Here is a 288,358-nt window from a genome sequence, read left to right as displayed (position 1 = left end):
CAGAGACACACATCCTGGAAGTCTGCAAGTAATAAAAGGAGGAAAGCACGTGAGTGCTAGCAAGCTGCAAGCTTACTACAGATCATCAAAAACAGTCAACAGACAGGTGATATTCTTTCTGATCATGAAGAAGAGGAAAAAAAGCATAAAAATTCTTATTACAAGGAGATACTGAGAACCTAGGCCCCTACTGAGCATGATTCAAGGAACTTGCATTTTTAAAACACAGAAAGCAACTGGAGACACTTCCTTTAGCTGTAGCCAGTAAGAAAAAAGTGGTTGACAGTAAACAATAAGAGACAGTTTCACTGGAAGTAAACCATCAAGTCAAGAGTTACTGCAGAGGGAAAGGAAGGAAGAACAGCAAGAGACAGATTTAACGTTACTAAATAAGAGCTCACAGAAGGCAAGTCTACAGCAAGGAAGAGCTAATTCTCAAATGACACAATAGATACAAACAAAATCAAGAAAACCAAGCACAGCAAGAGAATAGAAAACATAGCAAGAGCAAAATGACTCAGAAAAAGCATGCAAATGGCATCTCAAGCATAACAATGGCAAGAGAATACAAGGGAAAAATATAAAAGGCTAAAGGCACAAAACGAAATAATTCTCACAAAACAGCCTGAAGCTACTAAGAAATCATTCTATCAGTATACTACTATTACTACTACGAGAATTTCTCCATTACTGAATGAAGAGAGGAAACAGACTCATGAGGAACAAGTCTTCACCAAAGAGATCAACTACAATCAGGTGACTAGCACAATTAACACAAGTCAATGGGTGAAAGTATCCACACAGAATCAGCTGATTATTGGAACAAGCCATACTCAGATGTTTTCCAAGTTGGCTACATCTGATAACACTCAACAAAGTTGCTCAGGAAATCCTCTGAGTTATCTCAAAATCAATAATCCCATCTTTGAAAACTCAGGGAGGATATCTTGGATAATCAGAAGCTTAGAAAAAGATGAACTATATAAACCGTTTCGTTAACGCAAATAAATAACATCACCCTTCAAAAAATGACCCCAAAGCCGAGGGCAAAAAAAAAAACAGATGGTGACGGGCAGAAACACCTGAGGAGTGGCTTGTCTTCAGTTCCCAGAGAAGTTAAAGATAATCAAACAAACAAGTCTTTTAAGCACTTAGATGATATGGAGAGAAGGAACAACCACCTTGGAACACCCACAAGCCATGTCAAACCAGTAAAATTTTCTTCAATGAAAGAGTTACACACGGAAGGAATAATAAATGTCATGGTTTACTTGATTAATGTTTGTGACTATTAATTACTGAAACTTTCTCATGACCAAACTAAACAGCAAGATCTTAACATGATTACATGAATTTTCAAACAGACATCGGTGACCACATGCAAAAGAGGAGTCAGCCAGGCCAGACTGTTGGAAAAAAGCTAATGCCACCTTGGGATGTGTAGCTTATGTGACACAGGACATAATCCTTTCACCTAACACTGCTCCGGGAAGTCTCAGAGGCACAACTGCAACTCATTTTGAACGTGGATTTTTGGGCCAGACAGGAACAGCTGGAGAAAAGCCACAGCACAACTACCACCAGACGCAGACAATGCTACCTGCCAGGAAAGGCTGAAAGGACTGGGGACGCCAAGCTTACACATCAGAATACTGAGGAGAGCAAGAGTCAGTTCTCTCTATCCACAGCAAACAGAATAATCAATAAAATGTTTAAATTGCAGCAAGGGAGGTTTCTATGCAATAGAAAATTAACAGCAAAGTATTTCAGGGCAAAAACAGGTCGCTTGGTAAGGTTAAGGAGTCTCCATCAAATAGGTTGTTTTAAGAGCAGGTTAAACAAACAAGTAACAAGAGTAAAATCAGCAGAGTCTCCACTGGCCAGAAGACAGATATATGGATGAGATAAAAGTAAGGATGGAACAAAACTTGAAGTCTTTATAGCACTGATAAGAGATTCTGGAATATTACACTCGGTTTGGGTGTCAAACTTAAGGAGCTGGTTTAAGAAGATGGATGCTTGGATTTAAGTCTACTTCCTAGAGTGCAATTAAAAAAACCCCAAACAACTACAACAACAAAAGAAACCACAACACAAAACAACTTTAAAGAAAATCCATTGCATTTTTCAGACAAGTCATCTATCTTTTAATATGTATCAAGGTAGATAATTACCAGTACTGTCATGCTTGATTATTTTAAAAAACAAAAAGCTCAATAATCAGTAGGGTCTACCTGAGACAATTCACAAAGGGAAAAAACAGGGCCACAAGGCTCAACTTCCCTGGAAGCCCCCCAGCTCCCGATACGCCGCAGTGTTCAGACTGCCTGCCCGCTCAGCAGCTACCCAAACGTGCTCACAAAAAGTGTCATTGGGAAGACAGAAAAAAAAGACAGCCTAATTAGAAGGATAAATCCACACAGTAGCAGTAGGACACACAGACATCCCTTCTGCCTTTCTCACCATTTATGGCAATACAATGGAGTTGAAAGCCTAACCAAGGTAACTTCCTCTCAAGTTGGCCAACCAGCTCAGGATGTCTGACCACAACGAGGACTGGCTTTCCATGAAGAGGAGCTTCCATCATCCTCCCTGTTCAATACTGTCAGTCACATTTTGCTTAAGAGTAAAGGAAGGATCACAACAACATATTGGAGGGGCAGACACAACAGGTGCCAGAAAGACACCTTCCAGTGATCCTCTCATGCCTTAATGACAGGGATTCCTGCTCCACTAAACCCCAGTAAAGCTCACTAAGCAGAGGCACCTACAGAAGAAATAATCATCAGACATAACACCGTCCTGACCATGTAGTAACACTGATTAATAGATTACTCCTATTGTTATTCACACTCTCTCATGTCAAACATACCCCTATACAATATCCACTTTGGTGAAAAAGATAAAGACAAGGACACTAAAAATTTACTAATAATAAATAAGAAACCTTAAAAACATCAATAAAGGCAGAGCCATTGCATCAACTATTTTTTGCTGATCATGACTTAACACAAACACTAAAAAACTTCACATGCAACTTCAAAATTTAAATTACTCAAGCAAGCTATACAAAAGAATGTATTTGTGGAAGAAGCGTCAGAGAAAAGACAATGCAAGCAAAATAAAACAGTGAAGAGTAACTTCCTGTTATTAAAAAAAAAAGGAAATTCATGAGTAACAAGGAAACCTTAGAAAAAATTTTTCCCACCTGAAGAATTCATCCCTAACTTGGGAAAACATTTAAAATGTAAAATACAATTTCCTGGGAATTATTTTTTATTAGGGCAATACCTCACATACTGAGGGCTGGAATGAGAGTGTTGCTCTGCTGGAGGGCAAGAAGGCTCTGCAGCAGGACCTGGACAGGGCTGGAGAGATGGGCTGAGGCCGACGGTCTGAGGTTCAACAAGGCCAAGTGCCGGGTCCTGCCCTTGGGTCACAACAACCCCCTCAGTGCTACAGGCTGGGGGCAGAGTGGCTGTTCAGGAAATGACTGGATGTGGCACTGAGTGCCATGGTCAAATTGACGGGGTGGTGATCAGTCAAAGGGGTGGACTCGATCTCAGAGGTCTTTTCCAACCTAAATGGTTCTGTGATTCTGTATCCTCCTGTTACAACATTGCACACGATTTATCAGCTATTTCACCAAGCCAAGACCTCATGGAAAAAGCAAATGATAAGTGATGTTGACTTTCTCAGCACTATCACAAACATAAACAGGGCTGGAAGTAACTTCCCTTGATTTTTTTTTCCAGTGTCTTCAGCTCAGGGGAATCGGATCCTCTAGGCTTTAGCAGAGGAGGGACACAGACTGCAATGGACTTCTGCAGCTTAGCTGTCAAGTCCTCAGGAACACCTGACTGGCTGAGAGGATGAGCCAGTCTCACCAACAAGTAACATCATTAGGTGCAACACGCTGACTTCAGAGTTTGTTTCAAAACTGGCTTCACGTTTAGACAAATGCTCATTTCTGTCCTTAGTCAAAAGCCACAAAGGCAAACACACATTCAGATTTATGTGAATGTTCTACATGTGCTTTAGGAATAAATTCCCACAGGCCATTACTAGCAATGTTTTAATAAACTCCTGGGGACCAGAACAATGCCCTAAATCTTACACAATCACTAGATTTTTCACCTGATTAAAAATAAAAACATAGGTTTAGAATGACTTTAAATATTGACAGAAGAACGTTCCTCTTCATTCTTATATTAGGATACAGCCATAAAGTTTAAAAAACCCATGCAACAAGCAGTCTAAATAATATCCAAATAAAGTGTGATTAAGTGCCACAATTTCTACATAATTCTGAAAAGTGGTCACCAATGGCAAGCACTTCCAAAACCATTATATAATAATTAATATTTAACTTAGTTACTATGCAATGTTTCTCAGTACAAAGTTCCTCCTGCTCCTATATAAGGTTTCAAATCTATAGCTAGTGGAAAATACTGTACAAGTATGGTAGCCTGTTTTCCAGAAAGAAAAATAAAGTAATTGTAATTTTTTTTTTCCTCTGAAGCAATAAGAATCTTTTTTAAAGCTTTTTCATATCTGAAAACTATGGAACTTTAACTTTGCCCACTTTTATTCCTGTGGTTTAGACTCCTGTGATGCTAAAAAAAAAAGCCCCAACCCAGTCAGCTTCAGGCTGCTGCTGCAAGCTGTCTCAAATCACAGCAGACACCAGTACAATTCCCTGCAGACTCCCTCAAAAGAAGCAGAGAATGACAGTATAGTGGAGATGAATCTTGAGAGTAGCCAGGGAAAAGAAGTGAAGATAAAATAAAGATGATCACACAGACAAAACTGCAAAGTTCCTTTGACAGTAAAGATGAGTTCTCTCTCTTGCTGGGTGACAAAATAAAACCTTAATTCATCTGAAGCCTATTCCAGTGAAGGTTTGGATTTCAACTACACATTATCTACAGCCACATAGATAAGTTAAAGCCATTAAAATAAAATTATGAAAAACTTCTACTGAACCTCAGCTAAACCACTAACTTGCCATCTGTTGTGGCAGCAGCTTATTGAAGATAAGCAGCCTGGAAGCATTATGGCAATTAAGAAATCTTTTGGTCATTAACTCCACACCAATTAAACACTAAAGGCTGGCAGAACTGTACCATTGCTCAGAAGTGTTTTTTAAGGCAAACTCTTCTGCTCCCCATGGCTGGTCTCCCTCTGAGACCAAGTGCAGCAAAGAAGCTTTAAGCATCTACTCAGGCCTTTCTTTGGCCATCGGCAGCCCCAACACACGTGTGTGTTCTACTCAAAAAAAAAAAAAAAATGTACACACACACACACAAACTATTTAGCTCATTCCTACACTTACATAGCAACTTCTTTAACCCATGTTGAAAAATATCACATTTCAAGAAGCTTGGGTTCATGCACACCCATCTATCATCATGCACACACACATTCTCACTCACACACCTGTTCATCAAAGTGTCTCTGGGGTTGTGTCACCATTAGCGTTACCCAAATTCAGACCCTCCTAGCCAATCTCTGTGAAATACTCCTTATAACATGTTTGAAATAGTCAACTATTGGCTTTAATATGGTTGTAGAATTTGAAAGAGGTTCCTTAACTTCTTGTAATATTTACAAACTAACCAAATAGTCTCCAAAACCAGGTTTACTCAAGGTATTTTTAAACCACACTGCCTAGATCAATGGAAAAAACCCTCTAATATTAGAAAATATCTGAACTACCTTAAGAAGAAGAGAAGACTGAAAGGGCACAACTTATCAACACCTGTAAGTATCTGAAAGGAGAGTGCCAAGAGGATGGGGCCAGGCTCTCCTGAGCAACAGGACAAGAGGCAATGGGCAGAATCTTGATGCACAGAAGTTCCACCTAAACATGAGGAAGAACTTCTTCGTTGTGCTGGTGACTGAATCCTGGAACAGGTTGCCCAGAGAGGTTGTGGAGTCTTTCTCACTGGAGACATTCAAGAACTGGGTGGAAACAATCCTGTGCAATGTGCTCTAGGAAGATCCTGCTTAAGCAGGCAGGTTGGACCAGATGACCCCACTGGTGGTCCCATTCAAGTTCAGCAATTCTGTGTACAATTCAATAGTGTCATCACCTTCCTAATTTTTCTAGAAAGACTTCTGCTCTGAGAGCTAAAGCTTCTATTGCTGCACACAGGGGGAAAGGAAACAAACAAACACCCTGCCACCAAAAACTAGAAAACAGGCTTTGGCTTAAAAAAAAAAAAATCTTAAAAGCAAAACTACTTCAGTCCCAAAATACAGAATAAATTGCAAAGTTTGCAGTGCTCACAGTCAGCGCACTGACTTCAACCATGTCAACATACAGCTGTTTGTATCAGTTCTCTCTCTTTGAAAAAAGCCTCAAAGAGGGAAGCTGGTGGCACAGCCTGTTCAAGTCTGGCACCCCTGCCTAAAGCCACTTCTTTTGCTTGTAAGGAGCTGTCACTGATGCAGCCTGACAGCACAAAGCTTAAAGCAGAACAGGAGTCAAGGTAGAGCCTTACAGCACTTTGCAGAACACTACATGAACATTACATTTAATACAGTTCCCAGCTTATTCCAGCACTGCACACAGTGAGATGTGCCCTAATACACAGACTGTAAAGAGTCTGGCTTACATTAATTAATAGGCTTCTTCCAGGAGCAGGATTCAACTGACAGCCTTCTTTTCTTTGCCTCACCTTACATGCTGATATAATTAAGTTTATTTTAGGTGTCGCTAATGACAGACACTCAAAACCTATGAGGGACATGACCAAAACCTCTTAGTCGAGTTCAAAAAAACCAAGTCTACATAACGCCATGCTCAGCAAGTACCTTCAAAAGTCTTTCTTTCATGAGCTCACCTGCCCATTTCAAAAGGCTAAGCATATTTCATGTTACACCAATAATACTTGCTCTTTGTCCCCTCATCCACATTAACTCATCTCCTACATCACCCAAAAGAAAAACAAAGCCATTTTAGTCGTGTTCTATCCTCCCACAGACCCTGTCCCCATTCACTACCCACAGACTTGTTAACTTACCAGACCTGAAATTGCCACCTGTTTCTTCTGACATACAGGGAGAATAAAAGCAGATCCCAAAAGACCAGTCCCTGAGAAAGCAGTGTTTTGCTATACACAAAGTACATTCAAAGTGCTCTTTCAGGGTCTTGTTCAGATGTCAGTCTACTTGTCAAATATCCATGTTTACAGCTCCTAAATGGTTAGTGGTGGCACAGAAAGAACACTGCATGGCCAGGGCTGGACAGGAACTCTGACTTATGCTGCACCAGCTCTGGCAACAGCCAGCCAGCCCTGCCAGCACACAGCTGTGCTAAATCCATCTGAGAGGCAGATTACTGCCATAAATCCAGATCATGTATTAGCTTAGATGACCAATTTTTGATCAAATCTGGCTCAGGAGGTCGATGGTTGTAACACAACATGCCATAAGCATTTCCCCCGTCTCCACAGCTTTATGAGTGTGGTAAGTAGATGAGATTCACAGTACTGTAAACCTCCTTCAGCTTCTGTAGAGAAATATGCCCTACTACTCTACCCTTTACACTCCAGTACCCTTTCTGGGGAACAATTTTAGAGGTTATTTGTGGTATGCTTGCAGATTTCCTAAAGGAGGTGAGACCTTAAGGAGGAAGGAAGAAGAAAACTACACAAAAAAATGTATCTCACAATTAATTCACGGTTGACCACAGAAGTCTAAAAGCCTCAGTGTAGACTTCAGTTGCCAGTGTTCCTACTCCTAATTCAGAAAACTACAGATAGTTATGGGTCCATGGAGTCCTTCACATTTTTACAGGACAACTACTGGATAAAATTACTACAGCTAGCTTATCAACCATATATTATTTAATAAGCAGATATCAGTCACTAGATTTAATAAGCAGATATCAATTACATGCTAGTGATGCATGCATGTTTTCATGCACAACCTTTAGAAAGTTCACCTCTACAGCACATGTACAGATTTGTGATATAAACCAAGCACTGCCCGGTTCTTTACACTGTTTGGTTTTGCTGTGAGTAGAGAGGCTCTTATTTCCAAAAAGAGCCAGAACTGACTTATGGATCAAAGTGAACAAAGTTGACATTGCAATGCAAGCCTGACTAAACTAGCACTTTTGATATTGTTGGCATAATTAATATCTAGAAGAATAAAGATGGGCATCTGAAAATTTGTATCTAGAACAGTGAAGTTCCCTGTGCTGCCAGCCGGACACTTCTATCCAGCCTGTTACCTTTCCCTGAAGAAGAAAGGAACAGCTATTTAGAGCAGCAAACACTGCCCCAACAGCTGATCACATCCTCCATCTGTTTGCAGCTCAACACAGACCACTGAACTGCTGCCAAAGCAGTTAAAGAAAAAAAAAAAATCCAGCAGCTTTTTCCTAAGAGCAACTGCCATGCAGGCACACTCCCAGAAATCAGCCCTCTCTGCCTATTGCTGCACAGGGCTCCAGCCCCTCCTGCACCAGCAGCAACTCACCTCCCACAGCCACGTCCTGGGATGAGCGGGAGATGAGACCGTAAGAGAAGTCCAGATGCCATGACTGACAAGTCTGCTCTACATCCTGGCAGGCCAAAGCTCTGGACTTCAAAATAATGACTTCTGTGACACTGTAAGTACTTAGTTATTTACCTTGATGACTGGGGTCTCATATTTTTGAAGATCCCTCAAAAGTAAACACTTGAAAAAGCTCCTACAAGCCAGTTCAACAGAGGAGTGTGTGAAAGGAGGACTATTGTAAAAATATACTGTGCATGAGGATTTAACTTTGTGACATTTCACAATAACTAACACCACAGAGCCACCTCCAACCTATTGTGTTTTATTCCTCTACGCCTGAGGAGAGACAACGCATAGGAATATTTCATGGAAGTACCAAGAGATTTTCTTCTGAGAAATGCACTGTGGAGTCAATAATTTTAGGAAGAAACCATAACTGAATAGGAAGGTGGAGGTTAAGCATGGCCTCCTACATAGGTTTTTCATACTATCTGACTTTGGGCATCCAGCCTGTACCACAGGTACTCAAGGTTTTCTTCAATAAAGAGTAGAGAGACGGCCACTCTACAGAGTGATGCAGAACACGAGCGCCTTCTGCTCAGATGCCTGAGTGAGTTCTATCATTATCAGGAATTTTGAGATGGAGAAAACTACATTTGTGCCTCTTGCAAAAGAAGGGGAGTTGGTTATTTAAGGACAGGGTTCAAGTACCCACTCCAAGTAAGTTTTTCACCAACACTACACCAGTTCAACACGAACAACAGCCTCAAACAGGCTCACAAGCACACACTTAGTTTCCCCCTAAAACCCACTTTGTAAAACAGTGCTCAGACTAATTTCTACACCACTAAAGAGGCTGCACACTCCATATTAAAAAAAAAAGTAAATACCTTGAAAATATTTAAGAAAAAAATCCACACTTCATGAAGATTGCTATGTTACTCAGAGCTACCTTTAACACTGTTTCTGGCGTGTTCCCTCACACAGCTAGGAGGTGAAGGTCAATAATGTCACAGGCTGCCTTGAATTTTTACACCATAAACTTAAGTAACTCTTGTGTCAAAAAATAATGGCATATTTATTCTATTGCATTCTCAGACAACCCTCAATTTGGGCAGTTCCCCTAATAACATTAAAAGCAGCGTCATAAATGTCGTTTCACAGTTGAACTCTTCATTTGCATCACAAGAAATCTGGAAATTGTAGATTAAGATATTAGCAGACAAAAGAACTGCAGTATTCTTCTAGGCGTTTAACTCAAATTTTTCTTTATGTTCAGTCATCCTATGAAAAATTCTCATATGGAATACTCTTTCTCAAAACAGAGCAGTCCAAAGCTGCCTGGGTCACTATTAAAATTCAAAAAAACAAACCCACAAACCACAAGAAAGGAAAACGTAGTAGGACTGTTTTCATTACCTTAATAAAAGGGGATATATGACCTCCTTTTCCACCAGTGAAAGAGCCCCAATAAATATTAAATCTTCTTTGATTACCCAGATGCATATAAACCCATAACACTGCCTGGCGCATCCATGCAGCCCTGTGCATCCTAAGCAAAGCAAGTTTATTTCCCAGCTATTTCTCCCAATCACTTCTGCACAGCAGGTCTTCAGCAGACCTGTATTTGTTCAGGACCAGCCTGGCTACACACACGCGTCAGGGACTAAACAACAAAGCACCAAGGGACTGAGCACCAAGCCACCACCAAACTGAATTTTCACATCCACTCAGCTCTGTTTGCCAGGCCAGGAGAGAGGCAGACTGGATCCCTTCCTCGCACAGACTCTAAAGGAGAAAGGGTCTGAAGGCTCCCCCCAGCATGGGATACCACCACAAAAGGATAAATGCCATAACCAAGAAAATACTGTGATATTAAGTACCTAAATAATCAGTACATTCAGGTACTGTTTGAGGCCAAAAACTTGAAGAAGAAGAACTGGACAAGAATCCTGAACATTCTCATCAATATGCACCTATTTCAGAACTAACTTTTCATACTAATCTAGTTCCAAATAAAATCAACGAGATTTTGTTTCCACAGTCAGGAAACAGAAGTCTAGAAGGGAAGGGAGTCACTATGTTTTTCAGAGTAAAAGATTTCTCTCTCTCAATCTCACAAACTTTCTGCAACCAATACAGCAAGGAATAAAACCCTTTGCCTTCACACCCAGAATCAAATGTCTCATAAGAAAGCCAAAGGAGGATACTTAGCTTGTACAGATTAGACACCGCGGAGCCAGATGCCAATTTTTTGGACACCCTTTCCACACGTTCCATTTAACAATTCACAACCGATTATTCTTGTTATCAACTGACCACGATTTAGCAGGTGCAGGAGGTGGGGGGAGAAATGGAGTGCTCAGGGATTGGATGCACGTCAAGGTCATGAGTACACACAGGCACACACTTCCCAGGAGCACTGACCCAGCCACTAATACGTGTGCCTGTGGCCCCAGATCTATTAGCTGAAAAACGCCTTTTCTGATCATGGGAAGAAGCTAAGAAAGAGCTATTAATGTGAATGTTATGCAACCATTAAGCTTGTTTTAAAGTTTGAAATGTTCTCGTCCTCCTTCTAAATTAGCAAGTTAACTCAACCATACCACCTAAACCAAACCCTTATAGTTTCATCCCATTCCCTTACATCTCCTTTTATTAAAAAGAGAAGAGCATAAAGCTCTTCAGGGCAGGGACTGCATGTCTATTAAAAAAATAAAAAAAGAATTGAGTCAGAGGAACAGATTGGCTACCTGACTGTCAAAAAGGCTTATTTTTCTTCAAGCAAGTGTAGAGTGTTTAGAAGTACCTGCTTCCTCAGCCTGAGGAGCAGAGGTTACAATAGTATTTTATTGACCAGCATTTATCCAGTTTACCTGAGCCTTGACACAAAATCGGCCAAAATAAGTTTGCTTTTGGAGGGGAGGAGGCCCTACACAAAAGCACAAAAGCTGGCTATTTGCTGAACTTCTGAGCTCCTGACAAAGCTCCTCTTCTGAATGTTCCCTTTCTTTTGAATGTTTGAATCATGGAGGGGGAAGAGAGAACAGGGAAAATCTCAAATCACAAATCAAACACAGATATCAGTAAAATGCAATGAGCTACAAAGCTGCTGAAAAAATTGGCAGTGTAGGGTCTGCTATGTATAGAATCTCTTATTTAAAAAGCAGTTCTTCTAATAATAAAGGAATAGTCCACTGAAAAATTTTATTACATTCTAAAACAGACAACTCTCAAATGTAAGAAGATGTAATACATTACTACACTTGACAAACAATACTTTGAAAAATGCAAATAAGAGAACTGTAAAATGGCTACTAAATTATTCCCCTTAATAACACAAGATCAGTCAGGCCTGTAACAAAAAGTACTTCTGTAGCTGATCAGCCAGACATAACCACTCTTCACTCCAAAATACCTGAACATAGTAAGGAACAGCCAAGTTTACTACAGTGTACCTGTGAGTCATGTAGTGGTTGCTAAAGATAATCAAATGCCTCTCACAACACCAATAATCCAAGTCCATCAAAAATTTATAGGATCAAATTATGAAGGCCTGATGCAATGCATCACTGAATTAAAAAAAAAAACCCAAACCAACCAACTCAACAGAAAGCAAGACCTATTTCTGTAAATATGTATATTAAAAAAAATTTGAAAATTCCTAGAGAAGTCCTGCAGCAGCACCAGACAATTAGGTGACTTGGTTTCCAATTTCGGTTAAAGTTGACACAGTTACAGGTTTCTGAAACTCAGACTCCACTGCACTGATACAGTGCCAAAGCACCCTTAATTTCACTATCACTCTAAACTATCTGACAGTGCTTAGAGGATGAATTTGGATGCTATATAGCATATGCATGGGATAACATACCTTCCAGGAAGATTCCATTAGGAGCTGCCCACTTGCATCCCAGAACAAGACTTAGCACGCACTCTAACCCAGAATTTAGCCTACAGTCTTAAAAAACCTCCAGATAAGATGTACAAAAACCTCAATTAAAATATATTTGTTAGCTCTAACAGGCTTAGCTAGAATTTCAGTACTGGCACATGTGCCTCATTCTGAAGAACTACCGACACCCAAGAACGTGGACCACGCACAGAATCATTCCTTAAACCTCCTGTTTCACTCTGTATTTTAGACAAGTTTTGGAAGAAACACCAAATAGAACATCAGGAGAAGAATGTGCCCATCCCATCCACAATGGATGCCTTAATAAAAGGGAAGTGGCAAAAGCTGGAAACAGAGGGCATGAGAATAAGTAGAAGGCATTATGCAGTGCAGCAAATACTAAATTTGAGGAGGGGGTCACATTTTACATCTTTTCAGAGATTAAACATTCAAGATTGTCCCACAGAGCGCTGGTTGATGATTTCTCTTACCTACTGAAAGGAACGTTACAACATTCTGTGTTAAGAAGAAAGTAAAGCAACTCTGGTTACTACTTTAAAGTTACTAGTGTGTTGCTTACTCTCCATTCAGCCAAAGCAAACATTGCACCCAATTTAGAAGTGATCACTCACGTAAAATACAGCTTTCTGTCGCAACTTCATCCAGAAACAACACGCGCTGGGCTCTCCCTCAAAGAACAAAGTCTTGTTTTGACCATGTACCTTCAACTATCAAATTTTCATATACCACTAAAGAGATCATATTTTCATGTCAGCAACATTCATGTGATGATGCTTTAAGATTTCACCTTGGCAACAAGATTATCAGTGAACTTTTAAGTACTGGCAATTTCCAAATGTCACCACCATTGGAAAGTTAACGAAAGTGTCAAGAAAGAGGTCGCTGAAACCACTATGGAGGAAGCAACACCAACTTTAAAGAACCATTATGGGGTATAAGCATTTACTTTTCAAAAACTGAGCACAGGGATTTATCTATCCTCAAAATCTAATATAATATGCTGTTTGACTGAACAAGGTCTCTGCTGCAGGTTTGTTCTAGATTAACTAACTGATGTGTTTAACTGACTTCTGAACCCCCCACTTGTCCATCAGACTTCAGAACCACTTGCACAACCCGAGAAAGTGAAATAGGAACGGCTGACAAATCGCATACACATCTAGGAGCACAGGTGAAAAAAGATCAATTAAGACAAAAGTCACAAATGCATTCAGAGTAACATCTTGTGCACACTTATAAAAGCATAAATAACATATCTGTAAGTGCAATAGAAAGAAGTATTCTCCCACAAATTTAGTGCTGAAATACTGTATTTAATTTTCAAGGCATGACATAATAATAATAATGGCCAGTCTTCGCGAGCGAAGATCCGGGGAAGGTCTTTACACCTTCCAGCCTGCGCATTGGATTTTTTTTTAGGTGAGACACAGTGTGCGCGGAACTGAGCCCACCCTTTAATCCTAAGGTTCATCTGCCGGGGCCAAGCGAGCTTGGACGGTGGCAGCGAGGTCCTTAGGACGTAGGTGGGTTGCCTTTAAGGGCTAACGAGCCCCACCTGCCCGGGAGTGGCCCTGACCGGGAATCGAACCCGGGTCTCCGTGGTGATAGCGCGGCGCCTTTACCACTAGACCACCAGGGGCTCCTGATAGGCATGACATACTTTCCAAGCTAAGACTCAGAAGACTGAGAAATTTTATTAGGAACTACCTAGTCTGAGAAAAAGAAGAAACATGAAGTAGGAAGACTAGCAGCAATGTTGGCCTTTAAGATAAATTTCAGAAAAAGGTCCAATACTACACATAACCACAAGACACAAACATCAAAATATTGGGGATAGTGGAGCCACATCAAGGTCCTGTTCTGCAGATCACTCCATTGCTTGTTTTATTTCCCTTGGCATAATGATGATGCTTAACAATACCTAGGAACCTGTGCCTAGAAAAGCTTTCAAACTTAGATGTAAAACAAAACAAGATGCCTCTTCCTGCTAGAGGTTTAGTTAAGAAGAGTGTTTAGGGATGACTTGCAAAGTTGCAAATAAAAACTTGCACACCTCTTCGACTTCATGCACCTCATTCTTCCGGGTATCTAAATCACACAAAGACCACCGTCCCAAAAGGAAATTATGCCCGAAATAAGTGTCAGATTAGAACAGACATACAGAAACTGTTAATCTAACGTGGATTTTGGGTAACCAGGTATGAAAGTGTACAAAAACAAGTTTTAGAGGGGAGGTGGGGGCGAGGGAAAGTCAACCTGCAACCACCACGATGCTTGTCGACCCAGCAAAACAGATGGGCACAAAACTACCTGGATAAGAAATTAATTGTGGTATTTTGGCCACGCTACTTCACAAAAGCCATTTCTTCTGTTTCCCCGTCATTCACTCAACAAGTTTATGAGAACAAGAGGAAACGGAGCACGCAGTGTGACAGACACATGGAAGTCTGAAGATGCTGTCAGCAGGAAATGCTGCTGTAGATACAACACCCCAACACAAGCTTTGTGTAGGCAACAAAAAATTTGAGGTAACCTTTATGAGAGAAAGGAACGTGAACTTATTCGCTCTTTTGTCACTTAAGCCCTAGGACACCTTCCTAAAGAGCCTAATCCTCCAGCAATTTTTCATGGGGGAAAACCAAAACACTGATTAAACTACACAATCTGCTCCCAGTAAATAATTTTATGAACTATTATGAACTAACGTAACAGATCTGAATTATTCCGAGGCACCAGAATGCAATCCACAGCCCAAGCTACAATGAACGCCCGTAACACTAATATATTACCAACGCCTAATAACCAAGTTGTCTATTGCAAAAAGGGGGCTCAATGAGAAAGAAAAACACACACACACACACAAAGGTGCATTTTTGTTTTCTCAAGGCCTGCCCACCCACTTCTTACGGCTCCTCCATTAGGGCGAGAGACACCCCGCGGATGGGGGACCCAGGGCTCTCGGAAGAATCCCCCGGGCGACACGGCCCCGCGGAGGCCCTTCTCCCACAAAGGGTGTGGAGCCGCTGCCCGGCCCGCCCGGCCCCGCCGCCCCCTCCCCTGCCCGCCCCTGCCGTGCCCGGCCCCGCCACCCCGCGGGGGCCCGGGCGGGCCGGGGGCGCGGGCGGAGGCGCGGCGCGGCCCCCGGCCGCGGGTGTGCGGTGTCACCGCGCCCGCCCGGCCCCGCTCACCTCGCCGTGTCCCGGCCCCAGCGCCGCCCGGGCTGCTCCGCCGCCGCCGCCCGGCGCTGTCAGCAGCGCGCCCGCCGCGCTCGCCGGGGCGGGGGCCGCTCCGCCGCCCCCGGCCTTGCCCAGCCCGCCGGCGCCGCCGCTGGGGCCCGGCCCGCCGGCGCTGCCGAGGCCGCCGCCCCGCTTGTTCTTCCGGCGCTTCGCTCCGCGCTTGGCGTCGGCCGGACTCATGGTGCTGACACCCGGGCACGGGAGCGGGGAGCGCCGGCGAGGAGCAGCAGCAGGAGGAGGAGGAGGAGGGGAAGGGGCGCGGGGTCGCGCCGAGGCCCGGGGGCGGCGGGTCCGGGCGCGGGCGGGGCTGCTCGGGCGGCGCGGGCGGAGCGGGGCTGTCACGGCCCGGGACTCGCTCGGCCCCGGCGCCGCTGGGCAGAGTTACCGTCCAATATGGCGGACACAAGGGGAAAGTGATCCCCCTCTACGTCGGGGGGCTCCCCCTCGGCGCTGACGGGAACCCGCCGCGCGCGGCGCGCTGGGGGGCGTAGTTCGCGCGCCGCGCCGCAACCCGCAGCCGGTGCTGACTGCAGACTACGGCTCCCAGTGCGCACCGCGGCACCCGCCTGGGCGCGGCGGGTGAGCTCATCCGTCCCCGCGGTGGCCGCTGGGAGTTGCAGTCCCCCGCGCCGCCGCTGGCCGCGCCCGCCCGCGTCGCCACCCCGGCCAAGGGACTACAGCGCCGCCCCAGAGCCACGTGACGCCTTAAAGGGGCCGCCGCGCTCCGCCGCGGCCGCGGGGGTGAGGCGTGAGGGGCCGCCTCTCCTCAGAGAGGTGGGGAGTGCAGAGCCGCTCTGACAATACACAGCCCTTCAGCGTGCGGCTGCTTTGTCATCCTGCCTCCGTGCGGCCGGCCCGCAGTACCCCACGAGCACCACCGTCCCCCAACCCCGCGTAGGGCAGGTTGAAAATGGAGGTTACGCCACACGCGTGGGGGCTGAGGGCACTGCTCTGCCCTGAAGAGCCCCGAGGCCGGTGGTGGAGTCACCGTGCTTGGAAGTGTAGATGTGGTGCTTTGTGATGGTTTAGTGGACTGCCAAGTCCAGCTGGTTTAGTGGATGCCATGGTTTAGTGGTAGGCTTGGCAGTGCTGCATTAATGGTTGGACTCAATAATTGTCTTAGAAGCCTTTTGCAGCTTAAAAGATTCCATAAGTCTGTGTTGTTCTCCACAGTGTGCAATCACACGCCAGCCCAGAAAAGGTGAAACGCTGTAGCTCTGGGCTTTGATGCGACTGGGTGTCATGATGTAAAAATCATAGATGTTAGCATGTTAAGCCTGGTGATAACGTCACAGAATCACAGAATCAATTAGGTTGGAAAAGACCTCTGAGATCATCGAGTCCAACCTGTGACCAAACACCACCTTCTCAATGAGACCAGGGCACTGAGTGCCTTGTCCAGGCTTTCCTTAAACAGCTCCAGGGACCGTGACTCCACCACCTCCCTGGGCAGTCCATTCCAATGTCTAATCACCCCTTCTCTGAAGAAATTCTTCCTAATGTCCAGCCTAAACCTCCCCTCGTGCAGCTTAAGACTATGTCCTTTCTTCCAGTTGCCTGGGAGGCTGACCTCCACCTGGCTACAACCTCCTTTCAGTAATTGTAGAGAGTGATAAGGTCATTCCTGAGCCTTCTCTTCTCCAGGCTAAACACCCCCAGCTCCCTCAGCTGCTCCTTGTGAGGCTTGTGTTCCAGATGCTTCACCAGCCTTATTGCCCTTCTCTGGACTCGACGTGACTTTGACGTGACTGGGTGGCGTGACATTAAAATCATGAGCACATTAAACCTGGTGATTACTTGGGGCAGTATAAATTCCCTTCTGCAGTGTTAAAATTGGGAAGGCATTGTGGAGTAGTGATGGTGGGTTAGAGTACAGTTCAGGAGCAGCTGGCATACTTGCCCTTCATTCACCAATGACCACACATGTTTAAAAGGTCACAGGAAAGACAGCTCAGGAGTTTTGGGAGAGCAGTGGAAGAAGACACTAATTTCAGTGTGTCCTGCTCAGTGTTTGGCAGCACTAGTGGAAGCTGCCATCTATGCTGAAGCAGGTCCAGGCTTAGTTTGCCTCAGTACACTTGGAGGAGCTTTGCTTGTACAAGCAGGCGGCTGTGAAACCAGGAGAACATGCTTGTTCATTCTGTGGTCTAGTAAATGGGGAGTTTTTTTGGGGCAGGACCACAGACTTCATAAATGTGTTCAATGCTCAGCACTCACAGTGCTGCATAAACAGCAAATAGCAGTGGCAAGAGCAGGGTATACAAAAAGGTGCACAAAACTCACTCAACTGTATGCAGCCTTCTGCTACAAACAAATAAATTCTAGGCCTTGTAGTACAAATTTGAAGTTTACTTCTCTTTGTGATGTATGGCACTATTTTCAGAGCTAAAATTTTTCACTCGAAATGGTGACACACCTTATTTCAGTCTTATATAAGCCCATCTTTATCTGCCTTTCAGAATTATATTTTCACTTGAACCCTGTTCATTTAACACCATGAGTCTGAAAGAAAGATTACAGCTCTGTCAGTCTCTGTATCCCCTATGTATTGCAGATAAAAAGCATTATTATGAGAGACTATTATAGTAAAATCATTCAGCCATACAGGAGCTAAAGTAATGCTACTTAGTCTGACATCACAGCATTTAATTCTGATACTTTCATTGTAGAAACATAAATGTTTTCCTTTTACACTCCAGAAAATAAATGCCATCCAGATGATTTTTTTTTTCAAATCCAGTTTTCAATATTAAAGAAAATTCATAGTGTGGGACAGTAAGTTTTTATAATCTGTGCGTGTCAGGGTCTTTTTTTAAACCTGCAGGTAAATATTAGTGCTCAGGGAAATGAAGTACTTTTATGGTTCTGCACTGAACTCAGCTACCACACCTCATTTTTAACTTACAATTAGCTGCTGAGCCAGAAGGTTGTTTTAGAAATGAACTTGCCACTTTGATGGTGGATTTGAATGTTTGTATGAACCGGAACAAAAGGCAAAGGAAATTAATTTGACTACTGTGCAGACCTACAACTAAGTTTCTTGCCCTTACTTGAATCAAATTACTTACAGCGTTCCACCCCATCCCTAAGAAAATAAACTCAGTCATTTGAACAAACTACCTTTAATTTACCTCATTGTTAATCTAAAGCATGGTGTTGCACTTCAAAATCCTTTGGGGTGAAAAATCATTTATACTCTGAAAATTTTTCACATTCTCCAGGAATTACATTTACAAAAACTCACTGCATAAACAGCGCAGATCACTGCAGGGCTTTCCCGCGCTCCTCCTTTGAACCAGCCCGGTTCCATCAGCATTGTAATTTTCTCTGCGAGCCATAAAGTCAATAAAAAGCTGCAGAGAGAGCTGCGCAGATCACACTTGCCTTTGAGTTCTGCCTTCGAGATGCCAGGGTGGCTGGAAAATCTCAGTATGGTTTTACCACCTTGCTGGAATATTTGTGCTGATCTCCCGTTGCATGCAGAGTGACGTCAGGAGTCCACACGCTGAACTGTTACTATGACTTCAAGAAAAAAATTAAGAGATCTGCTAATTGTTACCATTCTTTAAATAATAGTCTCTGCGCCAGGGAGCTTAAAATTTATGGTTTCTCTAGTTTCAAGGGGTTCTTAATTATGCATTTAGTTCCCAATTTTGTAAGTGCTACTTGATGACATTAATAATAGACTGAAGTCAAAGGAGCAACTCGCACGCAAGGCAGCCCTAAGAAGAGATTAAAGGTGGCCTTCTGTTCCCCACCATTCTGTAATTACCCTGATTCACAGAACTATTTAATTTACATTGCCGAAACCTTTCTTTGGGGTCCCGATTTCCTCTCCATTTTCCCTCCACTTTTTCCATATTGCTACAGTTTTACCGACATTAAGCATTATAGAACTCAAGCATTTTGTCAATATAATTATTCGGCAACTAACGCTAATTTGCCATCCAACAAGATGTCATTTTGATAATAAGGTCATTTTTCTGAAAGGCTTCTCTGCAGGAGAGTGAACATGCAGGATCTGTGAGCATAGGGAAGGATGTATTTACACATAAATGAAAACACTTAGAAAACATCAAGCCCAGACACTTCATCTGCTGTGACTGTGAGCAGGGGCTGTGGCATTAGTCGATGTTGTTCATCTCCAGAGGCTGTTCTGTCTTTTCTCCAGGTCGGATTTAGAGGACCATGCCACAGCACAGCGTCAGAACTACATAGGGCTCTTCCAGCCTTGCATTTCTCTCCCTTACATATAAAGAACATCATAATGGTAAAAGATCCCCTCCATGATCCACATACCAAACTCACATCCCACCACTCGTTGGGAAAGCACCTGGAGGTGACTGAGGTCTCAGAGATGAACTCTGTCAGTGCTCACACACATCATGTTTCCAAACTGGCACACGGATCACTAAAGCAGCATCCCAGTGTGTATGTACACTGACTACCTTTTCATCATCTTACCTCCATTCTCAAACCCAATGCCAGAGTATCTGAGCTCCTTCTACATGCAATGGATATTGACAGCAAGTTCCTGGATGGCCTTTATGGAATCCTAGGCACTGCCTCCTTTTCAAAGAAAGCAGATGTTCTCAGGATAAGATTATCAATTTATTGGCTTTGGTTGAGAGAGTTTCTGGTGGGACTAAATGGAAGAATAATGCAAGCAGCATCATTCTTCTAGCAAGGCTTTCTGTAAAGCAAAAGACTGCAGGTTTTCCTCTAGATGGCCAAAATTAGTTTCACCTAACCTCCTCTGGAATTTGTTTCACAGCCAGATGCCTCAGCTGAGAAGACTGTATCTAATGCTGAAGAGGTTTAGAGCAAAAAAACTGAAGCTCAAATGTTGGAAAATAAAATTTAATTTCAGGACTTTTATGACCCCTTTGGTTTTATGGTTATTGGTTTTTACTAGAAAATCTTCACTTGTCCTTAAAGAACATATTCTTTAAAGCCGTAAGCGCAGACGTCTTGCAGAAAAGTCAGACTTGCTCCAGAGCATCCACCATGGAGAACAGTACCCCAGGGAACCCTTGCCTTGGTGCTTGCTGTAGCTCAGAAGATGTGATTCCTGGGTTCTTGTTCATGGTGTCTGCAATGACAGACTCCTGTGTTATGTTGAACTTATAAACAATAAATGCAGAAGCAGGAGAGCAAGAAAAATATTTTTTTCCTCCTAAATATGTCAGTAAATATATTGAACAAAGGTCTGATCCTTACAATGGGAATGCTAGAATGTATATGTCTACTGAACTGGTCCTAATTCAGCACCTTTTTTCCCCAATATTCCTTTGATTTTGTTGCCTAAATGGCTGTGGGGAAAAAAAGACTCCAAGCCAAATTAGGTAGGAGATAAGATAAGGATACAAAGGCTTTAATGAGCCCCCAGGCTTCCTGGAATACCCCAATGCTCGCTCCCGAAATAGAGATGTCCACAGTTTTTATAATGATTTTCACCCAATCCCCATCCGGCCACCACCCAGGTTCTGCCCCCGCCACACCTCTTGGGAATTGGGTATGGGGGTGTTTTGGGACCCCCTCTTCTTCATCTTCATCTTCCTCAGAGCACGTAATGTCCTTGGAGGCCTTGCAGAATTCTAGGCCTGAAGGTTGTTGTGTCTATGGCTGTATCTTCTTCCATAGGGTTAGGGTGTTCTTCTGCAATTCTACCTTGAAAAAGAGACTAAACAGGATGTGGAATTTAGGGAATTGATAGGGGAATGGGTAACAGGGGTTTGAGCTGGTGTGTTAAGGGTAAAGGGATAATATGCTGCTACTCTAAAATCTACATTTACTACATAACTACTTCTAAGATCTACAAAAATTAAAAAAATCAAAACATCAAAACTCCAAGGTATCAGTCCCCCCTTTAGAGACTGGACAAAACTCAAAAATTTTGTCCAATCTCTACTACTTACATCTAATCATTTTCCAAAAAGATGACCAACGTCTACAACATTGGTTCATGCAATAAGCTATTATACAAACACTAATTATGTACATTACTAATAGAAACAGTTGTTTAATCCACGTCCAGTTCGGTAGCTATGAAGTAAGTTTGTGGAGAGTGTCTCCCAAACCCAGTGAGACATTGTCCAGAGATACCTGATGTAGAATTTTGGTTTGGTTCCGAATTGCAGCCAAATCCATAGTGCAAATTTAGCACTCACTTTCATGGAGAATATCAGGTGCATTTTACTAAAGCCAAATGTAAATTAGGCTCCAAACTTAATTCATAGTTACCGACTGTACAGATAACATGCACAGCAGAAACAGTCCATGTCTCATCCTCTTCCTCTGAGTAGGGGTGTCCAATCCTATGGGCCTGGAAAGCTCGATGAATTTTTGGAGCTTCTGTAAAGTAGAGCCGGTTTTGTTCCTGGCTTGAGCGTGATGCTTACGGGTTCTGCTTGCTTGGAACTCCCAGGATATTCATTAGTCCACACTAAAGGGGTCACAGCATTCTCAACCTCTGCAGGAATCTCTCTGTGGTTCTCCTGTATGAAGAAGGTGGCTGCCTCCACCACGCCTCTTGGGAATTGGGTCTGGGGGTGTTTTAGTTAATTCTCAACTGGTCCCACTTTGGAGTAGACTTTTTCAGCCTATTCTGAAGAATGCCTTTTGAAACATAACCTGCATTTTACAAAGCCTTGCTGAATTCTGGCCACTAAAATATCAGTTATGTCATCTAATGTTGCTTCTCTGCCAGATGACGTTTTGCATAATGAAATGTGGTGCATTTTCTGCATTAAAAAGCAACACTGCTGTCCCTTGTTGCCTGCTGAAGCAGCTACAAAGAAACATTTTGCACATCAGTACTCAGACAGCAGATAAGCCTCTCTACTGGTTCCAGTTTTGCCTAACTAGAGCCTGAGATATCCCTGTGTGTGGGAAATGGCGTGCCTGCAGGTTGCTGGCATACTGCTGGAGGATGCCCTACCAGCAATACCAGCAGCAGTTCCAAGTGAAGCAGAGCAGCTCGGACAAGTCTGCCCTCAGATGCTTTCAAACCCTTGAAATTAAGTGTGCAGGGAATGAAGTTTAGTCTCTCAGCTAGAGCTTTGGAAGAAAATCCAATTTCCACCTCTCAGCATAGGTGTTAACCAGCACATCCAGAGCTTTGATGGTGTGCTGGGGGAGTGAAGAGGATATTTCCGTAGTGTGATCTTCTCTATTCACAGAGTCCCTGCACAGGAAGAAAATACATCAGCAGTTTCTTTGCTCACATTTTCCAGTCCTGCCTGCCCAGCCAGCTCCATGCCTTGAGGAGCCTGGGCTCTCCTCTTCCTCTGAAGGCCACGATCACTGGAGATGTTCACCTTCTCTGTCTTTTCCTTCTGTCATTATTGTCATTAACCCTTAAAATTAAGCACTGGCAGCCATTCACTGAGGTCTCCCAGCATTTTTGGTTGGTTCTGCCTGTCTGGTCCAAATTATTCTAGTGGTGTGTCTCCTGTTTCCAGCTACTGCTGTATAACAAGGTTTGGGACTCTTTTGACCCTTTCATTTCACCTTTTAAAAGATTCCAAATCCATCTATCAATTTTAATCCAGAGTATGACAACTGAAAGATCAGAACCTGCCTCCTGGCAGCCATTAGCACCTACAAGTACACATCCAATTTCATTGCAAGTTGTACTGACAGAAGCATAATCTGCTTTTGCACTCTTTTATCTGAAGCTTTTTAACATTATCAAAACGAGCAATGCAGCTTGTGAATCTTTCTTACTGTTTATCTTTCTGTTTTGGCTTTTAAATTTATCATCACAGGGGAAAAAAAAAGAGTATCTCATTGCTCTTCTGTCAGCTCTTTCTTCAAAATACCCCAAATAATTTGTTTTTCCCTATCACCGAGTTGTGGTTGGAGTAGTAGATCTTGTCATAACTTAAGGATGCTCAGCAGAGCTCACAGATCACGCAGGTTTCCACCCTTTGTCTGAGAAACCAAGCAGAAAAAAAGGGATCAAAATTTCCAATTTCCCTCTGCTTGTCTCTGAGCAATCAGGTTAATGAATTTTAACTGACAGTTGTTAAGTAGTTGAGCCTGGAGTAACATTAGGGAGGGGATTTATGGGCTCATGTCACCTTTCTTGGATGTCAGGAGGGAGGGAGTCCTAGATGGGAACATCTCTCCACCAGCATGACACAGGGGAATTAGCAGCAGTCACAGAGAGCATCTTTTCCCATCCTGGTTGACCAGAATGAAGTGGAGAACTGGGGCCTTAGGATGCTGCAGACCTAGCCATTAAGCCTGTCCAAGCCAAATTTACCTGACTACCTTCAACATAATTCTTAAAATTTTATTTATTATTGGGATGCCCCCAAATCAGTTTCTGGATGACAATGTTTTCCAAAAGATGTCTGTCTCAGCCTTAAAAATACCAACTAACAAGGGACATATGGTCACAGAAAAAGTCCCAACTGAGGAAGCAGATTGTCCTCTTTGTTAAAATGTTAGCAATTCCCTTGCAGCCCAGACTTTTCTGGATGCAGGCTTGCCTGGCAGAGGGGAACAGCAGTGTTAGTGGTGCAAAGGCAAGGCAGGTTGGATAGCCCTGTCCTTGCCCACTGCTGCCTTCAGGAAGCCCAGTGTCATTTTGTGCATCTGGAACACGTTCCTTCACTGCACATTTTGACACCGTCCCTGCTTACTGAATGAAGAACCCATGAGCAGTCCCCTGGGAATGACCCCCTGGGAGGAGAGAAGGGATGACAGCAAAGTGAGGGCACTGCCCATCCTCTCTTATGGAGTGTGTGGAGAGCGAGCTGGAAAAGCAGCACAGGGATCAAATCCGAGCAATAAAGACTCAGTACTGGCAGTACTTGTGGTTTGGCTTGGGAAGGATCAGGGCATGTAGATCTCATGATGGGGCAGAAGGTGGGATTCATGTTCTGCATGTGGGCAGGCTGAGGGGAGCAAACACATGACACTCACTTTGGGGAAGTCTGGGAGCCATGGCAGGGCACTGTTTATTATGGCACTGGTTTTTATGGTGCCCTGCTCAAACAGAGTAGCAGGAACTTGGATGAAGCCGATAATCCTGTGTGTCGTGTTCTTGATCTCTGCCTCTCTTCCCCAGCTCTCCTGCAGTGTGGGAGTCCCAATTTCTGTCCCACCCTGAGCGGAGTCTGAAACAGAAGAGATCCACCAAAAGCCTCTATTTGCTTTACAGGAGTGGAGTCAATTCCCCAGGAGCCTGTCCTCTTTGCACCCTAGGCTGTGGTGCAGACACCTACCACCAAACCAGGATGCTTTAGTGGAGGACAGGGCACCAAAACTAAGCTTTGTTGCTTTTGACTCTGATACAAGGTTAATCCGGATCCCACACTGCCAAGGAGTGGACACATCCCATGTTTGGAGTGAGGTTTTTGGCTGCAGAAGAACATACAACTTTAAGCACTAAAAAATAAATAAGCAATGTAGGAAAGTAATTTCTACAAGCTGTTTGTAGAAGTTAGTGTGCAAAGGAAACCAAACCAGTGCTACTACATTATCTCAGTGACCTGATTAAGAATTTTTTTAACCCACCAATCACTTTCAGTCCCATTTGACAGGGGCAGTGATCCCCCAGGTATGCCATCCTATGAGTTTTAGGCAGATATTAGCTTTCACATCCCAGGCTAGTCCCACAAAAGGAAAAACACTTTCAGTGTCTTAGCTCTAAGGAGAGGCAAGAACTCACTGGCCAGTCAGCCCACACCAGCACATCATAAAAGATGTTGCCTTTTGTCTGGGTAGGCAGGGAGGAAATGAGAGAGAAGGAAAGGGAAATGGAAATGGAAAGGGAAAGGAAGAGGGAAAAGGAAAGGGAAAGATGCAGAGTTCATGGAAAACTTCATTTCCTCTCTCCATAGAGCAGCATATTTCAGTGAAGACTGAAATTCAGAGGTGGCCTTGCTGAGATGACTCCAAGCCTGGGTGTTGGGGGCTAACGTTTGGTCCAAGATCAAAGATCAAAACCAGCTGTGAAATTCCAGTCCAGACTGAATTCCTTACCACAATAAGCATCTGTACTTCAACTTAAATATTTAGTTTGCTTGATGAGATTATTGCAACTGACTGGGCTTGCCCCTGGATTGTTGAATCATTTCCATCTTGCCTCCTAAAGTCCAAACCAGGTCTTTTAGTCCCCAGAAGACTTAAGCAGTTAATATAATTATGTGTTCCAGAAAGATGCTGAGCACCAGAAATCTCATAGCAGTGAGTATAAATATGTCTGGGTTTCATCTGCAGGTCCTTTAAGAGCTACCTGTTATTCTAACCAATTCACATCATTTGCACAGTGGGGCTTTTTGCTGGATTGATATGCAGTTCACTGTAAACAACAAATTCATGGTATTTATATGAATACAGGGTGTCATAATTCTGAGCTTCTCTCATCCCTACGAGAGAAATTATTCAAGGAAATTCCCCAAAGGGCAACTCGCATTTAGATAGGGCTGGCATCCCTCCAAGCATATGAGATTGCCAGAGAAAGGGAATTTACTTGAGGAAGAATGAGAATATAGCATTATTTACCAGCTAAGAGCTGATCCTGCGGGGAGTGGAACATCGTCCGCCTTGGTATCAGAGGAGACCGAGGCCGCTCCACATCTCAGCCCCAGATTTAATAAACTCTGACATGTTTGCACAGTATGTGCTTGCAAGAGGCATTTCTGTAAGTGCAAGGAAGCAGTTTGTGCATTAGCAAGGCTGGCAGAGGCATTTTCTGCGCCACTTCAGTATCAGAGTTGTCAAGTGCAACAGCAATATCAAAAGCTTCAGCAGAAATGGACCTGTACACTGTTTCTGGGCACAAACCATTAGCAGAAGCCTACAGTTGCTGGGTTTCAGGGCTTTTGCTAGTTAATCTATTGATCTATTTATTTATTTATTTATTTTGAAGTAGTACCAATGACATGTGCACTGACTTCTACATGAAAAAAAAAGACCACATAGCACACATATTTGAGCGTACCATTATTTTTAACCTCAGACAGAAACCAGGACTTTTAAAGCATCCACCTTGAGAGAGTGCATTGTCCCATCAACCACGTGCTGTTTGTTTGGGAAAGAGGTGGGACAAGGAAGGACTGGGCATTGCAAACATTGTACCACACACAATCCTACCAGTTATAGTGGATGTCAAGAGGATGTAAATGATTCATAGGATGTAAATGCTTCAAAGGCCCTGTGGATTGCTCAACTGATCCCTTCCCTTCCCTTCCCTTCCCTTCCCTTCCCTTCCCTTCCTTCCTTCCCTTCCTTCCTTCCTTCCCTTCCCTTCCTTCCTTCCCTTCCCTTCCTTCCCTTCCCCTTCCTTCCCTCTCCTCCCTCTCCCTTCCTTCCCTTCCTCCTCCTCCTCCTCCTTCCTTCTCTCTTTCCTTCCTTCTTCTTCTTCATTCTTCTTCTTCTTTTCCTTTCTTCTCCCTTTTCTTTCCTTCCTTTTCCTTTTCCTTTCCTTCCTTCCTTCTTCTTTTCCTTCTCTTCTTTCCTTCCTTCCTTCCTTTCCTTTCTCTCTCTCTCTCTCTCTCCCCCTCCCTTCACAAGTCTTTCTCCCACATCTCCCAGATCCCTCCAGGTGCCCAGATGATTTTAAAGAATAGCAAGAAGCACTGCAAATTTAAGTAGTGAGAAATCGTTTTTTCAAGGATAATTTTTCCCCATCTTGTCTAACTGAGCCAAGGCTGGACGAGAAATGACAAATTTTCTCTTCCCCCTTTTAACAGTATTTACAATATTTTAGGCAATTCATGCCAACTGAAGTAAAAGGAAACAGGCTGTAGTTGGGTTAGGTTATGGTAACTTTATTTATACTTATTTCTATCATTTATTTATACTTATTTCTATAACTATTTCCGTTTCTACAGGCCATATAACAGCTCTCTGTCTTTGGCTAATGAAGCACTTCTAGTCATCTCATTCAAAATTAATAATATGATATTGCTGTTGTTCCAGATAAGACATGGGTGTATTCTCCTAATTCTTTTATTTCTGGGTGACTAAATTGGAAACAGACTGGAACAAAGAAGAGGTATTTCATTACATGACTGCAAATAAATAGTATATAAAATGAATACATCATATGGTTCAGTAAAATAACTTGCTTCTGTGAGAAGTACTGTATGCTACAGATTTACTTGAAAATCCTGAACTTCTCAAAGAAAGGTCACCTCTCTACATTTCAAGAAATTTTATTTACTTCAAAGTGCAAAAGAAAGAAAGGGGAAAATTGTCTTTATTTAAGAGTATGTGGTAGCCAAATGCATAGTAGATAAAAGTAATGGTTAATAACTCAAATCCAGAAGGGGCAGCAGATTCAGCTTGAATGAATCCAAAAGCTTTGTCAAAGAGAGCAATTCATTTTTGGCAGCTTAAAAGCTTAGAAAGCTGGTAGGGGAAGGGCTGCCAGAAAAGTGTTTCTTGAAAGGAGACTTTATATGAGGACACCCCTTAGAAATCGATCTAACCTGGGTTCCCCGTGGATGTTTCTTGCTGCTTGTGTTCTAGTTTAGGATGTAGAGGGTCTGGGTGGAGTTTTCTTTCCTGCCCAATGCCCTCTGTGGTATCTGACCATTTATTTAAGCTCCTTGGGTTCAGTTTCCCTGGTATAAAATGGAAATAAAACTCTCTGTGCAAATCTTTTTTTCTGAGCCTATCTGGCATGGTGTCTTACTGTTTCCAGAATAAATCACTGAAGATTGCAAGGACCAGATAAATCTGATCTATGAAGTAGACTGATCTGTGAAAAAAGTTGCTGTAGTTGAACTAAGCCATCATTTTCTCCTACAAAACACAACAGTAACATCATGTAAAAAGCCAGTGGAGCTGTAATGGCATAGAACAAACCACTGACCATTTATTAAGTTCTGCAAAAAGCTGGCAAACACTTCCACTGCTGCTGTTAAACTGAAGAAGTCTCATCTATTTTGCCTACTTAACTTCGGTGGGTTTTTACAGAGTTTTCCTCCTGCTATCCCTGGATGTCTGGTACAGTGAAGACTTTGTCTAACCCCAACTGTAAATGTTGGTAAGAACAGAAAGAAGAGGAGAAGTGGAAGAGAGAAGAGAAGGCCATCCCAAACTCTCAGCCAGCACCAGAGACAAATGTTTGTGTTCTTTCGTTTGCTTCACTCTCTGTGGATCATTTGATTTTCTCAGCCTGTTGCAGCCTTCAAGAGTCCAGGTAGTAAATGAATCTGCCTGCTTTATGGTTTGTAGCCATCCTGCCTGGCTGCTGAATTGCTCTGTGTGGCCACATCTTTGCTCTGAGGCTGATGGAGATACAGAGCGACCACCAACATGCACACAGCCCTGGTACATCAGCTGATGACAGATTCTCCTGGCTTTATCTCCATGAAACTGTGCCCAGAAGTTGTTTGCCTCCATCCGTGGTGCATCAGGTTTTGACAGTCCCTACTGGTGTGGCCACTGGCACCAGGAGGCACTGCCTCCCTCTGAGCAGCTGCCAGTGCTGAGGGCTGCATGATGTGAGCTCCCAGGGTGGACAGTGAGTCATTCACCTGCAGTGAAAGCAGTAAGCATGGGAAAGCTCAACTTCCACCCAAGGGGCAGCCTCTCCACCTTTGTTCAGATGGCTTTTCTGTCTCATCAACACCGAGCATGAAGGTAAATGTCTTTTCAGTGTCAGGAGTGTTCTCAATACTTTTCGCCTTTAGCAAAGGCATCCTTCTACCTGCAAGCTGAAGATATCCTTATTCTTGCAGCGCCCCTGTATCACCTCGGGAAATATAGTTATGTGCAAATGTGATAGATAGCTGACAAACTGAAGACAATTAGTGCTTGCTGCTTCTGGCCCTCAGTCACACGATCTCTGCTGACCTTCTGCCTTGTTTCCATCTTCACTCTCACCAGAATCCCCAACACTGGGTTTTGCAGTGAAAATATTACAAAGTGCAGCTCAGTTAATGAGAAACAGTGCAGTCAGAGGCACATGTAGCTTTCATGTCACCGCAGGTTGCAACACTCCCTCCGCACGTGGCATCTCCCCCAGCCCTGCCATCCCTTTGGCACAGGATAGCTCTTGCCAAATTCCCTAGTAATCAGATAAAACAAGCAGGATTCCCTTGGTTTGCAGCACGACAAATGCTGTGGGACTGACCGATGCCAGAGGTGCCTTCCCAGGTCTTTACCTCATTTTATCTCTGGCAGTGTGTTGGAAGGGATCTCTGGGGTGGCCAAAACATCACAGAGACATCGCAGCCAACCGTGTGGCAGCCAGCAGAGCTATTCCATGTGCACAGTGAGGGTGTGTGACAACACTGGGGGTTTTTTTCCTATTGGGATTGCTATTGCTTTTCTGCTCTGCCTTTAATGAATGCACCCTTTCCATGAGAAGCTGTATATGCAAGCATTACCATCTCGTCTATTAACAGCCTTAGATTTGCAGGCAGTGAGGCCATTCCTTTCCCCACGATGACATCAGCCAGTGGAGGATGTGATTTATTTTAGCACGATGCAACTCCTTGCAATCAGAGTTATGTTGCTGCAGTGGCCACAGGCTCCCTCCACAATGCAGAACATTTTGACGCAGTGCAAAGACTCCTCCTTGCGATAACAAAGGAGGCATCGAGAGGCGTGCTCGGCAGACCTCCATCGCCGACACTAACACAGTTCTTGGAAGCAGCACCCCAGGCCTGGGCCCCAAACTGTGCCCACCCCACTGCCCCATCGTGCCCACGGCTGTGGAGTCACGGCTGACAGTTGCCAGCATCAGCCCATGTCAGCGTGACTCCACCTGGGTACTGTCACCTACCACAAACAACTGACGGGAGCTCTTTGGAGACGGGCAATGCCTTTTTCATTTCTCTGCACAGCACCCCACTCTCCTCTGGACACTGCACAAAGCCACTCTGCCGTTTCCAAGGCGATGCCTGGAGGTGAAGCCTGTTATGTATTCTGTTGCAGGTAGCAGCAGCTGTAGCTGAGAGATGCCCTTGGATGGGCCATTGTTTGAAAGGGGGTAGGAAAAAGACAGAAAGAAAAGATTTGTTTGTAACCGTTTTTTAAAGATCAGCGTGGACAAAAAAAAAAAAAAAAAGAAAAATTAGGGCATTTATTGTATGAGATGGTGTTTTCTAATGCAGTTCAAGTTCTTGCACTTAGGAATGAGCACTGTATCTACATTGTAAGCACCAAAAGTAATAATTTGATCCTTGCTTAGCTCTGCCCTCTAAGGTGGTGGTTACAAATGTCATTTATGCCTAACATTAAGACTTGAGTTTCCCGAGGAAGACTCTGATTTTAAGGTTTCTAACTTTATAAATCAAAAGGTGTATGCTCCTTCCTGAGGTTTCCTTAGAGTAAGAGTTTGCTGTGGGTGCAGCACTTCACCCCTCACTGCCTCTGGTGCCTCCTGAAATCTTGAGGAACCTTTTTCAAAATTTTGAAATATCTTTCTGAAATTTCTTCCCAGAGTTTTGCTACAATCCAAAAGTTACATTATTTTAAGCCTGATTTACCTTCCCTGGAGTCTTTCTACTGATCTCCTTCAGCTCAAAATTTCATAATACACTGAGGTTTTGCAAGCAGTAGTTTACTAGACACATTTCAGGTGGTGTGCTGAGGAAACAGAAAGCTGACTCCAGAAGATGCTTGTCTCCTTTCTGATTTTCCTTCTGGTAGTTCCATGGGGAAACCCTAAGCATATACTGTACACACTTGGATATAATGGGCATTTCTTCAAAACATTAAAATCTCTTCTTGCAGGATAGCCTTTGATGTCCAGCTAGGCTGCTGTCTGTCCCTGAGCAATCAATGCCAGACATTTCAAAGGATGATTGATAAAGCCAGTGCTGGGCCTCAAACACGGGCAATTTCTAGGACATCTTTTCTCAAGGCAGTTTTATCCAGTCCCTTAGGATTCAACGTGCATTTGGACAATGCTCTCAGGCACACAGACGTGTGATTCTTGTGGCTGTCCTGTTCAGGACCAGGAGCTGGACTTGATGATCCTTGTGGGTCTCTCCCAACTCAGATATTCTATGATTCTATGCAATGAAGGCAGGGAGATGGAAAGCAGTAAAACAGCACTGACTTTTGAATTGCTGTTGTCAACTCATTGAAATTGTTTTGGTGGTCAGAACAAGGCAAGGTGAGCCCCAGCCTGACCAAGAAGCTCCCCAAGTCTAGAAAACTGGGAGGAGAAGGATGGATGGAGATGAAGAGAGCTCTGGTCACCTCCCTTGCTCCCTGTAGTCCTCACCAGGAGCCATGGTGCAGTCATGGACCCGATACAGTCATGGTCATGCAACCAAACACCCACTGAGCTGGAGATCTTCTCCACCACAGCCTCTGATGCAACGGAGACTTTACTGCTCGTCTCGAGGTGGGGTCTGTTCCCATCCTGGCTGTCCCCACAACAGGATGGCAACCAAGCAAGAGCTGCTGGCAGCTGTGGTGTGGTGCCTGAGCATCAGCATGGAGTGCTGTGAATCCTCTGCCCCCGCATCTGGTGGCACAGCACGGCATTGGGTCATGTATTTGTTATTTGTACCCAGAGGAATTGAGCCAGGGTGTGGTAGGGAAATAGGGGAAGTTTATTTTCCACGGAAAATTATGAAAGCCACCAGCAAAATCAAAACCACACTGACACCTATGCTGTGCAAATCCTAGACATACAGAAGCTCTGCCTTCTGTCTATGCATATTTATTTCCTGTGCTGAGTTCCAGGCAGCACCGTGGTACATCCAGAGGGCGCAACAGGCATCTGAATTAGGGTACAAGCATCAGTTCAGAGCATTTCGTGCATATAGTCACTGGCAGATTATAGACTTCCTAGACATTTCTTCTAACTGGCACAGGGAGCACCAAAGAGCAAGAAAGCTGTTTCAAAACAAATCTCTCTAGACACTTACGTCTGTTCATTAAAGTTATGGCCTTTAAATCTGTCTCCGATGTACTGAACTTCTGTAACGTGCTTGTTGTCACTGATTTACAATCCTTCGAAGTGTGTTCAGGGCTTGCGAAAAGGTGCAGCAAGGCAGAGGAGGACAAAGGGGAAGAGGCTGCTGCAAACAAGGGCTGTGGCCCTCTGCCTGGAAACAGTCACTCTGCCCAGCTTGGGCTGCATCCCACAGCGCTGTGGGCTGTGCTCACGCAGCAGCCACAAGCAGGAAACGATGCCCTGCCCTGTTCCTGGGGGGCTGTTGCTGTTGCCCTTCTCCTGCCTGGGCTGGCTGCCCCCCCAGGGGTGGGCTGTGCATCTGGATCACCGGCAAGCACCAGTGAGACCTCAAATTCTGTGCTCAGTTTTGGGTCCATCACTATAAGAATGACACTGAGGTGCTGGAGCATGTCCAGAGAAGGGCAATGAAGTTGGTGAAGGGTCTGGAGTACTCGTCCTGTTAGGAACAGCTGTTGGAACTGGGGTTGTTTAGCCTGGAGAAAAGAAGGATCAGGGGACATCCCCTGAAAGGAGGTGGTAGACAGGTGGGGGTTGGTCTTGTCTCCCAGGTGACAAGTGGTAGCACAAGGGGAAATGGCTTCAAATTACACCGAGGGAAGTTTACACTGGATATTAGGAAAACTTCCTTCACAGAAAGGGTTGTCATACATCGGAACAGGCTGCCCAGGGAAGATAGGGAGTCAGCATCCCTGGGGATATTTAAAAGATGAGTAGATGTAACACTTAGGATCATGGTTTAATGGTGTACTTGACAGTGTGAGTTTAACAGCTGGATATTAAGGGTCTTTCCCGGGACAAATGATTTTATGATTTTGGCACTTTGCTTGGAGAGTCAGGAGGTTTGTCTGCCTTTAGTATAAGTCTGGACTCCCATCAGTGTCAAACCCCCAGGATTCATAGAAATGCCCCCCTCAGGAACAGGCCCATCACTTGCTTGGCTGAGACAAGGCCAGTGAAGGAACCTGGTGCCTCCTCTGCAGCCATCACAGCTTCCAGCCGTGCACAGGGACAGACGGTGGCCCTGCTGGCCAGGAGCTGGGGTAGGAGCACTGGCACATTTCATGCAAGAGTAGAGACACTGCACCCTTAATCTTTAGGGGTCTTGAAACATCAGGATAACTTCAGGGGGGCTGGTTTGCAAACCCTGAGGAAGGCATGAGAGAGGTGGAAGTGCTTCCCTCTGCAGTGGAGGGGCTCGGAGCAGATGCTCAGACGTGACTCAGGCTGCCAGAGCACAATTACCTGAACTGGCATTTCTCCAGCACCCCAGGATTAACAATCAGGTTCACATGAAACCTATTACCTCCCCATAGATAACAGCATTTTAGAGTGTTAATTTATTTTCCTCTCCTCCTCTCTTCTTCTACAATTTGCATTATCAGTTGCTAAATATGTTATGGCATTCTTTACCCCAATTCACCACTTCAAAGACCTCCCCATTGCAATTTTGTAAGTAATTTGCTACTTGATCTTATAACTCAAGCACATGGTGTCAACCACAGGAATTTTATTTCAGTCCAAATCACCATGCTTTTGAAAGCTAATATCCATTATTTTCCTCTAGTAGCATTTCATCTGCTCTACTGCAGCAGAAAGAAAATATTTCCATCTAGCTGGAACCATTAGGTGGAAATCTGTGTAATGGAGGCATCCCAATGCTGCCTGTTAATCTCTCCTTTGGAGCTGAGGTTATTTGGAAAACATGAATGTTTACTTTGTTTACCTCCCTAATCTGAGGCATAATTTTTTTTCCTCATGGACCCTAGAGGACACAGGGATGATTGGTGTTTAAGCACATCTGGCACCTTACCTCCAGGAAAAAAATACGATGTGAATTTATAACTCAGGAGTCCTCAAGTCCTCGCTGGCCCACAGGTGACCGATGTGGTGGTGTGCCCCACAGCACCACTGACCACCCTTGTGGGAGGCAAATCAGTAGGATCCTGGCTTCTATGCACAACAGCTCGGAGAAATTCCCGTGCTCTTGCCTACTGAGAGAAGCCATGAAGCTGCCTTCTCACATTCTGACCAGCAGATCCAGTTTGGATATGTATGAGCCAAACGTGCCAGCAGTTGCCACGGTTCTTGGGGAAAGTACCTTTTGAGGTGGCCTGCTGTTCTGAACAGAGTCTGGTCTTAGCCTCTCCAAGTTGCAGTGACAGCACTTTGTGCTTGCTGTTGGCAGACTCTTGTCCTTCCTCCAGAAGGAAAGTGGTTTGTCTGGCCTTTTCTCCTGGAGTGGTTCACTCCAAAGTGCCACATCTGGTAGTTGAGATGCTGGCATGCCACATTCTCACTTTGAAGGGTGCTCAGATACTTGACAGAGCAATTACTATGACAACAAAATTTATATGAATTAAAATCAGCATGAATTGAAATAAATCTGAGCTGGGAGGGGAGGAATTCCTCTCTGGGCCCAGCACAGGAGCTCAAAAAGTCCCATGTGTTTTGGTGTAGGGAAGTCAGCAAGAGCTGAGTGTTGGGTATCAGTGTCCTGCACTGGGATATCCCAATCATGAATAAAAATGCTTTTCAAGAAAATACTTAGCTCTTGAAGAAAAATATTTTTGTTTTGAATTACGATACCCCTATGTAGCTCTTCATTAAAAGCTTCCCAGAAAACTCTGATAGGTGCCTTATTTACTTTCTTTAGAAATATTTTCTTCTTTTTTATTTTTTTTCAACAAAGGCAGGAAGTTCTCCTCCTGGGCCAGCAGTATTTGCAATCAAGAAGGGCAGCATTAAGACATGAGTGATCACTGCTAGGATATGAGGTTGCCAACCCGGAGTGTCTCTTCAGGGCTTGCACCAGACTGCACTTCTCCCTTTCCAGCACTGGATACTTCCAAGGGCTGGGCAGCCCCTAACAGGGTCCCAGCAGACTCCATTGCTAAATTCAAACTGCCCTTCTGTGGGTTGTATCATTTCTCTGTTCATCTGTCCATTTGTGTGTTGTCCAGAGGTTTCTTCTCGTCTCACATGTAAAAGGTAAGGTGAGATACTGGTGAGATGCCTGGCTCACAGCTTAGTGCTGAAGGAAAGAACCACAACTACACATTTTAGTGTTTGCCATTAACCTCAAATAATCGCTTCCCTCTTACTAGGCCTGTTCTTGCAATAAATTTCAATATACTAAATACTTGTACTAAATCCTCTCTAACAGTTCACTCGTTAGGCTGGATAAAAGTCAGATTTCTTCCATATAACCCACCAAGATCCCTAATCATGTCCATTGTTTTTCTCTTGGCTTCCTTAATATTACCAGTACACAGCTTAAGCAGGAACTGCCAGCTTCCTCATCTGCTTTAATAACAATTGTTTAATAATTGCAGGTATAATTATTTACAGCACTGACAAAATTTGCTATTCACCACTAATTTCTTCTAATTACTGAAAGCAGAAAGCAAAAGTAGACTAGTTAGAAAGATATGAAATTTTAATCGATTTCATTACTGTTGTTTAATGAACAAAATCTGCAACTCAGTGTTCCAGCACCATTTCAATACAACATAAAAAGAAAGCCAGCAGGATGGTGGGTTGCATCAACAAAGGCATCACCAGCAGAGATAAAGATGTCATCATCCCACTCTACTCTGCACTTGTCAGGCCACACCTGGAATACAGTGTTCCATTTTGGTCCCCACAGGCTGGAGAGGGTCCAGAGAAGCATCAGAAAGATGCTCAGAGGACTGGGAAGCCTGGCATAACAGGAAAGGCTGAGAGAGCTGGATTTGTACGGCCTTGGGAAAAGAAGGCTTAGGGGAGACCTCATTGCCATGTTCCAGTTCTTGAAGGGTGGCTACAAAGAAGATGGAGACTCCCTTTTTACAAGGAATAACATGGAAAAGAGGAGGGGTTATGGGTACAAGTTACTGCTGATGAGACTGGACAAAGAAAGAAAATTTTTTACAATGGGAGCAGTCAATCCTTGGGATAAACTCCCCAGGAAGTGGACTCCCCAGCGCTGAATATTTTTAGAACCCACCTGGACAGGGTGCTGGGCCGTCTTGTCTAGACTGTGCTTTTACCAAAAAAGGTTGGACCAGGGTCCCTTCCAACATGATACTATATGATAAGAAAAATAAAGCCAGTGGTGGCTTACATGTGCTTATGCTTTGGATTTTCATTAGAAACACCCAGACTTCTGTCAGGGTGTGTGCCCACACCAAAAGAGAGTGGCACCAGGCAACAATGTATTTCCTTAACTTGGTTTTATCCTATTTCTATGTTTTGATTAATCCCACAACCAGAAAACAGAGACCCACGGCACAAAACCCTTAATTAAGTATTAGCACAAAAAAAAGTCTCCCTTGCGCTGTCAGCTCCTCCTGTCCGTGAGGTCAGGATGTTTCCCAGGTGTTCCCACCTGGGAAAAAACCCTTTTCCAGGAGAAATCTGGCAGCATGGTCCAGGTTCCCAAGTCACACAGGACATGTCAGCGCTGGATGGTCTCTCTCGAGGGATCTGGGATGATGCAGCTGCAGCACATGAGGTGGGAGCAACATGACTCAGTTTGGGGAGGTGAGCTCCAGCTGTGGGAACCCTGCCTGTCCAGGAACCAGTCAAAGCTAGGCTGTCAAACACCAGGCTTGCCCTAGTGACAGCCTCAAACTCTTCCTAAGTGTGGGATCTAGCCTAAATCAGACACATGGAGTTTTCTATCCTAGCTGAACTGCCTTGTGTCCTGGTCTGGCTACCGTGCCATGGCTCCGTCTGGGCATCAGTCTGGCATGGAACAGGGGATGCAGAACACAAACCTGGGAGCACAGGTTTTTCCCAACCTATAAACACAACACCCTACCCAAGAGATCTCTCAGATATTAAGAATGCAAGCTTGTGAATGTCTGCTGATTCAGATGTAGAAGCCCAGACGGATGACTGAGGGGTCAGAGCTGACAATCTCATTCCTGTCCAGAATATCCACTCACTGCAAGTTCAGCTGTAAAATCAGTGTATTGGGTAGTATAGATAAATTAATACATTAACATTTGTTTTCAAAACAATGTAAAACCCCCACTTTTTCTAGGCATCCTAAAAGATATGAAACAATAATAAAATCAATAAAATCCTGTAAAATGTCTAGGTAGCAATGCTGAGGAGTAACAAGAGTATACACAGCTTTCCTTTCCATTTCTTAAATATCAAATCCATCCTACTTCCCTTCCATTTCCAAGGAACTGCTGTGCACGTGACACAATTATTTCATTCATCTCTTCAGATGAATAGGCACTGCCCTGCACTGGCTCTGGGGAACACCATTGCTGCCAGAGGGAGTGGTAGGTTCGCAGCAGATTCAGTAACCAGACTTTTCCCTTGGTGTCCCTGAACACATAGCAACACATAGCTTTCTCAGGGGAGGAGGCTCCAAAATGAAGGCCCTGCCTGACTTCATGCCTGGGAACCAGGTGGCATTTACTGAATGAATCCCCAGCCTCCAGCACCACTTGAATTGCTCCTCGCTGTTCCCCTCCAAAAAGAGCTTTGGGGGACAGTTTGCAGTTCCTGCAGATGGCCGTAGAGGTTCATGGAACTGGCTGATTTTTGCTGGTCAAGTAAAATGAATAATAAAAATGGATTTTAGGGTCCAAGCACCTCCAGCTACAAGTCTTTCTGAGTGATGGTGACAGTCACGTGGCGGAGCAGCCCTTTGTTCTATGCAGTGCTCTCTGCCTTCAAATACAAGAGGTAGGAGAAGGCAAAAATAAAAGGAACACTGGATGGCAAATCTAATAAACTGTCTCTACTGACAGAGAACCCTTGGTATGCCCAAGGCACTTCAAATATGTTTAGGCAGAAGTGTCAGAAAATCAGCATTTCTTCTAATTAGGTCTTTGCAATTCATGAGGCCTCACGTTGAGCAGACAGCTCTCTTCCCAGCGGAGTCCTGGCTGCTCCTGCAGCCCTATGTTCAATTTGCTCAGCTAAGGGGTACTAATGCTTCAATATTCAGCAGGCATTTTCTTAAATGTTGAAAGACTTAAACAAATTATAACCATCCTATAATTTGGCAGGTTAGAAAAGAAGCTTTCAAAGAGCCTTGTAAAATGAATGACTTAAACATTCACCCCGGGCTATTTTTAAAATTCATTTGTCTGCACTCCAGTGAGGAGGAAGGCACAAATATATGCATGTTCCAGGTCCAAAATTTTGATTTTTGAATTAGTTAGAAATAAGTTACAATCTTTGTGGTGACTAATAAATGATTTGGGGAAATGGTGTTGTAACACTGGTCACTGAAATAGCCACAGCTTCATGCTGTTCTGCTACTGTGCAAGACTCGAAATTAAAATTATGAAGGAATTTATGGCAAAGGAAATAAGCTATAGCACACCACTTCCTTGCATCAGAGTTTTAATGACTAACTTCCATGCTCCCTTGCACAGCAATATGTGCACTTTTAGTCATGCTACTTATGAAGTGCCCACTTGTCACAATGCTGCAAACCAAGATATGCAAAAAGAGCTACACAGAAGTTTGCATAAAAAAATAGTGCTGATCCATCTATCCCATCCCACAGAGCCACAAGATACCTGTGCTAGGTGTCTCTGCCAGGAGCAGTGTGAACTCATGGAGCAGAGCAAAGACCTTGCCTCAGTTTAACCCTGCACCTTCAGATGCTCTGCAGGAGTGGAGGGTGCTGAGCCAGAGATTGCTTCCTCTCTGCCACCACATATGCTATGGGGGATTGGGAAAGGAAGAGGAAATCATAGCAAATATTGAAGATAAGAGCACTTGCTAAAGGAAAAAAGAGATAAACTCCTTCTAGAGAAAGAAGAGGTCCTTCTACTTCCCCAGAAAGCAAGGAGAATCTCTCACTAAGTGTGAATACATTTGGTGCACAACCTGTAAAACAAGTTTCAGTATAAAGAATTGAAATGTGTTTAAAATCTGTTGAAATGTGTTTAAAAATCTACAACTGCTCGTATAGACAAATCTCTGAGGCCATGACTCCCTTAACCTCTGTGACCTCTGTATTAAATCAGTATCATAACCTGTAAATTTTTTTAAAAATCTTTATGGCCATTCCTCACACAGGGTACCAAAAATGTCGTGGTTTTGCTCTGGGTCAATTTTTCTCACACCCCCCACAATTACTATAAGTTGAGAGAAGGTTTATGCTGATTTGGGAAAATAATAATAAGATTTGTTTCTAGCAAGATAAAAAACTAAAGAGCTATATCTACAACAATTCTACTTAAGTAAAAGTACTATGTATTTACAGAAATACCTCTCCCCCCTTTTTATCAGTCCAAGGAGGAGAAGCAGTCTCTTTCTCCATTTTGGAGCTCCAGATCTTTTCAATAACTCTGCAGCACTTTAAAGCTCTTCTTCTGTTATCTCAGGACGAGAACTCCTTTTCGTTGTGGCTGGAACTATTTATCTTTCTCTCTTTCTTCTTTGTCAGCCTCAGGCAGGGCTGGGCCTACCCCCCTCCTGGGCTAAGACCGGAGGCTGGGGGGTTACCCAGGCCCTGAAGGTCTTCTCTTCCATGGACTGCAAGGGGACATTTGCCTACCATGGATCTTCACCACAGGGTCATAGGGGATAATGGCTTTTGAGTCCACCCCTCTTTCCTGTGGGTCCCTCCCCACGGGACAACAATCCTTGATAGACCTCTCCGACAGAGGTCTAGCATGGATCCCTCACTCGGATCCCAACACCCTACCCAAGCTCATGTAATCAATGGCTTTACTCAGTGAAAGATGAGCCAGCTAATCCAAATAGATTTGAAATTATCTTAGAGAGGTCCACCTCATTTCTAACAAAGCCAAGAGAACATATCACATCATCTCTGTATTTATCTGCCACTGGCAAGACTGGCATGAACTTATTTTAGGATAAAAACAAAAAGTGTCATGAGACAGTAAATTACTCGTCAGTGTTCTGAAAGGGAACTACTGCATATGTGTGTGATTTAAAAAAGAGCAAAAGGTAAGAAAGAAGAGAAGGCAAGAAAAGCCAAAAGGAGGGACAAGAACTTCAGGGAAAGGGCATCTCTTTAGTTTCTTGGGAGAAGAACTCAAATGAGCTTTCTCATGCCTTTGAAAGCAGCAGGTGCCCAACCCTCTCCTCAGCTTTCCTCCTCGCCCTCTCTCCAGCGCTGCCTCACACGTGACAACGATCGTCTGCACACAACAGGCAATGGGAGCTTCCATAGCAGCTGAAGAGCAGGGAGATGGCCCAACACCCTGCTGCCCCTTCCAGAGAGCCCTCTCGGCACCACCTGCCGGGATCCCCCCTCACACAAGCCCAGCCCTACAACACCACACTGCCCCAGTCCGCAGCAGGACTTCACCCTCTAATGCCTGCATCCCTCCAGTCTCGCCCCAGGTAGCGCCTTTCTCCTTCCCCCCACGCAACACACGCTGGCCCAAGCAACTAAAAGGCTTGGCTCTTCAGGATGGTTTCTTCTCCCCAAATCAAGGACTATGGTGTGACAAAAAGAACGAGCACTGCTTATTGCTCAAACCAGTAGTTTTATTTCAAGAAAGGCATCTCGATATTCTGTTGTCATTTAGCAGAGGCCCAGCCCCACAACACACGTCTTCCAAAAACTCCTCCTCGTAAAACGGACGGCAGGAACACACCAACATCAGGAGATACTGAAAGACAAACTTCGACTTCCAAGAAGGAAAGACCGACTCGGTGGCTGTTACCCAGCTGTGCTTACAGACGTCCCTCTGCTGCCTTCAGCCTCCAGGACAGCTCTATTGTACACATACTTGCCAAGGGACACGGCTCAGCTGCCTGAGGAACAAGGCCTAGCCCAGCCGCTCCATATGATTGTCTTTCAAAACAAGAGCTACCTGATACTTTTCTTTCAAAACCAGTCTTTATTTTAAACTTTCAGAAGTCTACCCTAAACATGTGGCTCTCCAATGTCACGGACCATGCTAATGCACCGTTTGTAATTTTTGTCATTAAACAGGAAGAGGAAGCATGAGATGGCCCTGAGCTCGTGCTTTTAAATTCAAGTGGAGAGCACTCCTAACACCTACCCCTACTTTATCCTACGGAACTGAACTCAACTAATTCTTCCCACCCCCTCCTTTAACCTACAGAACTTAACAATCTAATTCTCCTACTTCAGGGAATGGAAACAAGGACAGGTGGCCTGACAGGATGGGCACATGGGTAGGGAAGCTGGGGACAAGGGTAAGGAAGCCAAGGCCCAGCTCGAATTGAGTCCGGCCAGGGCTCTTAAGGAGAACAGGAAGGGCTTCTACAGCTATCTTGCTAAAGAATAACTAGGGATAATGGGGACTCTCTCCAGATAGGAACTGGCAGACGTGGCTATCCTGCACCAAGAGAGGGCTGAGGCTCTCAATGACTTCTGTGCTTCAGTCTTCAACAGCAAGAGCTCCAGCCACGCCGCCCAAGTGGAGAAAGGCAAGTGCAGGGACCGGCAGAAGAAGACCACAAGTCCCCTGCAGCAGAGGAGCAGGTTCGAGACGGTGGAAGGAACCTGAATGTGCACAAGGGACCCGCTGAGATTCATCCACAGGTCCTGAGGGAGCTGGCAGACGCAGTTGCTAGGCCCCTGACCATCGTTCTGGAAAAGTCGTGGCAGTCAGGCGAAGTCCTCGATGACTGGGACAAGGGCATGGTAAGCCAACAGACCAAGAGGACTGGTCCCAAGACTGAGCCCTGGGGGACACCACTGGTGACCGGCCATCGGGTGGATGTCAGCCGAGGCACCGCCACACTCTAGGACTCGCCCTCCTGTCCCGCCAGGCAGGGCCAGCAGAATGCCCTGCGCAGAGCCCGCAGTGCCTCCCTGAAGAGAGAGGGCCGCTGTGCTGAGACAGCCGTAGGTGAGGAGGGCTTGGCTTGCCAGCGCTCAAAAGACTGTCTGTCCCACGCCAGCAAGTCCTCCCAGGAAGCGGCCCCCATGACGGCCTGCAGCTCTCCGGCTTTCTTCCTGGCACTTGGTCTGCTTTGGAAAAGATCTTCTTCCGTCAAGACCATGCCCGGGCCCATGTCAAAGGTCTGGTTCAGGTTGGAAGGACCCACGTGGTGGCCTGCCTCCAGCTCATCGTCCCTGGATGTGCCTGCTTGAGAGTCGCAGGGCAGACACGGGAGGGACACGGAGCTACTTGCTCCCCCAGTACTCCAGGTTTGGGCTGTCTTTTCTTCCTCTTGGCTCGGCTCTAAGAGGCTGGAGATGTCCCAGAGACTCTCATCCTCGGAGCAGGCCCCCTCCTTTGACTGGGCCACTGGCAGGAATGCCCCCACTGCTGCCACTGCCCACTGGTCACTGAGAACTGCCAGCTGGCTTGGCGAGGGGCTGGCGGGGCAGCAGAGACTGTGCCGGGCAGCTGCCTGGCCCTCTGCCCCTGCTGCTGTGCTGGGCTGGTCGCTGTCTGTCTGTTCTGCCGCCTCTCTGCAAATGGTGCAGGGGCATTTGGGCCCCTCCTGGTCCCCAGTCAGAGGTTCCAGCAAGACTGGCACGAGGCAGGGCTTGACCCAAATGGTGTAGATTTGGATGTCTTCCCAATTGTCCTGTGCCAGCTCAGGGTCGTGGCTGTCTTCCTCAGGGGACAGCCGTTGGTCTGCGTCTTCTTGCCCTCGGGACTCCCGGGAGATGTCCCAGAGCTCTGAGGACCACACCCCCCCCGACTGCCCACTGAGACTTTCCAGCTCACACGGCGAGGGGCTGAGGGCACAGCGCTCCGGGCTCGAGGCCTGTGGCCTGATGGAAGGGCTGCTGCTGCGGCCACCTGGGGCACGGGCTCTCGGTGTGGGCGCTCGAAGGCCCCGGGGCTCTGCCGAGGCCTCACGTGGGACGGGCACAGGGAGCCTCTTTTCTCTACTACGGGGGCTTTGGTCTCCACTGTGTTCCCCACGGGACAGCTCTTGGGGGCTGTAGGCATTCAAGTCTGGCTCCAGCTGGGCACAGGCCCCCTCCTCAGTCTCCGCCGCTGGAAGCACTGCCCCCGCTGCTGCCCCGGCCCACTGCCCACTGAGAGCTTCCAGATGGCTTGGGAAGGGGCTGGGAGGGCAGCAGGGGCTTTGCAGGGCAGAGTCCTGGCTCTCTGACCCTGCTGCCGGGGATGTTCCTGCTACCGCTGCCTCCCTACCTTGTTCCACCTCCCTCTGTGGCTCCGGCTTCCGGCCACGGTGCCGGATCACACCTGCAACCCTGCTGCGGGTGGCGCGTGCCAGGCGCTGCAGCGTGTCCAGCACAGCGCGGCCGCAGCCTCTGGGGCTGCGTGGGGCAGCTGCCTGGCTCTCTGCCCCTGCTGCTCTCACCTGCTCACCCACGGCAGCACAAGAGGCGCCGTTCTCCTGTGCCTGCGCTGCTGCCTGCGTCTGCCACTGGTCCACCTGCAGCACGGAGGAGGAGGAGGAGGAGAAGGTGGCGTGGGATGAATGCAGTTGCCTTGGCACATCAGGCATCCCCGTGACCGCAAGCCCAGCCCTGGTGCCAAGGCAGCTCTCTACTATCCTGTCCTTTACCTTGTGCTTCCTCTGCCAGCTCGACAGCCACTTGCGCGGCTGCAAGTCGGTCAACTTGCTCATCTTCGAACGTCGGCTACTTCCTCTGTCGCTGAGGCCCACGAGAGATTCTGCCTGCTGAGACAGAGGCTCTCCTGGGAAAAGGGCCCTCCAGGGCTCTGCCCTCCCTAAGTAGCCTCCTGGTCAGGGCGGTGCCGCAGTGTCACAACAGCCTCTGGGCCCAAGGAGGCCCTGCATCACAAAGGGTCCCAGCAATGGGCTGCTGCTGTCACAATGGGCCATTGCTTGCTCCCCTAGGGCAGCAGGCCTGGGGGCACACAGCCGGTAGCAGCCAGCTGGAACTGGTTGGAACTGGCTGTGCCTGGCACAAGGCTCCCCAGCTTTCCCATCCCAGATGCTCCAGCTCCTGAGAGAAATGACCTCTCCCCTAGCTAAAACCAGGGTCAAAGGGGAAATCACACCTGACAAATTTGGGGGCTTTCTGGGACAGGGCTACAGCATTGGTGGCAACTCATCCAAATAGTTTTGTAATGGTCTTAGAGACATCCATCTCATTGCTAACAAAGCCAAGAGAAGTATCACATCACCTCTGTATTTCTCCTCCACCACTGGCACTCCTGGCACCCCACTCTGAAATGACACATCAGACGCTTGGAGTGCATTTGCACAGCAGTAGCAACTCTCCTTGATGGAGATGGTAATCTTGTCCTCTGGGAAGCCCCCCAGAATATACTGCTGTTCCTCTTACCTTCCCAGAAGCCTCCAAGAGAAATTGGAAGAGGCCTTTGGATTTCAGAAAGAATAGGAAGTAGCTTGAAAGCATCTCAGGGTTTGCAGGCCCTTAAGTCAACTGTAGAAGCTGCACCATGAGTCTGCTCTTCAGATGAAATGCAAACCAAGTTGGCTTTCACATCAGCAGGCAACAGTCAGAGGAAGGAGACCTAAAGCAGGGACAGGTTTAAGCCATCCTCACAAGCTGAAGGGCTCAATCGCCCACTCTTGACATAGAGAAGAAAACAGATTTTAGTAGAACTTAGGAAATTAGCACTCACGGTCACCAAGTGTAGTTCAGACCCAGTGCAAGGGCTCTCTATAGTGAGAAGAATCGGAAGCCATGTGAGAAAGAGCTTGCTGCAGTTGCTTCACCCAAGCAAAGCACCAAATCTGACTGCAGAGCAGAGAGGGGATCTGATGGATCTGGGATGCCACCAGAAGCAGATCAAGGCTATCCCTGAAGAAGCAAGTCAGGAATTGTCAGCCATAACAACAGCCTACATGTCCACGCAGCCTTTTGAGTGCTCTTGCACAGCAGTTTATGTTATTGTGTGATGCTGGTGGTCACTTTACTATTGCTTTGTAGAGAAGAAAGGTCCATCCTTATGGAATGTGCTGTACTAGGGCAAAGAGGGTTTGGCAGAAAGCCAAAAAGTCATGAACTTATTTTATTATAAAACCAAAAAGTGTTATGAGACAGCAAATTGCTCGTCAGTGTTTTGAAAGGGAACTACTGCCTATGTGTGTGATTTAAAAAAGAGTAAGAGCAAAAGGAGAGAAAGAAGACAAGAAAAGCCAAAAGGAGGGACAAGAACTTCAGGGAAAGGGCATCTCTTTAGTTTCTTGGGAGAAGAACTCAAATGAGCTTTCTCATGCCTTTGAAAGCAGCAGGTGCCCAGCCCTGTCCTCAGCTTTCCTCCTCGCCCTCTCTCCAGCGCTGCCTCACACGTGACAACGACCTCTGCACACAACAGGCAATGGGAGCTTCCATAGCAGCTGAAGAGCAGGGAGATGGCCCAACACCCTGTTGCCCCTTCCAGAGAGCCCTCTCGGCACCACCTGCCGGGATCCCCCCTCTCACAAGCCAAGCCCTGCACTGCCACACTGCCCCAGCTCGCAGCAGGACTTCACCCTCTGTCATAGTTCTGATTTTAGCAAGGAATTTTTCTTTCCCTTTCCCTTGCCATGTGTGCTCTGTGTATAGGCCATCAGGCAGCTATCAGGTGATCAAAAGAATCCGCCAGGTCCACTAATGGCCGAGAGATCAGTCTCGTAGGAAACAGGCAGATGAAGGATCTAAAGTCTACTTTTTTTTTTCTCTCATCTCCGGGGCAACAGGGCAGGAGGAATTTTAGTGGGCTGGGTGGATGACTGGGAGGAGAGGCTGGTGTGCCGGTGCGCTTGGGTGGGACCTGCTGCGAGCTGCAGACGCTGCCCGGTTTGTTTTTTCTTTTTCCTGTCGGAGGGGAGTTTGCTGCTGCTCTCTGCTCAGCTGTTGCTGGCTGCAGGCCCTGCTTCAAGCAAACCCTAACCAGCTGAAGTTCATGAGTTTTCTTCCATTGGGAGAACTTTCTGTTTTACTGCTGGTTTTTTCTTCCCCCTTCCCCCCCATTCCCTCTCTCCTTTCCCAGTGTGGAAGGGAAGGGGAACTGAGGTTTTTTTTTGGTTTGGTTTTTTTTTTCCCTCCACCATACCTGGAGGGTATTGTTTTTCCCCCATCCCACGTGGCGGTGACCAGGGATCCCACAGCGCCGCCTGGTGACGGGCACTGGACATTACAAGTTCTGCACCTCCAGTGACCCAACAGCGCCACCTGGTGAATGGTGCAGGACATTACAAGTTCTGAATCTCCGGTGACCCAATGGCGCCGCCTGCTGACTGTGATTGGAATTGCATCAAAGGGTGCAAAAAATTGAACTGCTTTACTCTTCCTTTTTGCCAGTTTGAAGAAGTTATTTGTGGGTACAGGAGTGTTGGTTTGTTTTACTTGTGTTTTTTCGTGTTTCTGTTAATACACATATACCTTTTAATAAAGGGCTGTTATTTTCCCTTTTCCATAATTTGTTTTCCTTCAATCGGAACCTCTTAATTTTGGATTTATAATTGCTTAGAAAGAGAAGTTTGTGCCTTTTCTCCTAACCCATCCTCAGCAAAAGACCCTTGTCTCATTTAAACTGAGACACCCTCTCATGCCTGCATCCCTCCAGTCCCACCCCAGGCAGCGCCTTTCTCCTTCGCCCACACTACACACGCTGGCCCCAGCACCTAAAAGGCTTGGCTCTTCAGGATGGTTTCCCCCAATTCAATAACTACAGCATGATGAGAAGAACAAGTCCTTATGATTGATCAAACCAAGAGTTTTATTTCCACCTGTTATGAGAACCCTTTGCTTACCAGCAGAGTCCAACACAGATGGGCAGACAGACTTGAATACAATTAAATACAGGAAAAAATGAACTATATACAACAAGACAGACATCTACATAATATAAAGACTTTTTTTCCATTATCTATGAGTTCTTGCCAATGCAAAACATTACTGGAACTCAAGTATGTTCAGATTTTTTTTCTTTTTTTTCCCCTAAAAAGAAAGCATGTAATGAATTTCCTATTTTTTCTGCTTACTGAGGCATAATATCCATTTTGAGATGCGCAAGATTTGTGGCACTTCACAGGGTACACAAAAGCTAAAAATGTTTTCTCTTGTTATTTTATAGTTTATGATATCTAAATTTCAGTCAGATCTATTTATGGAGACACTAACTGTAAAGTGTTATTTACATGGAGGGAGTTGTGCAAAGTCATTTAGGCTATGGCTAGTACACTGTGAAAGATGCACGGTTAAGGAACTCACACTCATCCCCAGAAGGAATCCCTTAAATCCTCTTCTGATTGTTCCTCTCATAGAACAGTCACCCAAGGAAAACTGGCCATAATTTAGTATTATTTGTTTCTTAAGCTAGTTGGAGAAAGCTGTTTCTGTGACCCTTAAGGGTCTTGACTGTTTTAATGTTGGGTTTCTTCTCTTCACACAGTTAATGCTTTAAGCATTGCCTGTCTGCTTTTTGGGACACAAATGCAGCCATCACTGTCACCACACTACCCTAAGACAGCTGTAGTCCTTGCCTGTAGTTTATATTACCAGTGGGAGCACAAAGGAACTGAATGTGTGTAACTCTGCAGGAGTCACCCTACTGCCACAATGCAGGAACTGCACACTCCTGCTGACAGTGCTGAAACAAAGCTACTTCAAACCAGAGGGGAGAAGAAACTGCATTTCTTCAGACAGCCTTTGCAGAACAAAACTCTGTATTACTATATCCAGAAACATCTCTAAACATCCTCATTTAAAAAGAATAAACAAATCAACTTTACTTTGGGTTGCAAACTTCAAGAGAGACCTTGAAACAGCTAATTGGAAGAGCTGCTTTAATTAAAGGTTTCCTACAGATCTCTAGGACAGGTTAGCAAAGACACAAGAAATACCAGTGTTAACACAGTTGTGCTGCACCAGGGCGCAGAATGGTTCTTATAATGGTTTCCATAATCAACCAACTGCCAAAAGGTGTCCAAGGTTAACTCTCGACTTTTTCACAGATACACCTACTGCAAATGCGGATCATAAAACACTGATTTTAATCATCTTGTCTACATAAACCTGTTTGTATCAGCTCAGCTAGGACTCTACATCAGCTTGCACATTTAGTAACAGGCTTGAAGCAGACATTTAGAACTCAGTTCTGGGGTGAAAAAAAAAAAAGTGACTCGATAACAGCGAGTAAACTGGTATATTCCTGCCTTCTGAAATAGAGGAATTCTCTCTCCTAGGACATATACCCACCTTCTCTTCTTTTTAAAAATAACATTTCAAGAAAGCTGGACAATCCTCAGGGCAAAGAGTGATTAAACTTCTCTCTCAAAAAGCTGTCAAGTTAACATTGCTACCAAACACCTTTTAAAGCCTCCACTTCCTAAATCCACGGCAGTACCGTTATTTAATTTTCAATCCTAGGCACTAGGCTACAACCAGGCAGACATCAGTGTAACAACCAGACAGAACAGCAAAGCAAACACACTCAAAGCATTAAACAGGGAACAGCTGATACAGTAAGAAGATCTGTAGGTAGTTTGGTATTCAGCTGACAAGAGGATCATCACTAGGAAGCTAGAGAAGTCTATATTCTCATTAGTTATTAGGAGAGAGTGTTACAGCACAGCAGTAAACCCAAAAGACCACCTCATCCTGTTAAAAATAAATTCAATGTTTGGATTCAAATACAGGAATTCTTGGCAGTTAAAACAGTCAAAGAAGTATTTTCGCATTGTACCTGTTGCAACATTTCTATGTACTTTAGATCTCATGGAGTTCATAAAAACATCTACATGTTCAAGCCTTCTGCTCAAAACACCTGACTGTTGTTCAACAGCAGGTTATTTTATTGCATAACCTTCATTGTCAGTTTAAGACTTGTTTATGAAAACACAACCCACCAGTACAGAACTTACTCTACTTGGGCAAAGACGACATGCAGGAAAGTAAAGAGTCGTGAGCTTCTTACAGGACGAAAACAAAAGTGTAATTAAATGGTAAATTGCTAATCTGTCTTCTGAAAAGGAAACTATTCCATATCTATATGTGATGGTGGAAATAATTTATAGAGTAAGAAAAAACCAAAATATTCAGGCCCCCTCATTTTAGCATTAGAAAAAGTAGAAGAAAATTGATTAACTGCTTCCTTCCTGGTCTAGGCTGCTGGTCTAGTTTATAGACAGTCATTGATAAAAGATTATAACAAGGAACATAAGAAGCAGTTTGGACCATAATAAAAAGTTGTCTAGATACATATAAGTTGTTCTCCAAAAGAAAAAAAAAACACCAGTTTTATTTGGATTTGTGCACAACCTGTTGCTCTTTAAATCTTCGGAGCATTGAAAACATGACATTTTCCCCCAAAATCCAGTTGAGACTGTCCTGAGAAGTAAAAGTACTCATATATAAATGGGATGATATTGTCTGTGAGTGAGTTTCTTCCTGCAGGTTGGGCAAGAGTTGGCATTCCTAAGGGAATCACGGAGGCACTGACTGCAGAAGACATGGCCACATTTTGTTGACACAATCAGTCGTCCACTTTGCACAATCTGGAAGAAAGAAAACCACAACAGACACTGGAAGTAAAGAATTCAACTTTGCTGGTCTCCTGCCACCAGGCAAACAGGACTTGGATATCTGGAATAGTCTTTTACTCTTATAATATGGAACCGAAAGATCTTTCAGTGCCATCCTGGCAAAGGTTTCTCCCTCTATCCACACCACCAAGAAGTGACTTGGAGTGACAAGTTAGTATGAGCTTCAAAGCAAGCTCTGTGCTTCAAGTCAGATCTCTGCAACATCCCAAACAGGCCAACTGAGTTGTGCAGCTCCCCCTCTGCCCCGTTCTCCCTCCCACAAGACAGAAAGGATGACAGCATGTGGACTCTTACCTCTGAGTAGACATCCATGCAAATGGGACAGCTAACAGTACCAGACGGCCTTGTGGCAGAGAGAACACAACAAGAAAGAACATGCAGCCATTAATCTCACTGCGTGTCGAGGGTTCCCGACACACACAATGTCCCGTCACCATCCGAGCGCAGACCAGCCGTGACACATTGCTTTTGAGGATCCATGCGTATCTTTAGCTCCCTCAGTTTGTGGCATGTAAGGAGGAGTTCGGGTCTCCCTGTCCTAAGGGAAAGGTTTTCACTAGGGGGAAGATGCAGTCAGTGACAGCAGTCTCTAGCACTGTGCACCATAGGTACGGCCACCAACAACATCAGTAAGAGCTCTGAAACTAAAGCATCTACCTGTGCCTTGGAAACAAGTCATTCTAGAAAGGGAAGAGGCTGTCAGAAATTCAAACATCCCCTGTTCGAATTTAGCAACACATACATTCCAGGAACTCCTCCTCGTAAAATGGAGGGCAGGAACATGAAATCAGGAGATACTGAAAAACAAATTTCTACTTCCAAAAGGAAAGACCGACTCGGTGGCTGTTACCCAGCTGTGCTTACAGACGTCCCTCTGCTGCCTTCGGGACAGCTCTATTGTACACATACTTGCCAAGGGACACAGCTCAGCTGCCTAAGGAACATGTCCTAGCCCAAGTGCTAAATAATATTCTCTATCAGAAAGAGCTTCCTGCTGCTTTTCTTTACAAACTAATATCTATTTTAAACTTTCAGACCTCTACCTTAAACACTTGGCTTTCTTATGTCACCACTTATGCTAAAGCACAGTTTGTAATTTATTATTTATAGAGGAATAGAAAGCATGAGATAGCCTAAATTCAAGCAGGGAATCCTACTAACACCTACCCCCTTGTTTCACCTACAAAATCTAACTCCACTAATTCTCCCATTTTTACTCCTCAAATTCTTTAGGCAGCAGCTGTAATAGCATCTCAGTAACAAATCATAATGAATGATAATCTTCTTAGAAGGAAGAGGAGTCCAACACTACAGTTTAACACTGCAGATGGCTCTGGTAATCTCCAGCACCAGGGAGGACCCTTTAGTCAGTGTTAAATGCTGCAGCAGTGAATTCTTTCAGCCTCACCTACACAAAGCAGGAAGGCACAGTTCTTTAGCAGAGAAGCTTGAGGCTGAAGAAACAAACTAATATTTTTTTGTATTATCCAATTAGTGGGATTTGCTCTCTGAAATACTTAACAACCAAAACTTAAACATCTATGAATCCACCATCAAAATGCACTATGATTTAGAACAGTATAGGCCCTTTCAATGGCATAGTTATGATCTCACACCCAGAAGTTCCAAACTCAAGTTCTCTCCCACATTGCCTTTCAGTAATCCAAAAGGCTCAAAGCAAACCAGTTTCATTAAATCCTGTACTTTTCTCCCTCCAAAGAACCACTTCAAAAAAAGTTTATACAACAATTCTTTGTTGTATAAAATTTATTGTTGTATAATAATTCTTTGTCTTCCCTAGTCACAGAAAACCCAAGTTCTCTTAATTAGTCTAACACATTACAGCAGGACTTTACTATTTCTCTGCAGAATGGGAGTCTTTACTGACTGAAACAGCAAGATCCTTATCTCACATACAGACATACCAGGGCTTCATAACATCCCTGAGATAGAACAAGAACTGGCCATAAGAGCACAACCTCCACAGTTGCCTTGCAAGGATACCTTGGGCAGGATGGCTCCTGCTTGGAGAAAGGCAGCAACTGGCACAGAGTGCAAAACAAGCATGAGAATGCAGAAGCGTTTTTACTGGAATCTGCCAGGCTACTGCCTGCCTGTCTTGTGATATCAAACCTCATTAACACTAGCAAAAGTATTTCCATATCTAACATAACTACTAGAGCTTTGTATAAAAAGCAAATGCAATACATTGTGAGCTATGGTCTGTGACTAATCCCCCTTCCTTGCCATACTCCTACACTCATCTTTAGGGCTGTATACAAACTTGTACACCTGTCTTGGGCTGGCTTTTCATCCTGAAGTGTAAATGGTATCATTTGATCATCATGCAACACGGGATGTTGTACTTATTGAAAGAGGGAACTGAGTAAGTGAAGGTCTCAAAGACAATGGCAATACAAGTCAGTCTTGTCTGCATCAAAAGAGGCACAACTCAATGTTTGGTAGGTCATGAGGCATACGTACTTAGAGCTTTCAGTTTCCCCTTCCAGTGGTCCCAGTTCTCGAGACACTTTTTCAGTCACATAGACATCATTATCTCTTGTTTCATCTTCATCATCGCTACTCAGTACGCAGCTGTCCGACTGTCGCTGGCTTCTAAGATTTCTCCTTTGTCGTTGATTCTCTGCAATTTAATTTTTTAAGTTAGCTCTACTATTATATCTCTCTCCCTGGAACTATCCTTGAAATGAGAGATTAGAAATAGACTGTAAGGGTTCCTATTTTAAATGGACCACACTCAGCTGGTTTAAAAGCAACCTTAAACAAACTAGTTTCATAGAATCATACAATCATAGAATTAACTGGGTTGGAAGAGACCTCCGAGATCATCAAGTCCAACCCTTGATCCAACCCCACTGTGATTACTCAGATCATGGCACTCAGTGCCACATCCAGCATCGTCTTAAAAACCTCCAGGGACAGGGAATCCACCACCTCTCTGGGCAGGCCATTCCAATGCCTGATCACTCTCTGTAAAGAACTTTCTAATATCCAGCCTAAACCTCCCCTTAAGAGCTTAAGCCCGTGCCCTCTTGTCCTGCTGCTGATTGCCTGGGAGAAGAGACCGACCCCCACCTGGCTACAACCTCCTGTCAGGGAGTTGTAGAGAGTGATGAGGTCACCCCTGAGCCTCCTCTTCTCCAGACTAAACAACCCCAGCTCCCTCAGCCTCTCCTCATAGGACTTGTGCTCAAGTCCCTTCACCAGCCTGGTTGCTCTTCTCTGGGCCTGCTCCAGCACCTCGATGTCCTTCCTGAACTGAGGGGCCCAGAACTGGACACAATACTCAAGGTGTGGCCTCACCAGTGCTGAGTACAGGGGAAGGATCACTGCCCTGCTCCTGCTGCCACACTGTTCCTGATGCAGGCCAGGATGCCATTGGCCTTCTTGGCCCCCTGGGCACACTCTGGCTCATGTTCAGCTTCCTGTCGATCAGCACCCCCAGATCCCTTTCCACCTGGCTGCTCTCCAGCCACTCTGTGCCCAGCCTGTAGCGCTGCAGGGGTTGTTGTGGCCAAAGTGCAGGACCCGGCACTTGGCCTTGTTGAACTTCATCCCGCTGGAATCAGCCCAGCTCTCCAGCCTATCCAGGTCCCTCTGCAGAGCCCTCCTGCCTTCCACCTGATTGACACTCCCTGCCAGCTTGGTGTCATCTGCAAATTTGCTGATGATGGACTCAATCCCCTCATCTAAATCATTGATAAAGATGTTTAACAGGACTGGGCCCAGCACTGATCCCTGGGGGACACCACTTGTGACTGGCTGCCAGCTGGATGCAGCCCCGTTCACCAGCACTCTCTGGGCCTTCCAGCCAGTTCTTAACCCAGCACAGAGTGCCCCTGTCCAAGCCATGGGCTGCCAGCTTTTCCAGGAGTATATTATGGGAGACAGTGTCAAAGGCTTTGCTGAAGTCCAGATGGACACATCCACAGCCTTCCCCTCATCCGCCAGGTGAGTCACCTGATCGTAAAAGGAGATCAGGTTGGTCAGACAGGACCTGCTCCTCCTAAACCCGTGCTGGCTGGCTCTGATCCCTCGTCCATCCTGTAGGTGCTGTGTGATTGCACTCAGGATGATCTGCTCCATAACCTTGCCAGGCACTGAGGTCAGGCTGACAGGCCTGGAGTTTCCCGGGTCCTCCTTGCAGCCCTTTTTGTAGATTGGCGTGACATTTGCCAACTTCCAATCGTCTGGGACCTCCCCGGAGAGCCAGGACTGTTGGTAAATGATGGAGAGCGGCTTGGCGAGCTCTTATGCCAGCTCTTTCATCACCCTAGGATGGATCCCATCTGGTCCCATGGACTTGTGTGGATCCAGGTGGCTCAGTAAGTCACTGACTATTTCCTCCTGGAATAGAGGGGGGCTATTTGGCTTCCTGTCCCTGTCTACCAGCTCCAGAGGACAGTTGTCCTGAGGGCCACCTGTCCTACTGGTGAATACTGAGGCAAAGTAGGTGTTAAGTACCTCAGCCTTCTCCTCATCCCTGTCAACTACGTTCCCCCCCAAGTCCAACAAGGAATGGAGGTTTTCCTTGCCCCTCCTTTTGTTAATAATGTATTTATAGAAGCATTTTTGTTATCCTTAACAGAAGTAGCCAAATTGACTTCAAATTGCGCTTTTGTCTCTCTAATTTTCTTTCTGCATGACCTAGTTATACTCCTAAACTCATCCTGAGTAGCCAGTCCTATTTTCCATAGTCTGTAAGCTCTCTTTTTATCCCTAATTTCCTTCAGGATCTCCCTGTTCAACCAAGCTGGTGGTCTACCCTGCCGGTTTGCCTTTTGGCACAGTGGTACAGCCTGTTCCTGTGCACTCAAGACTTCCTTCTTGAAGCATGCCCATCCCTCCTGCACCCCCTTGTTTTCAAGGGTTTTTTCCCAGGGTATGCTCTGGACCAGTCTTCTGAACAGGTCAAAATCTGCCCTCTGGAAGTCCAGTGTGGAGGTTTTATTGGTGGCCTTCCTTGTATCCCTGAGTATTGCAAACTCCATTATTTCATGGTCACTCTGCCCCAGACAGCCTCCGACCAGTACATCTCCCACCAGCCCCTCTCTGTTTGTAAACAACAGGTCTAGTGGGGCCCCACCCCTGGTAGGTTCATTTACCAGCTGGAGCAGGAAATTATCCTCTATACACTCGAGGAATCTCTTAGACTGCCTCTTCTCTGCCATGTTGAGCTCCCAGCAGGTATCCGGCAGGTTGAAGTCGCCCACAAGAACAAGGGCTGGCGATTTTGAGACATCTGCTGGCTGCTTGTAGAATAATTCATCCCCTTCATCATCCTGGTTGGGTGGTCTATAACAGACTCCCATTAGGATGTCAGCCTTGTTGGCCTTCCCTCTGATTCTGATCCACAAACACTCAACCTTATCGTTGGTGACCTCAAGTTGTACAGAGTCAAGGGACTCTCTAACATGTAGAGCCACCCCTCCGCCTCTCCTACCCTGCCTGTGCCTTCTGAAGAGCTTGTAGCCATCCATGGCAGAGCTCCAGTCATGCAAATCATCCCACCAGGTTTCTGTGATGGCAGCTATGTCACAGCTTTCCTGTTGATGATGGCTTCCAGCTTCTCCTGTTTGTTGCCCATGCTGTGTGCATTGGTGTACATGCACTTGAGCTGGGCTGCTGATTTTACTCTTAACTTGGGTTTTTCATTCCTAAATATTAAGGCTGAACACGTCCAGACATTGTGAGTATTTTGTTACATACTGACAGAAAACACTTGCACTCTTCACCCTACAAACGGCTAAAACGTGACCTTAAAGATTCTCAGTGTCATATGTTTCATGTATTTACATGACCTGTGAATCAATTTCCCCTGTAAAAGGAAGATACCTTTCCCAATCCCTACTGACAGAAACTGCTACAATCCTATGGTGAGGAACTGCAACAGTTGCTGTGTGAGAACAAAGAGAGAAGACTGAAGTCAAGTATCTCTGCAACTCCAGTGTCCATGTAACAATAATCAAGTACTAATCAATTAAAATGACATAAAGAGTCACAAAATAATGTCCCTTCCTGCCTACAAGTGTTCAGCTACAACTTTTAATGTCGGTATTTTTCACTTGCTCTTGCTTCATTCAGAGCACAGAAAGGATTACATTCCAGGTAAGCAGCTGACAACATACTAATGCATGTCCAATAATATAATCAGAACAAGGTTGACAGATATAAAGGATTAACTTCTTTAGACCTGTAACTATTTTAACACCTAAAGTAGAAAAAAACCCAACTTCACACTTGTTAATACTTCTTTCTACAAAATTTGAAGCATGTTAGACTAGATAATGAAACTGAATACTATGACCACAAATCACTTTCTCCTTAAGTTCCTTCACTGTGATACAGGTTAAACAAATCTTTTGACATTTTCATTTTTATTCAAAGCTGATATTCCAGTGCTAATTAAAATTATGGTCAACTTGGGGCTTAAAGAAATTCTGTTTTTGGAAAGTAAGAAGCAATTGGAACAGCTTTGATGTATTTTATTTCAGGTAGTTTCTACAAGCTCTGATAGTGACTATCAAACACAGACTGGATTCATTCCCTTAAGACACCAGCTGGATGCTTTAGCAATGTCCTCTGCCTTTTCCTAAATGCATTTTTAATTCATGCTGCTCGAGCTCATTCGAAAAGGTAAACAAAAATAATAATTACGTTTAGGGCAATTCCATTACCAATTTTAAAACGTCCACTCACCTTCAACAATCTTGCATCGATACATATGGGAAAGAAGAGAAAACAAAATACAATTAGACTTTGTTCTGCACCCCTGGTATTACACAAAAAACACCAGTTAAGCAAAGCAGTTACAACAAAACAAGCTAAGAATGGTTGGCTATTGCTCTTGTTTTGATTAAGAATGTTAAAAGTGGTATATCAACTGCTGCTCTCCAAACAACCAAGTGGATGCTGACGGTTCTGCTCCTGCTGCTCCAATGGGGTAGAAATAGTGGCAGCTTATGAACCACCTGACCCCCTCCTCCTGCTCCCCCATTTCAGTTCCCTGATTTACGGTCTCAGGCTGGAGGTGATTCTTTCCCTCTTTCTCCCCAAACAGGCTGATTCAGCAGTGATGTCCATAAATGCTTCATATGAGAGCAGCTGCTGAAGGAAAAAAAAATAACCCCCAACCCACTGTTGTCTTTGGTGGAACCGGAGCAGGGGCAATGCAATTGCAAAATCTGAGGCATTTCCTTTGCAAAGGCTCAGAACAACCCCACCAAGAAGCAACCGCATGCTATTCCTGCTGCTTGTTTCTGATTTGCATCAGAGCAGCAGTGGCATCCCAAAGCTGAGAGGATAAACCACACTGCTGGCTGGATTGAAGCTTTCAAAACAGCAGTAAAGGAAAAAAAAAGTAGGTTTTTTTTAAGACTTGTTAGAGTAATGAGATCAACAGGTTTAGCCCCCAGTCAGCTGAAGTTGTGCTTGGCATCTCTGACAGGAGTACCTCAAGCCAATGCTGCTAAACACTTCATGTAAGTCAAAGGCTTACTCTTCTCTCCCTTGGTTTTTCTTTAAATCACTAGGGATATTTGAAAAATTTCTTCACCAAAAGGGTTGTCAAGCACTGGAAGAGGCTGCCTAGGGCAGTGCTTGAGTCCCCATCCCTGGAAGTATTTCAGAGACATGTAGATGCTTAGGGACATGGTTTAGTTGTGGACTTGTTGGTGCTGGGTGAATAGTTGGGACTCCATCATCTTAGAGGTTCTTTTCAACCTGAACCATTCTACGATTCTATCTTTGATATATCTGGAAAAGCTTCAACTATCTCTTAATGTTACACTGCTCATGACTGATACATATTCACGCGGGGTTCTAGGGCAAAAAGGTATTTTATATTATCCTATCACTATCTGCCAAGTGCACCTCCAGAGCAGCTTCTGTGTTATCTGTATCACAGGGCTTCTGTGCACCAACAAGTCAACTTTGAACTTAAAGTCAGATTCTATGAGGGAGCACAAGAGGAAACTAATTTGACTACAAGATTTAGATAAGTGTGCTATTCACTGCTTACCACGACGGAATCATTGTGAGTTAGATCAACGACTACGGGATCTGAAGATTCACATGTGAGATCTACTACTTCTTCACCAGCTGAAAAACAGAATGTTAGAAATCAAGATCAGAGATTGCAGAGCAGTAAAATTGTCTGCCACTGTACAACAGGCTGAGATTCAACCGTGTCCTGTCTGTTTTCTCTACAGGAATGTGTCCAACATTTCACTCAAGTTTTGCCCTCAGCAGTCCACAGAGAGCATTACCTGCCCTGTCTTCTGCAAGCTGCAATGCAAGGGGAACGGCAGCTGAGCTCCTCACACAGTTCTGTTGGATAATAACAGCTTGTGGGAGGCACACAGCAACAGACAATTCATCTGACACAGCAGAATGTTCATCACACGGAAAAAAAATAATAACTTTAAAGTACCATGTTGCACATGTTCCCTTTAAATGGGGCACAACTAATGGCAGAGTTTTTCTTATCTTCTTCAAACCCAGGATTTCCCAAACTTAGTTTGCCACTCTCTGTAGTGGCAGCTGCAGTGAGTGACTCCCAGCTCATCTGAGTAGACTTCCAGATGTCTGAGCAGCTTTTGAGGGCCCTTCCTATGCAACTTCTCTATCACTGGTGGTAAATGTACTGTAGCTCAGTACTAAACCAAACCAAGTTGTCAGTACGCTTGTTATTTCAAGATGCCATACTAGGTGCTTCCATACTAGGTTTCCCTTCCTCTACAGTAAAGGGCCTAAAAACTAACATTTTCTAGGCCAAAACACACATTCAGTTGAACACCAACCCTCCAGAAGCAGTTTCAGTTCCTCCCAAGTTCAAAAGAAAGCTTACCACTTTCTTCAAGTTCTATTGGCTCTGCTTCTGATGCCATTTCTGCAGTAGAAGCCATAAGCCTGCTTCTTTTTCGAGCTTGCCTAGAATTAACTGCTCCTCCACGGCGCTTTCGTTGAGTCTAAGAGAGAACAAAGACTTAGCATTTTCTGTAGGAGCAATATTAAAGTGGCCCTCAATTTTGCACCACCAACCAAAGCCCACAAGGACACTGGAATAGCTGTAGTATTCACTGAATGGTGGTATGGGTTATTCCTACCTGAATGCACGGCATCAAGGAAATGACATCACCCCAGATCTCTTACCGGTTGCCTCACCAAGAAAAAGCCTATCCATGATGGTTTGGAAATGAGAAGACTAGTTCACAATTTATCAGGTTTTTGCTCACATTGTAAGCATTTCTGAACTACTGCTAGCACCTAGAGAGATCCAAAGTCTTCATTACCACTGAACATAAAGTTACATGAAGATTTATTATACTTATGTTCCTCTGTATTAGCTACAAACTCTTAAAATAATTCTCAGAAGTACCAAGGAAAACATATTTCAAGAATCAGGATTGCATTGAGTAGCAAAATACTTACTGTGCTCATAGTGTTTCTTGATCTAAAACCACCGAACAAGAGGCACACACAACAAAAACGTAATGGCAAGGAAGCTAAAACTGTAAATTCCTTGGATTCCTTTAAGTAGGTCACTGACAAAAAGTCCAGATTTCTCAGGGTCAGAGAACGATGTTCTTCCAAACCTATCAAAGAGAAGAGAGATTACCTATCTGCAATGCTTGTTCTCTTCAGTAGTCCCACTCCAAGATTCCCATTCTCGAGTCACCAGTTTCTGCCCAAAGCCAGAGGGGAGGGAAGTCCCCGAGTTCAGTATTTGAGCCTCAGACACCTGCAGCTGAGCCTGAAGCCTCAGTCATTCTTACCCATTAACTAAACACCAGAATAAGTGAATTTGACATCAAACTACAAGAATACGAAGGAATCCCAATGACATTGAACTGAAAAGCAGCTGACTGACTCTTGAGGCAATGTCTGTGGGCAGGAATCACTGGGATTTGTGTCATAAACAGCCATCTTCAGAGAACCAAAAACTCCAGATGAGCACTTCTCTTCTCCAACCCCCCTTCAGATTCCAACAGCTGGGAGCCAAAGAGCTTGAGATGAATCTAAAGCAAGTGGAGCAGAGAAATTTCGGTTTCAAAAGACTTGCTGATGTGCAGGAGAAGAGGAGTTCACCGTAGCTGCTCTGGTGCCTGCAGGTGTGTGTGCCCAGCTACCTGCCAAGGGGGACAGGTGAGAAGCACAAAAGCAGCTCTGAGTAACTGACAGGGCTGAAGTAACTGATGAGACTGAAGATCCCATCTCAGAGCTCAGCTGTGGCACAATTACCACGGTCCAACAAACAATGAGGAGCTGGGGGAAGGCGTGAGGGGAGACCATGGAGGGACCAGGAAAAAAACCAATTATGTTAAATAAGAATTGCTGAATTGTCTTCCTGAGCTTATTACTAAGCCCAGAGACACATTTATGTATAGTTTTAAGCAACACACCACTTAGCAATTTTCTCACATTTTTTCATTTTAAAACTGGCACAAAAGCCACAATTAAAGACACCATGTCTTCCCCCTCTCCCTCCCCAGTTGAATCATTTACTACATGCCAGATTAATGCTCAGTGAGTCCACAGGCAGAGTCTGGTCACAGTGTATCTCATTTTCAGAACTGTTATGTGTAACACCCCCTCCTACCACGAACCTATCCAGTAACCAGTTCCTTTTAGGAATCTAAACTGGCATGCACAGTTTTTCTGTCTCACCTGGGATGTTAAAGACTGAGGCTCAGAGAAAGTTGGGAAGGAACTGACTTTGTGCAGGACTCACCTGCGTATTCCTTTCCACAACATTCTGTGTCCAGGTAGTGTGAGCTCTCTTTGAACACTTCACCCTGTTCTTAAGGTCTAGATTCCATTTCACTTGTTAAGAAAGAAAGCTTTTCTGCCAACCTTACCAACATTCTTGGGAAGAACCTATTTGACTCACTTTACTGAGTTTCTGGGATAGAAGACAAGAACTTTTAAAACAAGACCATGCCTAACAATGCACTCCTACAAAAAAACCCAAACCCAAAAGAGCATCAGGACTTTCTGTGAGCACATTTTCTTTGTGCTATAGGAGTTCCTAGATCCATACAATTATTATTCACAGGTTTGGAGGTTTAAGGAGACAAGGGGAAGAGAGAGGTAGAGGAGGAGGACACAGCACAGGGGATGAGGGATAGGGGCAGGGGAGAGAGTCATCCCTAAGCCTGGCACATGTTTTAAACTAATTGCTGAAAGACAAGCTACCATCTTTATCAACCAGGTACAAATTAAATGAAAAATAATTTGGGCAAAGTAGTTTTCCGCACACAGCAAAAGGAACAAGAGAGAGCAACACATAATGTACATTAAGGAGTTAGGACTTCAGATTCTTTAGAGGTTTTATTTTATCAAGAAAGTCAGGAGACATTTTCCTTGATTTTCCTCAGATACAGAATTGGAAAAAATACTTGAGACCTCAAAAAGCTGGGAAATGTTAGTTGGTCCACACACCTGAGGTTTATAAAGAAATTAACCTTATATAAGCTTATTTTTAATTACAGGTTCTTAGAACTGTTTTAAAACAGAACCTTTCAGAGCAACCTGATACACTGACATATCTGCACCGATAAAGACAGCAAGAAAGAAGTCCACTGTATTCACCAGGCAGCACGAGTTTGGATATAAAACACCCAGAAGGTTTCCCAAGACCTGGTGCTGTCAGGATTTAATTCTGAATACAACACAGCGCAATGGTTTGTGGACAGAGTATCTTTAGAAAAGGTTAAAACCATGAGGAGAACACCTGGGATGACTCCAAACAAAAAACACTGCACAGATTCTCTTTGGCCACAAATGGCTTAAATGCCAAAGAAGGGCTAAAACAGAAGAAAAAATGAAGCCAACCAACAAACAAACTTACATTTTCAAGTTATGGTGAAAAGAAAACCAAAGTAATACACAATAGAAGACCCACTGTGCTAGGACCACCCCACTCACTTTAAATATCCACATACTTCTTTAACAAGATATCAAGGAACAGATTATTTACAGGATTACTATGAAATATCTCAGAGGATCTAGTATCAGACCTCAGTGGCAACAGCAGACAGAACCACTTTTTGACTGAACTGACAGAGAGCACCATTGCTATTTACATGGTTTAATTTTCAGCATCTTCCAACACCAACAGTAGGCTTTCTTTGTAATTAATGCAGAGACTACATATGAAGCACAAATGTTCTCCCTGCAATGGCTCAAATCTTAACCTCTTCAAAAGCTGCTTCTGAAGAAGAGAGTTGAAAATTATACCCATAGAGGAAGCTCATCATTGTAAAACCACCTCAAAATAAATCATCATAGGCAGGTTCATCAGTATCAACATGACACATCTCAGGAGAGTCACGTTTATAATGAAAACCAGGCTATTGGAACTTATTAAGACTACGGAAGTAGTCTCATGATGCAGCAAAACTTCTGTTTTGCAAGAACAAACCTCTTCTGTGGAACTACAGATTTCCACATGTTCTTGGCTTACTTGGGAAACTTCATTAAACATTAACTACCTGAACTGTAAGAATGCCTACTGAAAATAAAGCAAAGCTTACCTCTTGAAATACACCCCAGATCGAGCCTAGCAACGCACAGGAAATACACCACAGGGCAAGTCTAGTAATGCACAGGAGCAGAGGTGAGCATATTGCTCATTTACAGATACACTCATGAGTAAGAATGCCTTACAATTTTCAAAACATCAGGACCACTCAATTTAATAACACAATTTGTTACACAGAACTGGAGAGGACAAGTTAAATGATAAGGCCTGCACACTCCTCTTCCAGCAGCCACTGTGGAACCACACAGCACCAAGACTCCCCAGAGTGGGTGATACAGAGAGTTACCCTGTTCCTCTCAACCCCTACACATCCAATGACCTCACTAACTCACAGCTCCAGCTGGACCTTTTTTTTTTTTTTTTTCTAAGTGAAAACTTAGCAGATCAACTTAGCAAGCCAATAAATACTTTAAACTTTTATGTACTTTTCATTGCACTGCTGCAGGATGATAACAGTACCAGAAAAAGCCACTCCCCTTCCCCTCACAGGCAGAGCTCTGCGCATGCAGTTATTGTTCCTGTCATTTAGCTCTCCCAGGGACTTAAGCAGTGTTGACCTCACAACAAACAGCATTTTAAAGGCTATATTCACTAACCTTTCTCTGTACAGGTAGATACTTGAGAAAAATAAAGGTCAAGCCATTTAAAATAAGAATATTTATAACAGCAGTGGTAACTAGCCCTACTCCTCATTTAAGTCTCCTATTACATTTTTTCCTCCACAAGAAAACAACATTTTCACTGAGTTCAGGTTGACCTAATTAAACATGTTTGAATTACCATTCAAAAATAATCGATTCTCTAGACAACATAAACTGTAAACTTTTTTGCACCACTCTGAAAACAAAGGCTTGGTCTCCCATGTCCTTAGCGTGAATTGAGGCAAATTGTCTTGAGCAAGAAATAGATATTTTCCCCATGTCTGACTAACACAAACAAGACTTTAGTTCATAATCATCCTAAACACAACAAATACACTGAAGTACCTACTTGAAGGAAGCAATAATGTCAATCCAAACCTTGGGAATGTGTAAGGCACAGCTGACAAAACCAGCATACACTAAGTATGTCAAAAGGTGATACCCTATGCCTTTAAGACTTTGCTTCTCATTTCTACCCAAAATGTCTCTTTGTACTCCTAACAACAGAAAACACTGTATGAAAGATACAGCTGCATAACAAAGTTTCCGTGGCCAGAAGACACACATGCCAAGACACACAAAGTGCTAATTTTTATGGTTTTTTATCACAGAGAACACTAATCTGACATTTCACTTTTACAGAGCTTCCTATTCCTGCACTTCCAGCACCTTTAAAGGTGCTCCCCTTTTTTCAGATGCAGTACAGCAACTTCAGTGGAAACAGGAGCCTATTACGTGTTACCCAAATTAGGTCAAACGCTCCCACACTACAAAAGCTGGGTGAGAGGCACTGTAAACACAGCAACATGAGAGATAACCAGCCAACCAGAGATACACCAGCCTGCCTGCTTGGAGCAGGCAGCTGCATCTACAGACGGGTATGGCATGTTCAGGAGCAGCCTAAGAAAAACAAAACAGCAAAACACCCACAGAACAGACCACGCCAAGCCTTTCCATCGGTCAGATGTTCTGTTTCAGAAACAGCAAAGAAAGACGGGCAATGCCCAGAAGAAAAGCTCCTCACTACTCTTACTTGCACAAGTTTCTCTGAGAGGCCACAGCTTACTTTCATCAGATAGAGAAGAAAGGAAAGCAAAAACAGTTGAGTCTTTCCACATCCTGTAGTCGAAGTGTAGAAGGGGGGCGCTGAGGCAGCAGAGAAACACCCCACCCTCCTCCTCCTGCTGTCACACCAAATGGGGGGAGAGCGACAACTTCACGCAGCTACATCCACTGAGCCCCTTCGGCTCCTCCGTGGGAGAGGAGACCCACCTTGCCGGGAAGAAGGTGGGTCGGCCCCCCTTCACGGGGGCAGAAGCGCCGTGCCCGCACCTCGGTCCGGCCGGGCAGGGCAGGAGCGGCGGGGCCGCCCCGCGCCTCCCGGGCAGCGCCGCTCACGGCCCCAGAGCCCCCCGAAGCCCTGCTGGGGGGAGCGGGCCCAACACGCGGCTCCCGGGCAGGGCCGCGCCCGGGCCAGGGCTGCGGGCACCGTCCCCGGCTGGAGCGGCGCCGGCCCAGCCCCGCGCCGCCGGGAACGCCCGCATCGCCCCCGCGCCCCCGCCGCGGCCGGGAACGGCTGCTTCCTCTTCCGCTTCCTCTTCCCCTTCCTCTTTCCCTTTCCCGCTCCCTTTCCCGCTCCCTCTCCCTTTTCCCTCCCTTTTCCCTCCCCTTCCCCCCCTCACCTGCCCCCGGGCTCTCCGGCGGGCGGAACGGGCCCAGCGCCGCCGCTCTGCCCCGGCCGAGCCCCCGGCCCGCCGCGCTCGCCTCAGCGCCGGCCCGCAGCGCGCACGGCAGCGCCCGCCCCCTCCCGCCCGCCATTGGCGGGTCCGTGGCCCCGCGCCCCGCCGAGTGGTCCGCGAGCACGTCAATCAGAGAGGGCTGACCGACGGCCCCGCCTCCCCTCCGGCCGCGGGGTGTGCTGGGAGTTGTAGTTCGGCGCGGGCGTGCGGCCTGTGCGGGGCTGTTTGGGCCCGCTGTCCCTTGTCGCTGTCCCTCGAAAGCTCTCCTTGGTCCCCGTGTTAGTTCGGCCCTGACCGCGCTTTTGCTGTGTTCTGCGGTGCTGTTGTACCTGGAGGTAGGGTGTGTGTGAGCTCTGGGGTGCCCCTCATCCCCCTCCCCGCCCCCCCGACCCGCCAGTGCTCTGGAACCGTTTCACAGAGTGACAGAATCAGTGAGGTTGGGAAAGACCTCTGAGGTCATCGAGGCCAACCTGTGACCGAGCACCGCCTCGTCAATGAGACCGTGGCACTGAGTGCCTTGTCCAGTCTGTCCTTAAACACCTCCAGCCACGGTGCCTCCACCACCTCCCTGGGCAGCCCCTTCCAGTGTCTGATCACCCCTTCTGGGAAGAAAGTATTTTTCTCAGGGTGTTTCCAACACGCGGAGCAAAATTCATCAGAGCCATCAACGTGGGAGATAGTTACCTGTTGCCCGTGGCATAATTACTTCAGATCCAGCTCATTATAAACAATAGTGAGGTGTTTCTGCGCCCTCCCCTCACCATCAATAAGGGTTTTTCACAGCTGATTTACCTTAATGCAAGGACCATCTGTCCTTCCCTGCTTTCTTACTGCCCAGCCATTGGGCTCTTTGTGGCTTTCCCTGGTGACTTCTCTTCTTCCCTGGGTGAAAAGTGCTGGAGATCTGTACTGGGTATTTTTTTTTGCTTGCAGTTCCAACATAACTGTCTCTGTGTCTTTGGTTTCATTTAAATAAGAAAACATCTGTTTCTCTGAGAGAAAACATCACGTTCTCTAGGGCAGGTTGCATTACCTGACCTGGCAGTCGTGTTACTGGGGCTGATGTGGGAGAGGGAGCCAAAAGCTGCCCAGCAGCAAGCATGTTACGTGAGTGGTGAGCACCCTGTGTCTGGTGCTTATCACAGGGCAAAACCCCGATGTTCCTCAGGTCACCCGGGCTTCGTTACACCTCGTTACACCAGAATGGCATATGAAGCCTTTTACACTGGAATGAGAGGTTTCTGGACTGTGCTGCTTTTGGCACAAGAAATGTTTCTCAGTGTGTCTGTCGCTGTGATCAGACAGGTGAAACTTCAGTTATTTGGTGGTCTTGTTTTTATAGATGATTTCAGAGTCAGCCTTGTTCACTTCAGCTCATCCTCTTGGCTGCAAACAGTGCGACAAATGTGTAAATGAATGAATCATGAATTATTCATCCACCTGTGTTGAGGCACTGCGCTCAATTATCTGTGAGTGGAAGAGCCAGGTGGTGGCTAGTCCCTGCCACAGACACCAGGCAGCAGTCTGGGGGTAGCTGTGTGGCTTTCAAAGCTCACCTGGCTCCAAGGGCATTACAGCTGCTTTTGTAATACAGCACTAACAAGTCCCACCTTGCAGGCCTTTGATGGCTCTGCACCGGGTCACCTCAGGTTTTGGTGTACCCCAAACTGCTGGAACAGGAATATTAGAGAAGGTGCTCTAGAGGGCAGGGCCCAAGTGGTTCTGAATAGGATCTGCTGTGTCCAACATCAAGTTATATGCTTTTGTCAGGAGGAAGGTGGTATTTTTTATGTTGTTCTGCGTATTCTGTTGCAAAACCTGCCTTCACTGAAAAATCAGTAGCCTATATGGATATGAAAATGTGGAATATATTGATACAAAAATAGGAATGTATTGTTATTTTCTTCAACATACATTCTTTTATATTCCTCAAAACATTGAATCTGCAGATAACTTTATGCATCAGATCCTAAAGCAGCAATAGGGCTATTTGTGACTTCTGAAGGTAAAAATTCCACAGCTGGATTATTGAGATTCCTTTATTCCTCAGTCCTTTCATTTGAGAGCAGGGAAAATATGGAGAAGGAAATAGTTATGAATCAGCTTGATTGCAATTCAGTAAAAATTTTGAAAACTTGCTCCAAAATCACAGGGGAAGAAGCCTGCAGTATGATGGGGTTTTGAAATTTCTACATGACTTCCCTATCTCCTTAGTGATGCTTTTTTCCTGCACTTTTAAATTCTCTTGAAAAAGTTGAAGAAGAACTATTCAGCTATGCAACACCCTGGACTGTGACTGTCAGCTGTTAATTGCTGGCTTCTGGAAAATCAAGGTGTTTGAGTCACCACTTAGTTTTGTTGCTCTGGCACACAGCGCAAAACAGTGCTGAACAACCACGAGGGAAGACAAACTCCCTGCCACCAAGGGTTTGTCATTTAAAGGTATTACAATCCCTCACTTGACATGGTGTCATAGTTCCCTTTTCTCTGTAGTTCTGTATCTATGATTCCTTCTTTTCACTCACCTGTGTTCCTTAACTCTTGCTGTGGAGCATGAGCCCTACTTGCTTTGCTTCTGTGGACTACTACAGCATTTACTTCGAGTGAAAAATACAACACATTTCATCAACTTGAGGGTTGTGGAAATGTTCTTCACAGCTAGATGGCAACAAAAGAATTCCATTAGACTTCCTGCACTGAAAAGTGAGAAATGCAGTGTTGTGAGAGCATTAGAAGCAGCTGCCTGACTCTAATGTCAGTGACAGTCTCCGTCAATTTAAATATTTGCAATAGCCATAATTAAACACTTAGTAACTGGCATTGAGTTAAAATGGAAATACATTACATAGTCTTACTGCTGTGCAGATTTTAATTCCAATTTATATCCTCCTTGGCTTTGTGCCTGGATAAGTCTTGTGATCTAAAGGCTGTTTTACACAGTATAGAAATTGTCATAGAGGGCAAATTATCTTCTAAGTGAGTAACAGAACTTCGAGTTTTTCCAGAAGCAGCTCCCTAAAGGGATCAAACAATGTTATGTTCTCCTTCCACTGTTTAAATAATGAAGAGATTTACATCTGCAAACAGAGGGATGGTCTGCCTGGGTCACTGAATACAGACACTGACTCTTGGAGGCTATCACATCACCTAAACCTTCTAAACAGACTTTCCCTCATCCTCTAAAACCAGTGTTGAAACTGGTGATCCTCTTACACACAGCTACTGTCATGTAAGAAGACGTGTTAGAACCTTGGGCTGACCATGCCTTCTGAAAAAATGCATATGTAAACAAATGTTCCTTGGGCTTTGCCCTCATTCTTATCCTTTTGGAAGGTGAGTGTAGCAAACCATGGCATACTACACAATAACAGAAACACAGGTCTCAATATTCTTACCCAGGTATTTGCCATTCTGCTTGTAGGATCTCTGATGATAAGGTTTCAGTTTCTTAAAGCTTTTGATTATAGCAGAAAAAAATCATTATATTGTAATTATTCATTACATAATTATAAAATAATATACAAAATAAAATTATAAAGAAACACACCCATTTTTATTCTATTGTGCCTGTAAGACCTACATTTTTCTAATCACACTGAAAAGGTGAAATAAAGAATCACTCAACCTTGTACCTCTCCCAGGTACACTGGGAGATTTCCAGCAGGCCTGAATTGATCCCAAGTGTATTTTATTGTACATCAGAGCGCAGTATATAGGTTGTGGTTCCAATTCTTGCAGCCACACAGGCAGCCCTTTTCTGAGCTGCCTCTCTGGCCATGAAGCCATGTTGAAGGAGCTTGAACTGTCTTTCCCGAATCTCTTCCAGTTCTCTCCAATGGTTCCCTTGCGAAGAATCCTGCAGGAAAGACACACAGATGATCAGACTGCAGATGATACAGTGGCCTCCTCTTCAGAGGACACACTGAAATTCTACCTGATCCTGCTGCCTGACAACACGGTGTGTTTTCTAACATGATTGGGAAACTTGTCAACATCGAAGTAGGTGTGTGATGAACAGAAAGGTAACCTGAGCGGCTTGCCCAGTTTAAGATGACTTAAACACAGCTGCAACACTCCACAAAACCATGGGAATGATGAACTGTAACATACCCCAGGTGAGAGGGGGCAATCCCAGTTTGGGATGGGGTGTGTGTGATGGGAAGCTGGGAAAGACAAGAGTTAGAGACAGGGGGTAAGGTGCTGTCCTGATGGGATAATAAGAGTGGGATGGCAGGTGTAGAATGGGTGAGCCCTGCTCCGTGGTGGCAGAACGTGTGACAAGAAGGTGAGGTCAAGGCCACGGCTGGAGAAACTGTGCCTGTGCAGGAAGCGGGGTTTTGCTATTGCCAGTCATGCGTGGCACCATCTGCCTCTGCCCCCCTTGCCAGTGCTGGCAGTTGAGCAAAGGTCTGTGAACAGCAGGTCTATTGCAGAGCTTTTCTCCTTATGTAATAACCAGACCTTGCTTGGCACGATGCTGGTTTTCTGGGGGATAATCTTTAGGAGTCCTGCTTGCTTTTTACGCTCCATTTTTTTCTCTACAATCTTCCTCTGCAGGTTTAAAATGCGTTCGTCTTTCACGGGCCTTTCACCAGACTGGGACTTCAATTTCTTTTCTTCTTGCCTGAAAAATCAAAAAGAAGCAATGAGAAGGCAAAATAATATCATTCCACAGAATAAATCCATCTGAGCATATATTATCTTGATAATAATGAATTTGCTCTTGCTTCTGGGAACCAGCTAGACTCAAAACAGATGTAAATCATATAACTTGCCTGTGGTATTTGCAACTTGCCTCTTGTTGTTTTCACCACAGCATTACTAAACCATATAGAATAATTTTTTCCCACAGGATGCCATGATGACAATATCTGAAGTACTTCAAGCTTGACATGATATTCTTTAGAAAAAAACGCGTGCAAAACCTGGGATAATACTGCAGCACTTTGCTTGTAAGAACTTTGGAGTTTTCCTTATATGATCATTAGTATTCATCCTGATCGCTGTATTCCTTGGCAAATGAAAGATACTCTTTTCCGTGTAATCCCAATGCCCAGATACAGAATCTCTGGGATGGTGATGTATTAATTAAGGTTAGTTGCTCTAGGTGAGCATAAATTGATAGCAGCATGTGCAGCATAAAAGTAAAGCATAAGAGAGAGGTTACTGGACAGTCTTTTTCTCCCCTTCTGTTGTAGCCACTTTTCTGTCCTCTGGAATTTACATTTGATCTGGTTTTGCTTACTTTCACACAACTGGCACAAATTACTCACAAATTCTTCATGCAGGTTGCACCATGTTACATAGAGACTCACTTTTTTCATTTTTCTTTTATTCAACATTGCACTTGAATTTGGCTTAGTATGACCAAATGGTAGAGTTATTATTATGTCATGATCAGCTGTGATTCTCTGGCCAAATTCAGAGCTAAAGGAAGTGTCAGATCTTCCAAAGAATGCACATAATTATATAGGGTATAACCAGGTTAGATCTGATGCAGCTGGCAGGGATAGTTTATAAAAGGTCCTTTTATATAGTGCAGTGGCGCAACATTACAATTGCTTTTATTGGAAACCAGATAAAGACTCCAAATGACCCAGAGCAGAGTGCACCAGGGCATTGTCCAGCTGATTCTGTAACTGTCATTTTGCCAGTGGCAGGACCAGTTTCACAGACAAGGTGCCTCTTGGAAATCAGTGTTTTACAACTGAACTCTACCCTTGTATCTTGGGTCTTACATCAAGTGTTTTCAGTATAAGACACACTCTCCTCAAGAAGCTGGCAGATGGGGAAGAAGGAAGAAGTTCCTTCTGATGCTAAATCCACCAATTTGCCTTAAAAAAGTGTCTATATCAAGACTCCAGGGATCCAAACACTTCTTTCATCTTGGGAGAGATGGCTTTTACCTGCCTTGTTACTTCATCTTTGCTAACAGGAAACTCTCCATGACAGCAGATTTTCTTCAGAGCAGCCATTCTGGACTAGAGGGCCCAAAATCCTCAGGGAGTGGATGAGGGGGAGCAATGACCTCTCTTACATTCTAAAATGTGACTGAACTCCAAATCAGCTGCACAGTTTAGCTTGGCTTCTCATTTCCAGCTGCTTTCCTGAGACACTTCCTGAACCTCCCTGCTTCTTGTGTCATGCTGTGTGGTTAGGATAACGTTTCCTTATCCTCCTTAATACTGTGATATACTCTGCTACACTGAGATCAATTTTTAACACTATTCTGTACATCTGAAAATTATGTACTATCACTTAATCTAATTGAGAACGTGATTTATTTCTACTTGCACTGTATCAAGCCATTGCATTCCAAAGGATATAGGAGAACATAACAGTAAGGTTTTATGTAAATACTTGATCATTAAATCTTGTCAGTGGGAATAAACAACAAAACCTTGCCTTACATGCAAATCCAGATTCTTGTAAATACAACTAAAGGAAATACAGCAAGAGGTTTAACATCATGAAGCAGCAGCAGCTGCTTCTGTATTAACATTGTAAATAGTTCCTTATCCCCAGAGTAATATTCAGTCCTCTTCTAGAGGAAGTCACGTGCCAGTCATCTACACTATTCCAAAAAGCTGCCAATCCCACAGATTTTCAGTTGCCACACCATATCATAACAGCAACTCCAAGAGAGGAAGGAATGAAAAACGAAATTTTAAAATTCTGTTTTTCTGTGATGGTCAGTTGACAACTTTCAGGACTCAAGATAGAAAAATCTCTTATGATCTCTGTCACCTCATATCACATATTTTCAAAGGAAATAAGGCAGCAGCCAGTCAGAAAGGGCTAGTCCAGAGTTAGAAAAATCCTATCCAGATTCAATAGAAAATTATGTGATAATTTATGAAAAATCTGCTGTATTTAAGAAATGGCAGATTTGAAGATTTGCACAGAGGATTTCTCCTAGAAAGTACGTTTTGCACTTCAAACTCCAGCTTTGCATCAAAAGTATAAAGAGATAGACAGATGCATGACAGCTCTTAACTGACTCAATACTTGTAGGAGATGGAGTAAAAATGATGACTTAACTGTTCTAGGGACCAGAATATCAACCTAAGCAGCTGGGACTGTATTTATAACCTCACCTTGCAAAATGGAGTCTTGTGCAATAAACACATTTTGTTAAAAAACCAAACCAAAACAAAACCAGGATTCCCTTATAGTGCAATAAACATTTTTTTTTATTTCCTCATACTCTCAGTCTCAGTGACTAGGGCTCCCTGTACTTCCCTCCTTGCCCTTTTCTGTCCTGCACCATATAATTCTTAGGTACTCCAGTAAGTAAAGTGAATGTATCTGTTAACAGTTCACTGTTAAGGCAGTCATTATTGTGACATTTAAGAACTCTACACTATTAGACTGATTACTATTTTTCTATTAACGTGAGGGATTTAAGCACTCAAAATCTGACTCCTTTCCAAAACAATCAAATATTAAGCACCTAATTTTAGGTGGGGAAGTGATTTTTATTCATAAGTGTTTTCCTCATTTGAAATAAAGATCATGAGGGTGTATAATCAAAGTTCATTCCCTGAATCATAGAATGGCTGAGGTTGGAAGGCACCTCTGGGGCTCATCTTGTCCACCCCCAACCTGCTCAAGCAGAGCCACCTCAAGCTGGTGGCACAGGAATGTGTCCAGATGGCTTTTGAACATCTCCGAGGATGGAGACTCCACAACCTCTCTGGACTACCTGTGCCAGTGCTTTGTCACCCTCACAGTAAAAAGTGTTTCCTGATGTTCCTCTTGTCCTTTCAATGGTCACCACCGAGAAGAGCCTGGCTTTGCTTTTTTTACAGCCTCTCTTCACATCTTTATGTTTCTGATCCATCATTGCTGATAAATCTCCTCCTTCTGTTTCAGTGCTAGTGAAGAACCCATTACCAGCAGTAGGAAATGAGAAACTAAATCTTAACTTCCTTATTGCAAACATACACGGGACTATTTTATGAAGTATTTCTTAAATTTGTGAAATCAATGAAATCACTAGTATTGTGAAGTACCAAACCAAAGTCCCTTATATTGTTAATTATTCAGCTTTTTTTTTTGTTATTCTAGGCTATGTTTTTGAAGTCCTGAAGCAACAACCACACACAGCCATAGCACAGCACGTTTCCATTACTTCTTTCCCCCTCCATGTGCTGTTTGCCCCTTCCCTCAGTTCTGTGCTGTTACCACAGGGTTGTGCTGCCAGAGTGTCTTAGGAGTTTTGAAGGATGGGCCTCCATTCTCCAGTCCTCACCCAGAAGGCCTTTGAACCCCTAAGTCATACCTGGACACTCCAGGGAACTCCTGCTTTAGGAAGTTTGTTCTACTTGGATAGGACTATCACAACCATTCATCCATAACCCTCCCTTCTGCTTGTCCTCTTTCTCTGTAAATTAGCGTGTATTCAAACACACATAAATCTGCTGGTGCTTAAGTTTGAAATCTGAGAACTCAAATGTCCATCCACTTCATATGCCAGTGCTGATTTGCAAACTGTGTGAAATTGCAGCAATTAAAGGGACGTCCTGCATATACACTGTTCATTGTTGAGTGTTCTGCAAGCACTCACAAAGCCACTGCTGTGATGGATGTCACGGCTTGCAGTCTGTTAAAGGCCGATGTCTCAGTAATTTTTCATGTTCCATTTCCTATTCTGTTTAATATAACTCACTGTAGGCCTGCTCAATGTGGTCCTTTTGTGTTGATGGATGTCTGTTTGTAAATGACATTGAAAGGAACCTGCTTGATAGGGCCCTGATTAAACTCCAGCTGACATTAAAGCACTTTTCTTAGCAAAGTTTAGCTGCCAGACTTTAGCTGATTAGCAGTAGCCTTCAACATAATGCAATTTAAGATATAAACATGTAGTTTTATGTTGATGCCTAAGGCTAACTTATGAGGACCATTGGTAAGATTTGCTATTCTATCCCTATAATGATTTAACTTTATAAACATAAAAATTTGCTTTTTACATCTCCTGTGCAGCGTATCAAGAATACAACCCAAGCAATTAATCTCTCACACTGAATTGATAGATATTTCAGAATTCAAGAAAGAAATAAAAACTGCAACAAAGTGTCTAACATTTGTAAATGCTATGGCCAGCATGCCATATTTCTGTATTAACAGAAGTCACACCAGAGATTTGGATTCTAGATGAAAATGCATGAAATACACTCCCAAAGAACAGTATTTTTTATATACTCTTTATAGGATAGTCTTCCAAGTTTCATACATAGATTGCCTGGGAGCCATGAAAGGCAAATATCTTACAACATCCATAACGAAACACTATATTTTCTTTGTCTGGAGAGTAAACAGGGCACCGTTAAAATCACTGTATTATTTATCATAAGTCTGACCAGAAGCTTGCAAATTTAGTGTTTAACTTCATTTGGATTCTACTATCTTTGGCATGCTGCTCTGTTCTAAAAAACATTTCAAATGACAGGACAAAGAAGTGAATCAAAGTTAGCTTCTCATTCAAGCATAGCTTATTTCAGGATCAGAACAGCTTTAGGTCCGAATTAAGCCAAAGAGTTTAAAGTTTAAAGGAACCCAGTCCTATACAAAATTCACAGACTGCACATCTAGCAGAACAGATGATTCTTTAAGCAGTTACTGGTGAAACAGGTTTCAGGTAGTACACACGTTCTCAATGTCTAGTTTGTGTCTCTGCTGGAAAGCAGTGCCTGGAGTTGCTCCCACAGGGTTTCACAATATTGAGTGCTTAGCAATGAGGGTGTATTTCCAGCTCCAACTCCATTTCAAGTTCTTAAGTCTTAAAATCTTGTCTTGATAAATGCCATAGAAAAGAGGGTCACTGATCTGTGCAGTCAATTTACTGCAGCTGCAGTTATTGATTCGTTCACTAAATTCATTAAACTATCTTAAGTACTAACATGCTAAAACCCCAGTCTTTGGAGATCAACTGGAGATCACCAAAAAACCAAATTAGAGCTGAGACTAGTGTAAACTAGTTAAAGCAATACATCAGTACTGCCTTCTGTAATTGAGATTTAGAACTGGATGATTAATCAATAACATGAACTGAACTCTAAGAAGCCACCTTTGGCCATAAACATGAATCTAAGACATGTCTAAAGACATATGTTTGTAGCCTGATAAAATATGTCTTCAGAATGTCACCCTGAAATCAGTTTGCAAAATAAATATAGCAAGACAAAGACTAACAAAAGCAACAAAAGGGAAAAGGTGAAAGACAACTTGCAAGAAAACAGAGGCAAATATTCCAGATACAGTAAAAATGATGTAAGATGTGTGCCATATTTTAGTCTTTTACACAGGCTCAGCTTTATTTGTAAATAGCTTTAACTTAGATTCTAAACCCTTTGTGGAAGGGACCTGTGTTCTGCATATGTGAGGCATCTATGTTAGTTATGGATCCTTGATGACAATGAATAATAAATATAATAATTAATAATAAATATGAATAATGAATGCAGAATTTGATCAGAGACCCTGTAAGCAAAGAATTTCTTCTTTGATCTACTGCCATATTTAATTTATAACTTATTATTGCTTTTAGAAAATATTCTTCCTAAAGTATTTGTAACTTTTAGAACAAGGCCTGCCTTTTGACATTCCAGATGATATTCAAGGAAGAAAGCTACAGCCCTAATATCGGTTTAGATGAAAACAAGAAACCACTTTAAGTGGCAAGCTAGAATGATTCTAATAACATCAAATTAGTTCTGATTAGCTGAAAGGGAACAGAAGAAAGGCAAAACTTCTTTCTAAATTTATATTATTGGCTCTTAATCCTGGGGCAATACTGTCAATGCTAGCCTATGGAGTGTCTTCAACCATAAATGATGAAAAAGATTTGTTAAATCTGATGCAAATTATCCTCAAGAATAAAAAGGAAATCCTGTCCCCAGTGTAATCCTCGACAAAAGTCATACTGATTTACAAAAGGGCACTATTTTGCTCTCTGCTTGTTCTTCTCCTCAAGGGGCTGGCAAAATATTAACAAAGTTGCAATGTCTTAAATGTCACATGCTGTTTTATACTGACTTTAAAGCAGCTGCTCGTCCAAGTTCTGCTCTGAATTGGGAAATCTGGTCCAGTTTTTCTAGAATAAGTTGTTCCTTAGCTTGTTTTTCATGAATTATCTGGTCTCTCTTCTCTTCCTCTGCTGCCTTCTGTGCTTCTTTGAGTAGAGCGAGGCGTTCACGTAGTTCCACTATTGACATTTCACAAAATAAACCATGGCCACCAGTCTAGGGAACATGAAATATAGGTTTAAATAACACTGTAAATACCAAGGGGAGAGTAAATGAGTAAAATCAGAACATTTTGATTGTGTTCCAATGCATGCTGAATATATGCTGACTTCCAAAAATATAGGGATGGCCCTAAAGTTACTGGTATTTAAAAGCTGTTTTTAAACTGTTGAGCTTATCTCTCATATGTGTGATCATAAAATATTTAAAGAAAAAACACAGAAATATACAGAAGATTAATCATAAATACAATATATTTGCTCTCAAAAAAATTCTACTTGACTTTTAGTTTTAATTATGCTTTCGAATTTTTAAAAAGGCGCAAAACTACTTTTCTTTTTTAATGTGTAAAACCAGAACAGACTTTAAACTAAAAAATAGGTACCATCACAGGTAAATGGAAGAGTAAATGGTCATTTATTGTTTATCATTGGTGGTGAATGGAAATAAATGCAGTTGATGGCTGGTCACAAGTGGTGTTCCTCAGGGCTCAGTACTGCGGCTGGTCCTGTTTAACATCTTTATTGATGACTTGGACAAGGGGATCAAGTGCATCCTCTCTCAGTTTGCAGATGACAAATCTGCTGGAGGGCAGGAAGGCTCTGCGGAGGAATCTGGACTGTCTGGATCAATGGGCCGAGGACAGTGGTCTGAGGTTCAACGAGGCAAAGCCCTGGGTCCTGTGCTTGGGTCACAACAACCCCCTGCAGTGCATCAGGCTGGGGGCAGAGTGGCTGGGAAGCTGCCTGGGGGAAAGGGACCTGGGGGTGCTGGTCAGCAGGAGGTGAACATGAGCCAGTGTGTGTGTCCAGGTGGCCAAGAAGGCCAATGGCATCCTGACCTCTATCAGGAATAGTGTGGCCAGCAGGACCAGGGCAGTGACTGTCCCTCTGTGCTGGGCACTGGTGAGACCATGGACTAGCCATGGATGTTTTTTGTGTTCTTCATTTGAGTACTTGTGAAGGAAAGGAAAGGAAAAAACCACTAAAACAGAAGGATTCTGTGATTTAAAACTGCTAGTGTCATTTAATATTATTCCATGTTATTCTTCTTTCAGTGTAGATAAGAAAAATGGAGGAGTATTTTGAGCTAATCTGGTTCTGATTTAGTGGTAACAGATTCCTGGATGCTGCCTAAGTCTGGGTGTTACAAAGCCCAATCTCAGGTGTATCAGTTGTTGTGCATCCACAGAAGTTTGGGATGCAGTTCCTGTAGACTTAAACACACTCACCCAAGTCATTTGCACTGTACATACGTAACAGCTCAGCAGGTTTTGGGTTCTCTTGACCATCTCTTTCATATACCTGAATGTTGACAGTTTTAAAAGCAAAGGAAATTTATTTTGCTAATTACCATGGCCTATCACCCCTGCAATATGAACAGCTATACCTCAGTCCAACCTTTGTGTTCATTCAGTTCTTACCCAGGACTGACAAATCTTTGAATTTGTTAATATGGATAGAACATCTTGTAATCACTTGCCAGTTTATTTTTGTAAGATATCAGGAAACCCAGATTCTGTTGGCAAAATTCAAAGACAGTTCAAGGGAACTAAGTTTTCACTTACCATCAGAATATTGCTCTTGATAAAATTTTTTTGTTTATAAGTTTGTGAAAGTTCCATTTCAAATCTAACTTTTGTGTTATGGGCTCACATTGTACTTAATGCACCCAGGCTGGGATATAATTGCATGCAGTACACAACTCCTCTTAATGTATGAAACATTTACAGGGCACATTTCTGTAAAAACAGTAGTTCTGCTTTTTGAGCTTACCTCTGTTAAGTCAACAAACTTGTGTCTGATGCCAGGTATAGACTCAAGAGCTCGTATTTGTTGAATGAGTTCATATCTTTTCTTAGCCTTCTCCTCCTCTTCTTTTAAAGCTTGCCGAAGAAGTTCTCCACTTTCTTCAGAAACTTGCTGAGCTGAAAGATAAGAATTAATCTCTGTTAGCTGGTTTCCTATTTTAACAAGTAGTCCATCTGGAGGAAAATTCATATGCATTTGTGAATAATGATAATAATACTGATCTGAAGGTACTTGAGGGAACAGTCTGGCATTGGTGGGAGGAATCATTAGAGAAACAAATGAGTACTTCCCACCTCCACTATCTATCCTTCTATTCAGCTCATAAATGCACTGTATACATACACAGACACGTTGAATTACTGCTTTGTAATTTCTGTTCTCATCTGTGCATACTGTTTCATTATTTAATGAAAGGATATTATACAATAGAAAATACTCATAGTTTTTCAGGCTATGTATACCCTAGAAATCACTGAATGGCAAAGGCTGGTGGGTTCTGCTAGTCCATTTTGGAGTGGCTAACACTCCTCTGTGTGCCTCAACCCTCATGGATACAAGTAAGGAGGTACACAAGCAGAGAAAAGTCTGCTCACCAGAATATGCTCAACTAGAGCCAGTCTGTTCATGCAGTAGATGTTAAACATGGCATTGCATTGAAATGTGGACACCATATCAGTGACACAGCCTGGGCTTTATTAGCTAATACATTAACCAAAGAATTTTCTTTAAGGATAATGGAGGATGAGTAATATTATTTCCCTTCATCATAACAATTGGTCTGTCTTGGAAGTGTTACATCCTTCTCCCCTGTGATACTGTCCTTCTAGAAGGTGGCTTTTCTTTAAATAGGTACAATCTTTTTCTCTGGATTCCACACTAGTTGCCAGGTAAAAATGATACAAATCCCAAGAATCTGAGCTTCATGACTTGACAAGAAGTAGAGTCATTCACATGGGCTACTTTTAGATGGAAGGAAAACTGGTTGCAGAATATTAGTGCTTTATTTCTCTCACTTAAACAAAGACTAATTCCCATGACCTATGACTTAGGATTTCTGATCTATCCAGCTTATTCCTGCAATTCATATTCATACATTCATGGCAATGTATAGCCTGGATCTTTCCCTCAATTTCACTTTCCCGTCTGCAAAAATTGTAATTGGCCCACTAAAAGAAAGGTGAAGTAATTTGGGGACATTTAGCATCATCTCTCCTTTTTCTGGCAATATATAAATACCTATCTGCTGTTTGTATTCCTGGAGCTTTGTTTTTACTTGCTTTACATTCTTGTGTCCTTCCATGACCTGCTCCGCCAGCTCTTTCATTTCTTTCTGTTCCTGTAGACGTTTCTCTGCATGCTGGTGCATCAGCTCTGCTTTCTAAATTGCAAACAAAGAGGTGAACACAACTCCTGATGACTGGTGACCCCAGCACCTCAAATCACTGAAACAGGGCAAGGACAATTGGATTCAAACTATTACATCATCCACAAAAGTAGCAAAGGACATTGGCTGGGGACAAGAAAGAGACACAGATTTAAATTCCCTTCTCTGTTTTATTTGCTCACAACTGCCCTCCACGTCATTTGTGCCGCTATTTTCCACGATTCCCTTCTACGTGTTTCTAAAAGCAGACAAAAAGAGCCATTTCTGGATCTGGTTGTGAGATAGCAAGAAGTGTGGTAATCTAATATATAGCTGTTGGTGTGCCTACAGGATCTTCTTGGGCCTAAGCCACAGCTCTGTAACACAGCCCACTTGTGCCTACCACGTTCCTTTCTTTATCAGAGCAAAGGAACAAGAAGCAGGAAAATGGATTTTCCCAGACTAGATTCCTTGCTGTTCTTTCTGTTTTAGATGTAAGACCAGAGTTTTAAAGGGAGGAGGAAGGTCAGCACGACAGCTGTTGGTGCTGAGTGTGTCTGGACAGATCTGCATGTGGGTGAAATGCCCTGATGGCATCTGTTGACAGGCAAAGGGAGAGCAAATCTTATTTGCACATCCCCAAACCTATTCATATTGGGACATTTCTGTTAACAAATAAAACACATATACCCTGAAATTGAGTTGAACATAACAACTGCAGTAATTTTGGAATGAGTGTGAGTGATCACACTATGCACTTGAATATAGTAGGGTTCACTTGCTACAGTCTGTCTAAACAAACACGAAGACTCAATGCCAAAAGAAAGATCAGAAGATTTTACAGGGCAGAAAAGGAGCTCATTAAGCAAGTTTCCCTTTTGCAACATGGTCTTCATGAAAATTTTGTACATTTGCTGTCCCATCTTATGTTGCTGAGACACTGAAGAGAGACATCTGTGAGAGATGGTCAAGAGACAAGTACTGCCCTACAGGGCATAGCAACAAACTGGACTAATAGAAAAGAAATGGCTGTGATAGTGGCTATGAAAAGGTTAAAATCTATAGTATATGTTGATTATTGATCACCTGTATAGTTTACAGGAAAAGCACTGGCAAAATGTAATGCAAGTTTGGGAAAATAATGAAAAGATATAGCAATGCTTTTGGGAAACTGATTTGGCAGATCAAAAACTGTGTGAAACTATTTCTTGGCAAAAATACTTGGTTTTCCATATAGATGGATCCAAAGAGTGTTCTCTGCCTGAATTTTGCCCTAAGAGAGACCTAGGCATGTCAGATAACATGAAGTCAATTGAATTATAACAGTTTAAGAAAAAAATACTTTCATATTTGTGGCTCTCATTTTAACAAGATAAAGAAATTGGTCCTATATTTTATCGATTTCATTGCAAATGGTGCTTTATATCTCAGTATCTGTTCAAAAGGGATTTCCATAATGATGTGAATATAGGGGAGCATGCTTTAACCTTCTGCTTTTATTCAATTTACTTCTTAAGTGTTATCAATCAAATCAATCACTTATAAAAATACTTAAATGTACAAGCACTGCTGTATCTGGAACTTATAGCACTATTTTTCCTTTCTTTGCAGACTTCAGTGAGTAAAGAGGCTGCACTGAATTTTTACACCTTCTTATAGGAGGTATTATCTGTGGTATGTTTTACACTGATGAAAAGTAAGCAAAATTTGAGCATCTCTGTATGCATTACCTCTTCCCTCAGTAGATCAGCTTTCTTCTTATTTTCTTGAATTACATTCTGACGGGCTAGAACTGCTTCTTCATGACTCAGTTTCCCTTGAAGCCTCCTACACTCTATTTCAGCCAGCTGTTCTTCCAAATCTTTTCCACGCATCTGTTTTTGCCATTCCAAGAATTCAGATGGGTCTCCAAACCCTTGTTCCAAATTTTCCACTCTACAAGAGAGAAAAGAAGAGCATACTATTCTAGGGATCTGGCTCTGCAGCCCTTCCTTGGTTCTTAAAACATTTCCGGTAGTTTTTTTGTGATAGGAAGGGTTTGATCTCTGCTGAGAGAAAAGTCGGTCATCACAAAGTCACTTGGCAGATACATTTTAACTCCAGTCTAAGGGGTGTTCCCGCTATGAGGAAAGCCTGAGAAAGCCAGAAGGGAAGAAAGTGCATGAGAGCATGGACCTGAAAGTTTTCAGTTAAACAAAGCCCCAAGAGAGGGCAAACTTTAGCTACGTATGGATTCTCATAAGGAACAGAGAGAATCAGGCTGAAGGTATGAATATTTTCTCATAGGATTGCTTTCCTTACAGGTAGAAATAACAAATAACTTTTCTCTTTGGCAATCTTCTTGGCAACTTTAATGCAGAGAACTAAAAACTGCTGCTTAATTCTGTTTCTGTTTTGCATTCTGTCAATTAAATAATGTTGCTGTAATGAGGCAAAGAAGTATTTAGCTATTAAGCAAAGTCACGTTCTTATTTTTTGTGCTCAGCTGAGACAGAAAAGCATAGCAAAGCCCTGGGGCAGGCCCATCAAAGTCCTGCAGCAGAGGAGGGAATGAGCCAATAACTAGGGCAAAGACAAATATACAGTGAATTGCATCTTACTGCTGCTCCCCAATGCATATATATGTGTGCATATATATACATATCTCTATATATCTCTATATATCTATATCTGTTGTGTGTTAAATGCAGCTGAAGATTAAACTCATTAATGTAAAATAGTTGCAGGGAAAATCAATTCCTTTGCTGAGTAGAACAAATTCTGTCAGCTAGAGTGAACAGTATCATATGTAATACAGAAAAGCCTCAGTGTACATACATAGATAGTCACAGAACCTGAGTGATGTATAATATCTTACTGATAAAATCCTGATGCATATACCAAAACCTGAAAGGTCAAAGGACCAAGTCCAACCTTACACAGTCATTCTAGGACTTAATATGCTAGCAGTATTTAGTATGTAGCCTGGTAAGTCAGGTGGTTTAGAAGTAATACTAAATCAAGATGACATGACAGAGGTTTAATCTTCGTTAAAATTTTTTGTGAAAATGTTCTGCAATTCTAGTTACAGAATACAATCTGTAGTGGCCATCCAGGAGGCACCCTCTCCCTAGTTAACATCCTCTGAAAACCAGCCCTGCTGAATAATGATTCCTTGGCAGAGGAATCCTTATGTCAGGATTTCTTGGAGCCCTAAGTGAACCAAAAGGACCTGCAACCTCTTATTCCCACCCCACCAGCACTGCCCACAATTCAGTGCTTGTGTTCAAAGACAGCTGTGTTGCAGTGTGACCCTGTAACACGGGACTGGGCTGAGGGAAAAGAACTGTGTGAGGGAGAGCTATGAAAAGGCCTGCTGTGTGTGGAGAGGTTCATCTCAGGAGACACATTTAAGCCAGTGTTAAAAGCCTTGTCTAAGCTATGCTGCAGGTCTGCCTGCACCCAGCCTAGGGCCTTGCTGACCCTGCCTTGTTGACCCGGTTTCCTGGCTGGACCTCGGCCTTGACTCGTCACTTTGGACTCATCCTGCAATCCCTGGGCCCTTGGCTGACCCTGCTGTCTGTCACTGGATCTGCTTCCCTGCCTTGCCAGGGTAATGTGGAACTGAGCTGCTGGCAGTGAGGACACTGTCCCTGCAATGCCTTGCTGTCACCCTCAGCTCCTGGCTTACCTTGCCTCAAGGAGCAGCACATATCTTACTGTGATAGAAATGAACAGGTATTCTTATATACACATAAACAAGTCAAAGTATCAAACTTGGCATGTAGTTGACCACAACCATTGAAGAAGATGGAGATATATGAAATCATTTGGCTTATTACAGATGCACCTTTGTGAAGGACACAGAATTAGATGTGTAGTTGGGTCATTATTTATTCTAGAGAATCGGAATCAATATAGAAGTGATCCCTGTTGGACTTTGCAAGTGGACTCTAACCAGAGTGCTGAATCAGAACAGTCACACTGTACAGCATCTACAGAAAAAAAATTACTTTAATGTAGACTTTTTTTTCAACCCACTTTGTCTTTATTTGTCAACTGTCTTTATAGAGTAGGTTCCTAATGCTTACAACAGATCCATTAGTTTAGTTTACCTGTAATTTACTTATATTTTGAATGTGGTTAATTATCCCACATCCAGGGATGTGAAAAGTAATCCTAGAAGGAGAGTGGTCATACCTCTTGAGCTCTTCTTCCATTTTCCTCTGATAGAGGGCACCCTCCCTCAAAATAGCTGCAGTGTTTAATTTAATGGGTATATTGTCAATCTGTCAGGAAAGGGAATGTATATACTGTTGTTAGTAATGTAAACCGTAAAACAGAGTATAAAAACATTTCAGTGGGTTAAATAAATTGACCCAAGGCAGCATAAATTTTGCTTAAAGCATTCATCTAGCATTAATCTGACATTCACAATGAAATTGCATGCTGTTCATAAACCACTCAAGCTGCTTAAGAAATCAGCAAAGTCCCCCAAGTGGATTATAAATTTGTAATCACTCCTGGACCATGTCAAATCCCATAGAATGTCTTCACTTCCCTTCATATCTTCCCGTGCTCATATACACACTGCGAAGGGATTCCATCTGTTTCGGACAAAGACAATAAACCTCTTCTCTGAAAGACAGTCAGTTACCCAAAACCATTCGAGTAAAACATAAGCAGCATCTTTCATAGGAAGGCCTCAGAGGCATTTCATAAATAATCACTATTATAACTTGTATTTCCAAGACAACTGGCATCACCCATTGCCAAATCCATTTTCTAGATGGAAGAAGCGAGGTACAGGTCTCAGCGACTTTCAGGCCTCATGGTGTACCTTGGACTAGACCCTGTGGCTGCTTTGTAATTCTTCAAAGTATTGCCTTAGGACTGACTACCAGACAACCTCTAAATACTGAGGGAGGAAGGGAACAACTTCTCTGCCAGCTAAAATTGTTCCCTGCACAAGGAGGCTATTTGGAAAAATGGATCACCTTTGCAGACACATGTAAGAGACCTGATCTGAACCAGGGCAAAGCACTGCTGCTGGCATAAAAACTGGGATCACTCCTGCAGAAAACAAAGCTTAATCATAACACATTTGACTTAAATCCAGACAAGTTCTGTGTTCAGAATTAAAACATGTATTTAAATTCCAAATTAAGAACTTAATGAGTGGCTGAGAAACAGATGCACAGAATCACTCGAGCTACATACTGCAAATATTGTATGCACAAGTATGCGCTGCAGTCTCCTGAAATACATGAGCTAACTGGAAAAAAGCATGTTTCATAATTTCTATTAATTAGGTAGGTTGAGGATAGAAAACACATTCCATCAGAAATTCACTAAGTAGAATTAGGATGTTTTTACATAGATGGCATATTTTAATGCACAGAAGTTAAATACCTGTCTGTTTCTTGACAAAATTTTGATAGTTTGAAGAACACAGGAAAATAATCAAAAATAATGTATTTTATTTTTTGTTTGACCCACTATACTTACTCTTCTTAATGCCTAATGATGTTCTACCTTTTGGTCTGCTTCTCAACACATCTCAGAGTGTTCTGCATTATATGAACAGTCACTTGCCAGACTGTATTTTATGTACTCTACTGTGTAAAAAATGTCAACTTAGGACATTTTCTCTGACACATGTAGAAATTTTCATATTTTTGGCGATTATCTGCATACAGGTTTCATGTTTGGTATTTACCAGCTATAATTTGGATAGAGAACTGAACTAAGAATGATTATGGAAATACCTTTAGCTTCAGTTTTGCAATTTATTGACCAGAAATATGCCTGTATAACAAAGAAACAGAAATATGGCAATATGGTAAAAATAACTAGGACTCCCAAGGTATATGCAGGCAGGCATGAGTAAAATAACTGAATAGATTCTTCTATGTCATATAGTATCAAGGAAGTTCTGAATTTTACTCATTCTCTTCCTGTCATGAGATATGTTCCTTTCTTTTAAGTTGAGAAAATGGAAATAATTGGGAAAATTGAAGAAAACTCTAGTTCTTGTGGAAAAAAATTGTTTTCACTGTTGCCACTTAATGAACATGCAATAGCTCACCAAAACCAATAAATATGTAATGAGCAAGGCCTGATATGAGCAAGAGGCAGACTGAGACAGAGTGATGATGCATTTGTACTGCCTCATTCTCCCACTGAAAAGGATGAATGGATACTTTGGAAGAGCAAGAGAATAGTTGCTGCTGCACATAATAAATGTGTCTCGAATGAAAAAAAATATATTTAATATAGTGTGGGTGTTCTAAAAAGAGGAAAGGAAAATACTTGCTGGTTAAAACATTACATAATTTCATTAATTTGAAGATAGATTATAATCTTATTTATACATCTTGGATAAACTTTCCTCTTGGGATTTGCCTACTCACAGAGTTGTACAGGCAGGAGGCAACAGGAATAGAAAGTATTTTAGAAGTCAGTAGCAATATGTCTATCTCTTCTTGAAAGTTACAGCAGCATCTTGAATATCACCCAACCAACCTTTAAGGCAAATGTGTTTAGACAAGATAAAACTGATTATGCTTCTAGAGGAGACACTAGCAGGTTTTAGAAGTGGCCCTGATCAGTGCCAGAATATGCCAGATCCATATCTTTTTGTTATGCAATCTGGGCAGATGGTTTGACTCTCATTAGTCTATACTAAGGCTTTATATTATCAGAAAAAGCAGTGGAATATATAGAGTTTTGAAATGAGCCCACATAATTACAGATTATGTGTGGTTGAGTTAACCATGTAAATGTTTCCTGTTTTGGGGGTTTTTTTCCTCTTTTTTGTGCAGAAGGAACTGAGATCTTTCTACTTTCCTGTAATTTAAATGTTGCTGGACTACAAGCAAGCAGACTGAGTAGCTGATACTGTTATTAAAGATAACTCTGGTATGTGATAAATGCCAGATCGGCTTCAGAAATACTTGCCAGATGCCCAGTTCCCCAAACAGTCTTTTCAGGGTATATATGAGCTGTCCCTAAATACACAGGCAGACCTGCTCACAAGATATTTGAGATCATGATACAAGCACAGCTTCCACCTTAAATTATTCTGCATATGAGCTTGAAACAAATGAAAGGTGACAGATTGAACAAACACAAGCCTGAAGATCATCTGTGGTACAGTTATTGCAGAAACAGCAACGTGAGTTTTCATGTGTTACACCACTAAGGCTGAACAGCCCATTTTCCATGTTTACAATTCCCTGACCCTTGGAAATCCTAGAAAAGAAGCAATCAGTATAGTGGATTTCATAACCTCAGTGTGTGTCTGAAGGAAACAAGACAAACACCCAGCCTGATTGTACATTGTGTATCAGACAGTCATTAGCTGGAATGATTGCTCAGCATTCTTTAGGATCTCATTTTGAAACAGTGATTTACTGATGCAAGATTCTTCTGTCCTTATGCTGAGTTCTTAACCCAAGGGTTTACAATGCTTTTTTTTTCCTGGGGATGATTCTCAGTTCTCACCATATTATGTAAAATCTTCTCCCTTTGTTACTGAAAACACTGTTAAGGCAATATGGTTACATGGTGCAACTGCACACAATTTACCTGCCAGAGCCCTCAGGGAACCAACAGGTTTTAATCACCCTGACCAGCCTGCCCTGGAAGCTCCACTCACACCCTCTGCTCACTGGTCTGGGAGCCCCACTCAAGCTCACATATGGGCTTCAGTCCTTTCCCGTTGTGCTGGGATTTTTTCCACTCCTGGCTGGCTCTCCCGTTCTGTCTCCTGCTGTCATGGGCACAGGTTGCTGTTGTAGCCTCATCTCCTGAATGCACTTCCAGGGCAGACTCCAGACCTGCCCTGTTACCTTGCTTTGTCTCAGCGTGACTTGCTGTCAGCAGAACCTGTCACTGCCACCCCCCAGCCACGTTCAGATACCGTGTCCTGGTTGGTGAGGGCACTGCCTGTGCTTTCATTACCTGTGGCTCCTTATTTCTCTTGGAGCAGCCACACTCATGTTGCTCCCTGACCATTTCTTTGTGGATTGTCCATGGTGCATAGGACAAAATCTATGAGCCACAGACCAATCCATCCCATGCTCCTGGTAACAGAGCTTAGCGTAAAAACATGGATTCCAAGAGATTTTGCGTCAGCACAGGATTTGCCTGTTTTTCACTCCAAAATTTTCAAGTACATCTAACATCAGTTCCTTAAAGGTTTCTTACCTTACTTTGGATCTTCTGAGCCCGGAATGCTGGTTTACTCTTCATACTGTCATGTGTGCTCTGCAGTTCAAACCAAAATACGTGGTTTCATTTCAGAAACAGATTTTCAATTATTCAGCAAAAAATATATTTATCAAAAATAACACTTGAATATTCATCTAGAGTAACAAATACATAGGGGGCATATTTCAGAATTGTTATATGCACAAAAACTTGCTATGTACCCCCAATCTAAGAGGGAAAATTTAAAATCAAATGACCAATACAAATGTAGGTCCAAATATTAACTAAAATTTATTGACTAAGATAAGGCTAAGAAGTAACAGTGATGCTGTGTTTGACTATGAAATATTACTTATATATATGAATAAATTCAGCTTTCATCTGAAATAAATACTGGTAGGACAAAATAGGGTGTCAATGCACACTTCATGAAATAATTAATTAGTGGTAGAATTCTACTGATGGTTATTAATTTAATTTTATCATGTTAGCTATAGATACTGATGTGAAACTGTCTGGTATCATGGGGATGAACACAGTGAATAGAATATGCAGCAGTGATGCTGAAATGCATATATTACATACATAGCTTGGTGACATAACTGCGAGCTGGGAATCAACCAAAGCAAGAATTCTGCATGAATGGGACTGTTATTCCCTCAGCTTGGCTGCTCTGTGGCATGAGTTAATGGAAAAATAATATGTGGATTTAGGGAATTATTGCCAGCTTGGAGACTGGTTGGAGGAGTTTCACAGAAAGGCTGATTGTCTCATAATTAGGAGAATAATAAAGCAGCACCAGAAGAAAAGGGGGTTGTGCATTATGCATCCAATGAGGCAAATGTTGGTATATGGATGTGAAATGACAGTACAGCTATAAATCATACCACACAATTCCTAAGCATAAATAAATATAATTTTTCAGATACTCTGAGATATCTTTAAATACTCCAGTCATACTGGGGGATTTTTAGGTAGGAAAGTATTTTGTAGCATACCTCTCTCTTTTCAGGCTTCATGGTTGCACACCTGAATCGGTCAGTATTTGCTTTCAGGAGCAGATCCTGCAATTACAACAATTAACTTAAAGAGTGTGGTACATTTAAATTCTCTAAGAATAATTTTGTCTCAAAAAGCCTTGCAGCCCTGACCACTCTTTTCACAGAATATTCTGAGTTTGAAAGGACCCACAAGGATCATCGAGTCCAACTCATGAGTGGCCCCTGCTGGGATCAAACCCGCAACCTTGGCACTAGCACTGTGCTCTAACCAACTAAGCTAATCTCAGGGTCTATTCACTGAATCCTAGAATGGCTTGGGTCATCTAGTTCCAACCGCCCTGCCATGGACAGGGACACCTTTCCCTAGACCAGGTTGCTCAGAGCCACATCCAGCCTGGCCTTGAACACTTCCACAGATGGGGCATCCACAGTTTCTCAGAGCAACACATGCCAGTGCCTCACCACCTTCACGGGAAAGAATTTCTTCCTAACACCTAATCAAAACCTAACCCTCTTTCAGTTTGAAGCCATTCTCCCTTGCCCTGTCACCACACATCCTTGTCAAAGGTCTCTCTCTGTCTTTCTTGTGGGCTCCCTTCAGGCACTGGAAGGCCACAATTACATCTCACCGAAGCCTTCTCTGCTCCAGGGTGAACAATCCCAGTTCTCTCAGCCTTTCCTCATAGGAGAGGTGCTCCATCCCTCTCATCATCTTGGTGATCCTGCTCTGGACTTGCTCCAGCAGGTCGATGTCCTTCCTGTGCTGAGTTGGATGCAGCACTGCAGGAGGGTCTCACCAGAGCAGAGTAGAGGGGCAGAATTCACTCCTTCTCTCTGCTGTCCACAGTCCTGCTGCTTTGATACAGTCCAGGACACAGTTGGCTTTCTGAGCTGCAAGTGCACATGGCTGGCTCATGTCCAGCCTCTCATCCACCAGCACCCCCAAATCCTTCTCAGCAAGGCTGCTCTCAATCTGTTCATCCCCCAGCCTGTGTTGATACAGGGGATTTGCCCCAACTCAGGTGCAACACCTTGCACTTCATCTTGTTAAACCTCATGAGATTCCCATGGGCCACTTCTTGAGCTCTTCAGGTCCCTCTGGATGGCATTCCATCCTTAAGGAGTGTCAACTGTACCACTCATCAGCAAATATGCTGAGGGTGCACTTGATCCCTTCATCTGTGTCATCAGTGAAGACACTAAATAACACTGGCCCCAAGATGGACCCTGAAAGCTTGACTTAGTATTTATATGAATTTTCATTCCTGATTAAAGACTTGAAGTAAGGAACTCTTGATTTCCTACACAGTTCTGCATGGTTGTATCCTCTGCACAGGGCATCAGGCCTTTGATAGGTCCATCCATATGAAAGATGTCGCTCATCCAGATTTCAGCTGAAAAGCATCACAGTTGTCCATGGCACATGAGTACCATTGGTAGTAACTATTTCCACACAGCTTGACAAACAGTGGCTTTGGTTTTGAGTTACATTAGAAGATTATGATCAGGGGATCACAGCACCAGGGGTTGCTCCAGTGGGCACACCTCTGGAAGTAATTCCCCCCGTCATTTTAAAAGGGGAAGCACAGGCAACCATGTTTCTAGTTTTTGTATATTTCCTTTGGTTGTAAACCAGATTTCTAATCAGAACTGCGAAACACAGATTAGATTTTCCTAATGGCTTTCTGGGCAGGAGCTGATAACATCAGCACTTCCATAACTGTCTGGAGTGCAGCTTCCAGAGTTCTCACTCCTCACAGATGCTCAGACATGGGTCTTATGATGACAGCTACAGCTTTTCCAAAGTGCTACGAAACAAATGGCTTTTTTCATGCGTATTTCTGTTAGGACATATCATTTCAGCTTGCTTTGCAATCAGTCTAGGGAACTGACCTTTGTGAATGCTTTGGATGCCTTTTATAACATTTCTAGAGGCGGAAAAAGCTGCTGTTACTGCAGCTATAATTTCTGCGGTGGTTCTCCTTTGTTTCTTGTATTCATGCAGAATGAATAATACTACTGAAGAATATGGCTGTTGTAAACTGATTTATAGTTGCCACAGATTTTTGACAATTTAGGCACTGTGATATTTAGCTCTTCCTTCCTTCTTTCTCTAAGAAGTTTGTAATGTACAAATAAGCACACAGACAAATAGAGATGTGCTTCCTCCACAATATGGAAATAACAAAAGAATAAAAAATAATGTTTTATTGTTTTATAATGAAATATCAAGCATAGGTAATGTGATAGACCAGCAAAAGGAATGCAAAGTTTATCCCTCTAGAATCTATCCCATATTAAAGCACTTAGTATAGTTTTGGAACAGAATCCAATGCCCCTTTCCCAAGGACATGAGGAGAGCCCAGGACAGCAATGAATGGACTTGTACTGGCCAGTGAAAAGTAGTCAGGCATTTTCAGAATGGAGGCGTGAGAGTGCAGTTAAAATGAGTCACGTGGCAATACCTTTTATCAAGCTTATACTGTTATTTAATTGGATATGGTGACTGCAGTGTGGGGAGGGAGAAAGAAAGTGGAAACGGACATTTAATTAATTCCTTTCCAAGGAGAAGATGATAACAATCTGCTTTAACTATTGCAGGAGCTAAATCATTGAACAAGATTTGTGTCAAAGTTTGGATAAAATAACTAGATCTGTTATTTTTCCAGGCCTCCCTTCTTCCTGCTCTCTTAACACACAGACCATGTACAAACCAGGGTGACTTCCCACTCTCTCAGCTGCTGAAGGAAAGAGTATGAAGTCTGCACAAAAAAAGAAGTCAGAATCTGCTGATATTTTAAAACAGTGGATGATGACATGGTTATTTATCAGTTACTACAAAAAACAAAAATATTGAACATATTTTGTAATTTGAAGCCTTAATTAATAATGAAATACTTTAAATATCCATATTTCTTGTGGGAGTAAAAGAACCATCAAACTACTTCAAGATTGAGAAGACAAGAAAGTAATCATGTTTTTGCTGCCTTACATGGCCACTTGCAAAATTTCTCATGTGCTACTTGTACAGTGACTAAAAGGTGGACCTTGTCTCAGATAATTAATAATAAAATAAAGAAGATGGGAAGAGGGTGATAGAACAGAATAGAGGATACAAACTTCATGACTCTATAGAGAAAGAGCCACAAGGTGCAAAATTTAGGTGCAAAAGCAGATATGTTTCAGATAAAGTTCTAAGACCTGTGAAGATGGAACAATAAAGAAGAACGAGTTTAGAGGAAAGGAAAGAGTAGAACAAGAACATAATACACTTACACTTGCTTTTTGGAAATTTTTTTCCTTGATTTCTTCTAGTTGCTTTATTTCCTTTGGAGGTTTGTAGGTGCTTGGAGGAACCTATATTAAAAGAGAAAAATCTCTAGAACATAGGATATAAAGCACTCCAAGTGAAACATTCTTGCGGGGAAGAAAAAAAACACATTCACTTTTACCATAGAACAGCAGCAGTTATTTTTTAAATATTGATTCTTTTCTATTAGTGCCAGTGTAGAAGACAGGGACAGATTCCAATTAGCTGGAACTACCCAGGCTTTTCAGTCCTGTCTAATGTAATATAATCTCTGGTCAAATGAAAGAAAAATTTGAAACTAGTACAAGAAAGTCTAAAGCAATAGCAAGTCCTCTAGGCCCTGTCAAAGGGGAAAAAAATGTTGCCAGAATGGGAACAGTTCTGTTTGACATCTCATAAACTCCAGTTTCATTGCACTGGCAGCCACATAGGGCAGCTGAATAAAGTTAAGCTGTGGAGCTCTTCAGCACCAGAAGCAACAAGTTACAGAGACTCCAATGGAGTTTAGGGAAGAGAAATCCTCTGGAGCTTAATAAATACCCAGGAACTTCATTGTAACTGAGGAAGTCCTTGAGCTGAAATGGTGGGAGACTGAGAAGGTAGGTGGAGAAAGCAGCAGCAATGCTTGACCCACCCCTCTGGTCTTCCCAGACATCTGTGTTTAGCCACTGCTGGAAAACATCCACTGGGCAAAATGGGCCTTTCCTCTAGGCCTTTCCATTTAATCCACACCTCCTCCACTGGAGATGTGGATTAAATGTTTGAAGGCAGAGGACTGGAAGGGCCCTCCTAGCATTAGTCAAATATTTAGGAAGGCATTCACACATCAGAAAATGCTACAGCTAAAATGACCAGGAAATTGACTGTATGGTTGTCATAGGGATCAACAGGAGACGAGGGACTTTGGGGAGATTTCGAGATTTGCTTGAGTAATAAATTTTGCCCAGAGCAAACTCTGAAAAAAGACTCAATGTCTTCTTCCTATGTGGGTGAGATAGTCTGACAGTTTAGTGGGCATTTACTTAAATGTTTATCTTGCTAAAAATGTTCTAGATCAATTAGAAGTTACAACACTAATTAAAGAATTAAGGGAGAAAATGTATAATCTGTATTGTACTGGAGATCAGTTTAGGGAACATGTGAATCCCATCTAGCTTTATTGGACTATATAAAGAGCTGTGCTTTCAAAAAGTCATGAGTCTGATGGACTGTGATTCTGTGACTTTTCACTGCCTTTGCTATGTGACATCTGTATCTGCAGCTACAACAAATACACAAACAGAAGCAGCTAGCAATTAAATGCACTGCTGAGACTGCTCAAGTATTTTTGTGAGCTTTTTAAGTGAAGTAGAAATGAATGTATTTCCCAGCAGTATCTAAGAATTTTTATTCTGCTTTCATAGACGGAGAAATTAAAGCCCGGAGGATTTGCAAAGGGTTGCACACGCAGTGAGTATCAGTTTATTTCACTCTTCTTCCTAGTCATGTGCTTTACCTGCAAAACTGCACTCATCTGCCAGTGTAAGCTGAAAATCTCTCCTCAGAAACAGCTATGCTTATGCCAGGTAATTTAAGGAGGAGACTTTTCAATCAGCTCTCTTTCAAAAATGTTCTTAGCCTGGTAATTTAGCCCTCAGACACCATGGTATGAGTACCAGGCAGGCAGACAGACAATCTAGCAATTACCCAGTTGCTGGAAGAGGATAAGAAGTCACTGTAAGTAAATTGTAAATTCCAGCAACAGAGAGATCAAAAAGGCCAAACTGTACCTACTTAATCCAAATGTGAAAAGAGGGGGCTGGCAGTAAGATGGCAACCTTGCTTTCCCTCTCCAGCCAGTGGTCAGGCTCACACAGGCTGTGTGGATATCCCTTAACCAGAGGTTTATTTTGGGAGTAGGTACCACAAGAAATTTAAGGAAGAATTGCTTTGAACTTTCATCACTCCTTTATTTTTTAAAAGTTATTGTTGAAAGGTAGACAAGGACAAGCTAGTGCAATGCTATTGTATTAAGGGTTTCTATTTTTATACATAAGAAGATCATAAATCTATTGTTTGGTCTGTATATTTGCAAACAAAATCCTCTGTATTACTTAAATTATTTCACCCATTTAATTATTTTAAACAATCAGCAATTTCATTCATGAAGTACAGCTGAAATAATAAGGAAAATATCTAAAAAATACGTTAAATTTGCCTGAAAGGTGAGACAATAACATCCTGGTGCAGCATTTTTGTTTTTTAAAATATATTATTGGTCTCATGAAAATCTAAAGATAAAATCATCGCATAATCTTATTGTTCTAGTATAGTGCTGATATTAAAAGAATGGATTTATTTTGGCACTCTGAGCCAAGATATCCAAGGAAGTTAAATGTGTCCAAATAATTTTGCATGTTATCACGTTCAAGCACCTGTCTCTATTTGTCTCCTTTGCAAACTTCGAGGTAAAGCACTCCTTTGCAGAACTGTGTTTATGAATGTGTGAGTGCATATGTGCTTACCTGTGTCTGCATCCACGTGCTTGTGTGCAAAGGCCAGTGGAGGCAAGAATTTATGATATTTACACCAAACATTTAGAGTGAGTTGTTTCATTGTTAAATTTCAAAAATAAACACTCACTTTACTGACCCTTGCCATCTGAGCTTGTCTTTTCAGTCTCTTCCTTTCAGGATGTAAAATGGTGATACTGGTACCAATATGGTAAATTAAAGTGAAGCTTAATTTGCTGAGATAGGCACAGAAATGAGTACAACATGTGTCACTACTACACTGTTGGTTTTAGATTCACACAAGCTTTAAATTTGCAGACCTGGCCAGAATGTAAACCAAATTTAGTATAATCCTAACAACATAAACGAACTCCACTAAATGCATCTGCATTAAAGCAAATTTATTCTGAGAGGGGCTGCACAGCATAAAGGTTCTAAAATGACAGCAACATGACTCATTCCTATACTGATTAAGTAGTTATTAAATGCAGTTTTTCAGAGCCTGGTATTAAGCTATTTCAATGTAAAATCCCATTAACCATATAACACAGTACCATTAAATTGCTCTGCCATCCTAAGATGTAAATGGTTTCTAAGAGCATTCAACGCATGTATTATTTAAAACCTGAAGTGCTAATACAAGGTGGCAGATAATGCCCAAATCTATGATTTCCAAGCTCACTTCCCACTGCATTTAAATACAGATGGTTTTGGAGTCCTTATTAAGTTAGTCACAGCAGCTTGGTCCCAGATCCTGTTTGCTTTACCCTAGTGAGATAACTTAAAACCAGTCGTGGGTCTCTGATTTGTACCAGTGTAACTGAACCACAACCTGAGACTATGAGTAAAATAACAACTTAGTATTTCAATGATACATCTAGTCTCGTTTGCAGATAAGCAATGAATTTAAACTGAGAAAACTATTAAAGTTTAGAGATTTAGCACTAATAAGATTAGAAAGGAAAAAATTTCCACCCTCAAGGAGGAGCTGCAAACCTAGAGTCCACCTCATTTCCAGTTAAATTTTTTTCCTGTTCATTTTAATGAGAGTTCATCTACAAAAAAATCTAAGTTAATAAAACATTTTTATTTCAATGTTCTTTTCTTACCTGCTTCAGTGCATTATCCAAAGCAAACACCTTACAAAGCCAAGGACTATCAGAAACACTTGTATCAATGCTGCCATCAATTTATACTCATTTTTGTAATTCGACCTCTGAAAGTCACAAAATGACTACAGGAATCAACCTTTTCCCTTTTCTCTGTTTGGCTTACAACCTGCTTACACAACATTCACTGAAATGAAGAGAATTAGTTTATTGGTGAATTTTTTAGAAATCTGACCTTCAGTAACATAGATTATTGCCAAAGTACTTTTTGATCTGTCAAAGGTTGCAATTTTCTGTTCTTACTTAAAAGAGGTTATTAACTCCCCTACCAAGATTTTGTGCACAAGCATACATAAAATTTAGGGTTTTTCAAATCATAAATCAACTTACAGGTCGTCTTTTTTCCAGTACTGGCAGATGTACTGGCAGAGGTGGAGAAATGGCACGTGGTTTGGGTACAGTCAAATTAAATTCCTTTGGCTGAGTGACTTTCGAAGCCTTGACAGTGGTAGCACAATTATTTAATTTATTTGTGAGTTGTTCAATGAGTTGCTGGACTTTTGGCTGCCACCTTCAAATAAAAATAGAATTTTCAATTTTATTTTAATTTTTTTATTTCATACAAACTTACACACTATATGAGTGTTGGCATTGGTGCAAATTATGTAAGGCTTTCAGCCATTCAATTTTGATAAAACTGGTCTCTGAATCTGTACTCAGGATTTAGTTACACTGTGTTACTTCACCTCTTGATAGATCCATTCAGATTAGTACTGGTGAAATAGCCACAGTTTTTACAGACTAAGCAACTCTTCCTTGCTGCCAGTTCGTTTTGCAGCAGGACCAGACTATGAATCAGAAAAGCAGCTGTCATAAGCTAATTACACACTTAACATACTTAGATGAAGAGACTGTGAACAAACAGTGGTCTGAATAATGTCACTTGTACCAACCAACAGAGCACACACACAGATAAATCTCAAAGCACAGGCAGTTCTAGTAAAAAAATTAGAAAGATGTGAGGAGTTTGGTGAATTAGCAAATGAACCCTCAGTGAACCCTGGGGGCAGCCAAGATTATTTTTTTTCTGTGTTTGGATTTGGACTTGTATGAACGTTCAAAATTCTTCCAAGGAATGACAGGAAAGGGCAGATTAAAGGTAAGACACAGTGTACCGTCATTACATGCAAAGAGGCTTGCAAGTAACTTGTGCAAGTGATGAAGCTCCACTAAAATAAATAGGACTCTTTATATTAACATAATTGACATTAGAAAGAGGAACACAAAAGACATATTTAAAAGACTTTCCACTACTGACCTGACTAAACTCATCAATGCATCCTCAGCCCCTGAAGGAACATTCAAACCCAAGAACCAAATCTGGTCTTTAAAATTCTTGTATAACTTACATTTACCACTTTAGGCCAAACACAAGTCATTCAGTGTAAGTGACTGTGAAGGACAGCTCCAATAAACTGAGTGTTAATGAAACAAGCAATGCCTAAGCATCTGCCTGCATGGATGTGTACATATAAAAACTGTGTGCATTTGGATGTGTATCTCTACCCCTCTATCTGTATCTTTACAGTATTTTAAGCATATGTTATAATTAGAGTCACTACAGTGGAGTATTTTGAGTCAAATTCTGACTTCAGATACATCCATCCCTGCGGTTCCTGTAGAACACTGTGACATTCAGAGCACTGCAAGCCAAATCTGTGCTGTACATTTGCTGGAGTGCTCATAAACTACACAGTATGAAAGGATCAGTTCTGGTGTCTCTGATATGACAGAACCAGATGCAAACTCCTTTTCAGCTGGCATTGTTTGTAGCATGTTTTTGTCTAACAGTGTCTGCCATCATCTGGGTTAATCTATACTGCTGTGGATATGAACAGCGAAAAAGTGACCCAGTAGGCTGCAGAGCTACTGTTTGTCCATGGAACATGGAAATGTTCCAGTCTGCCAAGGGCACTGTTGCTACTCTATCACCACCTAACCAGTGTGTGGATGCACCTGGCACCTCAGAGCATTTAAGCTGTTAGATGATGCTGCAACTGTGTAAATAAATAATAATTTTAAAAGACTTGTTTACATGCTTATCTGATTTGCTCAGAAGGGACTTTACGACCATCAGCATAAACAAGTCTGTGCACAAAGCCAAACTCAGAGAAGTCAAACATCATTTTTTCAAATGCCTAATGTCACAGATGTTGAAGTGACTTATGAGGCACGACTCTAACTCTGTAAGATAATTTGAACTATTATTTTTTTTTTCAGATTATGATGTTTGATATATTCAGGGGCACCAGGGAGCAAATGTACAACAGCTGTGAAAGAGCTCTTCTATGAGAGAAAAGTTGCCTCTGGGTAAGTAAAAGGGATTATTAAAGTCTCATGAAGACAAGAAGGGTTCTGAGTGATTTCAATAGGAGAAAGACTTTAACAGAAAACTGAGCTTTCAGGGCAAGCCTTCCCCAGCTTTTAAACTTTGAGCTAGCCAGAGACTACTAAGTTCTACTTACCTTAGCAGTGGATCAATCAAATTCTCTTTTACATACAGTGAATCATAGAAGTGACTCCATTCATCTTTTATCCATGTGTTCAGATGCAAGTTATTGAAGAAGAATCTAAGAAACTAATAATAAGTGGTTTCTTTTAATAAATATGAATACTGAAGATATGGTGTACTTAAGACCACAAAATATAGTTGTTTTTATTACAAACACTGCTGAAGAACTAGCTTGTATTTTACTTTGAAATTGTAATTGTAGGTGCTCGGTATTTTTAGGTTCTTCTTAGTTGGTGGACACTCTCGTGTCTTTCAGCCCTATTTTGTGAAACACTAATAGATACTAAAATATTTTAGTGGCAAAAAAAAAATCATCTAGAGGCTACAACATAGAGATGTGTTAATTCATCTTTAATTTGCTTCAAACATTGTGAAAAACCAGTTTTTATTCAAAATTAATTACTACTGGAATACTCTGATTTTAGTATAATTTTACAATAGAGTTTCAGAGTTTAATATACCCGGAGTCAACTTCTGATTACCTATAACTAGATGATCCATGGAGCCCAGAAATATGTGAGGCCTGGCACTGCACCTGGATTACTTAAATTCCTTTCATCTCCCTGGGAACTGGGCAGGGAGAATTGCTGAAAACTATAGTAAATGTTATACAATGTATGTTCTTCTTTTATTGAAATATAATTATTTGTCATAGTCTCATTAAACTAGAAGACTTAAATTTGGCACACTTACACATTGTATGGTTCTACACGCTGGAGGAACAGCAACAAACATTTGAACCTTTGTTTGCCACTGCAGTTCACCAGAAGGTCAAAAGCTTTCCTTTAAATCTTGAACTATTCAATTGGCCTTTTGAAACACTCTTGAAAAATGGCACTCAGATTCAGCCTCTATCACTTAAAGCAATATAAATTCCAAACTTGAGCCTTAGCTCTTTCATTGGAAAGGAAAGTACAAGCATCATGCTGAAATAATCACAGTAAGAGAAAAAAAGCACACTAAGTAATACTGATATCATGAGACATACTGGGAAGCAGTGTGCAGTCACTCTGAGAAGCTTCGAAGGGAGACTTGCAGAGCTTATTAGTTCAGACTTGGCATCAGCCTCATCTTGAGTCAGTTTCTACAGAACCATAAAGCTCTTTGTATGGAGTTTTTAGCTCTGCAGGACTACCAAGGAGCTTCTTAATTCAAATTTGATGCCAGGCACAAGTTGCCTCAGAGCTTTGGGAATAATTCAGCTCCAAACCATTCGGATTTGACTCAAGGTGTTTGCTGCAGATGTGCAACAGGTGTAGAAAGCCTCCTACTTGAAATCCATATTCTTGATATGACCACTTCCAAGGAATTAACCTGTAAATTTAGCCTTATTTTCATCTATTGTGCTGTTGGTGGTCAAAAGACTGATCAGTGCTGCAGGACTAGATGAGTATTACTCCCTTGGATTCCCATTCTTGCCTAGAAACTACTGCTCTTCCCCAAAACTGCAGATGCTGGCTTATCAGCACACCACCCAAAAAAAAGATCTTTCATCCCTAAAAGCATGACTATAAACTAAGTGTTGAAGTTGTGTGAACTAAGTGTGAAGTGTGAAGAAGTTGGGTTTTTGGTGCTGCCAGATTCCATGGAGTTTGGGAAGTATATGGTAAGGGATGCATTTCATCCCATTGGTCTTTATCCAAGTCATTCACTGTCCTTATGGAGGATCTTCCTCTGTAGCACTTGCACGTTGGATTAAATTTGTCCCCTAACACAGTAATTTGTATTTATGCAATGTATAAATACAATGTCAGAAGTCTAGACAGAGTTCATACCCTCCCCCAGAACAGAGGCACTTTGTAGGCACTATTTCTACCAGTCACTGTAACAAAATTTTACACCAGTTATCCCAGCAGTTATGTGTGATTACAGACCCAGTGAACAGGTCCCCCATCCCAGAACTCTTCTCACCTTATGGAAGGCCCTGACTACACACAAAGTTTATAAGAACCATGGTTTTAAACCCATCTAAACAAGTGTGTAACAGGGATGAATTGATTGTGAGCTGATACACTTAAAATGAAGCAGATCCTGAGATCTGCAGCTGGTTTCAAATTTCTAGGTATTCAAAGAGCTCACAGAAGAAGCTGATGTAGAAATACTGCAGGTGGTGATTTGTAAATCCTCCAGTTTTCTTTCACTAGCTTACACTAAGTTAAACTCCTCCCTCTCTGTTTCACCCTCAGTATTCTTCTTTATGACTAGTCCATCCTAAGAGGCTTTAGTCAATTTTCTACTTCAGTGGCATGTGAGACTACACCTGTGAATTGTTGTTTCGGCTCTCCCTGACTCTCCATCTCCTAAATATTTGCTGCAAATATCTTTTACAAAGTACAACTCAACTGCCACTTCAAGATGAAGTGATGAAACAATAAAGAAGGCTCTCAGTGATTTCTATCTGCTGTATTTAACAGCTGGCTTTAACAACCTCTCTTTGAGGCCTCCTACTGCAACGCCAGTCCTGTACTGGTTATTAACATTTCTCCCTGTATTAAGACAAATGGGTAATCATGTGATTGATGCATCTGTGATGTACTCCTGAGGTGCAGAGAATGGTTAGCTGATCAGGTATCAGTGCTGGGACGTGTATTTTGTACTGTTTTAGTCACAGTCCCTAAAGCAATGCTACAATAAGTACAGGCCACAATATGCATCATACTAGAGAATACTTGGAATGCAGCCCTGGAGCGGTCATCCAGGCACTGCAGGGATTGCAAATGGCAGTGCAGGATGACTAGACATCCTTTCTGACCAGAGTGTGCCTGAACCAAAAGTCCACAGTCTTAGTTTTGATAATCTCTATCCCAGATGGCAAATGTTGGCAGAATAAGAGCCATGAAGCCATAGCACATTTCTTTTTTTTTTTTTTTTTTCTTTTTAACAACAGAAACTTTTGTGTTTTGTGAACTGAATTGCTAGGACAAATCCCTTATATTTCTGTTTGGTCTTTGGCCACATGTGACACAGGTGGCAAACCAAGTGTCAGTGGCCATTGCTTTTACAGCAGCAAAATGGGGTGTCTCAGATTTCTGTCTGGATTCTCTCAGCATCTGTGCCTTGAGAGAAGCCACTGGACAGTCATTTTGGTAACAGCATCATTCTGCTTGCTCCTCTATCTTGAACGTTCCAAAAGTTTCACTACTCACAGAGCATGGTAACCAAGATTCATTTCCCTTTTAGAAGTGGTGAAATTACACCACAGGGGATTATGAAATGAACTGTACCCATTTTTACTATTTTAATGTACTCTGGCTGTAGTAAGACATGTGTGTATAATTAAAGACTGCTTTTAATGCATTTTTACAGGTGGGCTGAATTAATACCTTGCTTTTCAGATTTTGAACATCCCCTGCTAATATTCTTAATGCATTTTTACACAGTGGGATTGTACAGATTTCTGAAAGAAAACCCAAAAAAAAAAAACCAAATAAAAAGTGGGAAGTTTCCTCATTTGGTAATGTCTTTACATCTGTGTAGGCATTTGCAGAGCTGAAATGCTTCTATTCACAATATAAGCTTTTGACTCCTGAGCTAAGGAAGTAAGTGCAAGAAACAACAGGTTCTGTTTCTCCATACAGACCATCCACTACCAGAGAACACTGTTACTGACCCAGCTAGGACTGGTTTTACCTCCCATTCAACATAAGACTGATTTTGTCCTACTATTCCTACCTCATCATAATAGCTATTACAATTCCCAATTCTTATAGTGATATTCCTTTGAAGATCTCAGAAGTTCATTAGAACAGCTGTTAGAAGCAATCAGAACATGAAACAGAACAAAACAGGTTCTTAAATGCTAGAAAGAAAACACTATGTATTTTGCATATTTTACAAGGCAATTAAGAAATTATAAAGCTGTCTTCAGCTTCATATTGAATTTTTATTTCAACAGTATATTTTCTCTAATACACAAATCCTTAAATTTTAAAATAAATATAGAACAACAACATGTATGAGTAATAGAACAGAAAAATAGGCTTGAGCTAGCAATGCATGGCTAATTTCTTAGAAGGATAATCACGCTAAAGTTACAAAATTGGATTTTATCCCATGGTTCTGTAATTACACAACCATAAAGAATTTTTGCATGCATTCTTAATATTACAAACTAAGAGCTTGTGGTTTTCTGTTCAAGCAGATGAACATGTGTAAGTGAGGTAGCATTACTACTCTGTCTGGATATTCTGCCTAAATGAAAATATTTGAACTTGCATCAGACATAGGGAAACATGGTGGCTTTGAGTTGAATGGATTCGGTCACAAAGTCTTGTAAGAGAAAGGTCTTAAATGTCACACAGTTGGTCACATGCACCTGAAGACTTCTCCTTGGAGTAAGGTTCATCTGCATGATTAAGGAAATTCCATTCAGCCTCTGATCTGCTGAATTTATTTTTTAATTGCAGTAAATCTATCCTAGATAAGTATATATTAATTTTTTTTTAATATCTTAACTGAATTCAGACACAATTGTCATCAGGCAAAATCTACAGGTCAGCATCCTGAAGGAGCACCCCAAATTTCTGATAACTTTTGTTGCTAAGGCTGCAGATCTGCCTTCTGCTGTTTTTGTCTCTGTTGCTGGGGGGACAAAATGCTGCTTCTAAATCCTCTGCTGCAGGTGCATTAATATAATCTACCATCACTTTGGAGACAAAGAACCTCTTCTAATGCAAGAGGAGAAAAACTAGGTACCATGGTGATGAAGATCTGATAAGATACTTAAGCAAAGTTGCATCTAAAGGAAGAAAAAGCAGGTGCATACCATTGGAAAACGCAGCACTTTCCTATCAGAGCAGTTATTCCAGACAAGGAAAGAGAAATTATCTAAGCTGGAACATCAGGGCACTGATGCTTAAGCCATATAAAGCTAGGTGAATGGAATCAACAAGGGATAACTGGCAGGAAGTGGGAAAATGGTGTTGCTAGCTGAATGAGCTCAAGATGCATCCAATCCAGTGGCTCGTGTCTAAGATGTTTACCAAAGAAGGGGCTGGGAGGGCATTTTAGACAGAGTGATTTGTCTGTCTACCAGATTATGATAATTCTTCCAGCCACTTCTCTGTTCTTTCTGATAGTTAATGAAATATATAATTTTTGTCTCTGAATGGAATTAATAAAAACCATTCCACAGTAAGTCCATCTAAAACCAGACAACCTGATCTGCTATCTCCCTACGTATTGCAAAGCAACTGTGCTCATTAAAGAGACACTGGCATCCACATGAACATTCAGCGTAATCACTGCAAGGATAAACCTTAGCCTTTTGAGTATTAATTACTAAAATTTGCCTGTCTCTTTAATTCCATATTTGTTATTCAAACAGCATGTCCAGACTATGCTTTGAAACATCTGGATGATCAAAGGTTATGGATGCTGTGTCACCAGTAATTTAATTTTTAGCCCATTTTTCCAGGAAAACAGGGCTTATGAGAAAGCACTGCCACTCAGTTTATCCCTCTGCCCCTCTTTAGAACATAGCTTTTAAGATAATTAGCACTTTCAACCATTTTGAAAGAGAAGCAGAGGATATTTATATTGCTACAGATTTCATGAAAATTAGCAAACAAATAGTGGAGTGAACCCCAAATTCGTGACTCCAGAGAAGGAAAGGCAGGCAGAACTTTGCTGTCCCGCTTTCTATTTGGCAGCAGTTGTTTTGGCAATTGCCATGTTGTACTGGGGCAATTGGTACATTAATAGCTCCAAGTGAGCCATTGTTTTTTGGAAAGGAGGGAAAGTGATGGAAGCACAATGGGCTTGATAATGAAAGTGGTAGTGGGTTGTTCAGTGGAAAAAATAACACTAATCAGCAGGAACTGCAGGTTTCAATTCAGATTTATTGTGTATGGAAAAAACTTCTCCTGCCTACAAGTCAAGGAAGGAATGTGAGCAGAGGCAAGAGTAAGTGTGCAAGTTAGAGGAACAACTGCAAATCACATGAAGAGTAAATCGTGTGATTATTCTACCTTCTCAGGTTACATAAAGTATATTTTAAATTGACCTTTGACTGAATATGAGAATCACCCCATAAGTATAGAAATTTAAGGGGTTTGTGATAACAAAATACTAATTTAATTTTTAATTTTAAGCAGAGAATCACACTCATTTCTCATTTTAAGTTATTCTCAAAATTGAGAAAAGTCATCTGATTAATCAAAAACAATGAAGAAACAATTATTTTTTAAAATGTTTTGTTCTTTCATTACCTTTTGCATTTTTGCAGTGTCCAAGGACTTCACAATTCTGCTGAAGTGCTGAAAACCAAGGTCTTCTAGTTGAAAAGTAGCCAGATAACAGATAACTATCAAAAGATACATACATTTAAAATGCAGCAGGCAATTCTAATAAAGCTATACTCAGCATACTCTGGGATTTAGACTGCCACCTTAATTTTAACAGTTTTGATAGTGATTTTTTCAACATACTCCATTTTTAATGTTTTCAGAGAGGATGGCTCTTATTCTTCTATTCCAAATTCACAGTTTATTTATACATTACAAAAATTTTAGACATAAAATTTCATATTTCTAGTATTTATTGTACTGTTTTTCCCAAGGGACCACTTTGCCTAAAGTGTTGTCATCTTTGTTTTTGTTCTGAATTGGAATAAAATCAAGTTTTTAAATTGGGAAATTCCAAACGTCATTCTTGCACCCCTCTCTGACAAGTACACAGTTTGATGATCTTTGAGTTCTTTTCCAACCTAAATGATTTATGATTCTGTTCTACAGAAAGAGGCACAGTCGGTACTGTGAAATTTTTGCAGACCTGTGAAGTTCACGGGCTCCTGTCTCAGCCTGCCTTTGTTCACTCAGGCTTCACTTGCACTGCAGTGTTTGAGCTGCCACCAAACAGTGACGGTAAAATCAGTAAATTCTGACCAATGTGCTGCAGCCAACTGAGTGTATTGTCAGGCTTCAGTCTCATGTGCTTTGGTATAGCAACATATTTAAGCAGTCTTAGCAGAATATACATTTATCTCCTACAAGCTTTATTAAATTCAAATCTGCTCACACATAGCAACAGCCTTCATAAGCAGCTTTGATCATTTAAGTGTCAATGCAGCTTGGCAAAGGGAATCACAAGCAGCTTAAAAAAATGTAAGCCAATGACCTTAGACTCTCAACTTGTTGATAAAGGAAAATTTTCTGGGGCCTCCCCTCTGCCTATGATTAATGGAGGCTTTTGAGTGGACCAGTCCTGACAATCCAATTATAGCAACACTCAGCTTAAAGATATAATTTATGTGCCTCAGACAATGAAAAACATGGCCCTGGAGAAATGGCGACAATGAAGCATTACCATTTAGAATAAACTCAATACACTAATAATTTTATCCTTGACAGTTTAGGTTTCCTTTTGTGTGTTATTTGATTTAGATTTCTGTACTTTTCCAGATTGTGACAGAAGCAAACAGAATTGCCATAAAAATTCTGTAGCTTTTAAAACATCAAATGTAGATATATTTGTATGTTTACTGTAGTTTTCAACCCCTTTGAATTAAATTGACCTTTCAATATACCCTCAAAGCACCTGAACATATCTGACTTAGAGAACCAATGCCAGTGTGATTTGTGATTCCAGCTTATTTAAGGACTTAATAAATCAACTTCAGAATGTGTGTATTAAGTTCATAACATAAAAGTATTTTTTTAAATTAAATTTGAATGCACTTCCCAATGTCTGAAATAACTTTGGGAGTAGTAACTACCCTAATTAACTAGTTCATAGTATCAGATGTAGTTGTATTGGAAGTGATTTTAACCAAGTAACTAAGACAAGGAAACCACTTGATTTCACTTGTGGAGACAGACAGAAGTCTATTTATGTCATTGTGACGGTCAGTAATGAAGATACCCATGTATGGGCAGAAACAATCCTATTTGCCTGCAGTGAGATGTGCTGTTCCTCAGCACAGAGCTTTGTTACACAGTTTTGTGTCTGGATGGCAGAGGTAATTGGTTGCATAGAAGAGAATAAAGGGAAATCACTGAAAAACATTTTTAAAGGGATGGTTAAACGTCTAAGACGCTTCTTCCAGCCAGTGATGCTTTTTCCACCTGCATCTTACCTGACTTTCTTAGGTAAAATTCCAGTTAACACCTGTAAGAGTCCACACTAAATGAAAAATGTCAATTTCAGGTTTTAGACTTTACATTAGAAGGACATTGGAAAATGTCCTGTATTTCCTACAGCACTAGGCACAATGATAACGCTCCCAATGTAATATAATACTAAGATCTGCACTAGTAAAATGATATTTTTTAAAGTTTTGTGGTAAACACATTTGGTGTTGTAAAAACAACTTACCTAGGTAGAGATTACGCTCAGGAATCAGGCAGTATCTCCCATCCTCAGCATAAAAGGCATTGACTACTACATCCAATAAGGATTTATATTCTGTGCATCCTGCTAGTGTATCCAATACAAATTTTTCTTCTGTCACCTTAAGAGTCTATGGAGATACAAAATTAATAACGATTAATGTATTCTGGAAAGAAAATGTTTGTTGTGTACAAAAAGTGCAATCATTTTGAGGTAAGTGGAAAACACGAATAACGAACAGCCTGGTAGGTAGGGCTGATGCAACTTCTAAGGCTGTCAGATATGGGCAGTCCCAGCAAAGTAATGGCCCTTGTTAAGGGAAATGTAACCTTCCCCAATGTTAAACGTTCCGTTTATCTGCTGACATACACACTGAGTTAAAGGCCTTGACGTGTGAATGTCAGCAGTTAATGCAAAGAAAATCTGAAGTCTCAGAGCAATGAGCAATGATTAACTTGGGCAACTGCATGAGAAGGTTTCAGTAGGAGTTTGGTTTTCCCACACGAAACCTCTCCTTTGTCGGTGAAATCCGTGCTACTTTGGGAGACTAAACTGAGGGGAGAAGCTGAACTGGGATTATGGGCAAGACTCTTAACTGTTCCTGAAACCTAAGTTTGGAGAATATGACTAATTTAAACAACCTGTGAGTGCCAGGATTCTTTTTAATACAGGCTGTTTCTTATCCAGCTATGCTCTAAGTCTTATAAATATTCATGCAAGAATAGGAGAGTCAGATGCTCACTGAATGCCTTTTGCATCCTACCATGTAATCCCTTTAAAAATTTGAATGCTCCTGAACTTTACAGAGAGTTTCAATCATAATAAATAACCTATGGAATATCTGTTACTATATGAGATAAACTTCTAGTATGAACCACCTTTAAACAGTGCAATAAAATCTGAGGCTCAGAACAGTTTGTTATTACATGAATTGAAACAGGACAGCCATGCTATGACAAAATGACAAACAATAATGATCCTTTGATTTAAGGAGGTTAGACAAGAAGCCAAGAAAAAACCTAAGTGCCTCTTCTGAAAACACATAGTCCACATCTGATATATGATCTCTCCCGCAGCTCTGAAATGTGGGAACAATTGAACTGCAATGATATATCAGATGAGAGGTTCACCTTGCCTAGGAGGCTCTCTGCTACCCTCTTGATCACTTTATTTCCCTAATGTGATTCATTTCTAGTTTAAGGGTATTATTAGAGGCTGCTGGATGGAACTATGTGAGTTTTCTGATGTATGACACTACACAGGGCTTTGAGACTGAGCACATACCAGGCAAAACTTTAAAGTTACAGTTCTAGTATTTAAATGTAAAAAATTATGGAGAAGTATTCAAAGTGTATTTTCTCAGGTTGTCCCTCAGAGCAAGCATAATTTTTTTCACTACTCCTGCTCAAAAGCCAGGTTTCATTCCTTCCAATTTGTGCATATCACCAGAAAAAAAAACAGAGGAAAGAGACTGAATGCATCTGAAAATTAAAAAAAAAAAAAAAAAAAAAAAAAAGATGGGAAGCATGGACTCCATCTTGCTAAGTACTGAGAATTCTTGTGAGGCACAAGTCCATTCCAAATAAACCTTTTAGGGATGAAGATTTATGGAAGTTCTTTCATAAAACTAACAAAGAAAATTCAGAAATCTAAGCCACTCCTAAATGATCAAATACATATATCCCGTATTTGATATGAGATATTGAAGAATTCACCACAAAAGGCAAAAGAAAACCTAAATAACTGAATGGAAGAGTGAGAGAGGATGTACTTCCAGTAAACGCAGGATTGTGGCATTTCTAATCTAAAATAATTGGTCTCCTTGAGCAAATGCTCTTGTTCATGAACAGATCAATCTGCAGAAAATAGCAGATCTGGTAATAAAGTCCATACTAAAACTGGTCAAGCCCATTGGAAATAAGCCCAATAAAAACTCTCACAATTATCTCTGCTAGAAAGCTAGAATTTAAATTGTTTTCAAGACCTTTATTAGATTAGAATCTTTGCATTTGCCTTCTGTGTATTTTGATATATCACACATGTATAAAGAGCTAGAGCAAACCTGCACTTTTCAAAGGGACTTTGGAGAACTGGCCAAAAGTGGACAAACAGATAACAACACGACACCACCAGTGCCCAAATCACATCTCCCATGCAGTAGAGAGCACAGCATAAAAGTACAATGGCGTATTCACATTTACTCTACTTTTACTGCTCTGAGCTGACAAGTCAGTCACAAGTTAAGTGTTAGGATAAACACACAAGTAAGTGCTTAGTCTTGCTTACTCCTCGAGCAAGGAAGTACAAAACCACTGCATGGCCTCCAGCCAAGCAACAGGGTGACAGGAAGGGCAGCCTGGAGACAGCTCTGCCCCAGAACATCAGTACTGACTGGTAATGCTTTGGACCACAGGCCAAAAAGTCTCACCATGAAATATAATCACTCAACTATGCTTTCAACCACAGAAGGTACTACATGTTTTGTTCCTACATGTAAAAACTGAGAATAGTTAAGCAGCCTGCAACTGTGTCATCCAAGGAAGTGATCTCATCAGAACTCATGATCAACTGAGCAAGACTGGGGAGGAGGAGTACTTGGATAGGAAACCTCAGAGGTGAGCCAGTTGTTGGTTAAGCCCTGTGGATAATCTAGTGAGTCAAAGCACTGAGCCAGTGCTTTAAACCAGTTAGGATACTCTCTGCATAGAAAGTGCATTGTGTCCTCTACAAATTTCTTCAGGGATATTTACAGTTTATCTGTGTATCTGAAATAATAATTGCTTTGGGAAAGGAATATGTTGGATAGGTGTAATTTCTGGCACTAATTCCTAAATGTATTCTTTCTGTGTGGCTTTATGCTGCACTTTATGTCAGTGGGGTGTATTTCAGAGCGGGACAAATGATCCTGAAACAGTACAATATGACACATTGTATGTTTATAGCACCTTTTGTATGAGGTTTTCAAAACACTTTACTAACATTAATTGCATTTAATGAGATTCCTTTTGGCTACTATTACTGTTTAAATGCAGGATCTATGGCATGGAGAAGGTAAGAGATTTGCCCCAGGCAACACATTAAGTCATTGGTGCCAGCAAGAATAAATAAATGGTAATTTGTGAGCCTTTGATCTGTCCATCAGAGCAACTTCTTCCTTTTCAGGTATACTTTAACTCACTTATTTCTCTGAAAGAACCAGCAGTTAGCTGTGTTTGCAAGTATGTGTGAGTCCTTCAGCATGAGGAAGGCCAGATAATTTACAGGTCAAAGTAACACATGCAGCAATCATCTTCTGGTGCATTGAATATTGAAAATATCCAAAGACAAAATAGATCTTGAATAGATACAAATATCTGACAGTGTTCTCTCTATGGCATCGAATTTAATATTTTTCTGATTATTAAGTGTTTAAGTTGTAAAAAAAAAAATTCTGTCTGAAATTATTGTTCAGGATAATGAGGAAAAGATGTGATTGTCTAATCATGTGCTGATTGATGTTATCTCCCCTTTTTGAGAAATCCCTAATGCTCTTAGCCTGCTTCCATGGATATATTTTCCCTGCTCTCTGACACACACCTGTAGCTGTGAACAACTCAAGTTTCCTCAAGGAGAGAAGAGACTCTGTACGAAGGCTTCTCTACCCAACCAACTTCCAACATGGGTTAGGACAAGAAATAGCATAAATTAAATGGAAAAGTATCTGCAAAATGGAAGTTTTGCCACTGTGGTTGTATCATAATAAGGCTGGTTAGAAAAGGATGGGTAAGGAGAGAAAGAAAAGGTCTTGTTTCTGGAGAGAAAGAAACATCAGCCATGCTCTGTTTGAGACCTCTAGGGCTAAGGATATAGTTTGAAACAAACATTTTAGAAAGAAGACAATATTTGGTGAAAAGATAAAATAGCTTTCACCTCCTGGGAGAACTGAGTAATAGTATGTAGTGAACTTCTCTACTTCTAGGCAGAATATGCACATTTTGTAGAAACAGTCTGATCAGTTTATACTGCTTCAGATATCAGAGCCAATACTCTCCAAGTGTCTAATCAAAATGCTGTTGAAAAGAAAAAAAAATATTCCTATTGACTTCTCTGGGTTTTGAATCAGTCACCAGTCTTCTTTCCATCTGAGGTCAGTGAAAATGCTTCCAGTAATTTCAATGGGGGAAAAAAACTCCTTGGATCTTAGGATATAAGTAGGATTCTGCTTCTACTATTTACAGTCTATACTGCAGTCACAAGCTAGAATTTTCATCTTCAGGAGACAATGGTGACCAATGTTGTATCAAAAGGTACATTATTTTAACATTATTTTCCTTTGTAGGTAATAATAATTCACATGAGCAGAGCACTGCAGAAAACTCAGATTCCATCTTTGCCTTAGAAAGATCCTAATCTGCATTTGTGTCAGTAACTAATAATACAAATTAGATTTGTATAATTTAGTAGGTTAGGTGTTTTTGTTTTTCCACCACATCTATCATTCTTGCCTTACATTATCTTCATATTTAAAAGTAAATCTATGACTTTTGACATTTGGGGATTTTACTCACAGTTGAGTAAAATCAGTTGAGTGGGCATGTGTGAGACACAGCTGAACCAGCACAAATGAGAACTATGGAGAGTTGTGCCAAATTACACCATGTTCTTGTGAAATGAAAAGCTTATAAACAGGCTCATCTTGCTATCAACATGGGAGGGATAAGGGAGCAAAACAGTGAATTTGGGGTGGCAGTTTTGATTTCACAGAACTAAGCTTTTCAGTAGCTGGGATGTAGAAAGGTCAATATGATGGCTCTGATCCTGCAACTCTAATTGAAGCAAATAATTCCACTGCAAATGCAGTGAGTTATTTGCATAGAGAAAGGCACAAACATTGCATGGTAACTCCCGTGTTAAAATCTGTCTCGTGTTATCACAACAAAAGCTTGATTCTAGCAGCCACGTGGAAGAACAACACCTGGGATGCTTCAGTTAGGTACAAAACTTAATCTTCTTTCAAAATCAACAGATGCAGTCCATGTCTGTAAACGGTCTGATGAAACGATACCTTTATGTACAACATCACACTGAATGAAACATCACTCTGGATGTGGATCATTTTGGATAGATCTAACTGAAGAATGCTTAATAAAAAGATGGGGGTCTAGTACACAAGAATGAAGGTATTATCTAGGGGGCATCAGTCTGATAAAAGGAGTATTAAAAAGCATTTAGGAAGATAAACAAGAAGTAATCTGGCTATTCAAATGAAGAACAACAGAAAGAGAGATGTAAATTTGAATGCGAACACCAATCATTGAAGGATCTGAGATAGACTCAGGAATTATTTTAAGTTAAATGTGTTATTCAGGATAATTCAAATTGAATTCTGTTTTAATAGCAAAAACATTTAACTGGACTTATTAGTTTTAGGAGGTTTGAGGGGATAATATGATTCTTCATGATTGAAGGTGAGGGCTTGTTTGTTGCAGCTAGGAATCATCCATCATGTTGCTAATGAACCTATGTTCTTACTGAAAATATTTGCAGTGAAAAACAAGTCCAATATTACGTTATAAACATCATAAATTACAATACAATAAACACAAAGATGGTAAATAACTGGATTACAACTCAAAGTGTAATTTTCTTTCTGGAAGAAAGTCAAGTCTGATCATTCACTGAAAACAACAAACAGGAATTTTTTTTATGATGTAAAGTTCAGATATAGCAGAAATAAAATGTATGGAGTTTAACACAGAATCGCCACTAGACTGATTCTGATCATAACACTCTAATTAGAGGAAACTGTGTTACTCATCTCACTCTATTCAATAATTAAAAATCCTTCCATATTTCATTTGTTTTTCTCTAAAAACAGGATGCTAATAATCAGTGAGTTTTCCTAACTCCATTTTTATACAGAAGCCTGAACTAGGAATTGGAAGATATGAACTGAGATTGGAACACGTCTTTCTTGCTTGCTTTCTGAGTGGCCTTGCAGAGATTATGTTCTCCCTTGACACCTTGGTTTTAAACACTATTAACTACCTGCCATTCAGCAATTCTTTTATACATTTCCATCATACTAAAAGAACACTTCATCTTTAGACATGCAGTGGTTCAGACTGACCTGAACTACTGCCAGAGTGATGGTTTACCTCTCTTTAAAATTCACTTTCTGTTCCTTCGGCTACTAATTTTCTGATTTCCTACTTGTTTATTGAATCACTGGTTGCAAAGGGCAATGAGTGAAAAAGAAAAATGTATCCCAACAGTTATTTGATACGGTGTCTGCTTGATCTACCTCACTCACATAAATGCAGGGCAGGATGGGTGATTTTTCAAAGCAGTACACGGGGATTAGACGTGCAGCCGTCGTTGCTGTAAATGGACTGTGTAAAGCTAAATCCCACATGCAGCTAGGAAAAAAACGTATATACCTCCTGATAGCAGTATCTAATGCCATCATTTCTCTGTAAATAAAGACAGCAAGCTACTTATCTCATGTACACCAACATATGTACCGGGTAACGCTTCTGGCTTCGGGCAGTCTCCCTGGAACATACTCGGAAGCAAAGTGTACACCCAAATGTTTGCAGAAGAGGTTTCTGTCTCAAAGCTTGAGACAAGATTTCCTACAGTGAGAATATGTGCAGGTGGGACACTGAACAGAATTACAAGGATGCTTTAAGGAATAAAAATAATAATAAAGAGGTCGCTTCTGCTTCTCTTGAAGTTAATGGATACCTGCCCATGTTATTCAAGAGCAGTAAGACGAGAGTAACTCACATGGCCTGATACAGGTAACTGATTTTTGATAGAAAGTTGTCAAATTTTCAAGGTTTTAACTGACTATTTGGAAATATTAAGCAGTTTCAAATCAAATGCAGGGAAACAGCTAGGAATGTATTTTCAAAGTGGCACACAGGGGTCAGCAGTGCCTTACAAATTTGGCTATTTGGTTTTCTTATGAAAACCCATGCATATTTTGCCAAGTAAAAAACCCCCATTTGCATGTGTTTAGTGTGAATTTATACTGTAGCAGTGAACTCCCCTGAAGATTCTGTGTGCCCTGACTGTGCCCAGCCCAGGGCAAGCAGAGCTTTCACTACAATACAGGATGAGCCTGGGACAAGCTGTGCTGGGTCAGTCTGGGACCTCACACTGATAGAAAAGAGCCTGTCTCACCTACCTGCTCTGTGGCATCTGCCTATTGTGGGCTTCAGTTTGAAGAGACAGATTTCTTACTCGATTTAGGAACCGTAGAGACTGGAACTGCATGTGCAAGAACTTTGAGATGAGCGGAACAAAACCAAAGAGCAAGCAGGACTTGCTGCACAGTGACAATAGCAGTGGAATCAACCACTTGAAGAGATGGAACTGGGACAGGTTAAATAAAGAGACCTGGGCAAGTAAGCCTGAGGGTAAGAGAAAGGACAGGAGTAGAAAGATGACAGAGCTTGGAACAGAACTCAGTTTACCTTTCACTTCCATTCACCCAATATTTGGCTAGCAGAGTATTCCAAACCTCTACAGTACAGCCATTGTGCACTGCCAAAACATAAAAATTTCTACACAGTCTTAATGAAAGAGCAAAATATATTATTTCACACATGTATTTTGGCTTTTGTTTTACTTATATCCCTAACCTTACATACATCTAGAAGTAAAAAAGGAAAATCTTGTTGAAGAGTGACTATGCAAAGCTCTAGATTGTGTCACCTTTCAACAAAGACCAGTTGCATTAGTTAGTAAAAGATCTAATATGGAAATCTACAAGTTCCTTCTTACTGCCATTTGCAAAGCAAGTATATTTTCACCCTACAGCTTCAACCCGTGGTATTTCATGCCTCTTTCTTTTTTTATATATTCATTGTACAGTTGTACAGTCCTTCATTTCAAAATATATTTGCTTTCTTACTTTCACTTCTCTTCCTGTGCCTCCCTTGAACAGCCATTTTTACTGCCTTAATTTGCAAGGATTCCCATAAGAATGGTCTTATGCCGCTGGTAGATGGATGACAGGGATATTTGGTTCAAGACAGATTGTGCCTTCCAGACTCACTCCCTTAGGACTACATCCAACTTCCTTTCATAACATATTCACATTTATCATGTACACAAATAAGAAGCCTACACTTCAGTCAGGGATGCTGGCCTCTCCCTGTGACAGTTCCTTGTTGTTGTTGTCAGCTCAATTTCAACAACGTGAAGACAAAACTTCAGCACTCTCGTGCTACTTCCTTCCTCATTTATTGGTACTATTGCCACCCTGCTTGTCAGTCAAGCCCATAACTTCAGAGGTCATTTTTCACACAGATTACTCCCCGGGATATCATGACCAGTTTACGTGCACATCTTCATCACTCTTTCAGCAGTAGGTTTCAAGTAGAATTTTCCTATTGCTTCATAGCTAAAAATCTAAGGAAGTGTCTCAAAATATTCTATTTTATTGCAATAAACATCTCTTTCCTGAGTTTAACTAACCCAGTCTTTAGCAAATCAACCATCTGGAATGCTATTGTTAAGTTTGTTCTGCTAGTCCATTGATTTGACCCACTTACTCCACCAACCATCTCACAGTTGATTCTAGCACATAAAACTAGAGCTGCCTGTTAAGATGCTTCACAACTCAGTTCCATTCTGCCTGTAATTTCTTACTTTTTACTGATGTCATCCCCCCTTTCTGATCAGCCAAGGATGGCCATCTCCTCGTTTCGCTTATTAGATTTTCAAAGAACTAATTTTGTTTACTTTCAATCACATATACATTTGTATTGCTCTGACGAAGGTTTTGCTCTGCAAAATGTCCTTTGCTCCCTGCAGTTCAGGTGAGAATGTGTGGCTGTCAGAGGCACTTACTTTCAGGATCTGGCACTTAACAAGTGGCTCCTGCAGCCCCTGCTAGTGGGGTACTGAACTCCCTTGAACATATTTTGGAATGACTGTGTGTACTGTGTTTTTACTTTGAGGTAAATAATCTAGCCCAAAATTTTTGGTTTCACCAAGAAAAACCCCAGAAAGGTAGACAATAGGCTGAGGAGCATATTTTATGTGGATCATCAACAGGTTATCAAAGAACTAAACAAGACACCTCAGATATCACATTAGAGGGACACAAAGACTATCAAACATCCAAATACAATAAAGATCTGCAGTATGAATGAAACACACAGTGTTGACAGTGACTGCACTTCTAGGGGATGGAAAACTGCTAACCAATTAGAAAAGTCTAACAGAACAAAAGATAGCAACTTGTGGAAAAGTCTGATATATTGCATATCTAACAAGTAAATAAATAAACACAGAGCTGTGTCTTGCACTCATTTAGATTTGTGCTCTTGGAATCTGGCCCTCCTGAGTTTTGTCTGGTCAGGACACAACACGAGGTTTGCTATTTGTCGTGCTGCTGGCAGGGGACCTACAGGCATGGATCTGGTCTGGGATTTAGAGTGATGGCATCATTCAGGATACCAACTGAAGGAAGTTTCTGCATGGATCAGTTAATACTGGCTAATTGGTAAGCGGTCAAGCCTGGAAATCACATGTACAAAAATGCTGCAGTATTTTCAGGATCATATGCCTATTATGGAACAGAAAAGAAAGAAGTGAATTTTTCATGGTCAATTATAATCACCCATCTGGTACTGAAATAAAGATGAATTTTATGTAAACACATTTATTACTTTTTACTTTCTTGGATTATTATTATGTAGTAAGTGACTTGAAACTATCCCAGAGAAAGATGTTTGCCTTAACTTTGGCATCAGCTATCCTCCTTGTTCTTCCCCTTTTAAAAGGATTTATTATAAAATTCATGTTTCTGTAATGGAGTTTCGGCTTCTTTTGTATCACCTTTCCTGGGCTGAGAAGAACAATGATCTGAAGATTCATTTTTACAAGTGTTTACTTTGGCAGCAGTGGTAGCTGAATTTACCTGCTCTTTGCCCAGTGAAAAGTGATTATTTTGAAACTGGATCAGTTCCCTGATTCAGCATATGAATGCACAAAGGGTTATGGCAGTACTACAAGGCAGGAAGGCAGAGGCAGAAAATAGGGGTCTGAGTGGAAACTGTTTAAGAAAGCAAGAACCCAAGGAATGTGTACAGAGCCACTGCCTCAGCCTCTGGTTTTCACATCACACCTCTATAATTTTATATTCTTGTACTCATTTGTGTTTATGCAAAATCAGTGCAAAAGACCATCTAACAGGAATAGAAATGGTTTAGACCTTATTGTCAGAAGTAGAAATGAGCACTGGAGCTTCACGGCAGTGAGGAATCAGAGCTCCAACAGTGTCGTTTGATAACACAAAGCACTCTAAACAATATCACTGTCTTCCCTTAGTGATTTTCTAAAGCTGATTCAATCAGTAGCTGCCTCAGCACAAGTCAGGGCAACACGGGGGACAAAGAGACGGGAAGAGGTGACAGACTATGGTCAGGAAAGGATGGGAACTGCTTCAGCCACTACAGCTACATATTGGCAAATCGTGGTCTGGTTACTTGCAGTATTAGATTAGAATCGGGTAGTTGATTTACTGCCACTTTCCTTCTATGCCACTGTTCTGACAGTCACTTATGTCCTCAAAGCAAGAGTAGCTGATCCTGTCAGTCAGCTTCTGAACTGCATTTGTACATACAAATGGGTGGGGTTGCCAGAAACCGCTGTGTGGAAGGAAGAAAGGAATAAGAAACTACCGAACAGCTTAGTCAGAAGTGGAACAGAAGTTTTCCTTATCACTGTCAGATCCATTTTAGAAGGTTGTTGCTTTCCTGGTTTGTTTTTTTGTTTTGTTTTTATCCAAGCAGTTTTTTAACCACTCTGATCTTTACTGCCTTATGAATGAAAAATGTCACTGTAAGAAAAATCAATGAAAGTTACAACAAAATGTTAGAAAAGAGATATCTTAACATTTAAAATCACATAGTAAAACAAAGTAAGCTATATAAGATGAACTGAAACTTAATATACCTGCAACATCACAGCTGATTCATTCAAGAAATCCTCCATGTTCTGATTTTCAGGCTTAAACTTATCAAGCTGTTGCACTATTATTGCAATAAGTTCTCTGTATCTGACCATCTTCACCATGGAGAATCCTATAAATACAGAAAATATTTAATTTTTCATGCCTCCCTTCAGTTGTGGCATAATGTATGTTGATAGGCTCATACAGAAAATACTGCAGGAACACAGAAGAGAACATTTAGGTCAAGCTTCAAAATCACAATTACTCAGAACAGCTAACAGGAGAAATGAAAATACAGTACAAACATCAATAAAATAAAATACATATTTCTTACATATTTCAACAATATTACATATTTCTTACTCTGTAAACATCTGAAAATATCTTTAGGATGATACCTAAATGGGTAGGTATTTGACAAAAATAACCTGTGCCAGGCTATTTGACAAAATATAACTAAAGATAATTTTAGAGAAAAGCATGAATTTTTGCCTGTGTGCCATACAGGTCCTATTTAACACACGGCTCTTCCCAGTGAGACGCAACAGAAAGCAAAATTTTAGTCTTAAATCTCATCACATGTTGCTGTTAACAACCTATTTCTCCAAAACAAGAGAACAGGATGAGAGAGGAATTATAAGGAAGCAATGAGACAGTGTTGATCAGTAACTGGGCCACAGTCACATCAGTTGTCTGGGTCACTGTCAAGGTTTCCGAAGGCTCAGCAGGTGGGTGCTCGTTATGTTTGGTGGTTTGTTTATGAAATGACTGGACTCTGTCCATCTCCAGTGATGTCTCACTCGTATGTCTGACTTTGTGTAGGACTGGTTACCTCGATTTTAATGTTCACATGACAAGAACCACAATGCATTTGTTCCTACTCATGCACATGTGGTGGTGTATGAAAGACCAACGACAGCAATGATCAGGCCTGAAAGTCATTAATCTGGTTTAGCAATGGGAAAAAAAAAACCAGAGAGAGCACAAAAGTGATTTCAGTGGTGAAAATAAAGTATGTTTTTGAAAATAGCTCTTGTATCTTATATATCATCATATTTTCATGCCAGAAAAGAATGCTTGATCTAGATGATTCATTCCCACTGTGGTAAAGATAATTAATTTCTTGCTTTAAAATGATATCATAACATTTCCAGATACAGTGGTTTTGTACTCTGCCTTTCAGCATTACCATACTCAACATAAACTGCCTAAACAGCACTTGTAATTATTAAAGTGCTGAAAAAAGAGTTTGTCTGTGATTATGTCCAATACAGGCATTCAATTACTTGGTGTGATCAAGACAAAATGCCCAATTAAAAAAAAAAGTCCCTCAAAACAGGGCTGGATTATGTCAAGGGATGGCAAACACAAAAAGAGGCACCACTGTTTCTCTGTCACAGGGGAGTTGCTGTTTCTTCACTCCTCTGAGAATCATTTGTTTCTCAGGTAAGAACCTGCCAAGGTTCTTACACTCACAAGGGATTTTGGATAAGCGAGAGAGAAATACCTCTGTACTTCAGGCTGAATCGTAATTCAGGCTCCAACAGCTCTACCAGCGACAAATATTTTTTCTTCTGGCACAGCAGAAAGAAATCTGAGCTCTCATGCTCTGTACACACTGATAGTCACCCCTCCCCACCAAAGAACAATAATTAAAACCAAAAACTGGAATACGAAAACTAAGACATATAATCATGCCTTGAGATCTCTGGACATACAGCAGTTCTTAACAGAACTTCACTTGTACTTAAACATGCTGCTATTCTTATTGTCAATGCTTTAAAACATACACATTGGGAATAAAATGCTTTTGGTACGACATGCACCCCTATTTCCACACAGCCGTTTAGGAGAATACTCTAATTGCTATGTATAAAAATGATATAAATTTATACTGGGTATAAAATGGTAGAGATTTTCTTTCATCATCAGCTGTGGATTTCAGTCAAAGGGAGGTGAGAACCTGACTTAACCTTATCTTACAAAGGAGCTTGGAGGTATTTTGAAAGCAATTACATAGGATAAGATTATCCACCATTGTAGGGACTGGTTTCAAAGACCTGAAAGATTCCTTCAGGTTTTACATTCGCTCCTACATTCCTGGCCTAGAAAGGCTGCGATTGCATTTCCTCTGATGAAAGCTGTCCTTAAAAAGAGCTGAACTAAGCCTCCCTGCAAAATTCAGTCAGATCAAGCAGCTACTGCTCAAAATGGAACGAAGTGTTTCTCAGCTGTGTGCTAGAAACAGGGCCAGTAACACAGGGTACGACTGTCCCAATGGTTTTAATACAGGGTACAGCTGCCCAGTGGTTACATCCTGACACTCTCATTTACTCTGGACTTTCCTGCATTGCTGAGTGTCACTCAGAGCAGTTCTGGACACAGGTCCTCTTTTTAGCACGTTCCTCCCTTAAGGAAGCAAGATGGAAAATGTTCACCCCGAGCATCTGTGGTCTGGATCTTAATTTCAATTTGCATGAACGTCAGTGTTTTGCATAACTGTTGCAAGTGGTTTACTTGACGTGACATGGTATTTTTAAACTGTTTTCTTGTAGTACTTTACAATTAAATATTGATTGTATAAAACCCTTTACAAATAAGTTGTATATTTATAAGGTGGGTCAGCAAATGGAAACCAAGGTGTGCTAATTGCCCAAAATCTCAGAGAGCAAAGCAACCCCCTCCACAGAGTAACGCAGTCCCCATTGATCTTTTCTATTGCATTTACAAAAACATAATAAAAATCCACACAGAAAGAGGGCAGGTTTAGATTAGATATTAGGGAGAAATTCTTCAGTGTGAGAGTGGTGAGGACCTGGCACAGGTTGCTCAGAGAACCTGTGGCTGCCCCATCCCTGGCAGTGTCCAAGACCAGGTTGGATGGGGGTTGGAGAAACTTGGTCTAGTGGAAGATATCCCCGCCCATGGGCTGGGCTGGATGGGCTTTAAAGTCCCTCCCAACCCAAACCGCTCTGTGAATTTGTGATTACATGATAATAAACAAGTGAAGGAGCCGTGAGCCTGCCCAAGGCTCCCGTCACTCTCACACATCAGGGACGGTACCCGCTTTTCTTTCCGGAGGGGTCACGTACGGCCACAGCTGCCCTACACCAGCACTCCGAGCTGCCCCCGCTGCTCCCAATCCTGTCCCTGGCTGTTCCCGCTGTTCCCGGCGCTCCCGTTCCCGGCTGCCCGCGGTGCTCCCTGGCCCGTCCCTGGCTGTTCCCGGCGCTCCCAGTTCCCCGTTCCCAGTCGGTCCCAGCACCTCGCGCCGTTGCCAGGGGCGCGCGAGGGATGCTGGGAGTTGTAGTCCTTCCGCGCTCCGCCCCCAGCACTGCCGGACGGCGCGGCCGGGGGCGCGGAACTACCCGCGCGGGGGAGACAAAGATGGCGGCGTTTGTTTGCCACCGTTGCCAAGCGGCTCGTTCCGCGCCCCCCCGGTGTTTGCGCTCGCGAGCAGCCAGCGGCCGGCCACCCGCCGGTTGCCGGTGCGCGGGCAGCGCCGGCGGGCACGGGCGGAGCCTGCGATCCCCCGGGCGGACGCGCGCGGCGCAGCGCGCAGAGAAGGCTACGAAGGAACAGACTTCAAGTCCCGGCATCCCCCGCGCAGGGGCGCGGCCCGCGGGAGCGCGCGACCCCCCCCGCCCCCCCCCCGCCGCGCGTTACGCAAATGAGTGGCCGGGTGGGCGGGGCCGCCACCCGATCGGGTGGGGCGGGGCGGGCGCGGGGGCGGTGCCGCGCATGCGCGGCGGGGGTGGCGCCGCCGCCGGCCGCGCAATGTTTTGGGGGCGGTCGGGGCGGCGCGGGGCGCGCGGAGCCGCCGCTCGCTGCCTGCGCTGAGGGAGCGGCGATCAGGAGACCGCCCGGCCGAGCCTCCCGGGCACGGCAGGGCTCGCCCCCGGTCCCCCGAGCGGCGCGGGCGGGCAGCCGGCACCCCCCGTGGCAGCGGCGGCGCGGGGTGTCAGCGGCCGCGGTGATGATGAACAGGTTCAGAAAGTGGCTCTACAAACCCAAGGCAAGTTGTCTGTGCGGAGCAGCCGCCGCCGCCGCCCGGCGCCTCTGCCCGGGGTCCCCTCAGCCCGCGGGCGCGGGTCGGGACGCGGGTCCCGGCGGATCCCGCCGCGGGTCGCTCCGCGCCGGGGGAGCCGCGCGGGGCGAGCGGAGCCCGCGGGCGCTCGGGCGGTCCCGGCGGGCGCGCTCGGCGCGGGGGCTGCGGGAGCGGCGGCGGGAGCGGCTCGCCCGCTGCGGCGGGGGATGACAAAGCAGAGCGGCAGCCGCGGTGCGGGTCCGGCCCGGCGGGAGCGCGGCCGGGCGGGCTCGGGGCTGTGCCCGCTCCGCGGGGCTGCCCGCGGTGCCCGGCCCTGCCCGGGTGCGCTGCGCGGAGCCGGCGAGACTGCGAGCGCTTCCGCGGTGCTGCGAACGCTGCCCGGGTGCGCACCCGAGAACTTTTTAAGTTAAAGAGGTTTATTGAACGGTGCTTTCTGTAGGTGTGTTATTTTCTGCCCTTCTCGCTTTGAAATTCTTGGAAGGAGTCCAAGAATCGCAGTTTGCTTTGTAATGAAATTACCATCCTCTGGCACGAGTTAAGTAACAACTGTCTGGAGAGTGATCTTGTCTCGCATGTGATGTTCGGGTTGTAAATGAAGGGCATTGCTGGTTTTGAACGCCTATAGCATCCTTTTTATTGTCCAGACATCACAGCAGTCAGTATAGTCATTCACTTTATGAAGTAACTCATTTAATTTTTGTCCCTGTTTCTCACTATCGCCCATTTTTTCCTTATGCTTTAATATCAGTAATGATGTTAAGTCTCAGTTTCCTGACTAAAGCCTCAGATTTTTCTCAGTAAATCTCCTATGTACTCAGTCCTTTTGGCCAGTGTGTTGCAGTTAAAAAAACAAAACAAAACAAAAAAAACTCGAGGCAATTCTGCAAAATAAAAGTTCGTATTATGCTGGCTTTATGGATTTTGTATGTAGTCATAATTCTGGGTACTGCTGAAGAATACAGACTTGTCTGATGTTGCTGCTAATAGCTTAAAGGAAAATAATGTAGAGATTAAGTAACTGAAAATATAGTAACAAATTATAGGTAGCTTTCATTAAACTTTGTTATTTGTTTTTGATTTATACCAGGGAAAAAAATAAGAGAGGAACAGTTAATGAACAGAAAGAAATACTGGTATTCTTAAATGCAGGAAAAATCATTGCATTCATCGCTTCTGTCACTGTTTTTTTTAACCAAAACTCATTAGATTTCACGTTATTTTTCTTTCTAATGGAGATTTCATCTTTTTGTGATGAAATTTACTTATTAATATACTGTCTGTTTGTTGTATGGTGTGTGTTCAGCATTCAGGGTCTGCATCAAGCAATGTATGATTATAGCTCTATGGGACCTCTCTGATGAAGGAACTTTTCAAGCCTGTTGCATGACAGTGGACCTCATAAATTAGTAACATCTATTACTGTTAATTTAAAACCAGCACCAAGTCCTTTTTGTTGTATATTTAAGGTTTCTTTGCCAACAGTTTTTGTTAGTTTCATTGGCTTCGTAGACAGTTTTTGTTCTGGTATTCAGAATGGGCTGCTGGCAAACTGTGGTAGCTTCAGAAACAGGTGTTTTTCCTGGTGTCCCTTCTGAATCAGTGTGGGTAGTGTCATTACATACACAGAAGTTAGAACGGCACTTCTTTGATAGACTGTAAGATGGAGGAGCTCACATTTGGAGGCTGTACCTTTCCTGGTTGTACTACTTTTGTATTGCATCAAGGAATCCTTAAGATTCCTTCCCGTAAGGTTAATGGGTTCCATAGGCTGTTTTGAATATACTGCATCTTAAAGATGACTTTCCTGAATAATTATTCTGGTGGGGGCTATCACCCCTCATGACTTTTGTTACTTACTTGTAATCCTCTATTAGGTACTAAGCATGACAGGTACATTGTATCAGTCAGATTTTGCTGCTCCCAGCGGTGGGGAATGCTGCTTCTGAAGTATTCCAGATCCTACTGTCATATAACAGGACTTGTGCATGGCAGCAGATTTTGATGGCACTGGGCATTGGGCCTACAGCTTTGATGGCCATTCAGAGATACTTTTGAAGGCAGTGGGGGATGACATCAGAGTGCAGCAAATTCGCAGTACAGCCTGCTCAGAAACCTGAATATGTGGTTTAGCTTAATCCCAAGGGAACTATTTCATAATTCATCCACCCGAAAACCCAACCCCAAAATATGTAAATTAATTCAGTTTAATCTTTGTAAATGGTGGAGACGGTGAAATGGGAGAGAACAGATAGCGCGTAACAAGATGGAATCACAAAACTCTCAGGATAATCATCAATTACTGTAAGATGCAGGGACCTGCATTGAGGCAGGGATATTTACTTGGTAACTGCTGCGTCTGTTTGAACGTATCAAGAATGGGAGAGAAAATGTGGGTGTAGGAAGTGGAAAGCCTTGACTAATGTTGCGAGCATGTCACTGGAACAGCACGGTGCAGTCTTCCTGTCCGGCTCTATTCAGGTATGCTGATATGCCAGATTGTAATAAACCGGATCAAATGCCAGGGGTGGAGGTAACCAGAGAATGAAATAAATAGCAGTGACGTGATCTGTAGAGCTGGTAGGGCGCAGACTGCTAACTGATGTACTGGAGACAGAGCAGAGACGGGATTTTGTTTCCAGCCTCCTGTGCCACATCGATTGTTGTTTAATTTTTAAAATGTTGTCTGTAAGATGTGTTTTGCTTCCGGGGCCTGCGGATTCAAGGCGCGAAGTTTTTGGAGGGAGGCAGGTGTTTGCTCTTGAACCAGGAGAAAATGGGTGATTTGAAGCAACAGTGTTCTTGAATTGCAGCACACTGCTGGAACAACAGTTGCTCTGTTTGACCTCGGGACACACTGCAGGCTTCCCAGGCACTGCCACCTTCCTGAGACAAAGAATGATCCCTTCTAAATCAAAATACTCGTCTGTATGCACAGATATAATAGAAATATTTCCTGTCAGTTCAGGGAATTTCTTATCTTGTATTGTCTGCTGCTGGAGCATTCCACAGGTGTCCGGTCAGAACACGCTCCCAGGCAGATCTGAGCATCCAGTAAAAATACAAATGGACTGGTTCAGCAGAGTTTTGAAATACATTTGATATCCAAAGAATTCAGAATAATTTCTGTGAATGTTGCAGCTTAAATCTGTAGACTGGCTTGAAAAAATGCGTGGGTAACTAGCTCACAGGGATACCTGCTTTGAATTGAGCTCATGTTTATTTGTGTTTTGAAAGAGCTGTTAAGTGTTTGATGGAGGAAAAAAAAGTCTGTCTCTAACCACAACTTGAATATGTTTTTAATCTGCTTAGGAAAACAGACTGAAACATCTTCAGTGTATGTTTATTTTTCATACTTATATCTTTTTTTCCAAAATATTGCTTGCTTTGTGTTTACATCTCTGAATAAATTTTTACCTGGGGGACAAAAGCTAGGGGTTTTTAAAATTTTTTTTATGAGATCTTCCCTTCTATTTTGCTATTTCAATTTGCATTCATTAGCCTATTTATTTGCTCCTAGTTTCTTTCGCGTTGTAAATGTAAACGTCTATCAGTAAATGTTGAAGAATTTCCTATGTTCCTGTAATTCACTCAAAATTCATAGTTATTGGTAGTCAAGATAGTGCTTTGTGAATGCACTGCCCCAGTTAAAGGTGCTCCCAAGGCTTGCATAAAGCCTGGAGGTTTTGTAGGTGTGTTTTTTAACACCTCTCTCCTCTAAGACTGACCGAAGTGCAGCTGTGCCCTCAGTGCCTGCTTTAAATAAAAGCCAGCCTAACTACCACGGAGATGTGAAGATAGATGGAAGGAAATGGCCCCAGCTTGTAGCTAGGAGTGAACACTTACTGACAAGTGGGTACTCAGCAGAGCTCTTTCACACCCTTCAGAGGCTGTGCATCTTCTCCCCCTGGAGTGCTTGAGATGCTCAGAATTGTAGTCGTTTTCTTCCTGGGCGTTTGTTTCGAAATACTGTTCATCGGTTTCTTTTCTTGAATCTGATCATTGCTTTCTGCAGCTGGATTAGCTGATACATCTTCAACACAAGAGCTTCTTGCAGCCTGTTAATGTGTCTGCAGTGGTGCTCTGTGATCAGAAATAGCATTTAAGGATAAGTGGAATGGCAGGTTCTTGGAGAAGGCTCATTTCTGGGTTTGTGCACAGTGCCTTTTTCTTACTATTTTAGGGATCTTCTTAGCTGCATTTATACGAAAGTAAGCCATAGCTAGTAATAGTTGTTGCTAATAATAGTTGTTAAAGGACTTTGAACAATAGATAGGTATGCTAATTTAAAAAAGAGGCTTAAAACAATAGATAGTAAGTGGGTATCTTGGAAGATTTCATGCAAGTAAGATGAAGAGACCTTGCCTAGGGGATCAAGAGCAATCACCTAAAGTAGAAAAGTGAGAGCCAGTGGCAAACCCCTAAAGTAATCAGATTACCTTATGTACAGCTTTTAATGTTCAACACTCGCCTAGGACTTTTTTTACCTTTTTTTTAACACTTCTTGTGCAAAGTAATGCAGGAGATCCTCAGAGATCATCTTTCTCAGCAGTGTTGTCAGGGTTACTTAATGGCAGAGCTGACTCCAAGAAGTAAAAGATGAGAAATACAATTGAAAATAGTTAAAACTGGTTGTTTGTGTTTTTTTGGTTGGTTTTTTTTTTTTTTTTACAGTAAGAGTAGAAACACGTTTGTAGGATTTTTTTGTAGGAAAAGTTTGTAAGTAGAAAAAGAGTAAGAGATCTTTAAAGATTAATAGAAGTTTGAACTTTGGAAGAGTGGAAGATAGCAAAAAATTACACAGTCAACTGTGCTTAACATACTGCAAAAAGCATTTTTAAAATTGGGTCAGTAGAATGAGCTGCAGGAAGAGAGAGAATTATTTTAAGCAGGGTTTTGATGGATGGAAACGGTCAGAAATGAAAAGGACGAAGCTTCTGGAATAGCCAGGCAACTATTGGTACTGGTTTTGGGAGAGTGGATGAAAAAGGAAGGATGATTTACCAGTGATAGATGGAAAACAGGTAACATCTTAATTCAGGTATGATTTCTAAATCTTAAACAGGAAGGGTTGCTCTTCTCAAAAGAGAAGTAGAGCGAGTTTACTCTCAGGAAAAATATCTTAGCATGGAGAGTGGAAGAAGAGGTAAATGCTATTTATAACTTAAAGTTTCTCTTGACAGGTGCTATACAGTATTCAAACCCTTTGGGCATAGCAGTTTGGGAGCAAAATTTATTATTTAATGCAATATTTATATTAACAACTAATGACTTTACGAGACAGAAGATTGAGGAGTTTCTCTGACTTGGGGAAAGAGCTGTTACTGGGTATTTGAAAAGCCACTGTTTTAACGATCAGATCTTTGGTCTCAGTTATCTGCGTAATTATTCTTATTGCCCCTCTCTGATCAGAGGCTGCAGCTATTTAACTACATTAATCAGTGTTATTGATAACAGTCCTGAGGAAGGCAACTTATAAATCATCATGCATTATTCAGAGTTTTGCATTGTGAATTGCTTCATTTTAGAAGCACCATCTAGTGGTTTGAACACAAGTGTGGGAACCAATAATTCTTCGCTGATGTATCGTAGCACTGCAGCTAAATGAAGACAATTACCTGCAGTCATATGGTTTCTTAGCCTTGGTTTTACCTGTGCCTGAAGAAGGGAAGTAGGTAACTATTGCAGTTGTCTATTAAGGGAATTGCTTGGCTGTTTTTAATTGCTCTGTTGTGGAATACATACACACCTTGCGAAATTGTTTTTGATGTGGATTGCTGTGAGCAGAGTCACTGCGTATCAGATGATGGGTTCATCTAGCCTGGTGTGATGTCTGGTGGTTATCTCTGTCCTATGACAGGTGCCTAGGGAAAAATGATGAGGTGAATAGAAATTGATATTTCTTCTGGGCTTTTTTTAAAAAAACTTACGGTTGTCTGCAGCATAGAAGTTTGCCAAGCTACAGATTGTACCCTTATAATTCAAAATCTCATGAAGACTTTTCCCTAAAGTGACTAATAGTTTTTCAGTTCATTCATACTTCTGGTCTCCGTAATGACTATTGGCTTCTCAGTGCTTAAAGTTGAGTTTGAGCCCAGTGAAGCAGGCATTTTCATTAGAAACTTTTTCAAACAACCAGTGGGGTAACCTGATGTGTCCCTTGTCCTGCGGACTATCTTCTGTTTTTTCTCTTGGAAACTTGATTTGGATGTTTTAGATTCTGCTCCTCTGCTTCTTCAGTGTGATGGTACTTCACAGAATCTAGAAAAAATTGTTTCTTAAAGATTGCAATGCACTCCTCCTAGGTTATTTTAGAGCAATGACAAAACAAAAAAATTCACCAAAAATATCCTCAGCATTGGGTGACAGAAGAATATTTTCTTACTGAACTAACTGAAAAATAGTGGAAATGCTGTTGACGTGCTTCATTTAACTGCTTTAACAGTTATGATGATCTACTTTTCTGGCAGTTGTGCTAGCAACGTTGATTTAAATTAATTCAGTAAAACTATTTTTAAATAATGGTGTTAAAAATAAATAATTGAAGGGTGTGTATGTTTGTTTGGCTCATGTTTAAAGATGGACCCACCTTCATGGTGCATGTGAAAGAGCAAGTTCCTCCAGCTTGGTCATTTAACTGGAGGATGCTGCTAAATTGGAGTCTGTCTTACCTGTTCTCAGCTGAGTCTTTGTTTTCATCTTGAAAGTACACAATATTCCAAATATTTATTGTATCTAAAATGCCAAGCTGGAGATGGTTGGTGTCATGGCCATGTGCCCCCTGCTTGCATTCAGGAAGTGAGCTGCTGCGTTCCATGCTGGCTGAGGCTGTTAAATCCTATAAACTGGAGCTCTCCCGAAGTCAGCTGAAAGCAGAGCACTCAGCCTGTGTCTGGTGGACAGCTCAGTGTAATAGAATATGGTTTTCCTTTGAGGCAGTGTCAGTGCCTGCTATTTGAAAACAGGTGAGTGACAGAGACTGTAATGCACTTTCTAGAGGTCTAGATTTAGGATATAGGAAAGAGTGAGGTTTTCTGGGAGGCAGAATGTTTGCACAACTCAAAGATGCAGCATTCCCACCTCAGTATAGTTTGCTGATGTAACTGGAAGGTCTTACTCTTATTTATTTATTTTGATTATGTGGGTCAGACTTATTACATCCTGTCTGAGTATTTCTACTCTACCCTGCAGGCTGTAGGAGTTTTCTTCTTGTCTCCCCAGTAGTCAGTGGCTTTTTCCATTACTTCTCAGGCCTCTGGCCTGTGAATTCCTCTTTCTGATCCCATCGATGGTCGTTCTTACTCTGATTCCTCTACAATCACCACTCTGTCCTCCCTGTACTGTTATCACTTTTGATCGCTCTGAAAAGCTGATTGACAGGGACTGAATTAAGAAAGGAAACAGGATTCTGCAGTGAGGTTGGGGAATTGTGTAACAATCTACAGCAAGGAGAGTTGACCTCTGAGCACATCACATAGGGGCTGCCTCTGCTCTGCTCTGTCCTGGTAGGCCATAATCTTGTTTTAATTCTCTCTCAGGGTCTTTACTCACACTTTAAAAGCCATTCAGAATAAATAATGTAAGAGTGGGCATCAAGCTGGTTCCAGGTACACCACGCTGGGTGAATGAATGAAAGGAAAGCAAGTGGGGAAAAGGACACTGGAGAAGGCAGGTGAAGAAGATGGGGTTGACAAAAACACTTGGCATAGAAACGTTTGAGGGAGGAAAAAGGGAGGAGGACTCTTGTAGTCTTTCAAAATGTGTGCTCTTTATTTTAAAGTGGAACATGGGTTAATTTAAATTGGGGTGATGTTTATGCTGGAATGTGTTAATTCCTGCCTTCAAATGGCACTTTGATCTCTGAGAATTATAGGTGGTTGAAGCTAAACTAACCGGATGCTCAGGGTGTTCTGCATTTCTGCTTTGCATTCTTCTAATTCTCACCTTCCTTTGTAAACCCTTTAAAGTAGGAAACGTTTCCTGATGTTCTGAGGTTCATCAGATGTTCAAAACCCCGGTTTATTCAGGTTATTGCTTCCTGCCATGAAAGGAGCTGAGCATGAAAGGGGTCTTGTGTATTTGTCTGTAAGTGGCTTTGGGATGTTTGTCATCCAGTAAACTTCTTGAGGAATGGTATGGGCTCTCATATTAATGTCTTTCTCTAATTCTGCTTCTGTAAGCACCAATCTCCAGGCAGAAATTTCTCATTGCTGTCTTGGTCCAGTTGCTCAAGTGTATGTGCTCTTACCATGCAAATGAGAACATATCAGCATTCTTCTTATGAAGCCCTCCAAACTTCTCAAAGCAAGTGCCTGCATTGTTAAACGTTTAATGGTTTTTTTGCAAGGTATTTTTTTATAAAGCTGGATGAGTGTACCTGCTCTGGTCAACAGCCCTACAGAAATATCTTGATGCAATAGAAGTCATGTCTTTTTATGGTGCAATGTGGATAGAAGCCCTTGTAGAGTAAGGAAGAGTTAATATGGTGTAAGAAGCAGGCAGAAATGTAAAGGGCCTTCATATCTCATCTGGTACCCATGACTTGTTTTGCTTTGTGTTTTAAGGAATCTTGCAGGTCCTCACTGAGGCGTAAGAGATGAAGTGGGAATGGTAACGAGGCGTTTCTGTGTCCCTTGGTGATGAGTGGTGCATGTTCATCCTGGAACACGGTGGTCACATGAGTGTAGGTCCTCTAAGGACATGTGGTGCCATGGGTGAAGCACCCTGTGTTCTTGCAAGTGTACCCATAGGCCTTGTTGTGTGGCTGTAAAAACATGGGTTTTGCACTGATTTTTCTGTAAGTCTGCTTCTACTTCATACAGATATTCCTGGTGGCGAGTTTGGACGGATCTGGAGGTTTGTAGGTTGTAGGTAGCAGTGGGTTCTTTCAAGGAATGGTCTTCCTGTGCACTGCATAGTTATCTGAGGGTTTTTTTGTGTGAAGTTGAGCATAAGAACGTTATGTCACAATCAGCAGCAAATGACTGGAAGTGGGGAGGCTGGTTAATGTACCTCATGTTAAAAGGTGCATGTTGTGTACTGGCAGGTTCTCACTGGTGTAATTGTTAATTTGGCTGATTTCTTGATGTTGAACTGATTAGTGAACATTTTCTTGAGAACTGATGTGTTCATGTTGGAGAGTCTGGTTTCAGGTATTGTGGTGGTATTTTGAAGTTACTGTATGGAGGAGTGGTTTTGGGTTCTTTTTAGTTTTACTGTATTTTGATAATTTCTTTGCTAACAGTTTTGTTGAAGTAATTGACTGAGTGTATTTGAGGAAGCTGTTATATCCACAGCAAATATTTTCAGTAAGACTGGTATTTGATTTTGTGGTTGTTTTTTTAATTGTGGTTCTTTTGTTTGTTTGTTTGTTTTGTTTGTTTGTTTGTTTTTGTGGGTCTTTTTTCCTTAGGTTATATCATACTTTTGTGTCCAAAACTTGAGTTCACTGCTTGCAGTGCCTTCTGTTTCCCTATCATTACTTCCACCTAGATTTTTTTGGTGGTGTTTTGTACATAATTGCGGACTTGATACAAATTTTTTTCCCTTTTGATTTCATTCAAGATTCTTGACAAATTGTGGACCTGATGGTCGTGATGACAGTGGGAAGACAGGGACTGAAGTAGAAAGGCTCTTTTTCTCTTCATTTCTCTCTCTAGAAGAGACAAGTAAGCACATATCTTTGTTTTAGAGCCTATATCCCATTGACACTTTAATGTTTTTATCTATTTATTTTTAAAGTTATATTTTCTCAATTGACCACACTATTTCCTTTGACAATTAGTTTCTTTAAGGAAGCCTTAGCCTTAGGTTGTAGCTGTTTTTTCAATTCATTTCTTCTTTTCCTGTTGCAGTTTAAGAGTAACTATTTAGCACTTTCTTAGTAGGCAGTTGTTGTGTATAGCTGATAACAAGAAACAAATAAGTTAATGTTAAAATAACTTACCTCTGAGTTTTAAAGTAGTTTTAGATATAGAACTGGGATGCAACTTTTTCAAAAATGAATGCATCTTTTAAAAGCCATGACATTCTTTTCAGTGGGAAAAAATTAGAACAATTTTTTTTCTGTATTATAAATGTTCTGTTAATTTCTTGGTGTAATATATGTGTGTGTGTATATATATATGTGATCTCCTGTTCTGATGTTAACAAATCAGTGTTGGTGAATTAAAGGTGCCCAGTTGTTTCCTGCCTGAATCAAAGAGGTTGTCCATTGCTTAATTTCATCTGACTTGATCAGTGCATAATAAGCTTTTTGATTAGTTTTGAAAAAATTGTGTCTGTTAGATATAAATTCATACTTTTTGAGAAATTATAAACTGTGTAAGATTGTCATAAGGAATACTTCATGAGCGGTCCTGAAGAGTTGATAGGTGACAACCTTTCTCCTGGAAACATTAGTTTTACTCTAAGAAAGCTAAGCACAATTTTTGCTTAAACCCAGTCATTTGTTATCAGTCAGGTCAAGCACTGAAATGTTGTGAGGTTGGTTCCAGCTCTTTTTATAGTTATTTCTTTTTCTCTCTCTCTCTATATATCTATCTATGTGTGCCTGCATGTTGTGTGTGATCCAAAACCTGTGTATCATCTGTGCGTCTTTCAAATACAAATAGTCATTCTTCCTGTCTTTGGAGTGGGGGACTGAGGCATGAGGGTGAGATGAGGTTATTTGGTGCACTTGAATGTAAGCCAATAGCCAAACTAGCCAGAAGAGCTTTATTTGGGCGTTTCTCAACCATTTTGTTCCTCATTTGCCACTTCTTTCTATCCACTACTTTATATGAGATTATTTTTCCTTTTAGATTACCCTGCAATAACATTTTACAGCTGATGCAATGGACCAGATTGTATGTACTTTGCTATTCAAAGATTGGAGTGCAACTTACTGTTGCCATATGTTTAGATTCAGTGTCCAACTCTTGCTTACAAATGAGAACATATGGGAGATAGGTAATGGTGATTTTCAACTGTTAATTAGTCATCTTTAAACCTCACTAACCATCCCTCCAGTCACTTCTTTCTCATCTCCCCCTCGTGGTAAAATCATTGGCTTACGTTTACTTGCGAAGCTTTTGAGGGGAGGGAAAAAGGGTTTCCTTCTACTGAAATGCTTCTGTAATTTGGAGGGAGAGGGTGTTTTCCAAGTCCATAGACGTTGGTGAGTCCTCAAATGCACAAAGTACAGAAAACCCATTTCACTGAGGTGGGGTATTTTCCTTACAGATATTGTATTTTGTTTGGTTTGTGTGGAATCAAGTTGCTGATGTGCCAAATGTTGCATAGTAAAACTGGAGTTAGAAGTGCCTCTTAAATGCTGCCACTTGTGAGGGGTATAGGTTTTATAGAGTTGGATAAAAATATTATCACTAATGACTAGTCTTACGCTTTGAACCTGTTAATTACAAACTCGTGATAGGATGTGGGTTTTAGTTACCCTGTATCACACTCTAGTTACTTAACTCTGTTACTACATACTGTTTGACTCCCTTCTTTTACTGCTTATTAGGCAACTTTACTATTGCAATAATGACCTAAAACTTCTGTAAAGTGAGATATGGTCCAATGGATTAGTGCAGTAGCGATCCCTTTGGAGCAAAGGGAGATGTATTTGCTCGTCTCCAATTTTCAGGATATCTGACTCCTGTCAGGAGTCTTTGTGTGCTCCCCTTGTGAATTTTAAATCAACCAGGACAGTAGAGGAAGTGCAGGAATGCTGCTGGTGCTCAGCTGGTGCTTCAGCTTGTGACTGTGTGCTTCTGTCTTAACTCCCTCCTGTTGGAAATTGTGTGGCAGAGTCTTGCACTGGATCTACTTTCTAACACAGGTGGAAACTTACTCGCTCTGTTTATATAATTTTTCAGTCATTTATCAGCTAACTGGAGGAGAGGGGCAGCACAAACTCCTTTGGTGGCAGTGTGATATTTATATTACCTTGTACCAACTATAGAGTTGCATCTTCAGTGTCTTTAGTGCTTGTGCCTTTCTATTCATAATGTTCTAGTCATAATATAAAGACTGGTGAAATGAAGCCCTAACCCAGACTGCACCTATTCTATTGCTCTTTTTTTGTATGAGAGGTGTTAATTTCTTAAATGACGAGGCCAGTCTGAAACCCAGGTGAAGTTACGTGGGACTAAGTGTTGAACTTCTGATTCAATTCTTTAGCATAAAACAAGCTCACCCAAAGTTATTTTTAGGTGATTTTAAGGCTCAGACCGTGTATAAAATGTTAATGCAAGTAATCTTGCAGTGACAGAGGCACAGATAGTAATGCTGGGAGCAAAGCTCTGCAGAAGTAGCGAGGCAAGACAATGAGCTGTGTAAAGGGCAGGGGGTTTGTTCTTGAACTACACGCTGCTTTGAGCCAACTGTTCTTACCAAAAAGAACTGTGAAAGTATTTGGTTAATGCTCTGTTGTATGTTTAGTGTATCTGTTCTCTGTTTCAAGTTCTGTATATGAATTGTCAAGCCTAGAACTTGCTAATTGGGTCTTAGAGCCAGTAGAGGGAAGGATCAGCTAAGTACGCTATTTAAACATTTAAAAAAAGTAATTTAAAATGTTTTAAAAGCATACCCTGTATTTAATTTTCATCAGCTGGCTTGGAATTAATATATTGAAATGACAGTATTGTCAGATACTGTAATATTTTTCACTGTGTGCTTACTGGAATGAGATTTAAAAACCTGTAAGAAAGAGGAGAATACAAATCCTTATTAAATTTACTTTTAGCCAAAATAACTTTTTTTTTTAATTACTCTGCACTTTGCCTGCTTTGAAAGCTAGCAAATAAAACTTCTCCACAGCTAAATAGAGGAGTAAGATCTGGGATACACAAGTAGAGGTATTCCTGCTTTCGGCCTGCACAAGTCACTGCATTACACTGAGTGGCTCTGCACCACTTCACAGAGGTGTTGAGTGGTGACAAAAAGAGCTGCAAGCTTTGCTGGTGTGGAGGAGCTACTCTTAAAGCAGCAGAAGCTGCTTCTGGGGAGGTTACTTGTTTAAGCAACTTGAAAGCAGTATGGGTGATGATATTATATGATGTATTTCCATACCTGTGTGTCTGCTTTCCTCATTCCCCAGTCCATTAGATCCATGTGGAGCAATTCAGTACTTCGTGTCTTGTGTGCAGGAAAAAGGCAGCATTATGGAGAAATGCTACCTTCCTGATGTTATTTCCACTGATAACACCTTCTGTTGGAGGGGAAAAAAAAGTGGTTTTTTGTGATTCATATCACTTTTCTCTCAGAATAAAATAAAGTGTTAGGAGAAGTCTATTCTTAACTTGCCTCCAAAATTATTTCCAAATTCTAATTACTTCTGAAAAATCAATGAGGGATTTGCTGGGGAATATGGGGATTGAATAGAAACTGTCTATAAGCAGTGTTGGAGCACCCTCTGCAGCCTCATAATAATATTTAAATGAGCTTTGTACATTTCTGGTGATACATTGAATGGAATGAATAATCACAAAGAAAAATTAAGTATCCAGGTGCTTTATGCTGCTCTACAGGCTCATCAAAGTACAGTAGTAGATCCTTAGGGAAAATAATTAATTAGCATGTTGTAGACCTTTTGTGTCTATTATCCTACTGTACCTCTCCTGAAAAGAAAACTCTCAGCAGTTGCTGTAGGTTCACTGAAGTTCAGACTGAAAAGTAAAGAATAGCATGTCCAGTGGGAGAGGTGTGAGAATTAGTTCTGTGTGATAGGCAAGTTATAAAGCTATTTAACAAACTGGGGAGAAAAGCTTAAAAAGTATTCTCTCTTGATCTCCCAGTTTACTGCCTTATAATCTCAAGTTTCCAAGATGGGGTAACCTACAAGTCGTTTCAGGGCTCCATGCTCAGCAACAGCCTAATCACTGGTGTCATGCTGGGATGTTGGTTCAGGTCAGGTTGGGAAAACATGTGGCCAAGTGTATTTCCAATGCTGTGGACGTTTTGCAAACATCTGGGTTTCTTCTGATTTGCTGTTGAACAGCTTGCCCTCCTTAAACGATGAGCCACGCTAGGCTGCAGACTAACAGAATTGTAGAGAGGGTGAGGTTGAAAGGGACCTGTTAAAATTGCTTAATTCCATCCCCGTTGGTTTCTCAGGACCATGTCTAGTCAGGTTTTGAATGCCACCAAGGATGGAGACTCCACGACCTCTCTGGGCAGCCTGTGCCAATGCTCAGTCACCCTCAGAGTAAAAACACACTTTCTGATGTCCAGGTGGAATTTCCTTAATTTCAGTTTGTATCTACTACCTCTCTTGTTCTCTCTGGGTATCACTGTGACAAGTCTGTCTGAGTCTTCTTTCCACCCTCCCATCAGGTACTTATACACACTGATTGGATCCACTCCAAGCCTCCTCTTTCCCAGGCTGAGCAGTTCCAGCTCTGTCTGTCCCAGTGTGACAGATATTCCAATGCCTGAATCATTAGTGGCCCTTTGGACTCTCTCCAGCATTTTCATGCAGTTCTTTTAGCAGGAGGTCCAGCACTGGACTCAGCACTCCAGATGTCTCTCTAGTGCTGACTGGAAAGGCAGGCTTACCTCCAATGTGTTGGCACCTAGTGCAGCCCAAGATGCTGACCTATTCTTCAAATTTGGTAAAAATGTTTTCACCATCTCTTTGGACAACCTACCTGCCTTTGTAAGTACTTCCCTTCCAACTCCCAAAGCCAACCTTAACCAATCTGACAGCACTGTGATCCATTTCTCACCCACTCTGCCTCATTCCCACTGCTTCCCCAGCTTTGGAAGTGGCATTTGTTGGAGCCCTCGCTGAGCTGACTCAGCCTACAAGAACAGTTTGAAGGTTTGTAAGGAGAACTGAATTGACCTCTTTTCCACTCTTCTTCCTGCCCCTTGGAAAGCTTCCCCCCCCAGATTCGCTGATTAAATCAGTTTGACAGTGAGAGGCCAGATGAGCTGTAGTCATCCAAGAGCTGAGTGGTAGCCAGCCAGGTATGCAGGAATGGGGGTGGAGGGTTGAAAGAAATGGGATTACTCTTGGCAACAGCCACTCATTTGAGTTCATCAGTGAAATTGAGTCTGCTGTAATATTGGGGAAATGAACATTTCCAAGCCAATGGGTTACAAACTTCTTACAAAGCACAATTAAAACCCTCACACTCTTCCATATTGAATGAGATTGCCTTAGGCCAAAGGCAAAAGTTTGAACAAAGATTTGAGAGAGAACCTAAATACACATGAACTGACTAAAGCTGTTGAACAAGGCAGTGAAATTATTATATTTTCTTTTTATGTTTAAAAAATGTCAGAATATGAAAAGGCCAATTGTTTTCTGCAGATCCTTTATTGAGGAAGGATAGGTTTTGAAAGTTAACTTTTCATGTTCAATGACTGATACTTGGTTACTGGACCATACACCTTGTGAAAGTGTTGATTCTGTTTCATTCTAAGTCTTCTTGCCAGGTTTATGTGTGGGTGCATGGTGTGGGTGTTTTTTTATGATGAGCATAAGGAATCATAGGTTTTGGTGGGGAAAATTCATCTGGGAAAATAGCTTTTTTTAAACAGAAGCTTTGACTCGGGGTATTTTGAATATAGCTGCATTTGCTGATTTAGGTTTTGGTCTGCTTTGGCAGGCTGTTTTTAGAAAAGTCTCTAAAGAAAGTTTTCTCTGAAGAGAAAGTTATGGCTTCTTTTCTGTAATGAAAGTAGCTGAAGTCCAGAGTGGAGCTATTTATTCTTATGTATTGTTGTAACAGAGGTTTCAAGAAGGTACGAAGTCGATGAAGGAACGCAAGAATTGAGCCTTTTTGCAGGTAATTCCTTTAGAGATGTTGGTGTGTGAGGAGAGCCTGGGGCAGGGCTGCTGCTGCCTCTGCCAGTCTCCTGTTTCATGTCTGTGTGCTGCTGTCCTCCAGCACACCTTGAACAGCCTTATTTTCTTAAACCATAAAGCTTTAAAACAAAGCTCTGTCGCCTTTTTCTGCCTTCTCCATTAGCGAGCAGTCTGAGAGTATTTGTAGTTATGTAGGCTTTACAAGAGTTGCAGAGAGGGAGGAATGTTGCCTCCTTTTTCTAAGGGAAGAGGCATTGCCAAGCTATTCAAAGGCTAACTTTAGCCTAGTGAAGCTTGTCTGCTTCCCACATCAAGGAAGTGAAAGACACTTGTGCGGGAGACAGTCTGGAGCATCTGTAGCTAGTTTGTAGTGTGACTTGCCACCTAGAAGAGCTCTTCTCTCTTATTCTTTCTGCTGTCTCCTAAGCAAGGCAAGGCACATTCCTGGAAGTCTAGGTTCTGTGAATACTCCTCTTGGAATTCCTAAAGGGAGCTGGCGAGGCTGCTTTCAGCATTTGAAATAGTATTGTTTTCTCCCTAAGAGACACTTCTGGGTTTTGCACGTAAAATAATTATTTAAAGTTTTTGAGACATCAAAGAATGGAAACGAATCATAGCAATCAGTTGTATATTCTGCTTCAGTTTCTGACCTTTTCTAAAGTCATGTTCTCTTGTAAGAAAAAACCCACAAATAAGCCTGGAAGACACTAGAGGACGTTCACAATACTGGTCACGTTATTTTAGTCTGTTTTTCTCTTCTGACTTAGTCCTTTTCTCTTCTCATGACAGCATCAGGTACCCTGAATCTTTGTTTTAAAGGTATAATGGCTTCCAAGAATAAAAAGAAGACTCATTAGAAGAACTTTCAAGTGAGATTTGCCACAACTTGGTTTGAGTGCTTTCATACAACTTTTGTAAATGGAATCTTTGTTGATGCCAGAATGCTGCTGATGGTAGCAACTGTCTTAACGTGAAATCCAGTTATTATTTCAGAAAATTCCCACTCTTTATGGCTGATTATTTTTTTATTGTTGTTTTTTTGTTTGTTTAGGGACTAGAAAATATCACATCTTTTAAGGTAACTTCTTGGTTTAGTTGGATGGTTGAAAGAAAATAACTTTCCAGGATTAGAATGTTGTATTTTAACATTGTATTTTAAAATATTAAAATACTATTTTTAAATTTTTTAATAATATTAAAAACAAATGCCAAATTATATTCTATCAGTAAGTATAATTTGGTTGTTAATTTTGCAGTGTCTGCAGTGAAAGTTTGGGAAAGGATCTTTATCTTTGTTTTCTGTCTTGATGCATTTTTTCTCACCTGAACTACAGAATCACAGAATGGCTGAGGTGGGAAGGGATCTCTGGTAGTCATCTGGTCCAACCCCAGTGCTCAAACAGGGCCATCTAGAACCAGTTGACTGGGACTGTGTCCGGATGGGTTTTGAATATCTCTAAGGATGGAGACTCCACCACCTCTCTGGGTAACCTCTGCCAGAGCTCAGTCACCCTCACAGTAAAATAGTGTCTTCTGACGTTCAGAGGGAGCCTCCTGTGTTCCAGTTTGTGCCCATTGCCTCTGATCCTGACACTGGGAGCCTCTGGAAACAGCCTGGCTCCATCCTCTATGCCCCCTCTCTTCACATATTTATAGTCATTGATGAAACCCCCTTGTTCTCCAGGCTTGACAGTCCCAGCTCTCTCAGCCTTTTCTCATGGGAGAGATGCTCCAGTCCCTTCATCACCTTAAATGAAATGAAATCAAAAGTGTTTGTGACAGATTGTTCTTAATACCAGCACCAGCTAAAATAGCTTTTTTGAGAAAGATAGTTAGGGTTGTCAGGCCCCATTTATCATGTTCTCGATTGTCATCTCTCAGCAGAGGAGAGGGGTTGCTCTAGTATGGCTTTCATTATAGCATGAATATTGAGTTGCTGTGGGTTAAAGTAGTTAGCAGGATTTTCTTGGGCATCTCCTGGGGTTTCTAGCCCTCAATATCTTAATTTCCATTGCCTGTGTTGGTTTGGCTAAAAGGTACCAATGGTCTGCCAATCTACTGCACTGACTTTTTTGATCATTGTCTGAGTAGATGAATGTCACATAAAATGCACTTTTAGACATGACCAGGTCAGGATTCCTGCACAATTTAGACATTTTCCTAAAAGCAAAGAGACCCAAAATTGTATTTACTTCCGTATTTTACAGTACTCTGCATTCATGTATTTAATGTGTAAATCTAGAGGGTAAGATAACCACTCTAGGAATAATTCAGATTATGCAAAGTGCCTGGATCAGCCCCTGTTGTATCCCCACTGTCTCACTCTTCTGGACATCACCAGTGTTTGAGTTTTAACTGATACTTCTAGCAGCTTTTTCTAAAGAGTTGGTGAACTGGAGCAGAAAGTCTTGTAAGAATGGAACATTGAACTTGAGTTAGAGCTTGAAATAACAATATGGTGTGGCCAAGTCCTTGGCTTGTCATATGAAAGATGCAGATGTTTGCCTCTTAGATATGAATAAATCTGATTATTGGTACTACTCCTAAACTTGAATACCTGTGGGTGCTGCTTCACTTCTGCTTTTCCCTTCATTAAATTTAGGGTGAATGTAGTTCTGTTTAGCAATATCTTTTATCTACTTTGTTCATAAGTTTAATTTTCTCCTGAACTGTTTTAAAACAGGATCAGATCAGCCCTTCTTAATGAATTCAGTCTCTTCAGAATCATGGCATTTCTTCTAGCAAGACTAGATTTGCCCTAATTTAGCACTAGATTAACATTCAATTGTGCTAAACAATTGAAAAAGAAAATATATTTAATCAGAGCAATGTCCTGTTCTTCTTCCAAGTCAAAGGGAATTCTTGTCATTCACTTCTCTTGAAGGAAAATTTCATACCCAGCTTTGGGAAGGTATTACCTGACTAAGACTTTGCTACATAAATATTTATTTTTTCCTCCACTGACTAAACTTTCTTCAATGTGACTGGGAGAAGATCAGTAGCAGAAAAAATTAACTGAAAATATGGTTACAGTAGCAACTTATCTTTTCTTATATCTGGTTACAGACATGCTTAATTAATGTTTTATTTCTTAACAAAGCAAACAAACAAAAAAGGTAAATTGTGTGATCTGCCTGCGCTGTGACTGAGATTTTGGTGGCTTTTCTGTGCCTTATGTGGCACCCCTTACACAGCAGTATTTGGTGCTGTCAGTTGAAGGACTTTGCAATTTCATGGCATCAGGTACAGCTGCTGTGATGTGCAGAAACAGCTTCAGTTATTCTCAAAGGCGTTTTCTAATAATTGCCCGTCTAAATCACCTTAGCTAATTAGTAATTATTAATTAGATAATTAATTTATAAAATCACTTAGTGCAAAAACTGAAAGCACATCTCAAGTGGCGATGACTGTTGACAACTGAACATGAAATACATCTGAACTAGTTCAGCAAGTAGCAATACTTTAAATAAAATATTGTCATTGTTTTCTTACTATCTGTAGTATCCAGTTTGAGCTGAAAAGCACTTTTGCCCATCACCAATTGTCTGAATAAATTTCTCAACAAAGAAACTTTCCTAACTTGTAAAACTGAACAATTTGAATGTCTAACAACAGTTTGCTTACATAATTTGCATGTTCTGCTTGTTAATATATAAATTGCAAAAATGCTTTCTAGTGGCAACATGTCAGTTTTAACATGGATTTTCACTTATTAGAATTATTGAAAACAATTATACAACTTCAAAGATGGACATGAATGCAAGGGAACTGGATAAGTTTTGGAAACATAGGTGAAAATGTGACCTTAAACCACTTCTTCCAGTCTTACAATTTTGCATTTTAAGTGCAGGTTTTAGTGGGCTTTAGAGATGCGTTTTAATACAAATATAATGCAGCAGGTGGAGCCCCTGGTGGTCTAGTGGTAAAGGCGCGGCGCTATCACCACCGAGACCGGGGTTCGATTCCCGGTCAGGGCCACTCCCGGGCAGGTGGAGCTCGTTAGCCTTTAAAGGCAACCCACCTACGTCCTGAGGACCTCGCTGCCACCGTCCAAGCTCGCTTGGCCCCGGCAGATGAACCTTAGGATTAAAGGGTGGGCTCAGTTCCGCGCACACTGTGTCTCACCTAAAAAATCCAATGCGCAGGCTGGAAGGTGGAAAGACCTTCCCCGGATCTTCACTCGTGAAGACTGGCCATTATTTTTATTTATATATATATATATATTTTTTTTTTTTTTTTAATGCAGCAGGTAGGAACTTGAATGTCTCATTAGTATTTTAACAGCACAAGTCTCTTATTAGGCGTTGGAAATCAACACAGAGTTTTAAAACAATAACCTCACTGAAAATCAGTCAGATGTGTTTGGGGGTTGGTTTCTTAGTGTTTTTCTTTTATTTGAAATGTTTCCACTAATTCTATTTGAATGCTTCCAGATTCACAAGCAAGTGAATCTTTGCTTGAAGTTGGTTTTGCTTGGAATTGGTACAGGTAGCAAAGACTGCAGAGAATTTGATACAGGTTTCTTCTGTTGCTTTGAGACTTTACCAGGTTTGTTGTATTTCTTGAAAGTTTTAATATTATTGATTTCCAGGTATAGAGATTGTCGTGGGTGAGAATTGCATAAACAGCATAACCCAGCAACCTGTGTAATGCCTTGCTTAAACACTCTACAGTAGAGTTGGGTAATTTAAGGTTTCTAAGTGCCTAAACTTCCCAGGAAACTGATTACTACTAATATCTCCTGAAATTCTTCTTTTTCTTAAATGCTTAGCTGAGCAGCAGATGGAGATAAAGAGTACTCATAAATTGTGTCCTTTTTTATCTAGTTTTTCTTTTCTGTCTGTTTCCGTAAGCAGCCCGTATTTTTATAGCTTGTTAGGATCAAAGTCCTGATATGTGGGCAGTGCTAAAGGCCACCTGTTGATAAGGTCAGTCTATGGGGAATGTATTTGTGTTACTTTCTCATTCTGTATGACTTCTGTTATCAAATAAAAGAAACTAAAACATCAGCACTCCGTTGCCCTAAATCCTTCAGTTGCAATCTGTTTTCTCCCTTGTTGTTTTCTTTTGGAAAAACAAATTTGAAGTTTGTTGATATCCCCTGAGTCTTCAAACCAAGATCTACAAAGCTTCATTATAGGTCTGACTGGGACTCCAAACCCAAAAACTTGCTACCACTACAGATAGCTGTGCAAGATCTCAGAGGACTAAAATTGTACCTTATTTTCTAATGTTTCAGGGATGAGAGTATGCCTGAAATTTTCAAGCACACAGACACTGTAAAACTTGTAGCAAATGTAATGATTGATGATCAATGCACCAATCTCGTGGAAGTGATTTGGTCACAGCGAGGTGCATCATGTGAAGTACATGTAGTATGCAAAGCTGCTAATACTTGGTTCTGTCCACTGAATAACAATGCTTTTTGCTGGAAAAAACACTCTCTCGTGCTGTTCAGAACATCTGCTGTTGAAATGTGCAGTGTTTTGGGCTGCTCACTGAAGGGTCTGCATTTGCTCTTATTACCTACAGCTGGGCAATCCACCTGAAAACTAGCTGGAAGTGCTACAGCTTTTCTTTATCCAATGAGACTCTTAGAGTTGTCACATAATCCCTAAATGCATTATTCTGATCTTGAAAGGATTTGTAGCTTCTTTTTAAAGGTAAAGTGTGTTTTTCAACATCAAGTCCTTTACGCTCGTTGGTTTTCTTTAGCAAGAGCTCCAGAGCTAGTGTTGGCACAGGGTTTAAAACCACTGAATTTGTACATGGGTCTTGAAACCAGAAGTTTTTTAGCACTGGAGTTGGGTTTCAAAACAGATTTTACTGGTTGTAGGCAAGTCACACAAAATCACTAACTAGTGTATAGGGGTGATGATAAAGCACTTGCAGGAAGATAGTTTGCTAAAACTTCAATCTAAATGAGTTGTTTGGATATACCTTCTAAAAATCTCTGAGCAGTGTTATCTCTGAAGTATGATCTTTCCAAAATATGTACTAGTGAATAGGGGGGAATCCTAACCCTGAGTAAAACTGGTATGAGAATTTTTCATAGAATAGGTTTCAGTAGAGAAAAAGTAAAAATCAGTTTTGTTGAGATAAGTGGGCACATTTTTAATTTTTCTTGACACTTTTTGACTTAGTTCTCTTTGGAATTCTCTGCCCCTTATGGGCAGAACTGCAGCCAGCAGTGACACACTGCAACCAGCACATGATGCGACTGAATGACGGGACCCGAGCCTTGCAGGAGGACACCGTCATTCATTTGCAGTAGCATCCACCTGCCACTTCCGTGTTGTGAAGAAAATCTTTTGCTTTGTTCAGCAGTAGCTTGAAGGCTTGGTTTGGCTTTGAATGGAATTCTGAATCCATAATATGCTAGCTACATCTAGTTTATCTAAATCAGAACGAACTGAAAAAGCTGGATGTAGAAGTACCAAATTCTGATGGACTGTAGAGTGAGGTCTGCCCCTTCCAGAGCTTTCTCTGGTTCTTTGGTGGGTGTTATTACAGATCTGTTAGGTAGGAATCTCTCAGATCTTTTCTTGTGTACCAAGGACCTTGAGTTGTGTGCTTTAGACGATGAGAAGTGACCTTGCTGGGTCGCTGCAGTGAAATAAGTAGTGCCCATCTTGCCGAGTGGAGTCTGGAGCTGGGTCGCATCATCCCAGCCAGTTCCCGGGTGGTTTAACACTGCTGCCTAGTGGGAGGAAGCTGAACTGTGTCAACCATTTGCAGTTTGGGATGTTGTGTTGGCTGATGCTCATGGGGGGTTGTTCAGGATAGGGGTGAGTAGGTGTTTCTGCTATGTGGATAAGTGTTGGAGAATTACAAATTCTTGGGTTTTTATCTTCAGACGTATTTAGAATTCCTGTTCCTAAGGCAGTATCAGGGTCTTAAGTTCATCCCATCTATTTAACCCTGTTGTATTTTTATCCTCCCTGCACCTCCCATCTCTCTAGTGATGTTGCAGTTGAACTGTGCTGGAACTGAAGCTGCAGAGCAAAAAAGAGGTGAGGGTTGAGGAAGAAACCAAGAAAGAAAAAAGTGAGCATGAATGTTCCTTAAACTGTTACTAATTTTGAAACTATAAATTCACATTGGAATGCATGATATGATAATGCATATCGCATTAGATGCATGATAGGCATCTTGGCTAGCTTTCTACCTGTGTTCTGGTTATAATACAAGATTATAATGTCTGCATAAGTTAAAACAAACAAAAAACTTCAAAAAAAACCCAGCCCCCACAAAATTTTACTGCTGGAAACGTAAGAATCTCCCTGTAGAATTTGCTGCACTCAACATAGTGAAGATAAGTATTTGAGTACTTGTATTTACTACCATTCACAGCAGTTTTATATATATTGATAACTTGGTATTTTTGGTGGGGTTACTTTTGCATAACTGATGGCATGCTTTATTCACAAGGTGTCAGAGCTCAGCTTTGATACGTGCTAGCTCTTGATGGGTCTTCACTGGTTTTGACTAAATTGCAAAAGAGGTTTGAATGTGAAATACAATAATATATGACCAAAAAGCCACCTGTCGATTTTACATTGGTAAATTACAAATGAAATAATCAACACTAGTTAACAACACTGTATTTCATCACAAAATGGTAGGTTCTTGAAAAAAACCAATCTTTTCATAGCCTAGAATGTCACGTGGCATTTGTGATGGCCTTACAGAAATCATGTGAAAACAGCTGAGAAATATAATAGCTTAATTTTCAAAATAGACTAAGCAGAAACAAGAATAAAGCTGCTTCTGCAGTATACAACACCAACAGTATTTATCAGAGATGATCCCAGATACATAGATGACATTTTTAGCTTTTGTTTCAGTGATAAAAAGCAAAACTGTACTAGATTGTTATCATGGAAATCATAAGAAGAATGGTGACCTTTTGCCAATTGAATGTATTCCTTTTAAAGAAGGGAAAAGATGATGTGGTAGAAGATCTCTTTGGGTGTTTGTACTGCTACTCTATATTTCCAAACTGATTCCTGGTGGAGAATAAATTCAGACAGTTGTAAGCACCTCACTAGTGCTGCTTCTCTGTTCTGAGTCATTCCATGCAGAGATGCACTTTGTATACAAACTGATCCCTCTCATGGCAAAAGACAACAGAAACAGTTCCCTAGGAAAGAAAATGCCATTGTTTTCTGTTGGAATTCACTACTTCTAGTGGAACACTATCACTCCTACTGCATCAGCCAGTTCTGAGGGTTCGGGATGATCCATGGCATTGTCTGCTTTTCACTGGCAGGGCTGTTTCAGGTGGTCTGGGCGTCCTTTCACTTTCTCATTGTTTGGAAATAACCATCCAAATCGTTGCTTTTCTCTTGTGACTTTCTGGGGTGTATTTGTTTGTAGATTTGTATGTGCATCAGCACAGGTGTACACATCTGTACCCATATATTGACTATATCGTTAGAGTTTTGTAATAAAACAGTGCTTAGAAGTTGTGACATATGCTTGAGGTGGAATATCTGCTTGGGAGATTGTTCCAAACCTAACTGGACTATTGCAGCAGTGACTTCTTAGTGTGTGTGTACATCTCCTGTGGGCAGGGTGTGTAAGTGCTTGTAACTGGATGAAGCTGCCATGAGCCAAGAAGGAACGATCGTTTCCTCAGCTAGAATAACTTTCAAACTTTTTTTTTTTCCTGTTCAAATGAAAGGGTTTCCTCTCTTCTGGGTTTTTTTTTTTTCAGGACCGAGTAATACCAACCAAATATCCAGCAGTTCTAGTGACAGTGAAGTTACCTAGCTTAACTGTCTTCTGTTGAGTGAATCCTCACCTCTGATGGCCTGACTTTTGCCACTGGCAAAGAGCGTACACTAAACTTTCAAACCCTCTCTTCCCTCTTCCTCCCGCCTTATTGTTACAGGTCATGGAATCAGACCACAGATTCAATGTAAAAAGCCTGGAAAAGAAATTAACAAAGGTACAACATCAACATTTCACTGGTGACTGTTTTCTAGTCTTTTTTTATTTTTTTAAAGCTTAAAAAATAACAGGTCTGGCAAGTATTTGCATTTTGAGCTACAGGAGATGCACATATTGTTTAGAAGGTTTCATTTCTGCTTTTGGAGCTTATGCTGTTGTGACTGTCAAAGCTTCAACTTGCTGTTGGGAGCCAAGGGTGCTTCATTAGAAGCAAGACAGGAGAAACCACTTTAGGGTTTATTCGTGACTTTAAAGAATGTGGCTTGTGGTGGTGTGTTGGAGGCTTTGAAGTGGTGACTCATATTGTGCATCATCAGTATCAGGAAAGAGTGCTTTATATAACATTGATTTTTGTATCTTGGTTAAAAATTTCAGACAAGTAGACTGCATTTAGAAACAGTGAATGTGATGTTTGAAGAAACACTAAGTTGGAAGTTTGAATGATGCACATTGCAAGTAACTTGAATAAGCAGCTTTGCAGCAGGACAGATTGGGATTTCATGCATTTATTCCAGCTTTGACTATTATAAGCAATTTGTACTTTCATGATTATTATAATTTTGGAATGGTTTAAGTGCAAAATGATGGTCTATGAGATTACTTGTTATGCTGAATTCTGTACTGGATTTATTGTGACTGTTACAGTGACCACCTCTTCCTTAGCTTTCTGTATAGCATGGATAGCTTAAAACTTGATCAACTCTTTTAAGAATAATATGCTCTGTAAGACAAAATAAATGTTTTAATTGTGTAGTTGCCTCCACTGAAACTCTGACATAGCCCCTAGTAGTATGCAGGAGATTTGGATATCATTGGTACACTGCATCAACAGAAGGGCTGTTTTGTTTTATTCTCCCTTTAGCTTTGTGTATACTTTGTTTTTAATAATAATAAACAACATAGCTGTGATCAAATAAACCCAAAGCATCTAACCTCAAGTGAAAAAAACCCCAACCCAGGAAAAATTTATAAAGCTGTAAAAAATAGTGCAACACAAGAGAGTGAATAAAAACTTTTAGAATCCTGAATTGTGTGTTGGATGTGTTCAAGAAGTTCATAAAGAAACTGAAACTGTTGTCCAGTTTGAAGGAGATGTAGGAGAGTAGGGCAGGAATTTAATGGTCTGAAAGGGAATCTATGCTCTGTGGTATAATGTCTATACCTGTGCTTTTCCTGTCTTTCATTTATCTGCAGTTAATAAGGTGGTTAATAAGGACTCACAGGAACAAGTTCTAAAATAAAAATGGATTGCATTAGAGCTGTAAAAGTATTTAAATCTGTTTGATCTGATTGATGAGAAAGCACATACTTTTTTTCCTGTGGTTTGAGTATTTTTTTTTTTTTTTTTTACTTCCTACTTTTATTTCTATGAGCATTAAAACTCTGGTGCTTGAGAGAAGATCATGCAAGGTATTATCTCGTGCTTTTCTTTGCACTTTCGGTCTCGGGAAAGTCAGGTGTGGTTCAGTGCCAATTAAACCTTCCTCTGCATCTTGTTCTGGTTTTGACTCCCATGTCACCACTTGAAGCCTTGTGCTACATAAGGATTCAGAGGATTAAAAAATTATTAATGATAAAAACTGCTTGTAATCTTAATTTTTTTTTAGAGGACAATTTCTCTTTTTCAAGAGAAATGAATATACAAACACCCTCATTTTAGAAGATGAGTCTGCAGTAGAAATAAGGAGGTATACAAAATACCTGAAGTCAAATGGTCTTTTTCAGGATTGATATTTGCCTGTTGTCTTTATTTTTTGTGTGCAACTTCAGGGAAGAATGAAGTAGTTCTTTATTCTTCCCTTCCCTTAGTTGGTCTGATTTAGTAGGCTCTGCTCATTAGGTAAGAGAGAAGTTTGCAATCTCTTTATAAAATTCTATTTTGTGTATTGAGACTTGGGAGTACAAATGCATGCAATTAGATTTGAAGAACTGAATCCCCTTTCTTGTGCTTTCCTCATGTACTTCAGAGGAATTAAGTTTTAAATTGCATCCTATTGATAAAACCCATGCAGTATGTCTCCTCTGAAAGGCTTTCATATCTACAGGTGAAGATGAACCTAATCTCCAGTGGAAAACTGAAATGGAGGGTGCAGGACTTGATAAAAGCTGAGCTGAGATTGTAACCTGCATCTCTTTAACCAGCCTTACTCAGTTGTTGCTGTTCTATGTTGACTGGCAGTCTCACCTCCTCAGTGGGTTGATTGATGAACGAACTTTCTCCAGCTAAAATCTTGTGGGGTGCTCGATAAGAAAAAGCTCTTTGATAAGAAACTCTTTGCCTTGGAATTTCATGTTCAAATCTCATGGTGAATTCTGTGAAGAACATTAGGCTTTTTGTGGAGCATGCAAGTTGAAATTAATTATAGCAATCTCTCTACAATAATGTTGCACCATGTGATCTTTTTCATTACATCTGAGCCTGTTTTTTTATGGTTACCTTTTTTAATGGATGCAGTGGTTTGAATATTGAAAAAGCAGTAAGTACAAGAAATTGACTCTCACTTTAGGAAGCAGGCTGGTAAAAGTTCTCAGACTCAGTACTTTTTGAAGTCTAGACAAACAGAATTATGGTTCCATTGCAAGTATTCAAAACAATAGTGTTTTCAGTCATTCTGAGGCAGTATAAAGAATGGCTTGCAAGTGTTTCCTCCCCCCCCCCCCCCCCTTGTTTTTCTGAAAACTGGCAATGGTCATTTTATCAGGAAATGAGAAGCTTTCTGAATGCTTGCTTTTGTATTTGCTTTTGTTTGTAAACAGCTGTGACAGGGTCTGGAAAGGAAACTTTTGGTCCAGTGAATAGGCAAGGGGATGACAAAGGATTGTGAAAATCCAGGTATATTAATGTATTACATGTCTGCCTTTCTCTTAAAGATCATATTCTCTAGATGTTAGGGTTCATCATGCTATGAAATAAAGCCCTTTTGAAGATACTGAAAGCTAGTTATCCAAATATAGAGGTTTCCTGAGTCACCTCTGCTGAAAACCTTTGCTTGATGTGTTTTCTTCATTCCTTTATCAATTAAAGGTAGCTCTAAAGTATCATTTGGGAACTCATTCTCATGCTAAAATACGTTGCATTTTGCATTGTGGCAAAATAACTTGTGCTAGTTATTGTTTAAAGGGTTTAAATTTCACAGAAACATCTGTAAGGAAAATAACACTCTGACAGTGAACCTTGAAATGTGGTTTTGGTAAAGTCCAAGTGCCAGACAGGCTTTCCCTCGCAGGTGCAGTGTGACTGAAAGTTGCAAAATACCCCAAATATTGCTGTGCAATACAGCTTCACAGTAACTTCTGTTCTGTGCTTTTTTAAAAAGCACCCAGTTCCAGTAAGTTGTCATAAAATCATCATAGCCAGCAATAAGTTGGAAATGTTTGTGGAGCAATTTGCTTGTCTCTTGGCTTTCCCAGAGGTGGATATTAACATGCCAGACTTCATCTCTTGCAGTTCAGAATTACGACTGACTAGAACTGCTTGCATTATTTTACATTTCAAGATTGTTCTTTGTGAGAAAAGGTTATTTTTTTTCTCACTTTCTTTAACATAACTGAACTCCTTCTATTTGAATCTTTTTGGGGAGCGAGGAATATTGCTTATCGTGTCTGAAAAATATTGATTTGCCAGCTTGCTCTGGAGAGCTGTGATAAATTGAGAACATCAGTATTATAATGGAAATATTCCTGAAGTTCGCTAATGCTAGAAGATAGTGTGGTAGGTACTTTGTAGTGTAAGGTAGCGTTGGTCTTTTTGAACAGTCCAATTTTTCTAATGATAAAATGATTTTATGTCTTCTGTGTTTTTCTGTATGTGGCTCCTGATAGTACACAGCTTCCTGTATTCACCTTTAAAGGAACTAGTGGTATTCTTATCTGCAAAGCTCTATTTTCTGAAGTTTAGCCTTGAAGGCATTTTAAAAATAAACTTGGCATGCTACACCAAGCTATAAGGAGGAAATTTCACTGTATTAAAAAAAACCCTCTTGTCTTACAGCTTTTTTTCTCTTTACTCTTCTGTGTATTTAACAGTCACTGAAAAATGCAGTTAAGTTGCTTGGTAGTTGATTGTAGGTGAAATGCTGGAGAGGGTGGGTTCTACAGGAGAAGGTGGTGCTGACACACCTGTGTCCTGGGAAGAGGGTGACTGAACAAACTCACTACACTAAAAAAATTTGTTAAACATTTCAGTTCAAGCTCAACATGTGTCCAGTGCCTCCCAGGTTTTTCTGCATTAGCTCTTGCTTACCATGTCTCTTTGTTGTTCTTTGGATAATCCCACCATCCATCCTGATTTTTATCCTCAGTTCTCTCTGCTGTGCCATTTCAGACTCTTGGTAGACTTTGCCTCTAATCTATGTCTCTTTTTCTTGCAAATGCTTTTGGCTTTGGATCAGTGTGGTACAGCCTCTTATAAAACACTTTGAGCAGACTGCTGTCATATTTTTCTCTTAATTCAGTACTTTCATTGAATGCTCCAAATGTTATTTTCCATTTAGATTCATGTGGTCACTCAAAGTAATACCTGGATTGATTACTGTGAGCACTGTTTTCCACTACCTCCCTCTTCTCTGTCATAACAGACACATAAGTTATTTCCTTCATTTTCCTTGTTTTCCTGCCTGAGCCACTTAACCCACCTAACTCCAGCATATGTAGGAGGTTTTGGTTAATATTGAAAGGTCAGCTCTCTGCAGTCAGACAGTAATACCCAGCTTGTGTTCTTTGCTTTCCTCCCTGCTGCTCCCTGACAAAAACTCTTTTTTTTTATTTTCTCCTGCAGTGTAATCATAAAAACCTTGGCTGTAGCTAACCTGCTTCTGGGATTAATTAGCATGCTAGGCATAGCTTGCTCCCCAGTTTATATGTAAAAATCCTAAAGCTCTTTCACTCTCCAAATATTCAGAAAGTTCAGATCAATGTACAACAGCCCTGAGGTGCATGGTAGGTTGGGAGAGAAAAGGACATCCTGGAGAGGTGAGAGATGAGCACAAGTACTGTTGGCCTGGAAAGGGATTTTATTGTGTTTTTATAACCAGTTATAAAACATCACCCGAGTGATGTTCAGGGCAGAGGGAATGCTGCAGTTGCTGGCAGATCTTTTGAGTAAAAGAGGAGACCTTGCTTGTTCTGCATATTTCCTTTTCCTTAAATAAACACAAAACCCTTGTGAAACCCAGGTGTGTGAGTAGGAACTTCATTTTAGCCCTTCTCATCTGCCCCAGCCTATCTACAAATATTTATGAAGATCTGCGTTTGTGGTGGGGGTTGGCTTGTTTGTTTTTAATTTTTCTTTGAAACAGTAAGATTCTGCAGCATCTTATACTGGTAATACTGGTATTCAGATCCCACCATTGTGGTAGTTCAGCCACACGCTCCGTCCCAGTAATTTTGTTTAATACAACTTCAGAGGGACCAGAGCGCTTTGCAGTATTGCCAATATGTTGGTTTGTACCACAGATGATGGTAGATGGTGGTAGTTAATCTTCACGTTTCGTGTGCAGACAAGAGTTTAGGTCTTGTGATGGGTAAATACACAAGTCTTAAGTTCCCATCAGGATTTGACTCACGAAGTCTAAACCTCAAGGCAGCAAAGCAGGACAGCTGAGGGTGAGCTCTGTGTGTACATTGCAGACCATTGATTCGCAGTATCCTTATCCCTAGTTATTCTGTGCAGCACACCTGTATTTTTTTAACTGAGAAATATCTTCCAAAGATTTTTTTGGTGGTTTCTGTTTCCTCACTCAACCACTCCTGCCACCAGTCCCTGTAAACCTAATACAGAATTTCTAAAACCAGCAGCAAGATGGGTTGGAGGAAGTGATGGGTTGAAATGAGTTATTATTTGTGATAGTTACTGGGTTTTTTGAGTTTAATATTTCAATTATATTGCTTTGGGATGAAGTTTGAATAATCTAATTGTAATCCTCTAAAGCAACTTACAAAAACATATTTATTTTCATTTTAGATATAAATGAAAGAAAATCAAAACTTGTGCATTGTAGGTACAGTTGAAGTATCACATTGCTTGTAGCTACCATTAGGGAAAAATGTGACATTTAAATGTTACTTTGTCAAAGAAGCTTGTAATGTGAATTCTGGTTTCTTTTCATTTGGTATTTAAGACAATTATAATTTGTGTTTTGTCTGAGCAGGATTGAACACTGCCCGTTGTGACTTCAGTTGTTTCTCAGCATCAGTACAAGCCTGGTTCTTAGGTCAGCTGAAGATAAAAAATAGATTCAGTGCAAACCTGTGAAGAATAATGGAAAAAATTAGTTTGTCAATATCTGCTATATTAGAGGAAAAGCTATGGATGCTATTTTTATTTTTACTGTGGCACTTGAAGGCTGTATTGTTTCCCATGGCACTCTAACAGAAAAAAAATTGAGTTGAAGGTGAATGATATTCAGAAAAATATTCTCCAGGACTTCAGTGCATGGCAGCCACAAGTTAAATAAGATGCTTCTTATATTTAGTGTGAAATCACTCCTGTGTCCCTCTGATAATCTATCAATTCTGCTTTTCTTCAAGCTGTCAGTATGATTGGGTAAGCCTTTCCTTGTGTATTTTAAATGGTATGAGTAAAATTTAGCTAGTTTTCCTTTACTCAAATACCAAGACAAGAGTATGTATGAAGTTTTCAAATACAAACTGTCCCTTTGATGCCAGAGTAAAACCAAAGAAAGATATTTGGGACAACAATGGAGCAGCCTCTTAAATGTCATGTAATCTTAAAAAAAGAAAAGGTAACCAGAAAAAAAAGAACAACAAAAGTTGATGGACTTGTGCGGTTTTTGAAGGATGATGCTTGACTTGTTTTAGAGTGACAGGGAAGGTAATTACTGCACGCAGGTTCCTTCTGAGCATGTTGCCTGTCACTAGGCATTTGTATTTTGGAAGCTCTGGTTTGAACACCTCACATCACCCTATCTCTGCAGCATGGTGCAAGAGCAGTAGCAGCCTCCTGCAGTCATGGGACATGGCCCTGTCAGTGCTCAGAAAGCACCAGGAAGTAAATAGGAAGTCAGGATGTGTATCTGGAAAGTACTTTATTGCATGGTTCTTGTAATTAATGTTGCCAGACCTGTTCTGCTGCACTTGTCAACAGCTCAGCCTTGCAGGGGTCTCCTTCACTTCCTTCACCAGCTCTTCCCAGATCTCATGGCACTGAGCTGCTTCCACAGAGTCAGGTTTGTAGGTTTTCCAGGCCCCCTCTGTTATGCATTTTGAATATCAGGTTCACCCTGCCCTGCACTCCTGTTTGGCTGGGCTGTGGTATCTGTTCCTGTCTCACACCCTGTGTGATGCCAACCAGTGCATCTGACACAGAAGGGCTGCAGGGCAGGGTCAGCCCTCCTGTGGCAGCTCCCAGGGGGCCCAGTCACTCTGAGTCTTTCCCAGGTATCATCCCTCGACTGCTATGCAGCCTGGCATGGGATATCACACGAAGAAGCAGAAGGCAGTTGAAGACTCGTGTGATTTATAATTTTTTCTTGACTTCGATCTTGCAGGATTTGGCAGTCTTTTGGAAGAAGGCAGAAAAAAAGGGAAAATGTAGTTAAATCTATTACAGAGAAGAAAAAGTGTGATAGATGAACACTGTTTTGAAGTTCTCAAAACATGCGACTGCACATGTTTAGGCAAAATTTTGCTCAAGACTCATTTTGTAGCTCAGGAACTCATGTTTTGAGATTTTATTTTTTAATGCAGCGTGTTCAAACCCATGTTACTTGTACTTATTGCCAGAAAAATCTTTCTGAATTTTCTTCTTGATCTTGAAAGAGTTGATACTTTTATTCTCTTCTTGAAAGACTGTGGCATTCTTTTAAGTAATAAAAACAGACTGGTTTTCTTGTTTATTTATTTTTGTCTTTCTACTTTCTCCAGGAGTTAAAACATCTTTTAGAATTTCCTTGTAGAATTCTACTTTTATCTCCTTGGACCTCTACTTATCTCCATTTGAGCTTATAATCCTTTTTCACTGTCTTGCTCATGTGGTTTTGATAGTTATAATATGATTTTTGTTCTTGTTTCCTTAAGAGCAAAACAAACCTTGAAAAGACAGGTGAAACCTCTGGGAAGGCTCAGGATATGAACCTAATGAACAAGAGCACCTAAAGTCTAATTTGTGTTGTCCTTTTTCCTTGTACCTTTTTGCTCTCTCTGTTTTTTCCTGTGAATTTGTGTTGTGGAGTCCTCAGGGGAGAATCAATTTAGTTTTGCAGAGCGATGAAGCTCTCCCCATATTTTCGATCTGATGTAATGTTAAAAGACACAGTTACAACTTCTTCAGTAAAAAACCAATAAGCTCTAATACTTTAGTGTGGGACAGTTAAGTTGTGCCTCTCATTTCTTTGGTAAACTTCAAGGAGCGACTGCTTTACGCTCATCGCAAGCTTTGATTTCTTTGATTTAATGTTAAAAGCAGTTCTTGCTTTACAGCTGTTCCAGGCTGCCTTCTTTTGCTGGGCTGGAACTTTGGGGAGTGCTTGGCTTGCTGCCTGGTTTTCAGCGACTTGTCAGGGACAGATGTTGTGCTGTCTCCTTCTGAGTATTTTAAAGCTGCTCGAGTGAATTCTTCAGACAGCACTTATAAATCCACATGGAGGCTTTTGAAGGCCAATAATTTAAACTGTAAGGCTAAAAATTTAAAAACTTAAATTTGACATGCTATTCGATGACAACGTGCACAAAAAAATCAGAGTCAGCATTTGCCAGTTTAAAAACACATTTAGAAAAAATAAATACAAATACAGATTCTAATAAACTCTGGTAAATATTCTCCTGTTTCATATTATTACATAATTAACTCTTCAGTGAGGAGCATGTTGCTCTACTTTGTGATGAGTCTATGAGATATAACTTTGAATATTCATGTTTTAAGCCTGCAAGTGATTGTCATAGATTCACTATGCCTGGTTCACATAGTTCCAGATTCATGTACGTACTTGAAAAGGTAAAATGATTTGCACATCCATAACTACTGAGAGAAATTTGGAATATGAATCACGTCTGACAGCAATGCCAGTCATAAAAATTGTCAGTGTTTCATGTAATTACAACTTTAAAAATGCAAACCTGGAGTACATTTGTTTAAAAATTGCTCAAGTCTACAGTTCCATACCATACTGGCATAAGGATAATTTCAAACCAGTAGTAAGAATTCTGGTTATTACTGGACTAAAGGAAATTCCAAATAGAACAAAATGTTTTAATTTTTTTAAAATTTTATATCAAAAACTTTCTTAGGACACTAAGTTGAGCACAAGTGTGCTTGATAATAAATTTTTTCTCAATCTTTTGTATTTTGCTAATCTAGAGAAACTGCTGTGTGAGAGAAGGGGATAAGATATATAAGGAGGAATTCACAACAGCTGGTGTGGCTTGAAGAATGGAAAATTTCACTTGAACAATTTAGTACCAAAATTGGCTAGAAATATGTTCCTACTCCATCTCTCATCCTTCTTTTTACTTTAATGACATGTACCATCCCAATACATCTATTTTATTCTGGGGGTGTTTTGTGGTGTGTCAGCCACTAAAACAAGGCTCTTGTCAAGATTGAAAGGACCAGACCGTTTAAGCTAATGTAAATGCAGAGGCTCCAAGAACAGAAAATACTTTCATTGGAAGTTACAGCTTGGTTTTGCTTTTCTTGCCTCAGTCTGCTGCTTGAATACATCTTATTTTCTGTAGTTATCCCTTTCTCTTATATTTTTTTCCATGATAAGAGGTATAGGGATGTTGTGTAAATGTGCTATGTGTTCTTTATGTCCAGAGAGGCCATAGGAAAAGAAGACAGAAGAGATCTCAACTATCCTTTATTAAGCATTTTGCTTGTGAATAAGCATGAAGGATGATCCTCAAGTTGAACTAAACTGAGTAATAGGAATTTGTATTGTCTGTGGTCCCTTTAAAGGGGATTTAAAGGTATTTGGACTTTTTGAAATGCATTTATTCTCACAGCAGTTCTGTTAGTGGGCTTTTATTGCCACTATTGTCCATGAATAACTGATTTATGAAGCAGTACGATATTTTCAGTTGCCTTGTACTGAGTTCTGGCACAGTGCATTGGAAGTGCAAGGTTAAACTTACTAAGGGGTGATCTGGAAGTTCAGCAGCAACTCATGCAGATGCCAGGGAATATAGAAACCTGCAAACAACATAAGCTGTTAATCACATATTTGCACTGAATTAGCCTCTTTCTGTATGACCATGGTTTATTTCATTTTTTATTGTTTCATTATACCCAATATTCAGTGTTCTCAAATATTGAATACTTGATAGCTTAGAAATGAGATGCAGATGTCTTTGTAGTTGAAATATGGTAATAATGGTATTGATGCATGAGATGAAAGAAATCTTGCTTCCTGTATCATAACTATTATTTTCTAATTTCTGTGATGATATGATTAAATTTATCCAGTTAACATGTTCCTTGTGGATATGCTTAGGGATCTATACATGGAGCTGAGGAGGGAGATGTGGAGTGTTTAATCTTTTTGTGTTCACTTGGTTTGTTGGTTTTTTTGTGGACCTTTTTTTCGTTTCAGTGGTGTTTTGGGGGTTTTGGTGTATTTTTTTTCTTAATGTTTGTGATGTGCTTGTGGGAGTCTCAGGATACAGAGTGAGAGATACGAAGAGGACTTTGGCAGTGCTCCTACCCCAGTGCTGGAGGAAGCAGGATGGGGTACCCAGCCTCCTGTGGTGGCAGTATGGCAGAAGGTGCGATAGATCTACCTTGTTTCACTTCTTGGTATGTTTTTTGTTTGCTCTGTAGAACTATATGGCATTTACGCAGCTCTTATCTTTCTCTGTACAAACTCAACTCTGGGGCTATGCTGTCAGATCTGTGAAGATTTGTCTCTTGTGTTTAACCTGTAACCTTTGTAGTACCTCTGGAGTTTGTAGGCAGGCAGTGCCACGATGACAACCTGTTGTTAGGGACTACAGGGTGTATCTTCATCTGCTCCAGATTTTTCTTTATCTCCGCCAGATTTTTAAGCGCACGAATGAAACTTGAATTGTCAGTTCTAATTTATACATAACGAAGTTACTAATCCGTTTTATACATAAGAAGAAAGTTACAAATCTGAGTTCATCAGTTTGAGTCATCCTTCACTCATTTCCTGATTTCCCTGAAGAAATCCCTTTCCCTTATGTACTTCTTTCTGCCTTCGAACTTGAACAATTGCAAATGATGTTGACGCACAATGGGATGTATTAATGCAGCGGTACATCTTCCTTTTCCAAATGTAATCCATGTTGAATAATGAAAAGCACAGGCTGATCTCATTTGTGATAGATGTGGTGTTAGCAAAAGATCATTTCTTCTCCTGTCCTTGATGGAAATTAGGCTGTCAGAGATACTCGCTGTCCATGTGTTAGCAGATGGGTTTCCTTGGCATTAAGTGTCACCAAGTTTTATTGTGGTAATGGCTCAAGGAAGAAATTGTGGAGAATGGGTTGTCATTAGCTAAGCGGAATTTAACAAAGAAAAAGCATCCTGACAAAGTTCATTTAGAATGATCTTCCATCATCTTATAGTTTGTCATCTTTAGGGCTTCACAGTTCTGTGGAAGAAAAACAAGAGATACAAAGGTACATTATAAAAAAGTAGGAACCTCCCCCATTCATCATCTTTGATGTCCATCATAATGAAACCTGCCTAAAGTTAGTTTATGTAGCAAATAGTTGATAGCTTTTATTAAAGAATTCTCTTCCAAACCCACTTTAATTAAAAATCGTGGGAATCAGCTATATGCTGACTGATTGCAAAATTCTGAATGTAAATGTCGTGGTTTAACTTGAATATTAGCAATAGACAGGCTGATTCATATGAAATTTGAATCTCTCCCAGATTTGTAGTAAAATGTTCATTAATTCTGATCTCAGATGGTGCGTAAAGTCTCCCAAGTTTTATGTTTAATTTTTTTTATTAACTTACGAGAACAATCACAATAAGGGGACTCTCTAAAATACATGCAAAACTCTGAATTTGAATGTTACAGATGGTTGAGTCTATGCATTCCTCCTATCATGAAGCAAGCCTGAACATGGGCTTCAGTACTGAACACAAGTTCAGAATATCTTCTGCTCAACAGGTCCTTTGGGACAGTAACTGCATTCAGGGTAATTGAATCTGAATAACAAAATGGTTTAGAGTAACCTGTGCTTAACCAAGTAAGACTGAATGTGTACATCAGATTGTCAAATCTGTTCATCCTCCATCCAAGAAATGCCTGTACAAACTTTTTTTTTAGCGTTTTAAGTGCAGCACCAATGAGTACCTAAACTGGCAATGAGATTAATACATATTTGGAGTACCCTTGCTGCCCAGAGGAGAAGCACTAAGATTCAAAAAAAAAAAAAAGAAGACGAAAGGGGGGGAAGTGTCTCAATCTTTACAAGTTGTGAAAGCAAGGGGATAATAGTATAAGGCCCAAAATATAACCTTGTCTGAACTGACTTGTACAAAAGTGGTAGGATTGGAAGGAATGAATAATGAAAAGTTTACTATGGAGTATCTTGTGTTCCTCTCTTTTGCTTTCTGTTGTTGTTGTTTTGTTTTTAAGCTAACCAGGCAACAGCTTCTCCAACAAAACAAACTGCACACGTTGCAAATCATAGGTCACTCCTGTGAGCCTGCTTTTTCTCTCAGTGCCTGCCTCTGCCGTTCATGGTCCTCTGGTCTGTGGTAGGCAGGACATGAAGTGACTTCAAGAATCTGTCACTGACTTTTAGCTAAGGGAGTTGTGCACAGTTAACATGTTAAAAAGTTTCTGAAAATACCTGTAAAGATGGGGAGACCCTTTTAAAGGTATTCATCCCCTTCTGTTTTTCAGGATAGTGCTGGGAAGTAATTTTGTAGTCAGGATCTGAAGAAACAAGTCTTGCATTGGTACTTGGAACCTCAAAGAAATCTTGAAATAACTCTGTGCTGGGCCTGGCTGGAGTTGGGAGGTTGTCTGTCTGCACAGCAGCCTGTGTGGGGCTCTGTGTCTCACTGGTGGCTAAAACAGTGCTGGAGAGGCGGCTGGGGCTGGGTGAGAGGTCATGAGGGGACACAGCCAGGACAGTGACCTCAGCTGACCAAAGGGATGTTATATTCCATGCCTGTGATGCTGTGCTCAGCAGTGAAAGCTCAGGGAAAGGAGGAGCAAGAGGGAGGATGTTTCTGATTATGATGCTTGTCTTCACAAGCCTTACCTGGTGCTGAGGCCTCACTTCCCAGGAAGCTGCTGGGCATCTACCTGCTGATGGGGAGCAGTGAATGGATTCCTTTTTGCTGTTCTTATTAAACTGTCACTGTCTCAGTTCATGAGTCTTTTTGCCTTCCTTCTATTTTCCTACATCTCATGAGAGAAGGGTAGTGGATAAAAAGGTGGGGGTTGTTTGGTAGCTGTCTGGAATCAGCCCACTTTAAACTCTTTCACTGAGGACTGGTACTGACAGACTCTAAAAGCCATTGCAGATGGAAGATGAACTATTGGAGATGCTGCGTGCGAGGATTTGGAATTTTGTGTCTTTGGAATATTACATCTTTTGTAACCTGTATTTAGAGAGTGAGGGTTACAGAATGGAATATTTCTGTATTGACTGGTCAGTGGAGGGTATTATTAATTACAGACTGGCTCTTGTGAGCAAATTGATGTAATCTGACTGTGGAGCTCTTTTTCTGCAAGGGTAAACAGCTGCATTAAGCTATAAACAGAGATGTGTCAGGCCTTCTACTTGAACATAGAAATAATTAAAAGTTAAAGTTGGTGAGCAAGTTCAACAGTAAATAAAATGACTAGGCCATCACATAAATGCTTACTGCAGAATGCAGTTCATCTTCATCATTCAGTATCTTAACACCTAAGATAAATAGGATACTTGATGCATTTTAGTCTTCTGTTCAAATTTTCTTTAAAATGAACCAGATGTGGCTTCATCAGTTTTAGCTTGAAGGAGTTATGGTATCAGATTGCTATATATCAGAATAATTAAAGGTGTACGCTCAGTGAAGTTAAAATTGTATATTTACAAGATGTAAATGCAGTTCTATAGTCATGAAGTCCAGTAACTAAATAGCTGAAGTAATCTGGGAGAAGCAAAGTCGGGAGAAATTACTGATAGCAAGAAAAGAAAGTCTGAAGCTCACTTGTTTGTTTTAGCTTTATACAGTCTGTTACTGGTTGGCCAGCAGGGCAGTTATGAGGCTCTAATGAGCCATGGGAAGGGCTGAGAGTTGAACAGAACTAATCTGCTCATCAGATAATTCCAGAACAACACCATCAACATTTTTCTTCTATTCTGCTGTTTACTGTCAATACCTTTTACGTATTGATGAAAAGATACACTTTTCAATCTGCGATCTGGCAGGTTTATTAATGTTGTAATTATTATTTTTTAAAGGGACATGTAATGAGAGCACCATAGGATGCTGAGTAGAATGTTAATAGCCAGCCCTGAAAAATAGCTTATGATTGTTGAATGAATTGTCCCACCTGCCCTTTGTCTTTCTCTTTCAAAATGTTCTTTATGCCATCAGTCAACATTAGTTCTCCTTCCCTCGAAGAGTTCTGCCTGAGACTCCATGGTGACCTGCTTTGAGAGACTGTATCTTCAGATTTGTATTTCAGTTCAGAATGGGTTCTACAGAATGTCGTGTCAGTGGATTTGAATGTTATACTCGAAATTGAAACCCTTTGAAATGCACAATAAATACCCTAAACTCTACTTGACACCTTAGGATGGTACTAGCAGCAAGTACCTCCTGATAATAAAGAAGCTTTATTTTGCTCGTTTAAATATAGTGGGAGAAAAATCTTAGGTGTAAGAATTAAGACACTGTGGGAATCAATTGCAAAGTACATGAAAAATTTTGTACTTAAGAACATGGTCTATCCTAATGAATGTTAAGGGAACCTTTGCATTTAATGATGCATCAATACACGTGGTCACTCTTCTCAAAATGCAGCAGTCTGTTTTCACTCCTACTGTTTCTTCTCCTCACAGAGCTATTATTTCAGCTTATTAGGAAAACAGTGTTTTTCCAAACTTCATTACTTCATTTTAAGAACTTTTTTTCTAGTTTGTGGTTTATTGTAAACAGGTCAAAATAAGAAGATGCTTTTTGTGGCATATTTTTGACTTGAAAGGTTTTAAAAGATCACGTGCGTTTATGCCATACGGCTGAATTTCTAATTACGTAAGGGTTTCTGGATTCTAATTATAGAATGGCTTTATGGATGCTGTACAAACATGCAAGAAGACACTCATTGACTGTCCAGTTTGAGACTTGGAGCTGCATTTTATCTTGATCCACCCGCATTTAACATAACTCCTGGAAGCTTTAGATAAGGTGTGAGCTCTCAGGCTCTCAGCATTCCCTGCTGTAGCTGGTAATTGTGCTGTTTGGCCATGAGCAGGATGCTTAATGATTGTGTGCTGTTATTGTCTGAATTTGATAGATCCACTTTTTCTTTAAACTGAGACCTGTAGATATCAAAAGTGAAAAATACTATTTTTCGAGCTTTCATTATGCAGATACTTTTAATTTTCTGAGTTGGTTTTTTTTTTTGCTTGTTTTTAGAACTTTAAAATCATTAACTGATTGCAACAGAACTCATTAGAGCTTTGCTCATTTAGTGTGTTCCCACGGAAAAAAAAGCAAATTGCTGCTGCTGTGTTCAGCTGTAGTTCAGTGTGTATTAAACTCTGCCTCACCCCCTGTGCTATTCTGAGCTTCTGCATGCAGACAAGTGCTGAGTTCAGCCAGGAACACCAGCAAAGCCTTGATGTCCCGGGGATGTTGTCTGCAATGTGATGAAATCAAACACCTTGCTGTTTTAACAAATGCCAGAAAAAAGCCTTACAAGGAGTTTGGGGAGGGTTTAAAGGGAAGAGCTGAGCTGGTACAGTGTATGGTCTGCAATCTGGCTAACAAAAACAAGACAGAGGACATTTTTTGCTGGTATGACTTATACTTTTGTTGCAGGAATTGGCAAAGGCCTGAGTAAAAATTCTGTGTTAGGATTGCTGTTTGTATCCCCTCTGACTCCACTTCCAGCCTAGAGCCCCACTGGGTGTTTGTTACTTAGAGCCACAGCTGAGGAACTTTCATGTAGTAGGGCTGTGGTGGCTCTGATTAAATTGTGCCCTTGGATTGCTTTAGGTCCCCCAGCAAATTAATAAGGTGTGTTCATAGACACAGCAGAGCTCACTCCTAAGGTGGTTAAAGGAGTTGATTTGGATGTGGGGATAGGAGTTTCTTCATTACAGAATCCTTTCCCAGGTGTTCTAGGGTACTCCTGTGGTTGCTGTAGGTTTCTGTGACTTTTAATATGAGGTTTTGCATTTATTAGTATTTTGCTAAACTTTTTTAGGTGGGAATTGGTTTTGTTTGCAGAGTGTTTCTTCTGTGAGCTTTCAGAAAGAGAACTTAAGTGCTGCAAAAATACCCCATGTGAGTATTGAATCAGGAGATTTGATTTTTATGGTCAAATGCCAAATATCCTGAGGTCAGGTAATTAGATTAAATGTTTTTCAGTACTCCATGTACCTGGCAGTGACTATGTCATATTCCTAGGTAAAGCAAACAAATGATGAGTCATATGATAGGAGCTAAATATGTGTATTTCAACAGTCTGTTCTATTATAAATGTTTTGTTATTTAGCATCTAAAATACTTAATTTTGTAGTCCATTTTTATAAAAGTTGTCATACCTAGAAGTTAGTATTGTGTATGCTTTTAGCTGTTCCGCTTGAACGTGGAAATACTCTGTTTTAAAGCAGTTTGAGAGGCAGAATTACTTAAATCAAGCTAAACAATGAGTTGGTCTTTAAGATGAAATAATGAAATATTTTCAGCAAGTCTAGTGTTTTTCTGAAAAGTACGATGAGAGACTATGTGATAATATTTGAAAAATGTACCTGTCTGACTGAAGGGCTAACACTGGCATAAATACCTTTCAAATTCTCTTTGAGTAGTCACAATATCCAGATAGATGCCTTTTGGGGTAGATAATCATGTACTGAGCATCCTTTTGCTGTAGTATTATGAGATTTGGCTTTTCTGTTTGTACCCGAGGGAAAGATTTCAATAGTAAATTAAACCAACAGTATATTCTGCAGTTCTGAGCCCGGCTTCCCAAAGCAGGTGTGGTTTGGGGGAGGTGGATATTGATGCTCTGCAATTGAGTGGGATCCAGTGAACGTGCAGCTGGAAGTGATACACAGTGAGAAACAGCCTCTGGATTTACCGCAACAGGGAATGTAAACTCCCGGCCAGGCTGAGAGCGTAGCACTGGAAAGCTGGTATTTCTTTGCTGTCACTGTGGGTGTGTTTTAGGGCAGTGCAGCCCGGTGAGTGGCTGCCAGCAGCTCCAGTGCAATGGGATTGTGTCATGTTTCCGACAAAAGCTTTGCTGTGCGACCACATGACTGCGGCATCCAGAAATAATCACATAATCTTGCTGCTAGAGGGCCCGCGTTACACTCACAGCAGAACTCTCTGTTTGGAGCCTAACTGATCTTTTCTTTATTTGGTGTTTTTTTTAGCTGAAGATGGAAGGAACTTTTTTAATTCACCAGGCCCCTTATATTACTTGTCTGTTCTTTATCTGCCAGATGTTGTAGGAAGTGAGTTGTGTGTTTAAAAATAATTGTACAAATGCATAACCATTTTATAAAAATGGAGTTTTGCTTTAGAGGGAGGATGGTAAAATTAAAAATAATTCCAGGTTATTGCTTGTGAAACGTAATGGATCTGGGAATAGTTGCAGATAACTGAATTTCCATTTTGTTTCTAGGGTTATGTTTGTTACTCCTAGTGGCATTTCTGAAAATCTCAGTAATTCTCTTATGCAACCACTTGCAGCAATAATACGCTCTGAAAAAAACACGAGAGACCCAGTCAAGGCTAGGAGAGAATTTAATGCTTTAAATAGGGAAATCTCTTGAGCAACCGGATGCAGTGAAAGATGCCCCTGCCCACAGCAGGGGGGTTGGACCAGATGTCCTTTTAAGATCCCTTCCAACCCAGCCTGTTCTATGATTCTGTGAAGTGTTAATATGTTCAAACTTGACCTGTTTTGAGAGAATTGCTCTACCTTTGCTGCTTGTCTTTCCTATATAGATGGCAAAGGGAGGAAGGTACTATTTGTAAAATCTACCAGGTTTTTATGTGAAACAGTTTGGGTTTTTGTTGGTGTGGTTTTGGGTTTTTTTTTTTTTTTTTTTTTTTTTAGAGACTGAATGTAATGTTATATAATAGCAAAAGACATATATTGGTTGGGTTGGGTTTTTTTTTTTAGTTCTGTATTTAGCTTGCCAGCTTACTTTTCCTGTTGTATGCAACATTTAGGAGGCTGTTGGGAAGAGATGCTTTAGCTTTTATCGGGGTAGGTTTCTCTTGTCAATAGAGATTATAAAGACAGGCAGTTCTCCTGCTTCACATAATCAAAAAAGCAGAGGGGGAGGCTGGCTGCCCAAAACTTGGCTGTGTAAAAGCTGGAAGTTGTTCTGCAAGTCTTGCATGTTCAGCTGAAGGGGGGAAATGGTTATAATGTAAAGCTGGTTAGAGCTGCCAGTTTTATGTGGTGAAGTCTTACCAGTTGATTGATGTAAATCAGTATCTTCTGTCTTGGGGTGGATTTTCTGATTTTTGGTATCTGAACTGCCCTTGTCAAACATGTCCTTAGGAACACTTGCTACTTGAACCACCCAGCCACTGTTGAACGATGCTCTCTAGCCATGTATCCAGTGTAGTTATTTAAGTGTTACATGTGTAGCTGTGACTTCCTAGGCATCATATTGTAATGTTGTTACTTGTTGCTCTGGCTTTAAGCTTCTACTCTTGTGAGATGCCACCTGGAGCACTGCATCCAGCTCTGGCACCCCTGGCATGGGAAGGAGATGGACCTGTTGGAGCAGGTCCAGAGGAGGCCTCATATGGTGATCCCAGGGCTGGATCACCTCTGCTGTGGAGACAGGCTGAGAGCTGGAGTTGTTCAGCTTGGAGAAGATAATACTCCAGGGACACCTGACTGCAGCCCTAAAGTACGTGAAGGGGGCCATAAGAAATATGAGGACAGACTTTTTAGCAGGGCCTGTTGTGATAGAACCAGGGGTAATGCTCTTAGGCATTTGGATCGGGTATAGGGAATAAACTGTTTTCTGTGAGGGTGAGGAAACACTGGAACAGGTTTCCCCATGGAGGTTGTGGATACCCCATCCCTGGAAACATTCAAGGCCAGACTGGACAGGGCTCTTAGCAACCTGATCTAATTGAAGATGCCCCTTCTCACTGCAGAGGAATTGGGCTAAATGATCTTTAAAGTCCTCTTCCAAACTATTCTGTGATTCTGGTAAAAGTGTGGAAGATCAACTTCCCCATTCATTTTCAGTTCTCTGTAATGTCTTCACTGAACTGATCTCTGAAGCTGCTTTTTTGTCCAGACCTCTCTTTTGATGATAAAGGCAGGTTAGGAATATTCAGTAGCTGGTGTGTGTAACTGTTATTTTTATGGTTTTTGCTGTCCTCCCCATATTCAGCAATACCAAGAGTCTCATTTTAGAGTTGTAGTCTTCTTAGGAAAAAAGATACATACTTACAGATAGTTGTGCAGTAAATTGTAGATGTCAGTGCCTTCTTAGAACCTCTTTTCTTTAGTGTAGAGACCATTACATTTTGTGTGTAGAGTTTCAGATGTAGTGGGCTTTAAAATATGAAATATAGCTCTGCTCTTGTATGACATGATTGCTGTATACATGAAAAATTATTTCAGCAAAGCTTGCTGGGCTTTTTTAACTTGGCTCACAAGTAATAAAAGTGCCAGATGACAAGAAAAATCTTGTGAACAGGTGTTCACATTTTTCTTTTATCTGAATGTTTCAGTAACCTTTCGTACTGCTTATTCATGATATTTTTTTACAAGTATTTACTGTTTGAAATTATAAAAAGTTATGGTAGCAGTACATTTTAAGCTCACTGAAGGGTTGCTGTTTTTTCATTTGAAACTTAACTGAGGCTGAAAGTTTCAGATTTAGTGTGTTTCAACCTTAGTTACATAAAAAAAGCTGAATTTCCTCAGCTGCAATGGTTTCAAGCTTTGCAACTTCAAGCAGAGTTGAACTTTGGAATTAACTTAGATTAAACCCTACAAGCTCTGGGAAAGGAGGGAGCATTGTAGTGATGGTGCTTTGTGGGGGAAGGGTGCAAAAAGCCTCCCACTAGTTTAGAGTAACTCAATTTTAAATTATCATAGAATCTTTTATCCAGGAATCTCCAAGTGCTCCATAAACACTTATGGCTTCATTCTCACAATGTTCTTTTGTATTTGCAATAAGGGAGTGCTGTGGGAGTGAAATGTTACCTTAATTTTCCGCGTGTGAGATGGGCACGTTATGGGTCTAGCGCAACAAATGTTCATGATGACATGAGAGTGTGAGTCACAGTGTAGACCACAGCTTTATTAAACTTAATCACACAGTTGCTGGTGAAAATTAAAGGCCGTAATTGTATTGTTAAAGGCCTAGAACTGGTGCACAGTCACAGAGGGATTCAGTGCTAGTGGTGGTAGCAGATACTCATACAGCAGTCAGCAGCATTGCCAGGCCCAAAGCTCATAGTTGTTCTCATCATTCACCAGACATGGAAGTTAAAATAGGATTAAGATCAGGGAGGTCCACTCCCTTTTTTTTAAATCCATTTGTTGGCTCATTCTGCTTTTTCATCTCATTTTGATTTTTTTTTTTAATACTATTTTGTACAGCTTCTGAGTCATGGAAAGGTTTGTAAAATGGCTTTTAAAGAGCTTTGGTGTTTAATCACTTGAATACAAGTTAGAAAACGGAAAGAAACACAGAGAAAACAAACTAATTGAATGATGCTACAAATCTCAGCTGCAAAGAGTTAAGAGGATGCAAGTTCTGCTGTTTCCTTGGGCAGCCTCCTCGCTTGTCCATTGCCTTTTTTTCCCCTTGTCTTATTTAATCAATACAGTTTTCAGCTTACTGCTTCTTTATATCGTGGTTCCTTACCAAAATGTCACCAGCCCAGCAGTGCTTCAGGTTACAATCTGTATCACATCAGCTGCCTAAAACCACAGCTGGAGTTACTGGTTTTTGCTCGTACCTGCCCAAAGTTGCCATTTAACAATGGACGTGTAAAAAGCATAGAACTTGATGTGGAAACATTTACTATGTATTTCATGGTTTTACTTTTTTTTCCCCAAAAAACGGGGAAGCTTGGTGGAATAATGATTTTTATTTCAATAAGAAATCATTAAAGTAAGTCTCTTGGAGACAGGGTTTCAGCAAAGGGGAGGTCGTGTGTAATAAACTACTGCATTTCAGAGTTCTCAGCTTTATAACCAACTTTTATGAAAGGAGTAAAGAATAAGAAAACTTCCCATCAAGTAGCCTTGATTGAAAGGATCTACTTTTCCTTAGAGGCACATGAACACTTCTGTACAAACATGGAAAGCCAATACAACTACAAAGACTTCTTGTTTGGATATCTTATTTGCTGTGTTGGTGGTGTTTTCTTTAGTCTTTGAGCTGCATCAACAGTTGTGTATCTGGGAAGATCTGTAAAGCTGACTCAAGTGAAGAATTCAAGAAAGACATACCAATGTTGCAGAACATAAAAAAAACCCATAAATCTTTCTCTGGGATTCCAATGGAGGTTTTCTTAGGTGTAACCAGGATTGTTTTCACTTTACAAAGAGAAATAAGTTACTTGTGAAGCTTGAATTTATCCAATAACTCATGTAGTTGGCATATAATTTTTTTATTGTTGCTACTTATTATTGGTAAATTTTGTTACTTAATATTGGTAAATTGGTACCTTGGTAATTTTGTTACTTATTGGTAAATCACTGAGGAAATTTGTTTGTAACATTGTAAAGATAAGTTGTAAATTTGATTGGTTCCCTGCTTTCCACTTTTACAGACTTCTCTTACAGTTTTGCCCAAAATATTTTCTTCTTAATTCTTACTGTATAGTCACATTCCTCAGAACCAGTCCAAGTTTCTTCTGTTTTCACCTTCAGTGAGGAGAATGGGATTTTCCAGTTCTGCAGTGTCAGTTCTCAGTTCTGTTGGTGTCTGTGCTAAAAATGCAAATTTCTTAAGAATGTTTGTTGTCTTGAAGGTTCATTTCAATTCAAATATGTGATCATGAACCAAGATTATTGTGCATTAAATTACCACACATTAAGTGTGGAAGACTGCCTCTTACCTCACTTTCCCGAGTCATGGTTTTTATTTTGTGCTTTGAAGCATAAAATAAACACTTGGTGTGATTGCTGATGAGTTGTGCAAGTGCTGCTGAGCTCCAGGGGTAGAATAAGTCAAGGTGTCGGGTTCACAGTGGTGTTTTCTGCTGCTTTCTGAAGGCCTTGCCCAGGTCTTCCTGTGGGGTCCCAGTCCAGCTGTGACTGCTTGGAGGGCTCTGGTGGAATTAGGCTAAAAAAGGCACTTGTAGACTTGTCACTGCTTGAACAGGATTTGTGCATTGTATGTCTTTGGCTTATCTCAGAGTTGGTGTGTGGTGGCCTTTTGAGTCATGAAGTTTCTCTTATATAGAGAGATAAAAAAGACTTAATGGGTTCTATACTTTGCATGCTACAGCCATTTGTTTTGATTTCTTGGGGGTTTTATTCAATTTTTAGTCTGCAAGTGAAAACCTGTCTTAACTGTCAGTGTGCATTTAAAGATATTTCTATTTACATTGCCTGTGATATAAACAATATGCAGCAGCATTCTTTCAGTTTCCTCTTAGCAGAGGATGTCAGTAAAGATTGAGTTGCTAAAACAGAGACTTATTTTTCGTAATTTTCTTTGTTATTTACTGGAGAGAGCCAACCACTGCTGTCCCCCCTTGCACCCCTTCCCTGTATTTCAGTATGAACATATTTACAGAGTGTTTGTGGCACACTTCTGGAGGAAACCTTGAGGCTCAAGGGTGCTCACTGATATCCTGAGCATCCCAGAGAGGCTTCTTGGCTATCACACTTGGAGTGGGAACACACTTGGGTGCTCATTTACAGTGCTTTAAAACAATCTGTCAGCTTACAGGTTTGAGTGAATTTGTGAAGAAGATGCTGAAGTTGTTCGTGGGGTTTTTTTTCTGGAGTAATTCTCAGGTGCTGGTTGCAGTTGATGCTACAGATCATGGGTGGATAGCAATACTGAAGAGAGAGCCTGTTAGCAGTGTATGTTTTCTCCCCTTGCTGTGTAATCTGAATTATGAGGTCGATGGGTGCTCTTGAATGCCGTGTCTAAAATGCCTCTGAAAAACTGTGACTGGTTTGTTGGCAGTTTTATCTCCATACCAAAAGTAATTATTTTGGATTTAAAGAATAACCTTCAGGTTTGCTATTAGAACACTTCTGTGGGTTACAGTAGTAATGTATAGCACTACTATAGATAGCATTAGTTCTTAAATTTGCAAAATGCTAGAGGCTTTCTGATTAAAAGAGCAACTTGTACTGTCTTTTTGTGTTCTGTAACTTGCTCATCATCAGTGAACCTATGAGCTTGACATCAAGAATGAGCTCAGTGCTAGAGGAATACGATGAGTTTTTTGTTTGAGTTCTGGAGCAGTTTGGGTAAAAGCAGAGTTGTCAACTCTAAGTTGTCTTTTTAGGCATGTTCTCCTCTGTTGAATGTTGAAGGAGTAACACGCCTGTAGCCACTTGACATAGAAGTCAAATTCAAATAATTCCTTGTTGCTCTGCAACAAGTTGTTGTGAAGACTACACCTACAAGCAGAAGCCAAATTCTGAAAATAAAATGTCTTTTTATGTCTGAAAATGTTCTTAGACTTTGTGTTTACATGTCATACAGAAAAAATGGTGTTTCTGAAAAGGGGGTGAGTAACAGCAAAACTGAATGCCTGAGCAAGCAGACAAGGATTCCAAACAGTATTACAGAAAGGCAAGGGAGGAAAAGCAGCGTGGAGCTGATGCCTTGTACAGGTCTGCTGAGCCAGTCTCTCTTTCCTTCTCTTTGATGGGGTTCTCCCTTCTGTTTTGTTTGTTTGTTTTGTTTTGTTTTTTTTTTTAAATGCTTGCTGAAGTCTTGAAGCTAGAGATGGTTTCTCAGAATGATTTGGGAGCACTGCAGCGTAACCAGATCATGATGAAAGCCTTCTTGGAACTCCAGTAATATAAATATTATATTAAGGTTGGTTATTACACTGTAGAAAGGGACAGAGCAGTTTTTTGAAAACTGTAATTACTTAGGTTATTGCCAAGCTGGAATGGAGTTAGTTGTTTTGCAATAACGAAAAGATGGAAGATAAGTAGTATGAGCAGCGGCATAAAACCTGTGAATGCCCACTGTTTGGCTATTAAAAATTTCTTGTCAAATGTGTTGAGAATTATTTTTATTGCCAGTGACTCACAGTCACTCTCTCAAGGTGCCACTGAAAAACGAGATGTTGCAAAAAAATTGCTTTATGTATGGGAGATAAATAGGATAAGCAAAGAGTTAAGGAAGAGTTTTATTTCAACTTTGTAAGAGACATTCTGTTTTATCAGTTCATTATCAGAAATCAGTTCAATCTGTCAGTTTGGTGCTTTATGTGAACTTTTCCAATGGCAACCAGCAAAAATTTTTTCCCCTTGTATATAAATCACTAAATCTGTCAAAGTCTGCCTTCAGCCTGGCTGTTCATCCATATGCTGCAGAATGCTGAAAGAACGGGAATGCAGCTCTTTCTTAGGCAGAACTATTTTACTGTGCTCTGGAATGCTGGATGTGCAAGCTAATTAGCATTTTTTTGAAATTTCTTTGTAGTTTATTATTACTCAGTGCAAAATTTCACCTGGGTATATGCAAACAAGTTCATATTTATCTTGGTAGGGTGGTGTGATGCCTGAATGGCAATGGCTCACAATAAAAAAACCAGGATGGGTTCATTTTCTAGCATCTTACAGAACGGTTTCTCTAAGCAATTTAACCTTTTCTGTGTGAAGCAGTCACTGGGGAACCTTATGTATATTTCTACATTATAATAGGTTCTTACACATAAAGCAACTTTAAACATTTTTTTTTCCCCCAGTATGCTGCAGAGGTTCAGTAGTTTGTTTTTAAATGGAGACAGAATAATCATAACAGCTCTTTGTGGGTTTAGAAACCACATGTCAAGGCTCTCTGAAATGTCTAGCTGCCGTAATGCTCATATTTGAACTTCTGCTGGTGCAGATGTGAACTGTGATGGATTAGTGGGTCATCTGGTTCTCTAAAATTATTTTGTAGCTATCATATGAGAAATCTATGTGTTAAAATAACTCAGCTTTTTATGGCCATGTGCACTGTAATGAGAATCTGCTAAGATGTTGACTTCAAGGAAAAAAATTTGGGACCACTGAAAGAATAAACCTGAATGTGTGTGGAAGGTTTGTTTCCTGTCAAGAGAACTCACACATTTTTCTTCTCAGTGATCTGAATTTGCTGCACAGTAACTTTTGCCATCATATCCAGGAGGCTCAGTGATTTCAAGGCATTAGGAAGAATAAATCCATCACTGTATACCCTCAAATGAATGCATCCTGCAATGTTACCACTAAAACTACTTACACTTAGTACAAATAATTAAATTCCAATGATTAGATTATTTTTTTTCTCCTCAGAATGGGAAGTGTCCTTTTCACTTTTCTGTCTTTCTCATAATCAAAACAACATATGTTGTAATTGCTGGTTTCTTGATGAATTCACGGTAATAATCGTGAACTGCTGGTTGTTGTTGTTTTGCTTGATGCACGAACATTGCTTTTGTCTTGAATGAGGTACTGCCAATATACAAGTAAGGATTAGGTTTTATGGAATGTGATTAGTGTATTCAGTGAAGTTGTATTACAGGCAGAATGGAGTTTTAATCCAAGGTTTTTCCAGCAGCCATCAGAAAAAATTTGACAGTTCTTACTTTGTCCCAATAGTAGATGTAATTCCCAGGAGACTCTTCTTTCTCTTCTCTGCCATTTTCTCTCTGTAGCACATCTGTCTACCCTAGCAAGTGACTACTAATTTTTTCTTGAAATAAGTCTTGATTCTTTACATTTTACCCGTTTCTCTGGGTGTTGGTTTTTTGTTTGTTTGTGTTTTGTTTGTTTGGATAAGCCAAGCCTCTTAATCTGCATGTAATTTTGGAACCATCAGGTATTGATGTTGATGTCAACTTTCCCATTTCAGTCTAAAATATTCTTCTGAGGAGAAACAACGTGTCAGCAGAGGGCTGCCTCAGCAGCCTGATCCGAGAGGACAAATGGGAAAATCAAGCAACAAGAGCTTCCATGAATGAACACATCTTGTACTTCAGAAGTATTTTGTAATAGCTAAACCATCTGCTGCACAGAACTGAAAAATTTTGAAGGCAATGTCTGCATCTGTTGGTTCCAGGCAACACTTAGCCCTTGCAGAATCGGTTGTTTTACTTTGTGCTCATAGTCTGGCGTGGGGCTGGGCAGCCTTTGTCTTGCAGAGGTGTAGTGTCTAACAATACAGCACCTCAAAACTAGACCAGATTCTTAATGCCCAGTTTCCAGGGGAATATGCCATGATTTTCATGTACCAAACTTTGTTTTTCCTCTGGACTACTTGGCATTATGCTTTCTCCCTCTCTCTTCCTGGGGTGCTGTGGCTGCTTATGCCTAAGTGAAATTTTTCTTGGCACGAGCTGACAGACAAACCAAAGAAATAGTCTGAAAAAATGCTACTTTTGACTCTCTTCCCAGCTTGCAACTGCGCTGATTTTATGAATGGAGAAAAAAATTTTCAGAGCATTCCAGTCTAGGTGGAGTTTCTGCCTAGGCTGAGTAAGGATCTAGAAACCTCTGAATGGACTCAATAAGTCATATGGGAATGTGATTCAAAAAACTACCAGCTTAGGAGACCCAGAGAGATTTAATTTCTCACTACCAAGAATGTATATTCATGTCTTCAAGGTATATAAAATAATATTAGTAACTGAGATGGTTAATTAGTGATAGACTGTGACTGAGAAGTAAGAGCTATGTAGAGCATGGAATCCAGACTTTCTTTTGGTTTAAGGGAAAGGGGCACCCCATGTTCTTTAAACAACCAAAGTACAGATACTTAAATTTTAACAGCACCCTGTCCACTGTCCTATGTCAGTAATGCTCTGACATGTAGGATGTTTCTCTCCCAATGAACATCTAATTTGTCAGTTCCTGTACAAGAAATGTATTTAATGGAAGGCCATTTTTTTGAGTATGTAATGTTTTTTGATTTTGTTTTGTGGGATTGTGCAAGCTGCTCTCTCTGGCTTGGCCTGTGTCTCCCTACAGAGTCAATTCATGTCTCTCTTACATTTTTGTTTTGAGCCTTTCTAGTAATTTTGAGATAACTGGACTTAATAGCACAAAGCTTGATAAAACCATATGTAGTGACATGTGATGGAAAATGAAGAGAACTGTACGAGATTTTGGGGTGTTTGGGGTTTTTTAAATTGCAAATTGTTGTTTCATCCAGCTGAAACTTTGCCAGAGCCTTAGACCAACCTCGTGTCACTGAGGTCTTACGTGATACCAGACTCATCTTTGCTGAAGAGCATCCTGGAATGATAAGTGCTTTGAACTTGGTGTCTGTGTTTGCTGTAGGATTTCCAGCTCCCAGCTGTGGGCTGGCAAGGAGAGGGTTATATTCGATATGTACATACCTTATGCACAAATCCCTTTCTCATAATCAAATAGACACAGAACACCATGTTTTATTATGGTTTTGTTGCTAGACGTGTTAGAAACAAAACAGCCTTGGGGATAATAGTAGGTTTTCGGGTGAATACTTGGCTAGGTGGCTATGAATACAGAACATCAGCTTTGATTATGGCTCTGGGTTTTGGCCTGATTTTCAAAATAGACACAGAGAAAATACATGTTTGAAATCAGTTCTGGTGTCAAGTGCCTTAAGTGTCTGGTTTCTCTTATTCCCTCTGACGCAAATGTGATGTTCTGGGTCCCATCCTCAGTTGGCATGCTGCTTTTCATGCACTGTTGCTGTCATAATAAGGACTGTTTAAATGACTTACCCCAGGGAGTGTCTTTTGTTGGAGGTATCCTGCAGCAGTTTACATTTTTGTAATTTTTGTGCCTTTATGGCACAAATGCCTTGGTTCTTTGATGAGGAGCAGTGTCCTTTGCATTAGTAGGGTGAGGAAGGTGGGAAAATAGAAGAATGATGCTGTAGAAAGATTTGGAGGTACAGTGCAGGCAGATGCACTTCGTGCACATGGGGAGAGATGGTTCAGGGAGAGAGGCAGCCAAACCAAATCTGTGTGTGCTGCAGCTGCACATAGTCTAGTTCTGTCTGGCTTCTGGCAGCCTGAGAGACTTTGGGGTGTTCCAGAGAATGAGTGAAAAGCTGGCTTTGTATAATTTCAACTGGTTTGTTCTCGTGTCACTGTGAAGCAATAAGTTTTCATGATAACAATGTTTTGGCTCCAATGTTTTTTGATTGAGTGGGTTAGTTAAGGGTAATGTCAGTTCCCAAATTGCAGTCTCCTGTATTGAGTGGTGCTTGTGGTGAGGGCACATTAAGGCAAGGCTTTATTGTAGCATCATCCATTGCAAGTCAGAATAAATTCCTCAGCTCGTGAAGTGAAATGTATGAGAGTCATGTTGTCTTCTACATTTCATTGCTGAAGTGTGTAACTGTGCTCTGCTGGAGAGTTCTCCCATCTGTCGCAGAGAACGATATGCAGAGAGGAATTTTGAATCAGTCTTGGCCTGAGCGGAATGAAGAGAAAAGGAACTTTTCTCTTTGAATTCTAATTTTTCTTTTTTCAGATTTTTTTCCCTGCAGTATATCTTGCTCTAAGTGCTGCATGTGTTTTTATGTAACAATTTGTCTGGAGAAAAATTAGGTATGTAAGAGAAAGGTCTCCTGTTTGTTCTTTTCTGAGAATCACAAGGCTTTGTTGGGCTACCTGGAATAAGTGGGCTGAGTGCAGGTCCAGTGTGGCAGGAGCACAGAGCCACATATGCACTGCAGGAGAGGAATGAATGGCACCCTGGTGATGGTGGGGTGACAGACCACAGCCTCATTAGGCTGCTTTGCAGAAATTTGGGGTGTGTAAGACTAAGTTCTCTACATGCCCATCTGCTCTTTGCAAATGCTAACAACTTTGTGGTAAGAAACCTATATAATAACTAGAAAGTCTGGCAGTCTCCTGGTTTATGTTTTGCATAATGAAGTTATTTCCTGGGAAATAAAGATGTTCATAATAGCTCTCCTGGTAATTTAGCAAGTCTCACTTCATGGGTAATTTTGTTTTTCCTTCATGGAATAAAGTAACTTGCATAGCTTTCTTAAAATTTTCCTTTACTAATACAGCTTTATATATACAAGGTCTATTAATGTAATTTCTGTAATTCAAGTTGCCTCATTTACAGAATCACAGAAGAGTTATGGTTGGAAGGAACCTCTGGAGATCATTCAGAGCAACCCCTCTGCCAAGGCAGGGTCACCTGGAGCAGAGGACAAGTGGGTTTGGAATGTCTCCAGAGAGGGAGACTCCACAACCTCCCTAGGCAGCTGTTCCAGTGCTCAACCACCCTCAAAGTAAAAATTCCTTCCTCATGTTGAGATGGAGCTTCTTGTTCTGTAGTTTACGGCCGTTTCTCCTTGTCCTGTCACTGGACCCCACTGAAAAGAGTCTGGCACTCTGGATTTATCGTGTTAGAAGGCCTGCATTTGTTATAGCTTTAGAATTCAGCCTTATGATTTGGTGCTCACAAGTTACCAGTGAGAAGATCTGGGTTTACTATGGAACTTCAAGGTGCTTTTCAAACAGGAAAGTTTTGTGTCAGGCTTATAAATCCGTATTTTATATCTTTGTTTCCTGTATCTGCCCTGTTCTCAACAGTAGTACTGGATTTAGCTTCTGTCTTAGCATGAGTGCTTTGGTTTGTGCTTTTTTTTTGTATCCTATACTTCCGATTTTTATTGCCTTCCTCACTGCAGCACTTAAGCATTCAGTGATGTGTTAAACAGTGACCACTGTATTTCACGTGTGGATTTTGTATCATTTAAATGCAGGGCTGCCTGTCTCAAACTGATCTTTCTGAAACAATCTGCATTCATATACCGCCTGGGCTTTTTTGGCCATAATTTTTTTGACAGGTTATTTTGCTGAATATGGAATAAATATATAAATGCATATCCCCAAAATGAGTCACTGTGTTGTAATCAGTCGGTACTTTTGCCATCTTACTGATTAATTGCACGCCCCACACCCCTGCAGGTAATGCACTTTCTTTGTCTGAGGTCTTACTGGGACATGACTGGTCCTTAGGCTGCTGTGTGTAGTAACGTGAAGAATCGAGCAGTAGCTGCTTGGAGAGTAGAAGTGTAATGCCAGCTTGATTTGCATTTCTCTTTTCAGTCCATTTCAAAAAATGTAATTGTGTTTTGCTGAATATAAATAATCTTCAATGTCCCTTCAAAATAAATGCATTTCCCCAGACTTCATCAGTTCCAAGTTTTATATTCTTTGGCCTGTCATCTCCAATTGATAAATTTTGGACTTCCTTTTTCTCTCAAATAAACAAACAAAAAAGCAAATGAATACAAATTGTTTCTCAACACATGCTTTAATTATGGATATTAGTCATGATTTTGAATGACGTTTGTATTCACAGCACAATTTTGGGATGTGGTAACATCATCTCTGAAGTTAATGTGTCTTCCTGAGCAGAGCCTTTAATTGGATGTATTCTATTTTAACCTAATTCGTAATGATTTTCTGTGTATATCATTGATAATTACAAATAATACAAAAATTATGTAAAGGAAAACAAATAACAAGTAGAAAAAAATCTGAGTTACAGTATATTGGTGCATATATTTGCAGTTTAAAAAAAATCCCCATCAGTCTTCACAACATTTTCTCTGAAGGGAAATGCTCTATTTCACCTATAACTTGGTAAGGAAAAGCAGTATAGCTTTAGAAGTTGTCAGATATTCGGTACATGAGGAAATTGTTGCCTGACTAGATAAGGTAACTGCTTGGATGAATAACTGAAAACATTTTACTGTAAGACTTTTCAATTAATTGCTTTGACCGTGTTTGCAAGTTGCAAAGGAAGTGTAAAATATGGGTCTCCTTTAAGTATTGCTCCACAGTTGCTTGGGTCATGTATATTAAAGGCAGGGTTTTTATGTTTAATAATGCATTGAATTTGTTTGGGGTTTTTTAGATCATCATTGGTAGTCCCTGAAGCTCTGCAGGCATTTTGTCTGCAGGCTTGCCTGTGTCATAGATGCTGGGTTTTGAGAACTAAAGCAAAGCTGTGGCTCAGATGTGGTGTAACCACTGCTGGAGGGAGCAAAACTGAAGAGGCTACAGGTGCTGGAGCGGAATTCGGTTCAAGGCAGTTTGTCCCTAAGGCAGCAAGGAAGGGCAAAAAAAGAGATTTTTATTTCAGTAGGTTTGAACCGATGTCTCTCGCCTTCAGAAGGAAACTGTACCATTATGCTCCTGGCAAATCCAGAGGGGTCTGGAGGTCTCATCTTTGAACCTTTGAATGGAACAACAAAGTACTAATTGGGCTGGAGGGACACTTGCCTGGTTTAGGCAAGACTGCGGTGCAAAAGTACTTCCAAGTTCTGACCTCCACTTTGTGTTTGTTACAGAGAACAGAAAGGATAGAGCAGGGAAAAACCAAGGGGTTTACTGAGAGGAAAACTGCCAGTGGTTATGCTTGCCTGTTTTGGAGCAAAATCCCATGTTTTAGGCAAGTAATGTGATCATGTGACTGTAGGTTAGACAGCTATGCAAGTCAGGCCGCTGTATAAGTAAGGCTTCAACTATAACCAACTGTTTTCAGAGCAGTCTTGAAATTAAGGGGAATAATTAAGAACTTGGATTTCGGAAATGTCAGGAAAATTCCGACACTTTGATTTTATGTTGATTATTCGGAGAAAAATATGCACTGTTTCACAATTGAAAAGTAGTTAATAGCTTTGATCCAGGACTTGCGTGTGTGCTGAACCTTCTGTCAGATGCAGTATTCATAGTGAAACCAATTAAATGATTTAACCTCTTATGGGATTGAAATACAAACTAGAGCTACTCCAGCAAGTGTTCTTCTTTAAGGCTTCGGAAGCATTGGAAGTCTTTACTCCATTATCTGAGAGAAGTCAAGAGTCTTCCTCTGCTTTTGGAATGGTCCCTTAGTTAGTGTTCATTTCTGGAGCCTGACTGGGGCATGTGGAGCCTGTGTAGAGAACGAGTGGTAGAGAAGATAGTTGAGCTGACTGGAAGGTAAAGGTTACTCCTGTCTGCTGATAAAGGCCTGCAGTAGGTGTTCACCTTGAAATTGAAGGGAATTATACTTTTATGAGTTATTATTTTTGCATTACTTAAGCATGCTTCATTTCTCAAACATCACCTTTCTGTTTCTTCTTGTGGTGGCTCCACTGTAGTGTTGGTTTTGGATACTATTATGGAACATAGCAAAGGAAAACTAGTTTGAATCATATTCTTGCCAAAGCATTGTGAATATTACAGTAAGCAGTACTGGTAATGCATTTCCTTGCTTTTAACAGCGGTTCTGCAATTAATGCCTTTGCCTCTTTTTGTCCTTTAGCATACTACAGAAATACTTGGCAACCAGAAGTTTGCAGAATGCATTTGGGGAAAGCCTGAACGTGTAGTTGTAATGTAGTGATACTGCTGATCAATAAGGAGTAATAGGCAATAGGGAGTGTGTGTAATAGCTTTTCTGAAAGCTGTCATTGCGAATATGGGAAAAGTGTCCATTCATTAAAAAGGTAGTGGCATAATTACGTTGTTTCTTTACATTTACCAAAACAGGCAGCAAACAGGTCTGAGAAATTGATCTTGCCAGTAGAAACAGTATGTGTTTCTTATTTTATTTTATTCTCTCAATAAATGAATGGAACTATTCATCTTAGGAAAATATAAACCAGAAAAGCATTCGTGGTTGTATTTAACTTCTGCATAGTTTTTGTGCGTTACGTGTCTGTGATTTAAAAGGACCAGGTTGGGTGTGGGGAATAGCTGAAGTCTGATAGTTTGTCCCACATGCATGCTGATGAGCAGAAATGGTCACACTTGAACTGTGTGCTGAGCTAGCACAGAAAACAGGAATAGCTGTACAAACCCATTTGTCTCCCAGGAGAGGTTTTCTCTGTGACCGGGAGACCAAGGACAGACCTTGAAGATATTGTCTGAAAAGACTTGGGAATGCCTAATTGAGCAAAAAATATTGGATTCAGCAGGGGGTGGGAGCAGGGATGCATGGAAGCCTTCTGCCATGCACTACAATCTAGTCAGTCTCCTGTCTTCCAGCAAATACACGCTTTTCATGTACTTGAATATATTTTATTGTTGTTGGACTGTTTGAAAAGTTTTAAAAATACTTTAAATTACTCTGTGGTCCTGCTGTTGGTCTGTCTGGTGTCTTTTCCCTTCCTATCTTCTTGCACATGTTCTGGTTGTTTTCAAAGCCGCCATTTATGCTCAAGTGTGCTTGGAAAAAGGATGCTAATCACAGTATCAAGTCATTAAAAGCAATGAAGTTCCTGAAAGTTCCCTAAAATTTCAAGTAGGTCTCTACCTAAAAGGAGGTGGTGACTTTCTCCAAAGAGAGTGATGATAAATGCCTGAGATCAAGGACTGTCTGGAGTGTGTTCCGTATTAGACATGAATGAATCCCCACAGATGGGTGCTAAGCATGGGACAAACATCCACAGAAGCTTCCTGTTATCTGGAAGACAGAGTGGGAAACGCAGGTTGACTGATGATGGCACTTGGAAAGCTACTTGTTTATATGATTTAGCTGAAATAATGGAAATAAGATCAAAAGATTTACTTATGCAAACATTCATTTGAAGTTATTGTCAGAAGGCAGAAGCTGGGAGAAGTTTCTGTGCTGAGGGCTGTAAGAGCAGTTTCTTTCATCACTGGGTTTGAACAGATGCGTTTCGGAACAAAGTTCTGATGAAATCTTCTTGTTGCAATGATTGATTGTTCTACTGATATGATGCCAAGGTAGTTAAATCCTGAACATCTGGCAAGGTGCTCAGCCTGAGCTTATTGAAAGTCTCCTACAAGGCAATGAGGTTATCTGTGAGCAACTTTACACAGATGAGTGTGCTTTTATTAAAAAATGATATGGAAGACCTCAGACTCACCATAAGTAAGTTTTCTGAGGCAAAGAAAAATAAAGATGCATTCTGAATATGAAAAAACCTTAGGAATGTCCTGTGCCTGAGAACAACTATGGAGCAACTCTTTTATAATCAGCAGGCTTGAACTTGCTGGGTCAGGTTTCCCTCTTGTTAGAGTTTTGTCTGTGCCCTGATTAACTAAGACATGTATTTTATGATCCAGAAGTAAAATTCTGTATATAGCAGGTTGTTCAAAATGGGTTGGCACTGAACAGCAGGGCAGAATCGGTGTTTTACCAGGTCTGCTAAGCATGAGCAAGATACTGGAACTATAGACCTGTGAGGGAAAAAATAATTTAGGAATGTGCGTGCTAAAAGAAGACAGAACCAAAAAAAATCTTCAAAACAGTCCTTTAACTGCATAAAGTGGTTATTTGATGTTATTGGGGTTTTTTATTTTATTGTTTGTCTGATTCTGAAAGGAAAAAAGTTGATAGCAGAGTAATAACTAGAGAGAAATTAACATGGAAGACATGTCCAGTAAGAGGTCATTGTTTGCCCAAGTCTTTAGGAGTTGTTATAAATATTTAGACACAACCATTAAACATGGTATAACATAACTAGGGTGGGTTAAAAGTCCTCTAATGCAGAGTCGTGAAGACATGTAGTGTAGCAAGATGGTTTGCATTGCTGGAGGAAAAATAGCTGGGTGCCACTTCCAAATGCCCCACAATTCCTCTGTGTGAGGGAGGGGCTGTAGATCTGGAATTGAATGTGATTGATCAAAAAAGCCCAGGGAGCTAAATTGGCTATTTTCCTCTTGATAGGTAACAAATCACTAAAAGCACTGCAGAATCTTACTTTGTTTGAAAAGATGCTTAGTGTAATGTTTAAATACAAAAATCTAGACAAATCTGAAACAAACTGCTTAAAAGCATTAAAAAAAACCCCAAACCCCAAAACATTTAAAGAGTGATTTGTACATTTCAATATGTATCCTGACAAGCTGAATTTGCTGTTTCTAAGTAAATATTTGTTCTTTAAACTCAATGTTCTTGCAGCAGCTGAGAATGAAATGTGATTATCTTAAGGTCAAACTCTGAGATATTAGCTGCTGGGGGAGGCTATTGGTGAGTGTTTAAGTTCAGTGGGTTGGGTTGACCTTGGCTGGCTGCCAGGTGTCCACCCAGCCACCTTCACTCCCCTTTGCCATAGGCCAGGGGAAGAAAATAGGATGGAAAAGTTTGAGAGTCAGGATAAAGACAGGAGATCACTCACCAGTTGCCATCACAAGCAAAACAGACCCAATTTGGAGAAGGCTGATTTCTTGCTAATTAAAAATAGCTTGCCCTAGGCTGGACAAGGAGGCAGCCTTGCAGGTTACCCACTCTTCACTTGGGAGAATTGGCTGCTCCATCACTTCAGCACAGCAAAACCGCTTTCTCTCCTGCAGTCTGTGTTCTTTCCTAGAAATCAAAGCTGTGGTTCAGCTGCAGAGCACTCCTGTTCCACTCCATCCAGAGTAGATGTCCAAAAGCTTCACTAATATGTATTCAGCATATGCTTATGTGCTTCCCCCAGAAAATATGGATTTGAGCACATGCTTTTCTAGATTAGTATTATGAACACTCAAAAATAGAAACTCTGTACACTGACTTAATCTATCATGAGTGAAAACCAACTGCATGACAGTCTCAAATTTGGTACTCTTAGTTCAACATTACTGTTACCAGATTTTGCTTTTTGAGGGGTTGGAATTATACCCAGTGTAGGGAAAATTGGAAAAACTTCCCCTGAATTTTGTTGTCCAATAAATCATCATCTCACTGGGGTTTTTTGGTGTTTGTTGTTGTTGTTATTTTGGTGTTTTGGGGGTGTTTTTTGCTTAAGGTGCTGCTAATATTTTACTGTGTTAACAACCTGTTCACCTGTCTTTCTTGCTTGTATAATGATATTCTGTGGATAAACACAGAGCATCTGGAAAAGCTTTAACCAGGCTGTAGCTTTTTTCAGTGTGCTTGTTCTTTATGTATCCTCGTGATCAATTACCAATTGTTGTCTTCATCTGAGTCCTTTTTTATTTTTTTTAATGCATGTGCAACACCAATTTAAGACTTAATTGCATTCTACAAAATATGACTGAGGGAATTTTTTTCCTATTTTTTCCCTCTAACAGCACTTCAGATAGACAGTAGATTAAAAGGAAAAAAACCTAAACTAGATTAAAACCCCAAACCAAGCAACCCCCTCCAAAACAACCATGTTCTTGGGGCAGCAGAGTTCCTCTTTCATTTAGTATGAAGAAATATTTTTGCTGGTGAAGATTTCAGCATTTAACTGTCAGAAGTTTTGACTCACCTGCCTGTTAAAAAATGATTGTTTCTTCTTGCTATTTATCAACATTTGGAAATCAGTGAAAAATTCAAAGGTCCTATCCGAAGGAAGGATGTGAATACACTTGCTTACAACGTGAGGTGAACAATCAGCAGATGTAACAACTTGCTGGTATCCCTCTCTGAAGAAATACCTTAAATCTTTGGAATGTGTTGTGTGCCAGTTAAACCTACTGTTGCAGCTGTGAGTGGTGTTGAAAGTTTTCAGTTGGCTAAGTTTCTGTCGCTGTAAGCGTGTTACTTTTTCACACTGGCGATGAATAAACTTTGGACACTGTGCCTAATTCCTATCACTTTTGAACAAAAAATTTTTTTCCTTCCAATGATGTTATGTAAGTCTTAGTTACATTTAATTAGCTCGAAACTACTTACATGCAATATCATTCTTAAGCTTTAAAAAAACCTGAGTTGCCTCATCAGCAGCTTTATTTAAATTGCTAAAGGACCTAATTCTGCCTTGTGCACAGAGCACGTTGTCAACTTGTTCAATGAGTTGTTTTTCAAAACAGAAGCAACATTCTCTGTATGCTGCAGAGTAGAAGCAAGTTCCTAACCTATAGCTTTTCTGAATTCCCATCCTAAGGGGGACATGCTTCCACTTGGGACGTCTCTTTTCTGATTTCTGTGTTGTGCAGTAGTTGTTCGTATTTGGGCCAGTCTGATAACGCCAGCACTCATTTTAGGGAAGGGAAATTTTGAGGTCAATCCTGTGCTTCTTTCCTTGCCCTGAAAATATAGTAGGCAACAGATTTAGACTGAGAACAACTGGGCCTTCAGTAATAGAGACACTAATGCCACTGTTACAACCCACCTCTGAAATTCCTGTTAATGAAACCCTTGGGGTGAATTAGAGTAAAATGACACTGAATAACCAGGGCATGTATGAGGGAGACTTGTTTTAAAACAGTTTAATTACAGCGGAAGGGAGGTATGTGGGCATTTTGGCTCTTTTCTATAAAAGTATAGAAATACCATGAAGAAAACATGGAAGGAAAAGAAAGAAAGAGAAGGAAAGGATAAGATTAGGTAGTGGAGAGAAAAGGTATCACCATCCATGGATCCACTGATGAGACTTGATCGTTGCTGTTTTACTGTAGTGGCAGTCTCAGTCTTCATCTCTTGGGGTGAGGGCCTGTGAAATAAAAAGTTCATCGGGTTATATACATTAAAGTTGGCATGGGAATGCCTGGACCCCTCCCAAGGGAGGGGATTTGTTGCATCTGATGCATAGGATATGCACATATTTCCGAGAGTTCCCAAAAAGAATCAGGAGGTGCTTTGGGGTTCCTGGTGGTCTTGAACCCCCTCTGTTGGTCTTACCTACTCTTGACCCCACTTCTACTCTTGCACTGTATTTTGTGTGGTCACCATGGACCTAAACAGGAAAACTGGCTCCAGAAAGGTGCTGCCCTGCCTTTGTACAGTCCCCCTTTCCAGGCACGTCCTGTTCTGTTCTTGCCCATTTGAGTGGTCCCTGGTGTTTGAGACATAGCAGTGCATTAACTCCTTACTGTCCAGGCTTCTAAAAACACCTTTCCCTTACCAAAGGGGGAATAAGGGAAGCTGTGTAGCTGCAAGACAGTTTCACTGATGTGAATGTGATGGCCTTTCTCTAAAACTCTTCAACTATTAGAGCTGTAGCAGAATAGAAATGGGTGAGCAGGAGTTTTAACCTGAAGGGTTAAGGGTTGTGTCATGTGGCCCTACAGCAGTTAAAAATATCACACGTGAACTGTCACCAAGTGTTGTCCTGTGATTGTGAAGGCATTTCATAGAACGTGTAATAAGATACGTGTATTTGCGTAAAATGCACCTTTTACCAAGTACTGCTTGTAAAGTTACCCAGTGGATATGGGTTTACTTTGTTCCCTTGTCAAAAGGCAATCTGGATTTACCATCAGCAGAGGCATGTAATTAATGCTTTTCTGTGTAGTTTCTTTCCATGGGGATCAAGTCAGGGTTTCTGAGCGTGTGGGAGAGACATGAATGCTTAGTGCTGGAAAAGTGCCAGTGAACAAGGGGAGATCTGGAACCTTTCATCTGGGGTCCATGGATTTTATTTCAAATGGGGTTGGGGGTTAGCTGTTGTTCTGAAGCCTTTAGATCAGCAATTCAAAAACTATGAATATTATTTTCCAGAGGACAACTGACAGGCATCAGTGCTATCACTAGCTGGGATCTTGCTCATCTGCATAGTTCCCTTGCTTAAGTCTGTTCTTGGGCTTATTTAGGGTGATCATGTTTTCTTTTTGTGGTGGTGGTGGTGGCTCCGTTCCTGTTGTGATCTCAGCAGAAAAAAAAGCCTGTACGATATCTCTGCTTCCTCACAAAGGATCAGAGAAACCTGGGGGAAATGTTCCCTTTAATGTTCAAATTATGGGCTGCTGTCAGTTACATTTATAACATGACGCACGTTTTATGTTCCTCAAAAAGAGGCAGTATTGATATTTGAAAGCTGCTGTTAAAAATCATGCAAAAGGTGCTTGCGGTTTTGTTTCAAAAGGAGGAAATCTCCTTAAGAAACCACCCTTGTTTCTGGAAATGTGATTTTTCACAAGGTGATTCTTAAATTCCAGAATTACTGTGTGGTTTGGGATTGTTCTGTCAGCACCCTGGCTTCTCACTGGTAGTATATTTTTGGTCTTTGTCCTGTGTTGAGAAGTCTGTGCTAGAATTCTTCCTCTCCCAATTAGTCATCACTTTTTTTTTTTTAGTGACAGTTTCTAGTTTTGGTCTGCCAGCTTGTTTACAAAATGTGAGAATAACATCTTTTCTTCTGATATCATGCAGTAAATAGCTTTATAAACCTGTTGTTTTTCTAATAACCTGTATCTAACAGGTTTCTTAAATGAAGTTGTTTTCTTCTTAACATTCTCTTATAGTCCATTTAAATCCTATTTGAAAAATCAGATCAGGATTCATTATGCAACAAACTGAACTAACCTAATCCTAGTCACTGTTCATTGATAGGACTTCATGGGCAAAGCCAGAGTGTAACTAGTTCAATAGTTAATGCAACTTTTTCATGGGGCAGTTTTATACAGACCTTGTGGATGGCAGGCAGGCATCTTCTGATTTTGGTATCTGACCTAATGAGTGGTACTTAATAAAACATAAAAATCATTAAAGTACATATTCAGTGAGTGATCACTAATGAAAAAAAAAGATGTATTGTATGACATGGCTACATGTGTGTTATTTTGGTTGGTTGGTTGTTTTTTTTCTTTAATTATTATGGGTTGGTGATTCCTGTCTCTGCACTGACTGGAATGATAGTCAGTGTACACTGTACAAATGGGGAAAGTAAGTTATGACCCATGTACAAAGTGATGCTTTCAAATCTGTGGAGAATGTTCTCCAGTGGTGTGGTAAGTTCTGTGCTGGCAGTCGAGATGCAGAACACTGGGCCACTGGTTTGGCTGAATCCCTTTGAATGTTTGAAATGGAATATAAGGAGGTGTTAGGCAGAAGGAATGCAGGGTGCATGGATAGAATGAGACTCCTTCTTGGATAGCTCATGCTCAGGAGGGTGTTGGGATGCTAACAGACAACAATATCACCACATACGAAAAACTTCCACACCACCCAACAAAAATTCTCCCCCAAAATCCCAAAGCCGTTATGTGCAACCTCCAGTAGTGATATGTTTAAAGGGGCAGTCAGTGGCTACAGAAATAGACAAATAAAAGGTAATGCAAATACTTGATGTGTAAGTTGAAAAAGGTAGAATGAGCAGTATGTAGAAGTTGAAGTCTAGCAAAGCAAAACAAAAAATTAGATGCATTAGTTTGATGTTTAATGTGATTATTTCCTGAAACAAACTACCTGGATAAGTGGTAGGTTCTCTGTTAGGTGCTTTCAAATTTTTTTTTTCAAGTAATTTGAGCAACTATGGATGAGAATTGCTAATTCTTATTCTGTCAAAGAATAGTAGGGAATTTGGATGAAATTAGTTGAACTCTATTTTGCATAAACTGAAAGTAGGAATTGGCATTGAACGTGGCTCCAGTATCTCCTATTTTCTGCTACCAATTGGATTAAATTGAATTTATGAAGTTGTGGTTATTTGCTTTAAATGGCCCCCTGTGAAGAGATTTAGAGTTTCATGCAGTTTCAGCTTACCAGGGACCACATATGATTGACACAATTAATCAAAGATCACACTGCTAATCCACACCAAACATAACACAGTTGAGAGAACTCAATTAAAACTTCTGTTTCTCCAATTGAAAAAATCAGCCACGTGGGAGCTAAGTATCTCAGGCTTACTTGTTTTGCTTGAGACTGGTCTTAATAAATTGCCTTATTTTGCTTCTGCAGTGCAATTTAGGTGCTTATAAATCAGCAGTCGTGCTTTGCCACAATTCCACACACAAACTCCTGCATCTTTGGTTAATAACCTTGTAGGGAAGGTTTCAATGGTTGTGGATAAATGCTGAAGGAAAAGGTAAGATTGAGAAATAATAAAAATAATTGTGTAGGGAATGTTTAAAGAAATGTTTTAGGCGTTAATGCCTGACTTTATAAATACAGAAATTTAGAAGTAAACAACATTAAATTCAGTAGTTTAACTATAGACTCTCCCTGTTATTATCATTCTTTTTGAATTTTGTTTGTTTCCCTGACGATATATCACAAGCTTTATCCTTCTCCCTGGACACCTTTATCCCAAGGCTATAGTGAAGACATTATTCAAGACTGTAGATTTTTGACAGCTTATGGTACTGAAACTGCTTAATAAAAGACAACATTGAAAGGATTAGGAAGAAGCTGGAGTGAAAAGGCTCTCTATTTTGTAGACAGTGGCCGATTAAAGAACAAAAAAAAAACCAACCCCAAACCCTACCACTTTCATTGCTGCATTTCAGCTGCCTGAAGAGATGTTCCATTTCCGATTTGCCTCAGAATTTAGGGGTGTAAAGTAGTGCTGTAGGAAGCTACCAGGCAATGTGATAGCTCACAAAAGTGTTCAAGGTGTAAATTCTCTACGTTCACACACAGGTAAGGCATATAGGAACAGGAATGGGTACCTCTGTTGTCAGAGCTTGTTGTTGTCTCATTAAATCACTGACTGAGAACCCTCATAACACTGAGGGCATATGAAGCATCCTTTCTAAGTCTAAATCTTTTTCTGTGAGTCTTATGGCAATAAAATGCTTCCATTGATTAACTCCTTGATCCTGTCAAGTGTGGAGGATATTTACTGTTCTCTTCAAAAGGTCCTTTTCAGGCATTAAATAGCTGTGCAGGTTTAAATGCTCATGGACTAGGAAGGCCTGAAAGGAATTCTTCTGTGGGGATCTGTGTTCTGGAGACTAAACTATGGAGTTTAACAATGTGTTGTATTTCAGATTGGAAAGATTATGGTTCACAACATGTACATCGTCATTATACCCTCAGTGTTACAGTCCTTTGCCATTTGTTGCCCTTGGTGCTGATGTCTTTTCAAGTGATACTATCTTCTGGTTTGCTGTTGACTGATTTCTTCACTGTATTGCACTTGTTTCTGTTGGTACATGTTGTGCTCTAATATGCTTATCTTGTTCATCTTCACTAGCTGTCATTTAAAAGGTGTTACTTCTTGGTAATTTCTATGCTTTTTCTATTTCTTTAGTTTATAAAATCAATGTTTTCACTTTACCCAACTGTTTTCTTTACCTGGAACTTCTTACCTATGTTATTTTTTCCCCAGTATTTGAGGCACTATGAATTGTTTTCCTGCAGCTTAGTCTGTGTTTTTACTGTTTCTATACCTAGACTAGCCTTTCTTAAAAGCATTTTTGAGTTGTTTCATTCTTCAGTGCGTTAAGAATCAATTTCAGATACTTTACAGCTATTTGGGTTTTTTTATTATCAACATTTTTTTCTTTCATCTAGAGACAACTAATTCTGATTCCCAGTTTACAGTTAGCATAGTCTTTATGTTTCTTACACTGTGATGAAAAACTGTTTTCATTTTATACACATGTCCCACAAATCTTGTGTATGTTGTACTAAATACTTCTTTGGAATAATAGAAGGTTGTGTTTATCACAGCCTGTGAATCTTTTACCAAGTTGGTAGCATCTACAAAAAGCTACTCCCTCTCTCCTCCCACTTGTGTATCTCTACTCTCTTTGAACAGTCAAAATTCTTATCTCCTCCTTTCACACACACTAATCCCTTATTTTTTAAATATTTTGATAAAAGCTTTCATAAGCATCAAAATTGCCAGCTGTTAATATTTAAAAATCCTTCTGTGGTGCAAACCATTATTATTAATATTTCTCAGTATTATCGAGGAGACAGTCCTTTATTCTTCTCTCCTTTCTATTATAATTTCTGTTTTGTCTTAGTGTGGCCAAAAATCCATTTTGATAATTCTGTTCACTGTCACTTGAAAGACTTGTCACATAGTTTTCTCTCTGTAATGCTTTGTTTAGTCATATTATTATTTGTTTTGTGAAGTATTGACATCTACCTGGCCCTGGTAGATTCAGTACCTTTCCCTTCTGTGGCTTCATTCTTGTGCTCCTCAAAGAGGTGATTCTGATCAGATAGCACTGTTCATCATGCTGCCAAGGTCACCTCATTGCTTGGGAGATTATTCCATTGCTTGGTACATTTAGGGGGCATGATTGGTTTGTTTTTACTTGGAAAGCAACTGAACTCTAGTTTAATAAACAAAACTTGTGATTCAGTTGTTTGCTCCTCCAGATAATTATGCCACAAGTAGTGAGAACACCAGGGTGGTTTCAGGGATTATCAGAGGTTGAGAAATGTCCCAGGCTTGTTATGTGAGAGGTTTGGGGTTCTCTCTTCGAGGTAGAAAAAATTTCAACATGTGGGTAAATATCCCAAGATCATTCTTATCCATGCTGCCACAGTATGGCTTAGATGTTAAAAAAAATCACAGTAAATACAACTAGCTGAAGTGGGTGGGGTTTTTTTGCAAAAATAATGTAATATTGTCTGTGTGTCCAATACAGAGAACGGACCCACAGCTCCTTGCTCAGTTCTACTACGCTGATGAGGAACTAAATCAAGTAGCAGCTGAACTGGACAGTTTGGATGGAAGAAAAGACCCACAGAGATGTACACTGCTGGTCAACCAGTTTCGCTCTTGTCAGGTAATCAAAATGGCACCTTCCTGATTTCACTGATATTTTTGTGTACATTTAATGTACACTATTGCTTATCATATTAATTTTTATTTAATGAACTTCTGTGAAAGGAACCTTTGGTAGATACATGCCTGTCCTTACTTTAAAAGTGTATATTTTTGAAAACACTGTCCATAAATTAAACTTACTACGTCTCATTTAAGAGTGTTGATATTTTTCCTGAATAAGAACACAAATTAAAAACTTTGTTTCCTTTATATAAAATAAGTATAGAGGGCTTACTAGGACACGAGGAGTATTTCAAAATTTCAAGCAGCAGAAAATAGCCATGTCATTTGTAGCTTCTCAGATTTCATATCTCATGAATCTGATAGTTTTCCATTAATAAATGAACTACATTAAGACAGCTGGTAGATTTTCTGTTATTATGGAAAGAATGTTCTCTGCTTCATGTAAATAGTATTGAAGATGAGAGTAACTACCAAGAAGCCAAGCAAAAGAGGGGTTTTATCTGTAAATTACTACAAAAGTATGAATGTCTCAAAGTTTCCATTGTATAATACCTAAAAAAAGATTCCTGAGACCAGTTACTGAAATATGGCTATCCTTTGAGCCAGATTTGAAGGGAGAAGAACCAGAGAATGCAAAGACCAATTCAGCCAAGTCTTGGTCTCCAAATAATTTCACAGTTTTGTGATTGGATTTATGTCCTTGTTTTGGCTGGGATAGAATTAATTTTCTGCCCAGTAGCTGTGTTTTGGATTAAGGGTGAGAACAGTGTTGGTAACACACTGATGTTTTAATTGGTGCTAAACAGTGGTCAAGGACTCTTCAGCTTCTCATACTGCCTTGCCAGTGTGTAGGCTGGGGGAGACACAAAAATTTGTGAGGAGACACAGCCAGGACAGCTGAGCCCACGTGGCCAGAGGGGTATCCCAGACCATATGGCATCATGCTCAGTTTGTAAACTTGGGGGGAAGCTGGCTGGGGGCTGCTGCACAGGAATTGTCTGGGCATTGGTCATTGTGTATCCCTTATTTTGTTTATTGTCATTTCCTCTTCTATCCTATTAAACTGTCTTTATCTCAACCCATGAATTCTACTTTATTTTGTCAATTCTCTTTCCCATTCTCTTGGGGCGAGGGGAATGATAAAGGACTGTGTGGTGTTTAACTGCCTGCCAGGTTAAACTATGACCATTTACTAAGAAAACGTATTCAGAAATTTGAAAACCTGCTGAGAAAGTATAACTTTCCCTATCACGCTGTATGCCGTTCTACATCAAGACTTTCAGGACTAAAATTCCGATTTTTAGAAGTAGAAACTACTTCTGTGGTACAACTAGTGTTTGCACGAATGCTTTGATGTTTTCTCTCCCAGTCACACCCAAGAAAACACCTTTAAAACAAAGCAGATTCAAGTCCAGAATACACCATGCTCAGGTGATAAGAGGTTTTCTGCACAAAAAGTAAACTCTTGCAGTCACCTCAGGACAATTTGAAGTGGAAAGACCGTAGTAATAAAGATTCATTAACATCTCCACCAAGTTAAAAATTGCGCAGTCAAGTGTAAAGAATGTATTTTGATTCACCCTTACTAGAATTTCTTCCTGTTATTACTAATAAAATGTACCAAACTTCATTATGTGGAAAAAATTTCATCACTAATCATGTTAAGATGAGTTTCAAGATAAGTGCCCTGATCATTGTAGGAAATGTTCACATTAAGTTAAGTGGGTCTGTTGTAAAGGAAAATAGTCAGGTGCTGTGTGCTTGCTTGCAGGAAAACTAAATTTTAAAAGTGCAGCTTTTTGAAGAGCACTTACAGAGAAAGAGTTGACAGTCAATGTATTGTTATGTCAGAAACAATTTTAATGCTTCTGTCAACTTTGAATATCTTCACAGTTTCCTACTGTACTGTCCCTAGAGAAAACCCTTAAGGGTTTGCCAAACTGGAAGCCATAAGTTTAGTAAGAGTCAAAATGCGGTGACTTGGAGGGAAAAACTTACGGGTGAGAGTGACCTTGAAAGGTCATTGACTTGAGTCTTCTGTGTGATGGATCAGCTGTGTGTAAATCCCCCTTCACAAATATTTGTCTGACTTGTTCTTAGAAACCTCCAGTAATGGACATTCCACAACCTTTCTAGTCAAATTCTTTCCCGACTGGCTTTTTCAGGAAAGGTTTTCTTTTCTGATAATAAGGGTGGATGAGAAATATCATCATGCAAGACAGTCTCCTTGTTGGTTGTTTTATCCCTGGCAGTGACAATTTATTCCCTCTTTCTCTGCAGGTGCACAGGCTTTCTGATTTGTTTCTCATAGTATAGGCACACCTGAGGAGCTGTTCTGTTCAAAAAGGAGCTTTTCTGAATGTTTCACCTGTAGGAATGCAAGAAATGCAGACTCTGAGAGCAGTCTTGGTCAGTTCACTTGACTTGTTCTATAGTGACTCACCACCTTGTGACTCTTAATACCTTCTGATGGCTGGTAATTTCTTTTCATTTGTCAAACAGATTGTTTTAGTAAGAACAATCTGTTGCTAGAGCCGAAAGAAAAGATGGAGATTTTTTTTTTTTTTGGTCATGTAGTTATTTCTGTAATTTGTCATTTTCAAAGTTCTGCAGAATAGGTCAGATCGTCATCAAATGTCATGTCAAAAACTACTTTGCTAATTAGGATTTACGCTACTTTGTAGCAGTTTGTGTAAAAGCAATGGTTTGGGGTTTTTTTCTTTTAAGAATTTGCCCTGTAAATGCCAAATAAGAGAAGGAACAGTATTTTAATAAAGATTCAGAATGTAAGTATTTGCTAATCAAATACTGCGTGGTAGGAGGACAAATCGGTTTTAGCCTCAGGTGTGGTGGAGTTTGAGTTGAGAACAATGGGGAACAAACAGCCAGCCCTGGGGTCAGAATGGTTGTAGTGGAAGGTTGTGCATGTGAAAGTAGGGTAGCAGCTGCACTGTGCAATAACCCTGTGGTATCTGCAACAACAGTCAGGCATTTCTGAGACCTCTTATTTAGAAACACGCACTTCTGACTCTTCAAGACAAACCTCTGAGAAATGTCTTGTGAACACAGAACACAGTTAACCAGACTCCCAGTCTTTGCATTACTTTTTTTTTCCCCCTGTTCCGTCCTTGTTTTTTCTGTATATTGTTAGGCTTTCCAGATCATTCCAAATTTTTACCTCCCTGAGTTCAGAGGTATACTGTTTCTGTCAGATTTTAGTGTTTTCTAGGGACAAAGACTTCTAAAATCCCATACCCTTCTGTCTTTGCATCTGGTTTTGAAATTAATTGTTCCTGGGTTGCTTATTTTCAGGTGATTTACTGATAGTGTTTACTGGATTAATAGATGATCGTTATTATTTGATGATCTTTAAATTAGTGTGATTTTTTTCTTTTAAAGACTACAAGTCTTACAAACTGTGATTCTTTCTGGAGATAAGTTGGATATTCTGCTGAATCGTAACCATATCTGAAGAGCTAAGTTTTGTAACTTTGCCTCCATTTTCAACTTACAGGAGTAGTGTTGAAGATCTCCAAGTTTATTATATAGTGTGTGAATGGACTCAGACAAACGAGAAGGCCTCTGCCTAAAGAATGTAGTGCTTTATAGTGGACATATTTGATGTTTTCTGTCTTAACTAAACTGGCAGTATTAGTCAAGGCAAGTTGAAGATATGGTGCATTGTGGTATTCCCGTGGGATATGCAGAGAACTTCAGTCTTAAAGACTGTTGATACTTCCTTAGTAAAGAAACTTGCAATTCTGAAAGCTGGCTTACACTCTTTTGTCTTAGTACTATTTGCTGGTAAGAGTCCCACTGTTAACAGTTAAATTAACATTTCAGAATTTCTGAACATCTTGCAGCTTGGGTTTCAGATGCTGTGGGTTGGCTGTACAGCAGGATGCTGTGTGGCATGTATCTGTGAGTAAGAATCAGGGTAATGGTTTTCAAAGCTTTACTTTTCATTTTCACAATAATGTCATGTAACACTGTTTTCCAGTTACAGTCGCCTATTATAAAAATTACATCCCTGGTTTTGCTTTGGTTTTTTTATGTCAGTGGTTAAATATTGTAAGAGCATAACATACCTATCAACACAGTATCTTGCATTTATTGTGTAGTTAATACCTATTCAACAGAATAAAACACTTCTTTCTCTAGTGGTTTCATTTAAAATTGACAATAGCTAAAGTGTGCGAAGATGCATGATGAAAAGCTGTGTAAGTTCTTCTTAAAAGAACAAAAGGGTAGGTAGAATGTCATACCGGTTTATTGAACTTGATTGATGATAATAGAAGGAAAGTACTTCATGTTTTCCTTAAGCAGAATATCTCTGTGTTAGTGCATCTTGAGTAATATGCAGTGCTGGTTCATCTGACAGGTTTTTTTTCCCTACAACACAAATCATTGCAGTATTTTTATATTAGTGATATAATAAGGTGTCCTTTCCTGTGCTAATCACAACATCACATGGTATTGAATTGCATAAGAAGTGATGGTACTTCATGTACCCTTTTGAATTATTCACTTATGCGTTTGTGATCATTCTCTAAATTTGCTTTGACCATTGCTGTTTTCACATTGATTATTGTTTTGTTAGTTGAGTTGATTAACTGGTTTAAAACAATTTCTCAGTTCTGTAAATGGGATTAGGTTTATTGTTAGGTATTACAGAACTTGATTGGTTTTGTTTAAAAGTAAAGAGAAAAAAAAAACAACCTGCATTTCTAACTCAGAGATTTGTTAGGACTTCATAGGTAACGAACCTGTGCATAAGTACTTTGCATTGTGAAAATGTTTTCAGGATCATAGCACTTGCTGCTTCAGTACACTGGGAATTACTTCTTTGTGTACAGTAGTGAGGTCTCAGAATAGCATATGAGTCAGTTCCCAGCAAGGTTTTATCAACATTATTCCTGCAGATTGTGTCTCAGCAATGTGTAACTTGATCTGCTGAAGTGCACAGGGAAGGAATTTGTCCCATCAGGGCACTGACCTGAAGCAAACCACAGAAGTTTCCCGGCTGTGCTGCCCATTACACTGTACAGAATAGTAAAATGGGGAATTTATACTATTTGTGAAACATGAGTGTTTCTGGCTCAGTGGTGGAGGTGATGGACACTGCATTGACTTGTAGCATATTATACTGACTTCACTCCCTTCCTGTTACTTGCCTACTTGGAAAGCACCTCTTGAACTTCTGCAGTTGCCAACCCACCATTTTCAGGTCAGCTATTAGCAGTTTCAGTTTGCTGTAATATTAGGCTTTAAAATGTGGCATATCATGGACTGCTTCTTGTATAGGTCACTCCTCCATATGTAGTGGTAGAAAGCAGAGACCTGTGATTCTGAACCTCATTCTCTGTCACAGCACAAGTAAATGTTGCTGAGGAGTCAGAGTCCTTAGAGAAAGCCACTCATGTCTGTACTGTGTTATCATTTGTCTGTCTCAATTTCTGTAGCAATATAAAATGCAAAATACATGGTGAATATTATTAAAAATTGCTGTGTTTCAACTAGACTTTTCTCCAAATTTCTCCAAGCTCAATTTGACAGCTGAAAGCATCAGTATGAAATAAGTTGAGATAAGAATGCCAATGGAAACAAAGCTTTGCCCTTCAGTTTTTCATCCACCTCCAGGTCCTATTTTGCTGGACTCGTCTCAATCCACTCATTGCCCAGTCCATATTGGTATTGAGGATTTCCCCAACATGGGGCAGGATCTGGCACTTAGCCTTGTTCAATCAAAATCAAAGTTTTAATGTAAAAAGAAAATATATGCCCTTCAGCTTTGAAATATGCTTGTGTGTATCTTAAAAGCTTAGAAATCTTATTTGCTTTTGGGAAATGGAGTTGGATGGATAAGATAAGTATAAAAGGGGGGATCTCTTCATCTGATACTCTTTAGTGTCTCCTTGAGGTAGAGATCGTGTTTGATAATAGGTCACTTTAGGAGGTGGTTACCAATTTCAACCTGATCCTGGGAAAGCAGTCCAGTTGTCTCTCACCTCAGCTTGCACCATGAAGGTGGTGTATTGTTGTTTTCTTTAATTAAAGAAAACCAAACTCAACAACAACAACAAAAACCCCAACAGAAAGCTAACCCCAAACAAGCAAGACCTCCAACACAAAACCACCACATACAACACTGAAATTGTTGTAGGGTTTGCAAAACGCCAGCAGTGGAGGACAGCCACGACTGAGCTGCAGTGAAATCTGTCATAGAGCATGTGTGGATTTCTCTGCAGTGGGAAATGGAAAGGCTCTTCAGTGTGTGACATTTGAATTTTTTTATTATATATATTTAAAAATAAATAAAAGTTGATGTAGCATGAAATGACAACACAGGTGGTAATCAATAATGCACAAGGGTGAAACCGAAGCTAGATTGACAAGTTGCTAAATAATGAAAAGGGAACTTATCTTTGTATACAAAACACAATTAATTTTTTATCAGTGAAAAAGGGGATGTGATTATATTATGTTAAATGGTGCATGCTGGGGAAACCATGGGTTGTTATTAAAAGGAATGTGATGCGAGGTTAAACTGTACCATTTGCTCAGGATGACCACATTCATTGCATGCAAACTTCTATGGAAAACCACTCTTTTTGGTGGAAAATGAAGTAATCACCCCTATAAAACATGAGGTGAGAACCAGAGAGCAAAATTAATATTTTACCTGTACTTCAGTTAGAACAGTAATTTTTTTTTGGTCACAAGTTTTATTCAAACTAAAAAAATACAGCATTTTATTCTTTGTAAGAGAGACCCCAGCTATAGAAGGCTCTTAATTTCTGTGGTATTAAAATCTTCTAGAAGTCTGTTTTAAAAAATGTTTCATTTCTTAATGCATGATTACTGGGCGCAGATCATACTTTTTACATTAAGATTAATTGACCTTTTGGTACCTTGATTGAATATTGATATAGTGGACCTGAGACACACTGGTGTAATTCCCAGAGCATTTGAAGGCTAAATGAGGACAGTGGAGCCCAGGTCATTTTAAACCTGACTTTTCTCAGCATTTGTGAAGTAGGAGACTATACCAGATCCAGTTCTGTAGGAATAAACGTAATGTGACGTGTTTGACTATCAGGAGCTTTATAGTTCTTCCACATTCTTCAGCAGTGCCATCAGAGGATTGCTCTCTGCCCTAGTGTGATTTGCTAGATTTTAATTATTTTTATTTTTATTGTTGCAAAGGATAAATTCTAGTATCAGCTACTGAATTGTTTATGTAGTCTCACAAATTAAATATGCTGCAGTTTGCCTTCTTTCCTCCACGTGCACATGGTAGCACCATGGTAGCAAGATTAACGATACGTGCAAATTATTTATTTGGTGATGTTTCTGTACTTGGGGATTAAGTCTGTTTTCTTCTGTTAGAAGCTTTTTCACTTAATCATATAAGAAATTCCCTTTTATTTTTTCTTTAATGCTGGAGAAGTATGATAAGGAAGACAAGGCAAGTTATTAATTTTTTTAAGACAGTTCTTGGCAGTGGAATTTAATTTTCATTGTGACCTTACCATACTTGAAAGTGAAAGGCTGTTTTTTAATGTGAAATAATTAAATTCATAATAATGGATTATTATGAAGAATATTTTGTGGAGTATTGTGCAACATTTTTTTGTGTGTGTCAGCTCATCATAAGTAAGTTTTCAATAAACAAAATCATAGGATCATAGAGCGGAATATCCTGAGTTGAAAGGGACCCACAAGGATCATATAAGTCCCAACTCCTGGCCCTCCACAGGGCACCCCCAAGAGTCACACTGTGTGCCTGAGAGCATTGTCTATACCCTTCTTGAATTCTGACAGGCTTGGTGCTGTGACCACTTCCCCAGGGAGCTCTTCCAGTGTCCAACCACCCTCTAGATGAAGAACCTTTTCCTCATACCTGGCCTAAACCTCCCCTGACCCAGCTTCATGCTGTTCTCTGTGGTTCTATCCCTGGTCACCACAGAGAAGAGATCAGTGCCTGCCCCTCCACTTGCTCTCCTGAGGAAGCTGCAGGCCATGATGAGGTCTCCTCTCTCCTCCTCCCAGGACAACATCCTTGTCATTTGTTTGTCCCTTAATCCTTACCCAGCGGCTCTCGACCATGCCGTTACCAACTGCAAGCTACCTACATTCCTGCCCCTCCATCACATAAAACGCCTCACCTGCCCTGCCTATCCCTTCTGGAGAGCCTCTAACCATCCATCATGGCACACCAGTTATGGGAATTGTTCCACCACATTTTGCTTATGCCAGTGATTGTTGTGTCTCTGGGACTGAGCTTCGAGCTCCTCTTGCTAGTTCCTCATGCTGCACCTTTAGGTGAAAGCCTTTAAATGGTTATCTGCATATATTAAACATTGGACACAGCCAGGACTTCTACATATTACAAGGAGGGATTACAAAATATATAGGAGTTTGAGAAATAGAATAACTTCAGACTGCCCTATTGTTACTATTAGTGTATAACAGTAGACTACTAATTGAATGGCTGGAGTTCAAGGTGATGGGAAGAAAGCAAATTGTTACCCTTTAGGGTAGCTTGTTCAGTCATTGCAGCTTTATAACTAGAGAGAAGTGGAAGCTTAAATACTTCAAGCATAACTCCAAACTCCTTTACTGATTTAGAGATGCACTGACTGTCTTCTGCCTCCATCTTACACTTTGGAAAAGAATTTGTGTTAGGTCGTTGCTGCAGAGCATTCTTGGTGAAAAATAACGCAGACTTTAGGACAGTAAATAAAAAAATACTTCATTTTTGAAAGTATACAAGTATTAGCAAGCTAGTTTTGCTTCAAAGAAGTTTGAGATGATTGATATGAAAACAGCTTGTGATAAGGACAAGTTTGATAGCTTTGCTGCTGCATAATTTTGCACTACTTGCACACATGGAAACTCCCCATTTTAAAGGCTTTGGGAAATATGTAGTTGGGTAAAATGAATTACGCAGTGTGCTGTTGTTTAGGAAAGCTTACCTTTTTGCTTATACCACCTGTTTTCTTCTGCTGGATTTCCATTAGTGCTATTTTTTCAACACTTTGAAGAGCAGCAGCGTAACCCCAAGTAGTCAGTTCTTTGTGCTGCGGAGCAAGTGAAGCCAACTGCCTTCTTACCTGTTGATACTGCTCTTTGTTCAGTATTTCAGGAAAATAACCCAAAATTTAATTAAAAAGATGTAGTGCTCTTGACACTGCCATGCGATATATACAATATAAATTCTTGCCCTGAGAACACATTTTCAGTTCTCTGGAGTTCTCAGGGTTTCTGTGCCTGAAGATTACTTACACAAATACCAAGCAACAGTTACTTGTATCCCTCGATTTCTCAATTGCCCTGGGGTATCTGAAACTACTGTTGAAGTTGTTGCTCTTCCACTTACATAGTGTTCATAATAAAACAGTGTAATAGTTCATGTAGAAGTGTTAAGTGATGATCATCTCCAGGCTGCAAAGCTTGTTGAATTGATTTGTGCAACTGAGGCACTGAGCTCGAGCGGCCTTCTTGACGTAAGCTCTTGTAAGTTTTGCTTTAGAATTGCTCTGATACTGTGAGAAGGTCTTTTTTTGGGGGTGGGTTTTTAGTTTTCTTGGTTTTTTTTTTTTTTAGGTTTGGTGCAGACATAAATAAAAAAGGATGACTTGTAGCAGGCTTGCAGAGTCACGTCTACTTTTGAGTTATGTGGTAACTGGGATTTAAAAGTATTTGCAATTTTCACACATTGGTACGAACCTCTGGCCTCAGTGGCAGCCTTGTTTATTATTTGCAATATTGTCCTCCACAGGGATTTTGCAAATTTGACTGTAAAAAATAAATTAACCCTGTAGCTGGAATGTGAAGAGTTTTCTCAGTAGATCTAATTAATATATTTGTAGTTGTCTGGCTTATTCTGCTATGCAAATAAGAGACCAGAAGTAAATCATATTTTATAATTGAGAAAAGGAAATTATGAGGGGATTCTTCAACAAGGAAAACAGCATTATCTTGATGTAAATAGAACCTTATTCATTTAAAATACAGAGACAGTAGAAATTATTAGAGGCTTGAACAATCATAGAATAAAAGTCTCCAAAGATTTTGGCTCTGCAGTTTTGAGTTGAACTATTGTTGGATGTAATTGGTGATATAATTTCACATTGGCCTTTCTTTGTCTTTTGTTTATAGATGCACAGTTCCAGCATTACTCAATTAATTCTGTAATCAGTGAAATCAGGTTTTTCATTTGTATTTAATGCTAAGTGCGTTCTCTCTTTGCTAGTATGTAAAGGCTTTTAAATCTACCAGTGGTTTTATTACCAGTGCTGGGTTTTATAATGGAAATACATCAAGTGATTTCAGAAAAAAATATTCATGTAAATTTGAGTGGTTTTGGTTAGAGTCCTATGATAGCTTCAGCAGCTGTGCATGTGGATTGCCCAGTCTTTGATTGAAGCAAGCCTTTGGGCAGTCAGTAGCAATGTTATAAACATCTTAGTTTCAATGAATCTCTTAACTTTATTGCTTGGGTATGTAGTTGAGTATGGGCAAACAAGATAAATAAATTTTAATTTTATAAAAAAACCCCAACCTGTTCAAATGTGTATTTCTGTGTTATCACACATAGGTCCTGAGGCATTATTTCATGGTCTGTTGGCAGTGTCAGTCTAAAAGTTTTTCATTCCAAATTTATATTATTCTGGTTCCTATCCCCACACTTAAGCATGGCATCCCTCAAAGCACATCTCTGAGATCAGTGGATTTATAGATCCTTATCCACAGCCAGTTTAAGCTGGTCAGCTTTGTACCTCTGGGAAACACTTCTTCAGCTGTCCTGATGCACGTATTTGCTGTAGTGAGGCACGTATTTGCTGTGGTGATGCACGTATTTGCAGAGCCGTTCTGTGAACCTGAGCAGTGAAATGACCTGGGCTGCTGTGGATCACTGCACTGAAACCATTCCTGTGTACCCCAGTACAAGGTAAGCTCAGAGTGCTGGTGACACAGCATGTGACAGCCCAGAGGTGGGGACAGAAGCTGCAAAGAAGGTGAGATAAGGGGCTGACTTCTCAAATTGGCCTTGCTACCAAATGCTGACACTGCAGATTGACCTGATGCCCGTCTGTGATGAAAAGTGGCTTTCTCTTTCAGGTGTAAAAGAAACTTATCTGAAGGTGTCTCGTATTATCTGATAAGTTTAAGTGGTATGAGAATAAAGAATCCCTAGGGGAAAATATGCCCTTTCATTCAATGCTTTATCTGAATTGTATCCATGCTGAAGAGAAGCAGTTTTTACAAAGGAAGTCAGCATCAGTGGGCATCCCTTGATGAAAAAGGTGTCTGTGAAGAGCTGTTAAAGAACTCAGAGGACAGTGCTGTAGTGGATTGGCAATGAGTTATCTGAGAAATACTAATTGTATCATTAACATTCTTGACAAGAGCAAACTGGGAGTATGTTCCATAATCACTGTGAACAGTGAGGCAGTTCAGAGGTGCCATGTTTTCATGTTTGATCGCATCTGTCCACTGAAGAACATTTTCTTGTAGAATTAGGCAGAAATAGATCTCATTAAAGGAGACAAAGTAGACAAAACTGTAAGAAACTCCCTGCTGGATTCTGAAGCCTAATGATTGGTTAGAAGTTAGCCAGAATCTATTCCTGATGTTACTTTGTTAATTGATATAGAGGTTAAACAGTGCAGATTGAACCAGGAGTACTTTTAGCTAAAGTAATGGCCAAGTCTTTCTTGCCTGCTTAATTTGCATCCCTCGAGACATTATATTAGTTATGTTAGCAGAGGTCAATGAAGGAGACAGCAGGGTAATTGTTGAGATCAAGGGAAGAAGCTGACTGGAAGAAACTTTCACGTTCCCAGAGTTTAGAAACTGTAGCAGATATTTTTTAACAGGAGAGGGAAGAAGTAAAAACAAAAGCAGATTCTCCAACCCATTCAATTGTATGGGAACACTTGGATGTTACTCATTGATCTGTGGTGAGGAGGGAAGCATTGCTCGTTTTCTGAATTGTATCTGGTTCTGAGGCTTTTTCTGAAATAGAAATGGTGGACTTTGGAAGAATTCGCATGAGTTCTATATTTAAGGGACTTTATGCAGATGTAGGAAAGCCAGAAATTTGTGCCAGAAGGATTAGGCAGTTGACTGATGGGAGAGTGAGCTAAGCCTTATTCAAAGAAAATTATTCTTTTTTATGCAACTAATTTAAAATATCTTCTAATTTAATTTAGGTGGGGATGGTGCCAGTTTAATAAAGAAAGTGAAACTGAGGAAAGCCTTCCTGAAGTGATGATGTCAAGATTAAGCTTTAATCAGTGACAATGCACATTTCCACTGTACTTTTTATCTGTCATAATAGAGCTTGTAAATTTGGATGGTTTTCCTCTAGAGTTTCATCTCCAGTTCAGTTGTTTTATAACTGATTGCACCATTTGTCATTTCATTACTCCCAGTAATGATTATTTGTGTGAGCTGCAGTGCTCCAACAGATGTCTTCTCTGTGCTGCCTGACATCTTCACACAGTTGGTGTCAGGTACCTGTTTGCTATTTGGGTGTGCCATTCAGTGAAAGCTTGTAACATTTGTTTTGCAAATAAATGGCAGACTTGTCAACCCTTTCATATGTTTTCACCATACTTCAGTCTGAATGAAGGAAATGAATTGGAGTGTAATTGTTCTAAATAAACTAAATAACCTATAAGTATCAGAAGAGTTGATTTGAGTCTGTTGGACTTGGGTCAAAAATAGAGATTTTAAATTTACCTTTTCCCACCCAGTGATGTCAAGTGACCAATGGAATGTTACAGTTGGGTAGGAAACAAATGTGCAGAGTTAAACATTTCCAATCAGAAAATTAAATTATTAATTGTATCTTTTTAAATCTTGTCTGTTTAACAGCTTTTCTTCATCATTATTGGGAAACTTTTGGTCACTATGGAATTATTAGCACAACAACTAGAAAATATAAAATACTTGAATGGAATTTTATTTCCTTTCTGTGTTTCATGTTTGATCCTTTGTAGGGAGTAATTAATATTGTGAGATATTTTTTCTTTGAGAAAAGGGTCCCAGTAGTGTTTAGTACTGTAGTCTTAAATTGTAGTTTCCCATGTTAACAAGTTTTTTCATGTGTTTCCACTTGCTCGTATGGATCAAATAGGTCATTCTGAGAAACTGCCTGTTATCTAAGACTATGGACAGAGTAGAATGAAAATGCTGTGCACTGCAGGTCAGGGAATTAATTTACAGCAGAGAACCATAGGGAAGAAAACTGGCTCCATGCCAGTTCAGCAGTGTTTTGAGGATGCAGGAAGTTTTCACTTTACAGCAGGGGAAGGCAAGGCAAAGATGGGAGTAATTCATGATTACATCTCCTCCATTCTGCCCTCCGTGAATGGAGATTCCTCTTTTATTTGCTGAGAGTTGTTGTTGCAAGTCTGGGGCAGTACAGAATTTAGATTGCTAGAGATCCAAGTTGCCTTTTTCATGGTGAATTTTGGTACTACTCTGTAGTGAGCTAGGTTAAACTAGGAGCTACTTCCCAAAGTTGATACATAGAAAAAATCCTTGGTAAGTTTGCAGATGACACCAAGTGGAGTGGAAGTGTTGATCTGCTGGAGGGCAGGAAGGCTCTGAAGAGGGATCTGGACAGGCTGGATCAATGGGTCAGGGCCAGTGGTCTGAGGTTTAGCAAGGCCAAGTGCCGGGTCCTGCCCTTGGGTCACAACAACCCCGTGCAGTGCATCAGGCTGGGGGCAGAGTGGCTGGAAAACTACCCAGCGGGAAAGCACCTGGGGGTGCTGGTCAACAACAGCTGAACATGAGCCAGCGTGTGGCCAAGAAGGCCAATGGCATCCTGGCCTGTGTCAGAAACAGTGTGGCTGAGCACAAAGTTTGTGCTGAGGGTGCTGGACTTTTTTAATCTGGAGAAAAGGAGACTCAAGGGGAGACCTTATGGTTCTCTACAGCTGCCTGACAGGAGGCTGTAGTGTGGTGGAGGACTGTCTCTTCTGCCAAGTAACAAGTGAGAGGACAAGAGGAAATGGCCTCAAGTTGCACCAGGGAGTTTTAGATTGGATATTAGGAAAACTTCCTTCATGGAAAGGGGTGTGAAGTATCGAACAGGCTGTCCAGGGCAGTGGCTGACCCACTATCCCTGGAGGGATTTAAAAGACATGTATGTAGATGTCACACTTGGGGACATGGTTTAGTCGTGGCCTTGGCAGTGCTGGATTAACAGTTGGACTTGATGGTCTCAAAGGTCTTTTCCAACCTGAACGATTCTATGGGGCTGTGTTGCCAGTGGGAAAGTCAATTCGCTGATGAGGCAAAAAGAGCCTGAAAGCACCTTTGGGATCTGTGCAAGATAGACTGGAGGGAAAGCCATAGAACTCTCTGCTGCCTGGAGAGAGACTTTGGATGTGGAATAGCTGTCTGGAGAGACCCTGCTGGGTTCTGAAGCCAGGACTTCTGCATGTCCTTTGAAATCCTGTTTGTTACATCAGAGAGTAGGACACATTATTAGGGGTTTCTTCTGTTAATAAAAGTAGCCCATAGAAACCTGAATACTATCTAATTGCTTTAATTACAATAAAATCTTTCTTTATGTTTGGCATTAATTTGTGTTCATCAGTGGCTTCTCTTTGTCATAACATGATGTTGAAGGAACTCTGCAAGAAAAAATGTGAAGGACATTTAAACGAAGAGGCTAAAATACCATCTATTCAGCTCATGGAGATATTATCACAGACTGTGTTGCCTTGGCTAGATTTTACTGATAATTCAAAAATGGATATTAAAGAGGTACTGAACAGTACTTCCTCAAAGGAAGTTATATTTTATATTCCTTTGAAGAAATCTTGCAGAAAAGTTATATTAAATTTATTGAAGTTGAAGAGCAGCATAAATTTTATCAAGGACATGTACAAAAGGGTAGATAAGTCTGCCTTTTGTTGATCTAAACATATGTTTTATAGTATAAGTAAGATGAATTTATTGGCATTTTTTTAGTACCTCTTCTGGAAGCTAATACAGCAACTGATGTTACTTTTATGCTCTGATAATTGACTATATAGCCAATTACTGCCAGGCCAAAAATAACCCAACTTTTTGTCCTCTGCTGTGGCTAACTACATACATTGTCTCACTACCACTCATTATCTTTCCTATCTAAATGAAATGTAAGTGCTCTCTGTTATGTGAAACGCTGAGCTGTGTTTTCCAGGAAATGGGGAGGTTGGAGTAAATCCCAAAGCAGAATCTCTGTGGTGGGTGCCTGTTGTGCTTCTGTAAAGCCTCAGCAGAGCATCTGAACCGAAACTGTGCACATCCCTGTGTGCAAATAAACCAAGAGATAACACATAAAGCCACCAAAGGATACATTAAAATCCGGAGGCTTTTATGTAGAAAGATGGATCAAGTGAAAGATTTACTACTTCAATTCCAAGTAATTGATTTCTGTTGCTTAAATTAGAGCAAAATTTCAGCGCTACTATGTAGCCAAACCCATTCGTTATTAGCTTACAAAGCAGAATGCTGTAATTAAATAAATTGAATGTTTCTTAAAGCTCTTCCAAAGAAAAGACTAATTTGCTTACAATGTCTTGAATAGTCTGTCTAAACTGGCTGGCATCCTTCCAGTTTCAAAGCAGCTGAAATTTGAAATTATTGTGGGAGCAAATATTCCAGATTTCTTATTGCAGTTGCTCTGCTCTGGGTGCCATAAGAAGAATGGAAGAGGGAAGGAAAGTGATGGAGAATCGTTGTTTTGGGTTGTTTTTTTTTTTTCTGTAGGAGGATAAAATAAATCCTGTAGAACAGCAGAGAACCTGGGAAACTGCACATTTTAAAACAGCAAAAGCAATTCCCGTTGTAGAAATCTTCCAGCATTCATACACTGTATAGCGAAGTTCCATCAACTGTTCTTTCCCTAATCTTCCAATATCCCCACTAGACTGTGCAGGAAAAGATGGCCATCTTTTTAATTGGCTTTTTCACTTAGCCTTTTGACAGAATGACCAGCTGCCCATGTGAAGGCAGATAACTCCTTACAAACAGCTGGTACTGGAGATGGAGCTGTTATGATTTATCTCCATTGGGAAGTGGACATTAAAATTCTGATTACCTGTGGTTTAACTTACTAGTATTGCACATGCTAAAAATAGTTTTATTAAAAAAAAAACTGACTCAAAGTTTGGCAAATGTGGAGATGTGTTGGTAGATCTTGGGTGCTCTGGAGCAGAGGCATCTAGAGATTATAGGAATGTTGAAGAAATGAGGAAGAATATTAAATGTCATTTGGGTGGTAAACACATGATATACCGAAAATTTAGTATTACTGTAAAAAGTTGAATTATCTTTGTTATGTCCTGTTGCCTTTAGTTGCAATATTTGATTTAAATGCATTAAGGTGTAATGTTTCATGATACTTATAATAATTATCTCCTGAGATGATTTAGGCAGCATCTCTAGTACTTTTTAACAGGTGTAATGATTAGAGAAACAGAACAAAAACATGAAACAGTTGCTTACTGTGTATAAGAGTCCTCCTGCCTTACTTCATTTGCATAAAATGTTCTTGGATATATCAGGAATTTTGAGTATGTATGGAGGTGATTATGAAAGGGGAATTTAGTCTGTCTTGTAGCTGCTGTCAAGTAAGATTACATTTAAAAAATAATCCATTAAAGTAAAATAAAATTTAGGGAGCAGAACTTTTCAATATAGCTTTCCATCCTATTCTGTATAGCTTTTTAGAAAAAAAGCAAGAGAAAAATTGCATTTCCCCATATTGAAGTTTGGTGGCAAGTAAAATAAATTGGAATATCATGTCCTAAAATAAAATGTAATTGGATTATTTAAAATCTGATATATGTAATCAGATTTTAATAGAATTTCTCTCAGAGTTCCCTGCCTTAATATTTCTTGGTATTTCTTGAAACTTTTGTTACGTTTAAGTGTTAGGATTACTTTTTACCACTCTGTCTCTCCAATGCTAAAGGGTCTTTGCAAACTTTTGTTAATTCTCTGAAAACAGGAATGTGGCTTTTTCATCCTAATGAAAAAGACCAACTTGTATTGCTCTGGTGATAAAGTGGGAGCTGCAGGCAAAGCATCTGTTCTTAAAATAGATCAGTAATAACTGATTTAAAATACATCATGAGTGACTCATGCCCTTCTACAATTTAAATGTTGGTGTTTTTTTTTTTTATCCTCAGTCTCATTCTTTACTCTGTAACTTTGGGAAGGAGCTAAGTAGTTTAGGAGTTGTTTTTCCTATGGGACCCGCTTTGAAAATATTTTGACTACCCAGCTAGACCTAGCTAAATAATAGGGAGAGAAGTAAACTCAATACCACCAATTAAGAAGTGGAAGGAAGGGAGCATTTGATTTTCAAATTTGTTTAGAGGACATGGTTGAATGTTCTGTGTAACAGTGTCTTTTAAACATAAGGAGTGTTGTTTGTTTGTTTTTAACTTTATTGAAATGAAACATGTTATCTCATTACAGCCTTGCAAAAAATACTTAAATGTAAAAATGTTTCAGTTGTTTATGCGTCAAGTACCTTATACCAATGTGTAATAAATATTGCCAGTGGTTAATTTTTTCATTTATTTTGGTGGAAGACAACTGTGATTACAGCATTAATGTTTAGATTATTTTGTAGCAACAGCAGTTGCAGCAATCTGCACAGAAATTGCAGAAGATGTGAATAATTTCTTGTGGTTAAGTAGGTTTTGTCTTTCTCCATGGGGAATGTACTAACAGGGCAGATTTCTTCAAAATTCCTGTCTTCTATTATTCTTTACGTGCAGAGGGAAATAAAACAGTGGGGTGTAGACTTGAAGCAATTCTGTTTGTTTAACAGTTTTGTACAGACTGATTTGGTTGTATTTGCTTGAAAAATATTTTAAATAGAACATGATTTCTGTAAATAGTGGAAGAAGCATGAGACAGACAAAACATCTTTAATGAAAGCACTCAGCCTTTTTCATGCTCTCAATCTACCTTTATTATGTTAATCAAATTCCGTGCGGTTCCCAGCAGGGGGACGTGAAAATTATCTTTTCAAATAAATGAATACAGATTATTTACTGCATATCAAGAAACTGCTTGTAGGTCTTTGATTGTTGTCCTGGTGCGGATGTAGATCAGAGCAGTTATTACCACTCTGACCTGTGCAGTGCCCCCTTATCCTCCTGGATGTCTGGGGGATGAGGTGGCAGGTAAGTGCACCAGCCCTTGCCCACTGGGGGCTCAAGTGTGGAGATTGCCTGCTTTAGATTCCTAGGATGTGGTTAAGTCTATTCCACCACAGTGGTGACAATATCACCCAATTTCTGGCAGCTTCAGGTGCTCTTTTGGGGAATAATGAAGTGCATATCATTGGGGTTGGTGAGGGGAAATGGAAGAAGCATAATTGACTTGTACTTCTAGTTTATTTACTGATATTTTGGAGATAAATGGCTGAAGGTAATGAGTTCTTTAAACCATACCTCCTCATCAGAAGTCCTGGTAAAGTAGCCAAAGTTAAATGCAAATAACCTGAGAAACAGTTTCTAGGAAAATTAGGAAGATTGAAGTTTGGTACTCTTCTTTCTGTGCAATATTATCCTCTATTTTCTCTGTGTTTATGAAGACCATGAGAGTTCAGTATTTCATTTTCCAATCCATCCTAATTAATTGGTGCCTCACTGTTAAATCCTATTAAAAATTTTAAAAAAAAGTTGTGGGTTTTCTTTGGGAACAATATATATATGGTGTCCTATATTTTGCTTCAGGATAATGTTTTGAACATCATAAATCAGATCATGGATGAATGCATTCCACATGACCGGGCCAACCGAGACTTTTGTGTTAAGTTTCCTGAGGAAATACGCCATGACAACCTTGCAGGACAGCTTTGGTTTGGAGCAGAGGTAAGTCTGTCATATTTCTATTGCTTGGGGTTAATAGACACTTCTTTTTTTCTTTTTTTTTTTTTTTTATGGCATGAAACCACAAGTGCATCTTGAGACTTTTCTGAAAATTGTAAATATAATTACAGAACAAAGTAAATATCTGTAAGAACTTGCTCTGAGTGCTTAGTGGAAGGGGATTCTTTAAAGTTTTGGCTTTGGTTGAGCTAACAGCACACCAGTTTATTTTCATAATTGTGTGCTCTCAAAACTATTCTTTTGTGTGTTAGCATCTGATAAATACTCTTGATTTTTTTTTTTTTTTTTTTTTTTTTTTAAATCCTGATGGGCCATCTTGTGTCTCATGTTTTAAAAACTTTAGAAACAAAAGTATATTAGGGAATTTTATCTGTATAAAAGTTAAACTCCAACAAAAACAAGTGCATGCTGTCACTTGATTTTAATGGCTGTGTAATACTTTAACTCACATAAATGTATGTAACTTTGAGCTGTCATTTGTTGCACATCATTTGCTTGTTTCATTCTCACAGTAAAAATATAATGGTTCCCGTGCAAAAGACTGAAGTCCAATTCTCTTAACTGTTTTTTCTCAAAGACTTGATTCTACAGCAACCTGTAGGAACAAGGCATTGTTTTAGTGAATAAGCTTTAATTATTTTTACTGAGGGAAACCTGAAGTGTCAGAGAAAAGGATGTGTTATGCAGAATATTTATTCATTAGTACTGATGTCTGTTGGCTAAAACCAAAAATAAATCATTGTGGCATTTTTAGTGATAAACCTAATGATAAACCTAATATCTTCAGTTCTGCTGGCCTGAGGGAGACTTAAGGCTTCATGGATTTTTGAGACTTGAGAGGGGAGTAGTCTAGACATCTCACTGCACAACAGGTGCTGTTTTCAACTTTGCCTCTCCTCTCCTGTATTTAAAGCAATCCTTCTGCTCCTGTTATTAGCCATTCTTTTCTCTACCAGTTCCTCTTTTTAAGTGCACGTTCTCCATGAAGAGTTCCTGTCTTGTTCAGTCCAATATGCCTCCTTATGTTCTGCTTCTGAAACTTGCTTTTGGCAGTTGTTAATTGTAGGCTCCCCTGAGTCAGGGAAGTCTCAGATAGAATTTACAAAATTAATTTAGAATGTCAGTGATTTGCAACCCTGTCCTCAGCAAAAACCACAGCGGTTTCTCTTCTCATTATCATGTGTCAGTCACTGCCATCATCCGGGTGACACCATCCTGTGTTTTAAACTGATGGGAGTCTGCCGTGTTGGTTGGAGGTCATTCTTTGTACAACCATCCATTACAAATCCCAGTGAATCCCATCACCTTTTTGTACTCTAAGGGACTAACAAACTGGGATTACAGCAGCGAAAACACAGGGAAAGTGCCAGCCAGTGTAGTGGCTTCTTGCATTGTGGAAGATGCTTGAGGGAATCACTGAGGCAGTATTTTCTAACAGAAAAAAACACCTCTCCCTTTATTCACTGTTTGTGTTACATAAGCTGATGCCTTTGCTCTTCCCAAACTGAACTTTCACTGTCTCCAGATCTAACAAACTGGGATTACATCAGGCTGCAGACACCTGTTGGTTTCAACAAAAGTAACATATGTAGTGATGATGTAATGCAAACTCCTACTGCTGTAGGCACTGTCCTCCTGTAAATTCACGTAGCAGGAAGGCTCTGTGGACTTTGAGAATACACTTGTGTACTTGTCAGTGCAATCACTGAGTTATCAGACTGAGAGTACCTGTCAACAGGTAACACTTGCCTTATCCATGCTTTCCCACAAATACTGCTTTGACTCATAAGAAGTAAGACCATGGTCTCCTCTGAGTGCCCTTAAAACACAAATCAGTGCATCAGGCTGCCGAGAAAGGGCTGGGATTGCAGGTCCCCCTTACAGAGCTGCAGAAATACCTCCCATCCACAGGAGTGCAGGGGAGAGGGGAGGGATTCAGCTGCAAGTGGAGATTAAAAAAAGCAAGGGGAAAGGAGATCTTTAAGACTAGAAGACTAGAACCACCTTATATATTTTCAATTAATAAGAATACTTCCATTAATACAGCAAGTATGTGTTATAGCAGGGCTCATTGTCTTCCAAATGGATCCATAAAAGAATAAAGCCAGCAGTTGTTTTCAACAACAGAACTCTTGAGAAGTTTTATTAATGTGTTACAGTAAAAATCTACTTTTAATGTCTCTGTCAGCTGGTCAAAAGGAGTCCATGTATAATGCCTGGGGCAAGAAGTCTCTTAAATAGCTGCTTTCCAGACACTGAAAGGGAAGCATCACTCGGTGACCTGGTTTTTATATTCTTTCCTGTAAAATATAATCACAATTTCTGTGGGAAGCAGAATACTGGTGTAACTGGCTTTGTGCTGTGATAGCCAGTGTAACCAGTTTTGTTGTGAAAGACATCACAGTCGCAGAATTTCTGTTCTTTTTATAAGGAATACATTTTATGAAATTCAGCAGTCTAACCTGAATCAGAACAGTCCATAGATCATAACTTTGCTGGATTCACATCCCTTTAATGCAGGCAGTCCTTGTATACATGGAGTATGTATCTTGACAGTGCTTATTGCCTAACTAGTGGGAAAATAGCTTTTAAGTTCTTCTGTCAGCACTTCTTGCACTTGAACCCTCCCCCCATTCTCATGTTGCCTTGGTTGAGCTGCTCCCTAACCTTTGACGTGAAAGCTGATGACTCTTGACATATCAGTCTTAAATCTTTCACTTGTTTAATAATTTGCAACCAACTGGGGCTAATTACTACCCTTGTTCAAAGCATTAAATGGAACATCTTGTGCTTTGTTTTTAAATACAAAAGTAACTTAGTAAAAACTAGTATTTTTATCTCTTCATATATTTCACAGTGTTTGGCTGCTGGTTCGATTATCATGAATCGTGAAATTGAGAGCATGGCTATGAGGCCGTTGGCCAAGGATCTGACCCGGAGCCTAGAGGAAGTCAGAAACATCATTCGGGACCAGGCCCTAAGGGATTTGAACCTCTACACAGAAAAAATGAAAGACTCACTCAAGCATTTTGATGTCCTTTTTGCTGAGTTTGAATTAAGGTAAAAGAGCTGAAGTAAGTGGGTTGTGAGCATTGGCTTGGCCACTGCGGCTTGTTTGTTTTTTGGAAGTTATGTGTGTCTTGTTGGTTTTTGGAAGTAGGCTGTTTTGTTCTGTTCTTGCTTAATGGAAAAAGTATAATTTTTTTATCATGGTATTTGAATTCTTTAGTTATTTGTTGTATTGTTAGATTTATTTTCCCTTTCAGTGTAGCAATAATGAAAAGAAAACTAAATAGCTTTTTAGCAATCAACATTTGCTCTCTCCAGCTAAACTATAATCTCCAATTTGTATACTGGCATATGGCATTCGAGGGAGAATTTCCAAGACACAAAAGGAAACCATAAATCTCTTCTCTTAATGTTTTCTTTGTCGTAGCAAAGGCAACAAATATGAGATGTTTAAAAAGAAAAGAATGATAAAAAGTATTCTAGAGACTGAGGTTTTGTTCTCATGTGCTTGGAGATACAGGCAAGATGCACCCACTGAATTTAAGGCAAATTGAATTCTGCTGAAGGAAGTGCTTTTACATAAGCCATAATTAAACACAGGAACTCATTGATTTGAAAACTTGAGATTGAAAAATGACTTGGAGGTTTATAGCAAAAATAAAAATAACTGCTTTTGGGGTGAGAAAAGTAACTGCTTTTTGCATCAAAGGTCACATTGACCACATCTGGTGGTGTCCTTCAGAGTTTAAGCCAACTTACCTGCATGTGTGTTAGATGCTTGTGGTGCTGACCATGGACAAGATAATGGGGATGATAATTTATGGACCTAATATAATACAGTCATTCCTGACTTCAGCAGAACACGTTTCTTAGAACTGAGTAGTCTTTTAAATTTTCTTGGGAATAACCTGTCTTGTCTCCCATTACTCTTTGCCCTTCCTCAATACACATATTCCCCTGAATTATTTTATTCAGGTAAGCACTTATTTTCTGGTTAGGAAAAACATTATTATTCTATTACACTGAAAAACATTTTAATTGAAAACATTACCTCAAAAAGTGCTTTTAAGTGTGGTTTTGAGTGTTACTGATAACAATCAGTAACTGGTTCTTGGGAGTGCCTGTGCAGTTTCTGGCCTGTCAGTACCAACTCTATGCATATAGCATTTTTCTTTACAGTTGTTTTGCAAACAACTTCTTCTCTTTCAGTGTTAATTGGTCATTTGCAGAATACAATTAAGTAGTACAGTGACAGAAACCCACTTAGCTTTTACCAGTGTTTCTTAACCTTGTTGAATTAGTGCTTCTGCAGGTAATTGCACATAGAAATGAGGCCAAACCTTAAGTGTCATAAATTGTCTCCTCTGGGGAACTGAAGTTTCACTAATCTGATTTCAGGTAAAAACTTTGGAGATAAAATGTTTGGTTTACTCAGTTTCTTAAGGAAATGCAGAGTAAACTACTCACTCTTCAAGATGTGGCAATAAAGATCCTTCTAGGACCAACCTCCCTGTGCCCCACAGTAGAGAGCTCTGATAGCTAATTGTGTGTAATTATATTGCTGAGTTACCACTGAGTTCCACTGCCTCAGTCTGCAATAAGTAATTTGGCTGTATTTCTTATAGATTCTTTCACTGTACAATTTCCATAGTGAGTGCTGCCAAAATAAATACAAAATAGTGCAGGAAAGGTTATGTTTCTAACAAGATTTATCCTAGGTTTGGGTTTATTTCTAATCTTATTTGTTAAGGCAGGTAAAACAGCGGTATGTTATTTTATCTCCTTTGTAGTTATGTGTCGGCCATGGTACCTGTGAAGTCTCCAAAAGAATACTACGTCCAGCAAGAGGTAATCGTACTGTTCTGTGAAACTGTGGAGAGGTAAGTGAAGGACTGGATCTATCTGAGCTTTTATAGAAATACTTTTATTGTAGTCTTGAAGAAAAACAAAACACCTGATATTTTGCTTTTCTAGTAAGTATCCAAATACAAAGTTAAAAAGTATTAAGCGTGCTTGCCAGGCAGAAACCTGTGCTTTTTTGTTTTCTAGATTAAAAAAAAAAAAACCTACAAAAATTAATAATTCAACAATAAAAATATTCATATTGTTCATGTTCTTATGCCTAGTTATAGGTATGTACATAAGTTACATAAGAGCTGTTTAAGGCATCAAGACTCGATGGTATTTCATGCAAGAATACATGGGGAAGTGATTCAAATAATTGTTAACCTCTAGTGATTATCATAAAGAACTGGTAAACACTCTTTAAAGTCTTACAGGTCTGGAGCTTGACTCTATATGCATGAAGAGATGATGAAAAAAAGCAATTCATAAGTTCTTTTAGAAGCATAAGGTGCAAAGAAAAGTGTGAATTTGAAATGTACTCTGTTGAACAACTTTTTTTTCTTCCCTCTTGTGACAGATTAACTAGCCTAGCAGGTGGGCAGTAGAGGGCAACAGCAGGGGAAATACTCAGCTTTAGTGGGATTTTGAACAGTGCAACACTGTTCTTAAGAGGAAACTAGTGAACCTGATTCTGATTGGAATTATTAAACACCAGTTGACTGTAGAACACCCTTGGAATAAGTGTGTTTTACTGTCATATGAGGAGAACTTGCAAAGCTGGCCCTGGGTCTGGTGTGGTCAACCCTTTCATTAAGGAATGAAGGACAGATCACACTGTCACTATCTGTAGGTGACACCAGGATCAGAGATGTTTCAGGCACTTTAAAAGACAGGATTGCAATTCAAAGAAGGTCACAAGTAGGAGGAATTACCTTCTATCAATCAGAGCTACTACATATACACATATTCAGCTTCTACATATACATGGCCAGTGGAGGGCCACAGAGACGATGAGAGGTCTGGAGCATCTCTCCTGTGAGGAGAGACTGCAGGAGCTGGGCCTGTTGAGTCTGGAGAAGACTGAGAGGGGGTCTCACCAATACCTGTAAAAGTCTGAAAGTCAGGTGTCAAGAGGATGGTGCCAGACTCTTTGGTGATGCCCAGGGACAAGACAAGGAGCAATGACCATAAACTTAAAACACAGGAAGTTCCACTTCAACATGAAGAAGAATTTCTTTACTTTTAAGGTGGCAGAGCACTGGAACAGGCTACCCAGGGTGATCATGGAGTCTCCCTTTCTGGAGACATTCCAACCCTACCTGGACGTGTTCCTGTGTCACCTGCTCTGGGTGAGCCTGCCTTGGCAAGGAGTTGCACTGGGTGATCTCCAGATGTGCCTTCCAACCCTGACTGTTCTGTGATTCTGTACTTGCCCACTAAGAGGAAAAAGGTGGGGTTTCATTTGCAATTTCAGATAATCTGACAGTGGGCTGTAGGAAGGAACAGGGCATGAGAGTGGGCCACACCCTGGTGTGTCCATCTGCTGTTGGTACCAAGCAGGGCTGGCTCTGTGTTGTGTTCTGCCCACCACCAGCAGTATTGGCCAGGCGAGTGCTGACAAGGAATAAGAAAAAGTTATTTCCGTTCTTTTGGGGACCAAAAGCAGGGCTAATGTGTGGTTTTGAGTGTTACCTTAAGCAGATATGGGCAAATCAGAGAGGAAATTTGAGGATGTTATGAAATTTGAGGAAATTGGGAAATTGTGAAGAAACCTGGAAAACGTAACCAAGTAAAAATTCGGATCAAAGTGGGGTTTAGTCTAGAAGGGGCTTAAGACATTGGAGAAGCTATTCGAGGACGACAAAGTTTCCGCCAAATGTTAGAGAATATTCTGAATTGGAAGGGACCCACAAGAAGCATTGAGTCAGCTCCTAAGTGAATGGCCCCAAGGGGTTGAACCTACAATAAATCCTGAGACTTCAGTAATAGTCACTGTGTAGAACTGTGCTGTTTGTTTTGTAGTTTTGGGGGGGTTGGACTAGATGATTAGAGAAGTTTGTATTTGAAAATTAAACGAAATACTTTCTCCTATTTCCCATTATTTCAAAAATCTTTCCTTTAGTTGAAAAACTTAGTAGTGGTTTTCAGCAACAGGCTGAAGCTTGACTTGAAATGGTAAAAAAAAGGAATATGGCATAAAAATAAATTTGGGGTTGGATTTCTGTAAAAACTTTAAGTATTTAGGGGAATTTTTTTCTTACATTAACTTTTTGTCATACACTATTTTTTTAAAGTAAGACTAAAGCAGTCAGTAATATACAAAGTTTAGATTGTACAAAAATAGTTCAGAAGCTAAATACTATCAGTTTGGTTTGGCTTATAACAATTTTTTCAATTTTTTTTCCTAGTGAAATGTATTCTTCAAGAGTTTGATCTCTTACTAAATCATTTTATTCTTCTACTTAGAGCCTTAAGGCTTGGATACCTCACTCAAGATATGATAGATGACTATGAACCAGCTTTAATGTTTACAATTCCAAGATTAGCCATTGTATGGTAAGTAATTTTTTAACTACTCTCCATTCTGCCTCATTTAAAGGTTTATTGAAGATTTGAAAAAATGCATTTGGAATTTTGACATATTTTCTTTTACCTGAGTTTGCTTGTACTTTCTTTAAAAAAGTTAAAGAGGAGGATTATGTTTTAAATCAGTACAAATGATTACCAGTTTCATGTAGAATATCAAGACAAAAAAAAAATGTTAGATCTCTAAATATAGAAAGCGGGAACAATTGATCAGACATCCTCCAACAAAATTTAAAAATTAGGAACATCAGTCTTTGGAATGTCATGTTCTCAGAAATATTTTTTGAAAGCACATACTTTATGTCAGTCAAAAATGGTATGACTTAAGGATACAAGTCTTGAAAACCAAAAGTATTCAGTAAGATTTGTGTATTTTCTCAGTGACTCTGGGTTCAAAAGAAATTATCGTGGCAAACTGCATTGGAACCACTGAATTAGGCTTAATTCTCTTCAAGGAAAGTATTAACATGTGTAACTTATGTGTAGATTTGTGTCCTGTTTTGACCACTCAAGACAACTAAATTGTAACAGTGTTTTTGCTTCACGCAGTTTTTGCAGCATTGAACAAATCAGACGCATTTTTCCTAATGAGTCCTCATGATTTACTAAGACAGCAGCTTCTCTGGAGTAAAGCCAGCATATTTTTAATATTTTACCATTGTGAATGTTTTAAAGTTAGCTAATATAAGTAGTATAATTGAGGAGAATAAGAAACCTCAAATCCCGAGTGTAATACGCTTCTCCTCAGGAAATCCCCGTGCCTTGTTTTTCCTGTTAAATAGGATATTGTCTGTAACTGTCATTTTAAAAGTAATAACAGTAATAATCTGATTACTGAAAGACAACAGGAATGTGAGAACTCAATTTGAAGCTGTTGCAAGACACAGTGAAGAGGAATACATCATGACTAAATGGAAAACCAAGGGCTCTCTGGAAAATAGACCATTTCTATCCCAAATTACAAAGAAGGATAGAGAAGAGGAAAAGTTTAACTGCTCCTAATTATCCAATGTTTTGAAAATCAATCAAATAAATCACTACCATTTGAGGTTCCAGAGCAAAGCTGCACCATCCAAATACAATGTTGTCTGGAAGAAACTTAAGCCTTTTTTTTGGACTATGAATGGAGAAACCTTTAAATCCGAAATGGATGCAATGCACAGTTGTCAGGCTGTGGCCCTGTGTCCTCATAAGAAGGAAGGATCTGGGCAAGGAGAAGTGCTGGATCTGCTCAGTCTTTTAAGAAATACTTTTCAGGGCCATTTTTGTCTAAGGTTTCTTTTCAGACATCAGTTTATCACATTCCTGTTATACAGTGCATGTTGTCTGTTATCCCAACAGGTGTCAGTGGTTTTGAACCTCAGAGGAAATATAAAGACACACTTTTTCACAATTTTTAGTTCTTTCCATGCTAGAGCTATATTCAGAAGTCTCAAATGTTATACATGTACAGAAGCCATTTCATAACCTTTTTTTTATTTTGTAGTGCTGTAGCCCACTTCTGTCTTTTAATTTTTTCTGAGAATTAAGCTCTATGGAAAGGCAAAGGAACAGTGACTTTGCATCAGGTAGAAGTTAGGTGAGAGCAGCCTCAAGCTGCCACTGAGCAAAGCAGTAATATTTGTTTAGGCAGAACATGAGTCAGCAATAACTGCATCACTTCATGGCAACCTGCTTGTTGAAGCCTGGGAAGCATACAAAAAAAAAGTATCCCTGGTAACAGGATAATTGGTCTTAAGCCACCAAAAAAAAAGAGTGACTTGCAAAAGAAGCGACTTTCCTCAACTTTCATCTCTCATCTCTTCTTCCTCTGCTCCTACCCTCAAAACCCTAATTCCCTGGTATTTTTTTTTTTTTAATACTTAAGTGGAGTTCACATAACTTGTGACATCAGCTTTGCTGCTGTCTTTGGTGGTCACACAGGGAACGACTGAGGAGCAAAAAGACTTTGACAGTCTTGTCAGCCAAGGATCCTTTGTTACTCTGGACGATTTGGATGCTGGATACCTTGCTGAAGCAACATATAATTGGAGTTTAAGAAAAGGAACATACATTTGAAATACCTTGAGTAACAGAGCACTGACTCCAAGGGCAGGAAGAGGAAAATGGCCTGGGGAAAAGAAAACCTGTGTAATCTTGAGTGTGAGAACATGTGATCTGTTTGCCTGTGAGAAACATACACTGGTTTTGCAGTGGGCAGAGGATTAAACAGTTTTAAGTAGAGTGATTCCTAGTGTGGGCAGAGTCCACTCTCAGTGGAGATGCAGTTTGTTACAGTGCAGCAGATGTGGTGAAGAAGGTGAATTTTGTTTAATCCCCGACACACAGACTGGTTTGGGCAGTAGTGATTTGGTCAGGAGGAGCCATTGAGATATCTGCAGTGAAGTACATGGAGCATGGTGTTATCAAAATGTGTTTTATGTAATTTGGGAAATCTGTTTTCTTTTTTTATCATATGTCAATACCAGGTTGTATTTACCTTAGAGGTAGGAAAATAGGAGCTCATGAGTCAGCTGTCTTGCCTAGAAGTTTTTTAGACTGGAAAAGCCATTTCAGTCTCTCAAATCAGTGGACTTTCCCCAACTTACTTGATAGTAAGTTTCTTCTTTTTTTTTTTTTTAATCAGTCGGCTGCAGCAATGAAATGAACTGTATGTTCTTTCATTGCTTTTTCTCCCATGTTGAAGGAGGGATGAACAGAGGGGAAGAGATCTTTTCCCTGTTACCAATTAATTCTAACTGTGGGTGAATAGGACAAGAATAGGATAACAAGATGTAAGTTAAATATAGTTCCAATGTTTATGTACAGTTGCTTTTCTGACTTTATTCAGTTGTTGCTCTGTGTAATGAAATTCTCATTTTCTTGTGTGTTCATGCATGTGTTTGAATTGCAGTGGCCTTGTTGTCTACTCTGAGGGACCATTAAACTTGGACCATAAACCAGAAGATATGTCTGAACTCTTCAGACCTTTTCACACTTTGCTAAGAAAAATAAGGCAAGTAATAAAAGATAGTTGTAACTGCGTCTCTTCTGAATTGAAAATCAGAGACCTGAAAAAGAACTCATAAATGCTTAGAAAAGTGTATTTGTTTGCTATGTTAACCACAAATTGCGTTTTCCTCTCATCAGCCTGATACACCCGTGAAATAACTAAATGCAGTTTTTCACTTCACAGGAGTCTTCTGAACTTTTAATCTCTGTGATAGTTTCTTTTTTTCTGAGTATCACTTTATTGCATTTCAGATCTTCTCATGGTTGGATGATGCCTGAAATAGCAAAGTTACAGTTTATTTTTGGGAGATTCTGTTTCTAATTAGCATCAGTGTTACTGTTAGCTGGGCTTATTACATTTTCTCATTATGTTGTGATGCAATACTGCGATAGTTCTTAACCTAATAGAAACAGCTATCAGTTTTTCATCTTGTGGATCTGTTTTTACAGGATGGATCACTTTATATATACCTCTTTCCACAGTACTTCAGTCTTGGTTACCATTGGAGATGTGGGCTCTGGCTCAAGTATAAAGAGTATTAAAATATTTTTTTCTTAGCTGAGGTCTTTAGAAATCTTCAGAAGATTCCTACTTTGGAGAAATCAGCTGAATCTTTAAAGGATCTCTACATCCTGGTTTTTTATATTTGCCCTTTGGGTGTTAAAATTTTCTAAATTTGTAAACCCTATTATTTTCTTAAAATTCAAATTTATGTACCAACTGCAAATTTTGTTCCTAGAAGTCTGCAGAGATAATTTGACAGGGTTTGGGGTTTTTGTGTCCAGTTTTCACCTGTTTATTGCCTTCCCTGGATATCACAGTGACAGTTTGATGTAAGAATAGTTTTCTTATAGTTAATCCAGATTAATCTCCTCTCCTCCATTCGAGGTGAAGTGTCTCCTGAGGGAGAATGTAAACTCTGTCAGGGATGGTTCAGAGGGGTCCTGTTTCTGAAGTTTGCTCTGTCGAGTATCTGGACCAATCTTCTTGTGTCCCTTGAGGATTTCCTAGTATTTCTATCTAGAAGTCTTATTTTTAGGTACATTAGTGATATCCATATTGAAATCTGAGAATTAAAATAGACCAATCAAGATGTTTGGTTTGTTGGGGATTTTTGAGTGATTAGGATTTTATAAAACATTGAGTAAAGCACAGCAACGTTAACTGAGGAGCAAAACCTACGTTAGAAGGGCAAAAGACTTTATTCATACCAAAGCTTAAAAAGTCCATGAAATTTACGATAAAATACCCTATTCCCAATATATGGCTATCACAGATATTTTCACCAGCAGTCCACTGACTGACTAAAGCCAAAAGGATATGTAAAAGCTAATATACTTCTAATCTCTGCTTTCTGCTTACTCCTTGTATTTCACAGCATGGAAAATGAAAATCAATGAAGTCAGTTTATTGCTCTGTCCATTTAATTTTCAGTTACTGTGAACTTAGTTCTGGGGTTGAAAAGAGATTAGTAAAATGCTTGTTTGTTCAATAACTGCAATTTTCAGTGCAAACTTTAAAAAATGAAAAGGTTCTTTCATATTCAGTTTTGGAAAAAGTTCTGATAGACTTTAAGACTTATATTTAATCTGTCAAGGGAACATTAAGAAATGTGATTTCAGTTGTCTAGGAGACAAAGTTTGCAAAGTGTTCTTAGTGAGATAGCATCTATCAGAGCAAAAATTCAAGCAAGAAGTAATGAGAAATTCCATCTCTGGCAGTCTCTGAATTGCAGGAGCTCAAATATTGGCAAGAACTGGGCTCAAAAACCAATATATATGTATTACTATATTCCTTTAGTAATATTCTTGAATGAAAGTAACAAATGAGATACAAATTAGTGTGCTGTTCATATAGGGTAATTGAATTACTTTTAGAAGTACCTGAGCTATCTAGATTTATTTTTTTCTTGTCACAGATTTTTTTTTAACTCATCAGGCTACAATTCCTACTCTATGAGAAAGCTCACAGAAACCTATAAAGGAAGGTGGAATAAGATACTTCTATCAATATTTTTACTCCCCAGAAAAGGAGTGTTTTTTCCTGGAGTCTTTCTCCAGTCTCCATCACCAGTAGTTAAGGCATGAAAATAGATTCAAGAGTCTTCTGTTAAAATAGTTGCATTTTGTACTGCAGTTGTGTGCCTGTTGTAAGAACATAGAACATCTTACTGCAGAATGTGATCACATCCCAGTGAATTTCTCTGTAAAGTTCTACAGCTTTTTAGCCAACTCAGTATTTTAACTCAAGGAGTAACATCAAATACACAGCTGATTATTTTGTAGGATTGCAGGTAATTAATTTTAAACTATATTATCCTAAAATATCCGTAAGGCAAAGATAAGTACTGTAGTTAATTATGTGGATCCACATAATTAAATCAGAACTAGCGGAGAAAAATACCTATTAGCTAGGAAAACTTTTGTTTCCTATTGGTGGCTGATAACTTTGAAAACAATAGAGATTATTGAGACTCTCTGAGCAAAAGCAGTAAGGGTTCTTGCTTAGATTTTGGGTAAGGTCGAGCAGCAAATTACAGCTTTGAATGTTTTAATTAATATCTAAGCCAGGTGCTTGTGTTGACTTCTATTTTGGATGTGAGACATTAGCGTTGGTGTTTTATCCATGTACCAATACGTAATTATATAGTAGTGTTATCTCTCTTCCTTCGAAACTGAGACATTTGAACCATTTCTGCACAACTACTGCAATCTGCTTAGGAATTGCAAAGCATATCATCTGGTATATGCTTAGATATCTAACTTAGATGCCTGTGACACTGAACATTCTTGTGATAAAGTATTATCTGTACCAGATATACACGTGAGGCTGCTTTACAGAGATTTTCAGAGGGAACTTTGCAGTACTCCTTAATTCTGCCCTATTTCAGAGCTCTTTGCTTGCCTGGTGCTTTCTTCTGGACCATTACAAGTGAAGGCAGGGCCCCAGTGGATTTTGGTGGTGCAGAATCAAGCAGATTGCAGATCAAGTGGTGCAGAATGAGAGGATCATACCATTTTAAGCACACTGAGACCTTTCTGTGTCACTGACTAGAAATCCAATGCAGCATGCACCCTGTCGGTGTGTTAAACGACTGGGGGGGGGCAGTGTGAAATTTGTATTCTTTTGAAGTGTGGGCAGGGAGTGGGGGGAAACTGGTTAGGTTTTCCAAGGTGGACGTGTTCAAAACCTTTATTTGATTTAAAACTTCTTCAGTAAAGGAGTACCAGTGCTATTTGTTATATATCAGTTTGGGTTTCTCAGTGTTGATTTATCTGAACAGATCTGCAGGTGTTGGTGTGCAGAAGCAGGAAGGTGCATGTGGCATCCCTGTACCTGCCTTGTGTTCTTACAGTGTCAGCTCCATAAAGACAGCTCTGCTCAGAGCATGAACTGAAGCACAGCAGCTCTGTTCTCTGAAAACAAGACAATTTAAAATTCTAGTCAGAATAGGAGCAAAGTTAATGGAGGAGGCTTGAGGAATGCACAAGATTAGGGGTGTTGTGGCCCTGTCCTCTGTTTAGACAAATTTGTCTTTAAATGGGCATCTGGCCTCAGATCTTTGAAGAAGTAATTTCTGCACCCTGGATATTGGCAGTAGAGTAAAATATGTTGATTGGTTTTGCAACAGGCAAAGTAAATTTCTACTACTACTTGTAACAAGCAGAGCACGTCTGAAGAACTTGCTTTGTTTTTCTGCCAGTAGCTGTAACCACTGAAAGAAAAATGTTCTTCATGTTTTGAAAGCTAGATTGCCTTCCTGTGATACAATGCCAAAAAGAGTAAAAGCAGGTGAAACCTCAACATGCACTATTTTAAATTCAGTGTTTTCTAAAGCCTCTCTGAGAAGAAAGCACACTGCTGCTGTCAGGGTGGATTGCAGAAGCTCTTTTTACCTGTGGCTTCTGAATAATGAAAGCAGAGGGAGAAATTCTTTTTTTTGCTTATGAGCACAAAGAGTTAAAGGTGCTTCAACAGAAAGGAAATGAACTGTTGAAATAGCTACAGTTTAGTTAAACTTACAATTTACTAGTGATGTCTGATGTTTAGTATTTTACTGAGATTTCTCGTTTCCTTCTATATTACTGGTTGGCATTTTTTTTGTTCTCAGTATCTACATAGGCATTTTAAAATAGGGCATGTTCCTAATGCTGGCAGTGAATCTTGTATAAACAAATATATAGTGTATCTAAAAGGTAACTGTTAATCAAACATTTGTCACCTTTAAAACTGGCTGGTGAATCTAGGGAATTTTTAACCAGAGCAGTGAAGATAATTGCCTGAACCTCTTTTAGAGCAACCTGTATTTGTTAATAGCAAAGTTTCCTGTGTTTGAATTGGGAAAATGAGTATATTTCCTTTGAATTTAAAGCAGGATTACTTCTCTACTGAAATTTCAGGGCTGCTAGACTACCACATATAAACCAAGTGGTTATGTTACCCTTGCAGGCAGTGTGGATCTGATTCACCTGAAAAGGACTGTCAGCTGATTTCACTGATGATGATGATGATGATGATTATTTTAATCAGGCTTTGTCTACTATCCTCAAAACTGCACACAAATAATCTTAAATTTTGAGGTGGTATTATTGGCAGAAATAGAGTTCATCATTCAAGTCAGTGAATCCAGCCAGTATAAAGTAAATATGTGTTTCCAGGGCTTATTTTATAATGAATGTGTGAAACCTGTATTGGATAGGTCTGAGCAGCCTTTCAAAAGGAAGCAGAGCAGCTCTGGGCACCCAGGAATCCAGGAATCCTGAGTGCTGCCATGTGGTGTCCTGGAGACTGAACAGAACCCCAGACTGGATGCTGAAAGTCAGAAGATTCAATCTTAGATGTTCCCTGGGCCCATTTCATCATTCCCAGTTATGCTGATGAGCTTGGGTGGAAAGCAAATTCCTTTGACTGTTGCTTGTGTAGTCTGTGTTTGTAAAAGTTGCTCATTCTTACCTCTTGTTTTGAGAAGGGGGTGTGACTGTGGTGTGTGGAGAAGCGTAGCTGATGTTTAAGCAGTTTACTGTTGGTCAGTTCCTGACACTCACCTTCTAACCCATGCAGGTAAAGTTCTTTGAGGATTGTTGAACACAAGGATGCCACCTTGGTTCAGAAATCCCTGAGCTACAGGCTGCTGGCAGCCGGTAGGATGCACTCACACAGCAGACATCACTGTGTGTCTGTCCTGTGCTTTTGCTCTTCCTTAGGATCTGTGATCAGAGCCAGGCATCCCTACTTGATGGACCTTGGCCTGACCCAAACTATCTGATATTTTTAGCATCATTGCATAGGTGAGGGACAAGCTTAACCCCTTCCCTGTTACGTTTGTGTGCTTACTTGTTTGTTGTACTTTTTTTAAATTTAAAATCCCAACTGTTTTTAAAATCCTACATTACCTTGTTTATGCTTAAAGAATCCTACACCACAGTGTTTCTGTAAAAACTAACAAAGTGAAAATTCATAGCACAAAGCCTTATGGCAACAATCATGTTATTCTATATCTTTATTCATTCTGTTGTATAGTTATCTCAAAAATAAACAAAAGTATTGCTGATATTTTCATGCTGACCTTAAAACTTAAATCATTCTCTGTTAGTTTGTTTTTAAAGACAATGTTAAAGTACTTACTCTCTTACAGACACTGATTATTGTTTAAATACAAGATCTGAGTAATAAGATGATATCATTATATATTGTTTAGACAAAAGAAAGGAATGTATAGGTATTTAAAATGTTCTAGTGTGCCAGGTAGCAATACTTATTTATAGCTTTGTTAGGTAAATGGTATTTTTTTTAAGGGGAAGGTATGATGGTGCAATTGTTCTTATAAGGTATTTCTTCTGGAGACTTAGAATGTTTTTTCATAATAGTCATAAATCAGGATTTAAAAACCAAGTATGTTAATTGTGTGGAATGTGCATAACCACAGATTTATTCTGACTTAGGCTTGCTTATCTACACTGTAAGATTTTTTTAGATTTTAGGTAGCTGATACACAAGTCAAATACCAGTGATGTATTTTTTGAGCTGTTTGGAAAACTGATGGTACTTGCAAAAAAAATTTTTTTGCAGTATGATGAACAGGAGCTGGTCTTTGAGTTAACAAATTAAGAATGTAAACCATTGACTGGAAATCAAGATGTGAGATGTGCTGAATGTTTCTTTCAGGTTTTCTGGTCCTCTTGTTTAGACTGAATTCTTCTAAAATGTGCATATTATGATTATTATTATTATTGTGGTGCCAGCTGTATGTCACTTGCTAGCAAATAATTCCCAAACACATGAGGAATAATGGACTCCTACCCTCTGTTGAGCAGGCCATGCTTTTACCACCCATTCATTTATGCTAAAATATACTTACTGGTCTTTGAAAATGTTGGCAGCAGTTCTTGACAGAGGATACATTTATATGTGGCTTCTTATTGAGAAGGATAGCATAAATGAAACTCAGATCTAAAATTAAGTGCTACTGTGTCCTTGGATTTGTTTTGAAGTTATAAAGCACTTATAACACTTTATTTTCAGGTGTTCATAGTCCTAAACTGCAATGCTGAGGACACTTGGTAACACTGGAGATGCTGCATGTCTCTTGAAAACACAGTTTACTAAGTCGCTAAATGTTTGCTTCTAGACCTGCCTGATTCTTAACATCATGCAGAAGCTTAACTCCTTAATGAGTTGTGGTTTAACCCCAGCTCAGCCCCACGCAGCCACTCACCGCTCCAGTGGGCTTGGGGAGAGAACTGGAAAAGTAAAAGTGAGAAAACTCATGGGTTGAGATAAAAACAGTTTAATGGGTAAAGCAAAAGCCACGTGCACAAGCAAAGCAGAACAAGGAATTAATTCACCACTTCCCATGGGCAGGCAGGTGCTCAGCCATCCCCAGGACAGCAGGGCTCCATCACACATATTGATGACTTGGGAAGACAAAAGCCATCACTCCAAACATCTCCCCTTCCTCCTTCTTCCCTCAGCTTTATATACTGAGCATGATGCCACGTGGTCTGGGATGTCCTTGTGTCAGCTGTTCCAGCTGTGTCCCCTCCCAGTTCCTTGTGCACCCCAGGACTCCTCGCTGGTGGGGCAGTACAAGAAGCAGAAAGGCCTTGGCTCTCTGTGAGCCCTGCTCAGCAATAACAAAGCCATCCCTGGCTTATCAGGCTGTTTTCATCACAGATCCAAAGCACAGCCCCATAGTAGCCACTGTGAAGAAAATTAACTCTATCCCAGCCAAAACAGAACACTGAGCTAAGTGTTCAAGACAGGAGAGAGCCAATTTCTAATCCCTATTTCAGTGAATCTAATCCCTATTTCAGTGAATCTAATCCCTATTCCAGATATCAGTGTTGCATATGTGATATTGCTATTTTTAATTAATTCTTTTATCTGACAGTATAATGCTGTGAAACTTCTGCAGTACTCTTTTGCAGAATATTTTCCAGAATCTAGTTGAAGGATGGCAAATTAGTTTGCTAATTAAAGTCAAATTTGTGAATTAAAAAATTGAAATGACCAAACATATCTAATTGTGGGTGACATTTTCACTGTAAGTAGATAGGGAGGGGAAGGTTCCATTTTTCTGTGTGTTTTGGTTTATTTTGGGGCTTCACTGCAAGCATGTTTATCATTTGATACCCAGTTTGCATGACTAATCTCAAATTTAGGCATCAGCAGTCACGTGTTCTAAATATGAATGCCAAATGCACTGTGAGTTACACATTTGAAGGTACTCTGTGTCCTCAAGTTCTGGATTTCTGCACTAACAGTAAAAGCTTTTTGAAAATCTGTAACATCGGTGCCTCCTATGATTGTAAGTGCCAAGTGACGTGTGTATTTCTTCATTTTCAGGGATCTGCTTCAAACACTAACTGAGGATGAACTGCACACACTGGAACGTAACCTCTGCATCTCTCAAGATGTAGATTTTCCTGTTAGAGCAGATCCTGAAGTACCTTCTGTCATTACACCAGGCTTAACTGCAACTTTGCCTCCAAAGGAACTCTCAGCAAAAGCTGAGAACACAGAGGCTGAGCTGGCTTGTTCGATGCAGTATGATGAACAGGAGCTGGAACAGCTGAACAGGATGGTACACAGAGTCGGAGATGAAATGTCTTCTCTGCTTTCCCCTCCAAGCATCTGTCAGTCTCCAGCTCACAGACCTACCCTAAGAAATAGTTCTAGCACAGAAGCTTCACCAACACGGCACCATCTTGACAACTTAACCGATGAAGAGGACAGAGTGTTTTTTATGGATGACCTAGATGGAGCAGGAGAAGCTCTTGCTGGGTTGGATTCAGTAAGTGATACTTTTGCTTGGGTGAATAACCCTTGCCACGATTCAAAACAGAACCTGCAATATAGAGATGCTTTGCTGTATGAGAACGGCCATCAGACAGAGGAAACTTTGCTTTTAAAAGATGCTGAAAGTGACTTAAGCAATAATAACAATGTTGAAGATGGAAAGCAGGTGTCTGGCATTGCAGTTCCAAATTCTTGCAGCTGTCTAGAAGGTCCGGACTCACAGTTATACCTCAATGGCTGGGATGCGTATGGTGATGACGCAGAAACAGCAGAAGTGATTGCTCACAGGACAGGGGGAATGAAAATATCTGCTACTGTAATATTCAATCCTAAGTCTCCCTCTAGCTCAGAATCCCCAGTCACAACTCCAGAAGCAGCTATTAGTTGTGTTCCTGGATCCGCTCATCCATTAGCAAATGAGGAGGTGGATGAATCCCATAAACTCAGTATAGCTACCACAAACTGTCTAATTAATTCCTGTGTGTGTTGTGGCAGCTGTGAAGACAGCAGGGAGGACGGTGTTGAAGGTTTAAAGACTAAACATTCTCCAGGAGGTGTTGTAAATGCTTCGTACACATTAGTGAAGTCGAAGGAACTGGACCATGTGGATAACTTGGACAGTTCAGTCCCTGCGCAGGAAACATTAAAACCTGAAACTTCTGCTTTGTTAGCAGAAAGAGACTTTGGCAGTGAAGAGCAAAAACTGCCAGTCTCCTCTAAGTGCCTGGCACATTCCTCAGGTTCACAGGTAGGAGCAGAAAGCGACTCACAAGGAGAAGCAGAAAGCATCTCAAATCAGCAGAAGAAGTGGGAGAAGAGAAAACAACTATGTGAGAAAAAAATGGACTACAATGAAGATGCTAGTAGTGAAAGGACAGCAAAGGAAGATGTAAAGTCAAGATCTAGTTCAAGGTAAGAGCAACTTGCTGTGTTGTAGTAATTTGCATGTACATAAGTTCCTGTATCCTTGTACTGTAGTGATTGGTGTATTATTAATTTTGATTTTAAAGACAATAGTGCATTGCAGGATTAAGGAATTTATCCATATACTTTTTAATGCAGATGGCTTTTTATTGGACTTCAGCTTTTCTGCAAAACACTTGGAGGTCATCTGAATTTTAATCATCTAATGCCTCTATATCATTTGAATCAATGTTACATTACCTGCTTAATGTATCCAAGAGGGCATTGCTGCTGAATGGTACCTGGATCATTATTTCCATTGTACTTTACTGTTTTACAGAAAAAGTGTGTCTGGCAGATACTAAAAAATTAACTTCTGCATCACTGAATGGGATTAAATTGGAACCTAAACACCATTTTACCTTAGCTTCATTTGTGAGAACGGGGTTAATCTGATCATGTTGCCTGTGGGCATGAGCATATCTGGGAATGTCTGTGTGCTGAAGGAGCCTAACAGAGTGCAGAAGAGCCTTTTAAACCTCTTGGACCATTTCAGCCAAAGCTGATGGAAGAACAGTAGTCATGGATTGAGGTTCTGCATGTTTAATTACTATAAGGAACTCAGTAAAAGGGAGATAATAATATTTGTATTAAAGAAAATGCCATGCTTCAGCTCAACTTTGATTGGACATTAGGGATCTTACACACATCAGTAGAAAACCTCACTTTGCTTCAGTTTAGTGTTTTTGGGGATGACCTGTTTTGTAATGAGTAATGTCCTCAGTTTCCCTGAAGTATTAATGTCATGAAGCAGAGGAAAGACATTAGAGATGGTTGTTTTCTATATTTCTGTGACAACTCTGTGTGTGTGTGATGCAGGATCTCTCATTTTATGTTTATAGAGTTCACATAACACAGTGGAGGTAGCTTGAATCATGAAGCATAACCACAATATAAAGGCTGCAGAAATAAACATTTGTTTAATAACATACCAATTGAATTATGAAATATATTACTGGTAATGGAAATAGAATCAAGAGTTCTTTGGCCTGGAGTTAATTCCTATTACAGGTAAAATAGAACTTAGCATGCACAAGGATCAAACTTTTGAGAAGGAATTTTTTATTTTATGGTTATTCTGAATATTTGCTATCTTAGGCCTGCAAACATGGTCATATTCAAGGCCTTACAACAGGATTTCTGAATGGACTTAAGTAATTCACAAATCCCTTTGACATTTCATGATTTTGCAACACTTCAAGTTGAATATTGCTTAAAAGTAATTACTGTATATTTAATTAGTTTCCTGATAAATCATACATCATTTACTAAACTCTGACAATTTGTCTACTAATTTTTGCCTTGGGTAGGATAGTAAATGAAATTTATGAGAACAAATCTGCAAAATATAATGAAATTATATATATATAAAAGCTACTTTTTCAGTCTCCCATGTTTTGTGAATGTAATAACTTCTCCACTGATTTGTCCAGCTTCTATTAATACTGTTTAAAAACTTTATCTGAGAATTGTCCTTTAACAGAGAGTAAGTCTGTGTTCCTCTGTGTCCTTTTGTTTGCTTCTGGTTCCTGTCTGGCCTCTCCCACCTGTTGTGATTTTGTAGAACCTAAGTCACATTTTGTCCATGTTGTTACTTTTTCAGATTGGAAAAGTCACAGCCTACTTGATGAGAAGTTGTCCAGACATTGACCATGCCTTTGATCCTGCCTTTTCTCTTGCTCCAAACCGTTTTCAATTATATGATTTCCTCTTAGCAATAAGTGAATCAGAACTACAATTACTCAAGATATGAGAAAACCATGGATGTGCACAGTGGCATAATTATTTTCTGTTGTTTTTCAGTGGTTCCTAGTGTTTGACTTTGGATTTTTTTTGCCAAGTGGTGTGCTGATGTTCTTTTTGAAGGTGTCTGCTAAAGCCCCAAGACATTGTTTGTGACCTCAGAGGCTGTCATTCAATATCTGATGTTAAAATGGTTTTCCACATGTGTACCCGTTGAGTCTCACCATTTTATTACCTGTTATTCAGACTTTAAGATCCTGGGCAGTTCTTCAGTCTGTTCGAGTTATTACCCTGAATAATTTTGCTTTCGTAGCAACCTTTCAGACCTTGTTGCTCTCCCTTTTTTACAGACTGTACATGAAAACAAAACTCCCAGGGTGCTGAAGAACTTCAGCAGTGACATCTCACTCTTCTGAGAAGACCTTGTGTGTTAGCTTCTCCCTATTTGTGGTTAAGAATCATTTATCCATTTTGGGCCCTTCCCTCCTATGCTGTAGCTCCTTAGTTTTCTTAAAAGCCTTTAGTGAGTTATTTTGACAGAACCTGTTTAAAAACCCAGAGGCTTGATAGCTGAATCACCATCCTTCACAAGCTTCTTGACCCATTCACAGAGCTCTCAAGGGGTTCCCTCTGCAGAAGTCACGTTACTTCTTCTCAGACAGACCTTCGTATTGTTGCCTACTTATTTTAGCTTTTGATGTATTCTGTCAAGTTGCTTGGTATGAACATCAGGCTCACAGAAACAGAGTTGTTTGAATCTCCATGGAGTCCTTTTTATTTTTAGAGATTGCCACCTTTAGACTCTAAGCATCAAGAAAGTTTTAAAAGAGAGGTTAATAATTCATCTCATTCATTCTTGAGTTCTTCTAAAACTCTTGGATGAATTTTTCTGAATATTTTGTTAACAAATTAGTGGGATTTGCCTGTTTTCCCCATAGTCTCTACCACAGTTACTTTGTTGATTACTTCTAATTATCTGTATTAGTTACTGAGACTACAGTACATCTATTATTAATTGGCAAGTATTCCACCTTTGCAGCAGTAAAGAAGTAGGGATGGAGTTGATGTTTTATTTGGAAGCATTCTAATATTAACTCCTTCAGTATAATCTCTGAAAGATGGAGATGCAGGGGATCTCCTGAGTACTAGATTAAGAAATTATAGATGTATAGATCTTCATTTTTTCTTATAGATACCTATATATAGATCTGGCTCTTGCCTCTGAATCACTAGTCATATTATCAGTAAAAGTGATAATTCAGTTACAAAACAGAACTTTGGGGACCTTTCCTTACTCATGCTGCCTGGCCAGTGACTAATCACTGGGTTTTGATGGTATTTTTAAATTATAAGATCACATTAGGCTCCTGCGACTGCTCCCTGTTAAATGCTTCTGAATGCCGACTTAACCATAGGGGAAATGTTGGAGACAGTAGATTATTTTCAGAATGATGGACCCATTAGCTAGAACAATAAGCAATCTAATTCACATGGAATAGCTGCAGGATAGGCTCATTCATCAAACTGATAAATGTATTTACTTTCTAGTTACTGTAAGTCACCAACTAGGAGAAGAAAATTCTTTCCCTTGTCTGAATCAAGCAGCTGTCAAATGTGGATGTTGTGACACAAACTGCTTGTTTTGGTAGATCAGTAGTTACACTACGCACTATGAGATTATACATATAATGTCCATGATCCAAACCGGTTCACCGTGATAATCCTTATATCTGAAATAACTGGAATTTCAGGCTTCTTTGTCTAGCTTCCAAATTCAGTGGAGTTTAAAATAGTATCCACAGCTTCTCTGGGGTGAGTGCCTCACCACCTCACAGTAAAGAATTTCTTCCTAACATCTAATCAAAACCTACTCTCAATTTGAAGGCATTCCCCCTTGTCCTGGCGCTCCAGGCCCTTGTAAAATGTCCTGCTCCATGTTTCTTGTGGGCTCCCTTCAGGTACTGAAAGTGCACAATTAGGTCTCCCTAACCCAGCCTGTCCTCACAGGAGAGGTGTCCCATCCCTCTGACCATCTTGGTGACTCACCTCTGTGAGTCACCCCCTTCAGCAGATTAATGTCCTTCCTGTCCTGGGGACCGCAGAGCTGGATGCAGGACTCCACGTGGGGACTCAGCAGAGTGGAGCAGAGGGGCAGAATCCCCTCCCTCACTCTGCTGACCGCACTGCTTTTGGTACAGCCCAGGATATGTTTGGCATTCAGGGCTGTGAGAGCACATGGCCGAGTCACATCCAGCCTCTCATCCACCAGCACCCCCAAGTCCTTCTCAGCAGGGTTGCTCTCAGTCTGTTTGTCCAGCCTGGACTGATACCGAGGGTTGCCCTGACCCAGGTGCAGCACCTTGCACTTGGCTTTGTTAAACTTCATGAAATTCCCCATGGGCCATTTCTTGAGCTTGTCAGGTCCCTCTGGATGGCATCCCATCCTCCAGGAGTGTCAACTGCACCACTCATCAGCAAATATGCTGAGAGTGCACTTGATCCCTTTGTCTCTGTCATTAATGAAGACATTAAATAACACTGGGACGGACCCCTGAGGGACATCACTTGTCACTGATGTCCATCAGCACTCTGAGCCACTGACCACTGGATCTGACTGTCCAGCCAATGTCTTATCCATCTAACAGTCACACTGAGTGCATCTCTCTCCAATTTAGAGAGAAGGATGCTGTGGGGGATCGTGTCAAAGGCCTTACAGAAGTCCAGATAAATTACATCTGTAGCCCATCACTTGTCCACCGACAAGGAGTAGTCACTCTGTCATAGAAGGCCATCACTGGGTATTGACATGTCTTCACTACTTGGTTTTTAAGTCACAGCTGATGTTGTCTTTCTCTGTTATTTTTTTGTAAGTATTTAAAAGATACCAAACACCAACAGCACAAGAGTCTTGGGCAGCACTGTTAATGGGATGCAAATACGAGAAAAATCACTAGCAAAGATGGAGTTAGTTAGTGATCTGCTGAAGGGACAATGTGAGAAATAAAGGCTGTCATGTAGCAAAACAAACTGTTAAAGGGGGAAAGTCATGTAAGAATAGAACAGAAGATGATAAAACTATGACAAAGCACCATTTGGTGTTTTGAGGTAAAAAAGGACATAACACAAAAACCAAGCTTTAAATCTGTATCTAGTGATCCTTGTTTTTCAACTGGAAGCAAACTATACAGATTTTTTTCTTTAAATGCCCATTCTGTCGTATTCTGCCTGCCTTTTCTCAGTGGAAAGAAAATTATAAGGAGTGAAGATTTTTGTGTGTGTGTGTTTTATAAATATTTGGCTTTTTGTTCTTTCCAGAGTTGAAGAGTCCTTGTCAACCTGCTAATGTTTTATGGAGCTTAGCAACTTGTGTCATATTGTCACACAATGCTGGTGTTTTCATGTTTTAGTCTTAAATACCTGGTTCTGTTGCGTGTTTGCTAATCTACTTGCTGACTTCAAAACAGTTCTGATATAAAAAACCCTGGATTATTAAGCGTAGTTCCTCTCGTTTCCGCTGCGGGTCTGTTGTGTCTACCTTAAATTTTACTTTTTTTTTTTCTTTTTTTTTTCCATTCTCCTTGATCTGTTTGAATGTACCTTTGATGAAGCCTTTTACAGTGCACCTGAAAATTGGCAAAAGGAGCTGAAATTGGTAGTGAGGAGAATTTCTCATCTTCACACTTCCTGCAAGCTCTAGCTGTGTCCATCGGCTGTTAGATGCTGGCGCTGTTTGCATTTACTTGTGGGGGCTTAAAAAACAGAATATTTTGCCATATGCTTTCGCAGTGTAAGGAGGAGGAATGAGGCATCCTTGGAAAAGCATGTTTTGCTATTTATTGATCGGTATTGCCATTCTAGAATAAGGTGAATAATTTATTCTTCTCTAGCTTGATGTTCAGGTTGTCTCATTTCTTAGTCTTGCAATTCTGTAATCTTTAAATTGCATATATCGTACAATATTTTTATATTACAATAGTATATATTGTAATATGTTTAAAATTTTATTTCCTCAGCATATTAGAATAACTATGTAAAAAGATGAACACCTGTTGTTTCTAATTTTGATTTTTTTGGCCTGTATTTCTTTTTTCAGTCCTTGGCAACATGTGGCATTTGCATATTTTCAGTACAGCAACTTTAAGATAAGTTATTCCACCTTTATAAATGCAGGGAAAAGAGCCATTTGTATTTTAGAGATGGCTAGCATTTGTTAAAAAAAAAAACAAATTCACAAGAATTATCTTTCTTGTTTCTTAGTTTCTAGTATATGATTCCACAAATACTCCTTTATCAAAACTAGATTAATCAGTATTTCAATGTAAAATAACTTGATTAAGCATCTTAAATTCTTGCTTTTCTTTAATAGTCTCAGCACAGTAAGACTTAAGAAAATTGTGTATGTTTTTACATTAAAAAGTTGCCTTTTCCATGAAAATTAATGGACAGCTGTGCAAGTTCATGTAAACAAAAATATGACTGCTTAGTGTCCTGTACTGATTAGTCTTTTAACTAGCTATTAAGGAGAAAGACAATTTCTCATCACCAAAAAAGAAATAGCAGTAAATTGGGAACCAAACATCAGCCTTTCTACTGTAAAACTTCCCTTAAGTAATCATTTACCTGGCGATTGATTGAAATTCTTTGTTTCCCATCTGGTATCATGTTTTGTGTCTTTGTGCAAGTAGCCAAATCCACATTCAGTATATATGATTTTTTTTTTTCGAGTCCCTCCTCCCCTTCTCTATAACAACACAGATCTCAGATTAGAAGTGGCAGTGTTTTACCCTGTCTGTTGAACACGGGGTTTGTGTTGCCCGATACCATGACAGCTGTTACGAAGCCTCGGTGTGCAATGGAAGGTGTCAGTGTTTTACACCAGCTCCCCGTTTACTGGGTCCATATATCAACTGAACCAACAGAGAACCAGATGAGCTCTCAACATGCAGATTTCCACATTGAGTTTAATAGGTAAAACAGAGTTGTAAAAGGTACTTTTTTAGTGGATTTGGTGTGATACATGAGGCTCTATAGTTAGCCCTCCTGTAGTGAGCTGGTCAGAGAAGACCTGTGCCAATTAACTGTTGTAACAGGGACTGTAATTGTGCCTCATAATAGCTTTCATGAAGAAACCATCCCCTGAAACAAACAGAGGTTTAATTAAATGTAAAGGACTAGAAACACATTCTTGTAGGGAAAAAAAGCACACAAACCAGAATAAAATAAAGGTGGCTTTCAGTTTGGTTTCTTTCTTACATTAGTTACAAAAAGTGGCCAACAGCTTTAAATACAGGGTTCTTTAGTTTGGTCTGCCAGTATTCCATGAAGAGGCAGCCATATCACCTCGTGTCCCTTTGCTCTGTTGCCTCAAATCTTTATTCCATATTTTTATCAGAAGTGCTGAGGAATTACGTTTTGATGAGCGTGGATAGTGGGTTTATCCAGTGTTAGAATGTAATTTGAAAAACAGCAGTGTAGGCATTTTAAGACCTACAAATAAAACAGACCTTTGCCACCTTGCACAGTTCAGGCAGTTTTATGAACCCCAGTCTAACACAACATTAATTGCAAATGGCCACGATGTAGTGAAGTTCAGGTTGCCTGTGGGCTGATATGGGGAGAAGGGGTTAGCTGCTGTCAGCTGCAGCATGTGGCTGTATGCAGGTGTCTTTGCTGATAATTGTGCTAATGAACATGCATGCTGAGCTATCATCAGCTGATAATGGGAGTCTTGAGTTGGGAAAAACAGGTCAATTCACCTCAGGATCTACCAGCATCTTAGAAAAGCTGAGGGAATCTTCAGGTGGACACTAATAAGTAGAAAATTCTACCAAGAATTATCTTGAGTTTGTGTGTACTGAGAGGGAAAGCAGTATGTCACAGCAGTATTTTTTACTTGGTTGTGTGTTTGTTGTTGTGGGTTTCTTTGGGGTTTTTTTGATTTTTTTTAAAAGCTAGTTAGTATAACACTGAGAAAGTATAAAACAGTTATCCTTATTGGATTCCTATTTCTTGGTACTAAATAAACACAGAATTTCTCTTCCGAAGAGTTGCAGCCTGAATATGAACCAGAAATAAAAACTGTAAATGATAAATGCTATTTCCTGTACAAAAATTCAGTCTCTGCTGATACACAGGAGAAAAACATTTACACATTGTAATTGCCCAAACTACACATCATTTATTGTTGCAAACTAATGTCTGTGAGCGTGGCTTGTGTCAGGTGTGTCCAGGCAGGTTACATTGCCAAATGATGACTGACCAGATGGATTTCTAATCCTGATATCAGCAGATCACTCAGCATGGCCAATTTTGTGCACCAAGTGAAGGATGGAGTAGTGGAAAATGAAGACTTTTATAAAGCAATTTAGAATGGCAAACAGTGTTAAGACAAGGCTTAGAAAAGCTGAGATGGTGGAGATGATGAGAAATTATGCTGATAGCAACTGGTTAGAGGTCAGAGAAGACTCAAATGAGAGGAAAAGAAGTATGGAGAAGAGATGAGGTAAGGCTTGTTGTCTGTTCAGAAGATATCTGTGAAGATGAACAGAAAGGTAGCGTTGAGATCATTGATAATGCAAGTGTCATGGGCCATTATGTTCAGAGGTTACTCATTAAGTTTACTTACGGTTAAGGTCCTTTATTGTTTTGCCTTCTGGCTCAGACTGTCCACTCCACATAATTACCTGACAGTAGAAAGTGATTTCATGACTTGGGACAAATATTCACAATAAATAATATCTGCTCTTAACAGAGAAGTGGTACTCTAGGGTGGTGGTTGGTTTGGTTTGTTTTAGCCTAGAGCATTTAACTCCCCAAAAAATGTGACAACTTCGAGTTCTTTGGAAAAATGTAAGCCCTTTGGGCTGTGTGTAAGAGCTGGAAACCTCAAATTCTTTAAAACAAAAAATACAGAAAACTAGAACCTAAGAAAATTGAATTTGAGTTCTTAAATAGTAACTATTGGTAACTGAGATATTTTGACTGGATTTCAAATATATCAAGCAGAGCTTCACAGAAGGCACAGGACAGCAAACCCAACATCTTTCAGATAAAAATGTTGCTCCCAAAATCAGCTGGCAGGACTGTTACACTGAAAAAATCTGGAAATGGTGGGGGAGGTGAGAAAGCATAAAAGAAGGTGCTGAGTTTGCTAGTTGTTCTTGTTTCCTGGTTCTGCTGTTCAAAGATTACTTTATTTGGAACAATACCTGTCATATTTGCAAGGCAGCTTCTCCTGCTGTTGCAGAAAGAGTGATGGGCTTCACTCGCAGGACAGAAGCAACAATAAGATAAAAATGCTACTGGACAATGACTTAAGAAAATTCAGTGGTAAATGTGACAGTGGTTTAACAAGATTTGATGGCAAGGTACACTTCATTATTTAGTGCATAGAGAACAGAGAGGGATCAGACAAAACTGCTGGGGAGACTCTTTCATTGACTCATGAGTTCAGAGAACAACCCCTTCAGGGAAGACTTCTCAGAGAGGAGTCTGGGTGCAGCTAGATCAGACCTAGTCCCAGTCTTGGTCAATGGTTTATGTCTAAAGGATTATATATGTGGAGTCAGTGTTTTTGTCACTTAGCTCATATTTCAACATTTCTACATGCTTGTTCCCAGTTCACTTACTGAGTATCTGATATGATAAGGATTCTGTCAGCCTTGAGGAGTAACCTTGAGAGGCATCCCTGCTCAAGGGGAGATCCTGGCATGCAGCTTGCTGCCATGCAGGAGAGCGCAGTGTGCCCTGAGCTGTCCACTGTTTATGAGCTAGGATGATTGACTAATAGTCATATTTGCATACCAGTTGTTCTTTGTTTGGTGCATGCTCCACTGCCCCTCAGCTGTTGAGAAAGATTTGTGGCCCTTGGCTGCTGTGTTATCTGTCTCCCCAGAGCCCAGCTTGGGTGCAGCCAGCACGGCTGCCATTTTTGGCTCCTACCTAAAGAGAAAAGGGGGGCGAGCACACCACCACACCTGCCCAATCATGGTGTGAAATTACATGCTAATGGTTTTTTTAATATCATTTAGCTGCCATAAAACAGATAGTAAAAGTACATTTTAGTAGCATGACCATATTGTAAGATTGGATGGGTAAAGGTGATGAGCTATAAAAGAGTAAGCCTTTGTTTAAATGCATATATCTCTTCATAATGAGCAGAATTAGCAAGGGAAATTACATAAACCGAATGAAAGTTAAATAGATTTTTGTTCAAGTCTGATAAAATTATTTTCCGGTTGTGAAGTCTCTCCTTTCAACTAAAGCATGGTACACTTGGGATTTATTTTCAAATTGGCAATCAGAAATGAGAAACATGAAGGGGTACATTTTCCGAGTGATTATTGGGAGGTATGCAAACAAATCCTATTATTTTTTAGTGGGATTAGAGCACATACCTTCCATACACTGCTTTGAAGAATTCCTCCTAAGCATTCTTCCAGACTTCTAGCTGAAAATATAGCTACAATAGTAAATTTGGTAGAAGAGTTTGGGATGTAGCTGGTTTGCATATGCCTAAAAAGCAAAATTTGCTAGTAATTGAGGATAAGTAAGGTGAAATAACCCTGACCTATATAACTACCTCTCTTTTGACTAGAGATGCGTATTAGGTTTCTCTTTTTGCGTTGTCCAAAGATTTCTGTTGACTGAACATTTGAGTTCATCAGGCTTGAACGAATCTTCTGCACCGCCTAGAGCCAATACAGCTTTGATATCTCTGCTCAAGATTACGTATTTTCTTATTTAGTATAATTTACTTTTTTTCAGCTTGTGGAATTTCCAGTAGCTGAGCAGTAAATTGTTACTGAAACAAAAAATTGGTCTTTACAAGATAGTTTTGTAGTGCTTATGAAACTATTTCTGTTCCTCTAATCCTAGTTTATGTTGATAACATGATGTAAGATCTAAAATGATGCGTTATTTAAAGGCTTTTCATTAGTCTTGGGATGCCAGAGACAAGGTCTGTACCATTCATTTAAATTATTCATATTCTTTTACTCAGTAGCTAGTGAATTTCCACTAATGAAGTGTCAGTGGTTTGCCATGGGACTGCTCCTTCCTGCTTATCTGTTGGCTCAAAGCACAAAATTTGAGGTACATATGTGGCAGTTATAGGGACTGAGCAAACTTAGGGTCGGGGATAGGTGTATTATCTTCAACTCCATCAACGAAGAGTCAGCTTTCTGCTTTCTAACAGACTTTTTCCTTCCAATGGGAAGGGAACATAGATCAAACTTGTCACAATGTTCAGAAGTTTCTGAAGTGTATGGTTTAGTGCATCTTGGCCTGAAAGCCATGGTGACTTGATGAACTTTGAGTTTTGTTATGTCTTCATTATAAGGTTATGCAACACTTAGCAGCATGGGCATGCTATTCCCCCATCCCCAATGAAAATGTAAAATGCTTGATTCCTTCTTGAATGTTTTAACTGTACAGCATGAATTACATTGGAGATTTTTTTAAGGCGTGTGCCCACTGAGTTTGCCGAATTTTCTGTCCTTTTGGGAAGAAAAGAGAATAGGTTTGTATCATTTTCTGAAGAGCAAAAACACAACTGCCAGTTTATTCTTATTTCTGTATGATCCATGACAAGCCATGACTTATCACAGTGCTCTGTTTTTTTACCTTTGTTGGCTTCAGCGGTTCATTTTGTTTCCGTATGTTTTTTCAGTTCTCAGGATGGCTTACGTGATTCCCCCCTCAGCTCCATCTCCAGCAGTGACTATGAGAGTGTTTCTGTCACTACATGTAGTCTCTCCAGCATATACGCTCTGAGGTAATAACATCACTTCGCAGTCAGATTTGACGGATGGTATTGACTTAACGCTCGGTTAAAAACTTTCGTTGAATTAATCAAGTGACAGCAACACTTCTGAGTATTCTTCCTTTTGGACAACAGGTGCTTTTTGTTTTGGTTTGGTTTGGTTTTGGTTTTACCTAGCAGCTTTCTCCAGTGCCGTGACAACTGAGAGACGACTATTTATGGAGAATTTTAATGCGTACAGGAATCAATTACATATGTCCATGATCTCGCTTTGAGTTGTCCATATGGCATTTCTTTGGAGACACTTCGGGTCATAGCTTGAAAAGTAACAAATACTCTTCTTAGCTAGGCCTTGGCTTTCTAGAACACATGTTTTTCCCATTCTGTTTTGCCTGGTAAAATGAAGTAGTGAAAGGAATGAGCGTTCCAGTTTCTAGTACTTCACCTTCCACCGTGTTGTTGGCCAAAATTGGTAAGAACACTAGTTTATATTCTCATCTGCTGAAACTGCATGAGAGTTTTAACTTTAGTTTTGTTCAAAGCACTTAATGAGAATGATAGAGGAATGAAGTTTAGGGCAGAAAAATGTCACTAAAGCATAAATAAGAGTTCTTCACTTTTTTTCAGTGTTTGTGTAACATATGTATGTGATGTATTGCATATAGTGTATGCAGTAATGTTTTTACTCTGGTACAGACAGTTTGAAATACCAGTGCTTCAGCTGATGATCCTCCTACACTGCCTCTTGTCCCCTCTTTTTTCATCTGTTTGTCTCTGCCCAGCACTTCATTTGAACTTTACGAGTTCTTAGTTTTGACTAGGTATGGGAATAAAAAGAGAAGGTAAAATGGCTTTTCTAATAGTGATGAAATACTAAAAATAATAGTTGCGCTTTTTTTGAGGCCGTATCTGTCTTCAAGCATAATTTTTTTTGGAGTTTTGTGTTTTTGAAATAAGGACAGAAAGATGCAATGAAAACCTGGGTTTCATTGTTTTAATTTTGAAATAGATATCCTTTCGACTGTTCTTCAAGCAAAACCTAATTTATCTGCATGCAACAGCTGCCCTATTCTAAACACTGTATACATCAAAGACTGTCACACAGGGTTGTCTGAATGGGTGGTGGAATTAGCCTCATTTACTCTTCAGGAATAACTGGAGCAGTGAGAATACGTCTTCATTAGGTGCACCACCTCTTTTCAAGGCCTTGCTGTACTGCCTTCATACGTTAGAATTGCAGTTGCCACTTTGTTGATGCTTAGGTAAATTAAAGTTTGATTTATAAGGCAGTATTTGTACATGTTCCTTTGTGCTCTTGTCTTGAACTGTAGCATTGTATCATCTCTGGGTGGTTTGACAAAATCCAAGTTGCCTGTTTTTCTGCATCTGAGTGATATTACTGGAGATCTAGTAGTTTGTGGTCCAGTAAAACAAAATAACTGCATGCTTGACTATTATGATAAGAATTTCCCCCTTTGAAATACTTAGTTTAAAAAAAGTTTAAACTCCTTTTAATGACTTATTGTAATGAAATAAAAGAAGAAAAAAAAAAGTTCAGAAAGCTAACTGCTTCACAGTACTATGTTCCTAGCTCTTTGTGCATAGAAATGTAATATTCAGTACATCTATTTGTATTATATTTTAGAATACATTATTTTTAAAAGGCTTCCCTCTTCTTTTATGTTGTGTTACCTAAAGAGTTTTATTTGGCTATTAAACAATTTCTCTAGAGTTGCATTATTTGTTTACTACAACAAGCATATTCCTTGCAAACACAATCTCTAAAATGCTTTTTTCTGACATTGCTGTCTCCATGATTCATATCCAAAATAATACCTAAATTGTTTTTTGTTTCATTTTCTTCTGAAATACGCCATTTTAATGTACTTAATGTCTTGCTGTTTTCACTTAACAACAATTAGAAATTATATGTAACATTTTCAGTTTTATCTGAAAAGTAATTGGCTAAACATAGAATTCTTGAAATATATTTATGTGGCCTTCCAGCCTCCTGAGAAACATAAGCAATTCCTTTGTGCCAGTAAATAATCAGTATCCATTTTCCAAATGGAGAACCAGGGAGCAAATTCTCCCTCCTTGGATCCCAGAGCACCATTCAACCCATGGGTCATTGTTTACCATTTTCATTTTTATTGGGAGGAGAAAACTGTCAGGACTGTAAGGAGCCACTTGGGACCAGTTAAAGAGGCTGTTTCGAGTCAGCCTGTGATTTGCTGCCTTAGACGATTTCAATCATCAGCCAACGAATGCTGTGTAAATTTTTTAGAGCTATATTCATCCCACCTAATTTTAGGCACCAAACTCCTAAATTCGGAGTTCCTGAAGGTTCCCCGTTTCCATTGGAGGGAAGCGGAAACCTCGGATAAATGTGTAATTAATTTGTTGAATTGCATCTGGGTTGAAGATTTCCAGTCTTAAATGAGAACTATGGTCGCATACTTTGATTTCTGACTGTTCACACAGTGATTTGAAAAAAACACTTGGAAACTTAGCTCAAGGTTGCTAGAGCACAAATTTGGGAAGAAATAAAGGTATGGAGGGCTTCTCCAATGGTTTTGCTAAGGAAAGATTAATGATTTTGCTGGCACCTGATCGGTGTAGAAGGTTCCTCTTTGTAGTCTCAGAGGTCTGATGGTTAAAAGTTCAGCTTAGTTCAGAAGATAATTTTTTGCAAAATGTCCATTAAGCAGTATCCAGACTTGAGATGCCCATACCTGTAGTCAGCTTTCTTAGCAAAGCATAAATGTGTTCTGTGTATTTCAGGAAGTCTCAGAGAAACTGTGTTTTTATGCAGACTTTGAAGACTATGTAGAAGTCTTTTGTATATCAGTGACTTGAGTGAAAATTGCCCTATAGCAGGGAAGTGGCATTGATATACCAGCTCCAGGAAAAAAAATCCACCCAGTTTTTCCTTTTTAATGGTTTCTTTCCATAAATGTTATTTTGAGAACCATTTTTAGCATAACTATAACTTACTCAATCGTAAGCTGATAGGTAATAAAATTCATCTCTGAAATCTTATCCATTTCAGTGCTTGGAGTAGTAAAGTCAGTGATTTTTAAAAATAAACTGCAGGAATTTGTCGGCTTTCAGCGTGTTTGAATTATTGGACGAGATCCTGACATAGCCATTAATGTGAGTGGAAACCTAAGGGAACCTAATCTGCTGAGAGAATGAGAGGACTTAGGTTCATTCTTTAAGAATATCAAGTTCTTTGAGAGACTGGGGCTAGAAAATGCAAGAGAAGTGTTGCTTTGGGAATGATGAGGAAAAATAAGTGAGACAACAGAAGAACAATGTAGCTACAATTAGCTGATTTCAAAGCCTCATTGAAGTTTTTGGTGTAAGTGCAAGGGAAGAAGAAATACTAATGAATTCTATATTCAAATATTTGCCTGCTAACTAGATTGTAAACCCTATTTCTTCATTTTAAGATTATGACAAGTCAATAAATGACAACTTTAAATATAAATAATAACTTTTAAAACTAACCTTAATGATACACTAGATGCCTTCCGTAGTCAACAGGTACGTAATTACTTATTTATTTATTTATTTATTTATTTAAATGTGTCTTTGCAGTTTAAATATTGGTGTTTCGGGGTATATTTTTCTACTTTTTTAGGCATTTACAAAAATTCGTGGTGAAGTTTTAGCCTGTTGTTTATGGTCTTTAAAAGGAAGTATCTGCAATGAATTGTGACTCAAATTTATGCCAAAACAACAAGATTCTGCCAGCAATTAGAGTGGGATATTAATCTGGCTATTTCAGAATATCTGTATTTGTGTACATGTGGGCAGATTCCAAAATCATTGGCTTGCTGAATAGAGTTGACACATATGGCTTACTTTATGTGTATTTGGAGTATATCCCTGTTAGTATAAAGACACATGTGAAAGAAGGCAGGGAAGGTTATTGTGGTATTTAGAATATGAAATCCCTTATATTTAAGAACTGAAATTTGAGTTACCTGCTGCAGAAATAGAGGGTGTTTTGCAGGAGGCTGTTTGAAGGTACCTTGCCAGTCAGTTCATGGAATCATGAAACATCCCAGGTTGGAAGGGAGCTCAAAAGATCATCTGGTCCAACCTGTTGTGGGAAAATAAGCCTAGGTGGGAATATCTAGCACCTTGTCCTATTGCATCCTGAAAACCTCCAGCCATGAGTTTTTTTCAGGGATTGACTTTTCTTAGTGTAAAATATTTTTTTGTTATATCAAGATGAAATCTCTCCCAGTGCAACTTGTCCTCTTCATGTGGCATCTTGAGAGGAGTCCATCTTCTTTATAGCCACTCTTTACATACTGCTGTACTGTGGTGAGGTCCCCTGGAGCTTTCTCTTCTCCAGGAAATAAAATACCTAACTCCTTCAGTCTCTTCTTCTGGGATAGGTTCTCCATCATCTTCATGGCCCTTCTTTGGATGCTCTGCTGTCTGTGTCTTTTCTTGAACTGTGGGGATGACAACTGGACACAAGTAGTACTCCAGTTACAAGGTTGGGATGGTCCCATCTCTTCTAGCAATGCCCCTGTGGTGCATCCCAGCATCTGATTTGCCTTCATTGCTGCAGCAGCTTCACTGCTGACTCCTGTTGTCCACTGGGATCCCCAGGTCCCCTTCAACAAGGGATCCCAGCCTGTCCCGGGCTCTTTGGTGTTGTCAGTGCTGCAGGACCTTGCACTTGTCTCTGTTCAACTCCACACTGTTCTTGCCAGCTCACTCCTCCAGCCTGTCCCGGTCTGAGAGATGGCTTTCCCTGCTGACAAGGCCACCTCACCACTCAGGGTCAGCAAACCTGGAGATGGTGCTCACAATCTCATCATGAAGAGCTTGGGGCCCAGTGTGTCCCCCCTGGGCACTCATGTCAGGCTGCCAGCTGAGTATAGGCCATTGGTCAACATTCCCGGAGTGTGAGCTGCCAGCCAGTTTCTTGCCCGTCTCACAGACCAAGCAAAATTCTTAGGAGGGTACAGTTTCTTACAAAAGGCTTTGTTTCAGTGCCTCAAAAAGGATGCAAGAAGGAAAAAGAACTTGGTAATTTGCCAGAACTGTAAATTATAGAAGGAGAATTGAGTTCTTTCATCTTACGGTATAGAACTTATGCTGTCAAAGCTACAGCACAATGCCCTAGGTTTTAACAGAGGTCACAGCCACTCTGGGGATCTTGTAGATGATAGCATGGAGGACAACAAATACATTAACAATGTATTTTAACTGAACTGTCAGTCTACCTGATCAGCTCTGTCTTCAGTTCTCCTGCCTTGCACTGTTACCGTTGTTGACCTGGTCAGGTTATATTTGAAGCTACGCAAACTGGCGGCTTAATTCTGCATTCATGTTTGGTACTGTCATTTCTGGTTTGATCAGTGCATTACTGTAGATTTTCTTTCCCCCTTTTTTTTTTGTTGAGCTTTTCTTCATGGAGAGACTGCTCATAACCTGAAAAAGGCTGTTAGTAGTGGCTTTACATGTACTGTACTGGAATCATGGAAATAAAAAACTCAGTGAAAAGAGCTGTGGGAAGAGAAAGGGGTTTATACCTTGAGCAAATCTGACTTGACTCCCACTATAGATGCTCTTCCTGCCTAATGATTTTGAACTGCAAACTGTCTGTGTACGTCTTAGGCACTGAAAAAGTCTGTGCTGTTTTGTACAGCTCTGTCGCTCAAGCAGTGTGGGGACACTATTAATACAGCCATACACAGGCTGCTGCATACAGCCTTCTTGTTTTGCTTCTAAATCCCTTGCCCCAATAACCAGCTGAGCAGTAGCAGCAAAACAAAAAAGTCAGTGTTGATGAGGTCTGTCAGCTTTTGCTTATGATTTTAGTCAGTGAGACATATGTGACTGAAGCAGATGTCTCTAGGTTTTCACAGCCAGGATTCTTCTTGATGTGTTTCATGCCTATCTCGTTCTTCATCCTGCAAGACAAAAAAAAAATTAAGTCTCCAAATGGTGCAGCATTTTCTAAGCTACAGTATTCCTTTCTAGGATATTCTACATGGTATTTTTTATTTTGTGCTTATCTATGTCTTTAGTAACAAGTAACTGATGCAGATTTTATTTTCTCAAGGAACATCCCAGGCACCTTGTGTAACCTACTTGTTACCAAGTGCTTGTTACAGTGGGAAGGTGAAAATTCAACTATTTCAAATTTTTTAGTATTTCTCCATTAAAATAACAGGCTTCGTATTTTAGAGGTGTTAAAATATTTGATGTGGTTGAAGTAAATGTAGAGTATACTGCTCTCTGTGTAAATCGAGTAAAATAGGGCAATATTTTGAGCTGACTAGCATCAGTGGCAGAGGCAATAAGACTGTTCAAGCAAAATTGGTAGACACCCTAAAATTTGCCATTTGGGGGCTATATTCCAAGTGGCATATCAAGCATATTGTCTGGCTGGAGACTGACACAAAGTGATCATAATGGGTCTGTGTTCTTGTTTCTGCATAGCTCAGTTGTAATTTTCATTTTTAGTAATTTGGCCACAATTATAATCATGTTCATTTTAGTGATGTGAAAAAAATCTGTTGTTGAATGTCACTTGGTGTTCCCTGTGATACTAATAGAACAAAATTACTAGCTTTCAGAAATTAGATTTTATTTTACAGATTAGCACTTTTTTCCCCAGTAAAACCCTTTGAATAGCATGTTTGGGAGTATTGAGATTATGTGTAATTAAAATCACTATAGTAACTGCAGTTTTTGCAGAGTTTTTGACAATGCCTACAGATACATTGTAAAATCACAATTAGATTGGAGGAAAAAAGAGGATTTCCTCATACTTACAGCGGCATTGAAGGTGAAAAATGAAGAGAAAGCTTTCTTTTCTAATTAAAATTTTAAGGCTCCACCTAATACTTTAATTAACTTTTCTCAACTTTGACTCCCACGTCTGGATACGGAATTCCTGTGGGATTCTCTTAAACTTTAGGATGATTTAATGCTTCTGCTGCTTGTTCCATATTATTTTTTGAGGGAACTGATGGAAGAAATATGAAAATATTGTGCTAATAAATTTCCCTATCCCTCAGAGTTCCTCTTACTGGAGAATGTTTTTCAAGGCTGCTTCTCCATCTCCGTTTCTGCCTCACACAGGAGTTGCAACTCAAGAGTGTATCTGCAGGAATTGGATGCTAAATTCATTCACTTGTTACAATGCCACGCAGAACAGTGGCTTGTGTGTCACAGAGGATGTTGCTGAAGAGCTGTATGAAATTACTCCTTGGCCTTGGAAGTATTAGTATCAGGTATCCAGGTCCTGCCTGTCCTGTGTCAAGTTCTGGATAAAGAGTAAAAGCTGGGACTGATGGGTTTCTATCCCTGTATCGGATAGCAGAGCTGATATTCCATCCCATTTCGTCATAAGTGCTGTATACTATTGGTGGTTTTCACTTTCAGTTTTCCCAGTTCAGGATATAATTTTGAAGTTTAAATATTTCTGTGCTCTAATTTCATTTTATTTGTCCTCTTGCAGTGTGGGTGAATAATTTGAGAGCTTTAAATGCATGTTTGATTGCAAGGAAGTATTAGAAAGCAATGTCATGGTGGAATTGAAAAAACTGTAGTAGAACCTGAGCAATATTCTAACTTCCTGTTTTTTCAGTTCTGTTTTTCTTGAATTTCACAATAACTTTAACTTTCATCCCTTTTATGGTTTAAATTTTAAGAAAAGCAGTAAATGTGGTACCTTGCAAGTGTCTGACATTAAATTTGATGGTTAGAAAGCAGCTGTGTTGATTACTAATGCTTTAGTTATTTGTTCATATGCACTTACAGAAGTTTTATCTAGAATGACCAAAACAACTATTTGGCAGAGAGCAACGTAAAAGTTGATAAATTCTGCACTGGCAATGTTGTTTATTTTAATTCCCATTTGAAATACTTTACATTCATCTGAATACCCAGTCCAGAGTGGTAATGAGTTTGAGTAAGTCAGTTGTCTAGGTAGAATTTCTTATTATTGGATCTGTTTAGCAAGATGCTGCTTTAAGAGCTGTGGTTTTTGCAGTCCAGATGAGAAATGCTCTGGAGTTTGAGGTTGGAAGAGCTGAGGAAAGATGCAAGATGTTCTTCCAACAGAGTGGGCAGCTGCAGAAGCTGCCAGGGTATGGAGCAGAAGTTACTGATATTGATTTCGAATTCAACAATCTTCAATGCTCAGGACTTTTTCCTGACTGAAAATATCATTTAGGACACACAGATAATCTTGTTAGCCAAATTCCTTACTTTAGCCAACTTCAGATTGCCCACAGGGGCAAAAGAAGCTAAGAATGGGCTTCTGCAAATCTTGCAGTATGTGGAAAGTAATTCCCCTACTGAGGAATTCAAAAGGTTGACAGCAGATGGGGCTTCTAGCACATGTCCTACTGTGAATGGAGCTGGGCATTGCTAATACATGTGATGATAGTGTTGTCTAGTCAAGTCCAGTTCTTTTGGTGATTTCTAGTTAGAAGAATTTGCATGCAGTTATATTATTTTTTTCTCAGGGCAAAGTTCTGAAGCCTTGGACATGCTTTAAGGGTGGGTTGGTGGAGGTTGTGTCTATCCCCCCATTGCCCCTTTAGCCTTTTCTCTTAAAACAGACAGAAAATACCTAAGGGATTAGATTTTAAAACTCTGTTGACTTAATAAAATATTAGGGTTTAAAAGTCAGGAAATAAAGTTCTGTGTTAAAGCTTTTTTTAGTCTGCTTTAAATGTAGCTTCTGGGGTTGTTCCTTAAAACATAGTCTTTAGCTAAATAAATATATGCTATTACCCAAATAATAAGACGTGTTCTGACTTGGCTTTAAATGGCTCTAAAATTGATTTGTAGCCACCTTCTTCACTTAAAATAGTCGTAAGAAGCCATTACTTTCACAGGTTTTTTCCAACCATAACAAAACTAACATGTTAGAAACCAGCAAGTTCTAGGCTACTGTTTTTTGTGTTTCTTCTGAGAGTATCCAAAAAGAAACAGTAGAGGTACTGCACAAAACAGGATGGGAGGTAGTGGTTTTTTTCCTTACTGATTCAAAGTTACATTTCTTTTACCTAAAGCCGTATAATTTTCCTCTTGTCGTTCCTCACGTATGCAAGCTTTGTCTTTTCCCAACTATTGTGTTTGATCCTTTACATGGCCTTTGAAGTTTATTGTTTGTTATTTTTAGCAGATTGGAACCCCGAGTTGCCTACAGCCTTGTGAAGTAGAAAAGTAAGAGTCATAGCTTGGTTGACAGGTTAGTGGTGAGATTTCCAGTTACAGCCTACACAAATATAAGTGGGAGCAGCAATGTACCACTTACTGTGTAAACAATAACATAGATTTGCCTGCAAGCATTTTGTTGCTTGGGGTTTTTTTCTTATTTACCGTAAGTATGAAAAAATTGAAATGGGAGAGAACCTTAAAGGTCGTAGATGGGATAAAAAGTGTTTGTTATTGATATTGCACACAGAGCATAAGGTGGACGTTGTGCTAAGTTCTGTATGGGCCAAAATGAAAGCCATGGAGCTCATGATACTGTGTTTCAAGAAGCAGTGTAAGAACTAGAATCTTCTGAATGTACTGATGTATATAGGGAAATTCATGTGCCTGATACGTCTATACATGTATATATTTTTAGTTCTTCAAAACACGTGGCATTAAATTATGGACATAAGAGATTTGTTAAGGCCAGTTAATGCAAATGAACTGATGTCGTTTAAGTGCAAGGAACTGCACTGTCTGATAATTTGTAGGCAGTCTCTCATCTATTTTTAAATGAACCCTAATTTATATTAAAGAATTGGTCTGCTGTCCCTTCGTAAAAACTTTCAACGTGGTTTATAACTGTGATGTCCTTCTATGTAGGACACTAGGAATGTGAGAAATCACCAAACCTGCTGCAAAGTTTTGGGTTAGAGATTTCCCTAGAGTAGAAGGGGCCTCACCTGCTACTCTATTTCCCTAGAGTAGAAGGGGCCTTACCTGCTACTCTACAGCTCATATCAAACTGTCCTGAAGAGCAACTCAGTCTCAAAATGCGTCTCTGGGTGATCCTCTGCATCACAGTAGTACCATTTAATACAGAGACTTTGAATTCACTGAAGGGGATTTGCGAGCTTTGATTTCACACTACAGCAGGAAGGTGTTCCGTGTTTGGTTGCAAACAGTTGTCCTTCTGTTTCTGTCTGTGCTTGTGTAGCTTGCTGGAGATTTCCAGAGCCAGTGAATAGGAATCCCTGATGTCACAGGTATTTGTATTATATAATTGGTAAGGGTATATACTGAATTCTTTATTAACACTTCTCTAGTAAATATTTGCACTGTTCACAGAACTTCTGAGAGGTTTGCTCTTAGACTTGGTTGGGATGAGTTCGGCTGAAACTTGAGCCCTCTCTGTTTAAAGACACCACTGACAATCTTCTGAAATCTATTCCTGAAAATTGTTTGTAATTGAAGACCTTGCCTGAAATCAGAGACTTAAAGGGTGGTCTTACTTTCCTTTTAAATTTGGTGACATAATTGTGTCATATAATTCTGTTGAAGCTCCATGACCTTTAAGATCCCTTTCCAACTCTAACCATTCTCTGATACTATGGTATAGAGTAGAATGAGTGTGTCGGGTTTTCTGCTTTGCAAGTAGTGACCACCCATTGCTTTTGATCTAAGATTTTGAAGGACAAAGAAACAAAACCAAACCACTTTTTAAAAAATTTTTTTTTAAATTTGTTTGAAAACATGATCATTCCGGGTTTTGTATTCAACATATTTGATACATAGAGCTTTTAAATTCTTTTTATCTGTGACTGCTCTGTATTTAATACATTCTTAAGATACTCTGAAGGTTTGTTTGTGAATAGTGACAAATTCTTTCAGAGAATCTCATACATTCCGCATTTGTTCAGAGCAGATTTCAGGCTTAAAGAACCAAACATTTCTAGACAAATTTGGAAGGAGACATCTATGAGTGGTTACAGATTTCTACAGCTCTTGACTATTTTTTGAGCACAAATGTAAAATACTGAAGTTTGGACCAATTTTGAATGAATTTACTTTGGTTGTTTTGTTTTAGACTTTGCTGTTTTGCTGTTCTTGGAGGAATGTCAATGACCAACAAATACAAAGCCTTGTAGTATCACAGATGGTTATCTAAAATGCCTGGCCATTTCTGAAAATGTCAGTCATAACCTTGTTCCACAGTCCAGTTTTCTATTGTGTATGCATACTGCTACTTAACCTGGCTCACAAGTATCCTTTGGAACATAAAAGCTGTAAATCAAATTGTTTTCACAGGTGAAAGACGATATTGCATACAATTACATCATTGACTTTTGTTTGCTTGTACATATATGACTAAATTTCCACAGTCAAGCCTTGAGACCAGGCAGCCATTCTAGAGATACATTTTGAAAGTGTTGGAAGAGTCTTTAATACTCTTCTAACATTAAAAAAGGAAGCGTAATTTTAAAATGGGTAGATGTTAGCGAAGGCAAAAAGATAATTCATTACATCTACCAAAGGGTACCTGTTCCTTGATAAGGTATAAGCAGGTTTACTGTTCAGAATCAACCTTTGATATAACATCTTATTTCTTTACGTTCATCTTCAGATGTGTTAACTTTGCAATGTTTTTACAGTCTGAAAAAGAAATACATGATGAGCATTATGTATATGATAAACATTTCACAAAGGGGGAGTTCCATGCATATTTTGGTCTTCTCTCTTCAATTCCTTGGGTAATTCAGGGTTCCCTTCAAGCAAGAAGTTGAGAGAATGAGGACTTGTCTCTAGTAGTAGTATGGCTATTTGTATTTGCAGTGAGACTTGATTAGGATTTCCTTGTAGGAAAGGTATTCCTTATAGAACTAAAAAAAAAAAAAAAAGAAAAAAAAAGTAAGCTGAACTCTGTAGATCAAAATTCAGGTTTGTTTTATGTAATATCAATTTTAAAAACTGAGAAATCTATTTGCATAGATGCAATCATTGCTGTTTGGGATACCCTGTTATTAAAAAACCTTGTCTCCTTTGCTGTTTATCTGAAACAATTGCAGTGTTTCTGTTCTTACAGTATTTCTAACTGTCTCTGTAATATAATTTTCTGGCTACATTCTTTACCAGTAAGATATATTTTAAAGTAAAGAACAGATGGTCATTAGTCATTCTTTGAAATCACTTTTGTCTAAATCTGACTTGATTGTGTTGATAAAGACAGAGTAATTGTTTCTAACTCCATAGTAATTCTTATGTCCAATTTGAAATTATTGAGGAGCATTCATGTCTTTCTTTGCAGTGGCACAAGCAATCCCAAGTACAAAATATCCTTTTTTGTGAACCTTCTGTATTTGGATATTGTACTTTACATGTGACTGTGCATATGGACATGTGTTATAAATGTGAGTGTGCATACATGCTACCCATCCATCTCACAGTGCTGAAGCAATTTGTATGTGCTCTGTGCTAGGGATTTTGAGGACAAAACGGTTCCAGCCAGTCTTGTGGTGACATGACCGGTCTTAATGACACACACAAAATCTAACAGAGTAGTCTGGCACAGAAGTAGGTCAAACCACATTGCTTGGGGCAGAGTAGGTGCAACCGCATTCCTCCCATTTGGAGGAGTCTCGAAAAGGCAAACTGTTATTATTAAAATTGGTCAGAATTGTGGAATGAGCCTTTTTTCCTTTCTGCAAAATGGGAAAGGACCAGTAGTTTATGTTCTTGAAAAGCATTCTTCACAGCTCTCTGCCCACTTAACACCTGACTTCGAAATATTTCTTCAACTGTGATTTGGAGGGAAGAGTCATCCTTGAATCAGCCCCTGCTTTCTCTTGCACTAAGGTTTTTGTCTATCAGGAGTTTCAACGAGACCATTGTAATTATACGGACTGCATTTGGCTATGTCATGAGGTCCATGCAATTTATGATACAAATGTGTATATGACTAAGAAAAATTCTTAAAAAAAAAAAAGAAAGAAATAAAAATAGAGCCTATTTGGTCATGTTACAGATAAAGGAGTCTGCCTTGTATATGAGAGCGTTTGTGTGAAGAGGCAATCCTCTAACTGCACACCACTGCAAGTCAGGAATTGCTTTCTGGCTCTCCTTACCTTGCAGATTACTCCTTCATAAACCATGTTCTTACATGACCTTTTCATTGTCTTGAACACAGATCTTTCCACACTGACATACTTGCTATTATAATAGATACATTATATCCCCTATGGAAAAGTAAAGAAAAATTGAAAGAGAGAATTCTCACTCAGTTTTCAGTGTCTTTAGTAAACCCAGTCAGTCATGGTGCTGCTGGAACTGTAAACATAAAAATAACATCTCTTTACGAGGATTTTCTTTTGTTAGTAGCAATAGATCACGTGAAACAAAATGAATCTCCTGCAAGCCTGCTCTTTACTCTGTGTTTGAGAGAATGGGAAGCCAGTTCAGGTACTCATGCTACACATCTTCCATTGATATTTCTATCAATAACTAATCTCCAGTACTTATTTATTTTCAGTTCTGTTTTTCCTAGGGCTTTTAAGATTGCATGGCCTAATAAATTTCTTTGTCCATCTCAAGGGATTACATGTGGAGCCTACAGGGAGAATTTCAAAACTTTATTCTATAAAATTTTTTATAAGTAATTATAAACGTTATCAATGTGTCTTATCCTGAAATAATTGTTCATGCATACTGCAATAGGTATGGAATCTGCGAAGTGGTGAATGTTTCTGCACCTGATAAAAGCAGATTGAACTCAAAATGTGTTAGAAATTGCTTCTTTTGTTATACATACTATGTATGCAGTTAGTAACTTTTTTTAACACAGTAGTTGTCTGCAAAGAAGGGGTGCTGGAGTTTTGGAAGCAAAAGTGATTATAAATAAGATAGTTCAGCTTTTTGTGATAATTGGCAATACGAATTTTTTTCCAGTATGTGGAGAAAAATTGTTTACTGTTCTTTCTGAATTGGAATGCAGTAGAGTAAGAAGGCTCGTGTCTCCTTTCATCAGCACAGTGAATCCTTAGGACATCAGTGTAATTACATCCTGGGCTCTACTCCCATTACTCCCATTTAAGGGTTTTTAAGGGCAAAGTGCTACTTTTCCCCTAAGTACTTCCTTTTTTAAAGAAGTCACCTTGATTCACAAATACTTCATGTGATTCCTACCAAATCTTCCCTGTGGTCTCAGGTTCTTCTGAGCTTCTTCTCCGCAAGAGGGGAAATGGAGAGGGAGGTTGGGGTGCAAAGGTTTGGGAATGGCTGGCTTATGGTTTTTAAAAGAAAATTTAAATTTTGGGTAGACATTTGGTGACACGTTTTAATGTCTTTAGAGTTGAACCATTCTTTTACAATAGTTTGACATTTCAACAATTTCTACTGTTACATTTGTAAGGGGACTAATTTACCTCTGTACTGTGTAAATTATATTTTATCACTCTTCTTCCCACCTTTTTTGGTAAGGTTATATTTAGATTCTATTACTGCTATTTTAAGGTAACATAATTCAGAATTTTCTTTTTTTTTTTCTTTTCCACAATAATTTCCACATTAATAAATTTCAAAGTTGACTTCAGAACTGACCTTCACATTTTTTAGGTTGATATTCCCCTTCAGGATTTTTGGTGGAGTTATGTTCTCAGGACTGAGCTTTTAGAAGAAGATAATGTGAAAAATGGCACAGCACTTTGTCATAGCTAAGGAAAAATGCAATAAAATACAGACAGGTGATTTCATGCTTAAAATTTTTTTGCAGCTGTGTCACAGAGTGAAAGTCAAATGTGGTGGTGGTTGGTTGTGTGCTGATTAACTTCAACAAGAATTCACAGCAATTAGTTCCCGTTTGCCATAGAGTCTTGCCTGAGTCATAAATCTCTTAGGATTTGCTGAACATCCTGAACAACTGAGTGAAGATTTACATTACTTTCCTTTACATTGTTTTTCTCCTCCAACAGCAGTTTAATGACAAGTTCCTGTTCTTCTGATGACATCGATCAGGAAGAAATCCAGCTTGCTTTGCAGGCTGCTAAAATTGCCACACGAGAGAAGATCAGATCTAGATTTCATGGCAGTAATGATCTTATTCACCGCCTTTTTGTCTGTATCTCAGGTATGAGAGTCACCTTTGGTTCTGAATTTATAAACTGTTCCTTTTCTTTTTTCTTTTTTTGGTGCACATAAAGTAAAGGTAGAAAGGACTAGAGATGCAGTTGTAGGAAGACTGTGTTTTTTGGGGCCTGAGCTGCAGTCTGATCTAGAAGGACCTGTTACCTGATGGGAACTTACAGAATCAGAGACACAAACATTTTAGATCTGTAGCTACAAAGAGTTTGGACGTGTCTCGGGTTTGACTTCAAAGTGCTTTCTTTTTCATGGTGATGCCCTATTGTGTTCAAGGAATGAAATTTGATGCAGCAGTTCTAATTGCATGCAAAAGGTATCTCTCAGTATTTCCTGCCAAAGGGATAAGGAAGATATGTATTGACCTGCTGGTAGCATAAAGACCAGAATGTAACTTGACCATTACGGAGGATTAGTTTAATTAAATGTTCAGGTTTTATTCCTAAAGTGATCCCCTAAAAATAAATGAGGCCACTACTGGTAGCAACAGGCAAATTTAAGTACTTTTCTTAAGGATGGTGTAGTAATCTAGTAATGGTTTACTCATTTTTCTAACTCCTAAGGTGTTGCTGACCAGCTGCAGACAAACTACGCTAGTGATCTGAGAAGTATCCTAAAGACTTTGTTTGAAGTTATGGCAACCAAACCTGAAACGGAAGACAAGGAGAAGCAGAAGAAAGGTAAAGAGATCTACAGTAAATTTCTGCTGATAGCCCAGTGGAGATCCATGAACTATCTGATAAGAATTCCCTTAACATACTGTTATCTTTTTGACAGGACTCACTGTACAGTGATTTGACCTAAGTTTAAAAGAAGTCACGGAAACAGACTGTAAACAGGTTGAAGTCAGTGCAAGTATAGGTACACAGGAGTGTGTCTTAAGGCAAATACTGAAGAGTTAAAGCCTTCAGGGTGCACCTGCAGGTTCCATATTCCTATGTGTATTCCTGTGTGTTACCAAAGAGCAGACTGTAAGATGAGAATGAAAATTTGGCTTCAAAATAGAAAAATATCCACATTTTAATTCTAGATAATTAAAATAATGAAACCAGATCAAGATCTGAGTCAGTGAAAGTGTGGGGTTTTTTTCTGTTACGATTTTGATTATTTCTTTTTCAAAGTGGCAAGTCTGCTAACTTCTCTAAAAATAGCCATGTCATCCCAGCAAGACTGCAATTACCTTTGTCCTTTGTTATGATTAGAACTATCAACATCTGAAGGTGATCAGAGCTCTTTTTTTTTCCCCCAGTTCCTTTCCTCCTGATGGAAAACTTCTCCTTTCTCTTAGTTTCGTTTAAAAGCACTGATGTTGTATGTGACATGCTTAGTTAAAAGCTGGATCAAGTTAGTAGAAAAACCTCCAATCCAACCCAACTCTGCAGTGGGATAATGCACAACATGCACTGCAGTCCTCTGTTACTTGTGGTTGAAACTTCCAGAGCAGTTCTATGGTGGCAGCATGTCATGATGTGAAGAGACCTTTAGGGGTTTTTTCATTGTAAAAATAAAAAAAATAAATAAATGGGATTAGACAGAATCTAAAAAGAGAATAGAAGAGCTCCTGAACATTCAAATAAAAGCAATAAAGAAACTGGAGCTCTAAGGAATTATCATTGGGAAATATATATTAGTCAGTAGTACTTGGCTGGATATAATTTCTAGTGGATAAACTCCTGCATTAAAAAAGAAGATGTTGACAAAAGTCAGCATGAACAAAATGAGCAAATAGAAGTCAGGGACTTTTGGGATGAAGTTTCTCTTGGATGTATAAGATTTGGTGTGTGTTATTCACATAGGGAATGTCTTGTTTTTCTCATACATTTAAAAGGATCCAATTTAAGAACTGGGAAATAAAGTGTAGGATGCAGCTAAACTACTGGAAGTAAGAGGACTGCATGTCCTGTAATAGCAGCATGTTTCATTTCTGTCATCATTCCAAAGAAGAATAGAGGAGAATTTTTAAATCACTGTTTGTGTCAGGGTAAAGAAAAAAGCAAGAAGTCTAAGAAGGTACATAGAAGTGCTACTGTAGCCTAATCCTAGAAGTTCTAACATGAACCTTTCAAGTGAAAATTGGAAAAAGTATGAATGAGTACTTTTGAATTGTTTTACAGTTAATCATGGTTTAAGGAATGCAGCATTGGAAGACTGTGCTTTATGTCAAGAAAGTATATCATCCTCAGAACTTGCAGCAAAAGCCAGAGATGGGGACTTTGAAGGTACTTTCTTCTTTCTACGAATTAAAATGAGACAACACTGTATAAAAAAACTATAGTTAAAATGAAAAGTCTTTCAACGTTTGTCTCTGGAAAGTGAGTATAAAATGTTGTCGTAGTATGTTTTAGAGACAGAGTCAGATGATGAACTGAGCATGTTTCTCTCAGGTTTTTTCCTACAGCCTCATGAAACTGTTACCTACAAATTGTCATTCAGTATGAATTCCTCTGTACCAGTGGATAGTAAAGGCTTGAATACAACAGTGCATCTGACAAGTTTCTGAGGGCTGTGTGAGGCGGAAAGCCCTAAGTAAGGTCTTCTCAGCCAAATCTGAGGAGGTTTTTTATATTGTTTGCTGTACGTGGAAGTGCTGCTTTTTCTCATGGTAGAATTACGTTTCATATTTTCTTTGCTTTTGTCTTTGATCAAAATATTTTGGTTCATATTTTCATATTCTTCACCATATTACTTCAGAGAAAAAGGTAGTATTAGGTAAGTCTACTGAGGTTGCTCAAATCTCACTGAGTAGATGGTAAGAGTGAAGAAAAGAAGTCTCAAAGTTTTGGTTCAAGCATTCTGAAAACTCAGGAGTTGATTCTCTTTTTTAATCTGAGCTGCTTCAGAGTTGTTATGAACTAAAGCCTTATTATGGCAAACACAGTATAAAAAATGGATTAAAAGATATCAGAGCACTTGCAGTCAAAGAATAAGAAAAGAGAAAGTAGATGTATGAGATGGAGCAAACAAGAAAGCAATCAGCTTTGATCTTCAAGGCTAAGTGGTGGTTTCAGCACACCAGGAGACCAATTATGAGAGCAGTAATATCTCTGTGGTCAAGTGAGAAATACAAGACAGCCGTCAACTGTGAAACTGTATCTGAGCTTCCCAGAAATTCAAGTGTGCTGTAATTTCCCTGTGCTTTAAAACTTCGATGTATTGTTATGTATTTATCCACATACACTGCTGTCCTTCCAGGGGAGAGGTTTGGAATGCGGGATGACTGAGAACTGAGTGATGAGCATTGTGTGTCTCTGCCTCAATGCAGAGGGTGGTGGCCAACAGAAAATAAATATTGGTTCGTGTTATTTGTAACAAAGATCAGAAATCACTGGGGGAGGGGGAAAAGACCTCTTAAAGATTAGATTTTAGAGTAATACTATGTAACTTATTTTGTACTTATATAGAACCCATAGTTTGCTTGCTTACCCTTCTTCTGAAGCTGCAGGCTAAAGGATCTAATCTGTTTAGAACAGTAGGGCTAATTCATGTAGAAATATTATCTCTTCTGGAGGAAGATGATTTGGAGGCAGATAAAGAACTATTCAGTAGTCATTTTAATTGATTTTTCTATTGTGCTGTAATTCAGAATGTCACAGAAGGTGCAGTAAAGAACAAATCTTTAAGCAAAATCCTTACCATGTATAGCCTGTATTGGAAAAGAATGCAAGAGATGATTGATTCTCTACCATTTCAAATCATTCTTTTGTTTTGAATCGATGCCTGATGCTGTCGGTGAATTTGACTTATAGAACTTGAACTGCAGGATGCTGAATAACCTTCTCACAGTGGATGTACATTTTGTTACTGCAAAGTCACTTCACTTCCCTGGCATGTTATTCAGCTTTAGGGTTCTTTGGCCTTTCATGGCAGCTTCTATTGGCACAGGGAGTGTTTTATGTTTGAAGAAGTGCAGCCTATGACTTGGGAAGTTATTTATTGAAATAGAGGAGAATGATCTGGGTACTTAGGTGATGTTATGGCCACATGGGAGTGTGGTAAAGGGGAATCTTTGGAGTTACAAGAGCCCCTGCACCACCCAGGCAGTGTCAATCCCTGCCCTCGGTGAATAGTAAAACTCCGTGTGTGGTATTAATAGCATATGCAGATAACTACAACAAAAACAGCCCTTGCCTGCACCTTTGTTCTGAAATAGCAGGTGTTTCACGTGTGCCTGCATGGCTGAAAGCAGAGCCTTGTGGGATAACCAAGTCCCTTTGGAATAAGTAATGTGGATGCCAGAATGAGCACTTTGTGCCAGTGTTTTCCCATGCTAACACATCCCCTGAGCAGAGCCAGTTACCAACGGTCCTATAGGGACTGTGCTTTTGTGAGCTGCCCTGGCTCACTGGGAAGGCTTGGGCATGTCTTCATCAGTCTCCTTGCAGGCTTTCTCTGGGAGCCTTCCCTGGGTGGTGTTTAAGTACTTATGCTGTAAATGTCTACTTGTACAAACCACTACATCTCTTCTGACTGTGTAAACTAGTGAGTGTAGTCCCCTGTTACCTGGCTTTCAGACTTGCTGATGGACAGGAATTTTCTGTATCCCAAAGAGACAGAGTGTGCCAGGGAGAATGGAGATGAGCTCCATATTCCAAATCAGAACAAGTCACAGAATGTCTGCAAAAAGGGATATCCGAAGTGGGTAGCTGTGGGGAAGCTGTGGAAACATCCATTCTATCCCCTCACTTCTAATACATTCCAGACCTGTGTCCCTCAAGGTCCCTGTAATGCTGTACAGACTTGTTTCTGCTGAGGCATGCAGGGTTAGCTAATGGCATACACGGTTTTGCTCTCCCTAAGGCATTCAGCACGAGGCATAAACTTGCAGCAGGATTTTCATCTTGGCAGCCATGTGCCTCTTTCCCCTTATAACACCTCCCCACATAACTCATTTTTGCTGGTCACTGTGGAAGGAACAGCCCCTCACTTTGAGTGATGTTTGGGTGGAGGTGGAAGATGTCTAGTGGTTAAGGCAACCTTTGCTGCTTGATCATTGGTGCCCTATTTCTTGCAGCAAGCCTGATGGGTTTGTCCTCCAGGCCAAATCTGGGCCACAGGCCACCAAGAAGAGTACAGGAGTCACCACAGTTATCCCTGTAAATGGATTCAGCAGGAAGTCTGAGAGCATTGCACCAATCTGTTGACATCATTGCACCAAAATTAATTACATCCTTTTTTTGTACATAATTTCTGTATCTCGAGTCACTCAATTATTTCAGCTGAAAGTGAAAACGATTTAAAGCGAAGGAGCACATGAGTAGCTCCTCCTTTCTGCCATTTTGGCAGAACTGGGGCATGTATCAAATTGAGAAGGTCCAGAAAGCAGCCTGTCAGGAAGGCTCTTTCCACTTATCAAGTAAATCCCTCCAACCAAAAGTACTGAATGTTTAAGATTGTATTCCATCAATGTTAAAAAAAAAAAAGGAAAGTGAGCCCAGCAACCTGAACAAATAAATGGTTTTAAGATTCTACTGAAGGTTTCAGCCTCTACTCAGATTATGAAGATGAATCACTTGTTTTGTCAGATTTCTCATTCTTATTGTGTATAAAACCCACCAGCTGGTCTGGGTCGTAAAACAAATATGAATGTTTATTATGAGCCAACTGACATTGGCAAGGGTATAAGAGTTAAATCCTGTGACCTTCTGAAGGTTGAAATAAAATAAACTACAGATTAATTGGCATTCCAAAACAAAAGCATTTTCAAAAATACAGATGAGCCTGTGGTGTGTATGTTCATCTTTGCTGTCCTAAAGCTCCAAGATTTTTTTCAGGGAAACATATGCATGTATACTTCATAGAGAATAAAAAGCACTGTATATTTGTAGGGAGAGAGAATGTAAAACAAATAAATTTATATTTTCATAGAGATACGTTTAATTTATGCAATACTCCCTAAATAATTTTTAAATATAGTACAATTTCTTTGCCTGGTTGTATGATGGAGGTGAGGGCCAGTGGAGGAAATGTTCTGTATATAAACTCAAGGCAAGTTGTAGTGGCAGATGGTCAGAGGAAAGCAGGTTGGGCTCTTTGCTGTCAGTGGTGTTTGCTCTGCATGCAGTAACAACAGAAGGGCCCTGTGTCCTGGGAACTTTTACAGTACTACCTTTCTCCCTTGTGCCCTGATGAACTATGAGCCAGCACAGGTTTTTGGGAAGCTCCTGATCTCCAGCTTGGATAAACCACCGATAGATAATAAACTGACCAAGAAGTTTGCAGGGGACTGAGAGTGGGCAGCATGGGTCACACACAACTGAAACGGAACCTCCACGTTTGAAAATGTAAAGAAAACTATTCTTGGTCAACCTAGTGTAAATGCATCCCTGCCAGGACAGGGCTGTGTCATTCTTAATATGTAGTATAGTTTTAAAAAAACCAATCATTGGGGAAGTAGAAGTTTGATTTCTTTCTGCCGTTTATGCATCTGGGATCATGTTTCTAGCCCCAAAAGAAAACTCTGCTTTGTATTTGCCAGCAGGTTCCCATATATATATATATATATATATATATATATAAATGTACATTCACACAGAGTAACTTCTTAATTTTTTGTCTTCAGAAGTATTTTTATGTTTTATTAATTTTTAAATGTGAGAGAGCATAAGTCCCTGCTCACGGTATTTGGAAGCATTATGTTTATCCTTGTGAGCTTGGTGATTCTAATAGTGAGCTTTGGCAAATCTGAGTTTTGACCATACATGTATTTTGGGGTAATTTATTACTCAGGAGAATTGATCTGTTGCGACTGGGGGAATGAGAACACTTTTAAATTATTGATATCATGAAGTTAAAGGCAGGCTTAGAGAGTGAGTCTTTTTGTCTAAGAATAAGCAGGAAACATGTAGAAATCTGAAGATTTTTCTCAAGGAAACCGGAAAGCATTATGAAGCTGTTGGTGTTCCTTGAAAATACTTGCTACAGCATCTCATCTCTCTCTGCAGCCATACGTGGATTTTCATTCCTTATCCCTTTAGCATCTGCACAGAAGTGCCTTGCTTGCTACCACCCAGTTATAACTCCAGACATAATGGATTTGCTGTGGCTGCCAGTACAAATACCTGTTTTTGCCAAGTGGTGTTAGCATCTGTTTGCTGCACAACAGCACGCTATTTCGCCCTGATCCCTTTCCAGCCCACCCACTTCTGTGTCGTCACAAGTCCCTGCTGCTCTCCAACCAGCAGCACAAGCACAATTCAGTAGTTTATAGTCCCAAGGCTCAAGGTCTTGTTGCAGTCAGGGTCAGGAAAACCCACTCATGCTCCTGTATGAGCAGAATCTACTCACCGTGACTCTAGAATTAGCCGTCAGCCCCAGCTGAATGCTTCAGGTTTTTCTTTTGTCTTCTGCACGCCTCTGGTAACTCTATTATTTTTAATAATGACCAGCAACACTTTCTAAATGAAACAAGTTAAATTGTTGCACAGTTCAGTGGCCAAACGTGTTCTGTTCCCATGACTTTTTAGTTTTCCCTTACTCGGCAGCTCTGCTTACACTGTGCGAGAGAAGAACCCGGCATCGAGTTTCCATATGGAGGCAATGTTTTATAATCAACTGAACATATTTAATCATGCATGTAGAATTACAGGATTTTTTACGGGTTTTAGGTCGTAGTGCAATAATTTGATCTGACTTGTGTTTTAAGAATTTTCTCAGAACCTTTTTTCCCTTCTCAAAGACTATCCCTCTTTGTTGGCGCTGTGTGGAGCTTGTTGAGACTTCCTTGGGGTACTTAGGGGAAAACATCCCAGAAGTACTGTAAAGCACAGGCTTGTTCAGCTCCATAACCTCATAACTGGGATTTTGATTAGCTTTGAAACTTTTTGTCCTGAAAATACACGTATTGAGTGTTCTGATATGTCATATGTAGGCCTACATTATCAACTTTTTTCTGTTCTGTAATGGTTGTGGCTCTTACAGAGAAGACTCCAAGTAATGGTTATATGGAAGATCCAAGTCTCTGGTCCATGTGATTTAAAGTAAAGATTTGAACCATATCTCAGTGGAAGTCAGTTTTTTCTATAAGAGTTGTTCCACTTTTTGTAAATAATTATTTTGCCCAAAGAACTGATTGCTGATCATATACTAGGACATGATCATCGTGTACACAGGACGTCATCATTTAAGGTCATGTTAAATCAGGCAGAGCAGAGGCTTGAGCCTCTAAGGTCTGCTAAGCTCCATGCTTTGGTGAAAGCTTTCTAGATTTGGACTGAAATTCCGTCCTAAGAAATCTATTTGACAAGAGCTGAGGCTGAGAAGTCTGTACCTCTTTTCTCCCTCACCTCCAAAATTTTCATCAAATAATAATGCTTAAGCAGAAAACTTATAGAAAAAATTTCAGCCTGGCTGTAATCAACACTGAGCAAGGGTAGAGATTACTTCTGTACATTTGCTCTTTAAAAATTGTACATCAAAGTCAGAAATTGCCCAAAATTACGTGTGATAAGGGACAAAAAAGGTTAATCTTGCTTGTGGATGATGGTTGAAGTGAGGGGTAAAGTCAAGTCATCTTAGTTTTCTCCTTTCCATGCTTTAAAACTGTGAGAATTTAAAATTCCTGCTTTCATCAGGAGTGAAAGCCCATCTGACCCTTTTTTCAGCTGTGAGGGTAATGCACTGTGACGGCTGCAGCGGTGTCAGTCCCACAGGCTGCTGTAGGAACAGCCCTCCCAAGGTTGGTCTGGTAGAAGTACAGCTGGGGGTTTGCATGATGTGCTCTGTAATTTAATACACATCACTGCAGGAGGAGCTTTCAGCTGGACTCTTACGTTAGGAATACTTGATAAAAACAAAAGATGCAGAAAAGAGTCTTTTCTCCGAATTGTCTGGCCATAACACAAACACCACCACAGGCTTAGGGTTTAGCAGCTGATCTTCAACAGAGAGCTGTGGTGTGCATGTTTCTGACTTGTTTTCTACCAGAGCATAGATTTGCTAGTCTAGGCCTTCTGCAGGTCTCAACAACCTTTGGGATTGTTTCCCTCCCTGCCCCACTCTTGTGTCTCAGCACCACTAAATAAACTTTAGGCTTTCTGATCTAATGGTGTTTCAATCCACGCTGTTGATGGATCTAGGTCCAGGCTCTCTTCCTCTTGTGTTCTGAGACAGGGAGATTCTCTCCTTGGTTTTCTAAGATTAGATTGGCCTGCATTAAGACTATTGCACATACTTAAACACAATTAATTCATGTGTGCTTATTGACAGTTTACAGTGTCTGTGATTTTTTTTTTTTCATCATGCCTACAGTTTTCTTAAAGCTTCAGCATCTTGGATTTATGTGACTTTTAACTTCAAGAGCAGAAAACACATTTAGCTAATGAGGTGGCGTAGACATGTAAAGGTGAATTCTAAAAGCTACAGCATAGCATTAATAAAAAGACTGTAAAATTTCTTGATTTATGAGAAATTGTAATGCAAGATTTTTGAGTAGTTTAAAGCTGGAAATACTGTTTCTCCTTTTAAAATGTCTTTTTCAGTCTTCCCACCATTTAATTTTATCTTATGTCTATTCCTTTCTTTAAACTTGTTTCTTATTCATTTAAATACTTGTTTCTCTTCCTTTCTCTCTTTTTTTTTTCTGTGCATGCTTTTAATATTTTCTTCTAAAATTTATTTCTGTACTCTGTCTCATTAATCCCTTCCTTCCCTTCCTCCTCCTCTTTGATGTTTGTGCTGTGGACTTCATCTGTTTCCCAGCAGACTTCTCCAAACTCTCATTGCATGATAAAGCAGTGGGCCAATTAGCCCATGAACAAGGTTTTCCCTCCCTTCCTTGTCCAAATCCCCAAAGCACAGGCAGATAATGCTTTAGAGACTGGATGTTTCTATTTGCTGCAGCAGGCAGAGCTAATGGAGCAGCGTAGCCTGGAGAAGGACTATAACATAAAAAGCCTATGGATGCAGTGCTGCTGCCCTGCTTCCAGCACATCTTCAGGCTCAGGCTTGGGGTTTAATTCGTGTAAGGCACTCTGCTCCTCGCATTGAAACTTCATCCCCTCTTGAGAGTGCTCTTCAGAGAATATTTCAAAAACCTGTTCTATAAAAAGCCCAGTGACTCAATCGCTAATACATGTAAGTCAGAAAGGCTGCTCCCAAGGTTGAACGAGATGAGGCTGGTGAAGGGGACCAAAGGGTGGGATCCCATTGCTACAGGGGCTTGCATGGGCTCAGAGAGACCAAGTCATTCAGGACTTCATCCTCCCTGCCAGGGTGAGCACTTTGGCTACAATCCAGCATTGCATTTAATTTCTGAAGTGTTTACTCTCAAAACTCTGTGTTTGTGTTCAGTGTAAGGAGTTTTTCTGTCACAACTGGAAGCAAAGACGTCGGGGTAATGCCCCAAAGTTCCTTATCTCAAATGTCATTTCAAGGCTGCACCGCTGTGTGACGTCGTGCAAGACGTTCCTCCCGTGATTTGTCCCCGCACACCGACTGACTGTAGCTGGGTGATGAGGATTAAAGCAATTACATTTGTACAGCATTCTGAGTGTTAAAAGCTCGTTACATAACCAAGTGTTACTATTTGGGGGTGTGCTGCAGTGCAGCAGATCTTGGTGCGAGCAGTTGGGGTGTTGGGAGGGCACTAAAACCCTGAGGCAGCAGGGCACGGGGCTGGCTGTGGAGCCCGTCAAAGGGCCTTACTGCTGATGAGTCACTGTCTGGGGAAAAATGTGCCCTTTAGCTCACTCTACTGATGCATTCATTTAGTGAATCAGCTGACGTGACACCAACGTGGAGGCAGAGAGAGCCCCTCTACTGTGGGAGAATGTTCTGTAGGGAGGGTTGTGCTGTTTCTATACACTGAGTACCACTACGTTGGGAATTACTTTTAATGCAGTCATAAAAACAAAGTTTGCGGATTAATTCATCTGTCAGTCAAGTAATTCTGTATGAACTGTGGATTATATGATTGTTATGAGTTTAAGGTCATTATTTATCAAAATTTGCTGTTTCTCGTGGTGCGGGGTTTGGGGTTTTTTTGCAAATATTCTTATTTACTGTGGAGACAAATCCATGCACGATCAATTAAAAAATAATTTTTTTTCTGTGTTGCACTTCAGGGGCAACAACAGGAGAAAAAAGGGGGAGGGGAAAGGAAATAAAAATAACCCTGTCCTTCCACCCAAAAACCAAACCAAACAGACAACCCACAACACCAACCCCAAACAAATCAAAAGATAAACAGCTGATAAGAAAGCTGCTTTCTGCTGATGAGCTGCAGGGTCTTTGTGGTGGGATTGCATTACCTTATAATGTGTCTGGACTAATTGTGATCTGAGGGAAGGAGAGATTATGCCTCTTACTGCCGCAGAAGTTGCAGATCCTACAAGCATGCTGCAGTGTATACAGAAAGGGCCTGTGTATTGTGGCTTTTCTGTGAATATTAAAATTAGTAACTTGCTGAACATGGTAGCCCACACTACAATACATTTGATAAAGCGTTGGTAGCAAAGTAGGCATCTACTAAATCTGCTTCCACCAGCTCTGCAGAGGGAGACCTGGTGGCACAGAGACTAAACAACTGCCTAAATCCTGCTGTCTTCAAAATCAGTGAGAATCAATGGATAGTTAAATCCCTGAAAATATAATCTGTGTAGTCTAATGGCAAGTTTTAAATAGGAATATTGTTATTGGTTCATTTTTGGGGTGGTTTGTTTGTTTGTTTGTTTGTTTTGGATATATGTGATAACCTAAGGAACATCCTGGCTGGAGAACATAAGGATGTTCCAAGGTCATCAGGCTTGCCATGGTTTCAAATCGGAGATTTCTGTAAAAGTGATACAAATTTGTCAAAATCCACATCATAAACTGTTATTAGTAGTAAGTTTCACTGGGCAAGCTACATGTAGTAGCTAGGGAGGTTGCAGAGAAGGAAAAGAATTGGAAAGGAAAATTTCTTGGCTTCGCTGTTACTAATGCTTTGACTTAAGCTGGCAGTCCTTGCTGCTGAAGGAAAGCCTGCCTTTGAAGTAGGAATTTGTACTCTTGTGTCCCCACAGAATGTTTTCTGGTGAACTGTTCCCAGGAATGAGGTGAAGCCTTCTGTGTGCAATGCCCTTTTTCTCACTACATCGGTCATTTCTCTGCACACTGACTGCTGGTTTTGTTTGCTGGCCCTGTAGTTGTAGCCTTTATCAGACAGTTTGTTCACTAAGTGAAGGATTGCTTCCTTAAACTAGTTCAACTTCTAAAATAGTTTAGAGGAGCCCATGAAAGCTGAGTGAAATTCTCTTTGTTTTTATTAATCTGCTTTTTGAGCATTTCCTGCATTGAATGCTATATCCTTTGTACTTTTAATTTGACAAAGACATGAAAACTGGTCATGGTCATTTTTGAACAAAACAGTGGAATTTTCATTTAATTGTCTTTTTTCTGCCTGTAGCTGTAGCCCTCTTGACCTCTGCATTAACTGCACCATATATTTTGTTGTTTGAGAATACACTTCTTGAGGCAGGGATCTTGCTTGTCAGGTTTATAAATCAGCAACTACATGGCTTGCAAGCTGTAAATAATACTCTGAGGGAAACTGTATACAGGGAACTTGGGTAAATACATCCAGCAGTTCATGTCCACTGTGTCCACTGATTCCTTCTGGATAGAACTTGCTTTGCCCTCCATTAGATTTTTGCCACCCTAATTAAGCAATTGACTGCATCATTTCTGCACTTGCAATTCTGGGCTCTCTGAGGTCATGTCAGCCTGTCATGAGCAGAAGCAGCTCGGCAGAAGTGAGCCTGATACCTTCTGCTTTGCCAAAACCAAATCACTTCCCTGCTTGGCTTTTATGAGAGGTTAGAGAGCTCGCAGGAGACATAAACAACTGAAACATGCTGTTCGTGATAATGGGCAAATTCTTTCTCTGCTAAGTCTTGCACACTTGATTTTGTGGTTTTGCCATAGTTACTGGTGACTTCCAGTGAGTGTCCTAATAATTTAGCAGATGGTAATCAGGCTCTGGGTTTATTACCTGTGTAGTTGCTTGCCTAATTGCAGAAAAGCAGTCGGCCTTTCTGTAGGAAGGGCTGAGGAGGCTGGGAATGATCTCTGCTCTAAGCTTGTTTTGATGGCAGGTTGCATTGCCCAAAATACCTGTGATCCAGCTCTGCTTGAATAGTCCCTTATCTTCACACTTTATTTTGCTTATCTTCTTTCCCTCGCCACTTGCTTTTACGTAAGATATATTTTATAAGTCCAAAGCTGCTCTGCACTGTTTCAGTGCCTGCTGTGCTCTGCCCAGAGGTGGGTGCCTGGCAGAGATGGGGGGAGCTGAGCCCTTCCAGGCATCCTGAACTCACCCAGCTGCTGTTTGCAAAGCACCTTGAGAAACACAGATGAAAGCAGCTGCTGTTATATTTTACTCTCCCTACTTCGTTGAGGATCTGGTAATCACATGTTTGGTTCTATTCCCTTTTGATTTATGTTCCCTTTTGTTGCTGTGTTTCTGGCAGATCCTCCTGACTGGGTTCCAGATGAAGTCTGCAGCTACTGCACTGCATGCAAGGCTCCTTTCACAGTCATTCGCAGGAAGCACCACTGTCGGAGCTGTGGCAAGGTAATGACTCAGTGAGACATGTGAGAAACTGTCCACCAAACAGAACAGCAAATTCATGTGTACCACAGAAACTCGGCTGCACAGCAAAATGCGTGAGCTTGGCCAGGGCTTTCAAGTCACAAGTGGTTTTGTGTATCTGGGCTGCCAATTCTCACGTTTAGAAAGGGTTGGGGAGGGTTTTGACTTTTAAGCAGCCATAAACATTTGTCTGCTAAAGGCAGAATTCCCTGTTGAGATCCTAGAACACCCCCACCCAAATGCAGAGTCGCTCTGGACTACTGCTGTAAGCTTTAACGAGCTGCAGCAGCCTGCACTGCCAGGGGTGATGCACACTCAGCTCAGCTGCAGGCAGTGTCCCTTTGCCTTCTTTCCAAACCTTTGCAGTACCTCTGTGGTGTGTAGAGCTGCTGCTTTGCAAGGTTGTGGGGGAGGAAGAGGGAGCGAGGGAGGAAAAAAAAACAGTCACGTACCTCAGGAAGCCAGAAATCTGCAATCCCATTTCACTCGCTTGCTCTTGTACAAGTTAAAAAGCAAGGGGCTTGTGAAGCTGCTTTCATTAACCTTGTAGTGGACTTGCAGGAGTAGGAACTTGAGAGACATTCACAAATATTCCCTTAGTGTTTCTTTAAAACCAATGGAGAGAGATGTTTCTTCACATCTCTGGTGGAGCTGCTTTCCCCTCTGACCTGCAGAGCTGGACAGGCCTGCCTTGGCTACTGTCAGTGCTGGGGCAACAGCATCAGGGAGGCTGAGCACGGCCAGAAAAACTGGTCACCGGGCTAGGAATTGCCTTTAGAAGCCTTTCAGTTGCTGTGCTGAAGAGGGGGGTGGTGCCAACACACAAAAGCCCGACACATACGATCTTCGCTCCCCTGTCTTGAAATCAGTTTTGTCCCATCCTGTTCTTCAAAGGAACTGAAGTGAAATTTCCCTCTTGTTTTTCAGATCTTCTGTTCCCGCTGTTCCTCCCACTCTGCTCCATTACCTCGTTATGGTCAGATGAAGCCTGTCCGTGTTTGCACTCACTGTTACATGTTCCATGTCACTCCTTTCTATAGTGACAGAGCTGGTATCTGACATATTAAACTACTGGTGTGTCTTCTGGAGTCTTACATGGACTGATATATTTGATCTAAGCCAAGAATTAACTTGAAAGAGGGACCCCATGAGGGCATGTAGGCTTTGACATCCATTATTATAAATTTTGTACAGACAGTTTTTATTGCATTTTACTAAGCTGCTAAAGGGAAGTATGAAGCGTCTGTAGCTCTAAGGCTACAGTACAGTCTTCCATAAATTTATAACATTAATGTTACGATGCCATATGCAGAACAAATGCACTGTGTGGAAGGAAATAGGGCTCAGAGAATGGAACAAGCATTGCTGCTTATCTCACATGCTAGGAACAGAGTAGTCCATCCCAGCGGATCAGTCCCAAAGCTCGGACACTCCCGTGCCCACTGGAGTTCCAGCATGGCTGTGGGTATCAGCGCTCTCCCTCCTGCTGCTGTTTTTTCCCATGACTAGAGTTTTGCTACCTATGCTAGAATTAATCAAAGCAAATCTATTTCAAATCCACATTCGATATTTACAAAGGCAGAATTTTCTGTGAATCCCATAGGAATGTCCTTAAGGACTGAAGGTCCTGAAGCAGAGTATTTCTGTTGCCTTTCACTTACCGAGCAGAGCAATAACTCCAAGTTGTCTTCTAAAAATTTTTACAACTTCCAATTCCATGTTTTGGAGTTTTGGAAGTATTTATAATCTGAACCATTTATGCTAAATCCTGTTAATAAAGGTCTGACACAGAGCTTTGGTTTCTATATCAGCATTTAAAACTTAACAAACTTCAGAGGAAATGGTTGCCAAATAAATGAATTAATATTAAAGTAAATATTTTTGAAAGAGTTTGGCAACAAAATATTAATAGATGTTACAAATTATTTCTCCAATAATGAGGGTTTTTAAATGGTTTTAAAAAGGCAAATGTGTAATGAGATATCCAAAAGGTCCTACAGAATGGTCAGCCAGAGAAGGGTACTTGTTGTCCACATTTGGCAGAGTAACCATGTAAAATATTGCATACTGTTACTTCACTCATGCTAACAACTCAGAAGACATCTGTATTTATTTGAAACACCAGGGAATAATTTTTATCTCCACTCGGAAGGGAAAGAAATAAGACTCACGTGGATTCATGCTATGATCTTGCACAAACTATTTGCAGTAAGAGCTCCCCGAGCACTGAGGTTTCAAAGGTATTTGGACATGCTTTGAGTTGGCCACATGAAAAGCAAGACAGTATGTGCTGTGGTTACAGAGGAAACGAGATCAAGAGCTCTGTGCTGTGTCCCCTTTCCTGACTCGTGGTGTTACACACTGTGTTTCAAAGTGATAAATACAAAATAGGATGAGGAAGTTGTTTGCGGTATCACGCTCGAGAAAGGTCGTCATTCAAAACGATAAAGCAAAACTGGCCAGTGTTGATTTATTTTTTTTTAAATATAATTTATTTATTTTGTGGGGACATTCCCTTTGTTCAGTGTTCAGTGTTAATGAGCCATATAAGGGTACAGCAGTTGGGCACTACTGTCGTTTTGAATCAGATGAAACAGCTTCACTTAGTTTACGTGTAATGCACAAGCCTTATGATGCTGTTTGTAGACAATGTCAGCTATGATGTGTTATTCTCACCTTATTTATATTTTTTACTATTACTACTTCGCTGAAATCCTTCTCATGAAATCCTTGAGTTGGAGTGTCTGCATTCACCTGAGTTTGGAAAGGCGTGGGGTTGGGTGATCGGTGGGAGATGGGTAATGTGGTGCGAGCAGTGATACTTATTCAGGCTTAAATCTCAGGCTTCACATTGCAATGATTATTGCAGTTTTATTTTTAGGGGGAAAAAAAAAAACACAACAAATTTAATGCTTCTTTTATAGGATTAAAAAATTGCAACAAACTTCAATTGTGAAATAAATATGCACAAAAAGATGCTTCTGTGGAAAAAATCTTATTTAATGGACTGAATATTTATTTAAGCTTGTTTTTATTTTGTAAATGCTGTAATTCAGAATCATTTCCATAAATATGATATTTAAAGATCTCAGACACTATAGTTTCTTATGTAAATACAGACTCCTATTTCTCTTACTGAAAAGCACAATGACTATATCAATACTAATATACATTTGCCTCAAGGAAGACTTTCATCTTGTAATCTCTTCAGATAATTAAAGTGTCAGGACTTTCTACTTCCATGTGCTGGATTGCTCTTTCATTTCGGGGTATGTTTACACGGAGTGACAGCTGCCACCCTGTCAAACAAACTGGCCTTAAGTCTTTCTCACTTTGCAAGGAACGTGAAAGAAAGGAGTTTAAATTTGAAAATGGAAGTAGAGGGAAGGGGTGGTAAATCCAAGCTGGAGTACCAGCCTGTCACTTAGCATTGCCTTGTGCTATCTCTCGCCACCGGCTGAGAATCTCCCTTCCCGAAATATCTCGTGTCAGTGGCCACTTCACACATCAGGCACATTTGATCTGCCTGTGTCACATCTGAATAATCTTTTCTGTGGGGGACACAAATCTGCAGTGAAAACAGCACTCCTTGCATCTATGTGCACAGTTATCCTTAGGAAGCATAAATGCCCAGAGCTGCTTTGTTCTGCTCCTTGTATGAGATACAGCTGTTAAAGGTTCTATAAGAATTAATTTTCATTTCCAGAGGACTTAGTGCATGGCTTTGGGATGCAATTTCACCGAACAAAAGCCATGTTACAGCTCCATGACATTAGGATCTCAGCTTCAGTGGTGCAACAATGGGAAAACTTGAATGGGAAGCCTGCCTGCAAGCATAAGATTGCATTTAAATTAATATACATAATATTTATGGGCAAATAATGCTGCCTTAAGGTGTGTGTGAATAAATGAACAGTAGAAATTTATCCTAAAGGGACATTTTAATAAAAAAGGGGATTTCATTTCTCCTGAACACAATGGGTTCCACAGCAGCTTTCCTGTTGGGGATGCTGCAATGGGAATGAACGGGCTAATAAGGTAAGAGCAACATTGGCAAAGGTGGCAGTAATTCACCTGGTGCTGGACTGTTGTGTATTGCAGGTTCCTTCTGGATCACAGCTGTTTTCAGGGGGGAAAAAGAACTACAGTAAACTCTGAAGTGATCCTTTCTAGGTCTGAGCAGCATTGTCTGCTCTGTCTGGGTTTGTAAAAGCAGATGGATATCAAGGCTCCCTCTGCAGTGAAAGGAACTCCAGTAAAATATCTCTGCTTCCAGGGAATACCCCTGTCCAGAACACTCAAGTATACTTAAAAGCTGTCCCACAGCATCTCAGTGAGGAGGAACCTGGGTGGAAGTGATGGGTAAGGAATGACCTTTGTGTGCTTTGTGTAACCTGAGAGGAAGGAGGAGGAAAGGGGCTGTGTGCCCCTGTGGCTGTGCCTGCACAGGAGCGGGGAGATGTGAAAGATGTGGAAGCAGGAGATTGACTGTAGGAGAGCTTCGAACACAGCCCCATCACAGTCCTGCCTGGGAGCTGGAGGAAACCCCCAGCGCTCAGTGTCTCACTGAGCTCACTGTCGGTTCATGCAGAGTCAAAGCTGCTGGGGCTGCATCCTCTGGTTTCCGTGGCAACCCCCGATAGCATCTCCCTGCCAGTGCCAAGACTGCAGCACTCTGTTCCTGCACAGGCAGGCACAGAGGCTTCTGCTTTCTGCTTCGTCAGAGGGACTGTGATGGCTCAAACATCTTTATTTGTGGCGAAGGTTCATGCTGCAAAGTCAGGTGCTTACTGTGAACTCTTTATTTTCTAATGATAGCACTTTACTGAAATATGCTTTATTTATGTTGTTTGTCTGTAAGAAATCATCCCTGTGGGCATCTTCTTTACTATTTCTGAGGGGTTTTTTAGCTCTTGTTCCTTCTCCTCTTCCCCCTTTACCCCACCACATTACCCAGCTTTCAGTTTCTGCTGTGTATAAACTAGATTTATTCTGTGGCCTCCCTGGGTATCTTGCAGATAGTGAAATATTAGACAACTCAGGGAGCTTTCATCTCTATTGCTTCCTTGTACCTGCAGGAACACCCTGCCACAGGTCCTTCCTGGCTACCTGAGCTGCCATGGGTTTTGCACCAAGTTGTTTAAAGTTTTGCAGTATTCCTTTACTTTGTGAAGGAGAAAGGATGGATCCTGATTCCCAGGTTTTAATAGCTGTTAGTAAATTATAGATAATGCCAAGACTCTGATTTTTTTCATTTGGCTCTTTTTTCCATTTGCTCTTAAACCAAAAAATGGCAAAATATTAGGCCAGAAGGATGAAGAGGATAAGACTTGTTATAGCAGATCTGGAAGTGTGAAGATGATGTTTTCATGAAGTAATTGGTTTTCTTTGAAAACAAGCTGTTAACTGCGTGTGCTAGGAATGCTGGGGCTCGTGCATAAAACAAAATGGGCAATTAGTCTCTCATGAACTCGCTTTATTTCTTGTTTTCACTAAACGTGAAGGCTCTGAAGTGTAAAGTACGATTTTCCCTCATGTTTCACTCAAAGGTATGAAGTTGATTTCTCTTCTGTTTTTCTCAGCCACCAGCCTGCTGGGGCTCTGACTGAGCCTGTCTGCGAAAGAGAATATTCTGTGTCCAAAGTGCTGTATCAACAGTGGGGTCTCCAGGCCTCCCACCCCTGGGGAGCAGTGAGGGGTTCTCTTGAGCACGAGGTGTCTGACCCAGCTGGGATGTGAGGGAATGGCACAGCCAGCAAGCACTGAGCTTGTAGCTACCTCAGATACTACAGAGATTTTATTTTCTGAAAGTAGCCCCATCCCAGGGACTCACACCGCTTAAGCAAGCACTAAACTCAAGTCTTACTCTAGAAAGTCTTATTTATGTATTTTTGCGCTTTTTGATGGTTCTTCACAGGGCAATAAAACATTGCCATTACCAACATGACATTTTATTCACTGAGTTAATAAAAAAAGAAAGAAAATAGCAGCAGGGAAGGTGTTAGAGGTGACTGCTTTCTAGGTAATATTTCAGCAGTGGCCAGCTTTCAGGTTTTTAGCTGGAATTAGGCTGTGGTTCCGAGGGGTTTGTCAGTACAGTGGAAGGTGATGAGAAGAAATAGTCTTGAATAGCATTTGTGCTGGTAGTTTCTCTCTGATGATGTGCTGTAAAACATGCTAAAAATATCCATCTTTCTTAAAAGATGTATCTGAAAGTGATGCTTAAGTGCCTCAGCCTTTTTGGACAGTTTGGAGAAAGTTTTCCCTCATCCTTCCAAGGCTGGAACTGGTGGCTCCACAATGGCTATCCCAGTCAGGTCTTGGCCATGAGAAGTCACTTGTCTGGTATGTTAAGAGCAGTGAGACTGTCCTGGCTTTTTTACTGTGGGACCTGTACTGTGCCATCTTCCTCTGTGTCTGGGGAGCCTCTGAGATCAAATTTTGAGGCACTTGATAATTATTTCTTTTTGGCCAAGACAGTTTATGGTTGTTGCTTCACTAACAGCTTTTCTGTTTATTATGCAGAGTAAAGCCTGGTGGTTTTGTGTTGTTTTGGGTTTTTTAATTGATTTCACTTTCTTTGGCTTATCTGCAGAGAAGCTGAAAATTAATAATTGAACATAGAAAAATAATCATTTCTTCAACTTCATAAATACATTTACAGGAAACTACCCTGTGATCCCTTGGCTCTCAAGCACTGGGAGATGGAACAGGAAAAACTGAACATCAAGTAGTTTGGAAGTCCTGGGTTTGGTCTCTGAACCATCTGCTTTTGTCTAGGACAACTTGTAGCTACTGGAAAGGGAAATGTGGATGGATGATCTCTGGGGAAATGGTCTCTCTAATGGGGAACAAAAATTAAAGGTTTGAGCCAGTGATTGTAACTTATCTTTGTCTAGAAATAACTCTTACCTAGTTAAAAAAAAAAAAAGAAAAAAGAAATTGCTCTACTCCCCATGTAAGGAAGCTCTGTTCAAATGAGAATATTCAACTAATTTGGTCCAAGTGTGTTGGAACAGAATATAGAGCTAACAGAAATTCATCTGTTGACCCATTTTAAACCCTCTAATTGCCACACTTCTGAGAGTTTCTTACAGGACAGAACATCAGCCTTGCATGGAGAACAGTAGGGAAACCTTGCCCAGCTGTACCCCTGAAAGGCAGTTTTTTCTGTCATGTTTGCTCCTCACATTCTACTTTTGCCTTTTCTCTTACCTTTTTAAAGGAATGATATTGAAGTTGGACTCTAAAGTGAGTCTCAGGGAAAAATGCTTCCATATTTCTTTCCCGTAGGGAGGATTTGAAACAAGGCTGTGTCCAGTGTCTGTCTCAAAAATGTGTGTTGTGAAAAGCTGAGGGTGCAGACTTGCCTCCAGATGCTGCCTCCACGCAACTTTCGTCTCATACTGGAACAAAAGCGAAGTAGATGCTGCAGTAAAGAATCCAAAAATCAGGTTGGGAAAGCTTAAGAGCATCTTAGCAAGAGATTCTTGATGGTACCTACTAAAAATGCCCAAGTGGAGAGCCCAGCCTCTGTCAGGAGCCCACAGGTGGTGCAGCTCTGAGCTGGGGACCTTGGGCTGGGCCAGGCTGGAGGGAGAAGCCAAGGAGCTGACAGCCTAAGGGACACTGCACAAAGGGATTTTTTTTTTCACCCTATTGTTTGTCAAAAGCAACTCCCAGGAGGGGAATGCACGGCCTTGTCTTACCTACTGCATTGAGGGTATTTTCAAGGAGCTTGGAGAAAAATCCATTGGGTGTGCTGCTTCTTTATTTCCACCCAGGGTTACAGAAATCCTGTTCCTTGGCAGGTAGAGGGGACAGAGATGCTGTTGTCTTTTTGCTTGTTGGTTATATATATTTTTTTTTCTTTGCTTGCTTGCTGCAGTAAAAAATGAAAAAAGGAGTGTTCACTTTTTGAAAATCTCAAATTCCCACTCGTGCAACAAATAATTCTCATAAAGTGATCTAATTACATAGTGCAAATAAATACCATTCACTGAATAATATTAGGTTGGCTTTAAACAGAAAAAAAAAAAAATTAACCCCAAATCAAGCAATTACAAAAGTGCTTCCTCTGAGAACAAACAGCTTGGAAGCCATCGAGAACACCAGCGCCGTGTGATAGAACCCTCTGCCCCGTGTGCCACTCCTGGAGGCTTTCCAGCGTCTTCCCAAGGTTCAGATGTTGTCACATCATTAGCTGCCAGAGGAAGTTGGCTCGTGCCAAATCCTATCTTCTTGGCTGCTCTGTGCTCCTGTGCTGCTGGGGTTCAGCGCTGGCAGCTCCAGCAGCCTCTGCAGGGTTGCATTTATTTGTGATATTTATGAAAGGGCTTAAGCACCTGGCAGAGGGGAAGAAGCAGCTGAAAGGGGGAAGGTGTTGGGCAAGCATCCTGCTGAAAGTGCTTCTGGTGTGTTTTGCTCTGAGAGAGAAGCCATGGGGAGTGACTAAGGGATTGGAAATCTCTGGACTTACCATCTACTGAATGTATCAAAGAGAAGACCAATTGCAGAGCCCATCAGTGCCCTGTAGCTGCCCACACTGGGTGCACAAGTCTGGTGAGCTGGGCTGCTCTGCCCACCTGGCAGGGCTCTGAGGGGAACCAACAGCCAGAAGTTGAGCCAACGTGAACAAATGCACGTAAGAAAGAAGAGGCCAATTCTCCTGTGGACAACCCACTGTTGAACAGTGAGCTAACAGGTGTGAGGGACTCTCCACCTACCATCACAAGTACTTCTAACACCACATCAGGTGCTCCCTGCAGGCACAGCGGTTCAGCCACCCATGCTGGGGCTAAGACAGAAGTGAGCACTCAGTGGGGCTGTCCTGCACCAGAGGTCAAGCTCCTGGTGGTCTCGAGTTTATAATGGATTCAGGAATTACTAAGAAGCAGGATTTCTCTGTGGGCTGATGTGCAGGTGGGGTACAGCTGCCCAGGCAAAGCCACTCAGCACTCTCCAACTCTCTAATTCACCCTGAGTTAATCCTACCCAGGGCTGGAGTCACACTGGCATTGGACTGTTACAAGGAGCAGGGAAAGAAAGGTAACGGATCAAACACAAGGAAGAGGGAACAGGGAGAAATGCACTGTCACTTAGGAGCCCAGTGTCTAATGGAGGGGGAGGAAAATCCCTGACCACAAAAATATCCCAATGTGCAGTTTATAATCAGCTAAAGGAATCACTTCCCAGTTTGCCAGCAGCAGTTCTCCTGTCCTTGTGAGCTGGCCGTGATTTCCTGCAGCGCTCCTCAACGTGCTGAAAGCATCACTCCTGCACCCAGCCCAGCTGGGCTGTGGGTACCATCAGTGTGCCACGGGTGGACACTGAGCAGGGCTGGGCATGTAGAATCACTCTTTTCCCAAACCCCACCTGCATCCAGAGAAAAAATGATCCTTCTGCTTTGTTTTCCTCACAACTGCTGGCCACAGAGCAGGGAGCTTGTTTGCCTGAGGAGCTGGGCATGGAACACAGTGGCCAACCCTGCACGGACAGTGTGCAGGTACAACAGAAGATGTAAGTAAAAATCTTATGGCAAAGGGATTTATTCTTGCCCAGCAGAGCACATCAGCCATGAAGGACTGGAGGGGGAGCTGGGCCTTTCCTCTGCCCGAGCATGAGAAGAGGCTCTTGGACCCCGCACTGCTTCTGCCGAGTCCCTGTCCGAGTCCATCCCTTCGGACACGTTCAGGATGGAGGGACTGTTGTGAGCATTTGCTGGGCATCCCCAGAGCAGTGGCACTGCAACACTGCCACAGTGGAGTCTGTAGGATTTTGTGCAGTAACTCCATCCTCAACCCTGCACAATCCACAGTGCCCCTGATCTTTCCCTGCTAACCATGCTGACGTGCCATCACACTGCTGTAGGGATGTTATCTCCATCCTACAGAAGAGCTTATTAAAATACTCAGGGACACAAGATCGGATTGTCCTGTCCTGCTATTTCAAACATCCATGAATAATCCCTTTCACAGATCACTTATACCTCATCACAGAGTTAAGTGCAGTTCTTTTTACTGTACTCAGACTTTAATATTCTCAGTAGACTAAAGGTTTTAGAGATGCTGAAGTCTCCAGACTCTGATGTTTTAGTGACCCTTTGAAGCTTAACCATGAATCTCAAGAGTCAGTCGTCCCTGTTCCTCTTGCATGGCAGGGGACCTTTTTCTCCCTTCCTGTCACCTGGAGCCTTATCTAGAGATAAGGCATTGTCTGGTGGGAAGAAGAGAGCTTGTAGGAAATGGCTGTGCTGCTGTAAAAGGGTGTTGTGCCATGGAAACTGAGGCTTGGGGTGGCTCTGGGCTTCAGCTTGAAAAATCACAGTTTTTCCTGGTCCTCTGAAAGTGACTGGTCTCTTCTAGGTTCCCTTTCCCTTTGGCAGGTTGACCTGATCCTAAAACCAGCCTTTGGGCTTCTTTTGGTTTGTTTAAACATCCCAGACCTGCTGGATGCATCAAGCACAGGCAGCAGTGGCCAAGGTGGACCTCAGAAGACTAAATTCTGCTCCCATCTCCATCGCTCCCATCTGGGTCTGCAAGCTCCATCTCAGCAGGTATTTACCAACATCATGGGGCAGCTCAGCTCATGGGGGTGCTGAGCACTGGCTCACTGGTGTGGAGTCAGCACACCTGAAATAGCAGGGGTTATCTAAGATCTGCTCCCAGGGAGTGTCTGGGGAGCAGAGTGACTGTGCCAGGCTGGAGGGTGTGCGTCTCAGCTGCAGTCTGGAACGTGATGTTTGCGTCTTGACATCAGTCTCTTCCCTGGGTAAACGAAGCAGAGATTGATTGGTTTGTTTTGCTTAGGTGGTAATGAAGCAGTTAATTGCACTCAGTAATTGCTGGCTCTGCCCAGCTGCTCAGGGAAACATCCTAGAGGTTTGCCCTACGGATCCCAGGCTGTGCAAGCACATCCGAGCCATCAGCCAATTCCCGGGCCGCTGAGCTTTCCCAGCTCCCTTGCTGGATTGTTTTGTTCTTTCCAAACGCATGTTTTATCTCCCCGTTTCACCAGCCCTCTGTGCTAAATGTTGTGTGCAGCGATTTGCAGCAGGAGAGGTGCCAGCGTGGGCTCCTCCTGGGGGCTGTGGGCACCGGAGCTGCGGGCACAGCACCGCGCTCGGGTGGCCCCGGCCCCGCGGGAGCAGTGGTTGTGCTGCCGAGTCAGTGTGTTCCTGCTGTGGGGTGTGATTCCCACCGCGGCTCCTCGCTGTTCCCGGGCGTTTGGGTGTGCAGAGGCTCTGCTCTGCCGTGACTGATCTGCACGAGCCCTTTCCAAGTCTGCCACGTGCTAAAATACTTCCCTTCTTTATCACCTCCAGCCATAGCCCCGTGTCCCCCTGCTCTGCTGGGGCATGAACTGCTCCTGCATTGCATCCAGCAGCTACCACTCTTATTTCTGTTCCTTCTGTCGTTCTCCACTGGGACCCTTGAGTATTTTCAAGGCCTGTCCTGGCATCCTACAGTCATCTTGCAACAAAACAAACATCTCGTATTTAAAATGCACCAAAGCCATTCTTTCCAGTTCTTCTTGACAAATCGTAATTTCTCCTCCTTGAATGTCCCGGCAGCACGGGGCAGGGAGCAGGCAGCGCTTCCACAAACCAGGCTGCTCTACCTGCTGTCACACCACCGCGGTCCGCCTGTGCCGAGTCATTAGACTTTTAGGTCAAGTGCTTGAGCTGCGTGGAAGCCGATTGTGTTGGGGGGGACGCTGAGTACCGAGTCCTTCCGTCCTCTGCTCAGCTGTCACGCAGGAGCGTTAAAGCCCAATGTGCAGCGCAATATTTGGGTCAAATGTAAGCGGTTCAAGTGCTGAAAGCTTTCCCACCTGGCACACCAGCACGGATCACGCTCTCCTCCCGGAGCGCCGTCACCGGCGCGGCTGTGGACAGCTGTCACCGCTGGTGGCGGGGTCTGGCGACACTGCCAGCATCTGGGAGTCCCCGGACCCCCGGGATGGCACCGGGGGAGGTCCCGGCTCCGCTGCGCTCCCGCCTCCAGCGAGTTCTATACGATTTTCAATGCTGCATGAAGCCGTAGGAGCCCACGAGCTGCAGCGTGAAGCCGCCGAGCCTGGCGGGGAGGGAGCAGCTCCCCCGGCTGGGGTAAGAGCAGCAATTCGGGTTTTCGTGTCCAGCCCCCCTGGGACAGAACCCAGCGATGCTCGTTCCCCGTGCTCAGGTGCCGCTCCCGGCCGCATCCCGCGGCTCCGTCGCTCCCGGAGGTGATGGATTTGGCCCTGGAAGCAGCGGCTGCCGCTGGCCCGGGCGGGCGAGGCGCAGTCTCGGTGTGACCCCGTGCGGCCGCCGGGCGCAGTGCGGGGCGGGAGAGCGGCCGCGGCGGCCCCCGGGGGTGCGGGAGACAGGGGGACATTTCCCAAATGTTGCAGCTGCCGGCCAGTTGCAGACCTATTAAAAACAAAAACACACACGCACAAAAAACACAACAGAAAAAAACCTCAAACAAACAAACAAAACCTCAAACACACTACCCACCGAAACACCCAACCCTCTTCTTCTTTTGGGTGAATTCAGGCACCGGGCTGTTCTGATGCCCTGATCAGTCCCGGCTGGCTCAGCGCCAGGCTGTCAGTGCCTGACAGAGCTCAGCCTTCGTCTGGGCCCTCCTGAAGCCCCTGAGCCTGTGCATACACGGGTGGATGATGAGTGGGTGCCTCTCCACTGGCTGGGGCTCCAGCACTGTCTGCCCTGCTCCAAGTCCCATAAGCAGCCAGGCCTCCAGATCCACTTGGAATTGCAGCTGGATATGAGGGTCGGTTTCGTGTTTTCCCATTCTTGAGAGGTCCTGAAATGGAGATCAGCAGTTGAAGTTGTACAGGCAAGTCTCAGTGCCCAAAGCGATGCTCTTAGGTTTCCATGGCCTGGCTGTGTGTGGAGCCAGCAGCACGTGGGGCTGCCTCATCCCTTTTCTGGCTGCATAAGGGCAAGGGCAAGACCTTTGTGGTTCACCTTCTCAAAGATGACAGCTGTGCCCACCTGGGCTGATGTGGGAACCTGCTGGAGGCTTCAGGCTGAAAAACCTACTCAGCCACTGGAAAGACCCAAGCGGCTTGTGAACATCTGTTCCTGCAGCAGCACATCCAAGGCAAGTGTTGGGAGCATGTGAGGAGCAGGACAGCCTGAGCTGGTGCTGCTCCTGTGGTGTGACAGCTGAGAACAGAAACCAGCTCTGAGTGATTTGCAGTTTGGTCCTCTGAGGCTTAATGTAGAGTCTGGAGAGTGCAGAAGCGTGTCTGCTGTGCTGTCCTTGACAGGGCTGTGTTTAATGTCCTCCCATGGGGTGGGAAGCAGGAGGAAGCTCTGCTTTTCTGCTGCCCTGCCACAAACTATTGGTCTAGGGCTGCTTTCCCTACAGGTTTCTCTTCCTGCACTTGCCAGAGTCTCCCTCATGGTTTTTGGTTAGTAGCTTCAGGGAGCAGTAGAGCAAGAGGTTTCTCTTGGGGGGTTTCCCTGTCCCAGCAAGGAGCAGTAGCCATGCAGAACTGTCCATCCCTGTGCGTGATACTTGTGATTATCTTTGCGTGGTTTCTACCCAAACTCGGGCATTTTACACCCACCCCATAAAAAGTTCACCCCATGGCTGGGTGATACCCAGGAGAAACTGGCAGGATGGGACTTCTTGGAAGAATGACATTCCCAGGCCTCCCAAGGCTTGTCTGTTAATTTATGCTGACAAGTATTTACAAACAATTTTCCACACATCCAGCCCAGAATGTCCTGCTGTCTCCGAATGTGCCATACGGGGCAGAGCTCGGCTTCTGCTCCAGGAGCATCTGTGCCACCAGGCACACCATGTGGGACCAACGAGCTGACCATGAAAACCTGGTGAGCAGCTGACAGGGCAGAGCAGGGCCAGACTGCTCCGCAGGGCTCCCGCACGCCACTGATTAAACACCTCAGCTCTTCCTGCCCCTCCACTTGCAAATCTCACTGTGAACTTGACTTAAAGCCTCCCTGTGGGTTTGCAAACTTGGAGAAAAATTTCTTTCTTTGAGAGATGAGTTTTCCTTGCCAGGAAGGTTTTAATAACTCACCATGAAATTTATAGCGTTTAAATTTAAACCACACGTGGGAAAGTGGAGCTGTAACAGTTTAATCCAATTTAACCTTGAGCGATCCGTTCCGCAGCGCTCAGGCAGACAGTTCACACCACAAGCAAAATTCCTCTGTGGGGTGGCAGACAGCAGCTCTCTCATCATGTCTGTGTCCTTCTGGAAGCACAGACGACCAGGGTTGGCCATCTATGTCCCTTTTTCATTCTCCTGCACATCTCCCTTGGAAGTAGCAGGAATCTGATGCAGCTCAGAGTCAGGCATACCCTGAGGAGGTACCTGAGATAAGTCTTGTTCTAGCAGTCACATTTTCCTTCCTATGCTAAGGAATATCCTTTTCATGTCCCAGTTGCATGCCACCTCCTTTTCCCGTCCCATCACAAGAGTAAGACAGATTTCACGGGTGATCATATAAATGCACCTCATTGGGGAAGCAATTTGCTGGGCATCTCTCCAGTATTCTCCAAGGAGAGGAGGTGGGAAAGTTTCCTTGCCAAATAAATGCTATGGATTGTTAAAAATGAACAAAAAAAAAAAAAAAAAAGGCACCACTGAGCTACATTACAGCACAAAGAAAAGAGCTGGGTTGCTTCTGAGCAGCGCTAAAGACTTAATGATGTTTAAAGAGTTGTTCAAGTGTCCCTGGCAGCCAGCACAGCAGGCAGGTTTGTGTCACTGGGGAGGTGAAGCAACGCATGCCAAGAAGTCCTGACCTGCACAGTATCATCCCATCTGTGAATAAATGATCTCTTGATGCTGGTAGAGACTGTGGTAGGGCAGTGTAGCTCACTGTAGACAGCAGTGAAGGAAACCTCATCATGGCATAAAACTCAGACGCTGCCTTACAGCAATTGTATCTGGTGAGTACAATGCTCAGGAGACCACGACCACTGCTGCTGGGATCTTGAGAATGACGTTGCATTGGAGTTTTACAGCCTTGGGCTCTGCATCCATCCATGATCAGGGAGAGTTGGACAAATCACAGTTCCCAGCCAGTTCTGCTGCTGGGTGGGCCAATGTGGTGACACCGAGCAGAACTGGGAGAGCTCTGTTGTGCTGAGATCCCCTGACTTTCAGGGTTCTGTCAGCTTGCTCATAGGCTTTGGTGTTTACCTGAGCAGTTCTGGGCAATCAGGAGCTCCTGTACTATGGAAATGGGCACTTCCATTTGTGTCTAAAGGAACTCGGGCGACAGTTGTGCTGATGGTCTGTGCTCCTCTCCAAAGCACCAAGGCCACACCCCATGGTTCACAGAAATGCAGTGGTTACAAATCATGATTAGCTGGCATTTGGCTGCTAAATGTTGAAAGTTGTGTTTCCACTGACCGGCTTTATCTTTACACATTGTTATACATTCACAGCAGTTGTGGCTGTTCTGGTAACAACAACTACCCTGCTTAGCTCTCTGTTACAATCCACAGCAGGCTTGTGCCTTTTGGAAATGGGCAGACATGATGATTTTCTGGGGTGACCAGGTGGAGAATAGAAATCCAGTCTAGAACTGTCACAATTGACTTGAACCTCAGAGGAACTGCATGAATGGCAGTGGCTGTTTCTGGTCCAGCTGCGTTTGCTGTGTTTCTGTACAACTACCCCTGGTGCTGCCCTTCTTGGAGATGTCTCACCAAAAAATGGGTAATAGCAAACTCTGCTTTTCAAACTTTTATCCTTCTCCCTTGGGCTTGTGCATTTAACAGGAGATCATCCAATAATTTACTTTGGAGGTACTTGTATGTTTGTTCTGTTCCTGGAGAGAGGGAACTCATCAGCTAAATGTTTTTTAGATGCATTTGATGTGATGTGGTGAGACCAGAAATGGGTTTCATGCCATGTTCCCAGCTGGGTAGTTTCCCAGGGAGGTTGGCTGCTACCTGTGCAGCTCAAGTTGAAAATTTTGGGGTGGCAGAAAAAGAAAATATTCCCAAAACCGGATTCCCTTCCAGCTTGCCAGGTATGCCAGGCTGAGTCACCAAGGCGGAGGTTTCCAGAATGACTAATGACCAAGCAGGCATTGATTTTTGCCTGTCTAATAGGACACGTCTTACAAAGTCTCCAGTTTCCAGACTGGGTGGGGTGCTTGCCCTTTGAAAATCATGTATTGTGTATCGAGTTGACTGTCCCAAAGAAGAAACCAGGTAAGTGTGTCAGTGGTAGGCTCTGGGCTGCCAACAGTCATGCAAGGTGCTGAGGCAGCTACTAAAGCTGCCCTCGTGTGCTCCTGTGCTTCATCACTGGCACAAACAGGGCCTCAGTTACAGACTAGACTTCTCAAAGCTTTGTGTGCTCATGTAAAGGGTTAATACACTCCCTAAAATGCAGTTTCCTTCCATTTTTTTTTTTTTTCCTCTTAAGGGTAGTATTTGTTCTCCTATTGCCACCTTGCTGCTCTTGATGAGCACATAAAATTCTACGTGCTTAGGCCTGGCTGCTCAGCGAGGCTTGAAGTTGCTCTCTATCAGTAGCTCCGTATCAGCTTCGCAGGAGACCAGGGCAGACCCCGAGGCTATTGTGAGAACAAGAGCATTGCAACATTCTGTGCTATTTCTCATCATGGCTGTGACTGTTTATTCCTGAATCAGTGTCACAGAAGAAACACAGAAGTTAACTGGACGTACTCTGACACAGAACTCTCCACTGGGCACCCGGGTGGCAGTGGCTCCACACCTGATCCAGGCTGAGGTATCCAACTGATGCAGGAGTGGGGGCGGCCCAGCTATGGTTTGTAAATCTGCCAAGCAAATCCGCTGCCCTACACAAAGTCATGTCCCCTAAAGAGCACCCAGTAGGTGTGAGGAGATGTGGCTTTGGGTTCTTTTTGGCCTTTCTTGTATTCTGCTTCCTTAGCTGCTCCGAAACTGCATCGCACTGTGTGTGTGCAGTTCCCTGCTCCTCAGTGACGGGCACCAGCACAGATGCAGCACGTCATCCCTGCTCCCTGCCTTTTCCAAGCGCACAGCAGGACTAGGCTGCCCAGGACCTGCTGAACACCTTCCTGGGAGAGGCACCAAGAGGCAGGCAGTATTCCAGCCCCGTCTGAGGGCTCATGCTCTACTTGTGAGGTAGGTCTGTAGGGCCAGGTGATGCTCCTGGTTTAACCCTCCCTTGGAGCATTCAGGGACAGCTTCTTGGCCCCAAAACACGGGATTGTCTCCCTGTGGAGAAGAAGTGGGAGCTGCTACTATAGCCAAGAAAGGCTTTTTCTGCTCCTTCTCGGGACTCATAATCAGCTCTGCAACTGGAACTGTTGAATTCCAAGGTCAAGTTCTTTACAGGTGTTTTAAAGCTAATTTTTCCTCAGTGGGGGCCACAGGGAGAGTTGGGCACAGTCACTAGGGACTGCTGATATCAAAGGCATCCAAGTAGCCTTGATAAATATGACTGTGATCAAACCAAGCAGTGCTTTGTGGTCCATGCACTACATCAGCTGCTTATCAAACTCACCTTTTCCTGGGAATAAAACTAGTCTCAGGCAATGAAAGAGGGAGAGAGCATTAGGCTTTTAAGAAGCAGACTTCAGAGACTGCATCCTCAAATTTTCTGCCATTTAAAATGTTTCCCTAAGGTTTTACCGCATGTAAATGAAATGATAATTACAATATTTTAATCCAATTAGCTCCCTTCATGATCTGGCAGGTGCAAATTGGAGATGGATCAAACTTCTTCTTTCTGTGGATTATGCCTGGAGCCTCCTTAAAGCTGCCGTCTGGCCCTGTGTGTACACGCTGTACGACGTGTGTTAGGGGGGACTGCAGTGAGGTCCTAAATTATGTATTAGCATATGAATTATTGCTGAAATGCATCACTAAGACCTCACTCATCGAACATATTCCAGCTCCATGCGAGCAGCATGGGGAAAGCAAAGTATTTGCCTGTGGCTTGGGCAGGGTTTCCCTTTGCATGGATTTAAACAGTGCGTGTGTCACTGTCAAGAGTCACAGGTCACCTGGAGTTAACTTAATACATTCCCCTGTATCTTGAAGAAAATGTATTTTGCAAGCTTTCATCTGATTAGCATGGAAATTACACTGGGATTTCTCGTGAAAATGGGGACAGAGATGAAAAAAAAGTGTCTTGATGTGTTATTTAAAAAAAGAAAACTCTTTGAAGGCCAGTGCAGCTGCCCCTTCTTAAGTACATCTCCAGCTCATGTCTGGTAGAGCATCCCCTCTTCCTCCTGCCCTTCAAAACCCAGAGCAGCAAGCCCACCCTCTGCAAGGGCAATGCCAGGGCAATCAGTATGGCCTAGGCTGGCAGCAACCTATGGAGGACAGTTTCACACTGGTTTTCATAACACCCGTGGGTATGACTAAGCTAAAGTTGGTAGAAAACTGCCTGTGAAAACCCCTGCTCCAGACAGTTTGAATAGCAGGAGGGTTTCTGCCCCACAGTGCTGTCCTGGTGTGGCTGTATCACCCCAGGGACCCCACAGTGCACTGAAAGGATGAAGGAGTTGTCCCTTGACGAAACCCAGTGGGGTGGTTTTGACAGTATTACACAATTCCAGGAATAAAATTACACCTTTTCTTTTACTGTTTTATTTTATTTTATGGAAGTGACTGCCTTTGCTGAGAAATTACTAAACCTCCAGATCAGCCAAGTTAAATGGCACAACCATCCTTTGAACATACTGGTCTGCACTGGCTGGGCACCTGCCTTTACCACGTGGATGAGATGAGGGATAACTTCCTTATCTTTGACCTATTTTGAATGGAGAAATATGATTTATTTTGCCATTTATGTTCTGATTTCCCCTTGGAGGGCTGCTGCCAGTCTGTACTGAATGAAAGCTCTTATAAGATGGGAAATCTTCATTCCTTTTAAAAGGAGGACTCAGTAAATACATTTCAGAATAAGGTTTCTTTTGATACTTGCTTTTCAAATCCCTATGTGTTTGTATACCTCCATAATCTTCCATCTTCAGAGAGGTGGAAAGGGAATATAAAACTGCCTCTCCTTTAGCACCAAGACCCCAACTGCAAAGGCAGTGCTCATCAGTGACAGGGGAGGAACCCGGCCCAGGGAGATGCTGGGGCTGAGCTGTGAGGAAAGAGCCACAAATTATATGAAATAATAATTTTTTAAAAAAAAATGTTTTCAAACAAACTGGAGAAAATTAGTTTTGTACTGTAACAAGCCGTGAACATAAGGGGGTAAAATGGTGCTGGCAGTGATTTACTCTGCTGGTGGGCATAGAGACACAGCTGCTTGGTGTGAGACGGGACTGTGTGTTGAGGGGAGCGAGGAGGAGGAGGTGTGTGTTTGCACAAGAGCTGCACCATAGCACGAGCAGTGGAGATGCTGCATAAGCCCTGGGACAGATGGGAAGAACTGTGCCTTAAAGGCTCTGTGTGAGACTATTGCACAGCAGAACTGTGCGCACAGGAATGTACATTAAGACAGTAGCGAAGCAGCAACTGGAAAGGATGTTTTGGTGGGCAAAGCGCGCTCTTTAATGCTCTGTGGTGCAATATGGTCCTGCTTTTCCTTTCATTTCCAGGGCATGGGGAATGCTGTCACCTCGAGCTGAGGCTGAGGTGGGGAGAATCTGTTTGACCTTGTTTCCCAATTTAATGTAGGCATCAGACTGACTCCTGCTGATCTGGCTTTGGAGTCCTCAACTGCCCCACGAAGTTGGTTGGTTCCAGTTCAGCTCTTGATATCCACATTAATTTTTCAACATGAAAGCACAGAACATAAGAAGCAGAAGCCTTGGCAAACTGAG

The 288,358-nt window shown here is 40.9% G+C and overlaps 3 protein-coding genes and 1 long non-coding RNA gene across 8 annotated transcripts; 2 read left to right on the top strand and 2 right to left on the bottom strand.

The window, feature by feature from the left end:
* Positions 1 to 47,139: 47,139 nt before the first annotated feature.
* RNF4 (ring finger protein 4) lies at positions 47,140 to 65,014 on the bottom strand. Its single transcript, XM_050338462.1, has 9 exons — positions 64,883 to 65,014; positions 64,230 to 64,380; positions 59,444 to 59,607; positions 58,860 to 58,980; positions 58,032 to 58,111; positions 56,711 to 56,720; positions 52,475 to 52,634; positions 50,285 to 50,333; positions 47,140 to 49,942 (listed from the first exon to the last, which is right to left on the bottom strand). Exons 1-9 carry the CDS (start codon positions 65,012 to 65,014, stop codon positions 49,793 to 49,795), a joined length of 1,017 nt encoding a protein of 338 aa, XP_050194419.1. The 3' UTR covers positions 47,140 to 49,792.
* A 176-nt stretch (positions 65,015 to 65,190) lies between these two features.
* On the top strand, positions 65,191 to 69,632 carry LOC126652026 (uncharacterized). The gene is made up of 3 exons (XR_007631856.1): positions 65,191 to 65,270; positions 68,762 to 69,050; positions 69,493 to 69,632. It is a non-coding gene; the product is annotated as an uncharacterized LOC126652026 (long non-coding RNA).
* Positions 68,342 to 120,514, bottom strand: CFAP99 (cilia and flagella associated protein 99). 2 transcript variants are annotated; one of them, XM_050338540.1, is made up of 16 exons: positions 120,404 to 120,514; positions 117,314 to 117,441; positions 106,346 to 106,490; positions 104,242 to 104,336; positions 97,986 to 98,098; positions 95,851 to 96,031; positions 91,826 to 91,906; positions 88,547 to 88,612; positions 87,546 to 87,605; positions 83,535 to 83,623; positions 81,086 to 81,290; positions 79,229 to 79,370; positions 77,957 to 78,108; positions 75,973 to 76,178; positions 69,397 to 69,559; positions 68,342 to 68,791 (listed from the first exon to the last, which is right to left on the bottom strand). In XM_050338540.1, the coding sequence occupies exons 2-16, from the start codon at positions 117,431 to 117,433 to the stop codon at positions 68,624 to 68,626; spliced, it is 1,986 nt and encodes a 661-aa protein (XP_050194497.1). In that variant the 5' UTR covers positions 117,434 to 117,441; positions 120,404 to 120,514; the 3' UTR covers positions 68,342 to 68,623. The 2 variants fall into 2 exon arrangements, with proteins under 2 accessions (XP_050194497.1, XP_050194498.1); XM_050338541.1 differs by having other exon boundaries at positions 120,375 to 120,485.
* A 590-nt stretch (positions 120,515 to 121,104) lies between these two features.
* ZFYVE28 (zinc finger FYVE-type containing 28) lies at positions 121,105 to 271,794 on the top strand. Of its 4 annotated transcripts, XM_050337808.1 has the most exons (14): positions 121,105 to 121,326; positions 189,621 to 189,761; positions 208,537 to 208,674; positions 211,550 to 211,752; positions 213,492 to 213,581; positions 216,013 to 216,102; positions 219,026 to 219,127; positions 226,970 to 228,334; positions 239,799 to 239,903; positions 254,825 to 254,979; positions 255,554 to 255,670; positions 257,105 to 257,209; positions 268,439 to 268,542; positions 269,488 to 271,794. In XM_050337808.1, the coding sequence occupies exons 1-14, from the start codon at positions 121,288 to 121,290 to the stop codon at positions 269,617 to 269,619; spliced, it is 2,886 nt and encodes a 961-aa protein (XP_050193765.1). In that variant the 5' UTR covers positions 121,105 to 121,287; the 3' UTR covers positions 269,620 to 271,794. The 4 variants fall into 4 exon arrangements, with proteins under 4 accessions (XP_050193765.1, XP_050193764.1, XP_050193767.1 ...); XM_050337807.1 differs by lacking the exon at positions 121,105 to 121,326 and having other exon boundaries at positions 254,828 to 254,979; XM_050337810.1 differs by lacking the exons at positions 121,105 to 121,326; positions 239,799 to 239,903 and having other exon boundaries at positions 254,828 to 254,979.
* Positions 271,795 to 288,358: the final 16,564 nt, after the last annotated feature.

The sequence above is a fragment of the Myiozetetes cayanensis genome, unplaced genomic scaffold (genome assembly GCF_022539395.1).
Source record: "Myiozetetes cayanensis isolate MyiCay16 unplaced genomic scaffold, myiCay2020 scf7, whole genome shotgun sequence".
In the NCBI taxonomy this organism is placed as follows: domain Eukaryota; kingdom Metazoa; phylum Chordata; class Aves; order Passeriformes; family Tyrannidae; genus Myiozetetes; species Myiozetetes cayanensis.
This window is presented reverse-complemented; position numbering and strand designations above follow the sequence as displayed.

What these genes read in the sequence shown, in the direction of transcription:
- CFAP99 (XM_050338540.1), bottom strand. Translation starts at nt 117,433, where the DNA reads ATGGTGAAGATGGTCAGATACAGAGAACTTATTGCAATAATAGTGCAA. An exon ending in TACTGGAAAAAAGACGACCT is followed by an intron (nt 91,907 to 95,850) that starts GTAAGTTGATTT and finishes CTTTTAATATAG; the next exon opens with GTTCCTCCAAGCACCTACAA. An exon ending in CCAGCATCGTGCCAAGCAAG is followed by an intron (nt 68,792 to 69,396) that starts GTCTGGTTATTA and finishes TCTTTCCTGCAG; the next exon opens with GATTCTTCGCAAGGGAACCA.
- RNF4 (XM_050338462.1), bottom strand. Translation starts at nt 65,014, where the DNA reads ATGGCGGGCGGGAGGGGGCGGGCGCTGCCGTGCGCGCTGCGGGCCGGC. An exon ending in TCTCAGAGAAACTTGTGCAA is followed by an intron (nt 59,608 to 64,229) that starts GTAAGAGTAGTG and finishes TCTCTTTGATAG; the next exon opens with GTTTGGAAGAACATCGTTCT. An exon ending in GGGGAAACTGAAAGCTCTAA is followed by an intron (nt 50,334 to 52,474) that starts GTACGTATGCCT and finishes CTCTGCCACAAG; the next exon opens with GCCGTCTGGTACTGTTAGCT.
- ZFYVE28 (XM_050337808.1), top strand. Translation starts at nt 121,288, where the DNA reads ATGATGAACAGGTTCAGAAAGTGGCTCTACAAACCCAAG. An exon ending in AGTGGCTCTACAAACCCAAG is followed by an intron (nt 121,327 to 189,620) that starts GCAAGTTGTCTG and finishes TGTCCAATACAG; the next exon opens with AGAACGGACCCACAGCTCCT. An exon ending in CAAGGAGAAGCAGAAGAAAG is followed by an intron (nt 255,671 to 257,104) that starts GTAAAGAGATCT and finishes ATTGTTTTACAG; the next exon opens with TTAATCATGGTTTAAGGAAT.